The 288,358-nt window shown below is 37.8% G+C and overlaps 1 protein-coding gene across 2 annotated transcripts; it reads right to left on the bottom strand.

The window, feature by feature from the left end:
* Positions 1-66,486: 66,486 nt before the first annotated feature.
* Positions 66,487-204,115, bottom strand: MAN2A1 (mannosidase alpha class 2A member 1). 2 transcript variants are annotated; one of them, XM_035562591.2, is made up of 23 exons: positions 203,870-204,115; positions 191,384-191,644; positions 178,084-178,228; positions 169,325-169,496; positions 167,524-167,651; positions 165,481-165,654; positions 160,652-160,838; positions 153,076-153,253; positions 149,688-149,890; positions 139,794-139,979; positions 138,510-138,624; positions 135,727-135,794; positions 116,552-116,717; positions 115,205-115,441; positions 114,974-115,096; positions 105,220-105,334; positions 100,992-101,125; positions 99,724-99,865; positions 93,636-93,769; positions 78,566-78,760; positions 71,416-71,526; positions 69,241-69,434; positions 66,487-67,520 (listed from the first exon to the last, which is right to left on the bottom strand). In XM_035562591.2, exons 1-22 carry the CDS (start codon positions 204,002-204,004, stop codon positions 69,282-69,284), a joined length of 3,462 nt encoding a protein of 1,153 aa, XP_035418484.1. In that variant the 5' UTR covers positions 204,005-204,115; the 3' UTR covers positions 66,487-67,520; positions 69,241-69,281. The 2 variants fall into 2 exon arrangements, with proteins under 2 accessions (XP_035418484.1, XP_035418483.1); XM_035562590.2 differs by having other exon boundaries at positions 66,487-69,434.
* Positions 204,116-288,358: the final 84,243 nt, after the last annotated feature.

Here is a 288,358-nt window from a genome sequence, read left to right as displayed (position 1 = left end):
GTGCAGGTATAACAGTGGCATAGCAGTGGGGAGTATGTTAAGCAGATAAGGGGAAGGTCCCACTGTCCCAAAGTAAAGAGTATAACTAAGAAAAGCAGGACAAGCAGTGCAAAATCAGTAACAGCAAAAAACCTCTAGTCATAAGACAAGAAGGGAAAAAAAAGGAAGAGGAGACATTAAGAATGTCAGTAATGTGAGGGTTAAGCAGTGCATTTAAAATTGACGAGTGCTCAAACACTACTGAATTATAAGAAAAAGATGCTGGACAGCATTGACATGACACAAACACAAGCACTGTCAAACATGACAATAAATCACTCGTCACAGGAAAAGAGCAAGAAATATTTAATGCAAGCAGATGCTTTTGTGATTGATATGAAGCCCTGGTCTTCACCAAGAAATACAGTGAATAGGAAACAATGTGAAGTTTGCTGTCACCAACGAAGAGAATGCATGTCCTGCAACTGTGAATGAAGCAATTAGACTATCTATTGCACACACATTTATGGATACCAGCTCTCTACAAATACTGGTAGGATTAATGCTGTCTTTAGCATGACAGATCTACTTCCTTTTTTGCATAGCATGTGCATGCAGAATTTCTTTTAAAATGTGAACATTGTTTTTTGTTTGTTAATATCTTCATTTTTAAAATGGCACATTAAAAAAAATAAAAATATAAAATGACATCTCTATAAGGGAACAACAGAAAATTACTTTAAATCTTTAACTGATTCAATACTACACTCTTTGATGCACTTGCAGCTTCTTTACCTAGAAATGCTTCAGCTATTTCTCTCCTCCTAAAATGTCACTTTAGTAGCCAATATAGTAGCTTATGAAATTCTTCAGACCAGGATGAAAGGCTGCAATTTTTGGATGCAAGGTATACAGAAATGTAGCTGTAAAAAACAAACAAACAAACAAAACTCAGGTATCAGGATCCACGGGTACAGGTACTTCCAGGTACTTTAAATCTTTGCAACCTTGGCCTTATATGGTTAGTATCTTTGGTCCATAAAAATCTTCCACAGAGAGGTTGTGGAGCTTCCATTCTTGGATGATTTCCCAAATTCAACGGGATAATGTCATGAACAACAAGCTTAAACTTGGAAGGTATCCCTACTTTGTGTTGGCTGGATGGGACCTATATGTCTCTTCCAAATTAAACCATTTTATGATCTTAAATGAGTTTTGAAAACAGAACTGACTACTGAATCACATAAGGATATTTTTTTTTTTCCACAAGTTTGTACAGTTTATGGATGTAAAGGTTCCTGCATCTTAATCTGGTCAGATAGTCATTGCTAAAATAATGAAAAGAGTTTCCTTCTAAATCTGTTTTTTTGATGATCCTGGATTATCTCCAGACTCTAATCAACAGAAAATGAATGAGTCATAAGACTGGATGCTCTGCGTCATCATTAAATTCAGCTTCAAATTCATCTCAGCTCAGTGGTAATTCATAGATCCTTACCATCAGAAGGCTGCTTAGTAGTCTGAATAGAAATGGATTAGCTACACATCCATGCTACATAAATACACTTTCCTTGGTAGATTCAACACTCAGTCCTGTATCTCAACAGATACAAAATACTTTATTTAGAGATTGCCATTTCAGCCTTTTGTTGCACAAGGAAACCAGCCAAAAGTTTAAACCTTTGCTGCATTTTGTTGTGTGTTTTCAGCAAATAAACAGAACATTCCAGCCTCTGGGGATATTGATCTATTCACAGGCACTAAATTCATTTTAAAAAAGACAGTATAAGAGCTTTTCCACACTGAATATCTATGCAAAGCTGCGAAAATCAAAGAAAATTAAATTTGAAGAGTAAAGTGTCTCTTGGTACTTACAAGCTGAACTACCAACACAGATAGCCCCATTTATTCACCAAGAGGAAAATAGATTCTATAGTGGGGAAAAAAATGCTATAGCAAAGGTGGGAAAGGCAGGAAAATTAATAATTTTTATTGATACTTATAGCTGAAAAAGTGTTGGGGAGTTGTGTGTTTTTCAAAAGTCTTAAACATAAGACTACAACAGTAAATCATCACATTTTTTGGCCTTTTCAGTTAATTAAAAAAAAAAAAGGGGGGGGGGGAGAAGGGGGGGAAGAAAAAAGATTCCAATTAGTGATGTACTCCACTTGGCTGAACAATTTAATTTAACCTTGACATAAGACTAAAATCTGACCCCTTGTTAAAATCAGATATTTGTAAACCTGAATTTGGTAACTACCCTTCTGAATCTACCAGAAATTTAAATGAAACCCAAAAATGCTGGATTATGGATAAGGCACATAACTATACTTGAAAGAATGAATGACAGGTATACAGACTACTAGTTCTGAGTAATTATTTGCAATGTTTAATTTCAGTATTTTTATATGGTATTAGTTCAAGTACAACTTCATGAAGAAATCTGAATTGTTTAAATTTGTTGACTATATTTAAATTTAAAACCTATTCTGTGGATTTGGTGTGATTATAATATAGAACAGGAGTCAATAGGGTGGCACAGGTTTAAGTGGAGGTTTATTTGTCCTCCTCTTACCAGCAAAGATGTTCAAAACATCTGGTGGAAAACAGCAAATGTGATATGGCATTTGCAGATCCGCCTGAACCTGCATTGCTGGTAGTCTAGAAATCACCATAATTTAGTATACAATATAAGCACTTTTGCTACAGAAACAACAGAAAAAATAAAATCCCAGATCACCAATTTAACTGTGATTTTAGGGTAGAAAACTACAGCATTTTATTACTGCAGAAGCTGAAAAGGTAAAATTCTATGACATACTTAAAATTTAAATTATGGTTTGAGTTCATCCTATACCAAACACAAAGCAACTCTACAAAAGTATTCTAAGGTACCTCTCCTATCAGAATAGGAATTGGATACATTTATCAAAGCAAACATTTTGTACAGAGGTCACACTTTGAACGTTCATTCTACCTTTGGAGATGTCATCAGTTCCAGCGGTATCCTCCTTTTAACTATATGGATTCTCTCTCAAACCAAGGGAAGCAACAAAAAGAGAATTAACCTTTTAAGTGCAACCACTGTATGTCAAATCAGTCACCTTTCAGTGAATTACAATGAGTGTACCAGCAATTGAATCAAAGTTATCACCTCGTAAATCATACCAGGATCAAGTCAATGTCAGATACACTGCATGGCTGAGTAGTTATTTCCCCCGGTAAATTAAAATCTTGATATCCTACAGCTGCTAACATTTACAAAAGCAATTATATTTAGAACTGAACTGGAATAACTTGCTGGGAAAACTCCTGATATAGTAGTTTTTTAGGAAGTCATTACAATCTCCCTTAGAGGGAAAACACTAAAAGTACTGGATTTTTCACCTATCCAGATCTAATACTAATTCTAACAAGGTCATCATGCTCTATAGAGCAAATTGCTAAGTAACAAATACTTCACTCTTAACTGGAAAGTCTTTTTGCTTCATAAGGTTTACTGTAAAATAAATAGATTAGTGGAAATGCATTTGCTGAGTCTTAAAAAAATATTTGAGTTTACAAATACTAATTTAGCACAATAAAATAATGATGTCTAATCACACATACGTAACACACACAATAAGATTGCCACAACAGTTTTTACAGCTCTTCAAATTTTGAATAGTGTATTTTCCAGACTGAATATTAAAAATGTGCAATTTGATTTGATAATCTAATAATTCATAATTTTAATACATTTAAAGTTCAAGTAGTATGGTTTTTCATTATATATAAATTATGGCATATGTCATCTTGTACATTCAAGAGAAATGAATTAAAATAATTTGAAAAGGTCCAGGTAATTCTATATTACCCTTATTGAGAGAGTATTATAAATTTGCATAATGAAATTTTATACTTACTACACTTGTACTTGATATTGTAATTTACTGTAAAAAAAGTTAACTAGGTCACTCTAATCTATTTTTTATTAGTTGTTTCAAAACTAAATATTTTGTTCCAAATCAGAATGAAAACTAATGTTAAAAATGCACTATACTTTGGGAAATAAATATCCTTCATCCTACACAACTATTCAAGAAACATCAGTTTGAGGTAATACTCTTAATACCTTCATCATAAGTACTTTTTGTACAAAAAAAGCATACACTCATTTATATTTTATTTACCACAAAGCTTTTTTTCTATAATACATAGGTCAAATATCCAAAGGTGATGCCCTCAGAAACTAGATCTACTACATTATTCCATTCCCCAAAATGTCAGAAACAGCTGAGTAGGAATCAATTACTTTCTGCAGCATGGTTAAAATATTGTACTTTCAAAGAAAAGAAAGCAAACATTCCAAAATGAAAATCCAAGTGACAAATAACTGAGATTATCATAAATCTGCAAGATTTTTTTATTATTATTTTTTTGAGACAGAGAAATTTCAACTGTAGAGCTGAATGCACAAAGAGCAGTAAATACGGATGCATGTGTTTTGACCATCCAAACACATAAAGGAAGTGACGAATTTCAAGTAGGGTAAGCCATTATTTTAACTGCTAGTTACAATAAACTGAATTATGAAGTTGCTGGAAACTCTTTTGTCAGATTCCTCTCCCCTAATATGAGTGCATTGTCTGTTGCAGTGAGAAAAGAACAACAGTTTATTTATATAACATCCACACGTCTTCTGATTATTAATGTGGATGGTTTTGAAGGTGAAAGCACATAGCAAATGGCAGCAAGAACTTAAGAAAGGGGGCATTAAGAAAATTTCACAAACCATAGTGATGTAATCCAATTTCTTTCCAGGCCACTGGCCCTATAAATTGGGAACAGTTTCTTAAGTCATAAATTTTACATCCTGTGGTGAACTAACAGCTTACATTTCCATTTAAATCCTGCACAGCAGAAATGGTATTCAAGCTTATAGGGTAAAAAAACACTGATCCAGCATAAGTGATTTCCAGGATGTAAGAAGCTAGTAAGAAAGCAGACCAACCCAAGCTCTAGGCATAGAATTAAGCTTAGATTTTAACCACCTTTCAAAACCTTGCTATAGGTGGAATGAATGGAATGGGTTTTGGCAATAATACGCAGATCTCCAAACTAACCTTGAAGTGAAAAGAGTTAAAAGAAGGCATTCAATAGAGTACATAGCTGGTTCAGTTTTACTTTATTTATTTATTTATTTATTTATGTGTACATGCAAGGGAAATCTTCCAGAAGTGTATCTCTAAGGTAGCCAGGTCAGTAAAGGAAACCTCAGGTAGATAAGTAACAATACAGAGGCATCGTAAGCATTGAAATCAACATTAGAGCATAGTAGAATGACAGCTCTAGGTATATTACTAAACGTTAGGTTTTGGTGAACGTTTTTTTTTCTTCTGAAGCTCTCTGAAGATTATATACACCATTAAATCTTTTTAAGTTAAAACAGCATCAGCTCAAAGGACTCTAACATGTAAATCATGAGAAATTCGAGCACATAATTCTATTAAGTGTTTCATAATGTCTAAAATCAGAAGATCAATCTTCTTCTCAGAAAATGGTGATTCCTCAACATCTGAATGCTTCTTTTAATTAGGAGGTGAAACATTCTTCTATTTTTATAAAGTTGGTATGAAGAAAATACTGTCTGATGTCTCTGAAACAATAGTAGATGGCAGCCTAAAAGAGCTCAGGGATTTTCAAAGGGCATATTTACTGAAGCCAACCTCATATCCAAGGAAAACATAATATATGTTTTGTAACGCACAATTTATTTGATAAATTTTCCTGTTTTCTTGCAAATTGGCCAGTAATAAATGGCAATGTATTCAGACATTCATTATTCAAAATTATTGGTGAACAGTCAACTAATAATTTCTCATTGGCACGTTGTTTAGAACACTTCATTTGCATTGTGTCGCTGATGTATATAGCAGACATTATATTATCTGTTTCCCAACAGAACAACTTGCATAAATAACCATTACCTGTGTGAACTTTAAGTTATACATCTGAGTGTTATACTCAACACAAGAACACTATCTGTGTAGAATGGAATTTATTTTGAGTGAATATTCAAGTTAATTGTTAAGCTTCTCTTGAATATTTTATACAAAACCAGATGACTTAACTGAAAATTAATATTCATCAAATATTGATCAGCAGTTTTACAGTACGCACCACATTTTATAGACAAAGCTGGAAATGAAAAGACCATTCTTCTCAAGTTGGGAATCATTAGAGGAGAAAGCACAGCCTGCGTCTCAAACAATAAATATGTACACATACATATATTTTCCTCCACAGAGGTAAGCAAACATTAACATAAATTATTCCAGAGGTATACTCATAAATTCAAAAATTAAAGTTTAATGAACTTAGGAAAATTATACCTATATTTCTCTCAAGTATATAAGGAAAAAATGAAAATATTCTCATTTATTAAGAAAGGATCAGAGTGTTACAAAGAATCTTTATTTATTACTGATGTATTCTTTGTTTTTTATTAAATGAGTTTAGAAAGAAAATGTTTTACTTTTTAAGACATAATCCAAAACAATTTTTTGAAGGCTAGTTTCTTAGTACAGACTTTTGCATCATATTTTTCCTAAAATTCTGTCCTACTGGCCAAAACTCATCAATTTAAAGTGTTTTTGTTTGCAAGTTTTGTGGTTGCTGTTGTTTTTTTTTATTAAAGCCCTGCATTTGGTATCACTTTGTTTCTCATAACTGTATGCTGAAACAAATAGAACAGATGAAGAGCTAGCCATTGAAATGTTTAATGTATTTACTTTTCCCTTGCAGCCCTCAAAAATAAATTATATTTTGAAATTATTAGTTTTTGATAAAAACTAATTCCAAAGTTTTAATGTTTCAAACATTTAAACCCATTAACATTTCAATATGCAAACACAAGTTGAACTATTATAACTTTCACAAGGATGTAACATTCAAATTTTCATTCATCTCATTCATAGTAGGAATATCTACATCTGAAAGACAGATACTGGGTTACTAACATGGGAGAGAATGTGAATATGTACTGCAAACCTATTTAAGTGATGTACTAAGGAACTCTGAACTAACCTAACAAAGAAGTAGATAAATTCCAAAGCATTGAAGCAGGCTAGCGATCAGTCCAAATGCCTGGTTTGTTTGTCAATTTTTACATTCATCTATTTTTTATGTTCATATATCATAAACATAGAAGGATCAATGCCTTTGTGTCTCTGATCATAAACAATTCAAACTAACCTTGTTAGGGCTCTGTATACTTCTGGATAATTTAGAAGAGTGTTTCTGTGCATAATTCAGTATCCCTGAGCATCTCATAATGAAAAATTAATTATAACTGCTATTGAATGACAGTATTTCTACTTTTTTTTACACTGAAACAAGGACTCTATCTTTTGTACACAAGAATAACATTTCATTTTTTTCTATTTTCTTACAAATATTACTGGATTCTAGGGACATATCCAATAAAACCCATTTATAATTACCTTGGTTCTGACAAGCTTAACCACTGAAGACAAAAGTTTCTAAGCTGGTTGTCTGCCTTCAGTCAAACAATTTGAAAAATTTCAGGTTTTACTGTTGCTCAGAATGAGGCTAACAACCACAGCAGAGAGGACAGAAGAGGGAAAGACATGCCATGAAAAGGTACCGGAAATAAGTTGAAACACAAGTGTAAACAGCAGAACATGGGGTAGCAAGGGATGTGAAGATAGATATCTTAGATAAAGTAAGAGATAGGGTCTAGCAGCCAGGAAAGAGCTGCTTACTGGAATAACAGGACATGTAGTTGGCATGTAGAGACAGAAAGGAGACAGACTGATGCAGAAGTAGGGTCCGTAAGCTATACAGAACCCTCACCTCATATAAAAAAAGCTTCGAGGCCTGCTGCTCATCCCTCTGCATTTGTCACCATGCATCTATGACACTAACTAGAAACAAAAAAAAAATTTCATCACACTTCACTGCCAATGTGTCCATGAAGGAACTACCACTTCCATCAGCTGGCAGTGGTACAAACAACAAATATGCATATTAGCCTTTACACTGCACATGAGCATTTTTATTTTTCAGTACATGAGTATCACAACAATAAAATTCCTCCTTCCTCAACCGAAAAAACTATTAAATTATTCTCTTCACCTCTTCTGTTTACAAAAGTGAAAACTAAAATAAGTTTCAAAATAAAAATTAACTCAAACAGAAAAGATAGTTGCAGAGGATCATCCCATTAATAATATCTGTGCCTATACAACATACTTGCTACCTCGTTTGCATTCATAGAATCACAGAATGGCTCGGATTGGAAGGAAACTCAAAGATCAACTAGTTCCAACCCCTCTGCCATGGGCAGGGATGTCACCCACTAGATCAGGTTGTGCAGGGCCTCATAGAACCTGGTCTTGAATACCTCTTGAACACCTATTCTTCTTGCCTACTTAAGAGTTGGAACAGAAATTGTCTATTTTTTTTTTTTGCGGAATGAGGGTTTTGCTCTTGGTTAAAGAGCAATAATAACAAATAGATGACTTGCTACACCTATACACACACATATTTTCTATGCATAGTTGTGGCAAAATTATATGCAGTATAATCATTACATCGCTTGTGCAATTTGCAAAGCTAGCCTTTGTTTTTAAAGGTGGACATATTTTCCTGGTGTATTCACAACTGGAGGTGTTCCACATTTATACAGACAGAAATATGTGCACAGGCTGTAGTCAGGGCATTCATGGAGGACCTTCAATGAAAATTAACTGTTCTGACTGCACAAATCTCAGCCACATTCTCACCTATCATTTGGATGTCAGAATCTTATGCTTTAATAGCTATGTCATTCTGTTGAGCAGAAGATTCTGCATTAATGTTTTTGCAGTAGTAAATAAATACCTCATATATATGACTGGCAACTTCATATGCAGAAGACTGCTGACAAAAATTTGTATGAGATGAGACTATATGCCTTTTCCTTCATCAACACCCATTAAATCACCAGCACTAGATGAACCCTTAAATCGTTGATGCTTTTTACCTCCAAGCACAGCAGGATAAACAAAGCCTAAGCTTACTGGCATTTGCTCCATTCATGACATATTTTTCCTAAAACTGGGTAAATGGCCTCACATTCAGCTATTTTCCTATAGTACATGTTCCTATTGGATCCTGTCTTGACTCCTGAACAACCAGGGCAACCAGCTTTAAACAAAGATTGGGTTGGCACTGTCTTCATGTTTGTTCTGCATGAGGCAATAGGGTGAAGAACATTGAAGAATATTGCAGAGTCTAGGAATGCCAATGACCTGCAACTCCCCAAATATATAAAAGTGCATATTGTGCTTTCATATTGGTTTTAATGTTCTAATATCCTGATAATATATTTCTTCATGGGGTAACTAACCTAGCCACAAATAAAGCAGATGCTCCAGGCAAAGCTAGTTCATGTGCATTGCCATGTAACTGTGAAAGCCAATTTAGATGCTTTGTGATCTGTATATGCTCTGACTTTCAGCTGCTTAATACAATCTTCCAACACTCATCACTTCACCACAAGCAGCCAAACCACATAGAAAATTTGTCTCTTTCCAGACAAGTGCTTCACCTTAGCTACCAAATTAGTCACAATTAGATCTCAGCAGAGATAATCAGGCTTCTGTTTTTCCAGATACGAATATGTAGTGTGCCATTTCAAGTTCAAACCTTCATAACGCCACTTGGCCTCAGCCTACACAGCATTGTTTTTGTCTGTCACTCTTGAAAACTCCAGGCATTCAGCCCCACAATGAGCCCAGCTGGCCAGTATTTGGTTGCAGTTATGCAAGCAAGAAAATGCCTTAAAATTGAATGCAGGCTTTTGTTTTGGCAATTATTCACTGAGCAAGCTGATACAATTTTAATAAATATTGAAGTGATTAAAGTGTAAGAAAATTGGTATTTGCAATGACAAGATCAAATGGCTTAATATGGGTTGCAATAATAAATTATCAAAATTAGCAAATAACCTTATCAAAGAGCAGTTTCTCAACTAACTATAAGAATACTGGCATTTTTCCCGACTGACCTCAAATTAATGTTTGAATGAATGCATTTGCATAATACATTACACAGCATATACACAGAGTTACTAACAGCTTGTTGAAACCATCCTGTTTTCTCACATAGGCAGAAGCAGAACAGCAGCTGCTTGCAAACAAAGCTCCCCACACGGTACTCTCTTACCACAGCTGGATGCAACTGATTTGTCTTACTCTAAAAGACAGAGATAGGGGTGACTTGTTGATTAATTCAGTTAATTTCTAAGTATATTTGTTTCATTAACTGCATACAAATAATGACATTTGTGCATTAGACCTATTAAGTGATAAAGGTATTCTAACATGTATCTCATTTTATGTTGATTATTATTGCAGTGCAATAGACAATATTCTGCAACGTGAAGTACAGAAACATTCCTTGTTGATAGGAAATGTGCAATTTATTGTTTTCATAAGTCTCTGTATTACCACTGTGTTTTCTTCATTTTCCTTGAATACTGCTGACAATTTCCTTCTTTGCTCTTGAAATTTGTCCTTCATGCATGTGTTTGACATGCTGTTCTGTACCACTGCTGGGTGCTGGGCTCCTGAGGGCAGCAGGGCCATGTTGTGTTGGGCAAGAGCTGCAAGGGCAGCATCCACACCTCCTCAGTTGCTCAGTGCCTATGGACCTGCTGCCTCAGAGCTGGGCTAATAGTTAAAGAAAGAGGGAAAATTCGAAGAAGCATTTTCCCTTTCCCTCCCCAAAAATGGTAGCAGCAAACTCCATGCCTGAGGGATACCCATCTGAGTCCAGAAGGAAACATTTTATCCCCCACACTGCTCATCTCCCTTTGGGCAGGCAAGTAGCACAACACCTTCCCAAGCAGTCCTTCCTCACCCCAGGGAAAGCTCTTCCATTCCTCCTTCAGACAATGCCCCTTTGTATGCTTCAGACCTTGCATGCCCAGAGGCATCTTCAGCTCCCGGAAGATGCCATGGAGCTCCTTCACTTTCCCTCGGACAGCTGAGCCCCTCTCAGCACTGCAGAAGCCTACCTCTTCTGGGCTGGCTAAGCTCTTGTCTAGTGGGGGCATCTCTGCTGGCTCTGGAGACCCCTGTTCCAACTCTGGGACCTCCATGCCATGCAGACTACCAGCAGACCCTTTTCTGAGGGCTGATCCCTCAGGTGCTTGCCCTGTTAGGCCAGGCATGACTTGCCTTTCTCAGTGGGCGCCAGGGTAAAGCGATGGCAGTGGTGATTGAGGAAATGCACACCTCAAAGCATGCATATCCAGTGAGGGAGAATTTCACCCCATTCTGTGGGATGCATGGGATGAAGTTTATTAAAGCTCCAGAGCAAACAAGTGTGTCCTGGGGCAGGATGTACAGACTAACTAGCCAAGAGATGTTGAAAATGTCTTATGACATATTTACAGCTCCTTTTACCAAACAAAGAGGAATAAAAAATATAAAAGGAAAAGATGTGTGTGCAAACAAAACATTACAATTCATGCTGAAACTTCCATTAAGTCACAGAACCAAGACAAGGGGCAATGGCTTTAAAATAAGAGAGGGTAGATTTAGATTAGGTATTTGGAAGAAATTCTTCACTTCAGAGGTACACAACAGAGAAGCTTTGGATGCCTCGTTCCTGGAAGTGTCCAAGGCCATGTTGGATGGGGCTTTGAGCAACCTGGTGTAGTGGGATGTGTCCCTGCCCATGGCAGTGGGGTTGGAACTAGATGGTCTTGAAGGTCCCTTCCAACCCAAACCATTCTATGATTCTGTGATTCTATGATTGTATGAAATGCCCCAGATTACAACTGAAGTTTCTGCTCATGCAACTCTTAATGAATATAAAGTATGACATAGTTTAAACATATGATCACATATCATTTTTTCCTAGAGACCTACGATTTATTCACCATACAGGATGGATGGTACTTACTTCAAAAGCAGCTGTTCAATATTTTATTTTTGCTTCATTGTTTGCATGTATTTATAATGTTTTCAAGCCCTGCTCTGAAGACAGAATCTCTAATTTCCCTTTGGGCTCCTTTAGGGCAATCAGCATTAAATACCTAAAACTCTGAGTGTGTGCATTTATTTATTTTCATCAGACCCTTATACAATGAGTGTTTGATTAACACCGTTTAGCAGACAAGCCAATTCCTCAACCCCACAAGAATTTACCCAGTCTAGCCTGGTGCTATCCCCAGCCCTTGGGCCCCTGTCTTTTGGCTACCTTCTCCTTCTGGTCCAGGGGTCCATGAAGGGGTCTTCCCTTATGACATGCAGCTGGCTATGAAAGATCTGAATGTAGCACATCTACAAATTTTCCCAGCAAGGAACAGAAAGGAAATTACCTTAACCTACTGAAATCTCTTTTCTTTCTGCACCTTGAGGACACTATCAGAATCACTGGTCTCACTCAGGCTTGAGCTGTTGCTTTTCAATTCTTATGGGTATAATAAAGGCACTTCCTCATAGCTGGAGACTATGCATATATCAAGATGCTTTGCATCTTGATGTGTTTAAATGGACATTTAATAAACAGAATTAATAAATTAATCTATAAACCAGCTTTTAAAGTACAATAAAATAAAATAAAATAAAAATAAAATAAAATAAAAAAAGCTTCAAAGGGAGAAGCCATTTCCAGTCAGGCCTCACAGACCTTTGTACTCTGACATACAGAAGAAAGTTCAGACCTCTTGTAATAGCTTTGAGAGCTTTCATATTCAAGACAGGAAAAGATCTATATCAGAGATGTGAGGATATGATAAGAATTTATTCCTTATTCATGAGAAAGTGACTGCTCACTGTTTCTTGCCATTAAGCCACAACTAGATCCTCTTTATTATTTAGTAAGAAGAGGTCAGCTTTCAATAGTCTTTAGGGCATTAAATATGTCCCCTCCCATTACTGCTTTGACTTTTGTCTCAGAAGCACAGAGAATTGGGAGGCTCTAGTACAATCCAGTCAACATTTCTGTCTTTGGTTCTTTCTGTAAAAATCTCACTACACCACAGCACAGATCCAGTATAAACAATGCCACGGGTCACCTCAGCAGTCCACTATGTAACTAATGGCTCAAGCTGATGAGCTTGTAAATAACATTATTTTCATATGAGGAGACATTCATAAAACCTTTGTGTATTGGGCTTACATGGCATAGGTTTGGTAGCAGGGGGCTGCAGGGGTGTCCTCTGTGAGCAGAGCCCAGCAACTGCCCCATGTCAGATCAGAGCCAGCTCCAGCTGCTCCAAAAGGGGCCCACTGCTGGCCAGAGCTGAGCCAGGAAGTGATGCTGGGTAGGCCTCTATGAAAGCAGATTGAAGAAATGGAAAAAACTGCTGTGCTACAGCAGCTGGGAGTGAGGAGGGAGAAAATCAGAGAGAACCAGCTCTGCAGCCCCCCAGGTGAGTGCAGCAGGAGGGCAGGAGGTGCTCCAGGCAGGCAGCAGCAGTTCCCCTCTGGCCTGTGGAGAGGCCCCTGGTGGAGCAGGCTGTCCCCCTGCAGCCCATGGGTCCCACATGGAGCAGATCTCCACGCTGCAGCCCCCCCGTGGAGGAGCCCCCGCTGGAGCAGGTGGATGTGGCCTGGAGGAGGCTGCGGCCCACGGAGAGCCCCCGCAGGAGCAGGCCCCGGGCCGGAGCTGCAGCCCGTGGAGAGGAGCCCACGCAGGAGCAGGGGGTCTGGGGGGAGCTGCCGCCCACCCGTGGGGGACCCGTGCTGGAGCAGTTTGCTCCTGGGGGATGGATGGACCCCGTGGTACGGAGCCATGTGGGAGCAGTTCTTGAAGAGCTCCTGCCTGTGGGCAGCCCCTGCAAGCTCAGTTCGGGAAGGACGGCATCCCGTGGGAGGGACCCAAGTGGAGCAGGGGCAGAGAGTGACCGTGAAGGAGCAGTGGAGACGAAGCCTCAGGGACTGACCGCAGGCCCCATTCCGCAGTCACCTACACCACTTTTGAGGACATAGAATAGGGTGGATGGGGGAAGGTGTTTTTAGTTTGCTTTTAGTTTCTCACTGTTCTAGTCTGCTAGTGGTAAGCAATGGATTATATTATGCTGAGTCTGTTTTGCCCATGATGATAATTGTTGCATGTTCTACCTGTCCTTATCTCAACCCGTGAGCCCTTTCAATTTTATTTGCTCCCTCTTTTCCAATGATAACAGGGAATGAGGAAGCAGCTGTGGTGAAGTTCAGATGCCCAGTAGGGCAAAACCACCACAACTTGTTATGATACATGTTGAATTCGCCTGTAAGGATTATAACACAGTTCCTTAAAAACCCTCTGTTACTTTACATGAAGTTCTCATACATAAGTCAGTATAATCTTTGTAACTTAAAACTGTAAAGTTTTAAGGAGTGATTAGGTCTCCTGTGGCTTTTGGAGTTGAGGGGGACTGTACCCCCATTTTGACAAGATTATTTTGAATTCTTCAGTGGTCTTGCAGTCGCTCTTTGTTTGACACTGCTCACAAGTATCCTAACTATGCTTTCTTTTCCATCATCTAGATCGTAATAAAAATATTGACTAGTACATCACTCAGGACAATCCCCAGAAGAATCATATTCAATACATCCTTTCATTCAGGCAATGAAACATCAATTCTAGTGAGTTTCTGATCAGTCTGGAAACCCCATCTTTCAGAAAAAGAGCTGTAAAGCATTTGGCCATATGATCTTTACAGTCACTGCTAGCTTTGCAGCATTCCATATCATACAACACACAGCACAAAATAATTTCTATCATTCTAACATTTGAAAGGAAGTAAGGTGTTACAGATCAGAAAACATTTGGTGTACAGAGGCAACACAATCCACAAGTGGTTGTAGTCTTGAGCTAGGCTGTTTCTCAGGGTGGAATTCAATATTGCAGAATAGAACTCTCTGTTGCGAACTGGTGACTAATCTGCTAGGCTGCCTGGAAAAGTGGGCAGCATTGATCAGCTGAACAGCATGTGGCTTTTTCTGTGATGCTGCTCAGAGCCTGGTAGATAACGGTTTCATCTACATTAAATTCATACTTTTCTAAAACTACATCTGCCAGAATACTTTGAGTAGCTTATATGCATGTTTATTTTAACACAGGAATTCTTTTAATTCCCAAGGCTTATTTGTAAAGTAGCATCATCAGTCCTGGTGAACTAGGAATGACAGTCCCTGTGTGTGCTCAGGTTTAGACAGCAAGAAAAAATGCATGTCCATTTGCTCCTCCCTGCTACATACTTTTTCTTCCCCCAGATTCACAACACCAGCTTTCACTTAACCATCACCTGCATTCACCACAAACTATTAGTCCTCCTTGCTTGTCCATGCAGGCATAGTTGTTCTGGGCTCTGTATCTCCTCCTGCCTTTGCAGCCCACTTCTGACATACATCCTGGAGACCTGTGAGCCAGGGAGCTGGCAGCTCCAATGCCAAGCTAAGCTCCTGCACTCAGGGAGGCAGGCAAGAGCTGCTGCAAGGAGCCCCTCGATGTCTGTCTTGAGCTGCTTGTCATGACTGAATCAGCGAGGAGTCTGTACCCTGGTGATTACTAAATGCATGTGCTGATGTACAGGACTGTGGATACAGGAAAAATCCCTGCACAAGTCAAGTCTGCTGTGAAAATCCACTGAGACCAAGACTTGAGCAGATCTAGTGTCCTGTGTTTATGTCAGTTAAATGATGGAAGAATACCACCAGCCAAGTAGATAGCCGTCTGGGCAGATGGCTAAAGAATTTTCATCCGAGGGAAAGATACCAACCATCAAACTGGAAAATGGAACAAGGTTCAATAGAATAAAAGGTTCACAAAGGAAGAGGAAGGGAAAGAGAATGGAAGAATGAAAGGAAATGAGGTTGGGAAGAGAAGAGAAATGAGCTGGGAAAACACAGGGCCAAGAATTTGGCCCCTGTAATATATCAGGATGGAATTAGTTTTCCTCAAAAGTTTATGTGCAAGTGTAAAATGAACTAACCATGCACCAAAGTTAAATAGGTTGTGTCAGCAAATATTTTTCACAGGCAAAAATAACTGGTATTCTAGATAAGGAAAATACTGTAGGTCTCTTCTCTTTGGAATTCAGAGGAGGAATTTCGTGCAGGAAGTTATTAGATCAAGTGGAAAAGGTGGAAAATATTCAAGAAGAACAATGGGATCAGGTTTTGCAGTACAGGAATATAACAAGCCAAAAAGCGTCCTGTACAGATGGGATTAGTGGACTCCCCAGAAGTTTTAGAAGCCAGTTCCAGGATCCCCAGAAGCCAGAACCAAATATTTTTGCTGATGATCTTGACTTAATATGCTGTTGTGTGCTCATGAAATGGAGTTTGGAGACATTCTCTGTAGAGAAGGGGAAACAATTACATCTCAAAGAAACAGGATAAAGTACAAGTGACTTTTGTTACTGTGCAACTGCTTACAGAATTCCGACCTGCCAAGAACTTTTATAGTTCTGTTAATTTGAGGAAGGGATGGGAGGAGGAGGATGCTTATGACGGAAATATGTAGAAGTTATAACACTGTTCATGGATTTTAATTATTTTAGTGAAGTCACAAACCACAGAAATGTATGCATTATTGTCCACTTATTTTTTAAAAACAAAGATCAGCCACATGATTTTCCTACAGATTTCAGCAAAAGTTCAAGATTATTCCTTTAGGGAGAACAAATGAACATGCCAGAAACATGCACCGATTTAAATTTCTTCACATCTACCACTGGAGGCATTTGTATACCTCAGGTTAGAATGACAGAATGATCAGCAACATGACTCTACAGCTGTGATCTGGGTAGGTATTTGGAGACGTGAGATTAGGAACATTACTGTTTCCTTCCCTCCTTACTGCGAATGTACTGGGTTAGGGTTTAAATGTACAAATAATTACTTACATATGTGAAAATACAGAGCGGAAAGGCCATTTCAGTCTCTAAATAAGGTGTAAAGAAAGGAAGGTATGATTAGATGATCTTGCCTTGTACCATTTCCTTTCCAAATGCTGTCTCTTGTAACTAAAATATATACATATCGCATACATACACATACACACATTTCCAGGGTGAAAAAGTTCACGAGAAATCCAGAACCCTTGATGTGGTCATGCCTTATAAAGTTAGGTAGTGTAGAAGAATCTCTAGCACCACATTGCAGAGGTAGGATGTATTTTAGCACTTTTATCAGTTTGTGGTAGTATGTTCTATTTGTAAAGTTTGATCACAGAAACACCTGTGATGTCTGAACAGTTTATAGTTTTGAGCTATGGACCTGACCATATTATAGCTTAAAGTACGGAAATATAGTAGCAAAGACAAAAATGAAATGTATATATACATACAATTATTGATTTAGAATCATAGAATCACAGAATATTCTGAGTAGGAAGGAACCCACAAGGATCATCAAGTCCAACTCCTGGCTCAACAGGACCACCCAAAAATCAGACCATGTGTCTGAGAGCATTGTCCAAACGCTTCTTGAACTCCGGCAGGCTCAGTGCCATGACCACTGCCCTGGGGAGCCTGTCCCGGTGCCTGACCACCCTCTGGGTGCAGAACCTATTCCTAACATCCAGCCTGACCCTCCCTTGTCCCAGCTCCATGCCGCTCCCTCGGGTCCTGTCGCTGTCCCCAGAGAGCAGAGCTCAGCACCTGCCCCACCGCTCCCCTCATGAGGGAGCTGCAGGCCGCCATGAGGCCTCCCCTCAGCCTGCACTGCTCTGGGCTGAACAAACCAGGGGACTTCGGCCGCTCCTTATCCGTCTTCCTCTTGAAACCCTTCACCACCTTGATAGCTTTCTTTTGGACACTCTCTAATAGTTTTATGTCTTTATGTTGCGGTGCCCCAAACTGCACACAGTGCTGGAGGTGAGGCTGCACCAGCACAGAGAAGAGTGGGACAATCCTTTCCCTTGACCAGCTGGCAGTGCTGTGCCTGATGCACCCCAGGATACACTTGGCCCTTTTGGCTGCCAGGGCTCACTGCTGGCTCATATTCAACTTGCTGTTAACCAGAACCCCCAGATCCCTTTCTGCGGGGCTGCTCTCCAGCATCTCATTCTCCAGTCTGTACGTATAGCTAGGGTTGCCCCTTCCCAGGTGCAGAATCCGGCCCTTGCTCTTGTTTAACTTTATGTGGTTGGTGATTGCTCTGCTCTTTAATTTGTCAAGATCTCTCCCTTGCCTTCAAGGGAGTCAACAGCTCATCCCAGTTTAGTGTTGTCTGCAAACTTAGAATACCTTCAAGTCCTGCATCCAAGACATTTATGAAAACATTAAAGAAAATTGGTCCTAAGGTGGAACACTGGGGAACCCCACTAGTAACTGGTCATGAGCCTGATGCAACCCCATTTACTATAATGCTTTTGAGCCTTACTTATCAGCCAATTGTTCACCCATCCCATTATGGATTTGTCTAGCTGTATGATGAGCATTTTGTCCAGAAGTATATTGTGAGAATCAGTATTGAAAGCTTGCTGAAATCCAAAAATATTACATCAACTGGCTTCCCGTGGTAAACTAGGTGGGTTACCTTGTCATAAAAGGAAATTTAATTTGATAAAGACTTTCTCCTCATGAACTCATGTTGGTCGTGACCAAGGATCACATTGTCTTTCAGGTGTTTTTCAGTAACTCCCAAAATAATTTTACCAAGCACTGAAGTGAGGCTGACAGGCCTGTAATTACCAGGGTCTTCTCTCTTGCCCTTCTTGAAAACTGGGACAACATTTTCCAGCTTCCAGTCAAATGGGACGTTCCCAAATTTCTGAGACCTTTGAAAAACAACTGGGAGAGGTCTCATAATGACATCAGCCAGCTCTCTCAGTACACTGGGATAAATCCCATCAGGTCCCATAGATTTATATGCATCCAGCTGGATCAGCAAATCCCGCAGAAGTTCAGAGTTGACTGGAAGTCTGTAATTTCCACAGTCACTGTCCTCCAACTCAGGGCTCTGGGGGTCTCAGGGCCAGTCGTTGGTGTTGAAGACAGAGGCAAAGAAGTCATTAAACATCACTGCTTTGTCTTCACCCGTGTTTGTGAAGTGACGATCCTTATCAAGTAACAGACCGAAGTTACCTGTGGTCCTCCTTTTGCTGTTAATATATTTTAAAATGTCCTTTTTGTTGCTCACGTACTGTCCTTAGCCTAGCACACAATGTTACATGGATTTCACTAATTCTGCTGCTTCCCTCAGGTTGAGGATTTGTTGTGAATTATTTTGGTTTTTAAAAAATAAATGTTCAAGTTACCTTAGAACAGAAGTACCAGGGAACACATATTAGTCACTTCAGAAGTTAATACTTTTCCAGTAAAAACATTTATGTGAAAAGTGCTAGTTGAGCCTTAATTGCTTCACATGAAGCAACACAATTTCAATTACGTTTCACCAAGTCTAAGGTATCTTCTAAGGGAACCCAGAGGAACTCCTTTTAGACAACTGGAACCTGGAGAGGCCAGGCTCTTATCTTTGGCTCATAGGTAGCCCCAGTGGTCGGCCCATTCTGAAGCTGGACATGTGATAGGCTGTGATTCCCAAATGGTTGGGTAATCCCAGCCTCACAGCACTCCTGCCAATCCTCCCAAGTAGATTCAGTAGCTTTTGTAGGTAGATTTGTCTGGTAGGTGGTACCAGGTAACCTCAGGTTGATACTCCTTTTTTTTGTTGTTATTGTCACTTTGATTGTTTGTTTTGCTCCTAGTAAACAGAGCAAATTCCAGGGTGCTTGCAGTTCACAGGAAATTGAAGGAAAATACTTCCTGTTAATTTCAAACATATAAGCAGTAACCGCCACACAACCTGGAAGGTCCTAGTGCTAGCTTTGGTTCAGCCTACGACTGTTGCTGTTAAAGGTTCGAGAGTGGATCTGAATATAATTCAGCACTCTAAAAACTGTTTGAATGAATAACATAATAGTACAATGAACTCTGGGGGCAGGAAGGGATAAACATGAAATGGTTGTAATGTCACATCCTCAGGTTCCCTATACTAATAAAATGTTGCCATTAGCAGGCAGTCAGAAACACGCTTGAACAGTGTTAGGGAAGTAGCCACAAGTTAGGCTGCAGTCACTGTATTAATAACATAGTCTGCCCTCACATGACTACAAAGAAGAAAAGGTCTTCCAGAATTTCTGAGCATACCTGAAAGGTCATCTATGAGAGAACACAGCATAAAAAGTCAAATGCACAGAAAGGAGATATTCTTCTCCTCCTTCTAACTTTGTTCTGTGCCATAACAAACATCCTGTATTTGATCTACAATTTGTAAGGCTCCTTTGACATCTTGGTTGTGAATACTTGCTGTGAGTTTCACAGCTGCACTCAAGGCAGAAATTAACACCCTCAATGTCAGGCAGCTGTGGGGACGACTCATATACTTCTATCATCACATACCTGCAGAGTACTCCTCTGAAAAATCTTTATTCTGCAGATAATGTGTGTAAGCAAATAATTTTAATTTCTTTTTCAATCTAACATTTCTAATGCTACTTGCTTTGTTAGATTGCAGCCTAAAACTGCCTTGATCAGTACAGGATTTTCAGTAACTCTGGCCATGCTCTGAACCAGGTCCCCAGGCTGAACAGCTGCAGAACTTAATCTAGCTTCTCAGTAATTAATTCATTCACCTCATTCATATGCAAGTCATGCTAAGTACCACAACTTTAAAGTAAGACCAAAACCAATCTTTTTAAATGGAGTGAATGTACAGTAGACTTAAACTGAAGAAGCTTGCATAGAATTCACAAAGGATTTTCTGTGTTAGTGAATAAACTGCACACATTGCAGTTAGGAAAATTCCTTTCAGTGTTGCCATCTAATTCTCTTTCTTGCCTACAAAATGATGTTGGTCATTGCTGCCCCTTGGGCAAAGGGATGAACTTTCAACAGTACCTTTTAATCTGGGGCCCTCTCAGGGTGTCTGTAGTACAGCCATAGATATGTATCTTGCTTCCTACTTGCCCACTGCAGTCTAATCTGGATGTTGAAGTGGCAAATCAGCCTTTCTCTGAGAGTCTTCCAAATGGTTGTCAATGCTTCCCTGCAACATCTGTCCAGTGCAGTGCATTTCAACTGAGCAAACTGCCTTGTAGATAACTTGGGTCTGGTGCAGCTCAACCAGTATAAGAAGAAGGATCTGTGCACCAAGTGCATATATCAGCATACTCCATGGTGTACTTGGAGAGCTTTCAAGGCTAAAGTTTTCTTATATCTATCAGTAGGGAAGATAAAGCTCAAGGAATAATGGTGGGAAATAGATAGGAAAATTATGCTAATACAGAAATCCCAATATTGGAATATTTGGTCCTTCTGGTGGGGATTATCTTGTTATATTCATGTGTCACAAGATGCTCTGTATAATTGTAATGGATAGATCAATCAAGAATGTTTTAGCATGGGCTGTGCTAAATATGATCCTCAAATGCCATTCTGTTCAGTCCTAGAGATATGTCTATCCATTTGAAATTTATCTTTCCTTTTTTTACTGGTGCCATTAGTTGAGATTCAAAATAAATGAAACTGAAAAATTCATTTCATAAGTTCCAGATATCTCATTTGCCCCTCTTGTAAATCCATAGCATGTTGAGTGGTATAAATCACTTCATTGTTTTGCATAGCCTTTGTATTGGACTACATATACTATTCTTAAAAGGATGTATTAAAGGTTTGTTAAAAAAATATGTGTATACATCAGAATGCCTTTGTCACTTTAGATGCTAATGCATTAAGAACAGTGTTTTTTTTTAAATGTCATTTTTTGAAGAGTAGTAATTTCTTGACCTCATAAGAATTTAATTTTGCAAATTGGGTTCTCTGCTTTGTGGAAGAATTTTCTTCAGTTTTTATTTCACAGCTAAAGCTATCTACTTGAGAAAACCCTGAATGAAGGTCACTAACCTGCCATTAGAAGAATTATATATATTTAGTCCATTCCATGTGTGTGAGTACTGCTTTGTTGTTTGTTCCTAAAATGCTCTAATGTAGTATTGCTAAGTGCCACATTTATACTTGGTTTTTCCCTATTTTTGTCTCAATTTTAGTGCTTCACATATTTAAACAACTGTTTAAACAAATACTGAAATGGAAAATCATTGTCATTCCGATGGGATTCAGCAGTGTCTGTATAGCTTTTGTTTGTCAGAAGTGCTACTGTTGCCAGGATACTCTGAGGGAAGATGTCAAAAGACAACATGCTGAAAGGACAGACTATCTGGACTATCCTGAAGTCTGCCCCTTGCATACTAACAAATTTAGGGGCTGCTCCTTTTCTCACTGACTTTAACAAGAACAAAATTGCACTGCTCGTTTCACTTAGGGACAAGCTAGAAAGGATCCCATGAGGCATTGCTAAATTTCTGACCACAAATGCAGCTAAGATAATCTCTCTGCTTCCAATAGCTTCTGTACTTTTTCTTGATATAGCTAAATCATCCCCGCTACAAGATTATAGGAGTTGTTTGCCTCTGCAACAGGTTCTACTGTACAGTATTTTCCTGAGGCAAGATCTCTAGAAATGTAGCTTTAAAACCTTCTACAACTGTGCAGATTCTGATCAGGTTTGGTTATTAGTCCCAGATAAAATTTAGTCTCTGATGTTGTGCCCTCACTCCAGTGGGCAGGTTCATACACTTACACAACTTTCTCAAAGACCTAGTGACTTCAAAGTTAAATTAGCCTAATTCAGTTTAGAAAGATAACATGAATATAACTGACAAAAACAAAATTAAACTATTAATACAGCTTTTGTAAGAATATGTGTGGACCATCTTTTCCTGAAAGAGGACAACTGGATTTCTTTATCAAAGTGATACCTGCAGCTCAGATGTAGCCAGCCATTTTCATAGTTAAAACTGGCAAATCTCAGTGTAAATCAGTGCTACAGCTGGTCTTTCCTGTAGCTGGTACACAGCAGAGACATAAAGAGGACAGGTGTAGCTGTGCTGATCTATAGCTGATCTATATTCAACAGTCCGTACAGCTGATCCTCATTCATTTTCCCTTTACCTAAAAAGTTCCCCAGTGCTGCTAAACCTATCTGCCTTCATCTATTGCTCCCTCCCACACTCACAAAAATGCCCTCTCGCAAGACATACAACAAGCATCCTCCTGCCTGGGACTACTGCTGACCTCCGACCCCGTAATGCAGTCCCACAGCCTTCACAAGGTCTGCAGCTACTGCACATTCCTTCTGTACTGGCACAGTCACATTTCATGCTTGCTAAATGAGAAACTTTCACATTGCTCCTTCACCTTCTCAGAAAATGAGCCCCTAATTGCATGCACTCCTCTTGTTCTCTGATGAAGGCAGAGGCTATAAAGCAGTATGTGTGCAGTAGGCCATTTCTTGATAGGTTGGCTGCCCCTGCAGTCACCAGTGGTTACAGACCTGATTCACCTCATCACTCCTATGTGCCTGCATTATAAGGCTGTCAGCAGAATAACCTTGATGTGTGCGCACCTCTGAAACAGACTGCAAGCTGAGAGAGCATACAGTGTGTATACTGTGTCAACCCCAGGCTTCCCAGGCACTCACGTGTTCTTCTGCAGCTTCTTGTTGAGTAGTGAGGGGTGGACACCATGCAGTGTTGTCAGTGTCATCAAAACAGATTTCAGAAACAGAATACAGACGTTACTAGAAGATGCCCTTGAGATGCACTGTTTGCTTGGTGGGGAGGCACCTTTCCTTGTTTTGATCATAGGAAAGTATTTTTGTTTCAGACAGAAACCACAGGTTTCTTCATCTTCTGTGGAGAAAACATAGCCTGAGCTACAAGAGCTTATCACAGGCTGAGTGAAAATGTTTAAGGGCACATGTAGTAAGCCAAAAGAGTGAAACTAGAATAATACGAATACTACCATGTTTATATTCTGTGCTTTTATGGCTGGTATAATAAAACAAATCTATTTACTTGAATTCTCTTGAGGGAGTCAGAATCAGTTGTTAAAGGTAGTAATAAGTGCCCTCTCTCTATTTAAATACAGCACTAGCATTCAAGAGGGTGATTTGTTAGTACATATCTCTGATTCACCATAAAGCACAATCATAGCACCGAAATATTCATTCAAACCTTGCTGAAAACAGTAGAAAGATTCATTCTGCTCGGTGAACTTCTGTCAGACTCTTCATAACAAAAAATAAGATTTTTTTAAATGTCCTACTATGTCCTATTCCAGCCTTATTTTACAGTTTATTCAGTATGACAAATGACATCCAAAATATAAGAAGATAAGGCAGTATGCACACAGAGGCTATTCATTAACATTTTAAGTAACTCATTTCTTATATAAACAGTTTAAGATTTGGGATTGCTCAAAACATTGTTTTGAGATATTCAAAATAGGTACTGAAGCTTGTAAAGTACATTTAAAAGGGTACTTTTAATTTTAAAAGGTTTCTTTTTCAGTGTTCATTAAAAATATAGTCCAAAGAAGTACAGAATTACATGTGTAAAATATATTGCAGAAGCTGAATAGTGGTGCTTTTGCAACCAAATTGTAACATCAAAGCACCTCCACCATAAAGATCACTGGACTACCATGACATTAAACAACCATGCTATCATGAGTCTTAAGTTAGTGTTTAGAATGAATATTCTGTATACTCTTTTTGTTCTCATGTAATGGCCACACAAAACAAGGGACTTTGCTTTGACTGTGGCGTCAATGAATTCAGTTTCTTGATACTGACCAGAAAGGCTCCAGGCTGTCTTATGAGCTGCAATTTTTTTTGGTAAAGGATTTAAACATTAGTATATGACTTGACCAAAATAAAAAAAATAAAAAAATAATACTAATAAAAAAAACTTGGAGAGCTGCTGCATTGACTGAGCACAAAATGCTTGTGAAATTTGACTTAAAAAATGTCAGTGTAACTTCCTATAAATGACGGAACAGAACCATACTTTGTGCATCTGGCACTTACAGGCTCAAATCTTACAATTGCTAGATGGTTACTAGCCCCTTGTAGATGTGAACATTTTCAGAAACTTTGGTTGCAGGTGGCAAGATTTATTATTATTGGATGCCAAATTACAGAGATAACCACAGAAAGGTTTGAAATTAAGAATCTCAGATTGCTCCAATGTTGCAAAAATAAATAAATCATAGTCCAAACACCAAACTGGAGGAGTTTTTGCACTTCATTTCTTGCAACCCCTGCTATATTTAGAAATTAAAATTGGAAGGAAAATAATTTGTTTGTGTATACCTAAGGGTATGTCTTTATCATGGAAAGAAGCATGTTGCAGTAACCCCTGGGCAAATGTGGCGTAAGCTAGCTTCAGAAACAACTGGTTTAGTCCCTTCAGTTCAACACTGTGCCAAAGCTCATGAGCACTGTGCTATGTGTGGTGTGGACAGTCTATCATGCACTGAGCTAGCAGCACCTGGGGCCCTGTGGTTTGTACTAATGTCCTTCATAGACATAACCAAAAGGCACTCACTGTCTTAAATCATGTACAGTTGAAGATATAAAACCTGACTTTTATGCAAATGTCATTCTGAGAAGAGAAACACTGTGCCAATGCTTTCAAAGCCAAACAGTGTTATTGCCATGCTCAACTTACAGTACAGTACATTTATAGTTCAGTCTACTAATTACAGTGACTCATGGCAAATAGTAAATGATAGATGACTGAAAAGAAAAAAAAAGAGAACAAAATAAAATGGGCACAATTAAAAGAAAGCTTGTTTTATGTAGCTTCATGTCTTAATTATTTTGTTCTACCATAACAATTTACAGTGTGGTGTGAGTATGTCAATCTCTGTGCAGCATACAGAACAACCAATTCCTCCGATCTTGTACATGTTCAGGAATGCTGAAGCCTATCCAGCACAAGAAGGAAAAAAAATGGGGAAGGGAAGGGAAGGGAAGGGAAGGGAAGGGAAGGGAAGGGAAGGGAAGGGAAGGGAAGGGAAGGGAAGGGAAGGGAAGGGAAGGGAAGGGAAGGGAAGGGAAGGGAAGGGAAGGGAAGGGAAGGGAAGGGAAGGGAAGGGAAGGGAAGGGAAGGGAAGGGAAGGGAAGGGAGACAATTTAAAACCAAATATTGAAGATAAAACTTGAAAGCTTATGCTTATACTAGGTCCTAGAAAAAAAATATATTGTACAAATAAAATTTAACAGAATTTGCTGGCTAAATGTGCAGGTTACTGTCAGATACCTTTCTATAATGATTATCTTTTCCTGAATCCCCAAGGATACGCATTAGTCTTCTGAATTCTCTATTAAAATAAACACCCTGCAAAACCTTAAGTGACAGACTTCTGAAAGCAAGATCAGGCAAAAAATGAGAAACTTAATTTTTTGCTTTGTTTTTAGTGTGTTACGAATTTTTGCTTCCTTAAAATCTGGACCAGGAATAAATTTTACACTGCATAAATGCATGCTATTAAGTATCATGCTCCAAGCTAAACCTAAGAAAGATTAAAAAAAAATCAAAATTACAGAGTACATAATGTCACATTGGAAGTGGAGAGATGACTTCAGCAGCATGGAACAAGGCCTTCAAGTTGCCTGGTTGAGGATAGGCATCTTTGTTACCTTTCCATAGATGATGATTTTATAGCATTTTTTAAATACTAATCACTGCATTATTGAAGTACTATGGTAGTTACCCATGTTTCTAATGAGTCTCTTACCATTTGATCTTTCATTTTCAGTCCTTGTTGCTCTCAAAACTCACAGCTCTGTCCCTTCCCTGGGTTCCCTTTACAAACATCAGCAGGTTTCAGATACCATTTCCACACCTTCCTTTGCCCCTTCCTTTTCAGCTGGGGTGACACTGTCTCAAAATTGCCTTTATTCCTTCTGTACTTGCTGCCCTCATATCCCCCCTCCATACTTTCACCTGTTTTTCCCCCTCTGCTTTTACATGCTGTCCTATATCCTTCTCTCTGAGTTTCTGGAATGCACTCACAGCATTCAGAGCAATTAGCATCATTCCTAATTGCTGCTTCTGAGGAACTGAGTCATTCATGACCTCTCAGCTTGCTTCTCTCTGATACTGCCAATCCTGGATCCTTGTGTCACACATTTATTCCAAGACCACCTCATTCTCCTCTTATAGACAATAATTTATGCACTTGGCTGCTTCATCTCTTTCCACATCCTGCCATCTCTGGCTCCATAGCTTCTCTCCTTTTCAGAGCAGCATCCCAAAAACCTCTTTCCTCCCTTTGTTCTCATACACTGTGTACCCAGCCATCAACCTGTTTTCTGGAATTAAGCTCCTTGATTTCCTTTTTTTTGTGTGTGTGTGTGTGTGTGTATGTTTTTTGGTTTTGTTTTTTTGTTTGTTTGTTTGTTTTTTATCTTTTCTGATAATTTATTGAACTCCCAGATGATGTCAACTTTCATATCAATGATCAATCCAACTGATGCTCTGCATGTTTCTACACTCTTATATTTTAATCCACCCAGATTCCACATCCACCCAGAAAGCTATTATTTGATTTGCTTCTTCACCGGGTGCTACTTTAACTAAGCTCTCTTTTGCTGCAGTTCTCCTTTCTAATCATTCCTCATTTTTAATTTTTTTTTTCACAGTAGCTACTTTTTTGTGTGTTTTTAATAGTTCTGTTGCTTTCTGTCAATCATTATTGTGATTTCTCTGTTCTCCACTCAAGTCTTCCCTTTCTTTCTTCTGTGTGAAGACTGTTTCTCTCAGTGTGTCACATTTCTATGTCCAAAACTTCTACTTGCCTTTTGCCCATTGGAACATCCATATTAGTCATTATGTAGCAGGCACCTCTTATGCTTTAGTGTTGCCCTTAACCTTTCTTTGGAAATCCTTTAACCAATGGAGCTTTTTCTGCCTTCTTCAGGATTTGCTTGACCAAGCATTTTTCCAATAGCGTGATCGAAACCTCAAAAGTTGGCACTCTAAAACTTAGCAGTAAAAGATAATGGTCTCTAGATATAGTTCCACACAGGTAGAAACTGAGGAGAAAAGTGAGTGAGAATTGCTGCTAGGATTTTGTCCATATGCACAGAATAACCAGAGTCATTTCCACTGACTTTCCACTCCCTCTCTCTGACAGGGAATCAGGCTCTGCATACGCATTTTTAAAGCTTTAGGTAAAGGTCGTCAGTCTGCTCTCCAGCTTTCCATTTCCTGTATAGAGAAAAATAAAAAATAAAATAAAAACAAAACAAAACAAAAAACACTTGAATAATTTAAGACTAAGAAATATTAGGTACAGCACTGTGTTTATGAAAAAGCAGTCAGAACCTGCCTAGTAATAGAAATTTAACTGGGAATTACAGCCATATTATTATTATATCATTTAAAAGGTACCATGGATCAAACAGAACACAAGCTAAGAATGTTTTGTGAATAGTTTTCAAACCCCCTGACCAAGGTTTATGGGTGTTTTTTTTGTTTGTTTGTTTGTTTTTTCTTGTCTGGACAGGAATGTAAAGCACCTTATTCACAGGAAGACTTCCACCCTCTCGATTCTGCATTCTCTTTGGATGTTGAATCTTTCAAAAACCTTTGACACAATGACCAGTAGGTCTTCCATTGGAAGACAAGGCAGATGATTGCAACTAATGAAAACAAGAATTCCATCTGAAAGATCAAAGCAAATAAAAATACTACAATATTCTTGCTTCTGGTTCTCAGTTACTGGTATAATAGAAATATTGGCTGAATCCACTGCAGTCTCCATACGTGAGAATGCAAGCATGCCAATAACTTTTGAAGGAGAATTCATGTTATCTGTCTATGTGTGAGCAAAGAAAATAATTCACATGGAAAATATGAAAATAGTGAGTGGTCTGGCAAGTCTGTGGAGTGTCTATGATTAGGAAGAAGAATCAAATTCTGTACAATAATCACAGTCTGTTCTTCTAATGTAAGTATAAAAGACATTGTTTCTGCACTTTGCGAAAGTACAATTTCATGAATCAGCTCAATTTTTTAGAGAAAGTGCATGTTCTTAAACAGCTACTGCAGTACATCATTTTTAGACATAAGGCTGTCATTGATTTTAATGACTCTAGGCCCAAGAACTTGTTTGCAAAAAACAGTGTTTCAAACACAACTCTGGTGACTCAATTCAAATGCTTTATTTTGATATTAAGTTAGCAAAGGCATAAGAAGTCTCCATGTGATATTTATTCTTGTAACTTTAGGTGAGTTCTAATGTGTATGTTTCTGAGATCTAATCAAGTAATCAAGGAAATCTAACCAATTTCTCTGACAAACGTACTCTGGGTTCACATTCACTATAGACTGCGGGCACACAGTCCTGTATCTGCAGTAGATCCTGTCTGTCATTGAGTCTCCTGTGACTGGAGCTCAGGCTGCAGTTTCGTCACTTTTTGTTGAGCTTTTTTAACCTGTTTGTTAGGACTGCTTTGTAAAGCTTGCCAAGGCAATTAGAATTAAAGCTCAATTAAAAACTACAAATGTATTAAAGTTTTTGGCACTGTATAGTGACTTTTGATAGTTAGAAACTTAGTGATTCCTTTCAAAGAAGATTCTGAATCTTATTGAGCCCCTTGTTTGAGAACAGTAATTATAACAATACCGCCTGCTGGGTAACTTTCAGCAGTCTGTTTATTAATTTCCATTACTTTGCCTGGAAGCAGAATCCTTCTCTCATCTCAGAGGGGCACATCATTTTGTATTGTATTAAAAATATAATATGCATCTTCTGAAGACCTTTTATAACAATAACTATTTTTTGGCATTCAGAACATTTTCAATTGGTGTGTCTCAAAACACTCATAAACATAAATGAATTAAAGCTTTGTAATTAAAACTTTGTAAATATGAACTTTCTATTTTGTATTAGAGAACACACATAAAAGTTTAGTGACTTCTCTAAGATTTCACAAAAATACAAATCTTCAGTTTTCTGTCCCAATTTTTTGATTCTTTGACCATTCTCCTCAATTGTGATCACTATGTAATATAAATTTTCATCCTTTTGAAACATTTTATTACTGGCAGTAAACAAGATACACTTGAGTATTTTGTTTAATGTTGCTCAGTTCCTAGGAAGTCAGTCCCTTAAAAATTGATATGTCAGAGAACAAAGAAGAACACAGAGAAAGAACAAAATACTTAGAAAGCCTCGAGACAGCTGGAAGGTCATCATCATCATCATCACTTTGGATAGAGAATGCACTCTTGGTTTCTCATATTCCTCTGCAAGAAATAGCCTCTTTACTGAATACATTGGTTCTCACAGTTATTTTTTCACTCTGAAATGTTCTCTTCCCCAGTCAAATCGTGATCTGACAGTTCAGATTTTTACACCAGCAAAGCCTCTAAGTACCTTTTGTCATCTATATAAAAGTGCATAACTTTGCAATGGTTTACTGTCAAGGGTACAAACATTCAGTCTCTTCTGCAGAAAAGTGTTGCTCTACATTGAAAAGTCCCTTCCAGATCTCTATGGAAAACTGCTAATTTCCACTTTCATAAGAGATTTAGTGTTGTAAGGCATCAATTAAATTGTGATAACAGGTTTACATAGCACAAAATCATTAAACACATTTGGTTTATCAGCTTTCTTCCTGAATTAGAAAAACAGACCCAAGCCATAAAGGTAGTGATATCATTTATTCAGCAATATGACAGACCATGTTTCCATACAATTTGTATGCAGTAAAACTTTCTTGCACAAGAGAAGTCAATTTCTGGTCAACAATGTCTCTGAAAAGAAGACAAAGAGACTCATGCACTTTTCAAGTTTGCAGTGCTGCCTACAAAATGCAGATGTCCCTTGTGGTAATTAGTTTACACCCTGAAGCAAGAAGCTTGATTACCCCTGCATAATTAAGTTAGCTATGGCTACAAATGTAATTAATGGTCTGAATGTTACCCAGTCTTTTTTTTTAAAAAAAAAAAGTAACATTGTGAGTCAGGGATCTCCCCAGGCTTATACAGTGTATATAGCATAAAGAATTTTGCTCAAAATCTGCTGCCATTTGTCATCACCATGTGCACCTTTCTTCTTGAATTAGAGACTTTAAACTAGTTTTACCACTGTAGGTATATAATATCTAAATTAGTGGTAATCAAAGTCAGATTGAACTCTGCTCATAACTGCACTCACTGATGTTGATGACTTAGAAAAGATTTCCTCTAGTGCTGCTTTTTGTGTAAATCTAACCACAGAGCAAGTGGTCAGTAGAAAAATCTGGATATGTGACAATAACTAGGTAGTAGGATTGTTTGGATTACATCTAGGCAGATCTGAAGAAACTGCCATCTAGTATGCTGAAGTCTAATATGCAGGCATCTCGTGATATCCAGAACCTACACATGTAGTAGCTACCAAAACTTGCAGATACCTGAAGTTCTCAGGAGGCTGTTTTCTGCCAGTGGGTATCATTTACATGCTGGCATCAGTAACACAGCCAAAACCAAAACTTCTCATACTTCTCATGCAAGACACCTCTTACCCTCTTTCTCTTGGGGTGTACTGTTCAAAACATGGCTTCAAAACACAGCTAGTGAATTGGGTTTAAGAAATAAAACAGCAAGAGACCAAACTTTTCTTTCTGCCTGTACTGCATCAAGTGTATCAGTGGTTAGGTCAAGCAAATTAGTATGATCATAGTAATGACTTGAGTGATGTCTATTCATCATGGAGAAAACTTTTAGGGGAGAAAATCCTCATCCAATCCCTATTAAAGCAGGTAATTTAATAAGAGCAACTTTAGACATGTAAATGCCATGTTGCTTCTGAATTCACAGGTGTTACATTACTCAAAAAGAGTTTGCCCAAACTGTTTTAAATTAGCTAACCCTGGGCAGTGACTGACTGCAGGAATCTTTCATAGACTGCTGCAAATATATAGTGCTGCCCCATATCATAACAGAGAGATAAGACAGTGTACAGCATTTGTATCCTGGAAGGAGACCTTGTTTATTTGGCAGTGGAAGAGTAGTTTTCCAGTGACCAGGTATTTGAAACTGATTTGTCCCTTCTTGTGCTAATTTTTTTGGCTGAAATAATAGCTATTAGTGATAACTCAGCTTAAAGCAATATTTTTATAGAAGGGCATAGTAAAGTAGCAAAACTTTCCAAAACTTTCAAGTAATATGATCCAATTAGGATTGCTTTATAATTACATCAGAAATTGTTGTATTGAAATATTCTCTCAGGTGAGTAGGAACAGTATTCTCACTGTAGATGTAGCTACTAAGTTTGTATTTTCTAAGCTGATTTAATTTTCAAAGAAAGTAAAAAAGCCCAGAGTAGGAAAGTTGCCTGCTTTAGTTTAGCAAGGTTTCTCCTCTTCATCAAAGTTTAGTTTAATTCATCTTTCTTGATACTGCATAGGAACAAATCCAATGTTATTAAACACTTTATATTTCTAAAAAAGACATATCCTCTTGCTTCCAGGTAGAAGTAGAGACTATATACTCCTTTGAAAATAAATTATTTCCTAATCTTTGTGTGTAGATTACTGGGAAAAGTCCACTGACTGAGCACCTTTAAACAAACCTTCTGGAATATCATAAAACAACCAAACTACACTCATGCAATGCAAAAGGAAGGTTATTTTGCCCTAATATTGATGTCCTTTTTCTTCAAGGAGCCACTGTGTAGCATGAAATTTAATGTTGTTGTTGTTTTACGTAAATACTTCAAGTAAATACCTTTAGATATAGGATAAACAAAGTTGAATGTCTGCCTGTAGCTTTCCAGCATTTAATAGTTTTTGCTTCACTACCCTGAAGTAATTTCCAAAAAATTCAGAGCTTAACAGATATGGTTAACTGCTTATCCTGGGCAAATTAAATTAAGCTTCTGGCATATGATGGAAAGTTTGTTTCACCTAATTGAGCATCTAATGAGTATGGATGAATTTAAGCTACTCGTAGAAATTCTGTTTTTCTGATTAACATCCATTCAAATGGAGGAAGAAACACATGGAATTTATATATACATAATCTTTTGAAAGAAAGCTTAAAGTAAGATTCTAATCTCTCTACAAGGTTTCACCTCAATATGCTGTGTCCTGTATTGATAACTGTAATTATTACTGAAATACGCTGGCCCATTTTTCCTTTTGATTCACACAATTGCTTCTTCTTACTTCACTGGGCTTTTTCATGCAATATTGTGTACATTCACTAAGAAGCTGTGCTTTTCAGAAGCTTTACTATTACTCTGATCAAACTAGCCTGTCAGTTTTTTCCCTCTAGAATATGCACCTGAAAACTAGATATAGCTTTTTTTACCATCAAAATGTCAAGCAACTAGGGGAGGGGGTGGATAACATTTTGGACTCTTTTGAGATAACTGAAAGTTTTATACCTTTGACCTTGCTCCATTTGATGGTATTCCTCTATGAATTCTTCATCTTAACAGTATTGCAAAAGCCTGAGATGGGCACTTTATTCTTTTTTACTCATTATTACACATCAGTAAAACTCTGGGCTGTATCTCGTCTTTTGCATTAGGATAAAGGAGAAAAAATCTTGCAAAGTAAAAAGCCAAAAATTTTATCCTAGAAATCTCATTTTGAGGAAACCCACAGGCTTGTAGACAAAGGATTTTAAATGAAGAGAGAGTGTCCGAAGAAAGTTCACAGTCTGTTTTTCATATCACACAGCTTGGTCGTAATCCCGTTACTAAGAACTCATGGGGTTATCTACACTTGTTTCCTTTAATTCCACATTTAAAGAAAAAAAAAAATCTCTTACAGCAAAAACGTGTTTTGACCATGTCTTTTTGAAGCTTGCACTAGCTTTTTCCCTTCAAAACATTTTGTTCTGCCTTCCCCTTCCTTTTAAATCACTACTCTTTGTGATCCTGCCCACATCTGGACCCTAATCCCTTCTTGCAATCACCCTACTGCTTTTGTTTGTACAGGCTTTTCTTACCATTTTCTTTGTCTCAGACTAGGTACTTTCATTTAATGCTTCTATACTTCCATCCATTTATCCTATGCCTACACTGAAATTGAAGATGCGATTGAAGCACATGGGGGCATGTCCATGCTAGCCTTAATCTACCTGGTTGTGTTGTGTGATTTTTGCCTTCAGTGCAAACCTACCAGAAATTTGAGTGACCTGCTCAAGATGTGACCCTTCTTCACCCTGAAATCTATGACTTCTTCACAACATTGATTTCAAAATTGCCTGGTTTAGAGCTAGCATGGGCATACATCCCAAAGTGTGCCAGTTACCTTAATTCTGGCTGAGTAGATTCATGTCTAGTACATTTATAATCCAGACCAATGCATGGTTTATTTCTTTGGGTCAGTTGTGTTCCTACCCCTGAAAAGGATTAGTCTCTGTGCCTTGCTTTTATGTGATGACAGATTATGGTTTCCTTTGCTAAAGTATTGTCCAGTCCCTGCAGGCATTTCTGAAAGAGCCTGATGTTGTACACTGATGAAATATGCTTTTTTTTTTTTTTTTCTATTCACAGGTAGAAATCAGATTCTACACATTATTCATCCATGCTCTACATTTCTCATTTTCAAAGCATTTATCACCTGAAGCAGGAGTAAGATACAGCTAGGAACTTAACCATCACTTGGTTGACAAACTGGCTCATTGCTGTGATAAGCTCCATGGACAGTAAGTTGTACCACACATTTTCCTAGTTTCTGATGTGATCATGTTTATGAGAATATTTCCACAAAGAAGTGAAAAAAGAATACACTAGACTATATATGCATTTTTTTTTCCAGATAATCTAAATAAAACTATATTTGTTTTGCTACAGATAATCATGTTTTTCTGTTGCATTGAATTGGGCTCTTAAAATAAACTGACCTTTTTAGTTATATCAATGTTCAAAAGACTAAACATTGCTCATCCGAGTCTTGAATAAAACATTCTTAGACCTTTTCATGATTTTCTATCCCTAAAGGCCTTCATTTGTTCTTTTACTCAAATTCTTCCATAGCAGATTATGAATCTGTATCCTCATATTAGACCAACTAACACTTAAATATCAAAACACGTGTTCTTTTGTCCAGCTGGCAACATAACCCAGAAAAATACTTTCATAGTTGGCCATGCTAAAAGTTATTATGCTTTTCTTGTGGTCTCTGCCAAAGCAGTACCTTAACCTGTAATAATTTGTGGGTTTGGCTTTTATTTATATTAAATAAGTTAATCAATATTGTATTTGGACTTTTCTACATTATTTTTTTTTCTTGAATGCCAGAAGGGCTCCAACTGCTCACAAGTGTCATGTAGCCTTTCTGATGTTTTCAATTAATATATTTATAATAATGACATATACTAGAAAGAATTTTGAGAAGTGAAGGTGGAATCCAAATGGGAAAGCTGGGAATCACTTAAGTAAAGGATATTTTTACTCTTCTTGCTTTAAATATCCACATCAATCTGTACTGAGAGAAAAGAATCCTCTCCATTTTCTCTCAGGGTTAAGAACAAGGAAATGTAAAGTGTGCCAGTCTGCAAGTCCCCTGCTGGCAATGATAATTTGAGATTTTTTGTTCCACTTGAGGTAATTCTTGCCTCCTATAAAGACTTAAAGACTTTTGTGTTCGGGGAGTTCCTCTGCATATACGACATTTCATTTCTGTCTGCTTACCTCATGTACAGACCAATGGTCTTCAGTTTTGAGCAGCAGTTTTCACACTGCTGAAAAGAGGATTATGCTAATACCTCCTTTGGAGTCATCTGTAGACAAAAGAAATTGTTCTTCCTGCAGTTGTTCCTGACCACTGCTGCTTCCTCAATTAACTCCTTCAGTTTCTTTTATCTTGTGTAAAGTTTTTCATTTAATGTCCACAAGACGTCAGCCCAGAGTAGCATCCTCAGATTACTGTGCTGAACATCTAGATTAGACACACTTCTTATGAATTATAGTACTCCAAGGGATCTTTGCTGGAGGAAAAGTATTACTGATGGCAACAACTGTACTGGCTGTTACTCCTATGTTTTTTTAATTTAATTTAATTTAATTTATTTATTTATTTATTTATGGGGTGATTTCTGTCTTTTTTTGTTTTTTTGTTTGTTTTTGTTTTTGTTTTTTTTATAGAACTACCTGCATAATACCTATGCCCCCTGCATGTTTTGTTTTGTTTTATGAAAATGTCAATAAGAACTACTTCTGTACTATTTTGTACATCAGTGTCCAGCTAAAAAATAATTTAATAAGCCATTTTCTTTCAGGATTTTACAGAGAATTTGACTGTTATGCTATTGGTACCTTTGCCAATTTCCTACATATCCTGCAAGCTTTTACAAACTCTTATAAAATGATATAATTATATTTCTTGCAACATTGATATGGGTACTGTGCATTGTCTTGGCTCCAATATTCTCCTCAGTTATTGTCTGTGCTCTCCAGTTCTGAGCTATGTCATTTTAAATTAGGTCTATTTGCATGAGATATTTCAGATTTCTTTCTATTTTTTAAACCATTCTTGTTGCTTTGGAGTGGGGCCTACATTTTATAATCTTCATTCTGGTCTCGATTATTTCTAATGCTTGGCCAATTGCTTTGTCAAAAGTCAGACTGAGGTTCTCAGTTTTTCTTTCACCCCTTTTCTCTGCCAAAAATTCTTTTGTTGTTCTGGACCTGATCAAGGTTTAGTTCTCTTTCTAGGGTACTGTTCATCTCTTTGTTCTTAAAGAAGGTTACTTGCTTTTTGTAGTTTCACATTAGTTTCTTCTGTTTAAATATGCTTCCATCACTGATTTTAGTTTTATATGAAATGTGAAAATACTCTCCCATCTTTTTTATTTTTTCAGTAGTTTCAGCTAGCGTCCTGTTTGAATTAACTACTATGCACATCATAAGTGTCAGAAATAGCCATTTGGTAGAAATATGACAAAGTTTTTTCTGTTGTTTGATTCTTGCAGATAAGGAGTGCAATAAATAAAAATCCTCCACCCTTCCTCCTTTCACACATACATTTTTCGGTCATTGACAACTATCTTTTCATTCATGCAGTTTTCTTTGTACTTTTTTAATTCATTACCCTGTTGGATTCAGCAGCTGCTCAGTGCTTCTAGTGCTTTATCCTCTGTTGGTTAAACTTCACGTCTGAAACCAGACTGAAAAATTCTGCACTCAGACTTCCCCAGTTATGGATACAGCCAGTTCCCTTACTGTGGTAGGAACCCTTTAACTTTGAAATGAATGGAGAAGAATATGGTACCATCTTCTATCTGTGATTCCCACCAGCGCTACACCTATCTCAGAGCTGTGCCATAAAAGTTTCAGAAATTTCTCAGGCTCTTACCCAGCTGGGTGCAGCATAGACGTATCTCACTTGGGATACCAGCAGCCCACATGAACCTATTCTTTTAGAGTAAGAATTTCAAGGAGTGGACCCTGACAGCACTCTGGATATGTGTTTGATGTCTGTTGGCCCCACAGCTCCTTCACTGTGTCTTTTGATATCCCCAAATGATTTATTTCAGTTGCCATCAGGATCCCTATGAAGACCCAGCAGAATCTCAGTTCCTAGTGCAGAGGCCTCAGAGGATCAATTACAGCAGTGCCAACTTTCTTCCTTGCAGCTGCTCATTTGAGCATGTGCAAGCTTAGGAGGGAGGGTTAAACTGTTCATAAAAGTGAAAAAGTTGTGAAAGAACCCAAGCTTCAAATCAAAGCCACAAGCTGTTTCATTAATCACCAACACCTCCAGCTACAAATACTTCTTATTCCATGCACCACTATACCTTCTAGACCATCTCCTCTTTCCATCTTCTTCAGTAGCAGTTACTATATTAACCTCCTGTCAGTCACTTTGCAAGCCATATGTGGCCTGTAAATACTCTGATGAGCAACTACATTTCTTTCCACCTGGCTAATACCTTCCCCCAAATAAAACTTTCTTTGTACAAGCACACTATTTCATGTAATATATTTCCACTTTGAAATTAAATGTTCTCTGTTCTTCTGTTCTTGCACAAAATGGTAATTTTTTAAGAGTTGGCATTCTAATTTTAAAATTACATTGTGTGAATTAGAGCAGAACCTAAGGTGCATGTGCTCTTGAAATTTTCGAATAAAGTATTGAACGCGTTAAAATGGAAAAGGAAAAGGAAGGGGAAGGGGAAGGGGAAGAGGAAGAGGAAGTGGAAGCGGAAGAGGAATAGGAAGGGGAAGAGGAAGGGGAAGAGGGGGGAAGGGAAGGGAGGAAAGGGAAAGGGAAAGGGAAAGAAAGGGAAAGGGAAAGGGAAAGGGAAAGGGAAAGGGAAAGGGAAAGGGAAAGGGAAAGGGAAAGGGAAAGGGAAAGGGAAAGGGAAAGGGAAAGGGAAAGGGAAAGGGAAAGGGAAAGGGAAAGGGAAAGGGAAAGGGAAAGGGAAAGGGAAAGAATTTTTTTTTAAATTTTGCAGTATAAATGTTGCTTGTGCCTTGTACTCTTTTTTGAAGACCTCCATCTATGCAGAGAAAAATGCCCAAGCTTTTAAAACACAGTTTTCAGCACAAACTGCACAATCAACGGTAAAAGCTGAGAAGGTTCTGGCATAGAATTACTTATAACCATTTTTCTATGTATTTGTATGTATGTACACAAAGACAGATATTTTTGGTGTTTAGTTTCTAGTAGGAAGCCATTCTTTATGCCATGAATTTTAGACTGGGACATCCAGTTCTTTATTAAATGAATGACAAAAATGTGAATGATACTGAACAGAGACATTAATATAAAGACTAATCAGTTTCCTTTTTTATATGACTTCCATTTCAAGGTCTTCCTTTCTTCAATTAGTCTCCATGAATTGATTGTTTAATGCATAACTAATCTTGAACTTGTTCTTCTCTTGCTGATAGGAAAATTAAAGTTAATTTTGTTGAAGTCATGGTGCTTATGTTGCACATTTATCAGATGGTGATATTTTCAAAATCTGTATGGCAGCTGTTCTGATTCTCCTCAGCAGTACACTGAAGTCAAATTTATTTATAAACATGCAGACCTCTACCCTTTTTGCTGGAAAAAAAAATATCTACATTAATAAATAATTTTTCCCTCATGCTGCTAGAAATTATTTTTCCATGTGCTGTGTTTAACAGGTTAAAATATAATATTGATTAGGCTGGAAGGTCTAGGCTGCTGGCCAAAAGGGCTAGATAAACCAAAAACAAATGAGTACTTCTCTATAGAAAGCACACACACAAAAAGATATATGTAGAGGTCTGTAATATGTTTATTTGCTACAGCAATTATATTTTAACCAAGCAGAACCGTACATGTGTCAATTACTTGAAATTAATCTGAACCTCACCTCTGTACCTGTTGGGGGTACATGATCAAATCCAACCTTTGTAAATCTCCTTTTTCAAGTTTTACTTTTTCCAAGGGATTTTTGTTTATAAAGCCCTGATGAGACATATCTTATTCAGAGTATAATTGCAGCTCTTGCATTCACCTTCCACAGATTTTAAACAACTTTTTTGTAAACAGGTTTTCCAGCACAAAACTCAGATTAAGTTCCCTGGAGTGGTAAAGCAAAATGAATGAATGAAGATGAAAGTAATACTACACACAGTATTAAATCCTCTTTACTAAATCAGCTACACAGAGGCTGTGAATCCCACCATAGAATACATATGTAGAATGCTGACCATGTGCAGAGCTATAACATAACTGCTAAGACAGTAACAAAGAAATAGTAGAGATTCAGAATTACTGCACTACTTTTGCAAAAAAAAAAAGTGGGATTTTTTTTGTTTTTGTTTTGTTTTGTTTTGTTTTGTTTTTGTTTTGTTGTTGATGCTTTTATTTTTATTTTTATATTTTTCCTAGCTGTGCACTATCCAAGTCCCTTCAAGCCTCCTAGAATCACTAGAGCCATTTGTACCATATTTTTTGTATACACAGATGCCATGGGCTTGTTTCACTGGATGAAGTAGAGATGGAATCTGCCTCTCTCTCCTGTGCCAGCCTTGTTCTGTGCCCCAAGACACAGCAGAGCATCATGTGCCAGCAGGAGGATGGAAGAGATTCAATTCTGTTCACTCAAGTTTACCCACAAAATTATTCAAATAGTCTAAGCCTTGAGCTTTTGAATTCCCAATCCATAATCTTGACTATGTTGTGACAAGCAGATCACTTCATCAACTATAATGATTATTAGCTGTATTTCCTCTCATTTTAATAACGGGGGCACAAAATTTATATTTTTCTGGTTTGGTTTGTTGTTGTTGTTGTTTTGTTTTGTTTTGTTTACTTAACTAGCTAGGGTTTTTTTAAGAAATTACTAACGGGTCATATCAAGTTTAGCTAAATCTCTTGACATAAGTGCTGAAGCATCATAGGACAGCATAAAACAAAGAAGCTTTTATCATCATTTGGAGACAGAGAAATAAATATAGGTATCTAAACATATATAATTGATGAAATTAAACAGCCTGAAAGTATGCAACATTAATAAGCATTGGGAATTAATATATGAACTTTAAAAGTTGTTGAGGAACTGCCTGAAAGGGATATAACACAAAGCTGTGATGAAAGAGGTACTACCGGGCTGGGGAAAGGCAATCAGGAACTTTTTCAAGTATTGGTTTTAGAACTGATGTTGTTTAAATATTTTCATCAATGACCTTGGGAAACTGAGTATGAGTATGCTAATGCAATCTACCAGTGCCATGTATTCCTTTTTTATCAGGTCATTACATTCCAACTACAACATAAAAAAGGCCATCTGGGTTTCTTTTTGTTACATGATAAGCTGCTGCTGTGAAAGCACGTTGGCTTTTGGCCCACTCTACCACTGTCCTACCCAAGCCCCCTCACATGTGAAAAGGGAGCCGAACACAAACCTTACAACTCCTTTTGGGGAGGCTGGTGAATATTTTAGGGAAGCTGCACAGTCTCTTATCATTCTTTTTCCTGAGAGCCTCTTTATGTCCTCACCTTGACATGAGCAGATGTGTGTTGCATAAACAAAGTTCAGTTACTTTCAGTTATCCGCAGTCACATACCAGACGCACATTGAGTCAGATAATGGGAGCATGCACATATGTCATTCCACATGGAAAGAAAGAGCGTAAGTGTCTAAATATAACCTACAGACAGGTTAGGAGAAGACATTTGTGCCAATGCAAAGAATGAGGAATAAATCTTATGTTACAGACTTAAATGACTATATTGCCAAAAGTTACTCAAGTTAAGCTATCTAATCAAGTTTGAGGGAAAGCGAAGTGAGAATTACCTAATTATACTACTTTAGGATGTTCTTGATGTATGAATAATACCCTTGAATCAACACAACTTTTAGACTCTCTTTCTGATGACTGTTATTTTAGCATGAAGTAAATATATAAGATACAACTGAAGTTTCTCTTGAAACAGCTTTTCTTTGAGTCAGCCAGCATTCTATGTGCATAGTTTAATAAGGTTTGCTTCTTCTTAGAAAAACCTTTAAAAAAGGGAAAAAAAAAAAACAAAAAACATGTGGGTCTGTCTTCAATAATGTGTTTTAAGACTATGTACCTTTTGTGTGCTTTTGAAGTATTCCAGCCTCACAGCAAATGTAACTTTCTTCTTTCTATTTCTGAATTCACAGGAGGTCAAACCTGGATGATCTTTGAGGAGCTTAGAAAAACATACTTGCTCATTTTTCAGATTGTTTTCAAGTTTACAAGAGGTTTAAAATTATGAATAGTCAAAAACTGGAGAAAAAAAAAAAAAAAACAGTTCTTTATTTTTCTTTCCCAACACAGGACTTCAGGTGTATACCTGAATTGAACCTATTTTCCTACAACCACTATTTCAGAAAAATTGTGTTGGAGACAATCTTGTCCATAATTTTACATAAATGCATGCCATTGATAAGAACAGACACAAAGTTGTCTAGGGTGACTGTTATGTGATATGAATCATGTAAAAATTTTTGCTTAATAGTTGCTAGACTGGTCAGACTCAGGGTGTATTAACATAACAAACAGTGAAAAATATATTATTTTTAAGCAGAGGATAACATTACTAGAAGACCACTATAAAATAATCCATACCTTGATATACTCTGGCTTCCAACAATTAATGGTTTAGGAGTGTTCATAACTGGGGGTTGTAATTGACTTATTGCTTTTAACAGCACCAAGAAGATCTGTCTTTTCTGAATATATCTAACCTCTTTTTGAATCTGTTTACCGTTGGGTTTCCACAAGTCATACTACTTCTGTCTTAAATTTGTTATTCAATAATTTCACACTGGTCTACCCAGTTCTTATGACATAAAAAGGTATTAAGTAATTTTCTATGTAGTGTGTCCACACCCATTTAAGTTTCAGAGTTTAATGAATGTTTTTCTGTTCTGCCTTTGTATTATCTTCTATTCTGTGTTTTCACTCTTTCCTCATACAGGAGTCACTCAAATCATCCCTGTTAGGCATCCATTAATTTTTCTAATTCCGCTATATCCTTTGAAAGATGAAATAACTAAAACTGCAGGCAATATTCAAGACAGAGGCATGCTATTCATTTGTTGAAATTCACAACAGTATTTAGTTTTTTGTTTTGTCTGTTTGTTTGGCTTTGTTTTTGTTCTTTGTTTGTTTCCTTAACTCCCCTTCTAACAATAAAGCCCAATGTTCTGTTTTTCATCTTGCCTGCCACCAAGCACTGGAACTGACATTTTCAGAGAACCATATACTGTGCCTCCTGGATCTTTTTCCTCTGTAATTGCTAATTTGATGCCTGTAATTGTATGAATATACAACTTCCTGCATGCACTTAGCCACACTGAAATTCATCTCAGAGTCCAGTTGTCCAGTTTCTGATATATATGTTACAATGCCTAATCCTGAATAGTGCCAAAATAATATAAAAGCAAATGAACTATAGGAAAAATAAAAAGATAAATATACATAGGTCTAAAATGAAAACACATGTGTCTGATTCAAGATATTTACATACCAACAGAGAAGTTAAGTTTAAGATGTTTAACTATCAACTCAACCAGTGTTGTTGCAAGTTTAATGTATTCTGGACAAAGTGTTGTACCAAATGCCATAACTGCTTCACAGGAAAGACTCTAGTTTCAAAGAGATCCAGACTACAATAATGTTAAAAAGAATTTAATTTTCACGCAGTCCTGAAGCTACTGAAGTCAGAGAACATTCAAGCCAGGGAGATTTGATACTAAATATATATCACCAAATGAGGGAATGATGTTTCCCACTACCCTTCACACCACTGATAATACCCCGAGTCAGAGAAATGTGAGATCTAGAAAGAAAAGTGGCAGACATTTTTCATTCCGTAGTAGATAGAACCTGCCCATTATATCACATGCATTTCACTATGGATATTTGAAGAGATCTGGAAGGCCTGAAATAAAAAATTATAATTAACAAAATAAAATCATTTCCATATGAATATATATTTAAGCATTTAGAGAACTCCTTATATCACAAAAACTATTGAAATGAAAATTAGAAAACATTCAAACAGATTAGAATCAGAAGAGACCAATTAAAATTAAACATTTATTTTGCATACACAAAAGTAAGCATATCAACATAATAACCAATAACTGTATTGTATTCTCTCTGTTGGTCATGAGATGCAAATATTGACATGAACAGTAAACCTTTAGAAAAATTAATGAATTTCCTATGCAATAAATAAGGTGTCGCCCTCTCATTCCATTCAAATCTTTTCCTAAAACTCATTACTACCTAAATGCCAAAAAAAAAAAAAAAAGCTGATATATTTTGCTAGGCTATAGATCAATCATAGATAAGTACTATTGCTTATTTATGAGTTTAAAAAGATTAACTCAGAAATAACCTGCTATGATTCTAACAGATATAGAAGTGCCCGCTAATAATTTATGAATATGATTAATCTGGTACTGGAGGATTTCGTTTTTCAGCATACAGGTGTGGTCTATTTACAAGTAGGACAGAGACACAGAGATTGTCAAAAGAAGGAAAAGGTGGGAAAAACAAACAAACAAACAAAAACAAAACAAAACAAAACCTTCTTCTTAGCCCATTAACAACAAACAGCTAAGAGAAAATGCTATGAAAGTATAAGACTACTGCAATTCTTTTTTTTTTTTGATAAAATGAAAAGGTTAGCAATTGAGGTAGCTTTTATAACATGTGCGACAAATCCACCTGGTAGAAATGTCTGAAGATGCTACACCTGCCCAGGGAAAGGTATATAGATCAGTCTCTCTGCTTATGTTTATGACACTCAGAAAGGTTTTTATTCAATACTGAGATTCTTATGCTTTAGTCTGTCTTTATGCTTTGTTCTTACTGTTAAAATAAACAGTGCATTGTGTTTGCAACCACTTATATATATTCATACCATGGGTACAAGTGTACTGACATTGTTAAGCAAAGATTGCTACACCCTTATTCATACCAGAGCAGTCCAAGCCTTCTGCTCTTCAATTTATATGGAAATGAGAGGGTCTGGTTAGCTCTCTCCCAATCACTTTTTCTGACTCCAAGCATCTGGAGTCAGGACTGTGAGGGAGAAAGGTAGGCTATGAAAGTACTTACCTGAAACTTTCCTAGAGAAAGAACAGTTATTCTTAACTATCCCCTCACTTTTTTTTTTTTTAATTTAGTAATCACCTCTGGATGTATTAGCATTGGGAAAGATTCACAAAAAATATCCTGGGTAGAGTAGCCATTATCTACCAGTTTAAAAACACATTTGCTGGGAGTTTTGGATTGTGCTCAGGCTCTACAAAAAGTGTTGTGTAGGGAATTTTTGTGATGAAAGATAAACATATGTTCATTCTACCTAGCATGTCTTCAGAAGCTTGCTTTCCCTGATGAGCTTAACTATTAAAAGAGGCTGGGGCCATGTATAAAATTATGTGGGGGAAAAGACTGAAGCAAACAAAAAGTGTGGTGTCAGTATTAATACTGACGCAGAGGGAGTTTCAAACAAGCAGCTGAGAACTGAAGGATGTCATGGGACAAGGGAACATCTTTAAATTATGCACAGTTCAGCAGTTAAGGCAGCTGATACCAGGATGATATTTATTAGCCCACTTTTGGGTGATCGTCACTCCCAGAGAAGACTGGATCATGTGTGTTCACTAGCAGCTTCAGAGAATGCCAGCTGAAGGGGGTCATCCACCTCTGAGTGAATTAAAGAATAATTTCTCTCACCATATGTCAGGCAGGCTATCAAATCAGACAGGAAGTGTAAGTGATGAGTCCTAGACATTTCTTGGATGAAACCCCTTCAGCACCAGAGATTAGCCAGATAAAATCATTTTTACCTGTGGGGGAAACTGAAATCATCAGCCTAGTAGAAAATGAATGGTAACTAAGAATTATCCATTAGAAATCATAGTATCCCATTATCAGTTTCTGTCATTGTCCCAGAGGCTGACATTCAAGAACCTAAAACACAAATATTTTTACTCCATTAGTTGGCTAATCTACAGTCTTTTGGAGCTGGCTAACTTCCTTAATCGGACAGTTGGTAAACACATGCAAATCACAGCATACCATAACACACCAGATAAAATGAGAGTAAATATAAATGATAGCAGAGAGATGCTTGAGCTGCTAAAGAGCAAAGTCTCATGGTAAAGGATATGCAAGTTTAATATTTGTATACATTTTCATTTTAGCATATAATAATTTTCTAATGTATACACTACTTACTGTGCTCCTCTACCACCATCCTGCTGGCCAGCACAAATTACCATACAACAGAATTTTAATATCTCAATATTGGGGGAAAAAGAATTAAAAAAAAAAAATCCACCCTCTAAGACTCCTACAGCAGCCTGTTATTTTTAAGCCAGCTGACATCACTTTTAATATTTCATCATTTTCAACAGCTACAAGACAAAGTGAAGAGAGATCATCCATCTTTTAAATTCTATATATTTTAAATCCTTGGTCCCAGAGAGATATTCATGAGAAAAGTATCTCCTTTGAATATTCATCTAGATGAAAGAAAATTTGCAAATTTGGATCTCTGACTTTGCCATTTGAGCCAAAATGCCTCCCACAATTGTGCTGCTTTTGCATATTTGTTCACAATATTATCCCCCTTCCCCTGCGACTCTAAAGCTACCCTGTGCATTCCCAGCTAAGGAACAGATGTGATGTGTCATCTACAACAGAGAACATTCTGACTTGCAGTAATAAAAAATTAAAGATCCACTGTCTAACAGCTTAATATTAATGGATGTTATTTACAAAGGTAACAATAAAAAAGCCAAGTATCTGATATACTTTTAGGTATCAATTCTTGATCTGAGGAGTCACAAGCCATTCTGCTTTTACAAAGTGTGGTATTCTGTAAAAGAGGAGAAAAGTGAACTGAGCCTCCAAAAGCATCATGCTTTCCTAGTTCTGTAGAACTGTCCTTTTGGTACCAGAGGAAGCTGACAGAGCTGGAAGAGCTTTGTGTACTGGAAGAGGGGCAGTACATTTTTTGACATGCACAGGGAAAGAATCTTTCTTTAAATTCACAGCCTAATATCGGTACTCATAGAATCACAGAATCATTAGGGTTGGAAAAGACCTCCAAGATCATCTGGTCCACCCATCACCCTAACACCAATGTCACCCACTAAACCATGGCCCTAAGCACCAGGTCCAACCTTTCCTTTACCAGCAGCTGAATGGAAACAAACTTCCTGAGAATCTAATCACCTCTAAGTGTGGCATACCTGTTATCTTGTATATGTTACTATAAACTAACTTCCATACAAAAATATTTATTAGATAACTACCCTTAATTGTATCTAAAGTGGCTTCTTTGTAAACTCTAAGACATATTCTGATCTAGTATAAAACACTGTGACTGTCAGAAAGATACTCTATTTTTGCTAGAGAGTATTTCTTGGAAAAGCCCTACATCACTTTTCTATTGTGTTTTAATCCAATATTCATAAGGATTTTAGCAGAATTAGACTCATTGGAAAGGACATATTAGAACAGCAGAACAAGTAAAGAGAATAAAGTTTATGAGAGGGCTGAACTGAACTGCAGGGGTTAACAGCTTTCTTATCTCTACAGCCCTTAAACTTAGCCCTTCAGCTTAACAGTGGCATGTCCAAGTCTGAATCCCTAGAAATTCCAGCTGTCATTTGGAGTGCAAATTCAGGACTACAGATGCATTTCAAGACCAATTCAGACAATCCTGTCAATCTGCAGCTAGAAAACCCTAGCGTCACAAAGGACTGGTTGAAATAGCTGAACATTTATGATTTATACTCATTACTGTCTGATGCGAATAGCAAACTGGCAGAGCTCACTGGAAAGTGACCCGGGGCTTCTCAGAGGAAACACATAGTACACACCCTTTAGGATAAGAAAATGCAAACAAACAAGTTCTCTGTAGGCCACTTTCGTAATGACTGAGCACAATCTCCATCACGGTTGCCAAAGTCAGCACAGAAGTGGTTTTAAATTGCACGTACCAAAGCCAGCAACAGAGGGCTATCTCATCTTGAGAGAGGGGCGTCTGTGAGAGGGAACAAACATGGGCTAAACTCAGAAGGTCCAAGAACATTTTCATGCTAAATGACAATACTATCACCATCTTACTTCTTTGAGGGGCAGCACGTGCCCATTACACAGAGTTTGTAGCAGCTTACATCAGACTTAAATTTGGAAAGGAAAATGCAACTAGCCAGCCTTATGTACAATTTTTCCAACACAGCAAGAGCCAGAGATGTTTCCAGCACACTGAATGGATCCAGCACAAATCCTTCCAGCTTTCTTTGAACCACAACTGACTTATTTTGATGCAAGGGGCTATGATCACAAATGCATAGGGCCTTTCTGGCTCTACTACTGCAAACTATGGCTTTTAGCTTTATCTGTGTAGCTAGGAAGGCAGATATACCAACATAAAAGTGATTCAGAAGCGAGATTCTTCTACGAATGCCATTTTTATTGGATGTGAACAGGAGGTTAATGGCATTGCCTGTGTACTGTATAACTTCCCTTTATCTCTGTGAATCCAACAACTAAGCTACATTTCTGATATCTGCAAGCACTGATTATTGTTCTTCATCTCTCAGACACTTTCTAGGATCTTTCATATGTAAGTTAGATGGAAGTTTTTGACACAGGTGGTTTACTTCCACCAACATACTCAAGAAAATTTTGGCATGTGATAACAAAATGTTGGAAAAACAGGCATTCAACTACTAGTAAAATAACCAGTGAAGAGCAAGATATGCATACAGTCTGCACTAGGAGAGCTACTGCTATGTGTTACTGAAAGGACTGTAACAGTGCTACATGGAGAGAACGGTACTATAGGGAAGACTCAGGGATTTTTGCCAGTGAATAGTGTACTACATGCTAAGAGGTAGACATCACTGGACTAAAAACTCATAAGTCGGTGAAGAAGAAATAGTAAAACTTTCTTTCCTAAACTCAGAGTTGTATTTATAGCCATAGAGCGATTAGCAGGGGAATGGCTGCAGCATGTTTTTTCAGACAGAAGTGAAGATACCATTGCACTAGCTGACTGCTCATGCAGGAAATGTTTAAATACTGAACTATTGAGAAAGTGAGCTAGAATAGCAAAGCTCTCTGTTGTCCGACGTGTCAGCATGAGGACACAGTATTGCTTCAGGAATGTAAATGAGACTTTAATTTGGGTGGCTGAGTTCAAACACAGACCTCACTACTTCTTAAATTACAGTGAAAAGTATATCAAAATTCTTATATCCTTCACTGAACTATATCATCCTTTTTTATAAAAAGCAGAGATGTATAGGCAAGCAAGCTTGGCCATGCGTAGACTTACATTTTAAGGATTTCTGCATTCACAACATTTCCTCAATAGTATTTGAAGGCATACTTACAATCAAACATGTTTTCTTATCTTGTTGTTGTTAGTCTTCTACTAACCTTATCTTATCTTTCTTCACGTGAGGAATTTGGAGCAGTAAGAGTAAGCTGAGCATCAGGTTTGGAGAAAGAAAGCAAGCTCTTCCAAGCACCAAAGCCATTGTCATGGCAACAAGAATCAGATGTGAGTACTTCTCTTGCCTATATTCTAGCAGATTGGTGAAAATAATCTATTTATAAATTGGAAGTGCAATGTTCCTGGTTAATGATCAAATCTCTACATGATAGACTGACTTATAAATTGCAAAGAGAAAGATTCAGAGAAGCAGATTTGTGTATTAATTAAGAACTTTGTAAGAAGGTAGAAGAGTTTATAGGTATAATATTAAAATGAAAAGAAGACATTTGAAAATTTTCAATAAGTTATCATTCCAAAGAGTTTTCTCTTACCATTTATTACGTTGAGAAAAAAATGGTTTTTTTTTTTCAGAGTATCTCATAATGAAATAAATTTCTTTAAATTAAAAATACAAACAAGAAAAAGGTAGAAGAACTCTACAGTATACAAAACCATACATTGAAAACAGAACACTGTAATCACTTCACTTCACTAAACAATCTAATATGTACCTAATTCTTAACTGTAGGTTGTTTTTGGTTTGGTTTGGTTTGATTTGATTTTGTTTGCTTGGGCTTGGAGCTTTTTCTTTTTTTTTCTCGTTTTTGTTTTAAAAAACAAAGTTACATTAATTTGAAAAGGCTTTTGGAAGAACATAGATCCACTGATCCTGTACCACAATGCACCAATATTTGCAAAATATATTAAGCATATAAAAACATTATGTGGTGAATATTTAACATAATAAATACTTGGAAAGCATTAGAAAGCACAAAAGAGTGTTCATTTAAAAACTGGGATTCTAAGTCATGTCATCCAGGCAGTACCACTTTAGGTTTAAAGGAAATTATCTTTTCTCCCATTTTAACGTGACACAGTCTTGACAGCCTGCCATCCTGACTGTGCTAATTCTTGCCTAATAACAGATGATCTCAGTAAGTCAGAAGGAAGTCGCTGCAGACTGACCTGACCGCAGCAATCTGCTTTCCAGAGCTTGAGTGGTACCTACCTGCCTGGCACAGCTGCCTCGCCAGCCACTGCAGCCCCAGGGTGCCAGCCCCTCCTCACCTCCTCTACAGCATTTGCTGGAGGAGGCTGCCCATGCCTACCTCCACACCTGTGAGTTAGCTGGGATCATCAGGGACGTCAGCAAACATGTTGGACTTCTCTCCTGGAGAAAGAAACCCTACAAAGAGCAATGTGAATCTGCATCATGACTTACTGGCTTTTCAGTCATTGAATCTGACAAGAGGATTTCTGTTACAATACCATCCAACATGCTGCCTACAGGAAGACTGTTGTTTCAGTGCAAATCAAGGCTCTAGCATTAGGCAGGTGGTAATCACAAAGCTTACTATCTTGGGTGATCATAAAAATGCTCTTATGCTTTCATTACATCAAGTACCGAGTGAAAAACTGTGACTCTGTTCAGCTGCAAGAGGGAGGTTGAGTTCATGGACAAAGGAAAAGTGATTTCAGCAGCTTTCAACCACAGCCCAGCCTCGAGTGACAGGAAGTGCATGCATAAAATCTGCCAATATAGCCTATATGGTAATGTTGATCTTACAGTCTTCACTCCAACTAAATTGTTATATAAGTCTCCAAAAACATTTCATTTTGCCTTTTAGCTTTACATCCTTCTTTCTCTCTCTCAATATACATACATACATACATTTAATATTCCATTCGCTCTGTGAGTTCTGTGTCCAAGCTGTTCATGTAAAATGATATTCCAAAAGATAAGGTTAAGCCCCAGAAGACTGATCTCCCTGTGAGCACCAGTTGTGTATGCACGAGAGGAGTGTCATGCAGGGAATGTTTCAGTGCGCCTCAGAGCTGACTCTTTCTTTGATTCACTCTTCAGAAGGCCTATTTACTCTCCCTGTAGATAGAGTGCAGAGAACCAAGAAAGAAATTAGCCTCCAATGATGAAGGTTTTTCTTTCTACAGCAGTCTGTACGGTTGCTGCCATGGTGTATACTCCTACATGAGATTACTGAATGCTTTTCATACTTCGCTTCATGACAAAATGTACCACACAAACATTAAAACGCAACCTCTGCCTTATGCGCTGGTCCTTTCTAGGACAAAATAACACATACAAGGTCTCAGTTCTAATTTTCAAGGTTCCTAATGACTTGGAACAGAATATCTAAATAAATGATTTCCGTGTCATGATGAAACATTCAAACACATTATGGAAGCTATAGCAAGACTGAACAATAAATTTGTGCAAAAATTAAAGTGCCCAGAAACCTCAAATTTCACATGCAAGATATATGTGACATTGCCTCTTTAAAATAAATGTACTTCTCTATCATACATCTAAAATAAAGCCTTACACCCATCAAAACCAGCAATTAGTCTTTTCCTCCCTGTAGAAGTAATAAAAAATGCTTACTAATTTTCACAACTGCTGTTTGGAAAAATGTCATTCCTCTTTCTGCCTTTATCCACTAGAGCAAGACATCTTTCAAGGTCAACCTGAGGAACACTGTGTCTTTCCAAAAACCGTTTATTCTGTCTTTAATGTATTAATTCACAGGCACAATGTTTTTAGAGCATTTCCTCAGCTAAAACCTCAACATTGAATACTTCAGTATTCTCTTATCATAGAATACTTCTTAAGCAATCTTTAATGAAGAAATCTGGGTAAATGTTTGTGACCGACATTCAAGCATTCAAGTTACACATTGTTTTATTCACATGGGTCAGACTCATTGTATGAGCTCTACCTGTTTCAGAGAGGGATTTCTCTGCAGAGTAAAGAAACAATTTTTTTTTTTTTTAAGGGCTTCTTCCTTTGGCTTGTCAGAAGATATCCTCACATTTTCTCTATTCAAACTGAAATGATTAGAAGTGTGAGTTGGCTGGATTTCTCCAATGTCCAAACGACAGAAATCCATTTGTGCTTTCCAAGATCTCAGACAAGAGTTTCATAGGGTTGCCTGCTGATGCTCAGCTATGGGAAATGCTGGAGTGTGCCAACCAGATTGTCGCTGACTGTTGTTGTGCAACCAGATGCTGTACACTGATCTCATCTTTCTAGCTTTAGTCAACAAAAGTAGTCTTGCCAGTCCCCACTGTTACCTCCAAATCCTATAGAAGGTTGCATGTTTCCTAAGAAAATATGAATTTTTAGAATCCAAATATCTCAGTTTGCCAAAACACTATAGATTCATATTTCTCCCTTAATCTGTAATAGATTTTTTTTTTAAAGGGGGTGGGGGGCATTCAATATAAATTTTTGTTTCTAGTTAGTAAGTTTCATATCTCTTGTACTATTACAGTCAGCAGGCCAAATCCCAGACATATTAACAGCAATGTAATAGTGTAATCTGTTTTGAGACAGTCTTGGCTAGATAGACACAGACACAGATTTCTAGGTTGGAAGAGACCTCAAGATCATCGAGTCCAACCTCCGACCTAACACTAAGTACTCCACTAAACCATATCGCTAAGCTCTACTTCTAAACGTCTTTTAAAGACCTCCAGGGATGGTGACTCCACCACCTCCCTGGGCAGCCTGTTCCAATGCTTAATAACCCTTTCGGTAAAGAAGTACTTCCTAACATCCAACCTAAAACTCCCCTGTCGCAACTTTCGCCCATTCCCCCTCGTCCTGTCACCAGGCACGTGGGAGAACAGACCAACCCCCACCTCACTACAGCCTCCTTTAAGGTAACTGTAGAGAGCGATAAGGTCGCGCCTGAGCCTCCTCTTCTCCAGGCTGAACAAGCCCAGCTCCCTCAGCCGCTCCTCATAAGACTTGTTCTCCAGACCCCTCACCAGCTTGGTCGCCCTTCTCTGGACTCGCTCGAGCACGTCCATGTCCTTCCTGTAGCGAGGGGCCCAAAACTGAACACAGTACTCAAGGTGCGGCCTCACCAGAGCCGAGTACAGGGGGACAATCACTTCCCTAGACCTGCTGGCCACGCTGCTTCTTATACAGGCCAGGATGCTGTTGGCCTTCTTGGCCACCTGAGCACACTGCTGGCTCATATTCAGCCAACTATCAACCAATACTCCCAGGTCCTTCTCGGCCAGGCAGCTTTCCAGCCACTCATCTCCCAGCCTGTAGCTCTGCTTGGGGTTGTTGCGCCCCAGGTGCAGGACCCGGCACTTGGCCTTGTTGAACTTCATACAGTTGACCTCAGCCCATCGCTCCAGCCTATCCAGATCCTCCTGCAGAGCCTTCCTGCCCTCGAGCAGATCGACACACGCACTTAGCTTGGTGTCATCTGCAAACTTACTGAGGGTGCACTGGACGCCCTCATCCAGATCATTGATAAAGATATTAAAGAGGACCGGCCCCAGTACCGAGCCCTGGGGGACACCACTTGTGACCAGCCTCCAACCAGATTTGACTCCATTCACCACAACTCCCTGGGCCCGGCTATCCAGCCAGTTTCTAACCCAGCGAAGCATACGCCAGTCCAAGCCCCGAGCAGCCAGTTTCTTGAGGAGAATGTTGTGGGGAACGGTGTCAAAAGCCTTACTGAGATCAAGGTAAACCACATCCACAGCCCTTTCCTCATCCACCAAGCGCGTCACTTTGTCATAGAAGGAGATCAGGTTCGTCAAGCAGGACCTGCCTTTCATAAACCCATGCTGACTGGGCCTGATCGCCTGCTTGCCCTGCAAGTGCCGCGTGATGACCCTCAAGATAATCTGCTCCATGAGCTTTCCTGGCACTGAGGTCAAACTGACAGGCCTATAGTTCCCCGGGTCTGCCCTCCGGCCCTTCTTATAGATGGGCGTCACATTGGCTAGCCGCCAGTCAACTGGGACCTCCCCCGATAGCCAGGACTGCCGATAAATGATGGAAAGCGGCTCGGCCAGCTCCTCCGCCAGTTCTTTCAGTACCCTCGGGTGCATCCCATCCGGCCCCATCAACTTGCGCACATCCAAGCTCCTTAGCAGGTCGCCAACCATTTCCTCATGAATAGCGAAGGCCACATCCTGCTCCCCATCCCCTTCCATCAGCTCAGGGCACTGGGTATCCAGAGAACAACCGGTCTTGCCGCTAAAGACTGAGGCAAAGGCGGCATTAAGCACCTCAGCCTTTTCCTCATCCTTAGTAACTAGGTTTCCCCTCGCATCCAGTAAAGGATGGAGATTCTCCTTAGTCCTCCGTTTCGCGTTGATATATTTGTAAAAGGATTTTTTGTTGTCTTTAACGGCAGTAGCCAGGTTGAGCTCCAGATGAGCTTTGGCCTTTCTAATTTTCTCCCTGCACAGCCTCGCTACATCCTTGTAGTCCTCCTCAGTGGCCCGCCCTTTTTTCCAAAGATTATAAACCCTCTTTTTTCTGCTAAGCACAAGCCGCAACTCTCTGTTGAGCCAGGCCGGTCTTCTTCCACGCCGGCTCGTCTTTGGGCACGTGGGGACGGACCGCTCCTGTGCCGTTAAGATTTCCTTCTTGAGGAGCGCCCAGCCTTCCTGGACTCCTCTGCCCTTCAGAACCGCCTCCCAAGGGACTCGGCCAACCAGCGTCCTGAGCAGCTCAAAGTCAGCCCTCCGGAAGTCCAAGACAGCAGTTTTACTGGTCCCCTTCCTGGCCTCGCCAAGAATAGAGAACTCTACCATTTCGTGGTCACTCTGTCCAAGACAGTTTCCGACCACCACATCTCCCACCAGTCCTTCTCTGTTTGTGAAGAGAAGGTCTAGCGGGGCACCACCCCTGGTAGGTTCACTGACCAGCTGCGTCAGGAAACTATCTCCCACGCTCTCCAGAAACCTCCTAGACTGCTTTCTCCGTGCCGTGTTGTGTTTCCAGGATATATCCGGGAAGTTGAAGTCCCCCACGAGGACAAGCGCCGACGATTTTGCAACTTCTGTCAGTTGCCTATAAAACTCCTCATCCGTCTCCTCATCCTGGTTCGGCGGTCTATAACAGACCCCGGCCAGGATGCTAGCCTTGCCGGCCTTCCCGCGGATCCTAACCCACAGGGATTCAACCTTATCATTCCCAGCCTGGAGTTCCACAACATCAAAAGATTCTCTAATGTAGAGAGCCACGCCACCACCCCCTCTGTGCTGCCTGTCCCTCCTGAAGAGCCGATAGCCAGGCATTGCAGCACTCCAGTCATGGGAGCGGTCCCACCATGTCTCCGTGATGGCAACCAAGTCGTAGCCTGCCTGCTGCACGATGGCTTCCAGCTCCTCCTGTTTGTTGCCCATGCTGCGTGCATTAGTGTAGATGCACTTCAGCTGGGCCATCACCTTCTTCCCCAGCCTAGCCATTGTTTCCCCCGGCACAGCTCCAACAAGCCTTGTTTGAGCCCCGTCCCCCTTCTTGCCTAGTTTAAAGCTCTCTCTATGAGCCCCGCCAGCTCCTGGCCTAGGATCCGTTTTCCCCTTGGAGATAGGGACCCGTCTGGGGCCATCAGGCCGGGTGCCGAGTAAAGCGCCCCATGGTGAAAAAACCCAAAATTTCTGTGCTGGCACCAGCCTCTGAGCCACCTATTAACCACGTGAGCTTTCCATGTCCTCTCCATGCCTCTCCCTTCCCCCGTAGGGATAGATGAAAACACCACCTGCACTCCCGCTCCCTCCACCAATCGTCCCAGCCCCCTATAGTCCTGTTTGATAGCCTTGAGGCTTCTCTTTTCAACATCATCACTGCCAGCCTGGACTATCAAAAGCGGTTAATAGTCAGAGGGGCGAACCAGGTTTGGAAGCTTCCTGGTAACGTCTCTGACCCTGGCCCCAGGGAGGCAGCAGACTTCCCTATGCGTGGGGTCAGGCCGACAAATAGGGCCCTCCGTTCCCCTGAGGAGGGAGTCGCCCACAACAATCACCCTTCTTTCTTTCTTGGTGGAGGCAGTCCTGAGGCGTGGAGTCAACTTCCTCACCTCAGGCATCCTCCTGGGTAGGCTTCCTACCTCGTCCTCACCCACCGGTCTCTCAAGCTCCAGGGCCTCAAACCTATTGTTCAAGGGCACCTGGGAAGGCAGCACCAGAAGGGGAGGGCATCTCCTTTGAGGTCGAGAAGGGACCTGTCTCCATTCCTCCTCAACTCGCAGGTCCCCTCCCTCTGCCCGATGGCAACAGGGCAGGGGGTCCACCCCCCTTTGGGGCGTCTCACCCTGGTCCCTCTCCCTCCGGTCCTGCAGGGAGTCACTCCACCAGTCTATCTCCCGCTCGCACTCCCTGATATCCCTCAACCTCTGCACCTCCTCCTTGAGTTCCGCCACCATGCGGACCAGGTCGTCCACCTGCTCGCACTTCACGCAAGCAGTCCCTCTGCCTCCCGCCGATGGCAGCAAGAGGCTCAGACACTCCCCACACCCAGAGACCTGAACTGCCGCATGTTTGGACGGGCAGTCGGTCTGGGTGTGTACTGACTTCCTAGAGAAAGCACCGTGCCTGGTGGAGACCATTGCAGCCCAGCTGACGGGAGAGTGCCGTTAGAGGAGGTGTCCCTATGGGCGGGTGTGAGCGCTCCGCCCTTCCTAACTGCCTCGCTAACTGCCGCGTCACTCCCCCCGCGTCACTCCCTGTTTGCCGGCCCTGGCCGTCGCGCTCCCTAAGGGCTGCCTAAGAAAGGCCGGGGGGAGGAGCTGTCGCTGACGCTGCTGGCTCCGCCTACGCCTCGTCAGCCTCCCTCACGAGGGCTGCGGGTGCCTGGCGGCTCCCTCACGTAGGCTCGATGCCCGAAAAATAGCCCTGCCTGTCCCGATCCCGCGCTCCGCTGCAGCACGCGTCTGCCCCGGAGCCGGTCGCCTCGGCAAGTGGGATGCTCACTCAGTCCCATTTTCTGCAGTAGCTATCTACTGTCAGATTTCCTGTATCCCCAGATAAATTCTCTCTTACCTTGACTGAAGTTTTGAGAACTACAGGAAGTCCAACAGTTTAAAATAATGATGTAGTCTCAAACCTTCCTCTTCCTGGTATAAACAGTGGACTAATGCTCTGATCATTAAATGGTTTACTTCTCTCCCATGGAATACTCAATCTCTGAGATCCAAGCGTTCTCTCTGTGATCGGGAACCAGTTCATTTATCATGGACTTGAAGGTGAACTCTATTCCTAAAACAGATTATTTCTAAGATGGCCTGTTGATTTGCCAGCTTCATAAATTTACATAATTATCTTTCTACCTTATAAATAAATAAATAAATAAATATGTGTTCTTGAGTGCAGGCCTGCCATCCTATACACATTTACAAGTAGTGGAAACAGAAATATTTTTATTTCTTCTAATTATTAGATCATTAATATGTATTTCCTCTTCTAGAGCAAACCAAATCTTTTTCACAGCAAATTTGCTGCTAGTTTTCTGAAGGGTGGTGATTCAACAAGAATTCAAAATTGTTGTAACAGAATTTCAGATTGCTAGTTTCTTGTCCCAAATATTAGACCACAGAGCTCTGCAGTTAATTGCAGACTTCCTCCCATAGTAAGAGTGATATAAAATGCAAGAAAAATATCTGAATATTCAATTCACTCAATGAGTTCTTAAATATTTTATCTTTTCTTGTAATATGGACATCAGATTTTCAAAAACTCTGTGTCCCCAAACCTGCATCCTGTATAAAAAACATTATAGGTAGATGAGCATGTGAACAGTTACCATAACATTTCCAGCTTTACACTATAGTGTAACTCAGAGTTTCTTATCTAACTGATGTAGTTCTGAAAACCTGGCAAATCCACAAGCAGATGATGCATAACAAGAGCCAAGTCCAACAAAAATCCTTCCATCCATGGCTGTCTGGGAAATTATCCAGTTTTGAGCGTTTTCAGTTTTCTTTTTACCGATTGAAATTTCTCTTTCTTGATTGTCTGCTTAAAATAATTAATCATTTCTGACATGATTCACATTTCCTCAGGTTCAATTTCATATCTGCAGACTTAGGTTTTCACAGGCCAGTTGCAACTCTATGGGCTTTTTTCAAAGGTTGTAGTTTGTACCAAGATACCATCTTTCAGCAAACAAGGAATAGCCTTCAAACATGGTATGAGGCATTATGCAAGACAAGAGAAATCACTTTGTATTATCACAGATCTGGCATTACCACGAAAATGTTTTTCGTTTGCCCTTTGGATTAGTTTCGACTTGCCAATACCTACTTTTAAAGCCAAGTGCAGAACACAAAATTAAATTTAACATCTGTGCCAAGTCACTGTGTATCAATGCCAGTTGAGAAAAATCCTCTGAATCTCAGTGTCCAGTTTGATCCAAATCTGAAGTGGTGTTTAATTTATTATCCTCACTTTTAGAGGAGGAGCACCCACAATTCTACACCTCCCATCATGCCACAGCCATCACCTTTCCAAACCAGTCACTCTATGACCTGCTTGTCAGAAATGCTATCTATCACCACAGTCACAAGACTTTGGGCACCTAATGACGCAGGCAGTACCAAAGTGAAAGTGAGCATGCCTAGAAAGCCTTGGAAGCACTTTGGCCACAGTTCGCAATATAAAGGTCAATTGAACTTTTATTGGTCTTATATTGATCTTACGTTGTTGAATTCTAGAAATCTTGACAGAGGTGATACGACATTCCCGCTTACTGGATGAAATATATGTGTCGCTGGTGGGTACATGCTGTTTTTCTGTGTTTGTGAATGAAACACAGGGGTGGACTGATGGAAGACTCTTTATGGGTTTTGATAAAGCCTTGAGCAATGAGATCTCATTTATCTATCTATTTATTTATTTATTTATTGCTGCTGGCATATACTTAGGTGGTGCCACTTTAACATTTACCCCCATACTTGTCTCATACTAAACAAGTGAAAAATAGCCACTTTTTGTCTTGGATTTAGAAGACCGCTCTTTATTCCTAGCTTGAAAGAACTTTCTTCTTTTCCCCATTCCACCATCAACGAAGGAGTATGTAGTAGCTGTCTTTCCCTCTCAGCTAGTGCTTACATAATTCACTTTCATATTTTATGTATTAAAAATTAAAAAAAAAAAAAACACAACATGGTACCTACTTGTCAAAAAAAAAAATTATTAATAATAATAAATCACAAAATGAATGGAGATTCATTTCTGATCCAGGTCTGCAGAATTTTTAACAGCTAAAATCTCCCAAACTTTGGTTTTCAATTTCAGCTATTCCTCACATATTCCATATTGGAAAGCTACACATAGTCCACAAATCCTGAGTTTCACATAGACCGTATCTTTAAAAAGGAACCTCCACAAACTCAATTTATAAGGCATCTTTCCTAACAACAATTACACATTTGTTAACTATACTAAAATCCAACTTGGCCAAATTATTAGCATCTTGGCTTATACTCCAATGTCCCAAGTTTTGGTGAATGAAATTTCAATTTGTCCTTTTTGAGACCAATTCAGTGTATAGGCTGTGGATCTCTGCCAAAACCATTTTAAGAGGTTTGTCTTGCAGTTACATTAGGGCTTTCACTGATTCTTTCTCTTGTCCAATAGCCAAGCTAATAGAGTTCATTTACCATGTTACAAGCAAACGCAATGGGACTGATTTTAAAACTGTCAAAATAGACAGTTTCCTTCTGGTGTGCATACCTTACTTCTTTATCCTGGGTGAAGGAGTTTTATTAGCACGCTTCATTCTGAACTGAAACGTTTATAACAGCTGTATTCAATCTTTTGACATGTTGTTTTCATCAGAATCATATTGCTTAATTTATTTTAGCTTGGAGCTGATCCTTGTTCATAATAATTTAAAATATGTGGAACAAAGATAATATTCCTCTTCACAGTCATGGATATTAACAAAGAGGTTTGTGAACAAAGGTCATTTTCCATTTGCAGAGACGTTTTTCTCAGTACACTGGTGCAAGAGTTTCAGATAGCAAGGCTTATCCTAATGTATTTCATCTCCATTAGGCATTTTAAAGTACAAGTCCAAATTCATCTCTAAACTTGCCAGTTTCCAGTTTTTCCTGGAAATGTTCAGTACTGCACAGTGCACCTGTAAAATCATTTTTTATAAAGGTTGTTCCTACTCTCAGCTTTCATCTATCATCTTTGGTCTCACGTGTTCAAACACACAAGTAGATCTTCTACAAGTTTGGATTTTCTAAAGAAGCCTGTCCTTCCTTTGGCAGGAATGAGCTATGAGGCAACACAGAATGACAGAATAGCAGAGGTTGAAAAGGATCTCTAGAGATCATCTGCTCCAACAACCTGCTTAAGCAAGGCCACCCAGAGCAGGTTGTCCAGGACCATGTCCAGGTGGCTTCTGAGAATCCCCAAGGAAGGAGACTCCACAGCCTCTCTGGGCAACCTGTGCCAGTGCTCCATCATCCACATAGTGAAGAAATGCTTCCTGATGTTTAAAGGGAGCCTCCTGTGCTCCAGATTGTGCTCATTGCCTCTTGTCCTCGCACTGCGCAACACTGAAAAGAGCCAGGATCTATCTTCTTTGCACCCTCCCTTCGTGTATTCCTATACACTGGACAGATTTCCCCATGAACCTCCACCTCTCCAGGCTGAACAGTCCCAGCTTCCTCAGCCTTTCATCATGGAAGAAATGTTGCTGTGGAACAGAACCACACAGCCAGGATAAGAGAACTATGTAATGTCATTATCAAACCCTCTCTGATTTTTTCCATTTTCATAGCTATTCTTTTTGGCCACCATGCCAAATCAAGCCAAGTAAGTCAACAAAGAATTTTCTCAAAAGATACTGAACTTTTGGTTGAGTTGGACTGAGACAATTTGCTTTCTCCTCCTCAAGTCTTTGTGGGAATTGAGAATGACTGCTGTAAATGTATAGTGTGGCTGATGGCATTTAACTGGTGTCATCAAAAAAAAAAAAAAAAAAACCTTCACTGTCATCTGGAACTGCTTATTTTCTTTCAGCAGGGTTATTACTGCTGTAATCTTTGAAGATCTTTTCAGTTATTAAATTTCAAGTTGGCTAAAACATTAATATCCTCCGTTTTCTAGAGAAGTTTCTGATCCAGCACAATCAGGTTGCTTATTCTGTCTTTAATGTGACTTGACGGACTGGTTGTTTTATGGCTGTTTCTCAATTTTGTCCAACAAAGTCCAACAAAGACTTCGTCTATGCTTACAGGTCATCTTTTTACCTTTTCTAGAAATATTCCAGTTGTCTTTGTTTCAAAAATAGTTTACCTACTTTCAGTATCTTAGAAGATGCCTAGCAGTTTCAGGCATTCTGCCTACAATAATATGTAAGTCCTATCACATAATTTTGTTCTCAGTACATTATTGCTTGATTTTTACAATAGTACAAGACAACTGCTGTGCAGAGAAATGTTTGGAATTGACTCATAGTTGGTATGTACCAAAAAATTCAAAACTTGCAAACAAACTTTGGTTTCACTCTTTTCTTGATGTTCCTCCAGTAAAAAGACTATGGTTTAAAGAGATCAAAGGCAAAAATTCTAATTTCTGGAAAATGAATTGGGCTGCTGTATTGGGTTTATGTGGAAAGGTTTTGGTAGCAGGGGGCTGCAGGGGAGGCCTCTGTGAGCAGAGCCCAGCAGCTGCCCCATGTCGGATCAGAGCCAGCTCCAGCTGCTCCAAAAGGGGCCCACTGCTGGCCAGAGCTGAGCCAGGAAGTGATGCTGGGTAGGCCTCTATGAAAGCAGATTGAAGAAATGGAAAAAACTGCTGTGCTACAGCAGCTGGGAGTGAGGAGGGAGAAAATCAGAGAGAACCAGCTCTGCAGCCCCCCAGGTGAGTGCAGCAGGAGGGCAGGAGGTGCTCCAGGCAGGCAGCAGCAGTTCCCCTCTGGCCTGTGGAGAGGCCCCTGGTGGAGCAGGCTGTCCCCCTGCAGCCCATGGGTCCCACATGGAGCAGATCTCCACGCTGCAGCCCCCCTGTGTGGAGGAGCCCCCGGTGGAGGTGGATGTGGCCTGGAGGAGGCTGCGGCCCATGGAGAGCCCCCGCAGGAGCAGGCCCCGGGCCAGAGCTGCAGCCTGTGGAGAGGAGCCCACGCAGGAGCGGGGGGTCTGGGGGGAGCTGCTGCCCACTCGTGGGGGACCCGTGCTGGAGCAGTTTGCTCCTGGGGGATGGATGGACCCCGTGGTACGGAGCCATGTGGGAGCAGTTCTTGAAGAGCTGCTGCCTGTGGGCAGCCCCTGCAAGATCAGTTTGGGAAATTCTTGCCCAGCTGGGTAAAACCACCACAGCTGCATCTCAGTCTTTCTAAGGAGATTTGTATACACAAGTTACATGAACTGGAGCTTTTTCCAAACTAGCCGTATCTCTGTGATCATGCCTACCTCCTTCTGCAAAATAGAAGGTTATGAAACCTTTAAGAGGTTGGACTGGGTGATCTTGGAGGTCTCTTCCAACCTAGATGATTCTGTGATTCTGTGAAACATGTGATAAGAACTCAAAGAGAAAGCAACACATACCAGAGAAATCCCTGACTTTGTCAGTCACTGATGTGAGCAGGTCAATCTTAAAGGGTCCCTGGTGCCCAAAGCCCTAACACTGGCCATCACCATAAGGTCTGCAGTTGAAGGTTTCATGGAATCATAGAGTCATAGAATCATTCAGGTTGGAAAAGACCTCCAAGATCATCTGGTCCAACCATCCCCCTACCACCAATGTCACCCACTAAATCACGTCCCTAAGCACCACATCCAACCTTTCCTTAAACACTCCCAGGGATGGTGACTGCGCCACCTCCCTGGGCAACCTGTTCCAATGCCTAACTACTCTTTCTGAGAAGAAATGTCTCCTAATTTCCAACCTTAACCTTCCCTGGTGCAACTTGAGGCCACTCCCTCTTGCCCTATCGTTGGTTAAAATCATCAGAGCATTTAATAGCATATATGACTTCTGGAAGGAAATAAGTAACTTTGGTAATAACCGATATAGGTCATTAGGTATAACTGATAGCTGCTCAAGTGGAAGTTTCATCATGCTAACTAAGTAAATCTTAGACAGAGATTTGAGATCTACCTATGTAAACTCAGCAGTCTGTCTTGATGAGAACCAGTGATTTATGGATCCCTGATCACACACAATTCTGGCTTATTAAAGCATAGATTATTTTCTTTTGGGAAATGGGAAAGAAATGAAGGAGGAGAAGAAGAGAGAATGGAGCTAAAGGCTATTCAAGAGAATTCTTAGATGGAGGGAGAAAAATGTATGTTCTTGAAAAGTACAGTAGTAGAGATGTGAGGCAGTTGTGGCAAGTCAGTAAGACACACACCTCACATGCATGCTCACTGATTTTTATAAAAATTGTGTAATTCTTTAAGACCTTGCTGAGTGTCAAAATTCAGCAAACCTCGAGCTATGGTAGCCAGTGCAACCAGTCTGAATTCAGACAGCTCAGTAAAGTGCACTGTAAAGAGCTGAAAGGTCGTGTACTTGCTGAAGCTTCCAGAGGCAGATCTTTTGAGCAGAGTTTGGCCCCACTGCAACTCTACGTGCATCTTACCAAACAGTCATTGAGGAACAGATAGGGTTTCATCCAAGATGACTGATTGCCATTGTCGTGAGCTTGGAAAAAATCCATGAATTTGGATAAAATCTATGAACAGCTTACACATAGGTAAGTGTTCAAGTGACTCCAATCTCATTTAAAACATAAAACATTAGGAACTGTTTGAGACAAACACAACTTAGTAGTTGTCCAGTCACAGCTGTAGGGAATGTATTTTCTTCCCCATGGTATCAAACACTTTGGCAACTCAGCTCACCTTGACTGACTGCTGTGTTATGTTGTTGTTATAAAAAGAAAATATAGCGTGTTATCAAAAAGTCATCCAGGTTCAGATACCAACATTGCACACTAAAACAAGTTATAAGAGGTAGCCATAGAAAATGATATTTTGCCATATTACACAAGGATACCCCAATGAAGTGGGTAGAGCTGCTGGAGCAGTCTCCTTCAGAACATTCATAAAGTACATACAGATTCTGAATGATCTCAATAAGGTTAAAGAAAAGATAAAAATGTTAAAATCACCTTCGATTCAAGAAAATGGACTTCGATTGAGGACTCCAGGAAAAATACTGAATTTATAAGGAACAGCATCAGGCATATTGGCAGCACTAACCTTCTGAGAACGCGAAGAAATATTTTAAAGATTATCCCAAGAAAGATGTGCATAAAGCCTGTATCAAGAAAAAAATCTGGCAACGCTGAATGTTAGAAACCGAAAAGGAGGCAAAGGCTGCATACATCTCTTCCCTGAGAGAAACATGGTTGGCGTGTCTGAAGAAGTGCCACTGTTACCTTTCCAGAGCATATGAATGAGACCATCACTGATGAAATCACCAGGTTATCTTTCATTTCCACTGTGTTCCCTGTGGTTGAGCCCCCAACCTAGAGGCCGTCATTTTAGAGGTAGATAGAAATTGAGCTATAGTTTACCCTATCATTTCTTCAAAGACTGGCTTCTCTAATAGAGAGGAAAAAAAATATACAAAGCCTTTCTTTAAATTGCCTAGACTTATCAGAAGACATGTGCCTACATTGGAATTCTGATGGTTCTCAAGATATTTCTGCAGTGAAATCACTAATAGTGGAAGCAGAGTCTGAAAAAGCATCTGGCCCAGCTGGCAAAACTGCAGCATCCTATTCTCTAGTGCATGCATGTATGCTCCAGTTTGAGCCTCAGCAGGCATGTAGGACAGAAGTCCAAGTCCTCGGCTTTCCTTCCTGAAGGAAAGGGAAGGCACAGTCTAAAAGTTAAGTGAAACAGGCTTCATACTGATACACCTTAGATCCAGAAAGAAAGCTGCAATAGATCCAAGGCAACAGTCCCTACACATAGAATTTGTCAGGGATTTGTTTCTACCCAAGCAGTAAAGGCTACATGCAAGCCTTTATGCCAGAGCACTATCTTCTTGGTCCATTAGAGCAAAGTTCAGGACAGCACACCGATCAACAATTTGGCCAGAGACTATAGTACTTCACAGGTCATGATTTGAGAGGGACTGAGGCACATGCCTGCATGATGGTGTGGTGGGAACAGTTGTGCTAAGGCAGGCAGGCATTGCTGGGATAAAAAAAAAAAAGTCTCCAGTTTAGTCATGCACACAATATGAATGGATTCATAAACTGACTGTCAAAAGACATTCCTTTAGCAGGTATCATATTGCAGAAAGAATATGTTATGTGGAGAATCTGAAGCTCTGAAATGTATCGCTGTCTTTACTGTTCAAACATCGGAAGTTTACATTCACTATGGAAATACTTTATTTAATCATTTTCTCATTACCCTCAGTGTTGTTAAATAATTTATATAAAAGACAGACTGTAATGTAAGTAACACATTATTGCTACTACATAGAAATGCCAGCAGACAAAAGCTAGAGATGCAATATGTACTGTAGGTATTGATTAGTTCATAAAAATCTGTGTATTAAAAGACTGTCAGATTCCCAATTTGAGATTATAATTTACAGAAATATCAGAGACATACTTTGTGCTAGTAAGAACACTGCCAGAAAATCTTAATGTTTCTCCAGTAGGAACAAAGCTTATTTTCAAACACAAATTAAACTTTTTCGCACATTCCCTCTTTCAGAAGACAAATTCAGTGCCTTTGGCTGATTTTTGTTGTTGCAGATTCTTAAAGATGTTATTCTTAAAAATATATAACCACATATTATGACAGAGTTGTTATCCTACAACAAATAGGACAACGAATTGAATCTACATTAATTTTACATTTTGTCATACATACAACTACATCAAACGTCAGATAATCTGTTAAATGTGAACGTTTTTTAATGTCCACAGATGTGCAGAGAGATGTTGCACCTGTTATTTTAAAACTTGATGTACCCAGGTATACATCAAATACAGTACATTTTATTTCAAGAATTAACAGATTTTATGTGTAACTGGAATGCATTCTATCCAGATGGTCAAGTTGATATTACTGATTCTAGGGTAGGATGACCTTAAAAAAGTGATGTGGTGCATCAGATCGGACCCATACCCATTATTGCCTGACAGATAGATGTATACTAAGTATATTATAAAAGTATATAACACTATACTTTTATTCTTTATCTTGAAATATCAACTTCAAAATTATGGGGACTTATGTGGTACCTATATATGTATACTTTTACATTTATAGCTAAGACTATCCAGTCCAGCATCAAACAGTTTCAGGCACTGACTGCAACTTATACTAACTGTCCTTGCAGCTCCTAATTTTCAAACTCCACCAGTGCTGTGGGAAGCAAACCTGTAAACCATATATGCCTGTTCAACTTGTCATATGTAATTACAACATAGTACATTAGCATTACGTTATTTTCTTAAAACCATTCGGTCTAATTACAGTTGAGTTGTAATTTTTATTATGTTTTCTAATGGTGTATTTGTTAATTTACAAAAACTGCTTCCATTACATTAAACTCAAATGCAATAAGGAGCAATGAGATTAAATCAAATTAAAAAAAAAAAAAAAAAAACCATCCAAACAGTATTTTTACACCTTTTACTACATTAGAACCATCTCCTATTTTACTCAATGCAAAGTTTCTTTTGTGAAGGAAAAAGTGCCCATCCCACTCCCTGTTGTCACACATGCTTAGGTCTCTGAATTTAACATCTACCTGTGAAGTAGACAGCACCTTTCATAACCAGTGCATCTTACTACAGATAATGCTCAAATGTTACTGCTACTGAACCTTCCTACAAAAGTTATGATAGCTTTTATTTTGTTTTTGAACTGGTTATGGAAAAGGAAATAATGACACTGAACACATCTCACAATACCATTATCTTTTATTAGATCTTATTTTACATATCCCCATAAGATATAAAATCTTCCAAGAGAAAATATCAAAAGCCTTCAATTTAAATCAGTTGTATCAGACAATATGAGCAAGTAAAAACAAAGATATTTAATAGGAATGTAAAAAATAAAAATTAAAATAAAAAAAAAAACAGTACAGGTATAACTAGTATTGAAAGCAATTACAAGGTTTTAAGCCATTTTTTTTATACAGCGTTGTCTTTAAAACCATACTGGTTGAAAGTAAGGATGCTTGGTTCTCTTAACCAGTAGTTTTAAAACCAGCAGATAAAAAATAGAAAGAAAAAAATATATATATATATAAAACCAAATTAGACGGTGAATATGTCGAAAAACAAGAACTTCACTGAAATATCCAATATAATAAAAAAAACTTTAAAAACATCAATAGCCATATTCTGAACCAATTAAAATAAAATTTATTTTCAGTCTTTGGAGTTTTGACACAGTTAAGGATTTCTAGAAATAATCCCAAATTGAAGGCTGTTCTGTTGCTACAGAAAACAAACACAAAATAAAGGAACATAGACTAAATCTGCTGGTTAAGAAAGATTCAGGCATCATGATTGTACAGCTGATGATAAAAGAAAAAGGTACAATGCTATATGAATTACATTTTTGGAAGCAATTCCAACAGGCAAAATACTTTATTGCATCAAAATTTTACGTTTCTGCTTAACAAAACTTGAAATTGTATTTTGAAAGCGCTCTTGCACAGAACACACAAAGTCTCTGAAGCACTTTAATGCTGAAGATGCAATAAAATAAATGTTATGAGAGCCTTCTGCTGGCAAGTTTACCAAGCTTTGAGTTCCAACAACAACAACAAAAAGTATTTTCAATTACTATAGCTAAGAAAACTTACAGTACATGTTTATTGCATGAAAACATCCATTTAGTGGATCCATCTGATTCTTCCATTTGTGGTTAGTGGTTCTTACATTTTTATATAACTTGCACCAGATTCTGCTAAGTGTTCCGTTAACTACAAAACATACAGTAGATTGAATCAAATAGGGAAATCTACGCAATCCTGACAGAAATCCAACCCGTGACAATGCATTAAATTAAAATTTCACTTTCATTTTCTTTTAAGATAGCCTGTAGCTACAAGATATAATTTGATATATCGTGGAACAATAATGATGAAATTAAATACAGTAGGTAATATTAGAGTTAGAAAATAGCACACCTTTTTATCAGTTACAATGACTTTCCATGCAATAGTATTGAAGAGAAGCAATGATATTTGGAAAGCATAAACAATAGACGGAAGTAAGAGGTGTGAAGATAAATGAAGACTAGTAAATGGAATCATACTCAAGTGCATGTTTATATGTATTAACTGTAAACAGTAGCTCTACTTAGGGAATATTTTTCACACTTGAATGGCTTCAGCACTAAATATGAATTATTTAATATGTGAAAACAAAGCAAAAAGTAAGACTCCATTCTTCAGTAATATGAACATGTGAACACTGGCAATGTAACTGAGGTTGCAAGTTTGAAAAATTAATATAGGCACATGATTCTGAATGCACAGGTCACACAGTCTGTGTGACAGGCAAGCACATGTTTTGATGGGTTTGAAAACTATGTCTTGCTTACTATCAACTCTCTGCATCAAGTTGCAATTTCCTTGAAAGCAACTGAATTTAGATTTTACAGTAATTTTTTTTTTCATGTTATGACATCATTTTAATACATTCAAATAGTCAAAATGTTCAGAATAAGATAGTACAAACTTGGTGCAGGAGGACATAGATCAGAGTGCGGCCAGCATTGTCAAATAGGAGATACACAGCTTAAGTATTATATAAACTACCTTTCCCCAAAAAACATTAACATAGACACCAAAATTGTAACAAGACATATCAAAAAATAAGGCACATTTATCTTGATATGGTAATCTTGAAATAGAAAACTCATTTCAGAGAACATCAATATCTAAATGAGTTTTATAAAAAATCTTGTATTCATGACAATATGGACATTTCTCATCATGTATGATAATGGAGTAATTGCACATATCCCAGTGTGTCAAGTAACAAAATGGGAGTTTTATTAAACATTTCCATTGCAAAATTATTTTGTAGGTTCATGTTTTCCTATTTACATAATTCAGGTGAATGGTAGAAGTATTAAAATCTACCATCACTTGTCACAAGTACTGCAGGCTTTCATTTTACCACAATTAAAGATCCCCTTTTTGTTGAATGAATTGAAATTAATTGTGGAATAAATTGAGATTATTGTTATTTTATATAAATGATTGCAAGTTTTTGGACATTAGCTACTACACAAGAACATTTTATTCCATTTGTTTCCAGGCTGTATCAGGGCTTTCTACTCAGAATTATTTGTACATAAATTTATCAACAATCAGCAAAGAAGGCTGTTTCCCTTCCTTAGGAAATCCCTTTCTTAGGAAAATTAAAACACCAGAAACATCATTAGCTAGCATTTAACCTGAGATTTAATCTGTTGAGAGGTTAACATCCTTAGAAATTTCTTCACTTGTTGCATTAACTTATACTGATGTTGGTATTTTATGAAAAAAAAAAAAAAAAAAAGGTTGCTTGCAACATGGCTTTTCACTGTGTTGATCAAAAAAATTAGAGAATGCATGTTTTTCTCACAGTATCCAGAAGCTGGAATAACAATAATGTGCTTCTTATTGCACGTGAAACTCTGAGGAGACATACTTGCAGATTCCTCTTCTCTATCTGAGTATTAAAACCAGATTTCATCTTAGTCGAACCCGGAATGTATTTATCTCCATAGAACTCATATTTATTTCACTTATATTTCTGGCATCTGGAGGTGAATGCATCAAAGATAAAGATGCAGGTGTAAGACTTTCCACACTGAATTTGTTAAAGAGTTTATGCACCTTTACCTGGAGGAAAAAAAAAAGAAAAAAGAAAAAGAAAATTAGGTATGTGCCTTAAAATTGACTACAATTTAATCTCTAACATCCTGGTTAGATACATTTCAAAGTTATCAGCATAACAATTCTTGCACGAAGAACACCAAACATTTCTAAGAACAATGCTTAAGATACTGTATACTAGATTAAAACTTTTTAGGCAGTGTTTGCTTCCACGTTTCAAATCAAGTAAGCTACATCAATATATTAAAAATTGATCAGAAATATTTAAAGTTCTCTTTGTTTCTATAAAAAAAATCAGCTATTCTTCTGCTTTCAGAAAACCCTAAATCTATGTAAAAGTTTGATGATGTATTGGGTTTATATGGAAAGGTTTTGGTAGTGGGGGGATGCAGGGGTGGCCTCTGTGAGCAGAGCCAGCCCCAGCTGCTCCAAAAGGGACCTGCTGCTGGTCAGAGCTGAGCCAGGGAGTGATGCCAGTTGGGCCTCCGAGAGAGCAGTTAAGGAAGGGGGAAAAAAAAGAACAAAAAACTGCTGCACCACAGCAGCTGGGAGAGAGGAGTGAGAAAATCAGAGAGAACCAGCCCTGCAGCCCCCCAGGTGAGTGCAGCAGGAGGGCAGGAGGTGCTCCAGGCACGCAGCAGCAGTTCCCCTGCGGCCTGTGCAGGGAGAGGCCCCTGGTGGAGCAGGCTGTCCCCCTGCAGCCCATGGGTCCCACACGGAGCAGATCTCCACGCTGCAGCCCCCCTGTGGAGGAGCCCCCGCTGGAGCAGGTGGATGTGGCCTGGAGGAGGCTGCGGCCCATGGAGAGCCCCCGCAGGAGCAGGCCCCGGGCCGGAGCTGCAGACCGTGGAGAGGAGCCCACGCAGGAGCAGGGGGTCTGGGGGGAGCTGCCGCCCACCCGTGGGGGGCCCGTGCTGGAGCAGTTTGCTCCTGGGGGATGGATGGACCCCGTGGTACGGAGCCATGTGGGAGCAGTTCTTGAAGGGCTGCTGCCTGTGGGCAGATGGCATCCCGTGGGAGGGACCCCACATGGAGCAGGGGCAGAGAGTGACCATGAAGGAGTGGCGGAGACGAAGCAACAGGGACTGACTGCAGCCCCCATTTCCCGTTCCTGTGTGCCACCTGGGGGTAGGATGTAGAAGAGGGTGGATGGGGGGAAGGTCTTTTTAGTTTTTAAGTTTTTTTTTTTAGTTTCTCACTTTTTTACCTTGTTAGTAATAGGTAATAAATTACGTTAGTCTCTCTATGCCGCGTCTATTTTGCCCATGATGATGATTGCTGAGTGTTCTCTCTGTCCTTATCTCAACCCTTGAGCCCTTTCCATCATACTTTCTCCCCCTTTCCCTTTGAGGAGGGGGAGTGAGAGAGCCATTGTGGTGGAGCTCAGCTGTCTAGCTGAGTAAAACCACCACAGATGACAAAAATTCTATAGATTTATAACTACCTAGTCTTCTGTCTGTAACACAAAATAGTTTTATGATTTACATTTCATAATTTTACATACCACACACCAATTCAATAGCAATTGCAAACCACTCAGATATTTGTAATGGTGTAGGTCATGTAAGGAAGCATTGGAAGACAAAGGACATGCTGTAATAAACAGTTTTCGAAGTAGCAATCACACAATTTGCGGATGTTAACTAACACTTTTCAAAAGAATACACTACAGAATATGTAATTTGACTATTTCTTTGGTAAAGTTGTTTATACTACACTATTCAAAAACTATTTGAGAGATGAAAATGACAGTTAGGGGAAGTTAGTAAGGCTAAAGCTGATGTAGAAGTTTACTTGCAGATGCTTACATGGTAATTTCCACACACCAGCAGATGCCCATCTTTATCAAACTGAAAACAGCTTTCAATTTAGCTATTATCCTGAAACTCTTGAGAAATGACTACCTTTACTTGAGTAATAATTTGACTTAAATATCAGTGTTCCTGCTATACTTGCAAGGTAAACTACCCATAAAATGTCAGTATACCTTTCCCTGAGTAGTGGAACAGAGTAGACCCATGTCTCTGTTTGAAAATCTACAATCAAATCCTTTTCTGTGAAGAATCAGAGCAGCTTCATCTGATGGCTCAGTATCTACCTGCAAATACACAAAATAAAAGTTGCTCAGAAAGTAGTAGAGCCAGCAAGACATTTTAGGACCTCAAAAGATTATTATTACCTTAATGTTATGGAACCACACATGCCTTAAATAATGTTCAGCTCAGACTGAACAGACATGCTTCTTTTAATGCTTATAAGATTAAATATAAAAATAACTAAATAGCAAAGTGATATTAGATGTACAAATTACTAAAGAATATGAACTTAAGTAGTGAACTAAGGAGTTCAGAGATCAATAAATTCACATGTACAAGCAGACTCAGAATTTAAGAGTAGCTTTCATAGCTGTATTAATTGGCTTCCAGATAAATTACATGGCAAAACTAAAACAAACTTATGGTAATAACAATAGCTAGCTTCAAATTTAATTGTGACTATGTTGTATCAACTTTTCATTTTGCAAATCTGCTCCCTGAAATCTCACTCATCTTAGGATGTGTGTGAAACCACACACTACTAAAAATATTAAATCATTATAGATAAGACATACAGTGTTCTTGAGCCTCAGTAGATAACAGAGTAATCCACAATCTCAACTTTCTAGTTTGAACCAAATAATTAAAATCACTTAGGACAAATGGTCACAAGAATAGAGTATAAACGCTAAAAAACCATTCTATGACTCTATGATTTTTTGATTTTTAACTCTTGGAGATGTAACAAACAAAAGATATCATTAGATTAAGGCTTCAGTTCCAAACCAAGTTTCTCCTAATAAAGTGCATCTTGGAACAGCTTGAAGCAGCTTCTTTGAGCCACAGTATGTCACTGCTTCACGGTACAACAAATTCACATTAGTAAATACTCATTCAGATGATAAAAAATGGAAAACTGATAAACTTAAATGTTTTCTAAGGAACTTTTCCATTAAAATAGCAAAAATTTACTCAACATTTCTTGGACTTGAAATGAGATGTTTTGCAGTAAAACATTTGCATAGTTTACAAAGCCTGAACAAATCTCAGTTTGATAAGATTTTCATGAACAGCACAGCTTATAACCACCTATTCTTAATTAATGTATGGTATCTACGGTCAGACAATTTAAATAGGTTTAATATGTGTAATATCCTTGGTGGTTGAAAAAGTTCTTATATTTGGAACTTTCTATATTAAGTTAATAAAGATGCCAAAAAAAATATTTTCAGTCTCCAACTCTAATTCCTGACTTTTTCACTGTCACTGATGTGGCAAAGAGTTTGCACTTAAAAGTAGACATTTTTATGCACACAAAGTATTATTGTCTGCCTAAACATCAGATTAGAGAAATATTAAAATTCATACTGCAAAAGCTTGACTTCCTACGGGGTAAATTGATGTTAAAAATGACAAGAGACTAATGGATATCAACACTTTCGCTATATCCCGTAGAATTACCTTTTTGTCATCTGCATAACAAATGCATTTCAACTGATGGCATGAATATTTCATCTCTTAAGTTTTTAAAATTAAATATTATCTTAATAAAGATTCAAAATGTTTGCAACAGAAAGGTAATAAACAATTAATGACACCTTCAGGAAGTGAGTTCTGCCAAGTATAAACACCTATGATATAGTAGACAACCTTTTAGACTTCCCAGGACTTTAACATGCAGATAGCATCCAAGTTTAAAAAAAAAAAAAAAAAAGAAACAACACACCTAAGCTGTGCTAATCTATGGCTTAAGACTGAGCAAGCTGCCACAGTCTCCATATCTACTATAACTTATCTCTTCTTCTATCATCTCTAGGTAAATTATATTAGGTCTATGAATGCCTAAGGGAACATCTGAGCAAGGACGAACCCAATTTATGTTGCATATACCTTCTAAACATGGCTATACCATCTGTATGAAAACCTGTAACAAATTTCTCAAATTTTAGCAAACAGGAATATCTTTAGTCTTGTGAAACTTCACATTGTTATAAGACAAAAATTCCCTAACTACCATACTATCAAATCTCTGACTGCCTTTCTTGGAAGAGCTGTCAAAGCTTGATTTGATTTTGATCTCTGAGAAGTAAAATGCTGTCCTCATATCACGCTGCTAGAAGGAAAAAAATTAAAAATCCTAGGCTTTCTTATAAACAGTATCCCAAGGCAATGCTGCTAAAATTTGGATGAGAGAGAAAAAAACATTTATACATTTTTTTATCTGATTACTGTAAGCTAACAGACATGCATCACGAAGTTCAAACAACGTGACAAAAATATGCACTTATATTCAGTATAAAGGGACAAATGCAATCAGTTTCTAAATCTTGAGGTCCTGTCTACTTACAGTAGGCAAAATCTTTGTCAAACAAATGATAAGGCATTGGACTCTTCCATGACAGGATCATGTATCTTAAAACAATAGCATTTTTTTTTTCCCTCTGAGAGGAGCAGAAAACTAGAAATTCCCTTTTTCTCATTTATGCTTTAATGCATTTTCATGCATTCTGATACCTACCTTAAATCCTAAGATTACTTTTTTTGGTACCCCTTTATGCGAAATTGTAATATCACTTCTTGAAAATCAGTTTCAAGTTGGCAGTCTCATGTGGGGGAGTGGAGGGGCAGGTACTGATCTCTGCTCTGGTGAGCAATGACAAGACCTCAGGAAATGACACAAAACTCCAACAGGGGATGTTCAGGTTAGTGAAAGGTTCTTCACCATGAGGACGGTCGGGCACTGGAATAGGCTCCAAAAGGAAATGGTCACAGCACCAGGCACGTCAGTGTTCAGGAAGTGTTCAGACAATACGCTTAGACATATGGCCTGATTTCTGGGTGGTCCTGTGTGGAGGCAGGAGTTGGACTCGATGACCCTTGTGGATCCCTTCCAACTCAGGATATTCTGTGATTCTATGAACAAATGGTTACAGGGATGGTGCCACAGCCATTTGGCTACTTAGATCATGTGTCTTGCTTTGAGAAACCTCATCTACTGGGAGGTGATGGGGAGCTCTGTCTGAGGAGGGAAAGAGCATCTTTAGTTACAGACTTGCCAATCTGGTGAAAAAAAAATTAAACTAAAGCTGCTGAGGAAGGGGAACGTTGATGTCAGCATTAGCAATGGCTGCCCAGGGATAGGAAAAGGAACAGGGAGAACACCTGAAGAGCAACACAAAGGAATGCCAGCCACGTAAGTCAGTTTCATCACGGACCCAACTTAAGTGCCTCTGAGCAAATGCGCGTAGCATGGGAAATAAGCAGGGGGAACAGGAGTGTTTAGCCCAGTCTCAGGGCTGTGATATCATAGACTTCAGTGAGGCATGGCGGGATGGCTCACACAACTGAAGCATGGAGATGGATAGCTTCAGACTCTACAGGACAGATAGGCCGGAAAGAAGAGGAGGTGTGGTAGCCCTCTACATTAAGGAAGGTTTGCACTGTATGGAGCTTAGTTATGGTGATGAAAAGGCTGAGTGTCTCTGGGTAAGAGTCAGGGGAAAAGCCAACATGGGAGATACTGTGGTAGGAGTATACTACAGACCAGGGTGAAGAAGCATAAGAAACATTCTATAAGCATATAGGAGAAGTATTGCAATTGCTAGCAGTCATTCTCATGAGAGACTTCAACTTTCCTGACATCTACTGGAAATACAATATGGCAGAGAAGAAGCAAACAGGGAGATCCCTAGAATGTGCGGAGGATTACTTCCTGACACAGGTAGAGAGGGAACAAACTAGGGAAAGTGCCCCACTTGAACTGTTGTTTGTCCATAGCGAAGGCCTTGTGGGTGATGGTTGGAGGCCATCTTGGACACAGAGATGATGAGATGATAGAGTTCTCAGCCCTTGATCATAGATGTTCTGCAGGGACCTCAATTCAAAGGATCAATGCCCAGACAGAGTTTACCTTGGCTACTAAACTGAAAGACAATAAAAAAAAATGTTTTTATAAACACATAAACAAAAAAAAGGGTATTTTAAGGAAAATCTCCATCCGTTATTCAAAGTGGGGGGAAACAGTGACAAGAGCTGAGGAAAGAGCTGAGGTACTTAATGCCTTTTTTGCCTCAGTTTCTATTAGTAAGTCTACTTCTTCTCAGGGTACCCAGCTCACTGTGCTGGAAGTCAGAAACAGGGAGCTGAACGAAGCCCTTGTGAGCCTAGGGGAAATGGCTAGCAAACTACTACATCATTTGGATACCCACAAATCTATGGGGCCAGAGGGGATCCACCCAAGGGTGCTGAAGGAAATGGCAGAAGTGTTTGCCAAGTCACTTTCAAAAATTTACCATCAGTCCTGGCTAACAAGGAAGGACCCAGCTGAATGGAGATTGTCAAATGTCACATCCTTCTACAGAATCACAGCCTTCTCCTATAGAAATGGACTACTCATGGCTTGGAAAGATGAACTGTCTGGTTGGTAGAAAAGTGTCTGGGCTCAAAGGGTCATTGTGAATGCAGTCAAATCCAGTTAGCATCCAGTCACAAGTGATGTTCCCCAGGACTCAGTACTGGGGCCAGTTCTCTTTAATATTTTATCAACAATCTTGGTGAGGGGATCAAGTGCACCCTCAGTCAGCTTGCCAAAGACACCAAGTTGGGTGGGAATGTTGATAGGCTTCAGGGCAAGAAGACTTTGCAGAAGGATCTGGATAGGCTGCACCGTGGGGCCAAGGCCCATTACATGACATTCAACAAAGCTAAACACCAGGTGCCGCATCTGGGTCATAACAACCCCATGCAGCAGTACAGGCTCAGGCAAGAGCGTCTGGAAAGTTGCCCAGCAGAAAAGGACCTGGGGGTGCTGGCCGACAGCCAGCTGAACACGAGACAGCAGTGTGTCCAGGTGGCCAAGAAAGTGTCCAGGTGGCCAAGAAAGCCAATGGCATCCTGGCCTACATCACAAATCGTGTGGCCAGTGGGACTAGGGAAGGGTTTGTCCCCCTGTACATAGTGCTGCTGAGACTGCACCTCAAGTACTGTGTTCAGTTTTGGGCCCCTCACTACAAGAAGGACATCGACGTGCTGGAGGGTGTGTAGAGAAGACCTACAAAGTTGGTGAAGGGACTAGAGACGAAGAGTTATGAAGCGAGGGAGACTGTTTAGTCTTGGGGAGACTGAGGGGAGACCTCACTGCTCTCTCTATAACTACCTGAGAGGAGGTTGAAGCGGGGAGGGTGTCAGTCTCTTTTCTCAGATGAAAAGTGATGGGACGTAAGGCAAGGGCCTCAACTTGTGCCAGGGGAGGTTTACATTTGATGTCAGGAAGAATTTCTTTATGGAGAGGGTGGTTAAGTATTGGAACAGGCTGCCCAGGGTGGTGGTGGAGTCACGATCCCTGGAGGTATTCAAGAGACATGTGGGTGTGGCACTTAGGAACATGGTTTAGAAGTGGACTTCTAGAGTGATGTGATGGTTGGACTTCATGACCTTGAAGTCTTTTCCAACCGAAATGATTCTCTGATTCCGTGATTCAACAGCTAAAGCAATACATAAATAATCTAAATTTCTGGAAAAAATCGCACTGCATCAATTAGCCAGAATTATGGCATTTGTCATTCAAATTCTTGGAAGATGGGGAAAGGAAGCAGAAAGCGAGGAGAAAACTGAAAAGGTCCTTTTGGCATGCAAGACATTCTTTGCATAGCATAGTACCATTTCCGCTGTGGGGAAGAACTGTTCCGTGCCTATAATGATAGTGCCTCTGTCTTATGAATACTAATAATTTTCACTTTGAAGTGCACAGCATAATGCTGCAAACTCAGGAGCTGTCAGTCAAGTAACCATTGAACTACACTGTGGTGGACAGGGAAGAAATCATAGCCTCTGAAAACCTTCTGCTGACTGGGATAATATGCCCGGAATAGCACAGATAAAGTAGTAAAATTCATCTATGAGTAATATTGAACAAAATGGTTGATGGCCAGTCTTCCATTTCACGGGTTTCATGACCAAATTATACAAACATGGGGAAGAAATTTAGGCCCCAAAGTGGAAAAGTTGTCATGTTCATGAAGGTCTGTCCCAGACCTGATGTGCTGAAGAAAAAAGGCAGCGCTGAACTGGCTGAGGAAAATGAAAAGATTTTTACAGCAAAGTGTGGAACATACACTTCACATAAAGATTTAATTCAGTATGAAGCTTCTTCGTAACTCTTCAAAGGCGTAAGACCCACAGAATCAAGAGTTAGTTCACTTTGAAATTCAAAATAAGAAACAGTCATAGCTGAAGGAGTTCATATGACATTGAACTACTAACAAGGTGTGAGAAGTGAACTGATTGTTTAAGTTCTAAAATAAGGAATGAAAGTGAAAATGATGAACTGTGTAACTGATATATTTACAGTAATTAATGGAAAGTTGTGCAAATATTCTGAATATGATTTGAGGTCATTATTGATGAGCAGTTTTACCTCAGCCACCACAGAGGCTCCAAGGGAGCAGGGACAACTGTAGTCTGTAAGTATCTAAGTGTGGCAGAATTAAAAAGGGATTTCATCTATGGTAACATCACTGGTGAGCAATACTGAAATACAGCATGAAGTTTAGATACCCACATTTTAAAAGGTGTTGAAAAGCTGAAAAGAATTTTTACAAGGACTGGTGGAAGTAGGACGGACAAAGCATTCTTCCACTGTAGCTTATCAAAACAGAAAAATTATATATGATGTTTATAATTGTGTAAGTTCTTTTGCAGAGAAAAACAAAAACAACAGCAAAAAGATATGGAACAGGTTTGGTTTTTAGACATACCAGAGAACAGTTTCACAGGAACCATAGACTGTAAGCTGATGCTAGCATAATTAAAATAGGTCTTGTACCGAAGCTTAAAAATACTGTAAGAATGTATTCCAGTGGGTGCTATAATGTGGTTGGTTTTTGTTAAGCCTACCAAATGGAATCAGAGGGATTTTAAACAACATGCTTTATTAAAAGCTAAAACGATTGTACCCAGAACAAAGTTTACTGATCTTAACAAAAACTAGTAATTATTATACAATTTATCAAATAAGAAATTTACAAGTTACTTTCCTAGAATAAAGTACTTGACTGGACTATATTAAAAAGTTTGCTTGTTAAAAGCTCCTTTTGACCTTACCTTTGATTGGACTGTCCTCAGATTAACTATATGAATGTCACAAGGCATAGATGACATGAGTGGAGAAAAAGTATTAAGCATCTCTGGGACACCTGAATCTGCATATGTTGTCATTGCAATTACAGGATGATTTAAGAAAGAAGAAGTCATATGGCTAAGAAGCGAGGGAAAACTGACTGATGCCTTCTCTTCATTCTGCAAAACACAAGAGAAAATATTTTCAAGATCAAGTTACTATACCAACATGTCTAAAATTCTAAATAATTTCCTTTAGATATGAATCCACTAATTTAATAGAAAATTTTAATTTATAGATTATATGTTTAATTACTTTGGAAACTTCTGATCACCCATAAATTCTCTTTTCTGCTATTAGGAAACCCTCCTGATTTACAAATATTGTACATCTTTCAAAATGATAATTTAGGTATCTCCTTTTACACTATTGTGCAGCCTTCCAAGTTAGCTCTTGCGTAAACAATGCAGTTTAGAGAAACAAGCGAGTTACTACTCTAGCAAGTTGCTCTATACTATTCAGTATTTACCTGAATACTGACAGCAAGCTAGTCTTCCGCAGGCTTCTTTTATTACATTATTTTCCTGTGTTTCTTATTTTTTCTTCCTTTTTCAGATTCATCTAACCTGTATCCTACCTCCCTCTTTCTTTTTAGATCTAACTTCTGAAAACTGCAGTTCCCCCACCCCCCCTTTTTTTTGTTTTGCGGGGGGTATGGGTGTGGAGAGTTCCAACTAGCATCTTTGTCTTGGTGGCAATAAAAAAGAATTCATTCAGCAGTTTTATTTCAGCATTACACCAGCAGGAACTGAAAGGACTCCTTCCCCAGTTTTTACAAAGTTGTACTTGCAGTGCTTCTTACACGGCTGCAGAAACTGTGTCACAAGCCCTGAAATAATCGATTAAGTCCTCATGTTCAGAGCGGTAATTCAAAGCTTCACAGAAGCCATAAAGGAAAACAAAGAAACTTTACAAGGCACTTTCAGTTTTATAATGTTAGGGAAAACAAGGTAGAAATGTGAAAAATTACTTTTGCACTTATTTTTCTTCACATATTTCAGATAAATCCCTACTTATTTGTGGTTAAACAGGTGATATTTAGTGAAAACTTTGCAGAAAGTTTACTGAAAATACAGCATCCTAAACTTTGCGATCTTAAATTTGCATTCTATGGTAGGTTGAAAACATGGAAATAATAAATGGGAGATACTTAAAGCAAAGGGGGGAAGTATTTATCAGTTTGTAATGAACAACCATAATAGTAATTCCTGTTTTGAGGTGTGCACGCATATTTATTTATACCTTTGCACAAGCATTAAATACATCTGACAGTGCAGCAATTCAACATATGCCAGAGCTGAATTGACATAACTGTGTAATCTCTGCTTTGTTCTTGGTTCTTTTCTCAGTAATGACTAATGGTGTTAGCCTCTTAGGCAGCTACTAAGCATTGAGGCTAATATTGTTATAGATTTATCATGATCCCAAATTCCATTCCAAAAATGGCAATAGCTAATAGTTGTAGAGGATTGCTCCCCCATGTGCATCATTGCACACATTTATCTACATTGACTTAATCTGCCATTTTACTGCATGCTTAATCAGTTTGAAGTCCTTCTGCAATTCTACAGTTAGCCTTGTTTTTTTTTTTATTACCTTAAATAGTTCAGCATCTCTGGCAAACTTTCTTGTCATTGTTCTCCTCTTTCCCAATTAAAATATGAGCAAGCTTGCTTTAAATACAGCTAAAGCTGTCTTAGTTCAAATGACTGCATGCATTCCCTAACCACAGGGAAACATGCATATACATGTTTTTTTAAAGAAGAGTTCACTGTTTGACCCCAAAATCAACATTGACTGTTTACTCTGTTGCCATATATGTGGTAAAGTAGGTCATATTATTCTATCATCAGTTTTCTTATTATTCATTTTTTTTCTGTAAAAGAAGCTGATTACTTGCATCTGAATCAGTCAAATAATATATTCATCCTACTATCCAAAGCTCTTGCAGCTGGTTCCTAATTCCAGGTGCATTACCTGAGAAACAGCAGAAGAGAAAATGACCATCCAGCAACCACCATTACTTGAGATTAGTTCCTTATGTGCTCTTTTGAACTGTGGGTATACATACTCCAAAGCATTTGAGATCAGAGATCCTGCTAGAATTCAGGTTTATCCATTTCCTTCCCTGCTTTTGACCACTGCCTAACATACACTACAAACATGTCAAAGTAAGAGTTGCATGCCCCGTATGCATCAATGGTCTCTTTAACTCCAGATTTTTCAGCTATAAGGGACTCAAAAGTTGGAAGGAGGAAGAATGGTGAGCCTTCACAAAAACAACTTTTTTTTTCTCTCCTTTTACGTGTTTTACCGACATGCAAATTCTTACCATAAGACATCCCACATACTTACTTGGAGAAGGGCCACAGTTCACTAATGGAACGGTGACTGGAAAATCATTCTGCTAGCTACAACTTTACAACTGGAAGTACAGTGCTTGGCAAAAACAAACAGAACTCATTTAGATGCCCTAAATTTCAGAAGCCGATGTTCCTCAGAAAATGCCACCAAGGTCACTTGAGATGAACAGAAGTGAGATCTTTCTGAAAGCTTCTGCTCCATGTATAGAAAAATATATGTTAACACAAGCATGACATCCACGAGTCAAGATCTTTCACAAATCCCAGAGATCAGAAGTACAGGAAAAAAAAAAAAAAAAAACAGGAGACAAATCTGTGTATCATGTGGCTGACATGAAAGTAAGAAAATGCTCAAGTTAAAAATATCAGATGAGTTCTCAGCCACGGCTAGGAGAAGTTGACCCTCTTGAGGGACAAGAGGCCTTGCAAAAGGATCTAGATACATTGGAGCATTGGACAGTTATCAATGACATTAATTTCAACAAAGGAAAATGTCAGATACTGCACCTGGGATATAGTAATGCTGGACACAAGTACTAGGGGACGAATGGCTGGAGAGCAGCTCATCAGAAAGGTGCCTGGGGGTGCTGGTGACAGCAGGCTCAGCATGGCCAGCATCGTGCCCTGGCAGCCAAGAAGGCAAACCGCATTGTGGGGTGTGTTAAACACAGCATCACCAGCCAGTCAAAAGTGGTGATGCTCCCACTGTATTTAGCACTGGTACAGCCTCACCTTGAATATTGTGTGCAGTTCTGGGCTCCACAATGTAAAAAGGATCTCAAGGTACTTGAAAGTGTCTAGAGGGCAGCAGCAAAGCTGATAAAAGGGCTGGAAGTCATGTCCTAGGAGGAGAAGCTAAGGATTGTCTAGTTTGGAGGAAAAAAAGGCTCAGAAGAGATCTCATGGCTCTGTACAACCTCCTGAGGAGGGGAAGCGGAGAAGGAGGTGCCAGCCTCTTCCCCCGGTAACATAATGACAGGACGCATGGTAATGGCAGAAAGCTGTGCCAGGAGAGGTTCATGCTGGACACGAGGAAAAATGTCTTTACTATGAGGGTGGTCAGACACTGGAACAGGCTTCCAAGCAAGGTCATTGATACCCCATGCCTGTCAGTGTTTGAGCGGCATTTGCACAATGCCCTGATTAATATGCTTTATCTTTTGTTTGGCCCTGAAGTGGTCAGGCAGTTGGACTCAATCTCTGTAGGTTTCTTCCAGTTGAACTATTCTAATTCTAAAAGATAGGGCAGGTCAATCTTCTAGGACAAAATCCTTCAAAGCCTTCTCTAAGGCTAGCAGAAGCAATGTAAATAAGAAAGGTATTTTTATGATAAAGATGCAGCAATGTAAGTAGCAGTTGAGAAACCAGGAAAGATGGACGAAAGGAACTGAAAACCTTCAGGAAGAATGTGTGTGGGAAAGAATCATTAACAGCCAGTGGGCAAAGGGACAAAGTTGTCAGAAAACCCTTAACAAAACCATAAAGAGTGGCTCCTATCTTTCCAGATCCTTCAACTGATGATTGCAGGGAAACATAGTCTTGAAGTACAAATAGCAAATTCTAGCAAATGCTAGAACTAGAGCTGAATCAACTTGGCTGATCTTTGCTCCTGCTGTGTTTAGTTATTTTATCACAGTCATAAACATTCAACTTGAGCATTATCCAAAATTCAAACTTTTAAAAGCTGCACTAAAATGGAGATTTTATCACAAATCTTGTATTCCCACATCTGGAATGACAGTCAGCACCAACAGAACAAGTGCAGTCATCTCTTCCCAGGGGAGGTCATTCAGTGAATCTATGTCTGTATTAGCAATGGGAATGGAGAGTAAAGCAGGTATCAAAAGCTGCCAGGAGACCAAATAAAGAAAAGGGGTTTTACAAACATTGTCAAGACAATGCTATTACAAAAGTTCCAGAAGGAACACTTCAAAGCCTGTTGCTCTCCTATATGCATCACAATCATAAAAGGATTGGAGTATACCTTTCTCCTCTTCATCAAGTGATACAAAACTTAATGCTCTAAGGAAAGCCAGAGAAAATAAGGTTTTTCATGTAAGCACAACAGATTTCGAAGAACAGTTACTCTGTATCTACATTCACTACCTGGGTAGCTTTCAGCAGTATCCTGCTAATACTATGTAAAAGTCCCACAGTCTCCATCTAATTAAAGTACTGCTCTCAAAAGTGGCATTGTTTCCTCAACTTCAATGATCGTGTTTAACACCCAAAGTGTGAACGGAGCTCCACTGGCAGCTTTACAAACATTATGCATTGGCAAGATTCTGACAAATGCCACTGATATAGCTGAGTGCTGGCTTAATGAGCTCTAATCAAAGTAAACACTGTCTTTCTAAACTACCTTGTAGCACATGAATATACAGTTATCCAATTAGAAACAGTCTGCTCTGAAATATAGCCCCCCCAATGACCGAGTAATAATGAATACAAATCCCAAGGACCCTTCTTTGTCATCAGAAATCACGCGAATAAATCTGAATTTTATTTTTAGAGACAAAAAAAAAAAAAAAAAAAAAAAAAAAAGAAAACCACACACAGAGTCCAATAGAACCTTAGGTTACAGTTAGCAACAAGTTCTAAAAATGGCCTCATTTATAAAGAGTATCCTTATGCCAGACAAGAGCTATTCTATCAATAAAATGAGGATGGAACATATTAAGAAAAGACTCAAAGGGTTTTCTGTTAAGAGCTTAAACTGAGGAAGTGGGGTCCTTAATTAGAGGGGAAAATCATTAATTAGACTCTCCAGAAATCTTTTAGTAATTGAATGGAAGAAAGAATGGAAGACACTGTAGAGAATAAAGTCAAGCTGAAACAGTTGATAATTGGGCTTCAGTTGATGCTGACAGAGAAACAATTAACTTCTCAACACAGGCAAGAAATCTTATATTTTCCATGAAAAAAATAAGGAAAGTAAACAGGGGCACATGGAATGTCAAATCACAAATCTTGACTATTTAGTCCTCCTCTAGACATTTCTCTGTCAAGTACAACTGCCCAAATCTGGAAGGAAACTTGTTTACTACTCCAAAACAACCAGCATCCAAACAATTTCATGAAACATGCTGAAATGTGGATGCTGACTTTGGATCTCAGTAGATTCAGACAAAATCTGGAAACAGACACAGTTCTGGGCCTGCTAAATCAAGGGATGCAGATCAAAAGAGTCTGATATCAAAACATCTACTATTCCTGGTAGGAAAGTCTCTTTCTCTCATGTTGTGTGTGGAAACTGTTTTTTATCAACTTTCTCTTTTACAGATTCAGAAAATCCACTGGCAGAAGAAGAATGCTTCTGGACTGGAAAATCTAATCTGTGAAGTAAAACGACTCTTCAGAGCATTTCTAGTCCCAAAATAGACACAGACAGTGTTATTAAATCTCTCTCAGTCATAATGTAGCCACTGACAGCAACTGATATGGTCAACCTCCAAAGACAAACATGGAAAGAAGAATTTGTTTCTTTCTGTGCAATTCAAAGCCTGACAATTTGTCTGTATGTCTGTTGAGATGCAGCTTCTATGTAAGAGACTGGCTTGGTGATACTGTAGTAGCTGGCTTATAAATGTGACACATAATGGCAGACAACGTTGACTATGTGAATAAGCGGTCTTAAAACATATGACAAAAACGCATAATAGGTAAGTACAGCTGCCTTAGCTTTAAAATACATATATTCTCCCCCAAGACCAAACATATTGAATCCTTAACTCTGTAAAGGGTTCTCTATTTCAGGAGTCCTCAAGTATTGTGTTCAGTTTTGGGTCCCTTTCTTGTAAGAAATATCAAGACCCTGGAGCATGCCCAGAGAAGGGCTACGAAGCTGGTGAAGGGCCTGGAACACAAGTCCTGTGAGGAGCGGCTGAGTGAGCTGGGGTTGTTTAGTCTGGAGAAGAGGAGGCTCAGGGGAGACCTTAATACTCTCTACAGCTACCTGAAAGGAAGCTGGGGGGATCTGGGGGTCAGCTTCTTCTCACAGGTAACTCATGATAGGACTAGAGGTCTCAAGTTGTGCCAGGGGAGGTTAAGGTTGGAAATTAGGAGAAGTTTCTTCTCAGAAAGAGTAGTCAGGCATTGGAACAAGTTGCCTAGCGAGGTGGTAGAATCACCATCCCCATGTGTGTTTAAGGAAAGGGTGGATGTGGTACTTAGGGACAAGGTTTAGTGGGTGACATTGGTGGGGGATGGTTGGACCAGATGATCTTGGAGGGCTTTTCCAACTTTCATGACTCTGTGAATCTATGTTTAGAAATTCAGATTTTATTTGGGAATGATATTAGTCAAATTCATGAAACTGATATAAAGCACTAAATTGTTTTAACTTATGTGTAGGCTTTACATGCAAGACCGCCTGGGTGTTACCTCACCAAGTAAAAATCCAATGTACTTTTTAAAAACTCATCTGAAGTTGTACATTGTAATACAAAAAGAATGGTTGTGTCTGACACGTTCTGAGATCACTAAAAAGTCCTCCAGATACGGATGTATAGGTATTCCCTTTTGTTTGATGTCTCTGTCTGGAACTAGGTTTTAGTGTGCCTGTAAAAACTGATGCCTTTGAGACAGCAAGAAGGGTATCAGATAATGGGGTTTAAACCCACAGTGGAACAAATAGCAATTAGACACCAATGCAGACTGAAAGAAAGAATCTTGCATGTTAAAATGCGTTATGTCAATCCTCCTTCTAAAACAGCTGGATTATTCACAATTCTGTATTAATCCTTTGTGAAAAACATATTCAGATCTCTTTCAGTCTACAGTCCAAACATTGATCTCTTTTCAAAAGCAAGAAGTACAATAGAAAAATCTTTTTTTCTTCTGATGCAAATAATTTTTTTTTTCAGTGACCAAGAGTGCCATGCTTGGCCAATGTAACCGCATGTCAAAGAAAACACTGTCCATCACTTCAATCAGCTTCCAAACTGGCTAGTGGTTGTAGGGGGATACCAAGATTGTGTGGAAAACAAATAAGGCGATAGGAAGATCTTTGAGGATTCAGAACACTAAAGACCTTGAAGCTGTACAAGATTCTTCAGCAAAACAATTTTCAAGTGCTTTGTAAAAGAGCAGAAGCAGGTCTTCTACAATGAATTACACTCTTAGGGAAACCTAGATAAATTGCAACCAGAAATACCAGCCACAAATGCGACTACTGAACAGGCAGGTACCCTGAAATCTTCTGAGGCCTATAAACAAAAATACTAGTGCAGATTATTTTCTGCTATAGTAGAGCATTAAAGTATTTCCTGAAATCCTGGGGGACAAAGATCCTGAAAAATGTAAAGACTGGATCTGTCTGAATAGCACACGCAGATATATATATAGATAGATAGATAGATATAGATATAGATATATTTGTTAGCAATGAAACCTTCATCAGTTATGTCACAGTTTTGCATATCAAAGCATAAATTCTTTTGGTGATGTATTTCAAGTCCTTTTTTGAGAATTTTGATGTGGATTTCATTTTTTTTTTGATAGCTTAGTTTTTTGACCAGCAAAGGACTGAACTGAGCAGACAAGAATTGATACGTCTTTATCTCTCCGAATGTAATATTTTCCATCAATTGCGTTGAAGGCTATTACACTAGGAACATATTTGTGCCACACAAGGTGACAGGGGTCTGTGAAGGCTGATTATAAAGGAAATAAAAATTGAGGCACTGTCCACAAGGCTGTAAGTTGGTTCGCGGTAACTCTAAAATCATCACAAAGTTTCTGTACCAACAAAGCTAGTACTAAGACTACAAGTGAGGAACTCTGTGACATCTACAGATAATCAAATTCAATGAACTTTGTACCCACGAGAGTTGCTCTTCCCCATTCTGATAAAATTAAATCTGGGGGTCTTTAAGACCAGAGTACTCCTCTGATCCCACTGCTGTGGTCCTGTGTTCCCAGTACCAGGCAGGAGCAAGGCATAGCATGTATCCTCAATAGGCACACACATACCACATATGTGACCAGCCACACAAATTAAAAGAGAGCAGAGCATTTACCAGCACCCACAGAGCACTCAGAAACATGAGCAGAACAATCTGATCCTGATTGTACCCTACTGCTGACAAGGTCTGAAGCTCACTAGTCAGACACCATCACTTTCTTGGTTGACAAGTACACTGAAGATCTGCTGATGCCTCAATAGTCAACGTGGACTTTAAGTCTGCCTGATATCCAGGCTTGGACCGTAGGCTCCTTAACCATTCACCATATCAGACTTTACCTCCTTGCAGGTGCAAACCCCCTACACACCAGCCTGAAGTTTACCAGCAGTTCACATGCACGCACAGAAATAAGAGACTTTCCAGTAACCATCAGCCAGTTCTGTTGATTCCTCAATCCCATGGCCTCTCTCTTCAATAACTAACAAGTAGACCTCTTATTCTACTTTCCTAATCTGACCTGAAACTGTTTAATTACTCTCACAGGCTCAAACTAATTGGTGAGCTAACGAAGAACCAGGATAGACTGTAGTGACCAAGCACAGACCCTTTTATTTCCCTTTTCCCTCTATGTTCCCACATTTGCTTGCCTTCAATCCTTGTCTCTCCCCTCCTACGTCTTTTCCACTGAACGACCCAATAACAAGTGTCCTGTATTCTTTCAGGCAATAACCTCCCTAGTCTTCATAAAGTGTTTTCTGATGAGTCATCTTGTCAGGTTTCACGCTAGTAACAATTGTCCTCATTTGACAGTCTCAGGTGTAGCCAATTCAGTGTGTTCCTTTCCTCCCTGGTTAGGTTCCCTGGGTTGTTCCATTTACTGCTGCTCCTTTGGTCACTGTCAGATCCTTGTGTTTAATTCAGTTAGTCTTTAGTCAGATGCCGTAACATCAGTCACATTCTATAAACTGATCATTTGGAGAACAAACATATGTCTTCTGGAGCAGACAAAGTAACTAGCCACCGGGACTGTAAGCACACCACCATACTTAGAGGCTGACAAATATGTAAGACATCAGTACAGCTATATGAAAGGGATCACAAAAGCAGATAAGCAGCATGACATCCTTTTTTAAGAACAAAAGAATTTTATACTTTATAGACTCTCCCAACCAATTTGATTTCTTTTCTAATTATTCTTACAGTGTTCATATTTTCCAGTAATGATGCAGGAGGAAGGAGGATGGACTTAAAATCCAAAGAAATAACAAATGCCAGAGATGTGAAAGGACATGGTGCCAGATTTTGTTTCCTACTGACTGGCAAGAGCTTATGCTCCCAGTTGATGACAGAACGCAGAGATCAGAATTTTTCTGGGGTTCTGCTTCGATGATGGAGTAGCTCACCAAAGTGATGACAAAGACAGAAGCTACCTCATGATAATTCCTAATTTTTGTTTTCCAGAAAGGCTGTATGCGCATTGGAAATTTGCTGCTGATGGGGAAGTTCTTGCTGCTGACAGAAATTGCTTGTTCTGTATGCAAGGAGATTATCTCTCTATAGTTATTTCAGTTGAGAATATAAGGAAAAGAAGCCTGACTCACAGACTTTCTCCTTCCTTTATGAAGGACTCAGTCCTACCACCAGAGCTTGCAGAAGGAATTACTAGGTCTTTCTAGAAGAGGTGATTCAGCAAGATTTAGATTTAAGAGCTCAAATGGCACAAACTCAGAGCAGCTGCTGAAAAGACCTACACTCCCACTTTGGCCAATTATGTGGGCTAGTGGGAAAAACAGCTTTAATAATATGCATACTATGAAGTAGAATATTGTCTTTCTGAACAGCGTAGGCAGAAAGGTACACACAAGTGAAGAGAAATAAAAACACCCAAAGGAAATAATGTAATTCACTGCAGATGTACGTACAAAAAATGAGGCACAACTGTAAGTCCAGAAATCAGAAAAAGGTTATCCTCTTTGCTACCTCTTTAACCATGAGCCAGCTACAATGAGTGGCTGCTGCCCTGTTGGAGGATGAAGACTTTCACTCCCTATAGTTCTGGCCAGTATGACAATGACTAGAGCTTGGACATAAATCCGTCTTTATTTAGAATCCTTCTATAACACCTCTTTATCAAAGTGTCAGGAAAAAAACAGTATTTGAAACAATTAGGCTGTTAAGTGCCCTGGCATAAAAATGAGGATGGTGTTAGCCTGAAAAAATAGTATTTGCACATAAATGTTAACACTGCTGTTGAACAGCAGACACAAACTTCCATTGTAAGAAATAAAATATCATCTACTTCATAGTGATAATCATCATTTAAGTTTAGTATTTTAAGAAAGGCTGTCAAGAACTAGCACACAGCTGAATATCTCTTCAAACAAAGCAATATATATATATATACTAATAAAATCAATAACAATAAAAACACCAAACAGTTTAATTTACAAGGCAAGGCTCTACAAGAAGATGCATTGTGTTCTGATATGAAGGGGATGTGCAGAAAATGTTATTTGCTTCTTCCGTGATCACCACAAAAGTCTCAAATTTTGAAGGCCAAGACTTTGTATATATTTGACAAGTTCAAAACAATAGTCATTATTAAAATTGATACTGGAATATCATAGAATGGCTTGGGCTGGAGAGGACCTTAAAAAACCTCTAGTTCCAACGCTCCTGCCATTGACAGGGATGCCACCCACTAGATCAGGTTGCCCAGGGCCCCATCCCACATGACCGTGAACATCTCCACGGATGTGGAATTATCTACGGTTGTCAAACATGAGCTTGAAAACACTTCTAAATGGAAGTAGAGTTCCCACTTTTTTTGAAATATCGAGTCAGTTATATTTATTATGGTGTGTGGTAATGCATAGAAATGCATAGTAAAGTGTATACCTGGAACATGAAATATGCATATGCATTATAAATATGCACTCCATGTAAGAGGCAAGTACAACTCAATAATCAGATAAATGGCTATATCATGAAGCATATATTTTCAGAGAAATTGATTATCTGACTGCCACATATTTGTGATTTTATTAACTGCCTGTATCACTGTTTCTCTAAACAGCCTCCCCCAAATCATAGCAGCTATTTGAGCTATTGAATCCTGGCTCTTTGCTTGGGACTAGACTATAAATCTGGTTATATAAATCAAGCAAATCAAGGCAAGATATGAAACAAGAATCTGAGGAAGAATACGTGTGCCTGGAATGGCATCTTTTTCTCCAGCTATGTCACTGATGAAATAAAGATATTACAAATTATGTGTCCTTCATTTTCTTATATTAATATAACATACTGAGGTACGGAATTTAAAAAGGTACCAATGCTTATTTTTACTGAAGTTTACAACAAATGTAAAAGAAATAATCTGTATTTTCAAAAATAAAGATGCATTTAGTTTTTTGACAAACACGTACTGATAATTGTGCTCAGTTTAATTTTTGTCTACATAATAATCCCTTGAATTTAAAAATAAAATGCTTTCAGCTTTTGCTGAATAATCTGAGGAAAAAGAAATGAATATTAGGAGAGAAGTCAGAAAGATATACAGAGCCAATCAATACTTGCAGGGACAAAAAGAACATAAGCAGAATTAGTTACATTTAGTAGGAGAACAAAAAGTATCTAGAAATGTATCAAACATAGTAGTAACATAACAGAGGTCTGAGAAACAAAGTTGTCAATAAATCAGGTGAGTGTAACCTAAAGCGAAGTGGGATCTGCACAGCTCTTGTTATCTATGTACGTAACTTACTTAATGAGCAATACTGCCAGTGAATACACCTTTTGTACTACCCAAATTTGGGGTGGGAGGTTAAGGTGTGTGTTGTGGAATCAGTTATATCAACCTGAAGCTGTTTGCACAGAGCATGAATACTTACTACTGGTGAGATAAGCTAAAATTCAACAGCCAAAACCCAGGAATTACTACGATTAGAGACTTCATAGAATTTAGGTTACTTGAATGTGACAGTAATTGCTAAGAACTCTGCCTACCCAACTGGACAGGTCAAATTTACACTTCAGCACATTCACCATGGCTTGTCTCTGCCATTAAAGTACACTGTTCAGGGTTGGGGGTGGGAAAGGAAAAGATTTTGGAGATGCAAAGGAAAAGAAACTTTTGGCTTATTTTGCCATAACTTAAAGTGATGCACATTTATTTTAGTTAAATGTAAATAAGTGTATATCCTACACTTCATACACACTCCTCCTAAGGAAAAGTTTCCCAAAGAACAGAAAAACTACTCATCAGAACTGTTTTTGAGAAGAGACAGAATGAAATATTTTGGAATCCACTTTAGGAAATGCTTGTACTGGCAAAGAAACCAAGCAATCAAAACTCTCTCCTTCCTTTCACTGTTCCTTAAGTAAGTAAAAAAAATAGGTCTTGACAACAAAATTAAGGTCAGTGTATGAGTCACACATTGCTGTCCATCACATAAATAACCTGCATACAATTTCTCTGTAATTTTTTCTGACAGGACTATTATTAAGTTATTATAACAACTACCTTCTAAGTAGCAATGCACTAAAAATGCATTTGTATATTTTACAAAATGGAGGGAAAGGGAAGTACTATCCCTTCCTTATGTTAACACATCTGAAAGTTGCAAGAATCAGAAAATATTAGAGATGTTTAGATAAATTTCAAGAAACAAAAAGCTAGAACACTCTAGAGGAGAATTCCAGATGTAACACCAGAAAGATATTGTGTATTTCCTTAAAACAAACAAAAAACCAACAAAACCCACATGCTTAAGAGTTTGGCTCCTGTGGGTAGTGCACACTGCATCAGTTGAAACAATAGCACCACTCTGACTGATTTTAAAAAGAAAAGGGAAATATATTGTTACCTCGTGGAGATGTCTGATTGGTATTCCAGGCAAGCTGGTAAATACATGCAAAAAACAATGTGCATCTTCCACTAACCTGATAGCCCTAAACAGAGTTGCTTAGTCTGCCTATGTTCCAGTAGAGGTACCCTCAAACTACTTTCCACAGGCACATTTTGGTCTGAAGCAGCTGTGCAAGTAAACTTTTGGTCAACCACACTTAATCACCCACTGCATTAGTTTGCAGAGGAGTCAGAGCATGCATGGAGTAGTTTTTTTTAGAGGAAAGTAACAAAAATTCCCCCTGAGGTCTATGGAAATTATGCTCTAGCCTTTGAATCAGATTACAATTTAAATCACTGACTAGTCCTTTGGATAGTTTTTACATCTATGCTGATACAGAAGTAGATCTGTTTTGAGCAGGGACTAGACAAGATGACTTCTAGAAGTATCTATTTTATGATTCTATGGAAAAAAGCCAAACTGCACAGTGTAGATGCATGTGCCATGGCACTAACTGATTTGATCTGCTCCTGTTGTTCCATATTATCTGCTATGTAAACATAGCTTTCCATGTCTGATGACTCTAATTTAGCAGCTTCACATTTTAATCTAATACAATACAAATTACCTTGTGTACAAAAAAAAAAAAAAAAAAAAAAGTTTAGTGTGGCAGTGCAGATCTCCCTGTAGGTCTCTTTTTGCTAAGGTAGATTAACCTGTGCAACACTCATTGCTGTCAAAACTAGAATGCTTCCAGGACTTTAGTTAGCTCCTTTCTGGTTCAGATATTTCCACACCACACTGATAACAGCAGTTAATGTGCTGCCTGTGTTACAGAGGATGAGGAACTAGAAAATCATAATGACATGTACAACCTGAAAAAAACTGTCAATCATTAAGTGGTGGAAATTAGCTTTAAGCTTGATATTATCATCCTCTCACAGTGCTTAATGATATCCATTATAAAACAGAATTAATTCCAATTTATCTGCATATTCATTAGCAGCTTAGTATACAACTGCTCATCTTTAGCCATGTTGTGATTTTAAAATCTGCTTGGTGCTGTCATCATGATTCTACTGTCTCAGTATGAAGAAGTATTTCTCATTTTGTCCTTTTCAAATGATAGGAAAAAAAATTAAAGAGAAAAATGCAAAGAACAGAGAAAAAAACTGACAAGTTACTCAAAAGATTAATATATAAAAGGGTGAAACAGGATGAGCTACGCAAGAAAAAAAACAAGATGGCCTCTAGTTTCACAAAATCATAGTGAAGTAGGAATGTTTATGTCTGGCATCTACATATTTCTGCTTAATTCTTATTTCCTAAAAAAAAGCTAAGCTTGGTCTTCTTGTTCCATCTATTCATTCCAAATTATTTTTCACCTTTTTTCCACTTTCATTAAACTCTGATAAGAACCAGAAGTCTCATTAATTAGGAATCTCTTATAAGCTTCCTAGAAAAAAATAAAAAAAAGCCAACACTTACTTAAAGAAGAGACTTTCACAATAGCACTTCAGTGATGTGCTGAAGTGCGAACTCAAGTTACCTGTTTTACTTGGCTTGCTAGTTATGCAATCAGTAAACATATAATCTCCCAAACCTACCCAACACATACCAGCTCTTACCCAGGTGACAAAAACAGGAAGTAGATGCGTGAGAAGGAAAACACTGCAAGTATTTGTATGAGGAATAATGAAAGATGCAGTCCTTACGTTGATAATGTACAAGCAATTTCACAGAACTCTCTAGGAAGCCATGTTTTCTTAATTACACTGCTTGTGGAATAACTTCTTTACTAAGTTCACTGCTTTTAAAACAGAAATAAACATTCATGTCTTAACTAGCCAGAAAAATCCAGACAATGATTCTTACCACATCTGTTCCATGTCTTCTTTCCAGCAGAAGTCGGAAGATGTTAGCTGTAATCTTGTTATCTTGGACACCTTGTCCAAGGCCACGGTTGTCATCCTGCATAAGTCGACGATCCATGATTACTTCCAACTGACCTGAAAAAGCAATATAAGAGTTGTACTGGTAATAGGAAGACGTTAGATTTCTATTAAATGTAAGAAAAAAAAATCCAGAAACATAAAACTGTAAAAATTCCAATTTTTCTCTTGCATACAGAAGACTAACAGTAAAACAATATTGTTAGGACTGATTTTGAAAACAGTTAATGCTTCTGGATGTTTATAACCTTCCAAAATTCTAGCATACCTTTCAGCAGAAGGTCCTGTGAATTTTTAACCTAGAAGTCTACACTGAAATTTAGCATGAAAAGTTACAACTGTTAACTATTACTTGTAACAAGTATACTTGGTGCATCAAACTTCAAGAGAAGAATCACCCCAGGTAGCTGCAGCTGTATGGAGAGAACTTCAGTAAAGTAACTGTCCTCATCTAACAAAAATGTGTGTAAAAGACTGCAAACCCCAAATACATTCCAAATATATTTCTTCCTTTTTTTTTTTCTTATTTGTTTATTTTAAAGTTGGAGGCAGAGGAAGAAAATAGTAGGTAAAATGAATAATAAATACTGATAATCACGCCTTCTTGGATTTTTTCTTTCCCACTTGTGGGAGAAGGAAAATACTTTGCACCAGATGAAAACCGAGTATGAATTTCTGAGCTTATTCCAAACTGTAGCACTGCCATTCAGAATAGCTCAATTATCATGATGTTAAATCATAAATAGCCTTATGGAAGACGAAGTTCACATCTTTTCAAGTTTATAACTCCAAAGGGAAACCAGCCCAGGGCATGTAATTAAGGCTGTTATGGTGTTTGCACACTGAATCTTCAAACAAATATACTTGTTTCCTAAATAAAACGGCAAGACTGACACACTTGTTTCCTAAACAAGAATTGTACAATTTCAGCTACAATAAAAGGCTGTTTAGCAAGGCAGTCTCCTTTATACTTCTCCAATATTCTTCAAATACTTACCCAATTTTCCTAAATACTTGTTCTTACTTTTCCTCAAGAAAAGTAACAGAAAACAAAACAACAAACAAAGAAACAAACAAAACAGGTTTTGTGTACCCAAGTCAGAATTCAGGTGGAAATGAGTAACAAAAATCCCCATTTTGTACTATGGAATAAGGCTAGGATTGTGCCTCAAATTGATGTTTTTTGTGGAACACAGTATGAACACAGACTGAAAGACAAATATAGTAAATCTCTGAAAAAAAGCTAGAACCACAGTAAGAAGGACAAATCTATGATAAACTTTTTCTGAAACTACCTAAACACATTTTCAGCATTCTTTAAGAAGCTAGAATGAGTGATGGGTGAAAAAGAACGCTTAAGGTGATTGTGAACAGAAAATACAACCAAAATGATCCCTGCTATTGAAGTTGGATAAAAAAACATTTTCAAATTGGTTCAAAGGATAAAAAATAGGGAAATTTCTGGCTTAAAATGACACAGAAGTATTTTGGTAGGCTTTGGGACCTAACTGATCACTGCTACCCCATTAATTATCCACCAGACTACAGGAAAAGCCACTTCTAAATGACAGTGGTACATACCATCTATCTGGATGTGGTCTTCCTTACGGCATGTAGGATAAACCACTCAGTAGTCAATTAGAGCAGAACTGAATGGGACTTCCAAGACGAACAATGTTCAACATCTAACATTAAAAAAAAAATGACACATCCAATCCCACAAATGGGAAAAGAGACAGAAATGTAGGAATAAAGTTCTAGCTTATGTATTTTACAGTCTTTTATCAAGTTTCTTAGGAGCTGATATCAAAGACTGATGACTATTTAGTGAGAAATCCAACTCCATTCTGCTGGGATCATCTGACAGTATGAGTGTTAACTGTTAGTTAACCATAACTTTTTTTATTATTTTTATTTTTTATATTATTTTTATTATTTTTTATATTATTTTTATTATTATTTTTTATATTTTTATTATTATTATAAATTACTAACCATAGTAAGAAACTGACTCTAGTACAAGAACAGGAAGTGAGAAATATTCAGCTGCTTACATAAAACTCAGATGGTGAGTTATGCCTTGAGAAATTTCTCAGTGTGCTACTAAAAGCACCTACTTAAACTGTAATTTTGATTTTTTTCTTCCAGAACCCCTTTAAGATCTTGAAGGACCTTCAAAATAAGTATCATGAAACATTGGACATGCCCTCACAACTTTAAGCTTCATTTTGGTTCTTTATTATGTAGTCCCACATATACTCAGGAGAAATTTGGGAATCAAAGTTCTTTTATAAAATGTTACCTCATGAAAACAGGTGAGATTAATACATTCACACCCTTTTCTAATGGCTACAGAGTAAATATTTCATGTTGCTAACTTGAGTAGCATACTAGTTTGCTAAAAATTGTCAATGGTCAATGCCATTAACAGGTATGGGAGATACAACTTGCACTCTTTGATATAAATGGAAAAGAGGAAAAAATCTCTAACATCCTCAGCTGGCTTGAAACCAATGCTCACAAAAAGCCAGTTTTCCCCTGACACTTATCTGAATTGCTATACAGTACTACCCTTAACTTTCCTGACTTGAAGAAAGAGTAAGTCTCTTTGTGGACTTGCATGCTGCACATCTTTCTGTAATGCAGAGACTAGGATTGCTGAAGAACAAATACAGACACTATTACAAAGCAAATGAGCCTCTGAAGACTTGTTTAGTCTCCATTACCTATTTAATTAATGCCTGTATATGTTAAGTGCTGCCAAGTTCACTCACAAGATCAAGCCAAATGGATTTTTTTTCTAGCAACAGAGGAATGAGAAAATGTGTTTTGGATCTTGTATCAGGTGGTCTTAAAACAAAAGGTAGATATTTTCCATTATGGACTTTTTAAAGCATCAGCGTACAGGCCCATGTTAACTAGAATGGCAAGTCAAACCGTCCCTCCATTGCTAAAAGTAAGGAAAAAAAAAGGCACACTGAATAACTATGACTGGATGTGCCCTTTACCTCTACTATGACTGCAAACTAGTTATTTCCTGAAACACACAAGACAACACAGACACCCTGACTAAAATAAGGAATGGTTTGATATAGCCAATCAACAGCTTCCTGCGTAAGTATAACTAAGGGGTCGAAAAATGCAGCAAATTTATTTTTTTTACATTCTCTTTCCTGCTTTTCCACAGCTTTTTGACACACTGTACTGGGAGAAAAGCACTGTTGCACAGCATCAAGGGATCATACACACTACTTTCTTTGAAAGAAGTGAGTCAGACTGAAAAAGTACATTGCCTGAAGGTATTTAGGCATATCATAGCTGCTTTGTGACAGAAGGTATCCAAGAGGCACACTTGTTCTAGCATACATGCAGATTAACTGACCCAAACATAGGACAGATTTCCAAGGCAGTTCTGTATATCAACAGTAGTGATACAAACACTATACAAGTAAATATTGTTCAATATTTTTTCCCTTAAGTAGCTGTGTCAATAATTTAAATTCTTGAAACAACCTAGAACTGACTCACTGTAAAAGACAGGGTTGCATAGGATAGAACTTGATATTGAATGGTTAAGTAAGTAATTCCCCAAAATAAGACCATTTAAAGTTACTGAAGCTATTTTCTTCAGTTATTTTACATGAGGTCATGCATTAGCTATGTGTCATTATAAAATCCTGTTTCTTAAAGAAACGAAACTTTTAAAACAACAGTGTAGTCTCTTATGTTGACAATACAAATGCTCCAAAAAGTACCTGCGGTCTTTTCATTTGTCTTGTGTCACAAGTCACAACAACAGAAGTTAGAACACAACAGTATCTAAAAATCTTCTGCTTTTCTTGGGGTTTACTCCCTAGGTAGCAGATTTGTGAGTGGAAAGAAAAACACCTGCATGTACTGCATGTATTGCTATCACAATGAGGGTCAACAATGTGCTAAAGAACGGCAAAGGATATTTTCACTTGAGTAATTAGATATAAATTAAATCATCTCACAAGCTCTACCAATATCTGAAGTCTTCTGGTAGGCTCTAGTACCATAAATAAATAAAAATTTAAGACTGCTATGATGAGTTTTTTTATCATTTGCAGATGGGATTTTTACACCATTTTGAGTTTCAGGCAAGGAAGACACCTCAGAAGCCTTAGAACATTCATAACCTTTAGCCAAATAAATTTCCTTTCTCCTTCAATCATTCACAAGCAGGCAGATCATATCACTGATGAGGACTAGACTCTTTATAATGATCATCAATATCATGCCAAGGTCAAACAGAAGGTTCCTGAAGGAGAAATGGCCGTAACTCACAAGACAGACTGGCTTCTGATGTGTAAACCTAAATCACACTGAGGAAACAACTATGAAGTAAGATTGGCATTATGAAAAACAAGTGTACCCCTCAAACCATCTTGTTCTAATACCAGGAAATACCAACATATAAAAACACTTTGCCCTAAAATGAGTAAGACTTGACAATATTGCTGTCATTCTAGGACAATATTTATGTCTTGTCAGAACAGATACTAAGATAACAGTTCCTAAAAAGAAGCTTGGAAGCAAGCTTTGGCATAGTTTCTGGTTGGCTGTTGTTTATTTATTTATAAGCATTCATTCAGTAGCTTTTCAAAACTATGTAAATTTAAACTTACAAGATATTACACCTAGTAGTTATACATCTAAAATTCTATGCCTTATGTTGTCCACTACTTTCCATCTTTCTATCTTATACTTCCTTGTTCTGGTAATGGTATAGACAGTGAACAACTGAACTGCGCTTCCATCCCTCAAAGCCATTTGTCATAGCTTCCTCTGTGGTGAGCAACAAGACTGAGTTCCTTATGAAATTCTTAATGTGAATTGATTTTTCTTGTCAACATATTCATCAACTCTTTCAAAGAACTCCATTAAATTTGTGAATTATGATTTTGCTTTAAAAGAACTACGTTGGTTTTTTACCACAGTAATTTTTATTCTTTATTTCACTCATTCTAGGCTTTCAAAAAAGCAGCTGTTTTCCTTGATAGGAATGTTAGGCTATGTCACCTGGACCTTAAACTCTCCACCTTGTAACAAACAAACCAAAAGACACTATCAACACCAGAGGAGTACAAAAGAGTACAAACAGCTTAATGTTGCTGTTCCATCCTTGAGTTCCATCAGAATTCTTGGGTGAAAAATATCTGGTTCTGACAATTAATAGCTCATTTCATCATTGCCCTGGTTTTGCCTGGGATATAACTAATTTTCTTCCTAGTAGCTGGTATGGTGCCATGTTTTGGATATAAGATGAGAATAATTTTCTCATGTTATAAAGTTCTGATAACATACCTATGTTTTAGTTGCTGCAGAGCAGTGCTTACACAGAGCCAAGGACTTTTCAGCTTCTTGTGCTGCCCTGCCAGCGAGGTGGCTCAGGGTGCACCAGGAGCTGGGAGGGGACACAGCCAGGACAGCTGGCCCAGGCTGGCCAAGGGACATGACGTTATGTTGAACGATTAATATGGGGTGGTTGACTGGGGTGGGGCACAGTTCAGGTACGGGCTAGGTATCAGCCAGCAGGTGGTGAGCAATTGCATTGTGCATCACTTGCTTTGTATATTCTTTCATCATTATTATTATTTCGTTTTCCCGTCCCATTAAACTGTCTTTATCTCAACCCACAAGTTTTCATTTTTTTCCTCCAATTCTTGCCCCCATTCCACTGTGGGTGGGTAGGGGAGTGAGCAAACACTCTGTGGTGCTTAGCTGCCTGCCAGGTTAAACCAAAACAGTCTTTTTCATAATTTCTTTCCTCTGACTCATTTTTGAGACAGGTCTTCCAATTTAGATGACAGAATCTCATGTAGGAAAAACCTCCAGCTCTTCCTCTATGGACATATTTTAGAACTGGTCAAAGCTGGAGAAACTTATTTGCTTTCTTCATAGACTGGTAGGTACGATAATCTCCGAATGAACTATTTCAGATAATCATGAAGCATAGACCTTTATAATATTCATCACCTTATGCTTACCATTTTTCAAGCTTGCAACACCTAGAGACTGAGCTGAATGAAGTGTCAAACGAACACCAACATCTTGGATATAAGCCATTGTAGTCATAGGATAGACATTTGCTTGAAGAGGCAATTTGCTCATCGTCAGTCTGGGCTGGATCTGGAGTATGAACAAGGACTTCAATAAAATACTTTATTTTTAATGCGTTTAAATTTCAAAGACCTTTTCAGACATTAATCCCATGTGCTTTGGAAGCAATGATTGACAACTAGCACCAAAGTATTCATTCAACTGTATTATTTAGCTTTTTAGAGATTTGTGGCTAAAACTACCACTTTGGAAATGATAACTTCAATGTACTTTTAGATCAAATAATATTCTTTAAAAACTGAAAGATTCATCAAGGGAACCTGCACACAGAGAAAAAAAAAAAAAAGAATATTAACAGTTATAGAATAAGAGAATTTTTTTTCTCCTCTAGAGAGCCAGCAGTGAATAGATTCAAGGTAGCAGAAAAGGAATTGGTTTATAATGGGAACTTATTGAAGTGCTAGTGAAATTCTTGAATGGTACATGAGGAATGAATAGTAGTATTAAAATTATTTTAACATTTAAATGTTCACTTTGGTGTCTCCAGCAAAATGCAGTACTAGACAACAAGTGGCAAAACAGCAGTCTCTTACTCAGCAGGTATGCTTTTCAGTGTATTTGTAATACCTATTTTTAACAAGGAAGCAAGGTTAGGAAAAGAAAATATGCTTTCTATTGTCTGTGCTGCAAAGTCCAAGTTAAGAAAAATAGTCATGCTATTTCATCAGATGCATTACCAATAGATTAAGTTATTACACTCCAAAAGTGCATTATTTTCTTACTTCCACGACAGGACCAAGTTGTTCTGTATGTCTGAGTTACTGGGCAGTACATATTTGTCTTGAGTTTGACTACCCAAAGGACTCAAATTAAACAGATGAAGGTGAAAAGGCATGAAGGTATACAGACAACTGCAAAATGGCATACCATAGCTTGCTGTATTACAATTCTTTTCTTAAAAAGGATATAGACAAATATTTAACAAACTTTATAATTTCCTTGAAAGAAAACAATTGCTACTTCATCTGATCTAAACCAAAGTTTTTACTTGGGAAAAACTTTTTACTTTTTAAAAGCCCTTTCCTGTTTAAATGAATAATGGACTTTAACATAAGAGTTTGGTTAATATGACTCATTCTTTAAAATTAGTCAAAACTGATACCCTAGCCTTTTATAATTAGGAGAGAATAATTACCTGATATCCATTAAGATCAGTATAGAATCTATTTTGACTGTTTATGTCAGATGAAATTCTCATTGCAAGCTCACGATTATATTCTCCTCTAATATCCACAATATTGGAAACTTCAACAGACTGGCCTTCCAAACCTGCATGAAAAAGATGCTTTAAAAATATCTCAATTTTTAAAAGCTATTGTCACATCTATAAGATTTCCAGTGCTCCCAAAACACAGCGATCTAGTTTTCCCCTGCTAGTTCTCCTTTTTATATTTAAAGATATTTGAAACCAGTTCAATTATGTACTATATGATATACAAATGCTTCCAATTCAGTACTCATTAAAAAGTCAGTGTGAAACCTTCACTGAAGTAGAACAGAAGCAGAACTCTGATGATTAGAATATTCATGATAAAAACCAATGGGGTCTCAGTAGGAAATACAAAACTTTTAAATACAATAGCTAATACAATGGAACAAGATCTGCTCACAGCCTCTTGACAACAACTTCTACTAAGCAGCAAGCTGCTTGTTTGTTTTAACTAAAACAGAAATCCTCCATAAGGACAATGAAATACAAAACTGCACACTGATAACACCACAACCAGGATGTAAGTCTTCATTAGCTGTCAACAGATGCCCATTTTATCAAAGGAAGAATTAAATATCTGACAATGCAGTCAGATGCTCAGTAAGATTTTTCCAGTGCCTCACATTGAAAGTTACATACCTTTTATAATAATCTGAGTGTTTTAAACAGTTCAGGACAGAGTTTGGACTAGAATCACACTATCGTTCTGTATGACCACCTCTACCCTTTCTGTAGTCTAATGGAACTAGCAGTTGAAAAAGGGATGTGCCAAACAGAACGGAGAAATAAAATTTCTCTTTGTAGTCATGAAATTATATTGCGCTTGCCTGACAGGTTGTAAACAAAGAATGGTAGAAAGTGAAAAAATGATTAGCTTACTTCTGTAAAATTCAATAGATTGTATTTAAAACTTTAGCTTCTAAATTCCTCCTTTTTTTCAACAGTTGACTTTATGCCAATTCACCCAGGTGGCATGATTATCACAGTTTGGGCTCCTAACCAGTCAAATCTTATGCAAGAGGGCAAAAGATCTTCAAAAATTCCTAGATTCCTAAGCTCACAAACCCTAGCACAACCTTTTTTTATTTCTAAATTCAGAATTTTCCAGTATTGTTTGGAGTTTTGTTCGAGAACATGACAGAATGCTCATTAAGAAGGTCCTTACTTTAACAAATTCTTAAACACCCTGAACCTTTCAAGATTAGAATGCTGAAAGTGTCTACTTTCTTCAATTTTTATGCTGTTATTTGATATGTATAATATAGTAAGGGTTGTGATTTTATCACCTGAATGAGAAAGGTGTTAAAGTCTGTATTTGTTTACTCAACTTTTTTTCTTAAAATCTCCAGCCAGCTGCAACAGTACCAGCAGCTGTTAAAATGCTAATATTTATCAAGGGCTATTATATCACAGTGTTAACTGAAAAATATTTGGTTTAAATAATTCTATTTTCCCAGACCTAGTCTGTGAAAAGTGGATCCACATGCTCCAGTTTTTTATGCTTTTAGTCATGGCTTTTCCAACGTGAAGTAGGACCATTAAAGCATGAGGATGTACAATACAGTGTTTTGGTTTATGGTTTTAAAATTACTAGAGCAGGAATTACACTCAGCTCTTCCCTACTGCATAAGTTGAGCTAATGCACAAATACAGTTACGGAAGATAATGAAACCTAAGATGTCTCTGATAAAAATATTAACAAAATTATGCTGGTTTCAACAACAGATGCCAATGGAAACAGAAAAAGCATTTAAAATTCACTCACTGTTCAATTACTGAACAAAACTGTCAAGCCAGATGAATCCCTGCTCAAAATAACCAGAAGTATAAAGGCAGTAGATAAAGCATTTTTTCACCAAAACTGCTGAAGAAGCTGTATGACTCAGAACTCCTGTCAGCTGGATTAGCAACGTGGTCAGGCTTTGCATCCCCTTGCAAGCAGGCAGGTTACAGTAGGAGTATCATGTCTTTATTTAACAGCAAAATATAACATACAAATGCATGTGTATATTTCTGTCCACTTACTTTGTTACTGTATAGATCTAGTAAGACTTCAAGACACATTCTTTTAAATAAAGTAATGCAATACATATAGCATTTCTTATAAAGCCCAGGAAACTGACTTCAGTACAACAACGATGTGAACTCGATCTTTAAACTTTGAAAAATGCCATTTTATATAAAGAAATTTAAATAAAAACACACAATAAAAGTAAAGAGGAAGAGTATATAAAATAGTTGTATGCTCTTTGTAACAGCTGGAAAGATGGTACAGGACTTACTACAATGAGGGGATAGGTAATGATGTAATTACTGAAAACAGTGTGATGAATTGGAAATGGTAAAGAATACAAGAAAACTAACTAATGCACTCAAAATAAAATAAAACTTTATGTGTTAGGAATTGGCTAGCAAGTGATTTTTACTGATAAGCCATTTCCTGTGATCTGTGAAACAGAAGTATAATATTTCTACCAGGCACTTACTGACAAATTAAAGAAAAGTGAATATTACAAAGAAAAAATGTTCCAAAACAGACTCACCCAAGACAAAAGAGAGACTTTCATTCAGGCTTTTTCCCTTCCCTTTACTACATTAAACATCCTTCTTATCTAAGTTCCCTCCTTACTAGGCAGTTTAATTTACTGAAACCCACATAGCAAAAAAACTTCCTTCATACGTATTTGGCAACCCAGTACATCTAGACTTCAAGGTCATCACCCCCTTGGTTTATTGGTTACATAAAAGTATCCTGAGTGTAAACATTTCTCTTCAGAATCTTCAGCAACATCTTACTATACAACATCTTTGCTTGTATTCAGTAAGGGATGTGATCTGGAGTCCAATCTATCATTACTATATCCAAAGAGCTGTTAAGTAAACTCTGATCAGTCAATGAAATGTTACATGGCGTACTGGTAAACTCTAGCAACTTCAAACTTCAAAGTATGCATTCATATCATAAAAAAGGAGGCATCTGAATCAATGTACGTTCTGAAGACAACCATACTACGATCTAAAAAATTAAAAAAAAAAATCAAACGGGTCAGTTCTGTGTGACTAAATTAGGTACTATTTGCCATGCTCTTTTTGAAATGTACGAGAAATAGGAAGATTAAGTACATTATAGATCTATTATGCATTTCAGAGGGTGTACAGAAACATAAATATGATAAATAAGATTTTCAAAACTAAATTGACAATTTTGGCATCTACAGTAGAAGTAGTAACAATATGAGTATGTTTCAGTTACCTCAACTATTGGAAATATTAAGCAATGCTTCTGTATTTCAGAAACCACCAGCAGAGTAAATAAAAATAGATGAACAACTAAAAATGCATATTTAAACATTTCAAGTCAAATTTCTACAGCAAATTTATACAATTGCACCCTTGTCTTCTACACTTCTTACTGGCCAATTTCACCATCAAATTTGGAAGGGACCAGAGCTTCCAAAGTTGTTATTTTCCTAGAACTTTCTGGGAAAACAGTAGCTGAACAGAAGAGAAAAATTAAAAGCCTCACCGAAGGAAAAGCAACCAAAACTGATATATAAGCCAACAAGCCAGATTTCAGTGCTGGTGCCCCTCAGACACAGACAATGCTGTCATGAGCTTTGCCGAGCAGGTAAAGGACATACAGTGGAAGCTCACAGGTCATTAAAGCACATGTGCAGTTGTGGAATAAAACAATAAAACAGACCTAACTATTAACGCTGCTTACAAAACATTTGCCATTCTTTGTGACCTTAGAGAAGATGATGTTGTACTTCCACCAATAAGTCTGAAGCTATGAAGGAAAGTAACATTTTTAAACCACCAAGATACTTTTGCAGAGTTTTTCCTCATTTTCATAATTTGCAGCTATGTATACCATTCAGAAGGTTCAGTAAAGTTTGGGAACACCCATAGGTAATTTATACTATAAGATTTCCTAATACCGAATGATCTCCAACAAATCTGTTGAGTATCAGCGTAATAATTGGCTTAAGGCTCAGAAAAGGATCATATTGATTGCACTGGACTCAGTGAAGATCTCAATCTGAATAATTCTCTAATAGGTCAGAAATGCACTTAAACATTGCAAAGACAGGTAGGGTCCAAGACCATAGCAATAAGAATCCAGTGATTCAGACAGCTTTACAATTCTTACCTTGGACATTATAGAGTCGCATGGTATGCATCACATGGTGGAAAAAACACACAACTTCTGAGAAAATCTTTCCATGAGCAACTCTTACAGTAGGTGGATCTGTGAAAATATAAGGCTACAAAAAGAAAATAGAACAATTATGCTATTTTTTTTATTAAAGTTGTGTGTATAAATCAAAATATTTAATAATTGTTAAATATTGTTGTTTTTAATAACTGTTATACTGCACCTACACAGTCTGAAATGTTGGAGGTAAAAAACAAACAAAAAAATCACTCCTAGTCCAAAATTCACCAAGCTTTCTTTAAAGGTTCACTTTTTCTTTAGCTAAAGTTAGGATAAGCATCATTACACACCTCAGTGGTATTCCATGAGGATTAATGTTTACAGGACCTACAGACAAACACAATAATGTACTATTACTGCAACTATCTGAATTCAGTTTTATGCTAGCAAAATTATACTTCCTAACTAGCTATCAAACATCACAATTTCATAACGTATGGCAGATGGTTTGTCTGTTTTGTTTGCTCACAGTTTACTGTATCAGTGGTACAAACTGCATGATGAAAGCTTCAACCGTACTGTTTTAAGGATCAGCTTGCATAGCTCTTTGAAAGTAGAAGAAAGGGGAAACTCTCTTCATCAAATGCAGCTACAGTTGCCTCAACTGGGGAGCCCCCTAGAACTCAGGGTAGAGCAGGGAACAGATAAGAAACCTCAAGTGGAAGCATGGTTCCTCTCTCAAAGATATATCAGAATGTGCATCTAAGTACTCCATGTAGTCACAACTATTCCAAGTCTCAGCTAAGCAAACAATGACATTTTCAAAAACAGATTATTCCAGATTGAACTACATATGCTATACAGTGTATAAAAGGTAAAAATGGGTTAAATACTAAGTATACGCAAAGCCCAAAGGAAGGAAAATACAACAACAACTACAAAACTACTACAGGGCAATAGCATTAAATAAAGACTTCATTAACAAACAAACAAACAAACAAAAACACCTTGAAAACCACATTATTCTGAGAAACCTAAACAGAAAGTTCTTCAAAGGGTCACCATCCTTCTCCTACATGCACAACTGTCAGAAGGACAGAGCATGTTCTTCCTTCTCAAGCAAGGACAACAAAGATCAAATTTATCTTGAGAAAGACAGGAAATCACAATTACATGCACAAAAGACACAACATGTCATAGAAGAACTACAGATATATCATAGAATGGATTGGGTTGGAGGGACTTTAAAGATCACCTTGTCCCAACCCCCCTGCCATGGGCAGGGACACCTCCCACTAGACCAGATTGCTCAAAGCCCCATCCAACCTGGACTTGGACGCTTCTAGGGATGGGACATCCACAGCTTCTCTGGGCAACCTATTCCAGTGCCTCACCACCCTCAGAGTAAAGAATTTCTTCCAAATATCTAACAATCTACCCTCTTTCAGTTTAAAACCATTACCTCTTGTCCCATCACTACCCTCCCCCCTGACAAAGAGTCCCTCCCCAGCTTTCTTGCAGGCCCCTTTAGGTAACCGGAAGACCATTGAGGTCTCCCCAAAGCCTTGCCTTCTCCACGCTGAACAACCCGAACCCTCTCAGCCTGTCTTCATAGGAGAGGTGCCCCAGCCCTCTGACCATCCTTGTGGCCCTCTAGATTTGTTCCAATAGGTCATGTCCATGTCCTTTCTATGCTGTGGGTCCCAGAGCTGAATGCAGTTTTCTGTGTGAGATCTCACAAGAGCAGAGAAGACAGGGAGAATCACCTCCCTCAACCTGCTGGCCACTCTTCTTTTGGAGCAGCCCAGGATATGGTTAACTTTCTGGACTGCAAACGTACGTTGCTGGCTCATGTTCATTTTTTCATCAATCAAAAATCCAAAGTCTTTCTCCTCAGTGCTGCTCTTAACTAATTCACCTTCCAGCCTGTATTTGTGCTGGAGATTGCCCAGCCTCCTTCTTTGAGCATATAACTATATGTATTTTCACAGAGAAGATTTCAAGAGGTATTGCATAAAAGAAGGAAGTGAACACGACTCTCAAAGGCTAAAAAATCTGCCTTTCCATTCACGTTTATTCTTAAAGCTCCAGAAAAAATGTTTAACAAAAACTTTGCCAGAGCTCCAGGAGGCAATTCTGTAGCTATCGACTATAGTAATACTTTGTACAAGAGTCCAGTAGAGGAATTAGTTCCTTAGTCCTTATCTATCACATATAAGTAGAGAAGACAAACTCACTTAACCTGTGACTACTTGCTCCTAAAAGTAGGTGTTTAGATTAGAATACCACATAGGAACTGCATCACTGCCAAGAAAGTGGAATAATCAAACCCTTCAAAATCTTCCCTGCAGGTCAGGGCAATATAAAGATCCTCGAGTTGGCAAAGACTGAAACAACAACTAAAGGAACTCTCAGAAAATAACCTGGAGAAACCTGAGGTCTTCAGGCCAAACAAATGCCCTTACTAATTATTGCATAGGAGAACACTTCTTATATCAACAGCAGATTGCCAATTACATTCTGTTAGCAAAGTAACACTTATCTTATGGGCTTCTTTCTATTGTTTGAAAGAACATTTCTCACTAGGACCAGTCCATTGCAGCTCTGTGACCCATTCAGCACCAAACCAGCAAAATGGAGAGATGCTGCATGAGTGATAAAGGAACAAAAAAGGCTACTGTACTTACTACAAAAAGCAAACATTTCCCAAAGTAATTCTTTTTCAAGTAAAAAATAATAAATACCTGGAGGAAATCAGCACAAAAGTTAGTATTAACATAGCTTGTTAACATAAAACATGATGGTGACATTGATAACTACTATGAAAATGCATTGTTCCGATACCAGCAGAAAGCGGAAATGAGACGCATTGAACATCTCTCAGATTCTGAGATTTTGCTACAAAAGCTACATTTATATTTTGCATATGTTGTCAGAAATTAAGGATTTTATTTATTTATTTATTAATCTGAATTTGTGGTTCCACTAGCACATGCATTGAGAGATATGTATTAAAACCAAGTTTGCAAGTATCTCAGTTGGACATAGCTGAGAGGTAAAGATAAAAAAGGAAGGGGAGTTCCTCTTCCAAAAGAGGAGTTTGGGAGTTCCAAAAGCACTTGCTGGCATGAGGTTTTAGGGGGTAGACAAGTTTTTTGATACATCAGTGGATATATCATTATACTGAGTCCTCAAAGATGCCTGCTGCTTCTTGATTGTTGGGGAAATGGGAAAGATGAACAAGTATGGTACTGAGGGCACACGGAAGTCTTAGAAAAGCACTAATCCTCTAAAATGATTTCTTAATAGCCATCTGGAGATACACTGAGTTCAGAACCTGTAAAGAGATAGTGACCAGGTTTGCCACACAGAAAATACTTAAATACTTCAATGAATCAGGCTTTTAACAGAACTTCTTTATGTACAATTAGTCTAGTACCATCGTAAATATCCCTAGAGAGATGCACAGAGGCCACTGAACAGATCCCTACTCTGAAAAACAAAGACAATTTTCATGTGAAAGTCTGAGCTGCAGAAATAAGACTCTTGCTGTTCAGACACAAATCACTTTCCTTTCTAAGTGAAGGGAGCAAACAATGACAATGCCATTTGCAAAACTGACTGGACAAATCTCTGGTTTGAATTCAGTGTTTACGCTGCCTTGTCTGGAAAATTGGACTAAATGACTTTCCAACATGAACAATTCTATGATTACTCTATGACTAAATTTGGAATAAAAATATTTGGGTCTCATAACCGGTCTCAAGACTCCACTTCTTAAACAGTTAAAATGAATAGTTGCTATAGTATCTGTTTTCCTCATTATCAGTAGAATTCAATGTATAAGACTCAGCAGCCTGCTGTGGCAAGTTTTGTTAAGCCTGGAAGGCTGTATTTTCAGAAACAGGAGAAGAACTATGGGTCAAAAGGTCCAGAAACCATTTTTCAGTACTCATATTCGAAAGAAACATGACAACTTGCCCTTGGAATGAAAAAAATAAATAGTGAGGTAGAAATTTTAAGGGAGACAATTTGGAGCAAAATAGCATTCCATAGCTCCCTAAGATACCTTAAACTACCTGGTACCAACTGTGTGCCAAAGTATTTAAGGGATAACTGAAGACTTGCCTTCACATACATGTTTACTGGCTTGTGTAGAAGCTGGTATGACATATTGCAGCTTGAATGCATGAAGCATGGTCAATGAAAGTTTCCACCTGCAGACAACTAAATACTACCAACAGTCTTACTGTGGCCTAGAAACTTCTGGCAGTACAACACACAGTTCGACTTCCACATCAAAAATATCCAGAGGAAAGTTTTCCAGCACAGACTGAATTGCTCTTGATTTATTTGAGATTTAAATCAAGAATTTGAAGTCTTCATGAAAAGTGTCTTCTCAATAGCATATTACCCTTAATTTGGCAGAGCCTGAGATTATACTAATGTCTTGGGAAAAGTAAAATGCTATGACCTCTCAAGAACTGTTTAAAGGATTACATAGCATAAGAGAGAAAGCAGTCATTTTACATCTCCAAAAACAAACAAACAAAAAAAAACACCACTTGGGGCAGACCTCTAAATGATAGCTGTGATGCTTGAGGGAAACGTGTAGCACCAAGGAGAGAACAGACATTTCAGATGCAGCTGATACTGGAGTCATGTGAGCACCCTCCAGCTAATTGTCCCTGCATACTATCCTTTTCCTGTTATCAGTCATGTAAAAACACAGAAAGCACTAAAAAACAGGATTCTGTGCTTGAATGAGGGTCCTCTGTTTTTTGAGATACGAGATCTAAAGGCATATACAGTGGCATTTTCTAAATGGACAGTCTCTCCATTTGTGCAGTGGACTATCTGGCCAATAAAAATGCAAAAAGATGACATTATCTTTTAGACTTGAAAGCCATGCAGTTAGATAGCACAAACAAGTAGAAGCAACAGGTAGGCCTGATAAATATACAAAAGGATCTGTAACGAAAAAATGTTTTTTTTAAAACTAGTAACAACTTTAGCTATACAAGCCAAGAACCATAATCAGTAAAGGAAGTCCAACCATGGAGACAAAGTGTGAAGGGGAATAGGACATGGAGAAAAGCTTCAGCACTAAAGATTCTGCAGGATAAAGCACATCTGTTATTATATTTTCATGCAGTACATAAGTACCCACAGTACAAACGTGTTCATAGACACAGTTACCTGAGGGAGAATTGCAATTTCCCCATTGTGGGCCTATCAGAAAAGTCTACATTACTTCTGAAAAAAAAAAAAATCTTAAAGAAAATGAACCTCTCACATTGATCCCAGAAACAGTCAGCATATGACTCTTTGGGAAAAACTGTTTTGTTACTATTCCCTATTGGTATTGAACATGGTTATAGAGTGAGTAGGTCATCATAAATTGACATATCTTTAATACATAGCAGAATACATAATGAATTAATTTAAAGGTCCCTTGGGAGGCAGTTCTAAGGAGCAAAGGGGTTCAAGAACATTCTTGGACACTCTGCAAGACTGCAATCTTGAAGGCGCAGGAGTGGGCTGTCCTTATTTGCCAAAAGGCAAGACAGTGGAGAAGAAGACCTGTCTGGCTGAACAGAGCTTCTTTTGTGACTCAGGAGAAAAAAAAAAATTATGACCGTCGGAAGAAGTGACAAGAAACTCAGGAGGATTACAACAATGTTTTGAGGTTCTGCAGGGAGGAAATTCAAAGGGCCAATGCCCAGATAGAGTTTACCTTGGCTACTAAACTGAAAGACAATAAAAAAATGTTTTATAAAAATATAAATAACTAAAGGAGTTCTAAGGAGAATCTCCACCCTTTATTGGATGTGGGGGGAAACCGACACGAGATGAGGAAAGAGCTGAGGTACTTAATGCCTTTTTTGCCTCAGTCTTTATTAATAAATCTATTTCTTGTCAGGGTACCCAGCTCACTGTGCTGGAAGTCAGAAACAGGGAGCTGAATGAAGCCCTTGTGAGCCTAGGGGAAATGGCTAGCGAACTACTACACCATTTGGATACTCACAAATCTATGGGGCCAGAGGGGATCCACCCAAGGGTGCTGAAGGAAATGGCAGAAGTGTTTGCCAAGTCACTTTCAAAAATTTACCATCAGTTCTGGCTAACCAAGAAGGTCCCAGATGACTGGAGGTTGGTAAATGTGATGCCCATCTACAGGAAGAGCAGGAAGGAGGATCCAGGGAATTATAGGCCTGTCGGTCTGACCTCGGTGCCAGAAAAGATCATGGAGATCACCTTGACTGCATTCACACGGCACATACAGGACAAACAGATGGTCAGACCCAGTCAGAACAAGTTTACAAAAGGCAGGCCCTGCCTGACTAACCTGTTCTCTTTTTACGACAACATGACACACTTCATGGATGGAGGAAAGGCTGTGGATGTTGTTTACTTGGATTTCAGCACAGCATTCAATATTGTTTCTCACAGCCTTCTCCTATAGAAATGAGCTGCTCACAGCTTGGAAGGATGAACTGTCTGGTTGGAAAAAAAACTGTCTGGGCTCAAAGGGTCATTGTGAATGCAATTAAATCCAGTTAGCATCCAGTCACAAGTGATGTTCCCCAGGACTCAGTACTGGGGCCAGTTCTCTTTAATATTTTATCAACAATCTTGGTGAGGGGATCAAGTGCACCCTCAGTCAGCTTGCCAAAGACACCAAGTTGGGTGGGAATGTTGATAGGCTTCAGGGCAAGAAGACTTTGCAGAAGGATCTGGATAGGCTGCACCGTGGGGCCAAGGCCCATTACATGACATTCAACAAAGCTAAACACCAGGTGCCGCATCTGGGTCATAACAACCCCATGCAGCAGTACAGGCTCAGGCAAGAGCGTCTGGAAAGTTGCCCAGCAGAAAAGGACCTGGGGGTGCTGGCCGACAGCCAGCTGAACACGAGACAGCAGTGTGTCCAGGTGGCCAAGAAAGTGTCCAGGTGGCCAAGAAAGCCAATGGCATCCTGGCCTACATCACAAATCGTGTGGCCAGTGGGACTAGGGAAGGGTTTGTCCCCCTGTACATAGTGCTGCTGAGACTGCACCTCAAGTACTGTGTTCAGTTTTGGGCCCCTCACTACAAGAAGGACATCGACGTGCTGGAGGGTGTGTAGAGAAGACCTACAAAGTTGGTGACTAGAGACGAAGAGTTATGAAGCGAGGGAGACTGTTTAGTCTTGAGGAGACTGAGGGGAGACCTCACTGCTCTCTCTATAACTACCTGAGAGGAGGTTGAAGCGGGGAGGGTGTCAGTCTCTTTTCTCAGGTGAAAAGTGATGGGACGTGAGGCAACGGCCTCAACTTGTGCCAGGGGAGGTTTACATTTGATGTCAGGAAGAATTTCTTTATGGAGAGGGTGGTTAAGTATTGGAACAGGCTGCCCAGGATGGTGGTAGAGTCACTATCCCTGGAGGTATTCAAGAGAGGTGTGTGTGGCACTTGGGTAGGTTTAGTGGTGGTCTTTTAGTGTTATGTGATGGTTGGATCTTATGGGTCTTTTTCAATAAATGACTCTATGATTCAGGATACAATTGCTCTTCACAAATTTTTCAATAATACATGGGAAAAAATAGAAGAATAACCATCTAGCCAAAATCAAGAAAACTGCCTGTACTTTATCCTACCACCACTTCCCACAAGGACTTGGAAAGTGTTAGTCAACCCACCTCACACTGAGAGCTGTGAACAGATGGCATTTCTTTTAGACAGAAACCATTAGTTCAAACTGTTTCAGAAACTACTACAGAATTCCATTGTTTTTCCCAGTAGGATAATTTAATTAATGTTATTAAAATTCCAGCCAAATGAGCCTTATGGTATACTAACAAAAGCAGAATTTTTAGAAGTATCATGATTTCATTTTTATAGTACAAGAAGTTACAAAAGCCGAACGTACCACCCTTTATAATGTTACATAAAAATGTAGTTTTATTTCATTGATCATGAAAGTTGAGTGTGTACCTTATTTTCTAACTGTGCTTGGATTTATGTGTACACTTTTTACAGATTACTGTTTTTCTAAGCAAAAGATGCAGTAGCATCTAAAATAAAACTAGTTAAAGTTTGAACTAGTAGCTACTGAAAAGAATAAAAAAAGTGATTGTATTTACATTTTGTTCTGGTATCTACCAACCAAAAGCACTGACATTTAAAACTTAAGAGTTAGGGAGCCCTGTTGAACATAACTGATACAAAAAAATTATGGGACTAAATACACTAAATGACTGAAAATTTCCAACTGACAGATCTCAAAAGGCATGCTTCTATAAGAGACTGTTAGAGGGAAAGGTAGTGGTTCTGTCCACTTCTGATATACACACATAAGTAAAAACAGAATAGTCACCCTTACTTATCTCCTGGAGGGGCCAACACAGAAATCCAAGTTTGCCTTATACAGAATCACAGAATCATCTAGGTTGGAAGAGACCTCCAAGATCATCTAGTCCAACCTCTGCCCTAACACTAACAAGACCTCCACTAAACCATATCACTAAGGGCTACATCTAAGCATCTTTTAAAGACCTCCAGGGATGGTGACTCAACCACTTTCCTGGACAGTCCATTCCAATGCCTAACAACCCTTTCCGTAAGGAAGTTCTTCCTAATATCCAACCTAAACCTCCCCTGGCGCAACTTTAGCCCATTCCCCCTTGTCCTGTCACCAGGCTCGTGGGAGAATAGACCAACCCCCACCTCTCTACAGCCTCCTTTAAGGTACCTATAGAGAGCGATAAGGTCTCTCCTGAGCCTCCTCTTCTCCAGGCTAAACAAGCCCAGCTCCCTCAGCCGCTTCTCGTAAGACTCCAGACCGCTCACCAGCTTCATTGCCCTTCTCTGGACTCTCTCGAGCACCTCCATGTCCTTCTTGTAGCAAGAAATTTACATGGAACTTTTACAAGGAACTTTCCATGGAATACATGGAACTTTACTTTCCCCAGAAGAAACTGGGCAGAGGAAATATTCTGCAAACTACTTAGGTTCTTTAAGGTGTTTATTACTTTTATCATTTGTTTTCTGAAATACCAAAAAGTATTCTAAAAAAGAATTCCAAAAGTGGTACAATAGATTTCTTATGGTTATATAAAGCCAGTACAGGAACACTGTAATTTCTGAATTTCCAATTTGAAAACTAATAGGAGTATGCTGTTGCCCTCCAATAATTATCCAGCTAAAAATACTGATAACCCTAGACTACTTAATCAGAACAGATGCTTGCTACTCTGTGTGTACACTCATCAGCCGGGACTCTGCATTTTAACTACTACATTAAACTACATATGCTAATCCCAGCTAACAAATACTACACTCCAAACTGGAAGCTCCTTCTTCACATTCAAAAAATCATCAGAATCAGAAAAGTGAAGAAATGAATCAGTATCTCTGATACTGTTCACCATATGAAGTGCAAGTGATTTTATTAAGAGTGTGAATGGTCACATATCACTGAATTTTTTGCAAGGATGGCATCTTATTTAAATTTTTTGGTGAATCATAAATATTCTGTATATTTTTGCACTTTCAAGTTAATACTTTTTTTTTCCTTCCCCCTTTCTATTTTAATCTAAGTCAAGGATTATGAAGTGTGAAGTTCTGTCAATCATTTCAATAACTGACATGATTATTTCCAACCACACAGATTTCAATGCTGCTGAAAACTTGTTTTCCTAAGCTGCATTTACAGAATGCTTCAGGTTACTTCAAGATTAGAATCTCTGCGCAAACAGAAGTTTTACCTTGGCATCTCCATCTGGTAAGAAGAGGTAAGCTCCACTCTTATCCCGGTTACTCGTAGTTCCATACCAAGCAAACTCCACCTTCATTTGATGATTTTTACCATCTTCTTTTGTATTTATTTTCTACAGATAGAGAGTCATGTTTGAAATAGTTGGCACAGTTAGGTTTCCACAAGTAAGAACAAAAGTTCTTAAAAAAACAAAACTGTTTTGAACTATAATGTAATATACCTCCAGTAGTCCAGACATTCCAGAAAACCACAGTTTCATATAAGAATTTTCTAAGATTATATTATCCACAGAATTCGGCATCTCTTTTATCTTGAAAATTCTGTCTGGCTTCTCCTGCACACTGTTCCTTCCACTCACGTATATATCATAGTCTGCTAAAGTTGTTTCTGAACTCTGAACTTCCAAAAGCTGGTAAACTCCAAGACCCAAAGGTGGTAGATGAGCCAAGAAAGAGATCTATTGGGAGTAAAGAAGACGCTGTTACTAAAAATACAAAAACGTTTTATACCAAATGTATGCTCAGTTTAACTCATTCTGTTTCAACAGGCAAATGAATATGAAATTACAAATGGCATTCCAAATTTAATGGCTGAAGTATGTGAAGAATTAGCACACAAAAATGTCTGTATCACTGATTTGGTTAGCATCAAAATGACTGCTTATTAATGCAATAATTATTTTGAATCCTGGTAAAAAAGAATGTACCTTGTGATGTATATTTCTAAGCGTATTTGCTATTAATTAAAGGTATGTGTGTAGCACATCAGTTGAGCTTGGACCCTACATGTCACCAAATATGCATTTAAAAACCCACAAATTTAAACAATAATGTTTTATTTTTAGTTTCTGTTCTTTTACGAGTAGAAAGTCATCTGTACAGAAAAGTAATATTCAAGGTAGATCTCCAAAACAATTTGCTTAGAATTTGAGTTACGGATATCTTATTTCTTCTTCTTTATCTTCTGCAATTCCCACATGTTACTTATCAATAATAATCTCTTCAGAGGACAACTGAACAACATTAATTGAATTGTCTTTGCAGGAATGTTATGCTGAAACAAATTCAATTTGGCTCCTAAGTCAAAAGAAATCAGGCTAAGAACGTAAGGCTAAAAACAGAAGCTCTGTGTAGTACTGTTCCATTATTAAGAATTCCACATAATACAGTTTCTGATGTGTGACTGTTGAGGACAGTCTTCTGTAATGATGTGTGTCAAAAATTCTCAGAAACTAGTTAGAAACAAAGTAAGGTGGAATCAAAGTCATCTGTCAAACAGTGCAAAGTAATGGAGATTACTATCCAGTCTGTACGCACCCAGTATTTTCTGCTCATGCAACTGAAATGGACCCCTAATGTATTATAACGTATTACAGAAGTTTAACAACTTACCGGTTTAAAAACTTTTTTTTTTCCTTAGGGAGACTGAATCAGTGCCATAATCTGCCAAAGGCAGAAATAACAATATTTGAAGTGTGCTTTCATTACTGTATCATTTTATTCCACTGTGAATCTACAGCATATGTCAATTAAAACTTCTTTAATGCTTTTTACTTAAAGCAGCATACCTGATATGCTTCATGTGATACTGTAGTTGCTCCATCCCAAACAGCACTAATCTGGACAGTAACAGGTTTTCCAAAAGGAGATAATAATTTAACCCTCGGTGAATTCACATTGACTGAAACCACTGAAAATCGCTCCTGTTCTGTAGGATTATATATCAAAAGGTACCTGCAAAAATATATTTGCCAAATTATCTTTTGGCAAATAAGTTTCCTCAATTTTTAATATTATTGCACACAAATTTTACATACAAAGCTTTAAAACGATGTTAGAACAACAGGTACATACCACAACAAATAAATATGTAAAAACATAACCAGAAAACAATGGATAGTTAACATAAATTCTTGGCAGACTTTTCCTTAATGATATTATTTTTCAGATGATTTACACAATAGCATTTTTAAAAATTCTATGCAATCAAAATACATTAATTTCAAGTTTTAACTACTAAAGAATTGCTATTAATAATTGCAATTACAGATATTTAGGTTATTTTAGATGGATTTTTCTGGCTAAAATGTTAAATTTTTATTCACAGTTGCTTTCCCTTGAACATACCTTAAAAATGAAGTGACAAGCATAATCTGGAGTATGTACACGTATCTGATTTATATTCTTTAAAGAAACTTTCTCTCTGTTATAAGGGAAACTTCATAATTATTTAAATTATAATTTACCAAAATTCCCTATGACACTTGTCTGCATATACACTGAATCTTTTTATTAGGTCTGCATAGAATAGATAGTTTGTATGTAATCTTATGCCTGTTCTTCCATTTCAGTACACGGTTTAGATCACTAACCAAAATAATTCACCTTGAAATTGAAAAGAAACATTTCATTCACACACAATTTTTTTCTTACAAGGCCATATATAGTAAAATATAAAAAAATAAAATAGTACCAGAACATTTCTGCCTCACACATCTGTAGTACTGCCACTGTATTTCCCTTCTTCTCATGTCACGCTCAAAGAATGCACTATTTACAAGTTTTCCCTTAAGCTATCCTCTGTTCATTTTATCCTTAAGAAAAAAGTCTTTAACAATGAAAAATGTTCTTGCCAAGATCTCTAATTACTTCTTAGATACACAGCAGAAACAATATTTTGTCTTCAACCTCGTTGAACCTTCCCACTGTAAAATACTGTTTATTTCTTCATGAAATCTTATCTTTCACCAGGTTCCACCTCATCCCACCTTCAGCATTCTTCTAAGTAGAATCTCCCCATTCTCTGTGGCATTTTCTATGCAGATTCCTCAGGGTCTTGTCAGTGGTTTTCTTTCTTTTCCTTCTATATCTTAGCCTTCCTCAAATTCAACTATCACCTTTGAACTGCTTCATTTAGAACTGTTTCCTTGTACCCAAACCACAAATCTCATTCTGTCACTCTCATCTAAAAACATCATCTGTAGCGTGAGCCTCTTTCAAGAACCTGCCATTCTGACTGTAACTCTTCCAGATTCCTTACCCATACATTCAGACACTCTATGTTCCATTATTAGATAGCCTGGTACTTTGGTACAATTTTAAGGTCCAGCTAACAAGCTGTTTATATAGCTAAACCCTTTAAACTTCCTTCTTTTCCAACATTAGCTCTAAACTGACTGAGGGAGCCCTCCTCTACACAGGTATCAGAGGAGAGTGAGATCTCCTGGCACCTTTGATCTACCTTTAGAAAAGCTGGGCAGGCAGTGGCCAAGGGAACGCTGAGATTACACTTTGGGCATAGGGATACAGCAAGATTTCAGGGCTGAAAGGCAGCAGCAAACTGCACAGAGTTAATAAGGAAGTATAAATTTTAACTCCTCATTTTGAGAGAAATGACTTCTACACAGTATCAGTGCCAAAAAGAGAGATTACATTAATCCACCATTAAGGTATAGATGCAATACAGACACACAAGGAACATCCTTCCTTCCTCTCTATACTGCTGAAAATTCTCATCCACTCTCCTTCCACACTGTACGTATATTTTTATTTACTTATGTAAATATGTTACTTTAATTTTAACTTTAAGTCGTAACTTTGTGTACTATGTTACCTGAATTTTAACAAATACAGTTTTGCTCTACTGATACTCGGAATCCTTATGAACACTAACCAGGCAACCATTTCCCATTATCTTGTCACTGGCTCCCTCCTTTCACATTCATCAAATTTTGGCTGTTTTCAATCTCACTGCCCATCAACACTAACCTATTATCTCAAAATCAGTAGAAAAGGTGAATTCCAACTTTTCATTAGCTGAATAAACTAAAACCAGAGGCTATATTAGATTTTTCTATTAAGACCCTTCAGATAAGCTGACATACATAGAAAGTTTCCTTTAAAAAATATTTTCCTTCTTTTAACTCCTTATTTGAAGCTTCCTGTACGGAAGGATTGTTAAATTATGAGTGCTGTGCATAACAATGATTTTTCTTGCATATCTATGCACCTAGCCATGGTAAGCTCTCTACTAACACAACCAAAAGCACACTGGGACACTTTTTTGGCCCTGTTGCATGTTGAGGACTTCTAGATTACCAGACAAGACATTAGTTAACATTATGCTAGGTTAGCTTTACAAGCTGTCTTTAACAACTTCTGCAAGATTCTGTGAGCCTTCCCTAGTCTTACGTAGGTCATTATTACACTTTGTTTCATTGATTTTTTTTTTTATTTTTAAATATGAGTTTAAGTGTTAACATAACTGTTTTTGTAACTGTTGTGGAACTAAAACCAAACTAAAACACTGTTCTACAAGCCCTAAGAAGTAGGAAGACAAAACAAAACAAACAAAACAAAAAAAAGCAAACAAACAAAAAAACCCACCAGATTCATGAAATTTTTTTTAAGGATTCCTCATATACTATGAAAGAAGAGTGCAAGGATTGTCAGGAGCAATATAGATAAGAGATGATACAGCACAAAAGCTCTGAGTAAATCACCATTCTCACCTATCAGAACATTATAGAAATGTTTTATTTATACTTCACTATATATGTGAAATTCTGAGCTCTTATGCTTCTAAGTAAAATGCTAGCTTATACTTAACAATTCATTTTCAGTGATGCTGTACATCCTCAATAAACTTACATTATCTGCTACACAAAATTTTCATGTGAAAATACTGCAAGGAAATTCTTCACCTTCCCACTGATATAAATATGTTTCACAACTTTAATTAGAGTCATGTCAGAGCTTCCCATAACAAAAGCCCCAGATCTTAACAACTGGCATAGTATACTTATATTTCATTTGACTATGTCTTTTTTTAGATATTTGGATACGAAACTTTTTGTTTCAAGTTATTTATGTCTTATACCTTCTTGAATCAAGGTGTTTTAAGTTCATTATGTACATGTCAAGTGACACAGAAGTCAAAGGTAGTAATGGCAAGGCAGATTTTATGCAGTAGAGATATAAGTAATTTTGTCCAGACACCAGTATTTTGTTTTCAGCAGGACCAAACTAAAATACATATACTGAGATATAAATATTGTACATTTGCAAAAGCACTGACTAATGTGATTAAATTGTGTTATTTCTGAAGTACCATCCAAGGTTCACTCTTACATCACATTCCACTGTAGCTATTTTCAATTCTGTATGAAACAATTAAGTCACACATTTCAGTTAAGCTGTATCATTACAGAGAATGTCATCTGCAAATGTAGAGTACAACTGCTTAACGTACTTGTGGTTACATTACATAGAGAAGCAACGTGACAATATTTAAAGGTTTTCTATTCCAGAATTGAAGCATGAATATGAGAAGTACTAAAGCAGCAAGCAATTATCCAGGCCACTGGTTTTTGGAAACACCACCAAGAAAACTACCAAAATTCACATCTTTTGTCAAAAGAAAGGATAGAGGTTGGAAACGAGTCTACTGGTAAATTCAGAGGAAAAATTTAACCCAGACACTTTAGAAACACCAGCATGTCTAATTCCTGACCACCATTTCTTTAATTTATTCCAGAAATCAGAGAATTCTGAAACTATTAACTGTATTGAAACAAAATTAAATCATATAACTTTTTCCTAATAAAACCATGGCCAATTGTTTCACACAGAGACCACGTTTCCATCTGTACATCAGGAGCAGAAGTAAACTGCTCTCAGTTTACTCATTTTCAAAAATGAGAAACAGATGCAGATCTGAGCTCTTATTCCTTAATAGGATGCATCTTTTATGTACAAATATTTGCAATTTCAGAAAAGCAAATCCTGCCACCTGCCTTTCAGACAATTTTGTAAAGATACACCTTGAATTTTTTGATCCTATACTTCTTGGATCTCTGAAACCCAAAGTGAGTATATTTTATTCATATATGCATGATAATTTTCCATAGATAGTATAACATATGGCATTAATAAACTCTTCTACTAAACACGTACATTAAGTGTCAAAGAATATTTTGATTAGTATCTGTAGTTAAAATTAAACTGGCTGTGAAATACTTTCAGCCACAGCTGAAAAAAGCAACCCCACATTTGTTTTCAGATACTTTAATAGGTTATCAGGAATACAAGTAAAACAGTTTAGCTATATTCATAGGTAAAATATGAAAAAAGCTGTTGCAGATCTCTAACAACTTTAATCTTGGTCTTCTAGAAGAACACTAGGGCAAGTTTTGTTTTTTTAAACCAAAAAGTTACTGTATTTCATGATCATTTTTCTTCCGTTTCACTGATGTGGATAAGCATATGGGCATATATATATGTCAATACATGCACACATTCACTGGTAACACCTGCAACAACAGTTACTATTTTCTTTTAAAGTTCATTTAATGGTGTCTTCTTAAATGATGCCTCCAACTGATGTGAGAAACAAAAATAATTACTAGTAAACATTGGAAAGCTAGTCACAAAGGATTATTTGAACCACCACTTGTTCAAGACACTAGGATATACAACAGCTTAGGACATCAAACTTTGAGAACCAATTACTCAAGCTCATACTCTGATCAATTTTACTATCCCTATGACAAATTTTCACAGACAGATTACTGCATTTCCCATAACTCATTTCACTGAGCACATATGCTCAATTTCAGTGCAAAATTGCAGGAAGCTCTGAAGCTGGTTAGTGTCCTTCCCTTTTCCATAATAGAGGCAAAGCTAAAAAAAATAGCTAGGTGGTGAAAACATCCAAAATGTTAGAATTAAATCCAAAATCAAGAATAAATACAAGCCAAGAAGGCAAATAGTATGCTATATAAATAGTCTTGCACTGAAGAAAGAAAAGAAAAAAAAATAGAAGCATGTAAATTCTCCTGGAAGTCAAAGGAAGGTATGTTGGGGTGGGGGGCAACTGAAAGGGAAAGAAAATTGTGAACCCACTTTAAAATGCTTCAAGCCCCAAAAACAAATTGAATCATGTCTACATATGCTAAAACTCAGAAAAATCACCAGAAGGACTGGTGTGTTAGAAACCAGAATTCAGCTAGAAAGATAATCAGAATTCCAAACGACTCAAATTCTCTAAACATAAACATTTCACTGGAATGATACAACAGTAAAAACTGTCCAGACATCAAATGAGTGTCCAAACTTGAATCAAAACTGATCCACAGTTGAAAGTATGCGAGAAAAGATTACTCTGAAAGATATAAGATGACTCAATAGATAGCAACATTGTCTAGTTAGTAAACACTTAGGCATAAGGGAGAAATGAATTAGGGATTAGTATCTAAACTGTGCAAGGCACCATCTGCCATGGTAGATGCCAAAAACACAACTGCGTGACTTCTGCTGTATGTTGGGGGGAAGGGGAAGGGGGAGGGGAGGAGGGAGGGCTAGAATCCTAAAAAAAAAACAAAACTAATATTTGAATTGACATTAAATAGTCTGTTTCTTTGGGGGTGGTGGTGAAGGGAACAAACAGAACCAAGACTATCCACTTAAAACAGGTATCTCCATTTGTACATTGCAAACATGTATGATTTTGCCATAAGAAAAAAAACTTACATCATTTTTGCACAGATGCCCACGAAAATACGTAATAGACACATATTTTCCTCAGATTGTTAATACAGAATGAAACTAAAAACAACTAGACCACAGAAAGGATTCTTGTGTTATTTAAGAAGCTCCCTCCTTCTTTCTAAAGACTATGGGGAAAAAAAAAACAACTTTGGAAAAGAAAAATAAGCATAAAAACTCCTTCTCATTCAGTAGAACGTTTCTTCTTAAATTTTACACAAAACACTAGACAAAAATAAAAAATCATATCAAGTTACTTAGTTCTATTAAAAGTTCTTATGGTCTATTACAAGACAGTCAAGCCCTCCTTAGTCAAAAGTATTTTTTAAGGGATTTTTCAATTCTGGGTTACCCCACCCCATTTTTTCCCCATATCTAGCCTAGTTTGTATGCATTTCTGCTATAAATTAGTAAAGATGGAAAGAGTATATAAAACAATTATTCTGAAAATAAATGACATATACCTAAATTTTAGCGTCCTATAATTCAACTTCAGTTTTTTGTTTTGTTTTTAAAGGGATTCAGGGTATTATCTGGTTACCTTGCCATACTACTCTTTTGGTTCTTCAGAAGTTGGAGACACTTGCCTTCACTGAAGATTAGTATTTTTTCTACAACTCTAACAGTTACTAACATGAGCTTAAAAAACATTTTAAGTTGCACAGCATTTCAAGATACCTTTCTGTTATAATAAAAAAAATATTTAATGTGAAATTTAGGTAACAGTGTTTTAAAGAAAGTCTCTCAAAATCTGACATATGAAAATGATGTGTCCAGTCCAGTGCCTGAAGTCATTCAAATCTAATTCATACTTGTTTCAAGGAAAATCTGACTCTGCAGGTATTATTTAAAAACACCCCTCATTTCCACATCTGCCATAAGAATATTTACTTCTGAAATGCAAAAAGCTCTCCAGATTTCATCCAAAATATACTTTTTCTACAACATGTTACTCATAACAATGAACTATAAGCCTCTATCTTAAATTATCAAGAATACCATTTGATTGACAGTTTTCTTTTAATAGTGGCAACCCCTATCAAAAAAATAAGAAAACAAAACCATGAAATCAAATTGTCAGTTAATTTTGAGTTTGGAAGTTCTTAAGTCCTTAAGGAGTTACTGAATGCATTTTTGCAGAGATATTCATGGATATCTGTCCAGTAATATTTTGTTACATATTCAAAGATCATTTTCTTCCAAATTTATGTCCAGAAAGGAAGCAAAAACCAGTAATACCCATACATGGAATAATTCAGCATCAGAAAAATGTTATTTTCTTTTTTTTTTTTTTTAAGAAAAAAAATAGTATTTCCATGTCAAACAATACCATCAAACCATACAGAAATCTGAAGATAGGAATTTAGAATATTTCCTCTATAAATACAACCGGATTTATTTCCTTTATAAGTACAACACATACATATAGTATATATGTTACATTGATGTGTCGGGAGGGACAGAGTGAAGATCCAGTATTTTCCAATATTAGGAAATACCCTAACCTTGACGTTCCTAGTGAGCAACTGATGTTGCTAATACTATAAAGTAGTTACTACTCAGCACTTTTCACCTGATCAGAAACCTACCTATCTATAGTAAATATATATATATATATATATATATATATGTACCACTCTGCAATCATTTAGTATGTGAAATAGTTAAAATATCCAGCACTCAGTCAGCTCGTCAGCTCTTTCATGAAGAGGTAGAGAAACACTCTTCGTTTTATAATCGATATTATTTACCAAGTGTCAAAATAAAGTTTGTCAGAGGACAAAATATTTATCCTAATCAGGAAACGTTGCCTGCACGACAAACTGAGAATAAGGTATTGTGCTGATGCACTGGGAACAGCACTTCTAAGTAGAGCTGTTCTCACTTTAGATTGAGTTCTCACACAAACATCAGGTAACGTTTCAGATCACTGGATGTTCTTGTATGCCTTAGAACACTCCACTTCTCTGGTTATTCAGTTGGCCTAATAAAAGGCAACTTGTACAAAGCAGCCTATAACCTTACTTACCTGGTTTGCTTGTTTATAGGTTGGTTTGCTGCAACTGTGAAGAGTAACTTCAAGACAGAAAAGGCAAATCTAGCTATTAATAATAATAATAATAAGTCTAAGTCTAGAAGCTTGCTTTTCATTGGCCCCTTAGCCAGAATTAGAATTCAGTAGGACCACCTTTGACAAATGCTACAACTACTGCAGCTTCCAGAACTGTCTATACTGTTTTGCATCTCAAGCATCCATTTTGGTAAAAAATAATTACGCTTCTATTACTTAAAATTAAATATTTCTTCCAATTATTTCTTCCTTTCTTCCACTACAGATAATAATACAACTGTTTTTCTTTGTAAGAAACCTCTATGTAAAGTCTCATGTTTCCCATTATTAGTTTTTCGTTTTTTTTTTTGAACAGATACAACACCTCTGTTTGCTCATACAACACCTCATTGCACCTCACACAACACCTGTTTGCTTTCTTCAGCTTATTACTCCTGCTTTCCTGCTAAGACTTCCCATACCTTCATATCATTACATTTTCCAAAACTAGATACCATAATTTTGCTGAAGCCTTCACCATTCTAAGTACAACATACTATTTCAGTTATATTTTACACAGAACATTTCCATTTAAATAATCCAAAGGCAAAATGGCCTCTGACACCATACAAATAAGGCTCTCTGAGTCCGTGATATTCTGCAATGCCTAGTCTTTTCCTGCTTCCCTAATGTCTAGTTGGTTAGTCCCCACATTATCTTCCATCTGATGTGTAATACTTCTATTGACCTGCTGAATTTCATTCTTTGACTATGAAGCACTAGCTCTAGTTTATTAAGATAGTTTTAAATTTTAATCCTACATAGATTGTTTATTCCCAGTATGATGACAAATTTTATATTTATTTATATTCTACTCTATTAACATATGACTGATACAAATAGAAAGTATTTTGGAATTTCATGATCCGATCAAAAGAATTCATTGCTTACTTGTTTTTGGCCTCACTTTGCACAAAAAACTCCACCATCCTCGGATGGATGACTAAGGATACAACTTGAATCATATGTAATATCCAACATTTATAAATGAAAATCAGAATTATAGTTAGTCAACCAGCAAGCTTGCTACTCAAGCGAATGAAGGTAAAAATGCAAAAATGTGCTCACAAAAAACTGACCTGAAACTAAATAAATGTGTGGAATTAAAATATGATGTCAAGTTAAAGTCTGACTTTCTGCTTCACAGTTTTAACAAAAATAGAAGGGATCAAGCCTCCTTTATTATTCCTCTTTTGGTTAGCAGTTTGTTTTATGTTTGTTTTCCTTGTTTGTTTTGATCAGCACATTATGAAAATGAACATTCAGAACATTCATATTCAAAGCTATAGCGCATTAAGCTCAGAAACTACAGAGAAACTGTTTTAAACTGCATCAGCACATTCTAATTATATTACAACATTTAGTTTCAATAATTGCTATAGCTTTAATATACCCCTCCTTTGAGATAGAGTGGACGCTGAAACCATTAGCTTGCTGACTATACAATCCTAGACTTTAAATGAAATGTTGAAGTGTTTTGTGAGGAAAACCTTAGGATTGAAGAGCTGCAGTCTCAGATACACTTTCAGAGGTAAATATGAAATTTAGGTCGGCACAAGTATGAGTGGTTTCATAAAAATTCAAGTTGACCAAGCAGTCTTAGTCTCTATTGTCCGAGAAGAAAAAGACAAGTTCTCCATTAAAGGAGATTGTGATAGCTTCTCAAGGTGCTGTTCATTGACTGTATAAAGTCTAAGGATATATTTCAGCTTACGTAACTGGGTAAGCTAAATAACACCAATATAGTCCTCTACACCAAGTCCAGCTAAACTTCTTGTAAATTTAAGAATCTGAATTTGAGACTATCCTTATTGTCACAGATGTAACAAAAATTAATTTACATCTCAGCTACAACTCTTATAATCCAATTAAACTATTTATTATACAATAGAATGTCTTGAATATATATAATCAAATATTATCAAATATGAACAGATTGAACAGGACAAGGTGGAATGACAGGACAAGGAGGAATGGTTATAAACTAAAAGAGGGGAGATTTAGATGAAATGTTAGGAGGAAATTCTTCACTCTGCAGGTGGTGAGGCACTGGAACAGGTTGCCCAGAGAGGCTCTGGATGCCCCATCCTTGGAGGTGTTCAAGACCAGGTTAGACGAGGTCCTGAGCAACCTCATCTAGTGGGTGGCATCCTTGCCTATGGCAGGGGTGTTGGAGTTTGATGATCTTTAAGGTCCCTTCCAACCTGAGCCATTCTATGATTCTATGATTAAGATTTTTACCTCTTCTTAAAATGAGACTTCTTTTCCAGTTTATGAAAAAAAAAAAATCCCACAGAAGAATTAGCAGGAATCTAATCTCAATTTGGAATTACAGGTATAAAACAGAATGTGTTGTTTTCATAAGGTATGAAGCAGAGGTGTAAGTAAAATATATAATCCACAAAACAACTTTCCATTATAGAATGAAACTGGTTACATCAAGAAATAAAAAGAGATACTAGCAATAAATTCAGTAGTATCACAGTAACTCAGTGGTGATTTGGTTAACACAAAACAGAATTATGCTATGATTATGGCCTCCTCTTTAAATGCTGTTAAATACTTACTTAAGGAATAAAGCCATCATGTTAAAATTACATATTCTTTGTAAAAGCCATAAAGGCTGACAGTTCTGATTAACATACAAATAATTAAAAATGGTGATTTTGTGCTTAAAAAAAGATTCCATTATCTTATCTTGACATTTCAGATTTCTGTATTACTCCAGCAAGGCCTTCCTAATGACAAACCTAAAGTCATTTCTTCCACCATTAACACAGGTAAGAGAACTCACATACCCATCAATTCTTTCTGTAACTGTACAGATATATTGTCATTATAACCATAGCTCATACAAAAGGCAGAAAATTAAGTATGTTACAAGTATTTAATTCTTCTGCTCTCACAGGGAATACAATCTTAGCATAGCTTTCTCAAGAACAAATTATTGGACACTCTCAGATAAACAGTGTTCACAGTAAACACAGACAGCAGCACAGTAAGAACTATAAATTTTGAGAACACACACACAAAAAAAGAAAAAAGCCACTAACACCAACCTAATACAAGACTTGTAAAATGTTATGTACCTACTACATAGGCCAGATACATTCCTGTGACTTGGATGGATTCTAGTGGCACACATATCCTAACTATAGAGCACATAACTACTCTCCAATTAAGGATAAAAGGATCAAGTCCAAAGGCACTATTTTAAATTTTTCTTTTACCACAAAGTTGTGAGGTCTGAAGTCCAAGATGGGCTTGAAGCCCCCTGACTTTTTCAGGATCGGGAAGTGCCTTCACTAAAATCCTTTCCTTGTTCCTCTTGTAGTGCAGGCTTTATAAATCTGCATTTAGAAGGGAAAAAAAATCTGGTTCAGAAGAACAGAAAGACTTTTAAGTATGCCATATCACTTCAGTCTGTGCCTTGAGAGCCTTGGACTAACTGAACTATTGCCTCAAAGCAACTCCAATAAAAAGGCTGAAGGGGCCAGTGCCTGGAAATAGTAATAATAATAATTATAGTAATAATACACAAGTATACTAACATACTGAATTAGTGTGGCTTCTGCTTCCAACAGTTTCGACAAGTATATGCACACAATCCAGATCTTTCAGTTGTATTCAATTCTTTACTAGCATATTCCTTCACAATGATCACTTTTTTTCAAAAACAAACCCAGTTTTTGTTTTGTATTTTTTTAGACACACCCATCCCCGGAAGGTTTAGTTAGACTGTTCTTTTTGCCTTTTGTATTACACTTCCATTAAGACTGTTTTCAACAGAACTTCGAAAAATTTTACCACCTAGTTGCAGGAGTTTTAATTTTAATGCTTAATGTTATTTTTTCAAACAACTTAAGCATCAAATCCAAGTATCTGATACAGACAACTTCACAATCTGATTGCACTATCACTACAATCCAAACAAAAATAGTTGAAATGCTGTATATTGAGCTAAAAATAATAAACTCGGGCAGTTTTGAGAAAGATACAACACTACAAAATGCATCACCTTATTTTCTGGTACATCTTTGGAACTGCAATTTCAAAAGACAGTAAACAAAACTATTCGTGACAGACTATCATTGGTTTATCAACAGTAATACAGACTGAAAACTGAAAAAAAAAAGTTTAATTTACAATAATTTTTATGTGTTGAAAATCTTATGATTAAATGTTTGAAATGTAACAATTTTAAGAGCTTGAACTCAGAGGCATGACAGTCAAAACTGAGTTTTGAAAAATAAAGATCAATTCCACAGAAAGCTTCTGAGTGCAACTAATTGCAAATCAAAGCTCCCTCTTTCTTCTTGATAAATAATAAAAATGTATAAACAACTCAAAAAAATGAATCTCAGTTTTCAGTTTTTAAGATCTAACCGTTACATCAAAACAGACCCTCATCTCTTAGCTTATTTCTTGTTTTGCTTTCAGAGTTCCCAAGTAAAACTTTTAATAAAATGCCAATGCCCTTACAGGTGCAAGAAGCCAGTTATGAGATAAGCCTGCATATAATCAGCACAAGTAGTAGGAAACCTCAATACAGCAAACATGGAAATTTCTGAAAAACTGTTGTGACAATAAAGAGTGGGAATTAAGGCGTTGGTAGCTCATTTACACCCCTCTCCTATCTGTCAATGCAGAATTTGCGCCCTTTGGTGACAAACGTAGTTGCACAGCCATATTCCACCTATGAAGCACAGTGGATGCACCCTGCTTTTGGTAATTTGTTCATTTCAAAATCAATGTTTTCAGTAGAATAATTTTTCACAAACATTTATTTCACGTCGACATCAACTGATGTTTCAAGACTCAGATGCCTGAGTTATGCTGTGTCATCCAAGCTTCTCTTTGCAACAGCTCTCCATTCATGAAAATCAAGAGGAAGAATACTTTTTAACTACACATTCAATTTAGTCAAAATGACCTTGAGTTTATAATGGACATAACCTTTTTTTAGCAGTTATAGATGACCTGAAATCTAGTAAACTGATCAGACACAATTGAGATTAACACTAAAAAATATTTCTAAAGAAATCATTAGGTTGTGTTCAGCCTAAGCAGACAGGATATTGGAAACCAAGGATGCAGCTCTTCACATATAATTTCAAAGGATTTTCTAATTTTTGTACTACTGTGCTAAGGAAAAAAAAAAAAAGAAAAAAAAGCTCAATTAAGAGATATTTCTTAAGAAAAGAAAGTTGTCTTGAGGCTTGATTGAATGACCACTCATTCATCCTGTCCACCACCACCCTTGCAGTTAACACCACAGAGGTATTAATGAGAACACAACGAGCTTGTGCATACTTCTCCCACTATTTCATCCAATTAAAAACTAAAAGGGTGCTTTTTCCTGGGGAAGAAGTGTGCTTATTAATAACATATAAACTCCCACAAATAGTTTTGGCCTCATTTTAAATGCTATTGTAGTCTTTCTTGTTTTCTTTCAAATTTCCCACCCCACCATTTACAGTTTAAAATATCTTTGTTTCAACTGTCTTTTTTCCCCCTGCTGTTTTAGTACATAACTAGAGATACACATACACATACATACATATGTATATATTCATATATCTTACCTCAAAACTCAGGCAAGCAAAATAGTTAATTAAAATGTCAAATGCTGGTCAAGAATTCTGTCCCCGAAACTACATTGGACAACTGTCTAGGTTAATTGTACCAACACAGGCAAAACAAACAAACAAAAAGAAACACAACAAAAAATCCACGACTGAAGCTGAAGTTGCCAAACAAGAGTATTAAAACATTACCCCAGTCCACGGTCAACTTCTTAGCTCAGAAAGACACTGCTCCTTTGCTGTGAAGCTTTAATCAATTGCTTGACATCATCAGGACAGCTTTCCTTTTTGGCATCTCACGCCCACCAGGTTTCCTCCTCAAGCAAATTATGTTTCCTGACATCTTATAACCAAATACAGTAACGTTCACAATGCCAAGCAGAGTTTTGTACATGCTTTCACCTTTGCACATATATCTTTTATCGTACATTACACAATTAAAGCTAATATCATAGCTTTCATTCTGCATTATGATGCTGTGTTGAGAAAGAAGTGGGTACGCTTGTCAAGTGAATTCTTGAAAATGTAACCAGCTTACAAAATTTTAAAGGTAAATCAGAACTTTCATTCTCAAAAAAAAAGATCAGGAAGGTTGTATACAACTTCTGTCAAACCCTGTTTCCAGATATTGAAGTAAGGATAATGTCACAGATTATTTGGACTACTCAATCTGGAAAATGAATCTTTCTGTCATGAATGGTATGTCTCTAAAATACTTGGTTCTTTCACAGATCTTTGAAGTAATCATTGATTACAGTGTAACCTGTTCAGAATTAATTCCCCAGGATTCACTCCTAGGTTAATCATACTGTGCCAAACATTTATACTAAAAAATCTAAGCTGGTATACAGCACCAATTCAGGTATTTGACCATTTATCACATTCCTGTGTAATACCATCTCCAGGAAATGTCTGGGAATTCACACTGTCGACACTTTATCAACAGTGTCAGCCAAACTTGGTGGCAAGAGGTTACCCCCACCCTGAAGTCCAGTGAGTGCAAGTCTCTTGCCATTTGGGAAATATAACCTCTGGTAGACTATAACCTAGAATCAAGGATTATTTTTAAGGACAGGACTCTCACATAAATATGATGCGGTATCCAATTTCGTCAGCGCACAGACAGGCTCTGTCTCTTAGACATACTATAGAAATTGCTAATTTCAGAAAAGGACAAAAGCACTTCTGCATATGGTTGGATATTACCTTGTGAAAGCTTTGTTTTCCAGCTGAAAGTTACAATTACAAAAAAAAAAGTGCAACTTCTCTTTCTTTATGCACTAAATAACAACATATGAAGTTCCCTGTACAGAAGTACAGAACATAGTGTTTACCATAAACAGCTTTAGTTTTAGTTATTTATTAAAAGCAAACACAAAATGAAGGACTGTCACGGATTTAAAAATGAATAAATAAATAAAATTCTCCTTTTCAAACTCGTCTCTCTATGCTCTAGAAAAAAAAATGGTTTAAACTTTATCACCTTCCTTAGTCTTAGTTATCCCTGGATTCTCTCATCCTGGCATATGGGCCCTTAAGAAAAAAGAAAAGGAACAATATAACCAGGAAGCCACTATGTGAATTCCCCACAATGAGCAGAGCTGGCCACAAATCTTAGAGCCAGAAGCTTTTTGCCAGCCTTGTATTAAATAAATAAATAAATGTCACTTGCTGTGCACAGGTCTTTATTTTAAACTTCCTAAGACAGAACAAAACTCTAACCTAGTCTAGTGGGGAAAAAAAGTCCATAAAAATTTAACAAAGCTGAAAACAATATACTGTCACGTCTTCCAAGAAGAAAGAATTAAGAAAATAAGCTACGTTAAACACTAAGTCTTTTATAGAACCACAAACCAAGCATGAGAACATCATACAAGATGAGGCTGACCCCCAAACATTTTAGAACACATCACAAAACCTGAAAGATTTCACTCTCCTGATTTTGAAAGGCCTCTTAGTCAGAGCAAGCTCTTACTTTTTGCTTCCCTTTGAACCTCCATTTTAATTCTTACTCTCCAGTCTTCTTTTGCTCCTTGATAACAATATACTTACTAAAAAGCAGACACTCTTGCTGCTCTAAGTCCATATTCTTTAAAGTGGCAAAAAGCAGTCCAAAAAACTTGTCAGTCTGCTAAATCTAAAAATCTTATATTGTTGAAATCCAGTTTTTCTAACAGCAGCGTCAGAATTAAAAAAACAATAGCTACGCACCTCTTTCAAGTACATATTTTGTGTTTTTTTTTTCTTCTTTAAGATTCCTTTGTTTAAAGGGGATAGTATTGAATTAACAGCAGCAGCAAAGAATTTCAAGGTTTTTTTTCTACTGAATTCCCATTCAAGTAACATTTCTCACAGATCACTACTCTGGCAGCAACAATTATACGAAGAATTACATAGTAAAGGGAATAGAGGGATATTGTCAAAATGTTGTCGCATTAATATTAATATTTAGGGTTTGTTAGTTGGGTTCTTTTTCCCCACTCATCAAGAAGTGAAAAGGAATTAACTAGGCCTTAACTTCAACACTCATCTATCAACCATAGGATGACTTGAAGCATTCCATGATGGCAGAGTTGCAGTAAGATTTTAAATACTTTACCTATTTCATTAAAATCAAAACATTATCTTTTATAAAACATCCAGATTCAGAAAAAAAGATGGCGAAAGAGTATTACAGAGTAATGAGATGTACAGGCAGGGTGCAAATCAATACCAAATATAATAAAAGCAATACCTACTTTTGAACTAGCTTGAAAGACACTTCTCAGCTAAACAATAATCTGAACATACTTTGTAATAGAACAAGGATTACTGAAAAATAGAACTTTGTCCTCTCTTCTTTTTTTCCATGTAAGCAGGTTGTACTATCTCTCTTATACTGTCCAATGAGTCTGTCATTTCCACTATTAAATCCAACTTTCATAAGCAGTGAAAACTTAACTAAAAACTAAAAGGAAGGCTGAACAAGAGAGAGGCCAAAGTATATAACTAATTACTTTTCTGTTGAAAAGCAGATTTGAAAATGACAATATCATCTCTGTAGAAACAAAGGAAAATGATTAATTAATCAGATTGAAAAGAAAATATTATTGTATGAGCTTCCCATCAGTAGTCTGTTACTGTAAATTTATAGGTGATATGAATCAAAACGTTATAAGAATGATCAATTGAGAATACAGATATTTTTTTTAAAAACTTGACAAGGAAATGCAGAACTACAAAAAGCCAAATATTCAGCCAATTAAAGAAAAGTAACACTTTGTTACTTTGTTACAGCGACCTAACTTCTATACACAATAATGGTATATTAGAACACAGTAACAGAAAGAAATCTAGATATTTCATGCTACAGACATGGACAATAAAGACTGTTGTGAATAGATAATAAGCATATAATAAAGTTTTGATGAGAAACAGATAATATTTTCCAATGGGCTGATGCCTCAAACTTCTAATTGAAAAATCAATTTCTTTCAGAAATTTCAGTCTGGACTTTTAAACTTAAAAATCCTGAATAATAATTTATCAAGTTGTGTTTAAGATTCTACTGAAATAAACATCTCTACTGGTTACCTAGATAACTCACATAGATAGTCATAATACTCACATACCTTTAAACAAAAGTTATGAACTCAGCTAACATTGCACTTTTCACAATGGTAATAATGTTAGTGGAGCTTCAGAATGTAACCAGAGATCAAGTTAGAAAGCTAGAAAAACTAAGCTCATGTTTGTAAGAGAGAATACCTGAACATACATAGATTTCAAAGAAAAACTTAACAACAGAGGAAACATGCAGTAATGTTTCCTTGTGCATTGCTTTAAAGTGTTTCCAAACAGGAAGCCCAAAGCAGGTTTTCAGGCAGCAGTATCAATATTCCCTTGCCTTCTTTCTCCTCCTCTTTACCACCATGGTTTTTATCTCTTTATTTTATAACCCATAACTGTGATTACACACTCTCTGGAACATTACCTTTATCTTATATGACTTATTGTATCTTCAGAATACCAGACAAGAGGTTTAAATCTGCAATTATTTACCAATGTTACCTTCTTAGTAAGCTAAGACAAGTTCAGAGAACAGCAGCAAACGACTCCTAGGATAGAACTAATTTTAAAATAAAAAATTTTGACATGTATATCTACTTAAGGTACAACTACAAGGAAAAAAACAAATGCTTGAAATGCACCGACACCAAAAATTTTACTTAAGCATACTAAGTAGAGGCATAAACGGCACACTGGATGCAAACAAAAGACATATCACGGTACAGAAGGGAAGTGGGGAATTTTTCAAAAGCTAAACCAGGCAAGGGAAATCAGAAGCATACAAGTTGTGGTCAAATGGCAAACAAAGTCTATGTTATAATTTGCTTCCAGTCAAGCAAGTGTTTATATACAATATATACCATATTCACCCAGAAAAAAATATCTGGACAGATGCTGAAAAAGTTGAAAGATTTTAGTTAAATAAGTACCTAGGCACCAACATTTCTGATTATCTTGAACTAGCTTAAGATAATCTATTAGCACCTATTTAGCATCTATGCAGTCCAATAAGAGAATAAAACTCCTACTTTAAAAAAAAGGCATGTAAGTTTACATGACTGTCCTAGAGACAAGGTTGTATCAAAACTACAAATACGCACATATCATATACATTTAACTTTAAAGCACTGAAGACAGCATCCCCCAGAAGCTCACAAAGTCCAGCCTTTGCTCATTAAAGTTTGAACTTTTAAACAGCAGTAGTTATAAAAGCCAAACACCTTCACAAGTTAGGCAAGTAAGTCCTTAGTTCTAGCAAGTGGCAAGCTAATAGAGAAATTAAATACTAACAACAGCAATATAATATTCATTACTTTTTAAATGAATTTTAAATATTTTGCTGTATAACAACAAAAAAGCCTTATATTACTTGATTTATACAGCTCTAGTATCTATAGATCTTATTCACTTTAGTTGGGTGTGCCATCTTTTAATGAACGCTTAAGTTATTTCAGGTTGGATACTGAATATTCATAGGGATAGCAAGATGTCACTTTCCACTGAATGTTCTAAAACTAAATAAAGAAGTATGCATCCTTAATACAATGGAAATGTAAGTTAAGATAAAAGTATATCATGATTTTTAGGTCTTAAAAAATTAAGGTTTCTTTCATAATGTTAATTCAGCCATCTGTAATTATGTTCAATTAGTTTCCTTTTGCTGTTCTCAGTCATAATGTATTAAGAATTACAGTGCTGCAGAAGCATATAGTAAACAGACTACTTTACTTGTTGCACTACAGTTGAATTAGTGCCATATGGGTAACCTCCGTATTTTGAAAGTGCTGTATCCTCTTTCAAATACACATAATAATACTAGCATAATAAGCTAAACTGCATTTTACATTTAAAGTGAAACTTAGAAATGAAATGGCACAAAAACTACCAGGTAGTGAAAAAGAAACAAATTATTACTAAAAGATCTCAGACATTCAGTAATATGTGAATTACTTACCTTGGTTGCAATGTCAGCTTTATAACTGTCTTGTGTGGCAAAGAATCTTGGGAAGACTGAATATCATCCTACAAGAGAAAATCTACGAATTAGCTTTTGAATACACATGATTATATATTATATGAGTTATGTCAATTATAAGAACTTGATGAAGTACAAAACCATGTTAGCCGTACCATAAACGGAACCCTATTCTAGCACGTTACATGGGAAGATGTCAACCTTCCTCTCTTCAAAAAGTGCTTTGCAATTTTTATATTTTAGTAAGAGGATCTTTTTACTAAAGATCCTAAGAATTTAAGACAGACAGAAGAAAATAAAAGAAAAACAACAATTCACTTTAATCAATTCAGTGGGAAATCTTTGCTACCGTTAAATATCCCTTATTGTTAGATACCTTTATCTCATTGTCACCCCTTATTTTCATTTCTTGCATACCAGAAATCATAATCACCAACCTCCTTGAGATTTTGCAAAAAGTTATCATACCTTTATACTAACTTCCTTTTGCTAAATATTTACTCTCTGAAACTTTACCATCCTGTGTTTTTGTCACAACGACTTACAGTTTGGCATTTTGGCAAATCTTGTTGTTACCTTATATAGTACATAAAAAAAATCTTTCAAAAACAGTTTGGGGTGTGTATGATTTTTTATGTGATATAAACTACTTCAAGAATTGTTTCACAGTATAGAGGAATCCCTGTTTTGTTATTGGTGGTGTTATTTTTGTTTGTTTTTCACTATTTTTGCCCTTTTCTTAAATAACAACGATCCAGCTCCAATAACATAAGGTAGTGATGAGACATTGCTACCACTATTACCTTAGTCTTTAAGCAAGAAAATAGTTCAGCAGTAGTGTTGCATTTCTGTTGGTTCATATAATGGTGACCACTACAGAATTTGCAACTGACAGGAAAAGCTCCTAGTTCCTCAGAGTATTCCAAGACATCCTCAAAATCATGTTTTTTAAATCCAACTACTGCCATATACATGAAAGCTTTCTTTCTACACCCAATGAAATAATACTAATATTCGGGACTGGTCCAATCAGTTACATAGCTACACTTCATACATTGGATCTCAGATCATTCAGGTATTGCTAAGTTGTTTTTTTTTTTTTTCCCTCCACTTATATCTCCTGGAATGCTGCTACAGTCTCCTGCTCTGCTCCTTCACCCATCAAAAACAACAGCTGTTTTCAACCTTGAAGTCTTTATCATTTGTCTTACTTGACTTTCTTGGTATTGATTGCGAATGTCAATCTATGATCAGTTCTTGATATCAGCTTCAATGAGCAACTTGATGGTATTTTGAAACAAGTGCCTTTGAATCTTCTACTTGTTCAAGGTTTGTATATTCTGAAATATGGGAAACTTCTCCCATTATTATTATACAAGGCCTTCTGGTCACAGTATCAACAGAAGTGGATATTAGTGGGATATTAGGCTTTTGATATGCTTCAATTACTGTATATAATACAGATAAACCATAATCTATTTCTGTTACCAGCTTCTTTCCTCATCTTATACAAAGATTATAAATTCAGTAAGAGAAGGTCTTTCTTTTTCATGTCTGCTTTCACATTATCTGCTGAATGGCTTTGACTATTAGCATGCTCCTAGGAATATATGGTTTAAACAGCACTTCCACAATCCAGTGATACTAATTCAGACTCATATAGAACAGAAATAATGAAAGTTTAGTAAATTGCAGTATCACAAGATCCTCCAATATAACTTAGGGCAGAAGTGAAAACTGAAAACTTCAGTCCATGAATGACTTCAAAATATTTTTACTTTTTAAACATGTACATTTAGTTTAGCCTTTCCAACCAGCAGTTAGCTTTTCCAACCACCAGAAAAATCATGTTTGTGTCATATGTAGAATATGCATATATATAAGATTCAAAGTCAAAACAATAAATAAAGAACTATTTTAACAGACTGTTTTAATGTGAAGACTTTAAAAATAATTTGAGTTACTACACTGGGACATGTAAGACAGCAGAATACACGTCAGTGTGCTACCTTTTGTTATGTTAAAACCACGACATAATCATACACAAGACTACCTTAATCCTGCTACATTGACACACAAATTAAATCACCTCCTTTTCTATCTACTCCAGGTGTAGGACTTCCTAAAATTACCTAGCTATAATAGCAGACATTTTTTTGCTTAGAAAATTATAAAAAGAATTATGAAAGGAAAAAGTATTAGTAAGTGTGTTTCTTTAGGGTGCTGTCTTCAAAATGAGTCTCAAAATGATTTATGGAGATCAGTTGCTGACTTTATCCTCAGGAGATACCAGTTTTGAATGATCTCAGATAAGAAAAAAAGTACAAGACTTGTCCAGACTTCATCCTGCACATCCAGCTTAGACTTATGTTTGAGATATAAATTTTTATCTTCCCACTTTTTTTAAAGTAGCAATCAAAATCAAATTATAGCACCACATACCATTATATATTCACATACTGTATGCATTTTGCTGAAATCACCAACAAATTTATGTCCACAAGAAAAACACCCAATTTTACTATGTCATTCACAAAGTAGAACAAAATAAGCTCATTTACTTTAGCCATGAACTCTTCAGCATCAACTGCTAAAGTTTTCACTTCTTATTTTCCAACACCTTCAATTAATATGAACAGTGGTAAGGATATTCCTGAGCAAGCATTAGCTGTAAATTTCAGTATGACTGTTTCCAGGCCACTCAAACCGCATTGAAAAAATGCTACTCACATTTTTGGAGAAAATTAAGAAAGATAGCTCACCATCTTAAGGAATGGAGTTGATGTATCATAATTATAAGCACCTTTATCCTTCAGGATAAGAATATGAGCAGAGTCAATTATCACTTTTTTCAAGTTCATTAGTGAATGGAAAAGCCTGTTAAAAATTTTAAAGTAGTATTAGTTTTCACAAGTTGTTTTCTCTCAATGTGATGATACCAAAACTAAAAAAAAAAAAGATTTTAAAAAATCAAAAATACAAGTTTCAGAAAAATGTTTTTTTAAACACTGATATAGGTTGAGCTTATAAACAGATGGTTGCAATGTATGGAAAATGACCTGACTGCAAAATGTAGAAATATTCTGCATTACACTATATTTCTACCTTGCATCCTGAAAATTAGGTACATTTCCACTCCACTGTTATATCACAAAATGTATGCCCCCTAAAGCACCAGGTATTTTTTCAAAATGTTGATCTCAGGGAAGTTTGTGTTTTACACATTTAATTACCAAAGTCTGAAGTAGACAAAGGCCTGAAAAGTTGGTCTGACTAAAGATTGTTTTTAAGCAGGATTAGAGAAACTATAAGAAACACGAAAATAATTAAATTAAATGTGTACTGGCACTTCCATTGTCTCAACTGATGCAAGGTTTACAAATTCTTCAACACATACAGATGTGTAATTTTAAAATAAAGGGTTTTCTTCACTTTACAAATACTCTCTCACAATTAAGTGCATTGTACATGTTTATATCTCTTTTAGTCTATGATTTTAAAAATTAACGCATTTATGGAATTTAAAAATACTCCCCATGAATGTAATAGGTTAAACAGAGAAGAGTAGTTCAAAGACATTTTAAATAATAATCTATTTATAGCCATGCTCTACCATCAACAGTCGATCACCCACCTCAATTAATCAAATTCACTAATGCTTAACATTCCAATATGTAATCATTTTCGGAACTAAGATATAATAAAGATATATATCTAAACATAGGCATATATCATACACTTTTTTTTTCAAAAAAATCCACAAAGTAGCTAACAGAACATTTTGCCAATACTGAGAAAGCAAATACCTACCAGATATAACAGGAATAAACAAAAACATACAAATTAAGTATAAGATTGGAAACATTAAAAAGATTTTCCATGTTGAGAAAGAGAACATTATAGAAGGTATAGGATTTTCCAAGCTCTTCCATGAAATATTACCATACAGTACAATGGAGAAACTACAGTAACTGATAATACTACAGTTTAAGTACTGAATATTTTGCTAGCTATAGCAAATGTTCATCTCTGTTTGAAATAATTACCTAGTGCCATAATCCACAACTACCCAATCTTTTGCTGTTCCTGTAATAGCGTCATGATGCTGAAAGAGCCCAAGGTTCCTTCTAGCTTCTGTCAGCAATTTGTAGTTATCCACTGAAGGAAATACACTCATCTTCTCCGCTTTACTGGACTGTACCAAAGCCAAGTAGTATAGGATCTCAGCTGTCCTGGAAGCGTAAAGAAAAATCAAATATTTTTAATAGGTTTAAAAAGCAAAATGCAACACACGTTTTACCTGAAGAATAAGCTTATGTTTTCACATCTTTTCACATATCTGGTTCTTTAAACGAGTTCTTTAAATGTTCATCTTGTATTTTTTTAACCTGTTGCTAGCTTCAAACAGTTAAAAATCCCTACTGCACTTCATCAGCTTCTGGTTGAACCTTGTAAGCTTCCTGGAAGGTTTTTCAGTAATGGAAAATAGAGCTATAAAATAAAAATATGCCAGTACAAGATGGTATACGATTTTCAGAAATGTGTAAGGTATAAAAATTAGATCTTAAAACAATGCAGTAAAATAGAATGTCTTACAGGAGACAATTTCCATTTCACAAATCAACTTATTAAATTAATATTATCTTTAATACATAAATCCATAAATTCTACATAATTTTGTAAATACCTGTATCGTATAAATGTAATATGCAATCTGTAATATACCTATATAGAGGTATTCTACCTTTTGTACTGTAAGCAAAATAAATTTTCCAGAAGACTTATGTGGTTCATCCACAGTAAGCATTCACCTGATAGGTAAGATCTCTGTATACAAAAAGTTTATTTTACAAAAACACCAGTAATTATAATTACCAGTCTTCAGAATATCTAACACATACCTGTAAAAAAAAATCTTGGATACCACCTGTTAAATTTTTTTCCTATCTCCTTTTCCTAAAATGTTAGGGTTCTGTTTTTAAAAATTAAGTGTTTCAAATTCCTTTTCAAACTTCGAGGTTAATGAAGGTTTCCCATAGTTTAAGGAAACCAAGGAATTATGGATTAATGTTATAAAAAGCAAAGAAAGCAAAATAACACATTCTTGAAACAAATGTAAAACTAACTTCTAAGCACATAAATATTTTTTTTTAAATGTGGTAAATACTGTAACTTCTACATTTACCCAAGTTATCAATTAGTGTTTGTGTTGAAATTTAAATTAGGTATTAAAACAAATAGGAAACTCAGTCTCATCTTGAGTTCTCAGCACAAGAAGAATGCTGATCTGTTAGAGCGGGTCCAGAGGAGGGCCATGAAGGTGATCAGAGGGCTGGAGCAGCTCTCCCGCATAGAAAGGCTGAGAGAGCTGGGGCTATTCAGCCTGGAAAAGAGAAGGCTCCGGGGTGACCTCATTGTGGCCTTTCAGTACCTGAAGGGAATTTATAAAAGAGATGGAGAGTGACTTTTTGCTCAATCAGGTAATGACAGGACAAGGGGGAATGGTTATAAACTAAAAGAGGGGAGATTTAGATTAGAATTTAGGAGGAAATTCTCCACTCAGAGGGTGGTGAGGCACTGGAACACGTAGCCCAGAGAAGCTGTGGATGCCCCATCCCCGGAAGTGTTCAAGGCCAGGTTGGATGAGGCCCTGAGCAACCTCATCTAGTGGGTGGCACCCCTGTCTACAGCAAAGGGGTTGGAACTAGGTGATCTTCAAGGTCCCTTCCAACATAGGCCATTCTATGATTCTATGATTCTCAGGCTGTGCATTGTTATCAATTGCTAACGCTGAAAAATGCCTTTGGATGCAGTCTGGTCTGTTTTTATGCATTGTACATATGAAAACTACGTAAAAACCTCAAGTAGCATGTCCTAAGTCATTTTTATAGGAATAAGTTCTACGAATGAAGGATGAAAGAGAATGTTTACTTCAAATAACCACCACTGAACACTATCAAACAAAATTGAAAGATAATAGCCCTGTTCATTGTCATATTATCAGTATTTGAGGAAAGGGATGAGATTTTGATCTCAGATTTTGATCTCGCAGATAAGATAGATGTTGAAAAGCTACATGTAAGCTCAAGCTCCTGTATTATAAATTACACTTCCTTTAATTTCAGTACTAGTGTGCAAACTTAACAGCTGTGATCTTAATGCTGTTAGTGCAATTTCCTACATCTATGCATTCCTTGTACTCCATCCTAGTACAACTTAACATTAAAGGAAAACACGTATGATGTAGTTAAAGAGGCATTACATGCACATTCATCAAGTGGATAAACCCTATCTGAAAGCTTTACCTTTTTTTTTGTTTGTTTTTAATGGATTTAGCCACTAAATATTGACTCAACTGTAGCTATTAGAGAATTATATGTAGAATTAGAGAACACAAAAAACTTTACAGTTTCCCTGACATTTTGCCTCCATATTTGAAAAAAAAAATCACTATTTATAAACAAAGTCACAACTTTAAAACCAAAAGAAGTTTTAAAATTAAAATGAAGCTGTGCAGTAAATACGGACATAGTTCAGTTTCAGCAAAATCTGAAGCACCTAAATTCATCTGCCTCTTCCACACAGCCTCAAAAACTGAAAGAAGTTCCATTTCTAACACATGGTTTTCACATATAGTAATGATAAAATGTGCATAGCCTTTTCTTTAGGAGTTGTGTTCCAAAATAAACATCAAATATTTGGGATCTAATGAATAACAGTCTCTTAGATGCAGACTTTTCCTATCAAGTCGAATCATTATTATAAGTGTTAAAATAATTTAAGAAGAAAGAAGAAATAATTTAAGTCAAAGACGAAAGGCACCCAGAAATAAAACGAGAAGAAATACTATATTAGAGAACACTAACTTATGAGCAAGAATTTACCTCTCTCAGATATTTCCGCATATAAAGCTGTATAAAGTCTTGGTATTTCTCACCTCAGTTTCAAACCACAGCACATTAGAAGCATGCCTAAAGCAGTTACCTACAAATTATCCAGTTTGTTGTAACTTCTCCTTGTATCTCTAACTTGACAAGACACTGCAAATAAACCAAAATTGCTTCACTGATTGCTCAAAAACTATACCATGTTATATTTATGTCACCTTCACATGTAACCTAAATAAATAATTTTACAAAGAGTTTCTGAACTCTTAAGATGTGTCCTATTCTACCCATCTGTACAGATAAAAGCATGACCAAGGCTCTTGCCCTGCACCTTAATTATTTCAACAACCTTTTTTGTGGACTTAAAACAATTTTGCACTGATTACATCTCTAATGAATGAAACTGTAGGATGCCTTCCTAACTTGCCTCCAGCTATGTTGTTGCTTTTTGGATCTTTCCGTTAGTACATTAAACAAAGTTCTGGGCACTGCCATCACCACCCTTCACAAACTATTTCAATCTATCTCTGCCTTAATATTAAAATAATCAATCTGTCTCAAATAAGTAACAATAACAATCTCCATAATACAATTCTTAAACATTCATGCACTTTCCCTAATGCACAAAGCCAAAACCTTTCAAAACAGGAGAAAAAAAAGAAACAAAGTATCTTCATAGGCAGTCATCATACAGGTCCTGAGGTCGTATCCTGCACCACAGTTTCCTGGATATTGAGTAGCAGTGGAGTACTTTTTAATCCTGGTACTCCTAGAGAACCTAAAATTTTCCACCCGTGGCAAATGAAGACTGAACCTGGAATGGGAGATAGCTATCCGTTCTTCTGCATCTATATAGATAGATATCTTCCGTTCCTGTTTCATTCCTCTACGTGCACAAACATACTCACGCTGTACAGACAGATGGAAGAGAGCTCAAAATGGAAATTTAACCAAAAAGCTTGGAGGAAAAGGCTTATTAACGAAATATGATCAGAATATATTTCTTATGATTTTAAAGAAAAAATAAATAAAAAAAGACAAAAACTCAAATTCTGCTCTTTACTTAGCTATTATGTTATATTTGAAGCTTCTCCAAGCCTCTGACAGCAAACTTTTCAGAAAGACATATTAAACTGGCAAGAACTCATTTGCACATCTTGTTCTTAAATGTCATTCACAGATGCTATTGAAGGATTAAAGCCTTTCCAGGTACAATATTAGTAACATGCTTAGATTTAATTCAAAAGAAATAGGGTTTAGTTTTCTTCCAGAGATTCACATATAAATCTAGTAACTTTTTCAGATATTGAAGTTAACTGACACTCTTACATGAATGAATATTGTAAGTGTAAAGACAAAGTTGTAAACACCACAAATAAACTTGAAAGCCATTCACATGAAATTTTCTGCAACATAACTAATGAAAAACACAAACATGAGAAAAAAGTAAGTATAATATCTAAAAAGTTTGAGAAAATTTGATAAAGCTAAAATAAAATTAAATTCTTGGCTCACAGTGAATGAAAGCAAGAAAATAAAAATAATAATTAAAAAAAAAAAGAACTACCACCACCAAACACAGGAAATTGGAAATTTAGAGTATGAGGACATTATCTGTCCTGTTTTCCACGCATCTTGTCTTCTCCAATATCAGTATTAAACAAGGCCATGTTTTCAGTGAAGATCGAAGATTTTTAAGATAATTACATCTGTCTCGTTAGCTTTTTTATTATTCATAATGTCAGTGAAGTAACCAAAAAATAAAGTGGATCTAAGAAAATCACGTTTTCGTGATGCTTGGTAAAGTATTTGTAAGGGTTTGTTTTGTTTTGAACGAAGAGCTGCCACTTACCAATCACTGTTAGCCTTACAAATGCCCTCTTTTACTGTAAGTTGTTCTAACATCCTTGGTTTTGTACAGAAAGTAAGCATAACGCTTCTAACATTTCAAATTAACATCTCAATCATTCTGATTAGATTTTCAGAAAAGGTTTTAACAGGGTTTTCTTTTAGCACACACACACACACAAAAAGATACGTATTTTATATAAAATACACTTAAAATTAGATGTTACATGTTTTCTTCTTGGTTTATACATTATTAGACCATATAACATATTTCAAATCTAAGCAGTTATTTCACTTGAGCTAAACTGTCAAATACCCAAATAGGTTTATTCCATCTGTCAGAACTGAATTTTCATAGATATTTTCATAGCTCTAATACAAAAATGAAGTATTTAATTCAAGGTCACAATTTCACCTGTGTTATGCCACCTGAATATTAAAATTTATAGAATAGGTAATACATTTTTTATTTTGATTTCCTAAATTTTCAGTAAACACAATATGCCATTAGACATTTCTGTAAATTACTAGCTTCAACATATTTTACAATCTGTACATGTTCAATATCTCCAATTTTAAAAGTTGAATTGTTTTAAATTTTGCTAAAATTTGAATTTTACAGAAAACTACATCCAGCATACAAAAAAAGAAATCAGAGTGAAAGTCTTAATATAGCACACTTTAGCAATCAGCCACCTGTTCATTTCAGCACCCATTCTAGAAATTCAATTGTGTGGCATACTACAGAGCACTATGAAATGTTGAGCAAGGTTAGCAGCGTATTTTTTAAACAAGCTCTGCTGAGCATAATGAATATTAAAGCTGCTGTTTAAAACTACTACGCAAAACCTAAAGTAACGATCTGAAAAGTACAGATGGGAGAAGAAAATGAGGTCAGAATCTCTAGTCTTTAGTTCTCACAAAACAATAAAATCTGGAACGTGTCTTACAGATGTTGACTTTTTTTTACAGTAGAATGAAATTAAGGTAAGTCTTGAAACTGATACCATCCAATCTGAGTAACATTTTTAAGCTCTTTTCAAAGAAGGCCTCACCAAGCAATTATTTCTCTCAAAAAATTGCCAGCCCTACAGATATTTAGCCACAAATAAAATATCAATCTTTTTTCTTCACATACAAAAAAGAACAGGTCAGCAAAGGTCCAAACTGTCCAGTGCAAAAGTACAAGTTCACACCATGTTTAGTTTTCTTCACCCTCTTCAATTTATCTAGTAATAACAGGTGAACTAACAAACATCTTGTAAACTCAACAGCTTTTGACCACAGGTTCCAGTAATAAACTAGTTAATCCTTGCTGTAAAGCCTTCCTTATGAAACACAACTCCCCCTTCATAATTTAGTCAGATTTCAAAGAATCATTACTCATAGAATAAAACACTGTTTCCAGGCAGGGTCAGAATGTAAAAGGGACTATAATGTGGGTCCTACAGTGACTGATAAACTCATAGTACTATAGAAAGAAAAATAACAGTGGCTGGTAAGATCACTACAAGAAAAGCAAACTGGTATATATCTATATTGCCCTGCCTCTGGAGATAATAAAGTTAAGCTTCACCTTATGGGAATTGCCTTAACTTCATTTAAAGTACTAACAGAGTACAAAAATATCATTAGTTGACATAAAATACTACAACACCAAGCTTTTGTGGATCCAGAAATGCAACCACGGAGCTAAGCAATTAAGAATTAAACACAAAAAGGAAAGTCCTGGAGCATATAAATATTTCAGATCACTCACTAAAGAAAGATTACTATTATTATTTAATTTATATTGGGATTGAGTAAAACATGAACACTGACAAAACAAAAAAATAATTTGCCTTTCTATGACACTTGTAATAGCTATCAATGGAGATCTAATCCGATTCACAGCTGCTTTCAAAACACCTGTCAAATAGTAAAATTATTAATAACAACAACTTTTGTTATTTGCTGAGAATTTGGCTGCAAACATGTGGCAACATACGAAGATATGTTTATCCAACTCAGAACTGGCATTTAAAAACTAATCTTGCAAAAAATAAGTTCACAGTAAGATACAAATTCCCATTAAGAGCTGTATCAAACTGCAATTTTGCTATGCTGTTGGCAATATTTGAATTTTGCAGACCTCAATACAAACTTGTATTTTTTCCTGAACAGATATAACTGGGGATAGAAAAACAGTAATTTTAAAAAGGGACCAAGAAGAGCTTTTTGTTTTATACATTTTAAGATCAGACTTTAAACCAGCTGTCAGTAGTCTCTGAAGTGGGGTGCATGCACCTCAAAGGATGTTCAAAATGATCCACTGGGGTGCAAGAATATTTTCTACCATTAATAAATATCTTACTTGATAATAGATAATTTAATATTAATAAATTGTTAATAAAATACTACTTTAAAATAGCATTTATTTCCTCTCTATCTCATCCTTAATTTTTATTTTAGTGTATGTTTTATAGAGCACATAATATATATATGTGGCAAATATATATATATGTGGCAAACCACATTGTGAGGTGCATTATATTGTGTGCATCTCCAGGTTCCACAGTATAAAAAGGATGTTAAGGTACTTGAAATCATCCAGAGGAGGGCAACAAAGCTGGTACAAGGGCAGGAAGGCATGTACTGTGAGGAGAGGATGAGGACGCTTGGGTTGTCTGGTCTGGAGAAAAGGAGGCCGAGAGGCGACCTCATGGCTCTCTGCAACTTCCTGAGGAGGGAAAGGGGAGAGGGAGGTGCCGGTCTCAGCTCCCTACTGAAAGGACACAATGGGAAGAGCACAAAGCTACACAAAGAGAGGTTCAGACTGGACATTAAGGAAAAACGTCTTTACTGTGAGGGTGGTCAAACACTGGAACAGGCTTCCTGGAGAGGCGTTTGATGCCCTATGCCTGTCAATGTTCGAGAGGCATATCAATATTGACCTCAATAATAAACTCTTAACTTTTGGTTAGCCATGAAGCAGACAGACAATTTGAATTGATATTTTTAGGTTCCTTCCAACTCAATTATTCTGTAATTATTAATGAACAAACTTATATCGGGGGTGCCTGGTCACAAGTTTTTTTTATTGACAGGATGAAAAATGTTTGAAGACCTCTGCTATCCCTGATCATCCCATTCTGCTAAAAAACACTACTGTTTTTGAGACCTCAACCAAGTATCTCCATTTCAATCTGCCCCTCATATTTATTAAATAAAATATAGCATAATAATATTACAATAATAATGTTAATAATTACATAATAATGTTACAATAAAACTAAGACTGCAAAACGTTCTTGTATCACCTGTACAAATATAAAGGTTAAAAAATCCAAGACAAAGAAAGCATAAAAATAAATCTAGTTATACAGTGCACACTCTTTGCAAGCACACTATATCCTACTAAAATTGTTTTGACTCCAAGTCCAAATACCATTCCTTAGATTTCAGCAAAACTGATTCAGATTTGTGACAGATAAAAAGATATCTTTTCAATGAGATTTAAAAACAAGCAAAAAAAATATGCATGCAAGATATTCTAAAAAGCAGCATGTACAGAATGAAAGGCTCACACATCAAGAAGAGCAACATTCAGACTAACTGGTGAGCAGGAAGCCCACACTAGATAACACATGCAATAAGAAGAAAAGACTAAGCCAACACTGAAAACATTTCAACATCAAGACAATATGAAACACAAAAACACAGCATCATTTTAATAAGCTTTATGCATATGCACTGATCATTTTCCAAAACCAAAACACTACAGAAGTCATTTCTCTATCTTTACTACAGTATTTTTACATTCTCCTGCTGAAGGGAACTTCTTGGTTTTTGTCATTCCTCACAACTTTGGTCTTGTTTTTCTTCTTTTTGCAGGCTCTCTTTGGGTTCCTATTCCTCCCTGCTTTGAAACTTGTGAAGCTTCCTTTCTCCTTACTACTCACTGCAATACGTTCGAAGTTTTGTTACATCATCTCTTCCTAAACACCTTTTTTAGTCTCAGCCCCTCATTTATATATTTCTTAGTCTTCCCATTGTTTCCATTTCTTCTTAACTAATTTTCTTGATTTCCCTCAGATCACTTACTCTGTAATCTTATGAGTTCAGAGAGAAGACTAAAAAAAGCCACTTCAATTACAAGAAAAACAGACATTACAGATCATGGAGAAGCTGCATTCCAAGTTTCCACAGCCTCCACTGCCAAAGACTTGATTCCTTGGAAGGATGAAAAAAACGCTCTGCTTGATACACAGTATCAAGTATCACTTCTGAGTATCTTTTCTTTTTCTGAAATGCTATGTACTACCCCTCTCCTACTCCCTCCACCACCACCACAGCAGATACCACAATACAAAAAGTTGTAGGGCTCAGAAATACATATTTTTTTTTTTAAGGACAGCTCAGCATTGTGCAGTTTTTCTCCAGCCCAAAAGGGTCTGAACTGAAAATAGAAGCAGCACTCCGATACAGGAGGCAGGACCTATATTCCAAAAGGTCCTTCCAAAAGACAAAATATATCCTTTGAGAAAGCATCCTTTGAACAGTAACCTTTTGGAAACAGAATTTCCAAGTTTGGGAACAGGTAAGAAGTCCAAAGTTCACATCATCCCATGCACCTGTCCAAAATATCCTTCTGGAGCCTTAAAATACAACTGAGTCTTTCTGCAATGTATCCTATCTACCGCTGCCGCAAAGAAGAACCGTTTAATTACTCTGTTACCAAAATTCAGCAATAATATTTTTTCTTAAAAAAAGATGCAAACACTTTTCAGCAGGTCAGTCCTCACAGCCTGAGGTCACATAATGTTCCTGGCTACTTCTAAACCGCCTCTGACCCTTGCAGAACTCTAAGAACAAAGACTGATCTGACAGTTATCCAAATCCAACACAGAGAAATAAAAGACATGCTACCTGCTATTATTCATGGATTCAGGACTTGCTGGTAACTTGAATTACCTTAGAACAACTTATTTGTTTGAATGGAAAAATATTACTGTATTTCTGTGAATTTATTAAAATTTTAGGGACATTGCTAATCTTCGTAACTAGAGAACTGAAGTTGGAGGCTATTAGACTACCTTTATTGTAAGTAAACTTAGAATACACATACCAAATTAAGTTTCCATTTTTCCAATGTATTTTTTCATATATTCATCTCTCCCATGTGTTAAGACATACGTTATCCATTTGCTGGATAGTAGTATTTACCGTAAATAGGATTCTAGGACTCTATCCAGTCGTTTATAGAAGGGTCGCGATGTAAAGTATCCACTCCAGTAATGATGATCTCTGTCTGCATAGGTGAAGAAGTCTCCACTTAAAACAGGGAAAAATGAACTGCTGCTCTTTTCACCCAAATTGCTTTCTTTGCGCAGAGCTTCAAAGTAATCTGATAAAGTTCCAAACTGGGCCTGAAAGAAAATCAAAATTACTATGACATAGTTAAGACATCAGAAGAGAATTAACATCCTTGCTTTTATATTCTAGGAGCATGCCAGTCTTCAAGCAGAATTACAACAGAAATGCAGTTTCCCTGCACAGTTTTCAGACAAAGGAAATAGTTCTTCCAGAAGTTCTTCATGAATTTCCACTCCAAGTGGCCTGATTTTTTTTTGTTTTTGCTTTTTAAATACGTATCAATATCTAAAATACAAGCTAAATGTTAACAAGGAGCAGAAGCATCCTTTTGTGTCTTATGAGTAAGTCTAATACATGTGCAAAGTAATATCTCAGTATTACATAAGTAGAGGTCTGGACTAAATAAGTAACAATGTAATTCAACAAGAACATAGTTGTCTCAATCTTGCTTTTTCAAAATTAACACTACTGTGTTACAGAATCTACAGCCTCTGTTTAACCCATGATGACTGCTGATCAGAACATTAAAAAAAAAAATTAAAAATTAGCCTTTTAATATCTTTTTTTTTTTAATCTACATTCAAAGAAATTGTTGTTCATTGATATGTAACATAACAGAGGGACATAAAAATTAATTATCTTCTGGTCACTTTAAAAAATGTTCAGAAAAAAATAATGCAGTAACGTTAGCCCTTTACAGGGTACTTCAAAAGACTGTACCCTCAAACTTAAGGGGCAAAAAAATTGAAAAAAGGGAGCAGAATGAAGTGATGTCAATGTTGCCAGCATTAAGAGGTATTGTCAAAGCACCTAAGGAAGGCAAGCTGGATTTTGGGAGTGGAAAAACAATTAGCAAAGTGAGAATAGCACTGTGCAGAAGACCGTGTTACCACAAACACCCTTAAAATAAACTACAAGTTTTAATTTGAAGAGTTATCATTAAGTCATGGAACGTCCATGTATTTCAGTTTCAACAACAAGCATATAAACAAGCGTGCTACCATTTACAATAACAAAAACAAGCTTTTAAGACCAATTTTTTAAATTCAATTCCTTTGACTTGAAATAACAGGAACTTAACACTGAAAATAAAGATGTCCTATTTCAGCATTTGGTATTCACTTTTCAAAATCATTCAGAAGAAGCAAGTATCCATTAGGTGACAGAGTATGGTAACTTCCCAGTGCGAATGGCAGTAAAGCAGAGAAGATGACTTATCACCACAGAAATCCAAGTATTACTGATCCTTGCCTTAGCAGTCACTTCCAGGAAACTTGTCCCTCACTTTCATATACCCATATATAGTTCTGAAGAAAAATGAACAGACCAAGGGAAATCCCGTATCTGCATTCTGGGTTACACCAGAAAAAGGAAGCCTCACTGAAGGAATCAGCAAAGTTGAAGAAAATTCAAATTCATGTCAGGTGAGTGAAAAAATGGTGAAATAACCTGGAATAGTCCTCTACTGGCATATTAAAAGTCTCAGTTTAATAGATCTCTGTAAGAGAGGTTAAACTACCTGAAAAGCAAAATAGTTCTCTTACTATTACTATGGTATTTGTATTGTATGTATTACTACTGATTTTTATCCAGCACATAATCTTAGGACCATAAAATAGCTGGTAGCATGAGGATCTCAATGCTACAGACATATCCACTACATAAACATCTCAAATTTGACTGAAAGGGTAAATCAGATTAGAGAGGCAGAGTAGACAGTCCTTTGTTTAAGCAGTAATATCCTAGACAACAAAGCTCTTAAGGACGAACTGTGAACTCTTTACACAGAACCTTTACATAATCAAGGTTCTTAGAAAGTTGACCTTGACCTCTTAATTGCCTGTGAAATGAAACTCCACTAACGAAACTGCAGCAGAAGGTGAAATTGCTGCTGCTAAGCTCATACTTCCAAGCATAAACGACACCTGTTTTAAAAACTAAAATAATAATAATAATAAAAAGGAAAAAAAAACAACTACATACACAAATAAGGAGCATACTTCTACAAGGATGCAAGGGTTGACGTGATCACCAAGGCTTTAATTGAGGTGGACAAGCCAAGGCTAATGAAGTAGACTCCTAGATAACCTGACAATGGTCAAGCAGAACCTTCCAGACACAGTCTTTGAAGAACAAAAACAGAGCTAGAGCCTTCAACTTTTGTCCCAATGAAGAATTCACACAGCACAGGTTAGTAGGAATGAAGTATTGTTGTTAGTGTGTGAAGAGTAACTACCTGTACAGTCTAGTAAAGCTCGTGACTGCAAGATGAGCAAAGACTACTTTCCAGGCCTATCTCCTTCCACTAAGGCACAGCAAACATTCACATTTGTCATGCCATCTGTATCACGTAGTCCAGAAGCCAGTAGGAAGAACAAATGCACTACTCAAATCTCCATTATTAGATGCATGGGAAAAGAGAAGGTATGTGTGGGGAACACTGTACACACACACTGAAAAAAAAAAAAAAAGTGTGAAAAAGAGTTGACCACGTTTAAAAAGCCCAAACATGAAAGCAGCAATAATGCTCTCAATTGATACTCGAGAAAAAACAAGTCTATGTTCCACTACCTCTCATTCATTCCCACCCTGAAAAATGATTTAAAGGTGTCAGCACAGAAAGCATCTATAGTACAAGTCTTTGAAGTACTCAGTTTACACATCAGAATGTATGAATATGTATATTAACACTCAAAGATAGTGATTTAAAATATTGTCTCATCTCGTAATTCATTCGTTTTGTAGTCAGGTTAGTCTTCAATTTTATTGTATTCAACAACATGTGCCAGCAATGGCCTCTCTGTTTTCTTTTTCTGTTTATTGCCACCAGATGACATAAAACCAAGAGGACACAAGCAAAGCAACAAAAGTTTCCTTATCTTCTGATAATACAAATAATTTTAAATAACAAACTTTTAAATAAAAAACAAACCCTGTGAGTTTTAAATAACCAAGCCTGAAGCCTGGGGCCGGGGGGAGAATACTATTAAACAAATCAAACCCAAAGAACTGTTTTCTAAAATAATCTAGTTTGGATATTATTTATAGGTTTCAAGCAGGCAATTTCACTGGCAAAGTTTTTCCTTTAGAGGGAGAGGAAGTGTTAAAGCTAAAAAAAAAAAATCTGTCTAAACAAACTAACCTTCTATTACATACTAGGTAAATAAATTAAAAAAAAAAAAATTAAATACTAATAAATACTGTTTTCTCCACAATCCAGAAAAAAAAATTCATTTACCTTAACATGCAATTCAGGATGAGCATTCATATAATCAAACAGCTTCTGATAATTCTGATACTGCTGATCCCATTCTGAGCTCTCAGCATAGCGGAAATCATCGCCTAGTGGAGCCAACAGAACTTTAGTACGGAAAAGCTTTGACTTCTTTCTGTATTGATCTAAAATCATCCAAGCCCTTGGAAAAACAAAACAAAACAAAACATAATGCAATTCAGAAGACAGAAGAATAAAGTTCAGTATTTGAAACAATTCTTAGATATCAAATTGTGCATTAGTGTAACCCTAAACAAGACATACAAAACTTTTTGTTTCACTTTGTAACAAAAAGCTGGATGCAATTCCCTCCACTGGGACACCACACTCAACCAACTATTGCTGCAGACATTATGCTAATTAAATCCTCCAATAAGCTTATCAAGCTCCATCTTAAACTGTAGGTCAGTCTTCATCAATTTGTTCCTGTGCCAAAACTAACCTTCAGTTTAAATTATGTTTACCTGTTTTATATTTAGATAACAATCCTAATCCTCTCTAGCCTTTATTTAAAATAATAAGCAAGCTCTTCTCATTCCCTCTTGTAATTCCCATGGACACCTTGCTTCATATCTGCATGTCCTTGACAGAAAAAATACCCATAAATTAATCTTTGAGGAACTCCAGCCTCCAGCATTGCAAAAAAAAAAATCTGGTGGAAGACCACTGCTAATAATTACTCTTCCCCCTCCAGACAACTTCTTGCCTGTCTTACAGTCAAGCCCTCTTAACCTTGAAGAAAAAAAAAAAAAAAAGAGCCTTAAAACAAACAAAACAAACAAAAAAATACAACAAAAAAACGAAACACAGAAAAGCCAGTGAAATTCTCCTTTGGCACCTATTCAATCTTTGGCAAGGAAAATATAAGTTCTTTCATTAAGCAGAATATTACAAGTATTAAGAGTTAAAAGTCTGAGGTCTGGGTTGCTGAAAAGATCCATTTCCCTCCCCCATAAACACAGTCCCTATCAAAATCTTCAAATGTTGATCCTCTGTAAATAAAGTTATGGGAATAATGCTAGTAAGGAGTATAAAGCATAATATAAATACTAACAGACATAAATGAGAAAAGGTGTTAAAGAGAGAACAGCAGCAAACTCCATATTCCAATAAGCTTTTTGTCCAGAAGTCTCCTAAGTGGTCCACTATCATTTACTTTGAATTCATACTCAAAGATATAAACACTTCTGCAAGAACCAAAACAAATTCAGTATATTTGAAACCCATATTTATTTGATCAACAGGTCAAGGTCTGTCCATCTGCTTATCAGATTTTAAAAGTATTGAGTAAACACAAGGTCTGAATGTACACTGGAGGGAGGAAGAAGGCAGCACAAAATCTTCAGTTGAAGATCTGCAATTCTGCTGATGTTAGAATACACCCAACCGGCAGCTTTCCTCCTGCCTCTCTCCTCTGTCTATGGCCTAATTTATAGCTCAGATTACCAAGTATTTATCAGTATTTTCCACAACTTCAACAAGATGCTGATTTTAATATAAAGTCTTCTTCTCCACACAACCCATACAACAACTGGTGTAACAGAAGACTTGATTCGACCTTATAAGAAGCCTGCCTAAACTTTCCATACATTCTATTGTTAGAAAAATACTTCATTTTAGAATCTCTTGGAAAAAAAAAAAAAAAGGACTTCTAAGAAAGGTTATAGTTAACAGGATATTTGTCTTTGGCATCTCTCAAAGTCCTCCTCTAGTTGTTTTCCCCCTACCTCCCCCAAATCTACTGCAAAATTCATCAGTGTTGTTCACAGTTTCTTCAAAGTACTTTAATATATAGAATACTTAAGATAATTTTAGGGCAGCAGTGGGATCCAGTGCAAACAAGTTTCATATCAGTTTCATTGCAAAACACCAATGAAAACTTTGATGTATCAAGTCAGGTATACCTAATAACAACAACTACAAATTATTTATTGTTTATTTATTATATTAATTTATTAATAACATGTATTCGTTGTTAATAATTTAATAATAAAATATAATAATAAATTTATTGTTGTTGTTATTATTATTAACGGAAAAGTTGCTCTCAACTTCTTAAATTATTATTTTATTTCAATTAGAAGAAATTATTTCTGATGAAAGAGTCATCAGGAACACTCGGACAGAATTTGCTGAAGATGAAAAAAATCTGTAAAAAACAAAACAAAACAAACACCGGAGATTCCACCATGATTCATGAATTCTTTCCCCTTAGGTAAAGGTGCATTCTGATATATTTTTATCCTACACACCTGAATAAAAATCCGGAAACCAAGTGGATTAGTCATGATAAATTTTTTCTATCCCTGTAATAATAACTATACCATATCAGCAGCAACTCCATTTTAAAGGCTTCTGCTTTACAACAACTTTGCTTTCATAAAGTTAAAAATTCTACTAATTGTTGACTAGATACATTATGCAGTTCTTAGTATTCAGAGCAATCCTAACTGCACCTTAAGTTGGCAATACTGAATTTACATCAATATGGTATTAATAGAACAAGTCAGTAACAACATCAAGAATAATTTTCATCTTTCTTTGGGAAGCCTTCAGATTATCTCTGAATGTTTAACATGTTTGAAAAATCATGAGAAACTCTTCACGTCACAAGCCTTTCCTTTTAACACAGAAATTCCAAATATTTGTTTATAACATATCAAAACCACTTTAAAAGGCTGTTTTACCTCCTCCTTCTGTCAGAAGAGGAACCGCAGCCATCTGTCTGTGGGAATCACAAGAGATTTTGCACCAGCTAACAGCACGTCCAAGGTGACATGTTTGACAATAGGAACTGTAAAGTCATGACTATTACTTAAGCCTATATAGCACATTAAGCACTAGGGCCTCACTCCTTGCTCTGTAATCTCAACTAGAAAACAAAACCATTTGGATGATTTGCAATTTGCTGTTTAGGTGATTTTGTGAAGGAATCTTAATGCAGGATAATTACTTCCTAATAGGGTGCCAACCCCAAGAATTGGCAATCAAATGCAATCATGAACCACCAATGCCACATCAGTACAATTCTACTTGCCAGTTGCATGTTGAGCGGTGTGATCAATCACACACAGAAAAAAGCTGAATGGTGAAATTGTTTTTTGAACAGTACGGGAAGAGAGAGAAAGCCCATTTTCTACTCCTCTGAAGTACAGAACTTGCAGTATACATTCTTTCCTATTTCCATGCATGGGAAAGAGACATATACAACAAAACAAGCCATGCTTCCCCCAACAAAAACAACTCATTTCTATACAAGGAGGGAAAAAAAAACTGTTTTGTTTTCTTGCTGGTGTAACCAATCTTACAACACAGATTTTCAGTTTGCTGAAAAGATAGAACTTCAGAATTCAACATAAAGATGCAGCTGAAAGACTGGTCATATGCAACAACAATCTTTATAACCTACACTGTTCTGAAGTTTAATTACACAAGTACAGACTTTCAAATAGGCTGTTGTTTCATTTCTTCCTATCAAATCACAATTAAAGTTGCAAGTCAATTATAAATCCAACAGATACTAGTATTAAGTTTTCAACTGAATATTTCTTCAGTACATATGTTTAGCCATAACAGTATTGAAATTAAAAGCTATCCTACCTGAATATTCAATATCTGTTTTACCAATTTAATTGCAACTCTAGCATTAAAAAAGGTTAGTGACCTAAACCTCGCCTATGAATTAATGAAAAGTATATCAAATACTACTTTATTCAGATTCACGTAGAATAGACCTCCTGCATTTTTCCTGTCTTAAAAAACAAACCAGAGATGTGAGACAGATTAGTGTGCTACAAATCTTTGCCTTGGAAAGCTTACAATGTAGAGAGAGATTTTCCAATTACTCCTTTATTTCTCAAATCCCTTTTTCATAAGAACTGCAAAACTTGTTTTGTTACACAGGTCCAATCAGAAACGTTTTTGCTTGCCTACAATATTCCAACTTTGTCTATTAAAATGAGAAATATTTTTAGCATTATCCAGCAAAACAGCATTTGTTTTATTTTAATGTATTTATTTGAAACCAGGCTTTAAAAATGGAAATTCCCATGTTCCTTTTAGTGTATCAAACATAAATAAGCCAGGCCCAACTCAAAAACAACGTGTTAGCTTTATTTTTTTCTTAGATACCTATCATCCTATTTCAATTCTGCGTTAGACACCAAGTTATCTACTGTTTCCAGTTGTCTATTGAAAACTGATGAAAAAGATTAAGTTTCAGAGGTCATATTGAGACTTGGTATACTTCAACTTGATCACAGAATCACAGAATCGTCTAGGTTGAAAGAGACTTCCAAGATCACCTAGTCCAACCTCTGACCTAATACTAACAAGTCCTCCACTAAACCATATCACTAAGTTCAACATCTAAGCATCTCTTAAAGACCCCCAGGGATGGTGACTCAACCACTTCCCTGGGCAGCCCATTCCAATGCCTAACAACCCTTTCCGTAAGGAAGTTCTTCCTAATATCCAACCTAAACCTCCCCTGGCGCAACTTTAGCCCATTCCCCCTCGTCCTGTCACCAGGCACATGGAAGAATAGACCAACCTCCACCTCGCTACAGCCTCCTTTAAGGTAACTGTAGAGAGCGATAAGGTCGCCCCTGAGCCTCCTCTTCTCCAGGCTGAACAAGCCCAGCTCCCTCAGCTGCTCCTCGTAAGACTTGTTCTCCAGACCCCTCACCAGCTTCGTTGCCCTTCTCTGGACTCGCTCGAGCACCTCCATGTCCTTCTTGTAGTGAGGGTCCCAAAACTGAACACAGTACTCAAGGTGCAGCCTCACCAGAGCCGAGTACAGGGGGACAATCACTTTCCTAGACCTGCTGGCCACGCTGCCTCTTATACAAGCCAGGATGCTGTTGGCCTTCTTGGCCCTGTGAGCACACTGCTGGCTCATATTCAGCTGGATATCAACCAGCACTCCCAGGCCCTTCTCTGCCAGGCAGCTTTCCAACCACTCATCTCCCAGCCTGTAGCACTGCTTGGGGTTGTTGCGCCGCAGGTGCAGGACCCGGCACTTGGCCTTGTTGAATCTCATACAGTTGGCCTCAGCCCATCGGTCCAGCCTATCCAGATCCTCCTGCAGAGCCTTCCTACCCTCAAGCAGATCGACACACACACCTAACTTGGCGTCATCTGCCAAATTACTGAGGGTGCACTCAATCCCCTCATCCAGATCATCGAAAAAGATATTAAAGAGGACTGACCCTAGTACTGAGCCCTGGGGGACTCCACTAGTGAGCGGCCTCCAACTGGATTTGACTCCATTCACCACAACTCTTTGGGCCCGGCTATCCAGCCAGTTTTTAACCCAACGAAGTGTACGCCAGTCCAAGCCACGAGCAGCCAGTTTCTTGAGGAGAATGTTGTGGGAAACGGTATCAAAAGCCTTACTGAATTCAAGGTAGACCACATCCACAATGATGATTGTGGATGATCATACCTTCATAACTGTGGATTGATCATAGCTTCATTATATGTTCACCTCATTTCTTTTATTGATTCCATGTGACGTGATGAAACAATCATTTCTTACACAAGGTCTAATTTAGGTTGTTACGCAAAAGTTGCATCTTGGAAACTCAGAGATAAATTAAGACAAAATAAATAAACTAATTAATTAATTAATTAAAATACATTCCAAGCAGGCTGTCTACATTACTGTTATAGCTTACATATTCCAAATACTTGTTAAACAAGAACTGTTGCTCATATACTTATATTTGACTCCAATAATTGTGATACTTATTCAAGATTTTACTTTTTAAAACTGACCTAAAGATGTGTGCCTTTTTTTTACTATTGATAAGCACTAGCTATCTCGATATGATTCTTCTATCTACTGCTCTCATCACCTTCAACTTTCATTTTTCTACTTTCAAATTACTTTCTCTTATCATTTCCATCTCTAAAATATTACAATTATGTTATATTTTAATGTGTCATCATCACAAATCACATTTCTGATGACAGCAGCTCACTTCAAAACCGCAGCATCAAGACTAAAACCTAAGTCATCCCTCTGTCTGTAATACAACATACTCGGCAATTTACAATAATTTTAAACACCTGACTACATTTCCAGCTCTTGAATTCACAAATGGTTTTAGTTATACAAGGCCTGAAGACAGTAAACAGGACCACAGAATACAATCTCTTTCTGCAAAAACCTTTAGCTCTTCCATCTTCAATTTATTTATTTTAAAAATGGAGAAGTGGCTTTGTAAAACTTTAAAATTTGGTTCTGACCAGTGCTAAAAAAAATAATCAATATTTGTATTTGAAAAACCTGAATTGGATTAAATTTCATTTTTTTATTTTTATTTTTTTTTTAACACGACATGTAAGACATAGGACACGTAAGACACAGGACACAGATTCATTTAAAGTTTCCAGTCCAGGAAACCTAGGCCACAGGTTGTCAATTACTGTGAGGATATACCATGGAAAATACCTGACTGTATTGCAGTTACAGCATACTAAACCATGCTATCCCGGAAGTCTTCCACGGGCAGGAGACAAATCACTGTCTATTCACAAAAATTACAGTAAACCACGAGTTATATATCTTTTTATATCTTTTTTTATATCTTTATATATCAATTGGATTTTGTACTTGAAGCCTATTGCCAGTGGATTAGTAAAAACCAAATATAGATTTGGGGGGATTATACAAATCTCAATTATAGTGCTAAATAAATTTATAGCCAAAAATCAGGAAAGCTCTATTTCCATGCTGCTTTCATTTATTACTCACTACCAGAATGTTACATCTAATGACCTTAAAAAGAACCCTCTAAACAGAATGTTTTGTATCTTCTAAAGTATAAGCATAAATATTATAAAATGCATATTAATTATGACTTTGATGGCCCACATCAAAGTAGCTAAAACCTATGGATACACAGTAAAATAAAGAACAGTAAAGATATTTGATAAAGATGCAAAGCATTAACTCCATGCATATTGTTTTTTCTGCTTTTCATACTTAAGGAAGTTTCAAAGAATTTTGAGAACTATGACCACCTACAATTATTCTGATACTGCAGCAGCTGACACTGTAGCAGATAATAAGCCACCTGCACCCAAAAGCCACTTACATACTTTAACTTGTAATATACTGGTACTGCAGAGCAGTAAAATGCTCACTGATGCTGACAGTACTGCCTTGACCAAATACAGATCCTGAGATGTGTCAAGTTAGACCAGAATTCTGATCTGTAGTTTAAAAAATAAAAAAAAATAATACAAAAAGTGGTAGGAAAGATCTTTCATGCAAAAACAAAACAAAGAAACCAGGAAAGTTGATGCAACTCCAGATTCTTTTAAGGTTTGTGCTATCAACTCACTAACAAACAAACCACAACAACTTTGCTGTTTGGATTTCTGAGGTGAACATAAGCAAAGTGAACCAGAAGGGATAAAAATAGGGAAAAGAAAGTATTTGAAAGTGAGATGATTTGAAGCGACATCCTGTAATATGTATCTTTGACCAGCTTTTTAAGTTTTTCCTTTTCACAATGTGTAAAAACTGTACCTGTGTTGAATGTTTCCAGCATGAATGGCTTCTGGTGGAACTCTCCATGGACAGCTTACTCTTCCTCCAGGAAGACGTTTGAAATCAAACTGGCAGCAGATTTTTGGATCTGGACCACAAGTATGAGGAACATCATAACTATAGAAAGGCATCATATGACAAAGGATATCTGTACTGGATCCCAAATCTGGAATTAAAATGAGCACACTTTTACTATGAGCTCTCAAGTTTGCCAAAACTAAATCATTTCCATGATCTTAATCGAAGAACTGCATTAAAAACATCAGACCAAGACAATTCCTTCTTTTGAATATCCGTATCTGGAGCCTATGTAGAGAAGAAACTTTCTCTGTTTCTGTTTTACGTAATAAAGAGTCTAATATAAGATACAACAAAGATCAAAATCCTAATCAAGCACTAGCAGCTTTAGAAAGATATGAAAATAATGTTTTTTTTTCCAAACAGATAAATCTCGTTATTTCCAGAATTTTAGAGACGAATAAAAATCATCTTTTATACTTCAAGTGAGTAACAGCAAAATAAATTAAAAATAAATAAATAAAACAAATGCAACATACCTCCAAAAGAACTTTAAAAAATAAAGAAAAAAAAACACCAAAAACAGGTGTTGTCATTCTCATTTTAGCACAAAATCTGAATTGGTCAACTTTAGCAATATCTCAATTTCTCAAACACACAACTTCATTAAATTACCAGTATGATTCTACATACCTATACATAGATTTTATGTACATGTACATAGAAGTGCATATACTTCTATGCAGTCCTGAGACTACCTCTGAAATCTTACATTTTCCAACTAGTCAATACATCTACTAAAGTTTAGCTCACCAGAACTAGAGATCTACACAAATTTTGTCAAGTCTCACAAGAAGGTCTTTCAAAATTTAATTTTAAAGTGAATCTGAAGTTCTTGTAAGGCTTAAGTGACCCTTACGTTTACTCACATGGTAAAATCCCTAAATACCAATTACCTATTCCACGAAGCCACCCCCCACAAGCAGTCCCTAAGGAGCATGAGCAACCAGGAGCGCGGTGAACAAAGCATGGCATAGCACGGCACCCTTCAAGAGAGGACCTACCACTGGCCGAGAAGGAGGCACAAGACCTTAGCCCCACGCCCAGATTTGCCCAGGCCAAGAGCACTCACCGTACCTGATCCTCAAGGCAGAATGGTAAGCACTCATCTCAGGGCAAAGGCTGCAACTATGGCTGCACGATCTGCACTGTCTGCCCCAGCGGTGGTTGACACCTCCATTCAGACAAAGCTACTGAGGGGTGAAGATGAGGTGCAAACCTCTGACTTCTGGAAGTGCCTAGAACTTTCCCCTGGGGCAGACCTGCCTGCAAAAGGTGTGCCCAGGTGGAAGACCTCCTGCAGCTGGTGGCCAAGCTGCAGGAGACTTTGAGAAGGTTGCATGGCATCAGGGAGGCTGAGGAGGAGTTAGGCAGCTGGATCCTAGCATAGTCGGCAGGGGACCCACAGCCCATGACCAAACAGCCAAAACCTCCCTCACTGGCCCTCATAGAATGGGTACTGAGGAGGTGGGCAGTAACACTGGAGAGTGGAAGCTGGCAACAGCAAGGACCAGCAGGAGGAAGAGTCTTCCCCAAAGCCTGAGGTGCCCTTACGGATCCACTTCACCCTTCTACAGACTGAAAGGGAAAGACCCGTTGCAAGGAGTGCGTGGAGCTGAGTAAGGCAGCCTGGTCCGCTCCCTATATAACAATCACTGCAACTAAGGAAAGGCGATGCAGGATAGTCATAAGCAACTCTCTCCTGAGAGGTAGAGAGACACCCAGCCGCCAAACCGATCCACTCTTGAGGGAAGTCTGCTGCTTACCAGGGGCTCGTATCAGGGATGTCACCAAGAGACTAATGAGACTCATACAGCCTAACGACTATTATTCACTGCTGCTGTTTTCACATGGGCACCAGTGATGCTGTCAGGAGCTGTCAGCAGAGCATCAAGATGGATCATAGAGCCCTGGAGCAGCAGTAAAGGACTCGGGAGAATGGACAGTTTTTTCACCAGTCCTGCCGGTCAAAGGGAAGGGGATTGTAGTTTACCTAGACTTCAGCAAAGTCTTTGACACAATCTCTCATAGTATCCTCCTGGAGAAGCTGGCAGTCCATGGCTTGGACAGGTACACTCTTGAATGAGTAAAAAACTGGCTGGATAGCTGGGCCCAGAGAGTGGTGGTGAATGGAGTGAAATCTAGCTGGTGACTGGTCATCAGTGGTGTTCCCCAAGGGTCAGTGTTGGGGCCCATCCTCTTTAATATCTTTATTGATGATTCAGATGAGGGAATTGAGTGCACCCTCAGTAAGTTTGCACACAACACCAAGTTGGGGGGAAGTGTCGATCTGCCGGAGGGCAGAGGGACCTGGACAGGATGGGTCAATGGGCAGGGGCCAATGGGATGAGGTTGAACATGGCTAAGTGCCAGGTCCTACACTTTGGCCACAAAAACCCCATGCAATGCTACAGGCTTGGGGCAGAGTGGCTCAAAAGCTGTGCAGACAAAAAAGACGATCTTGAAGGTCTTTTCCAACCTTAATGATTCTATGAAAAGGCCAGTCAGATCTGGCAAATCAACAGATGGTTACAGGACTGTTGCCTCAGACAGGGGTTCAGCTACTTAGATGACAGGACTCACTTTGAGAAACATGGTCTGCTGGGGGCTGATGGGCTCCACCTCTCAGAAAAGGGCAAGAGCATCTTCAGTCATAGGCTTGCCAAGCTGGAAGATGGTTAAGAGGGATTTAAACTAGAGTTACCATGGGTGGAAAACTTAAACTAGAGTTACCAGGGGAGGGAAACCTCACTCCATCCCACTCCTCCCCATTTGATGCCAGTGTCAGCGATAGATGCCCAGAGCCTGCAGAAGAGTCACGGGTCAGCAGGAGAGCACCTGAAGAGCAACACAAAGGAATTCCAGCCAATCAGCCAGCTTCATCAGCTCTACTCTGCTCTTGTGAGACCCCATCTGGAGCACTGTGTTCAGCTCTGAGGCCCCCAGCACAAGAAGGACATGGAAGTATTAGAACAAGTCCAGAGGAAGGCCATGAAGATGATCAAAGAGCACATCTCCTATGAAAACAGGCTAAGGGAGTTGGGTTTTTCATCTTTGGTTAAGAAAAGGCTCCAGGGCGGACCTTACAGCAGCCTTCAAGTACCTAAAGAGGGCCTACAAAGTTGAGGAAAGTTGAGGAGGGACTCTTTGTCAGAGAGTGTAGAGAAAAGATAAGGAGTTAATGGTTTTAAACTAAGAAAGACTAGATTTAGATTAGATATTAGGGAGAAGTTCTTTATTTTGAGGGTGGTGAGGCACTGGAATAGGTTGCCCAGAGAAGTGTATGCCCCATCCCTTCAAAAACATAAGTCCAGGTTGGATGGGGCTTTGAGCAACCTGGTCCAATGAAAGGTGTTGGAATTAGATGATCTTGAAGGTCCCTTCCAACTCAAACCATTCTATGAGTTCAAGTGAGTTTATCTTGAAAAAAGGGATGAATGTTGTTTACATCTTAAGGAACCTGGCTCCCAAGAAAAGTATGTCAACAATACTTAAGAAAATACTCTTTAAAACCTTGTAATCCTAAACCTTTGCATTTATACTCCAGACCTTTGCTAAAAACTATTTGAATACTACTTGTGACTTAAAATGTCATTGTCCATGAATATATACATTTACCTTTCAACTGTAGGAGTTCTCTATCTCAAGTAACATATCTACATATTATACCAGATCAGTGATCTTTGATCTCTTTTGAAAGCCTTCTGAAGCCAAAACATTTGACTATATCATACACAGGATTTTTATATGCAACTATTTAAAATGGCACGTCAATTAAGCAATATGTAAACCAAGTGGCATATGTCAACATTAAAATAAAAACTTCTGAAGCATTTTTGTAACAGAATTTCTTTCACAGTTGTATGTTTACCTCAGGAAAAGTTTACTTGTGCGGATTACTTTATTTGAATATTCACTCCGTTATAACCTCCCATTAAAAATATACAGAAACTGTAGAACTTCAAAATCATCATGACCTTTCAATAGTAAGTACAAAAAAAACTTGTTTTACCCAATATTGATAAAGCTGTGACATATTAGTTTATTTAAATAAGCAGAAAGAAAACCTCCAATACATACATTCACCATATTATTAGAATGCTGGTACAGTACACTAAGCAAAATGAAATTCACACAGAAAAGTACATTCATTTACAGACACAGTCTACTAAAATGTAGTTACTACATTACTTATGCCTTCAAGCTATGTAACATACAAATTACAAGAAAGCAATTATATTTATTCTAATAAAATAAAACATACTTTTTATATGCTTTTTCACAGGAAGGTGAACCTTTGTTCAAAGTTGTTAACTGGGAGGTAGCAGAACAAACTAAAAACCATAAAAAACACTTCCCCTTCCCCTATAAATATTTCATAAGAGGGATAGGAGAAGGAATATTAGAGAAAGTAAAAACACATATGAAAGTGAAGTAACAGCAAGATCTGAGGAGCAACAGCAACACCACAGCTTTCATATTTTAACCCCTTCCCTAACACACAGCTTTTCCTTTTTTGTTACACAAAAATTCCCCAAAGCTTTTGAACAAGATGATTTTTTTTAAAGAACTGCAAGTCTAACATTTATATATACATACTTTTTTAATTCTAGACTAACTTCTCTAAACAAGCTGTTCTGTCAAGATTTCCAGAGTATTTATTCAAGTTAACTCCATATTTTACCTACATAAACTAATAAAATAAATTGACATAACGGAAAAATACATACCCCAGTTCTGTCTCCAAAAAAATTCTAGTGTCTTTTGAGTTGCAAAATGTTTTTTAACTGAGTAATGAACTCTCTGTATAAGCATATTTGAAAATCCTGTGCGTTTCAGTAGATAGGCCATTGTTGGTGAATGCCCAAAAGGATCAACTGCCCAACCAGACTTCGGTTTCACTCCTGTTGACAAGGTAAGAAGTTTAAGAGGAGGAAAAGGTTTTACTGTTCACCCAAACAAAGTTATACCAATATAACTCAAGTCCAACCACTACAGATAAAATTTCCAAGAAAATAAAAGAAAATGCACAGCTGGGTATTAAGCCTCCTGCAGAACACACATTGGAATTAACAATCTAGAATTAAACAGATAATTACTTATGAAAAAAAATCAAATATCTAAGAGGTAAGGTATTCTAATTACATTAAAAAAAACACTGAGATTAGTGCTCTACACTTTCATACTATTTCAATTTTGTCTCAAACATCTTTACATGGAATCATAACGAAACATCATATTTTTCATTTAAGTAGTTTCCAGATGTTATAATTGGAAAGAAAAGCTGAAAGAAAATGAACAAATGAAGACAGCTGTTGTAACTTGTTGAATTTTCAGTGTAATTTAAATAATTTTAACCTTTGTTGGCTTTGTTGACTATCTTTTCTTTCAAAATGAATTTATTTACCTGAATGGCAATTATTAGAATCATACCAATTACTATTGCCTTTTCCCTGAATTTCACAGAATCAAAGAATCATCTAGGTTGGAAGAGACTTCCAAGATCACCTAGTCCAACCTCTGACCTAATACTAACAAGTCCTCCACTAAACCGTATCACTAAGGGCTACATCTAAACGTCTTTTAAAGACCTCCAAGGATGGTGACTCAACCACTTCCCTGGGCAGCCCATTCCAATGCCTAACAAACCTTTTGGTAAAGAAGTTCTTCCTAATATTCAACCTAAACCTTAGCAAGTAAATTTCATATTAGTAAGTAAAGAAGCTGTATCTAACTCTTGTTTAACTGATTCTTCAACATGGTTCCTTCGATACATTTTTACTCTCTCATCAAAAAAAAAGAGAAAAAACAAAATACAACAATTCAGTATTATCCTTTTACTAAACTTCCATTCCACCCCTTCTACCCCACAGTCTTATAACTATGAGAAGCTATATTTATAGAAATTGCAATCTAAAAAAGAAAGAATCATCATAGAATGGCTTGGGTTTGGAAGTGACCTTGAAGATCGTCTAACTCCAACCCCCCTGCCATGGACAGAGATGCTACCCACTAGATCACATAGGCCAAGGCCCCATCCGGCCTGGCCTTGAACACCTCTGGGTGTGGGGCATCCACAGCTTCTCTGGGCAACCTGTTTCAGTGCGTCATGACCCTTACAGTAAAGAATTTCCATCTAATGTCTAGTCTAAATCTATTCTCTTTTAGTTTAAGAGCATTCCACCTTGTCCTAAAAATGACATAGTGAAACAGCTTTTCAAAATAATTTAATGACGTACTGTTATCAATAAAATCACTACACAAATAGTTCCAATGTAAAAGGAATTCTCTATTTATGCAACTAACCAAAAAAAACAAAACTTTTACAACAACCAAAACAATTCGGTCAACCTTACTGCAAGGAATTCCTCAAAGTTCTGAAAGTGAATGAGTTGCCTTTTTTTCTTTTTAACGCAAACAATTCTAACATTATGTTGGGTTTTGGCTTTGGCTTTACAACTACTACTAAAATTCATGTGGTTTTTTTTTGAGAATATCTAAAAACCTAATAAATACACAGAACCTAATAAATACAGCCTGCGGAAGGGATCCAAACAAATAGCAGGAACATACATTTTTAAATAATTTGAAGGCCTTTGTCATGATTTTCACAAATAGAGATGTCAATACTGGAAACTAAGTCTTATGGCTTTCAGTAAGTGGTCTGATTTAACATTTCAGGCAAGAAGAGTAAGGAAAGCCTGCTAAGGACGTGAGAGATATGAAGTAACTTGCTGTATTAACACAGTTATATTTTAGATCAATCTACGTACCCAGGTTCCTTTCTAGCCATTGATGTCCTTCTATCAGCTGGTCAATTACAGCAAAGTAATGAGCAGAGGCTTCATCAGGCATGACCCATCCTCCTGTTACTATTTCAAATTGTCCATCTTTTATTAACCTGAAGAATATATAAATTGTGTTCAGAATCTTGCATATGAAAAGATATTTTTTAAATCAATTTCTGAATACCCAACAGGCATCTGCGAGGAACACAATGCAAAAATCTAAATTATGTTACTTCCGACATTGGCCTGCATTTTTTGATCAATCAAAGAAAAAATCAATATACAGTGATTTTTTTTAATGCCTATGTGTGCAAATCAACAACAAAAAATAGTACCTCTTCTGCACGTGGTATAGTATTTTTTGTTTAAATCAGGAAGATAGCTATTTCATGCACAGACTACAAAAAATAAAACAGTATGTTGCACAGTGCTGAAGGCCAATTGATCAAGATGCCTAGACACTGCACATTTGAAGCACTACTCCTATCTTCCATCCTTAATCTACCGTTCTTTTTACTGTTTTAGAGAGCTTGATAGAGCTTCAAAGTTTATTATATCTATAAACACTTTGGACCATCTCACTCATTAAAATGCCTTCTTGAAACACATCACAGGATGATCCAGTCTCCCTATTATGATGTCAATAAAAATAACTATCATGCTTCCAGCATCAGGCTGTTCCTATAATTAAATAATTTAATCTTGTTAATTATATTGTACACTAGCATAATAACTGCTAAAAGAATCCAAGAAAAAAATACAGTAAATATCAGAAATTAGTCGTATTATAGGTAATACCAATAAGAGCACCGTAAAATACGCAGCAAAAATAACCTCTAGTGCAGCTTCTGTAACTGTTGCAGCGGTTTAACTTAATACCTGATTTCCCTCAAGAAGGTACATAGTTCTGTGGTATCATTTACTGGTTAGTGTTCCAAGGCTTTTTTTTTTTTTCATCTCAAAAAATGAACAACTGTACTGTAATACTCATACATTGTACATAATTCTTTTAATAGTTTTTAAGTCATTTTCAAGACTTCCAGGGTTACTTGAGCTTTGGAGCTATGAGGCTTACATTACCCCAATGCATCCCATGCACCTTGAAGGGGGGCATGTGAAGAAGGGAATCACAGAGCTGAGCTAAGGACTGTTGAATCCTGTCTCGAGGCAAAGTATATTAAAAAAAAAAGGCTGTTTTGAAGTAACAAACTAGATTCTTACTTCAAGGCTATCAAGCAGCTTGCTTTCTTGTCTCAATGTCTAGGCAAATTGTTTACTTATTCCATTTTGACTTGTAATTTTTAAAAGAAATAAGAAGAGAAAGGGTATATACTACTTCATAATTGAAGTTGCCACTTGTTTATCAAAAATGCACATTTAAAAAGGAACAGTCTCTCATTTCATAACTGTGTTGTAACTGAAGAAAGAAGTACATAAATAGCTAGTAAGAAAAATTATTCAATTAACAGCACTTTAACATGACTTCCAATAATGGAGTTAAGTTTGTAATCACAACCCATTCAATCTGAATGGCTCTTAAAGGTTGGACACAGAAACTTTTACTCAACTTTTTGGGAAGTTAGTAATTGGGGCCCATCTGTCTGAACAGTTCTACTTTATAAATGAAAAACAGTAAACACACCCAAACAATCAGAATTTGAGTAGGGTGATTATTCTAATTATTCTGCACTACAAGTGGAATCTCAAGTTTACAATGCAGTCAATTACACACGAAGTTCCACAACATGCCACATGGAATGTAAGAAGTAGCAAAGGGTGTTCAAACCTTTTAACGGCATCCTTTTTCTGGCTATCTATTCCATCCCACCACTTTGAAAAGTAAGAAATCTCAGACCATATGAATTTCCTTCGGTTGTCTTCTTGCAGTTTTATAACCATGTTATTTAGGATATGTTGTGTCTGATCTCTGAAGTAATCATCAAAAGTCTTCAGCCAACCTAAGTAAAAGGGAAAAAAAAAAAAAGAAATGTATATTGCTTTCCATTTTTAGTGACCTGCCTTCTTCCCATCCCCTTCAAATAATTAAGTGAAACATTTTTTAAATTTGAATTTTTCATGCTGTGGACAACTTATAGTGCTAAACTCTGGGAGTTTTTGTTGTTGTTGTTTTTGTTTTGTTGTTAATTTCTTTATGAAGTTTAGATGCTTTATAGCCTTGAAGTATAAACATATGGAATATTAGGCATTGTACTTTGATCAGCTGTGAATATGCAGATTTTTAAATTGTCGATTTCCTAATGCACCTCATCACTCTAGTCTACGTAAAATGACTGGACTGAAATCATTACTAGCAACATGTTGAAGAGAAAATGAAGAGACACTAACGGTATCCCACAAAGAGTATAAAGAAATAAAATGGGGGTTATCTGAGCAGCAGTAAACCCTGCTGCACATGTCCAGCATCATTTATGAATAAGGGGTTTCGTAGCAATGACTGGGAAAAGAAGTATGTTGCAGCTGCAATCCCTTATCAGGAAAGCTATCAACTCAGTGAGATACAGAGTAAATGAATATCCAACTTCAACCATGCAGTCAGGCCTTGCAGTGTAGAGCCTTCCATGAAATTCTTTAACCTCTCCCTAAAACCTTGTATGAAGAAGCACATGCGTCTTCCACCCCAGAATATGGAAAGGCTGTTCTTCTTTCTGTAACTCTAACTAGGAAAAGGAAGCAGACAAACCTGTCTACTTAATACAAAAGGAGCATATTCATATTCTTCACACCAGGTCTTGCATTGCATGAGTGTGCTGCCAAAAGCTTCTCAGAAGCTGTGTTTAAGGAACATACAGTAACTACTGAAGAAAGCAAATGAAGTTATAAATCACCCCTAAAACATCCATATTTTAAGATTTTGTGAAAGCTTCCATTAAATATGAAAATTGTTATCCAGATAAATCTGACCCTATTGATTCCACTCTGATTACCAGTTCTCCTTCTCATTTCTGCTCTGGGGATGCACTGCTATTCTAACTCAATCCCAGTCTGCTTAATGAGCATTAAGTTTTTCTGGATGGAGTTAATATTGTTTGAAAAATAACTTAGATTAATGCTAAAGATTTTAGTATTAATAAAATCATTTTAAGTCTAAATTTATTACTGCATATATCCCTTCTGAATCAATATTTGTACTCTGGTTTATTTTAAGGATAATAGATAGATGACATTCATCTTAGGTAGAATTGTAGAGCCAATGTAATGCTCATTTACCTTTTAATAAATCAAAGAAATGTTTTACCAATATTTACATGAAAACAGCCACATGTAGCAGACTACAAATTTATAGCTTTTTTACTAGGAATTTATTCTGCAAGATATAACATACTAGCACAAAACTAATGCAGAAAGAACTGAAACTATTGAAACCATACTATGTTTTTCATATGCAGTAATATATCATAAGAATACACTATTTTAGCATGCTTTTATTACCCTACTATATCACAGAAAAAAAAAGCACACCTACACTGAATTAGTCTTAAAACATTGTTGAAAAACTCATTAATAAACCAACATAGATAAAGTATAGGAATAAATGACAAAGCAGCTGGCATAAAAACGTATTATAATATAGGAAGAACAGAGTTACGCTTAAGGACTCATTTTTAATATATAATCAGTTAAGCCATAGAGGAAAGGTATAACATGGTTAGCATACTGAATCTTGAGCAAGTCTTAGGAAAAATTTAAGTGTTCATAGCATTAATTGCAAGCCACCAGAAAATCCTCTGAAATTTCATTACCATGTCTGGTACCTTGCACTTAATATAGTTCATTATAAATCAATAGATCTTAAACATGCTACTTGTGGAGACTGCCCAACTTTGCATGGAGCCATAAGGATTTTTTTAAAAAATTTATCAAAAGCTGAAGAGAACAATGAATGAATGAATTTGCAATTGCTTTCCAGAAGCTGAATACTAAAGACTAAACCATGTTAAATATATTATTTCACATTTCAGTCCCTAACATCACTTAATCTAGTACAACTCAAGTTCATTCTTATACTTAATAAACTAAGAGCTTATTCCCAAATTGAAAGAAAAGGTTTACCAGTGTATTTGGACCAGGAAAATTTTAATTCTAATACAGTTTACCTCATTAGCTTAAAGCTGCAATTACCAAAACTAAAGCTAGTTACATCAGCAAAATCACTCTTGTTGGTTTAAATGTATAGTTGGACCTTTGCCAACGTGAAATTGTAAATAAGAAAAAAAATACTGCTTGTAATGTCCTTATGCTACTCTTGACTTAATGAGCATTCCGGACTTTGCCAGTTACTTTCACTTTCTGCAAGAATGTGTGATAGATAGCAGTAGAGGGTGTGTGCTGTTAAGCTGCTTGTCTTTCAATTGCCTTACTCATATTTATCCTCAAAAGTGTGGAAAGCTGAATCCTTTCCCCTACCCCCTCACACCTCCATCCAACCCCACCTTCCCGCCTCCCCATTTATCATCACTATGCACTTTTTTAATGTTAAAACAGTTTTCTTTGTTGGACATGACAGAATCCAATTCACGTCCAAAAGTCAATGCAATTCATTGTTGTGCAAAAAATCCTGAAGCATTTCACTAACTGATTTGGCACTATAGCTGTCTACACTTTCCAGCTCAATTTTCTTCCTCAAGCTCTACTTAATACACAAATGTAGAGAAACAGGCAAAGTTTCAGAACAAAATCAGAACACAAATAGACAAACTAGTATTATAGTTGTGTTTAACACTCAGCTAACCAGTTCCTGGAAGAAGACACGATCATGTATACTGTTCCAAAAAGTTGAAAAAGGATGTCTTGTTTCTTATTTGCCTATATGTTTTAGGAAGCATGGAAAGCTTAAAAAAGAAAGAACATTTGTACTGATCAATAATCAAAGCATGCTGTCTGTAACTGTAACAGTTTCCAATGGAACTGTCCTGACAAAAAATGGAAAAAAAAAAATCTCCCTAAATGTTGCCTAACACTTTATATGCAACCACAGAAACACTGAGAAGCCAGCAATAAAAACTGAGGTAGCATGTAATTCAGCATGTCAAAAAAAAAAAAAAAACACTTGCAGTTTCACATTCTATTCCTAGATCTCACCTTCCTCTACAGTAAAAAAAATTAAGTATTCACCACTCAGATTATATTGTATAGTCTTTACATAGCCTTCATAGACAGCTCTCTGTTTCTAGAAAAGAGTATGCTGTGGCTCTGTATTAAGAAGAAAACAAGTTCTAGATGAACAGTAGTAATTGTATTTTAATTTTCCTATTAAACACAACATCAACATATCAGCCAATGAACTTTCAATTTCATGGTCTACAGTCTGAAATTTTTAAAGGTAAACTTCTCAGATTTAATTCAACTAGCATTTTTTCATTTCTGCTTTAGTGTTATCCTATCCTGGTCTTATACTTTGGTGGATTAGAACAACAATCTTAATTACTATTCCAAACATGTCAGGAAAACTAAGTCATGCAAAAAACATATCCAGATCTGGTCTACAGAAAGAAAACAAACCTGAAACTCTGTGGTGTATTAAAACTTTATGCTTAAATCCTCTTTTATCTTATCACTGCCATGAACTTCTTAAAGCTATACAGATTTCCACCTGGGAAATAGAGATGATCTTAAACAATAAAGAGGGCTTAATGTGAGTGGAAGTAAGATAAAATTACCGATGTTAAAAATAATTAATGAACTTTTTATATTTGGACCTGATATATGCACATACGCTTTCACATGCATTTTTAGTTGGGCAGAAATTTGGGGGGTGGGGGGAATGAGCCTCCTTTAGTTCTGTTTAAGAGCTGCTTGTACTATGTGTGTAACAACTGCATCCAGCAATAAAGTACTTTAATCTAGTTCAAACATGTATTACAAAGCTCACAAGTCTCAATTCTAAAATAATTAAGTGAAAAGACTTGAGATCACTGTCAACATAGCAATAAATGCTAGAAGGGTTTACCAGTTATCTTTGAAGGCTTTTGACCTCATGTTAGTGACGTGCTCTAATCTTCACCGACTGCCTTCAACTGAATGAGAATTATTCCTGATGCTGATCAGAAGTACAAGAGGTACCCATTCTCATATTTGTTTTCCCAGCAATGGGTAAATATATTATTTACTGAAGGAAGAATCACAGAGACTCCAATTTTGTACGTTCTGGTTGCAATCATATGGAAGCAGGCAATCCATATTTATCAGAATCTAGTTATACCAAGTGTTTCAGAGCATCTGAGCACAAGCCATTCCCAAAAACAGAGCTTAAAACTGAAGCGTACCTTTCCCCTTTCTCTATAGGTTCTGTTTCAAGGCAGTTTCTTTGCCTTTCAACTACAGATTTCACAAGCATAACTGGTTATATGAAAAGCTTAAGCAAAAGTAGCCTCAGATGAGAAAAGACAAAATGGAAAGAGAAATGAAAGCTTCTGGAGCTACTAGTTATATCTTTACCAAGCAACTTCTTTTGTTGGTAAATATTTTTCATGTATATTGTTACAGTGTAGGTATACCTTAAGCTTTTCTGGCATAAAGCATTTTCTTTGCACCATGCCTTTTAATCCTTTGTGAGAAAGGAATAATGTAATCATTAGCTATACAAGAGATTTTACACCCCTGTTGTAGATACATTTTCCTTATTTCAAGTGCTTATTAATAAGCATTTGCGTACTGCAGACAGCTCCACAGAAGTGTCCTTACCAAAGGTCTGGAGATTTCTGTGATAACACTCTTTCCAAAAGCAAACAATTCAGTCTCACAAACATGTGTGGTAATGGAAGGGGCTATATATACCAGGGTAACATTATCATACCATACCTCATTCTAACACTATTTAATAACAACTGAGAATTCTGAACACGATGGAAAGTTTTATGCACAAGGAGATGCAGATTTCTTGATTTTACTTGCTGGAAGTGAAAGGACAGATATAATTTTATATTAAAGGCATGTAGTAAGATATTATATTAAAAATACTAACCAAAACAGGCCACCAGTATGATGAAAGGCAAAAGATATCTGTGACATTAATTAAGACTTTGGGCAAGTCCTTGGGGATAACCTACTCAGGAAAAAAGTTGTAACATAAAGAAGAGACAGCTCTCATAACTTCAAAGAATTCCTCCAATCTTATTATTAAAGGGGCAGCCACACAGAGGATATCTTTCAGAGAGCTGGAAGAACAAGTAGTAACTTATTATAGATTTAATGACTGACTTCCTCCAAGATAAATAAATGACTGCTGGTAAAAATCCATCTCAGAAGCAAAATTCATTACAGCCCACACCCGTCTTTGGAAATCAGCCAGAAGGCAGAATAGAATTGGATGGAACTTCATTAAACAGAGATCTCAAGCGCACCAAGAGACATCACCACTCAGTTGTAAAATTAAAGAACAGCCACATTGCAAACATACTTCCTGGTTAAGTCAGGAATTCATACTGGGAAAGCACCAGAAGTTTCTTTAGTGACAACACAAGACGTTAAACAGGAAAAAGGGTTGGTTGGGCCAACTATGGTGAAGCTAAGAGTCATATCTATGCCTTATCTATCTTCGAATAATTCTGTTGACTCAAGAACTTCTTTTTTATTCCAAACATGACAGAGAAAAATGTCATACAGAGAGAGGAAAAATGTCCTTTTATTTGGACTTGGAGAAAATCCAAGTTATCCTCTGATTTCCCAAACAAGATAAAATATCTCAAGTGTCATTGCAAATACATAGTCAACACATACCTCACAGTGAGCTCAGTAACTTGCTGTCCTAATTTGGAAGCTAATTGGAGATGCATCCTTCTTCTGTTCCACTATTTTCAAGAGCATTACAGAGCTATTTAGTTTGCTAGCCCCAGAAGACAAATACCTGGCAACTCTGAGAGAGCCTCCTCCAGATACACCCTGCTTCTTAAGAAGTAGGACTAAAGCAGCCTTTGCTAGTACTCACCTGGGCCAACAGCATCCTCATGATGTACGATATGTGATTTGTCTAGCATGCAGAAAGAGAATGCAATTTGTAGTGAAAAGTGGTAATAACTACCAGAATAATCTTGATATGGAAAGTGGTTGGGTAACTTCAATACTCAATTTCATGAAATGCGATCGCTCTCTGGCCTACTTTTGGTAAGGAGAACTGGTTCTGCAGCATGAATGAAGCACTAGGTTATGGTAACCAATGGCCCATGCTCATCAGACACCAAAATGGTGCTGGCTGTGAAAACTTACTGCAGTTGTTTGCCTGATTAGAGGAGGCAGGACAGAAATCTGTAGGTGTAAAGAATATAGTAGAAGGCTGGAGGTCAGGAAGCTGAAAGTTAGATCCAAAGAGAGTTTCCAGAAGGGCAACAGAAACTGTTGTTCTGTACGGAGCACTGATGACACAGGCCAGGCAGTACAGATGAAATCAACCCAATGTGTTCTGTTTTGGAAGACAGTTACAGAAGGTACATGCCATCGTTTTGGCTGGGACAGAGTTGATTTTCTTCACAGAAGCTCTCATAATAGTGTGTATTGGATTTTTGATGAAAGCATTGGTGATAACACACCAATGTGTTTAGTTGTTACAGAGCAGTGCTTACACAGAGCCCAGGACTTTTCATCTTCTGGTGCTGCCCTGCCAGCAAGAAAAAGCAAGCAGGGGCTGGGAGGAGACACAGCCAGGACACGTGGCCCAGACTGGTCAGAGTGATGTCCCATACCATGTGGCATCATGATCAGTAATAAAATTAGGGTAAAAAACAGTTATTCAGAGTGATGGCATTTGTCTTCCCAAGAAACCATTACACGTAACAAACCCTGCTTTCCTGGGAGCAGATGAACACCTGCCTACTTGTGCATGCAGCCTTTGCTTTACCTAGTAAACTGTCTTTATCTCAATCCATGGGTTCTCACACATTTACCTTTCTGGTTCTAGCTCCCCATCCCACCTGGAGAGAGCACTGTATGGTACTTAGCTGTCTGCCAGGGTTAAACCTCAAGAGAATGCCAAGAGAAAAGGTTAAAAACAAAAGGGTAAGAAGATTACTAAAACCTGAGAAAAAGAACCAGTGGTTATTTAATAACAAACACAGCCCTTGTCAAAAACTATTATTTTATGTAACCCATATGGATAATAAAAACAGTAGCATCCCTTAGAAGGGAAATAAAGAGAAACTACCATTCTCAAATATCAAAACTAGAAAGCCATGAAACAGCAAGTTTAGCATTAGAACTAGAAGTGATCTATCCGTCCACTGGTTAGGTTTGGAAAAGTCTACCAAAACCAATGGTCTGAAAGTTAGTATCAGCTACAAAAAAAAAAAAAAAAAAAGAGGTGTTCTACTGATCTACCGTAAAAAGGGGGCAGGGAACACATAGCTTAAAAACACAGGCTCTTAACCTCCACTGACATAGACTGCACCTGAAGAGAAATCACAGCCAGAACACTGAGCTCCTACCAAGTGTCATGACTTGAATGGGCACCTAAGAAGTTTTAAGCAAAGCTTTTCTAATCTTCTAACTGCATCTCCCCAGCTTCATATACCCATAGAACTACCTAAGCCTGCACTCTGCAGTTTTTTTGGGGGGACAGGTTATACTTGGCAACTGGCCTCTAGATTGGATCCCAATCTACCTCCTCCAATTAAGAATATAATCTTGCTAGCATCACTAGAAAGAAGGGAAAGAGCTGAACTCCATATCCCGCTCTATAAATAATTGAAAGATTTAGAAAGTCCTGTACATTCCTTTAGCATGATTTCAGATTCATTAAACAATTGCAGAGACTGTACCTTCTCTCTGAGAAGGTTTTCTGGAGAACGAGAAAGGAAACAAATAGACACAGGTTTAAAGACAGTTCAACAAAAAGGCAGATCAAAGTTACACTATGATTGTTTTCTCTATATATTTTTACTATATATTATTTGAGCTGTCATAATTGTATAACACAGTCACTCCAAATTCTACCATTCATTCATTTTCTTTTATTCCTAAGTAGATACTAGATAGCATTTTTGAAGTCATTTATGTTGAAAGTGCCCTATCTTAGTTCAGACAGATCCACAGTACTTCAAACAAGACATATGAGGGAGAGGGGTGGTATAGAGAGGGAGAGGGAGATTTAAGTCACTTCAGTTGTGGCTTTCCAATAACAAGCAGCTTCACCAGTATCTCATGGTCAGTGTACACATACCAGGAATATGCTTAGCAGTGTAATTCACAGCTTTTTGGTTATTTTGAAATGACTGTAAAACACAAGTGACACTTCTCCACTTTATTTATTACACAGTGAACATCTACTTGGGATGTTCACAGAAACACAGAAAAATGTTACCTTCTAATAACACCACTGAAGTTCTACTCCAGTTAATGTACATGTGTACAATTTCTGTTGTAACAGTTGTCCCTTGAAGTCCATGGCATTAAAATTATGTATGTTTGACTGCTTTGCTAATTTAAATTTAACATACTATACAGAAAAAACACCAAGATTTTAACAGAAATTGCCATATATATGTATCTTAATTCAAAAGCCTATAGATACCCAAATCAATATAGTTAAAATATTACCTGGGTCATTATGTGAGTGAGGCACAACAAAAACTTGAAGCGGTTCGCTGTCCCATTCATTTTCATTGTATGTGATATCAAATCCTTGTTTCCAAACACCACCATCTGGATTATCGAAAGGAAGAATGTCATAGACGTCCAACATCTAAAAAAGGGTAAAAGAAATATAAAATATAAATCCATAAAAAAAAGTTCTGCAATTTAAACCAAAGCTGTTTTCATCAAATAACAGCAGTAATACTGGATCAGCTTGTTCATTACAAGGAGAGATGAATTGTAAATTAATAGAAAATTGACAAATAAAAACATGTTTCAAGTCACACTAGGACACTCAAGACAAAACTAGGGTAACAAGAAGCACTAGGCAAGCCCTATTCTGTGGAAACTGAAACTTTACATAAAGGGTAAGAATGAAAGCCTTAAGTCACCAAAATGATTACAACTTGCAATAGCACTGGGGCAGGAATGTGGGGAAAACATTATACAGAAATAGCACAAGATACTTAATAGACAGGGAAATGTAAGTGATGAGAAGGACAAATTAAGAAAGCAGTAAGAAGCGATTACAATGTGAGAGACTGAGGCAAGAGTCAAATTCACAAAAGGGAATTTAAAAACTATCAAGAAAAAATATTCAGAAATATAGGCAATTGTTATAATAAAGCTCCTTCTGTATACACTGTTGACTGGTACACTAATTATAAAAGGAAGGACATTTCAATCGTCAATGCAAGTAAGAAGATCTCCGGTAAATAAAGTAACTCCAGAGTAACTCTAACACATTCTTATGAAATTTAGATACCAGACAGCTTCTAAAAGAATATTCTAATGTAAGTTTAGACCAAAGTTACCATGCTCAATTTTTATTTATTTAGAAACATTGTCTTATTTCCTAAAAGCAGACTGAAACTGATAAACAATCATCTGGACAAGCTTTTTACTTTCTGTACTATTTTAAAGACATAGTTCCCTTGCACGCTTCTAAAATTTACTTCCTATTTTTGGAATCATGTAAGAACTTTACAGAAGAAAAAAATAATTTAACAGGCATTTTTCTCAAAGAATATCCAACAAAAGCTTTAAATCTTTCTGATTTATCTTTAACACCTGAAGAAAAGCTATAAATTTACAGTAAGTGTACAAAAAAGCAGCCACGTTCTGGAAATAACCTTTAAAAAAAAGACAGTTTATTTAAAAAATCCACAAAACTAATTAACTTTAACCTTTCCTCAGCTTCAAAGAAATTGTATAATATGGTCATCTGTAACACCAAATTCCTTCCAGAGCTATGCACTTGGGTGATAATTAAAAACCTAGAAATGCTTTCAAAAGGTAAGAATTTTAATAATTTCAGTGTAATTCCACTAAAAGTGAAGCACAGCAGAGTACAAGTTTATATATTGAAACTGAGTAACATTAGGCTCAAAACAAAACTAGAACAGAACCTCAAGATGCCATCTTATATCATCCCAAACAGAACAAGCCAGCTATTTTAAGCTGTTGCTACAGCAATCTCGCAGGAAATCTAAGAGCATAAATTTCATGATATTTACAATCCCGTGGGAAGGAAGAAAAGTGCAAATGAACTATGATGGAAGATGTAGATTACATTTTCCTGTTTAAGAAACACCTTTAATCTCATAATGAAATTGTGGAAAGGAAGATCACCAAAACTGGAGTTACTCTATCACATTTTCAATATGGACCTTGGTGCTTGAAAGTATGCAAAAACGTTTGGGCACAAAGTTTCCTGCCTTGAACAGAGGACACGTTCATACCAGGCTCTGATAAACACATGAAGTGAGATTACAAATTCAAACACAAACAGAAGTTTCCTCTAGGAACAGCAGATTTCTCTAATGAAGGTGCAAGGGCAAGACTGAGTGGAAGAGCACCACAGCTGATAGTGTAAGGGTTGGAAAGCAAGTAGAAGATGTGAGGAAATGAATGAAGCAGAAACTGACTTTATTGTTTAGGGGTAACAAAAACTGCAATTACTTATGAATCCTCAAAGCAGGACAGAATCTCCTCTATCAATTAATCAAGGACATTGATTTCATGTCAGAGGCATAAACTCTGGAAATATGGGATCCTCTGAAAACTATGAGAGCACACAATAGCATCAGACACTTGTAATGCCCAGTGGACATTCTGGGCATAAGCAATGCCTTGGGGAGAGAAAGGTAAAACCTTAAGTAACATAACCTACCAGGAGACTAGACAGAGCATTTATAAGTTACCACACAAACACATTGTTTTGGTAACCACCTAAAAGGATAAGAATGTGCATATAGTCATGTCAGTTCCTTCACTGGAAGCTGATATTTTCTGTATCAACACAGTGTTTGTGATTGCCAATGTAAACACATTGCTGAATCACACATTATAATGCTACGCTTTCTGCAGCCATAAGGTAGGTACAAATTGTTCTAAGACACACCAGGACAAAAGAGTGTTCAGTTTCTAAAAGCTTTGAATGTTGTGGTTTTGCACTGTAAGCATGTATATAAAGTGTTTATTAAAAATCCCATTGCATGGGATACTTTTATATGATGATACAGTAACACAAGAATAAATCATTAATCGTAACATGTCAAAAACTTGATGCTTAACATAACAACTCTGTTATTAAGCAGTTTCTTCCACCTATCAGTTTTGAAACCTGTGATTAGCTACCCCAAGTCAACCTTCAGCAAATTTCTGTAAATAGAGAAACTAGCTTCTATCAAATTGTTAAGTTTTCTAGATTTTTCACTATTGCCTTTGGCTTTCAGGCCATGGGCTTTTTAGAAACCTGTATCCAGCATTCTCAAAGCACAGATTAGATATATGCATTCCACATCTGTTTTATTAGCACAGTTGGAACACATAGTTGGTGCAACACTCAACTTCTTTCCCTAACCATTTTATTCAGAGTATCTAGCAAAGGTATGCATTTCAGAAGTTGTCTTCTAATATAAAGAAGAAAAATTATCAGACACACAGCCTTTGGAATTGCCAGTTTTCACATGTTCAGTAAAAGGTAGTCAGCTAACCATTGAACCTGACTTCAACTTGGGAAAACAATCTAAACAAGAGGAAGGCACCTACTCAGAAAAAAATGTAATTTAAATACATAAAGCATAAAATTTGCTTTCAGAACTAAGATTCTATATGCAGATAAATGCAAGTTGTAGAAAAATAATTTTAAAAGAAAATTCAATATGAGGAGGTTAGAATAAGGAGACAGGAGTAAGATAGAATAAGCTCAATATTAGACGTTTCTCAGACAACACGACCATAAAAGACTTCATTAAAGTCTTCTCTAGAGATATCTTAACCCTTCTCTCCTTGTGACCTGATATACGCTTGGATCTCTCGGGCTCTATTTCAGGTAAAAATACTACCTGTTCTATCTGCTTCTCAGAGTCTGTAGATAGAGCTGTCTGCTTGAAGGTACATAACTTCTGCATTCACTTAATCTGGCATCTGAGAAAACCGTTTTATTCTACTGACAGTAGTATCATAGAACACTAAAGCCATAAGTCAAATACATGCTTCTGAAACTAGAATAAAGAATCATGCAACCAGCAGATGCATTCATTTTAAATTCCTAAAACCTCATATTTAAAGACATAAGTATGGGAACGGAAATAAAAAACAAACCTCTTCAGAGCTATTCTCTCAAAGTTTCTTCTAAAATGTACCCCCACATAAGGAAAAGAAAGCAACACTTAACTCATATAACCCTCTGCACGAAGCTCTTAAAGGCTAGCTTCACTGAAGAATAAGGATGAGTTTCATTAATGAGGCATCAGGAGCTTCACCATTCACAAAATAAGGAGGCAGATCCTGCTTCCCATTTCTGCCTCTTACCTGATGCCAGCTCTTATGCTCCTCTCATGTATCTCCTTGAATTAACTCAGATCATTACTGCAGGAAAATAATCATAAAAAATAATCCATAAAAAGGCTTCCACAGGGTTTATAAACTGAATTACAACAGTTTGATGCAAGTGCAAGAGCTGAAACTGAACCAAATACATAGAAGTGGAGTGAAAGAAGGAAATAACACTTGCGGCTCGTCAATCAAAGCTATTTCAGTAGCAGATAGCAAGCAACTGAGGGCACTGTACGTGAAAGGAGATGTTTTTCACGTTACTCTTGTGATTTAAATTGGATAGAGAAAGAAGGATGAGCTGCTAACAGTAGCAGGATTTAAACGCTGCAGACAATGGAGAGCAGGAGGAAAAGTGACTTCAAAGTTACTTTACACTTTGAGAAATTGTTAAAAAAAAGTCAGCCACATTTAAAACTGCATCTCTTGATTTCTCAAGATGACCATGTTAGAAACTGTATACTTCCCAGCTGTTTCAATTTAAACATAATTTCACTAAAAATAATGTATAGAAAGAGGACTCAAGAACTTTTTTTAAACACCATCTCCAGAGTCGTATCTCAATGCAAAAAAAAAAATGGGGGGGGTTGATGGAATGCAAATGTACACCTGAAAAGTTTTCTTCAACAAACATTTGAATTCCACAAAAGTGGCCTACAGGAGTCACTTACTATATGAACACCATAAGAGTTAAAACATTCCAGTGGTAGCGGGTTTCTGTCCAGCCAGGTAACTTGAGAAAAAAAAAAAATAGATCTGAAACAAACATCTGCCTGAAGAAATTAAGGTTTTGTGTTGAGTTGACCTTGGCTTGCTGCCAGATGCCAACCTAGGTGCTCTCTCACCACCCCGCCCCTCTACAGGGCAGCTGCCGAAATAAGATGAAAAGCTCTGGGGTCAAAATAAAGACAGGGAGATCACCTACCAGTTGCTATCACAGACAAAACAGATTTGACTTAGGGAACATTATTTTAGTTTATTGTCATTTAAAATAGAGTTGGATGGAGAAAAAGACAAAATCTAAAGCAAAAATCAAAATCTAAACATCCTCCACATCCCCCGTTCTTCCCATGTTCACCTTTACTCCTTCATTCCCAGTGCTTTTAAGTCCTCCCAAGACATAGAAGGGGTGGGGAATGGCGGCTGTGCTCAGTGTGCCGCTCCTTCATCCTCCCATTTTCTCCCTGCTCTAGGGAGAGGTTCTTTCCACAGGCTGTAGTCCTTCACAAACTCCTCCAGAATGGGTCCCCCATGGACCACAGGATCCACATGCTCCAGCGTCCTCCACAGACTGCAAGGAAATACCTGCTCCTCCATAGGCTCTCCCACCTGTTCTAGCAGCTGGAGCACCTCCTCTCTTCCCTTCCTTTGTGATCTTGGTTTTCGAAGGGTTGTTTCTCACACAGTTTTTTCCTCACTCCTGTCTCTCACAGCTCCTGCACAGCACTTTGCCCTTTCTTAAATACATTCTCCCAGAGGTACCACCAGCTTGGTGGAAGAGCTCCGTTGTGCCCTGCAGTGGGGCTGTTTTGCAGCTGGCTGGAATCCTGTGTTTCAGCACAACATAGCCCCTGGCCTCTTCTCAGCCACCACTACAGCCCCAGCCCTGCCAACACCTGGGCACCTGTACACCCGGTACATTCCACCTGCACCTCTGTGAAACATATATTTAAGAACTCTCATTTAAATGAAAATCACAACACACTCTTCACAGACTTGGTTACATCTACAAAAAAAGACCTACAACAAAATCATAGAGACATCATCACAACACTGACGAAGGTGGGCAATATACAAACACAGTAAAACTCTACCCGTTGTCCCTTCAGCACATCACAAAACAGATTTCCCGCAAGTATTTCAGTCTTTGGCAATGTCCAGTCTGAGTTTTTCCCATTACCTCTCCCAGTTACTGTCCTTATCATGAATTCCTCAGGTCCCAGGCTGAGGATTACAGTGCATTGGCCTTGGCTGAATGGGCATCTAGCAGCCAACCGAGGTCCACCCACCACAGGTCTTTAGCATAAGATATAAAGCAAAGCAAGCAGTGTTAGACTGGTGTTGGAATACAAGCCACCATAATGCTAGGATAAGCAGTGCCTCATCTGGGCCTACACTAAATATCTGAGCTGTATGAAATGATGTCACATCACAGCTCTGCAGAAATTGTTTACACCTCTGAACAACATTGCTTCATGGCATACACATGTACAATGCTTCCAGACAGGCATTCTGTATCGCTAGTTCAAGGAGGACAAAGTAAGGTTATATGAATATTAGGCTAATACCATATTTTCTTTCTTTTCTAGAATTTGATTTTTGAAGAACTAATTCTTCTATGAAATGCAACCTTTGCAGAAAGTCAAGTGCATACTCTGTAAATTTGCCAGTTACCAATGAGTGGTCTTAATACTGATAAACTCTTTTGACATTCCAGTCATGAAGACATATTTATTTAAAAAGCAACAATTCTTGGCATTGTACACATTCCTATGAGTTTTTCTCATGGATGGAGCTTGAGTTCCACAAGCAAGCTTCTGCAGTCTGCAAGACACCAGTATTTACAGTCCACAAAACACATAATTTTAAGGTAATACATATGAGGTAAAAAGTGATCTCAATCCATGCTCACATGACTTTTCGTGCAAGTTCTGGGAAATGCAACTCAGGAAACAGATCTTGCAGTTCTCTGAAATAAATGTCTCAGTGACCTGACATGCCATCTAGGGAAGTTTGCTGCCTGCCAGGGTCCAGACCCAGGATGTTGTAGAGGGACTGCCATAGCTCGTCTGACCCTCTCACTACTACTCCCTGTTCTTCCACAGGGGCACCAATGATACTGCCAGGGGCAAAGCGTACCCCATCAGAAGTGACTACAGAGTTCTGCGGGCAGCAGTGAAATGGGCGCCCAGATGGTATTCTCTTCAATCCTGCCGTTAAGGGGAAAAGGTATGAGGAGGGCACTGACAGCACAGGTCAATAACTGGCTGCAGAATTACAGAATCATAGAACGGCTCAGGTTGGAAGGGACCTTAAAAATCACCTAGTTCCAAACCCCCTGCAATAGGCAGGGATGCCATCCTAATATAAATCTCCCCTCATTTAGTTTAAAATCGTTCGCCCTTGTCCTGTCATCTGCCCTAACAAAAAGTTGCACTCCATCTTTTTATAAACCCTCTTTAAGTATTGAAAAGATGAAATGAGGTCTCCCTGGAGCCTTTTCTTTCTCAGGATGGACAGCCCCAGCTCTCTCCACCTTTCTTAATAGGAGAGGTACTCCAGCCCTCTATCATCTTTGTGGCCTTCCTCTGGACCCGCTCTAACAGCTCCACATCCTTCTTGTCCTGGGGGCCCCACACCTGGATGCAGCACTCCAAGTGGGGACTCACACGGACAGAGCATAGTGGGGACAATCGCCTTCCTACACTTGCTGCCCACTCTGTCGATACAGCCCAGGATGCAGTTGGCCTTCTGGAATGCAAGCGCACACTGCTAACTTGTGTCAAGCTTTTCATCCAACAGAACCCCCAAGTGTCTCTCCACTGGGCTACTCTCAATGAGTTCTAACAGTCCATGCTCACATCTGGGATTGCCTGACCCAGGAACAGCACCTTGCACTTGGACTTGTTGAACCTCATTAGGTTCACATGGGCCCACTTCTCAAGCTTGTCCAGGACCCTTTGGATGGCATCCCTTCCTTCTGTTGTATCAACTGCACCACTCTGCTTGGTGTCATCAGCAAACTTGCCGAGGGTGCACTCGATCTCACTGTCTATATCACTGATAAAGACATTAAACAGCACCAGTCCCAAGACAGACTCCTGAGCAACACTACTTGTCACCGGCCTCCACTTGGACACAGAGACATCGACCACCACTCTCTGCGTGTGACTTTCAAAGCCAATTCCTTGTCCACCCTTCAAATCCATCTCTCTACAATTTGAAGATCAGGATGTCATTCGGGACAGTGTCACAGGCCTTAGAGAAGTCCAGGTAGATGATATCAGTCAGTCTTCCCTCGTCAACTGATGCAGTGACTCCAGCATAGGAGGCCATCAGATTGGTCAGGCATGATTTGCCCTTATTGAAGCCATGCTGGCTGTCTCAGATCACCTCCTGGTCTTGCATGTGCCTTGACATTGCTTCAAGTGGTTCTGACAACAGGATTTTGGGTTCTGTGACCATGGAACCCTATTTGCAGATCAGCATCTGCTTGGGAGAGACAACTGGGAATGACGGATACAGAAGAAAGTTACCAGCAGCCCTATGAGAGAGTGACTGACAGGGCTGACAAGCAATGGGCGTGAAGTGAGACACAGCAAGATGGCTCCAGTGACAGGAGTGTGGCAATGGAGGGACACAGGCTCTTGAGGAAAGATGGCCATGAAGACAGGGGGAACTGCCCTTTATGTGAGAGAGCAGCTCAAGTGCATGGAACTCTGCCTTGGAATGGATGAGGAGCCAAGTGAGAGGTTATGCGAAAGGAATGAGAAGACCAGTAGGGATGGCATTGTAATGGGTGCCTGGTATAGGCTGCCTGACCAGAAGAGCAAGTAGACGAGACCCTCTACAGACAGCTAGGAGGAGCATCATGTTTGCAGGCTCTGGTTATGAGAACCAGGGGCAGCTCCACTGTATCTGCTGGAGGGACAACATGCGAAGGCAGAAACAATACAGGGGGTTCCTGGAGTGCCTCAATGACAGCTTCCTGACCCAAGTGACTGAGAAGCCTATGAAGAGAGGTTCTAAATGGAGCCAGAAAGACACACCCTTGGCAGAAGTGGATCAGATCAAGGAATACTTAAGCAAATTGGACATACATAATTTCATGGACCTTAATGGTATGCATCTGAGTGCTGAAGGAGCTAGCAGGTATCATTGCAAAGCCACTCTCACTAATCCTTGATCAATTATGGTGACTGGGAGAAGTGCCCAAAGACAGGAGGAAAGCAGATGTCACTCATCTTCAATAATGGCAAGAAAGAAGACCTACAGGTCAGTCGCACTCACACCTCAATCCATGGGAAGGTGATGGATGAATCCTAGAAGCCATTTCAAAGCACATGGACAAGAAAATCATTAGTCAGCATGGAATCACTAAGGTGGGCTAAGGCTTATTAACCCACCTGAGAAACTTCTATGATGAAATAACCAGCATGACAGATATGGGGTGAGTAGTGGGCAATGTCTACCTTGAATTCCATAAGGCCTTCAAAACTGCCTTCCTTAATATCCTAATATAGAATCTGTTGATGTATGGGCTGGATGGTCAGACTGTAAGATAGGTGGAAAACTGGCTGAATATCTGGACCAGAAAGTGGTGATCAGTAGTACAAAATCTAGTTGAAAGCCAGTAACTAGCAGTGTACCTCACTGGTCAGTACTGGTTCCATTGCTACTTACATCCTCATTAATGGCCTGGATGATGGGGCAGGGTGTACCCTCGGCATTGGGAAGAGTGGCTGGCTGATGCACCAGAGGATTGTGCTACCATCCAAAAGGACTGGCTCAGGCTGGAGTCAACATGAGCTGATAGCAGCCTCATGAGGTTAACAAGGGGAAGTACAAAGTGCTGCACCTGGGGAGGAACAGCCCCAGGATGCATTGGGGAGTTATCAACTGGAAAGCAGCTTGGCAGAAAAGGCCCTGGGCGCCCTGGTGGACACCAAGCTGAACATGAGTCTGCAATGTACCCTTGCTGGAAAGAATACCAATGGTACTCCAAGCTGCATTAGGTAAAGTATTGCCAGCAGGTCAAAGGAGGTGATCCTTCTCCTCTATTCAGTACTGGCAAGGCCAGGCCTGGAGTATTGTGTCCACGTCTGGTCTCCCCAGTACAAGAGAGACATGGACACACTGGAGAGTCCAATGAGGGGCCACAATGATGACAAAGACTGGAGCAACACTCCTACAAGGAAAGGCTGAGAGAGGAGGAACTATTCAGACCAGAGAAGAGAAGGCTCAGGGATCTCATCGGTGTATATAAATACTTGAAGCAACAATACAAAGAGGACAGTGTCAGGCTATTTTCAGTGGTGCCCAGTGACAGAACAAGAGGCAATGAGCACACAGTGAAATACTAGGTCCCCTCTGAACAGTAGGTGACACTTTCTCTGTGAGGGTGACGGTGCACTCGCACAGATTGCCCAGAGAGGTTGTGGAGTCTCCATCCTTGGAGGTATTCATAAACTGCCTGGACGTGGTCTTGGGCAACCTGCTCTGGGTGGCCCTACTTGAGCAGGGGGTTGGACCAACTCATCTCCAGACATCCCTGCCAACCTCAGCCATTCCATGATTTTAATATTGATCAGCATTGGTTTAAAGAAAAAAGCCAGGAAGAAAGTAGGACTCAAAAACTTTCACTGGCATAAACCCGAGCTAAATTAGGCCAAACTCACTGCACTTATGACAAGACATCCAGAAGACAGATGTCATTTTCATCTTTTAGTGCAACAACATCCACAGTAAGAATGGTCCAAGGCATTAATTAAAAGTTACCTCTTCACTTGACCAGGTTACATGACTGCAAGCGAAGAACAAATTTGGAATATCTAGTCAGTAAGAACCAAAATAAAAGACAAGTACTTCCTTGAGATATTTCAATCTCTTTTCTATTTACAAAGTAGTGATACAGTAAGAAAGGTCTTGGTAAAAACAGTCAACAAACTTAACAAAGGATGCATCCTGATTTCAGTATGGCTGCTTCAGAAGACAGTCATATTGTTTTAGGCTTTTCAGTCAAAGCATATGAAAACTTACCAATTGTGTGTTTTGCTGATGTGTTGTTTTTCTTCCCTAAATTGGCTTACTGCTTCCCTATACTGAGGGACTCAAACTGCTGAAGTAACACAAGTCTTGAGCAAGCACTTGCCTCAGTGAACACTGAACTACTGCACAGAATGAAACACAGTTCGTGCCTCTTCAGGCCACCTTTTATGTTGTTGTTACAAGTGATTTATGCCTTGTTTTTAAACAGAGCAACATTGCTAAGCACAATGTTAGATGGTTCAGTAGTTGAAAGGGACAAAGAGGACACACCTCACCATCAGTTACAAGACCTTCCAGCTCAGCATTATGGCTGTTGAGATTTCTGTCTTCAAGCACAAATTCCAGACACATCTTGAACTACTGACCTAAAAGAGTGTCAAGTCATAACCATATTTCATCCAGAGTTCTTCACTTTGTTATCCAGTTCCATTCTCAGCTCTTTGAAAAAGTGCACATTAGCCTTCTATTTAATCTGAACGACATCAATTCTCAATTCAGTGTTATTTTGAGCAGTCAGCTCTATTACAACATCCTTCCTACTTACACCATACGTAATGGTGTGTATCATTTCTTGTTTTACATTTTTTCCATGAGAAAACATCATTCACCTATCCTATCCAAGAATTTTTTGGCTCTCATGCTATTCGTGAATTGTTTTCTCCAACTTATGCACAGAAAATTAATCTCTTGGAGTAACAAGACCTGGTAATATTACTCACTGAAATGAGAGGTTTTCAATCCATATTTGAATCTATTCTTATAATTCTCTATTATGTGTAACTATAATGGATTTCCACAATTTATTCAGCGAAGCATTTTTTGCCTTCATTCTTATTATCCAAATATTAAGTCTCACCTATGTTCTCTTATTTTATTTTTTTTAAGTTAATGCTTTGGAACATAATTAACACAAGCTGTTTAAGTATTTAAAATATTTAAAAAAAATCGACGTTCTTCAAATAACCTGCTCAGAATTTCTCAGGCTTTATAAAAATCTAGAAGAAAAAAATCAACTGAGCTTGCAGAATACCTCAGGCTTGGTGAAACATTAAATAGTAAAACTAGTATTCAGGTATAATAACAGATTAGTTAACTTAGGTTAACTTATCATTACCGAAATTCTGCTAAAATCAAGGTCTTAGATTCTTGTAACTGAAATGTGGGTCAGACTCACAGGATGAGAAACTATCTACAAAAATCAGTATTAAAGTGACTTAAGGATGACGCTGATAATCTGCTGAGTACAAGATATTAATGCAGTGATATGAAGAATATTACAACCCTCCCAGCCTGGTAAGGCAAGGAAATAAAGTATGAATACAGGAAGAGTAGGTACATTAAATGATAGCAAGTGCACGTTCTGACATGCCACACATGTGATATGAAACACGAGAACAGTTTTAGTATTCACTTTCCATTCATAACAGGTTAACAAGTCCAATAATTTAAGCCAAAACATTTTACCTGAAAATTCACAACAATTCACATTAGCTTATTTCTAATGTACCTAAAAAAGTGCGTTGTTTAATGTGTTAACAGACTGTGTGAGGAATAACCTGTTAACGATCCAGTAGTTTGACAACATGTAAAGGCCCACCTACTTCACTTTCCTGCACAGAAATTATAATACAAATACAAACAGTTAGATATTATTGCCTTTAAAAAACTGCTTCCTCTGTAAGAGACATATTAAGGTAGTGCCTATCCCTGAAGAGCTTAAAGGCATTACAAATGATAAAATGGAGGTTACGATTGTTCTGATGCATACTTATTCATCTCAAGTCCATGTCTTTCTCCTACAATAGAAATACTTGTACTTTCAAAATGAGAGAAAAAGCTGGTATTCAGAATTTAATCTTTGCTTTAGAGTACTTGAATATTTATAGTACTCCCACAAGACTCCCCAAAACAGTACTGATCACAGACTTCACACAGTATTCATAGCACTCCTGAAACACTCCATTAAAGCTGAATATATAAGAGTCAATGAACTCACTGGCATCACCAGAAAGCAAAATAAATTCAACTTGAAGCATTTGACTTTAAAAACTTCAACCAGCCCAGTTCATGCCAACCAGTTGACATAGTACATGTTGCTCCTTTCTGATCAACGTACCTATAAAAACTGGAGACACACTGGAATGCCAAAACACAAAAACGGTATTCCAAAGGGCAAACGATACTGGATATTTTCTTAAATGATTACTTCTTAAGCATGGTTTGTCTTGCCCTCAAGACCCATCTACACATGTAACCCTCAAGTGTAAAACCTGCTTATAAGTCTATATAGTATTTCCACATAATTTTACATCAGCTTTACAAGAATCTGGGGAAATAGACTCTCAAACTCTTTCCCAAGAGCTTCTGAGAGTACTGGACAATAAACAGTGATTAATCTTAGGTTATTTTCTCTTAAGAACTTTAAAACATTCTGATATGTTGGGTCATCATAATCACATACTATTTTCTAGACAGTTTAGAAAAGGTAAAAGGAACTGTTTCATAACATTTTCCATTATACGCAACAGGCACTTGAACAATTCTATTACATCTTAGATTAGGTGATTAGTTTCAAGCTTTTACCAGTACTTGGATATTTTGAGAATTATGAAAGGTAGTACTCCAGGAGACTAAAAGAGAAAGGCATGCCACTTACCTGTACATCTGAACCACGACTTCCACTTTTTGAAGCAAACAAACAATCCTCAGAATCAATGGCAAGTGGAACGGAAGCAGAAGGAAAGAGCTCAGAAAGAGACCCTTGACTGAAGTTTATAGCCTCTGGATTCTTTTGACCATCCTTTACTGATTCACTCAGATTGATCACAGAATCTCGTATATTTGAAATAATCTCATTATTTTCTGCCAACAGGCGTTCAAGATGATCTATTTTTTCTTGCAATATTGAAAGTTGACCCTGTTAAAAAAAAAAAAGTCAATTATTTTCTCAGACCCATTCTTGACAATCTTTTAAAATCAATTTCACAGTAGTATATCATCACACAAAATAAATAATCATTATTCTATGTCTTACATAAAGACAAACTAAGAAATTGAACCAACATAAGAGACCTTCTCCTCTCAGAATAAGGGAAAACAGCAAAAGGGATAAAAAGATATTTTTAAAAAGTCACATTGTTTCAAGCACAAATTATGCCAAATTCAAATTTTTCATGTCTATCAAACATCTGCAAAAAATCTAATACTTTCATTTGCCATTATATCAGTACACAAAAGGGAAAGCTATTTTCTAGAAGGCAGTCACATCATAATGGGATTAAAAGGATGTAAACGTTTTAATACTTTACATGTACAAGGAAAAACTGCTTCAGTATATATTTTCTTATTTTCAGCGAAATTTGGAGAGAAATTAACAGAAGCTCGTAAAAGATCCCTTGACCACTTATTCATACGAATAATCTATATAACTAGACAAACATCAATATATTCCTGCAAAAGACGCTTCAAACTGATAGTATTTTCATTTAGATCATGTTCAGTTGCTAAAGAACAGGATTCTAAAGATGATCCTAATGTACACCATGAAAGGAAGGATAGAGGGTAATATCAACATGCACTGAAAGAAGTCAGCATATCTCCAAAGCAACTTGGAAAGAGAGGGGCAGGCAGACAGCACAAAACAATTTACGGCATTTAATCACCATATTATACCAGGTACAGGAGGTAGCATAAGAGAGGAAAACGCCTGGAAATGCTACTGCTCTCTGATGTACTAGCCACCCATTCCAAATGATTTGAGGTATGCTTTTTTCAAACTATAGTGTGTTAGCTTTTCCACACTCACAAAAGGCCAGATCGTTTAAAATGTTTTTAAGCTTATTTCAGCTTACAATAATTTCTCTCTTTCCTCAGGCAGATTTCAACTTAACAATAACAAAAGATAGAAAGTAACTGGGTGTTTGTTCTCTATTATTAAAGTCGTGGTCAGACTCCAAAATATACAACGTCTGATTAAGTTTTGTCAAAAAGCTTTCATTGCAACAAAACCTGCTGCAGATTTGGGTGTTCAAATTTTACCCATTGCATTCATCACAAATAACATATATTCAACAGACAATTATCCTGTGATCTATGCTTTTTAATGACAAGTTAAACTTTTCCCTGACACCAATGCTTTATATTCCAAGTAATATAGAAAATTATTAGCAACAGCCTTGGTGCATGGGACTTTTTTCCCCTTTAGCAATCATTCACTTGAGGCGTTTCCATTTTCCTTTTAAGATACAATTTGCCCTCCTCAAATGCCAATTAATTCCAACTTCTGTAGTTAGGCTGTAGTTTGCAAAGGACTAAGCCTCCTTTTTAAATTGTAACAGGTACTTTCTTTTAAAACCTGTTCACTTTGAGAAGTCTGCAGGAATAAAAAAAACTTCCCCTAATATGAGATGCCAATCAACCTCTTAGGATCTACTAGCCATTTCTGCAATTTCATCTTTATAGGAGTTCTTTATAATTCCACAGAAGATAAGGTGTAGTATTTTACAGTTGGTAAATTTGTCCCCTCCTTTTCTGGGCTGTGTAAAATGCTGACCCAGTGTTTTGCTTTGTTCTTAGCTCAATGCATCCTGAAAATGATAACAGGTTTTTAAAATGCAACACATGAAACCTTTTTGTTTCCCAAAAGACAAAAATATATTTTGACAATAGATCCAGAATAAGTTAATTGAGATGAAGGACCAAAATCTTAGAATCTAAACTGCTTAAAGACAAATACTGGAAACAGAATACTAGAAAACAGAATAACTGAAAACAGGAGATCAATATGCAGATGATAGGGCACTCGAAAGAAAAAAGTGTAGTCCCATGCCCCCTGGTGGAATAAAAGAAACAACCGAGACTAAAATCTTTCAAACGATACATTAAAAATGGTGTGTACCCATTTTTATAAAACTAGTACTTTCCCTTTCAAATAGGGAAAAAGAAAGGTTCCTCTGCTCACATAATAGCCTGTTATGCCACTCACTCTTAAAGTAAAATACATAAAATAATACTGATTGGGACTTTACAGGCCTCCCAACTCTGATCTTTAGATTCCTAAAAAGCTAAAATATAGCTATCATCTACACCAACTATTACCTGCTTCACTACACACGGCTATAGTTCAAAGTTACCAAATGCGTAAGCACCTAAAATGCTGTTCACACCTACCCCACCAGTATATATTCTTCCTCTGCCCTGTAAAAACAGAGAACTGTTTAAAATTTAAGTTCTCTTTCATTTACGTTCTAGAAATATTTTACCTACAAGAGAAAAATATTATATTCCTTAGCAATAGACTGTCAACTACTTTGCAATAGATTACAAGACTAATTTGTCTTATGTTGTCTAGCTAAGTATTGTCTCTCCAAAAGTTACAAGAACACTGAGTATGTGGTTAGACTGATCCTTCCATTGGCATATACTGCCAACTTCTGTCAGTCAGACACAAACTTCCAAACTTGGAGGTCAAGTCATACTTCTCATATTTGTAAGATTGACCATTCTTTTAAATTTTTTATACTTTAAACCTTAAAATATCTGTATTAAGTTCTACCATTTTACTGTGTATTCTGTAAAATTCTTTTAAACTAAGTTCCCTGTTTCTTGTGTGCCGAGACAGTAGATTGCTTCCTGTTCATTTTCCAGTAAAAAAATTATATAGTTATGTAATTCCAGCAATAATTTATTTTTAAGGTGGAGAGTTCAAGCCTACCTAGAACACTGAGTAGTAGTGATTTTTAGAAGAATATTATGCACAGAACTTTGGAGACAGATACTCTGTTAGCTGGAGATAGAAATCCTTACCAGAATTCCCACTGTAGAAACTAACAAAGGACACTAATTAACACTACCTGCTTTCTTTTTTTGAAAGACTATGAGATGCATCATGTTTCTTATGAAGATTTTAAACTGGACATGTACTAACTCAGCTTGAAAGCAAAGCATCATATAAAAAGCTACAGGTAAAAATATTTAACTATGGCCACATGCTGTAAACTAACTAACAGGCAATGAAGTTTTTGTAGATGCTAAAAAAAATATTTTCAATTTCCATTGTGCAACACATCAGCTATTAGAATTAAATTTCAGAAACAACAGCATCACAAACTAGAAATGGACCCCAGTTTTCACTCAACGTAAATACAGTGAAAGCAGTGTCAGGAATCCATTCTCATATTTAAAATGGATCAAGTATCAGAAAGTACTTTTTTTTTTTTCAGTCCTCACTCCTTACTCATTTTAAGTAGGCAGGAGTAAGACAGTGCTAAGAATGTAGCATTCAATAGTAAAATTTCTTTAAAATTTGAGCTGAACACAGAAAATGTTCAAGAACAAAACAAAATTTAGTTTCAACACTGTTAGAGGAAAATAGCTGATTCACACTGCCCCACTTACTGATTGCCAGTAATGGGTGTTGAGTTACTATTAAAACAGATTAGAAACATACTAGAGAACCTGACGGGTCTAATCAAAAATGAAACACACAGGACATCTTTTCATTACCAAAATCATCAGTATTTGTTCTAAATTAAGTTTGAAAATTTCCCACACAATTGGAAGTGGGTGTTGTTATATTTTATTTTTAAACGTGAGCAGAGACGTATTAATTTTACCTTACGCAATTCTGCCTGAAATGTTGTAATCTACATGGCCTTGTAAATAACGGATAGCAAAATAAGAGGTATGCTTTCTGGATATGTCCAAATAGACTAATGCTCAGTCCAAGTGTAGACCGTTAAAAGGATGCTCTGTGACTCTATATACTTGTTTGACATAAGGAAATGCAATGTAAAGTTATGTGAATCACCTGACTTATACAACCAGTCTACTAGTTTTTGTTAACTTTGGTATAAACTTCTTTCTTCCATTTCTCTTCATCTTCACGTATTGATAAGGTTGTGCAAATAAAGATTTTATTAAAAAGAAAGGCAACCCTGCTCTCGCTCTACAACGACTGGTATTAGTGCATGAAGTGCAAAGTACCAACAAATCCAAATTGTATCCTGAAAGTAGGTACAGCTGCACTGGTAAAATAATGGCATCACACAAATAGTGCATCCCTCTGCCATCCCCATGGTTACACAGGGTTGGACTGAAACAACTAAATCTTCCCAAGTGAGGACAGACCAGATCAGCTCATTCTCCATCCGTTTGGAACAAAAAACATCCATACTTGTTAGCCACACTGAGCAACCTGCTGTTACCACCACATGAAACAGCTACATAAACAGTTCCATACGCTTCAGTCAGTCTTAGCCCCAAACATCCCAGAATGGCCTCTGCTTCCCCACTGCCCTCTGTTTTGTCCTTGTCTATTTGCATTTGATACTGCTCTGATCTGTTGCAAGGACTCACTCTAGAAAGGAGTGTTGTTACCCAGCACAAGTAAGAAAGTTCAGTAACACAAGGAAAAATAAAGTTGCTTTATTCTGGGCAAGACAGAGCAGCTTCTCCCATCTAAGCACTGCAGAAAAGGGTATTGCAACTTTCATTTCCTCAGTGAATGCTCACTCCTTCTTTAAATACAAGACCTTTCAAACAGGCAGCTGCTGATCATTTCATGAAGGAAGAAGAAAGGTAGCTCAAATAATTAAAGTGGGAGTATGACAGGCCCATGAATGAGGAATTCTCACAGAAACTGACAGGCAGAGGAGAAATCCACATGAGAGACTTCTGAGGTTAGGTCAGCTAGAAATTATTATTATTATGTATCCAGAGAGTGAGCCACCAACCACCAAGCGCTTGGTTCAAAACCAGCCAGAGCCCATTCTCCTTCTCAACCACATGGACAAGCCGTATAGATTTATATCAAGCCACAAAAGAGCTGGCAGAGTCCTGTTTAAGAGGCTCTGGTGCACAAACGAGCAGTGGTGAAGAAAGCAGTGTACCACAGCAAACAGGGTTCTCCTGGGGATGTGGAATTCAAGTCCAGATCATTGCCTATACAGATTCACAACACTAAGTATTTAAGAAACTTCATGTGTCCTTTTCTGACTGCACTGAATTTGCAGTCATCTTAATCACTTCCTGTATCAGTTTCTTACACCTGGAAGTAATTATTGATATTTTCACAAATCATGTACTAACTTGACTAAAATCTTGATATAAGCCTCTGACCAGATGCAGCATACCAAGACGGTAAGACCAGAAATCATTCTCAGTTCACTGTACACTCTGAGCACTGTACAGTGAACAGAGCACACTAAATGTAGAATTTGAATGGTCATGTCCTCTACAGAAAAAAGCAAGCAGGTAGAAGTTAAAAATACAGCATGATGTTGCATCAAAGCTTAATATTTGAACACACTGACTGTTTCAGTGTATATTCACCTTGTGAGGTAGGACACAATGAAAAACCAAGCACACAGTACAACAGTTAAAAGCACAAGTCAAGGTTTAAAGCCTTTATTAAGCTAGGCAGAAGGTTTCTGTGTATTTTTAATCATGAAAATTACATAAATAACCTTTTAAGGATTTCCTGCCTCTAAAGTACCATTCAAAACAAGCTCACTTTGGGAAGACACTGGCATTCACCTGGATTAACTGAACTACAAAACACAAGTCTACTCTCTTAAATGAAATAGTTGTTCTAGTCTGAAGTAACCTAAAAAACAGGTTTTCAGGAGCTGACACTTTAAAATTCTTTCAACAAATGTCACAACAAGAAATAAGCATTCTACATACTATTATGTTTTAATACTATTATGATTTAAGTTTCAAGTAACTTGAAGCCATTTAAAATGGCTATCAGTACAAAACTGAAATGCAGTTTACGTGGCATTTGAGTGCAGGCATTTTAATTATTTTTATTTGAACAAGTCAAAACTTAAAATAACAAAATCATGTAGCAGGCAGAAATAAAGGTCAAGCTAAGAGCAAACAAGGAAACACTCTCTCTCCATTTAGTTTATGCAGTTTAAGCTGGGCATTGACCTTAAGTAGCAGAAAGGAGTTCTCCTTTATGGGAGGTGTTACTACTCTTCTGAAGAATACATTTTGTTCAACACTTTTCACTAGATTTAAAGACTAATTGAAAGAAGCTATTAGATTCTGCCTGACTGCTGTTTAGCCAAAACTTCACTCAAAACATACAAGAAACACAGACAAACACACTCTGGAACATCAGAAAGTACAAAGAACTGTTACTGACCTATAATTACATTTGTTATGAGAACCCCTCCTCCCTTACAACACCCTAGAAGCTCAAAAGAAAAAAAAAATCCTATTTTTTTTTAATCTAATACTCAAGAACATTCCTGTGACACTCAAAGTCTTAAAGATTGTGATTGTTGTTAATCAGGCTTTGTTTGTTTGTTTTAAGTAAGCAAGTTTCAAATCCAGGAAAATGGTAATTCCTTTTGTAAGTATTCTGATTCAACATTTAACCTCCTCCAACATGAAAGTCCTAAGAATGCTACTAGAAGTCACTGCACTCAAAATTATTCAGTGTTCAGACTTAAACTATGTACAATCTTAATTACTACTACCTACATTTCAGAGTGATACAAATATTTCCTGATCGTACAGTTTCCTATACTGCTGCATACAGCAGTGCTTGAGCTTGTTATACGACACAGGTCAGAAACGAACCCACAAAAATAAACCCGTAAGAACATGAAGCAACAAAAAGCGTGTATTTATAGTCCAGGTAAGCCACTGATTTCACCTACTTTACTACAGCAATGTACCTAACAAAACCATAGCTAGGAAATGTATTTCTGGTGTATCAGGAGTTATTTCAAAAGCAGAAAGCGTGAAGACTTGCTGTGACGCTGGAGGGAGGCAAGATTTGTTCTGCGCAGAATTGGGGCACAGCAACTGTCAGGCATGAGCTGATACACTGTAGTTGCAGCCACCCAAAGGAGACAGAGGGTTATCTGACGGAAGGTAAGGCTTCCTTAGAGTAGGGGAACTTTTACTTTGGAGTACTCGTGAGGTAAAGCTCACTAGATGCCTTTGTTCAGTGCACAGATTCGTAGAACTGCTGACGTTTCTGATGTGTTTGGCCCTAGCATCCTACTGTTACTGCTCCACCCTACCATGATTCATATTTTGGCCAGGTGATACTAATTCCAAACTATTGGCAAGTTCAGATGAAACAGCACTGCACACTGCAACAATCACCACTTGTGCCATTTACAGAGAAATACATGATGCATCATGTGGATGCCTTGAAAACATGAAGCCAGCAGAGAAGCATTAGCAGTACCACCAACAGCCAGGCCTTAATGTTTTGCTGGAAGGACACAGGAAATAGAAGAAAAAGCCAGCTGCTTTTACAGGAACTGTACTTGATCGTCTCCGTTCGATACAATGCAGCTACAGGGCCTGTAGAGGCAGTTCAAACACATGAGAAGATCAGAGTAAGTTTCAAATAACGATGGTCAAAAGCATGGGGGGAGGAGGGGTGAAGGATCTTATTCAAAAAATATATATATATAAAAAAATTGGAAAACCCTAAGGATTGAAGTCGCTGTACGCTTGTGCTTTCCTTCTAATAAAATTCAAGGGAAACGCCAAAGATACTAGAAAAGCAATCCCTTCGTCGCATTCCAGTTACCAAGCAGAACCGTGGCAGACCTGAGTTTCAAAAACTTATTTCCAAAAACAGCCTTTCACACTGTGGGGATATGTCCCATAAAAGCAAAAGCAAGCTGCGTGAAAGTGGTTAGCAGAAAAAGATCAGCTCCAGAGCATCAGCTATCAGGCAGCGGCAGAGGACGCTGTGCTGCTCTTCTGTTTTGCCTTGCTCAGGCATAAAATGCACTAGAAATGAATTTTCATGTGAAGACTACACAAAGGCCATATATTTCTGAAGCAAAATATTCTTACCCAAAAATAAATCATCCACTTAATTTAAAATACATTGGATTTTTAATGTTTTTCTTTCTCTTATGCCCTAGCATGCACGGCACACTCCTAAATCAAGCAAAATTTAGAATCAGAAGAAATACTCCACTAGCCTGTGTAAATGAACAGCTTTTATGGATTTGCTCAAACTCAAGGTAAAGTTAGTTGATAAAATATGCTGTGTTAGCCTAATGATCTTTTTTCTATTTGGATCCAAAATACCAAATAAATTAATACGTGCTTATCTGTATTTGGTTTTCATCTGTATACAGTAACACCGGTTCTTCAAGTGAAGCTCCTTATGGACTTACTCCAGACTCAATTTGAATGAAGCTTTCATTTAGCTGTATCAGTTTAGTCCAAGGACCACTTGTACTTGACACTCAGTGCACAGAAGACAGCACAGGACTCACCACTTCAAATCTCCACCCACTGTACAGCCAAAAGATTTCCCAAATAATTCTGTTATTGCAGACAGAAAAAATATCCTCCATCACTCTTCAGCGAATTCCACCAGAAGACTTACACTATAATCTGTAGTGAGGACTGATATGTTAATAATCTAAAAATGCATCTAAGGCTCCTGCACCTTAAGCTCGCCTCTGCACAATGCTGTAAGGTTGCCCCTCTTGTGAGACACAACACTATGACACATTGTATCTTGATATGCCTTCTGAGACAGGAAACATCCTATTCCTACACAGGACGCTAGGGTATGCAGACCAGCTATACAGCTCGTCCTTCCGACTTTCAGTACCTTTCATTAGTCTTCTCATGCTCAAAGAAATGATAGCTGGAGCATTTTCCTCTCCATTCACAGATACAGAAGTTTTGAGACAACCATACCAAACCGAAGTACAGTTCAGTTTCCCTAGCAGCTTATCAGCAACTTTTAGATTTATTTATTTAAAGGAGCAGGAAGAGAGAAAGGGGAGTAGTGTATTTTAAAACTCAACCAGCAGCATTTCTGCTATTACTCCCAAGAGTTTTTAAAAGAAAAGTAACCACTGTAGTAACACTGCCTACGCTGAGAAGGGTGAAATAAAGTACATAGCAATGCTTGAAACTCCTAGAGCAGGTCATCATCAACTGCTGATGAGCCCTCTGAGGAGATTCTGAGCCAAATGCTCTTTCAGAGTGTTCATGGGAAGCAGTTGCGGTAACAGCTTTGGAAATCCACCCCGGAGTCATGCTGAAGGAATACAACGCAAAATAGCGAGGGAAAGGCAGGGAAGAAGAAGGTCTCTGGAAAAGTGTCAGAGTCCATGGTATACTGCAGCAGGCAGAAATCCTACAGTGACTACAAATAAGGTCTGAGAGAAAGAGAGAGCTTGTGATATGGCCATCTTAAGAATAATATATTGCTGACAACCAGGCAGGGTCCATGAAGTTACACACGGGATTTAGAGAGCAGAGGCAAATAAGGCAGTCTCCGTAGGTTGTACTTAATCTTCCCAAATTAATGGAGATTTCAGTTCTATGGCAGCATGCAGATCTTCATATATGATTTAAATGCACCATCAATGATAACAAGGCTATAAATCACTTCATTAGCTCAGGTTCTATTACAGTTGCCATGATGTCACCTCACTACGGAGCGTGGGCAATGTTCACTCTAAAAGAGACTACTGATGCCAACTTTTGCAAAGTCAACACCTAAAAAGACAAGACATTACCAGTCCCTCCAAAGTCAGACCAGAGATTCTCTTTAATACAGCTCTGAAAAGCATTTACAAGCACTTGGATAGAGAATATGTAAAGGCTCCTGCTTAGGGGTATTCACACTCCTTGAGAGATCTTCTCCAAAAATTACTTCTGCAAGACATTCCTGTTGGCACCCTTGAACAACCACCTAAACTCTCGAACTAGAAACCAAGCTCAGGAAGGGTAACTCTTGACTGCAACAGCAGATAAATCTGAAAAAAGACAGGTTCGCAAGCCTCAGCCTGATGCACACAACCCTGAGATCATGCAACAAGAAGGCATCTGGAAGAAATAGCAGAAGTGAAAGCTGAGCAGCAATCCCCATCCTGCATTTTACTACTGGTATTACATACCACGATTCTTTCAGTGAATGCAGACCAACAGACACTACCAGCTAAAAAAAAAAAAAAATCCAACTCTAATCCTGGCAGAAATTAAAGCTTAGATAGACAAATGCTGATGAGCTACACAGGAAGCTGCTTCCAGAAGAACCCACTCCTCCTCTCTGAGGCTACTGTAAACCACACAGGTCAGGAAGAGCAAGTTAATCAATATGCAACTTCCAGGATATGCAAGGTGAAGGATGCTCTTACGAGAGCTGCACAGAGAAACAGCAAAGTTGAAAAATTAGCACGTTGTCAGATCAGAAAGAAGTAAGAAGTGAAGCTATCTGAAAATCTGCGGGGAAAAAAAAATAAAAAAATCTCAGTTCCTTCTTCAAAGCAATAAGAAAAACTGACCTTTCTCATCATGAAAGAAAATGTCTTCTTAAATCCACGGACATATAATACACTGCTGCCAGAGCTTTTCGCAAACAAAAGCAGCTCGAAGTTTTTACATCTGTGGCTGGTTTCATTTATAGTACACTGAGTTCTGACAACACGGCACTGACATGATTTTTTGTACGCTAAGGTAGCGTTTTCCTTTCCAATATTTTCGGTGGCTTCTCTTCCCCTCTTCATCTTTCATATCAACTTTACACTGATGTATTACATGGTTCAGAAAACATTTGCTAGGTTCCAGAGGCTTCCCAATTTTAACAAAGTGAAAAACTCCTATTCAGAACCCTATGGACAGCAAAAAGGAAATGACAGAGTCACATCAGCTTAACCTGTAACTTCTTCGAAGGATAAAGCAGCAAGAAGAAAAAGGGTAATTTTTCCACCCAAAGGAAGGACTGAAACAGTGCTAAGTAGTGAGAGTGAGCAGCCTCGAAGGAATTTAGGTATGGAAAAGGCAGAAAGAGTAAATGCTGGCAGAATGTTCTAGGAGTCCGAGGGGAGGAAGGAGGATGTGAGGAGAGTTGCTTGTCTCCTTATGTTGTATAAGGAAGAGATGTTACAGCAGACTGAGGCACTAGACCTTGGTCATAAGAGAGAAAGCATTATGCTGTAGGATACTGACAGGAATTTCAACTGCAGGACACTGACAGTGGAAAACCAAACACATCTAATATGTCTTCCATATTTACTTCAGTATTTCAAAGCAAATCCTGACATTAAATAAAAAAAAGAAAAAAGGCCACCTATGTACGAGCTGCCCTGTTCTATTCTTTATCTGGATTAAACTCAACTGGTGAGATAAAAACACATGAGGTGCTCTGCTAATATAAGATACTGACCATATCACCAAAGCAGCACTTGTACTAGCTTTTACAAGTATGACACGCAGTATTACTCTCCTGCTGGAACTGTATATTGAACAGATGCAGCCGCAGTAGTCCAGCCTTGTCTCGCTTTCTTCAAAGCTTCTTTAGTATTCTCTTAGTTCCTGAAACAGCTAGTGGCTGACCTCTGAACTGTAACTCGAAGAAACAAAGGCAGAACTGATCCACGCTCCTTCTATACACTTCAGTCAAGGTTTTTGCCGTGGCCAGCAACAAAGTGGTGTCAAAGTATTATCTTTGCATTACACGAAAAAATCAGCGGTTCTATCAGAAAAATAAAATTTTACTTTTTCAGCAAGCCTTTTGAGTTCTCCTGTTGACACCTCACTGTTGTACTAAAACACGTTCCTTTGTTTTACTGCCTTCAGGGAGGTTAAATTCAGCGCAGGCACAAACACGCTGCACCTTCGCCGCTTGGTTTTCTACACTTTATTTTGCCCCACGACAATAAAACTCTCCGCACGCAGCAGCGTGTGGCAGACACACAGCTCGGCACAGCACACCACGCGTTCTCCATCCAACACGCTCCCGTCCTCGCCGCGACCAGACGGACACTGCTGGGTTTAACACCACGGCGCCGGGCAGCTTCTAGGTGTCCCCCCGGGGCAGAAGGGGCAGGGCCCCGCGGCCCCGAGCCCCGCTGCCTACCTGTTTGCGGGGTCACCCCGCGCCCGCAGGTCTCGCTGCCAGCCGCGCTCCTGCCAGCCCCGGCCCCCTCCTGCTCCTGGCGGCTCGGGACGCGCGGCGGTGCCGGGGCAGCGCCGCCCAGAGGCCGCGCCCCGAGCCCCAGCGGCCGGCGCCGAGGCTCGAGGCCGCCGCTCGCCGCCGGACGAGCGCCGCGGCGGGGAGGAAGTTGGTGGCGGAGGCAACCCCCGCAACCCCCCCTCCCCGTCCTCCTGCCGGTCCCGTCCCGGCGCTCACCTTGGGGAAGGTGCCCTCCCGCCGCGGGCTCTTGGGGTGGTCGAAGTGCCCCCTGTCCAGCATCAGGTACAGCGAGAAGATGACCACGCAGAACACCGCGCTGCCGAACACCGTGAACTGACGGCTCAGCTTCATCGCCGCCGCCGGCCGACCGGCCCCGCCGCGCTGCTCCCGCCGCCGCCTCCTCCTCCGCCTCCTCCTCGCTGCCCCCCCGCGCCCCGCGGGGAAAGTTCCGAGCCGGCGCCGGGCGGCGGCACCGCGGCGCCGCGGGGGCTCCTCCGGCGGGGCAGCGCCGAGCGCCCTCCGGCAGAGCGCGGCAAGTCTTGCCCCGCGCGGCGCGCCGAGCCCCGCCGAGCGCCCGGCGGCGAGCCGAGAGGCGCCGGGAGGCGCGGATCAGGCGGGCGGGCAGCCCGGCAGCGAGCGGGGAAGTGGCGGCGGCAGCAGCGCCGCGGGGCCGACCGAACGCCGCCGCTCGGCTTCCCTTCCTCCTCCTCCTCCTCCTCCTCCTCCTCCTGCGGCCGCCCCGCTCCTCCTCCTCCTCCTCCTCCTCCTCCTCCTCCTTCTCCTTCTCCTCCTGCCGGCCGCCGCAGGCTGTCGCCGCCTCCCCCGCCCCGCGGCCCGAGCGCTGCCGCCGCCGGAGCCCCCCGGGCCGCCGCGCACACACTCCGCGCCCACAGCAGTCCCCACCCGCCGCCGCCGCCGGAGCTCCGCGCTCCGCCCCCGCGCGGGTGGGCGGTGCCAGCAGCGTGTCACCGCCGCGGCACCGCCCCCAGCCCGCCCTGCGCGGCGGCCGTTGGGGCCTCGGCTAACGGCTGCCCGCGGGCAACCCCCTGAGGGAGCCATGGGGAGTCATGGGCCCCGTGAGGGAGCCGTGTGCCGACTGCCCCCCTCGGGGGTCGGCCCCGCCGCGCACCTCGCTTCTCTGAGCCCCAGGAGCACGCTTGGCAGAAAGCAGCTTCTGTCACGGCGCTGGGGAGGGTGCTGCCCCGCTCTGCTGCGACGTTTGGCTCCCAGTTCTCACAGATTTAATGGTTCGGACGTATTCACGCCCGCTGTCTGCTTCTGAGCGGTGTTTTGGGGAAATGTCACCGAGAACTGCACGAGTGCTGAAAGCATGTTTTACCAGTGCACACGTAATACATCATCAAGAACTTTTGCTGAGAAGCTCTGACACCCCTGTGATTTGAAGTCCAAAAATAGGTGTTAGCATCACTGCTTTTCTTTTCCTTTCTCACTAACCCCCCCTTTCCCCCCCCAAAAAAAAATTGCTAAAACTGTAATACTAACAAATTTTTGGCCAGCAAAGTTCAGTAGACTTTTGAAGGAGCCAGGAAATTTAAATCTATGCTAAGTTTTTCCATATTATATTCCATATTTCCTTCCTCCCACTAGGTAAATAATAATAATAATAATAATAATAAAGTGTTAGATTCTGGATGTGAAAGGCCTTACAGGACTCCTGCAGTTACTGGGTATGGATGTTATCAGCTACCATGGTGGGAAATGCTGACAGCAGAGAAACTGTGCACTTTTGTGCATATCGACTGAGTTTAAGTTTCGAAAGACCGATTTTAATCAGGGGGTGAGAAACAGAGGCTGAAGAGTGAAGCTGAGCGCTGGTGACAATACAGGGGAAGGACAAAAAATGGGGGCTAGCGCAGGAATAGAAAGGGGCCATCAACAGGGAAAAGAGAGGAATAAGAGACAAAGCAGGTCAGAGGAAAGAATGACAGTGGAAGGGCACAACAGTCGATGACTGGCACAACAGAGGAAAGATGCAGGTGGATCTCCTACAGAATCTGAAATAAAACCCAGGAGTTTTGAAACCTGATGTTATCTGCTGTTCAGCAAAAAGCTGTAAACGCGTGGACTTGTTCACATTTGCTCCATCTCCCCCTCTAGCGGCAGATGCACACAGAAAATAAAAATGTTTCTTTTCCCATTTGTTACTTTGTTAGTGGAGTTCAGATACCTTTGTCAACCAAAAATCCAAATTTGCAGTGATCTATGTAAGATGCCATTTCCAAATTTCTTTTTCCTAAGAGAGAAACTGTGTTTAAATCTGCAGTAAGCTAACAACATGATTTCAAAAAAATGGCATCAGGATCTGGGATATGTATTATTAGGGTTCACTCCAAAGCCTTTGCTCATCTTTTACATGATCAGACAGGCAGCATTTTTCTTCATTTTTTTCTCGACATGTTTAGTGTATTCTTTGAGCAGGGTGCCTAGAGGGAAAGACAGAGTTGTGAACAAACCAGTGATCTGTAGACCTTCTGTTTCCCTAGTTGGAAAAGGCAGAAGCAGTTTGATGAATGAGACAAGAGTACTGCAGAGAAACAATAATGGTCAGGTGGCTAAGAGAACAAAAGTGCCGCAGACAGTCAGACACTGTTTTCATCTCTGTTAAAGGGCTTCTTGCTGATACTGTGTCACACAAGCCAGCATATCTACCATATCTACAGAAAGCTGGTAGGGGTTCTTTACCTCCCAAGTTCCTTCCCAAGACATAGGTGATCTAACCTGCAGAAGTACACAGAACCCACGTTTGCAGCTGAGGCCAATGAAAGCTATGAACTTGGATCTTTACTCATGAATGTTGTTTTACAGATAAAATTAGTACTGTATAAACTATGATTTCTTCGAACACGACTAAAATGTAAGGAAATTAACAGCTGTATTGCCATTTCTCTGTTTCATTGGTGTGTATCAAGTGATGAGAGGCCACAACTGAAGATGACAGTAAAACCATGTGTTGTATCATAATAATTTCAGCAAGTGCAGACCACTGAATCAATAATAGCATGCATCATGTGCAAAATAGTATCTGGTCTTATGCTTTAAAACTGTGTAATAAAGTCTGAGGGGACAAACTCAGGTTACATAAAACAGTGTCATGATGTATATATGGACCTCAGGTTTTCTAGGCAACATTTTGACATGTTTCCTGTGTATTTGATTTTGTAACTCTTCCTATTCTTGTTGTGAGATATCTGCTAGATGACACTTAATATCAGAAATCGTCATCTGCTTAGATACCTGTTCTATTTTGTTAGACACACCACAGTATCCTAATATCTAGTAGCTGATAAATAAGAATGTATCTTCTATAGAATTGACAGACTCAGCTAGGGTGGCGTAGGACTAAAACCTTTAGAGTGTCATAGGACTAAAACTTTTAGTCTATCATCAGTAGATCTAGTGTTGGTAGCATGCAAATACAAGTACTAGAACAATGTTTCCAGTTCTGTTTCATCTTTGTGGGTTCTGTGTGTGGGTGTGTGGGTGTTTGCTTGTTTGTTTCTTTCCACACAGAATAGGAAAAGGATATCAGTACTACACAACACTAAAACATATGCAGGTTCTGATTTGCTTAAAGATGCAGAGCCAGGTCCAAAAAATTCTTCTCAAGTAGAATTCAGGCTCCTTTGATAGATACCTGAATTACCTTATGGAGCGGATAAGGAGAACTAAGTGCTTCAGAAATAACATTCAGAAATCTGAAACTGTTCAGGGAAGATTCCTGGGCAGTGAACAAAAAAACACTGAAGACAGTTGTTTATGTAAAACCAGCCCTTTCTCAGCATGCTAAGCATTAAGCATGTTAGTGAGGAACTAGAAATGTATGTTTTCATCTAGTCAGACTGTGATTTTGAATCGTCTCCTAAATATAGATGTCAATGGCTTGTTTTTCAAACAACTAATTAATATATCAACTTTTGAAGTGTGGAAGGAACACAATGGTTATGCTGACCACTTTTATAAACTAGCCATGTTTACTTAAGGCTATCTGTACATATCTGTGTGTGTATGATACTATGAATAAATACATATTTTTTTTTATACGTGTGTGTAATCCACCTATGTCAATGTTATTTGTGTACATGAACACTTTTTGTGTGTTGAAGCATTTAAATAATGGCTAGAATATACTGCTGGAACTTTGGTCTTCTGCCAGTACCTTGTGCAATAGGCTACAATGTACTAGCAACACATAACACTGTTTCTGCCATCCTTTACAATTATTATTATTATTATTATTATTGTTATTACATTAAGAACTACATTCTCTGAGGGATGCAATCTTCTGGCTTCAGAGTCATGGCCATGTTTTTTCTACTCATTTAGGGTTAGATGGGAACACAGGTAATGAGGGTAGGACAAACCTACGCAAAAGTTCAAAACCAGACCTGCAGTCATATGAAAGAGTTTCATCTTAAATACAGATATGTCTTCAGCCATAAGCAGCTGCTGAGTGAATTTTTTATTATTTTTTTTTTTTTTTTAGATGTCAGGTTTGAATTTAAGCACCTAAAAACATACTATTCCTTTTCTTAGACGCCAAACTCCTTTTCTGGATCTAGCCTCTAATAGGAAACAGAGGAAACTGGTTTTGAATAGTGATTTTCTTACTGACTGGTCTGATGGTATCTAAATTACATTTTCCACTACAGACCACAAAAACCTTATCTCTGGCTATTCAGAAACTGTACAGTCAAGTAAACTCCATACCTGAAGGCAACTGACACCCAAACAAGGTAGAAAATATAAAAATATTGTACAGGTGTAACTTCTATAACCCCCTCAACTGCATGCTAACTCACAACAGCAGATAGAGCTATAATTACTGTGGCAAACAGTATTGTAAACAAAAATAAATAAATAAATAAATAAATAAAATAAAATAAAATAAAATAAATAAAATAAAATAAAATAAATCTGTGAAAGTATTTATTGACAAGAGTTTGTTTCCACACCAAGTCAATGACTATTAAATCATGAACTTAAGAGACAACATGTCTATTTTAAAATATATATAACTTTTATTGCTATATATAACTTCAGTTCTTAGAGACGAACTATTTCATTTGGGAAAATGGAAGTGTATCATCATCATTTAAAACCATTATGGCTGGACTGGACAACAAGTGATCAATATGTTGCTTATTTGAAAAATTTAACTAGTTTCAGAAATTTTGTAATGAACACAGAAGTTTGGCAACCTTTGCAGGTTTTCTTCCCCCCCTTTCTTTTACCCACTTTTCCCTTTTTTCCTCTTCTCCCCTTCATCTATTTTCCTCTTACCTCTCCCATCTCCCCCCCCCACCCTTTTCCCTTTTCCTCCTATTTTTTTTTATTATTATTATTTTTTTAAACCAATAAGCCTTCACATTCCTGCCAGGCTATTTTATTTTCATTTGATGTTTCCTAAGTGTCAGCTCAATCACTTTTATTTAAATCCAAATGAAAAGTCTACCAGGAAGCACTTTAGCAGTGCCTCATTGCCTACTATTAGTATCATAGAGAAGTACTTGCCAGTCTTTGCATTTATTGAAGGTGTAAGGCTTCAGCCTAAAAAAATCAATCAATGTTCATAGCAGTCAGGTCATTCTTCTCTAAAATATTAGTAACTAGTGAAGCAAAATAAGACATTGCTTTCAACACCATCGAATTTCTTTTCTTGTCTTTGGTATATAACTTTTAAACATTGCATTTGATCACTTGATTGAATCAAGGACCAGAGCCGTGTAAATTTTAAGCAAATCATTTGTTTGTATGTGTATTTAAACTCTGATGGCTTTAGAATTAGTCTGCATTGGCCTAGTATAAATCTTGAAACACTGTGTAAGGGAGCACTGGGGAATTTACGAAGCCTCGTGTATTCTCAGCTGAGATATAGCTGAAAACATGCAAGTATGCAGGTTTCTTAAGCTCCTGGTGTTTTTTGTAGTTCTAATAAAAAAAAAAAATAAAAAAAAAAAATAAAAGGAATATAGAACAAAGGTGGAAGGTTCATTTTTGTTTGTCCTTTAAATTTTTGTAATGCAAATTTCTGCTTATGTTTTTTCTTCAAAATCTCTTTGCGAAGACTGGATTTCTTTGAAGAAATGGAAGAAATGTAGTGTAATCTGTTGGCATCCTCCTGTTAACAAGTCTGATGTGAATTGCTGCAAAAATTTAATTTTATATGGTACTTATATATATAGCCTGAATTTTTTCTTCCCTTACATACTGAAATTCCCTCCAAATGCTTTTAGAGTGCATGATTTGAAATATATGTTTACAGTTTCTGTCTTTATGTAACAATATATTATTTGGAGAGGAAAAAATGGTTTTGTACTTCTTTGTTAAAATCAGAATTTTGAGACTATATTTTTGCAGAAAGTTAATATAGAGGCTACAATCAATTACTTCTGTTATCCTGATAGGTTAAATAACTTCATCATTATATTAATATATTATATATCACACTAAACAGCAAAAAGGTAGAATGAAGCAAGTCTAAATGTATATACATTAAGATTCTGGGCTCTTTCAAATCCTTGGAAGGCTTTTTGACAGTCTGTCTCGACACCTACAAACAATGGTGCCGCCTGTTCTCAGAGGACATACTAGAACTATTTGATCCCTCTCACCAAGTGCTGTCTGACACCATTTTCTGAGCTTTTTTGTGAGCCATACATGATTGTTTGCAATGAACATTGAATTCATTTTTCCTGATCAATGTCCAGTTTGCCCACTCACTGTAACAAAGCCCTTCTCTACTGGAGAACCTTGAACAGCCTTAATCCTCTCTGTGCTGAATCAAAACAGCTGGACTCTAGGAAGCAAATAGCTTCACAGCCAATGTTAATTTAATGAGCATGACATTGCAAAACATCAGAAAGTTACCTTCAAAGATCTGAAAATAAGCCATGACAAGCCACATGTCTGCAAGTCTGTCCGAATGTGTGTGAACACACATAAAAGCTTACTGAAGTTCTTATGCAACAATAACAGTACAGAATAACAAGAAACAGTCAAAGCAAAATTTTAAATAACAGAAAAAAATGTTGGACAAGCTTGTTCATTAATGATGAATCTAGCTATTAAACAATACATCAATGTGTTTTTATGAAATGAAAGAATGCCTTCATTCTTTGCTGAATGCTGTTGGATACCTGTTTTTTATTTGGGTACTCAGTCATGTGTTTAATTATCTGGATATTCTCTAGGAAATATAGTAGAATAAAAACACACAAAAAAAAATGAACAATGTATCTGCTATAGATATACATACATTTTGCAAAATTAAAGTTGACTCAGTACTCAATACAAAGTAAGGATGGAGCACAGCAGAAAATGAAATATTCATTGTAAACACAGCACTGGCTTTAAAAGTAAAGCATAGGTTAAGCTAAGGGAAGAATAGACTAACATCATACGACAAAACTTTCAGTGGGCTTTTCCAGTGTCATTCAGATCTCAAGAAAAATAGTGAACAGAGGTATTATGTAATACTGGAGTTACATCCCCAAAACAGACAGAGGCAGTCTTCTGCATCTCCAAGTATCCTAAACATACTAAATACCTTCTCTAGGAAACACAACTGGAAGGCAATATTTAATGAAAGACAAAGAATACAGTAGTATCCTGATTATTCTCAGAGTTATCTAAACCTGGGAAACCATTCTGAGAACTGCAAATCTTCAAGTACTAACAAAGGTTGAAGGGGATAAACCAACAACTAATGGGTGGAGATTCTGCATTAGCAACATCGAAGTGAAAAACAGTGTCTCAAATTTAAGAACTCACACAGGAATATCAGTTAAGATTTTTTAATTAACTAATATCTAATGAATGGTAAAACAAAATATTCTTCAGTGCAGCAAATGTCATACTTGTTAAAAAGGCCAGTTACAAGTGTGAGATTAGTACTACCTAATTCAGAAAGTACGTTTTATCATTGTAAGTCTAGTGACAGAAATAAATGTAAACCAAGTTACACTTACGTGCTCCTGTGGTGCATTTATTTAAAAATATATATATATAATCTTGACCATTTACTTAGCCCCAAAGTACAAAAAATTGGTCAAATATAAACATCATAGTCTTCTATATTTGTACAAAGACTCGGTGTAGTAGAGACATCCACTATATACAGATTTGCAGGAGCTTGTCTCCCTTCACAGGATTGTGCAGCATGCTTTTTAGATACTTTTTGAACTTTTACCTGGGGCAAAAACCTAATTATTATGGAACCTCACTAATGCTCTTATGTACGTTTTTAATCCACAAGTTTTAAACCATGCAGAGAAAAGCTGAGCATATTTTTTTCTGCAGTAACAGCCTAAGTTATCAGGGTGGTCCAGAAGTACATTTGGTACTGGATATTTTGCTAAGTTTTGGAGTGTATGTGAGCATAAGGAAATACATTATTTCCTGGCCCACTTTGGTTGAAAATATCTGTTCATTTCTGTAGAAGTTCTAGATCCTTATTTGATCAGAAAATTTACCACAGCTTCAAGTGCAAACATCCTTAAGAATATGTCAGATGCTCCTACTATTGCATACATGAACTAATTAAATCATGACATATATTCACAAATTTACTCATCTTGGAATGATGGTGACAATATGGAATAAAATTTGCATATTTTATGTCTATTGTTGCTTACTGCCTATGAAAGCAAAGCTTCAAAATTGTAGAAATACAGTACAGCATATTTTTGTATGACATTCTGGTTCTTTTTTTTTTTTTCCTTTGACCTCTTTTCAATTCAGCTGAAATCTATGTCATAAAAAAAAAAAAATCCTACAAATCAATTTATATTTTGAGAGAGACTTTTTTTTCTTGATTAATGCATTTCACTATACAAAAGTCTATGGGCAAGATGGTTGTGAAAAATCATACTAAATGTGTAAGGCTCTGTACAGTGCAGCCAAAAATATTTGGGCAGGCAGCGCTTTTAAAAAATAAATAAATAATAATAAAAAAAGACATTACTATAATAAGACAAAGAGAAATGGTGAAAAAGTAAATGACAACTGACACCATCTACGTAGACTTGTGCAAAGCATTTGGCACTGCCTCACACAATATCTTTCTCTCTAAATTGGAGAGACATGAATTTGACAGATGGACCACTAGGCAGGTAAGGCATTGGCTGTATGGTTGGACTCAGAGTTGAGGTCAATAGCTTAACGTCCAGGTGGAGACCAGTGATGTGGCATTCCTCAGGGGTCAGTATTGGGACCAGTGCTGTTTCATATCTTTGTCAGTGACATGGACAGTGGGATCGAGCACACCCTTAGCAAGTTTGCCAGTGACATCAAGCTGTGTGGAGTGGTCAAAATGCTGTAGGGAAGGGATGCCATCCAGAGGGAAGTGGACAGGCTCTGGGGCCCCCAGAACAAGGACATGGATGTATTAGAACAATTAAGAACACTTCTTCTATGAAGACAGGCTGAAGGAGTTGGGGTTGTTCAGCCTGGAGAAGAGAGGGCTCCAGGAAGACCTTAAAGTGGTCTTCTACTACCTAAAATTCTTCACTCAGAGGGTGGTGAAGCACTGGCACAGGTTGCCCAGAGAAGCTGTGGATCCCCCATCCCTGGAAGTATTCAGGGCCAGGTTGGATAGCCACCTGGTCTAGTGGAAGGTGTCTCTGCCCATGCCAGCAGGGTTGTAACTAGAAGGTCTTGAAGGCCCCTTCTAACCAAAACCATTCTCAGGAATACAGGAGTTGCATTTCTTCAGAACAAGGTGATCCTTTTTGCTTTCCAAAACATGCCTAAAAATAATAGAATAGCTCGCTTTTATGTTTTACATCTCATATATGGACATTAAAGATTAATGTCCATATAAAAGATTATTTCTAAATGAACAAACCTATTACACTATTGAAGGGGATGAACACCATGTCTCCACCTGCTCCAGCACACCCAACAGAAGAGAGTGCTTTCCACAGTCACTGGCTGCTGCTGTAGGCTCTTTGATGTTGAAAGAGGCATGTCAGCCATAATGCTTCTTAGCTGGTTGAGATTTCAACAAAAAAATTTTGCAGTAAATATACGCGTGCATTTTTGTATGCAATATAATGCAGTAGACAGGAGAACAGTAATGCAGAAACAATTAACATTAACAACATGAAAATATTGTTTGTTATAAATTGGAAAACAAAAAGATCATACATTACCTTGCAAAGTACCTTGCAACTTCCTCCCACTGGCCCATTTTCATGTTTAGAGTGATTTGCCACATGTCAACTGTCAGAAAGGAGATAGCTGGCCCAATATGGGCTATTGGGGAGCAACATCCATGGGCAAGTGCTCTGTAAAATGTTGAAGTGTTAATTGAGAGAGAGAGAGAGAGAGAAACTGTGGGAGTTTGTTAAATGTTGTAACATGCTGTAACAAGTTTCTGTGACACAGTACATGACCTACATTGTACAGAGGCACAACGCGTGGTTGCATTATTCCACTATTTCATGTCACAATGCAGAAAGTAAAACAAAGGTTTTAGCGAGATTTATACAGCTGTGGTGAGAACAGCCCAACAAATCCTGTGGGAGACAGGTGAAGGAAGAATTTTGCAACAGTGTTCTGCAGTTAGAGTGCTTCAGAATTCTAGTTTGAAAGCAAAAAGGGAAAGCTAGGAAGCTGCAGAGAAAGAGAGGAGGTTCTGTTGGCAGCAGTATAATTTAGTTTTCTATCAGTTTGCTCTTTCTTCTCTGATACCCTGTAATTTAATAAAGAACAAGCACTGTTTTCCACAGTTGTGGCATTTATTAGCCTATCTCTCCTTTAGGGTACCTTATGTTTATAAATAGGAGTTAAGTTCTGTGGAACTTCTCCATCAGATAATTGTTAATCTGGTATCCATCTTCTACCTGAATGCCCACTTTTATTAATTTTGTACGCCATTATATCTTTTTTACTTTTCTGCAATATTTGATTTGATGTTTGCCAGTACTTTTAAACATTGTAGAATAGAGAGGACATATGCTTTCTGATCATCGGATTTCATTTTTCCTTGGGAAACTGGGCTAAATAAGAAAAAGTAGTGACACTTTTTGAGAAAATGTCATTCACTGTTATGTAAAGATGTAATAGGTGTAGTGTCCTCTTCCACCACAGCGTAGAAGATTGTAAATAACTACTACTAAAAATGTACACAGTCAAGTACTGCAACTATTCTCAACTCCAGTGGTCCACAGACAGTTCATTATCAAATGGCATTAAACAGGAATCACTAAGTAGTTATGATAACATCTTGACACTGTATCTTGGCTTTTCTGTTGGTGGTGTTGCATTTCCTTAGTCAGTGATTAATTAGCTCCTTAGCTTTTTCATCTCTTTCTTTCTGCTGTGAGCAAAAATGTGTGAATGATGCAGAGGAAATTATCTCTCAATCTCCTCTCTGCTGGAGGCAACAGGGGGAGGATTGACTTCTATAGTTTTTTCTTCACAGCGTGCTAACTGCATCACAAGTAATCACATGCCTGTCAACATGACCATGTCTGCTCCATGACCACATTGCCATTGTCAGCAAGACTCAATTGGCACTTTCTGTGGTGATGACAAGTAATACATGTGTCTGATCTGCATATAAAAATTCACACTATCATCTTATTCTTGCATTTGTAAGAATTGTATTTAATTTGCCTGTTCATGTCTATCACAGAAGGAAACAATTCAAGTCAACAAAAGTAAATTTATTGAAAATACGGGCTGAAGTTATGAATCTTTGCCTCCATAATTGTTAGGACCAAGATCTGCTCTTCAGAAGGAGAATAAGTTTGGGGAGTTTGTGTTGATTTTGTGTTTCAGAGTTTCTATCTTCTTACGCTAGAAGGCAATAATATCATTTGCAAAGCTTACTTGAAGAACAGAGAAAATGGAGATGGTAAAGCTTGTCATTCAGAGTACTTTAACAGCTGAATAGAAGCATATGAGCATGCATAGATGGATCAGGTACAAGATCTCTACAAAAAAAAAAAAGGGGGATGACTTAGGATGATCAGGCATGGGCTCTGAACTTTTCCATGAAGAAAGATATATTAAGATTTTTTTTCTGAGGAGCTTGCTCAGTACTTGATAATGTGACAGTATGTTCATATGAGATGACCAGTGATGTCAAAGACACTGCCCAGGATACTGGAAAGCAAGGCTTCAGGTGAGACAGGCATTAGAAAAATCTAGTTCAGGCCTGCTGTACTTTCAGGAAACCAAGAAAACCCTTGCTGCCCTTTGGATGAAACTTTATTTCAATGTGTGTCAACCAGCTAAGAAATGTTTTAACCACAGGCTAATAAAATGCAGAATAGTGAGAGAACGTAATTTCAACAAGCATCACAAGCTTTCTTAAGAATGCTTTGGAAAGGATTGACGATTTGCGATAGAATCTCAGAGAACCATTTAATGAATATTCACGCTCTTGCATTTAAACTGCACAGCAAGAACACTATGGCTGAATTATGGAGCCCTGCACATGCAGTGTTTTTGTGTTTCCAGTTATAACAAAATTGTGTGTATTATGGACTGTGACTGTTCCATTGCATCTGATGTGCAGCTTATGTATGTCTTATAGACTAAGGATGCCTTTTTCTTTGCCATTGATGTAATTCATAGATGCCAAGACAATGGACTTATTATTTGCTGTAATTGGATGAAAGTATGTAATATGTAATTTTGTAAATCATAATGGCAATACAAATCATTAACATTTTTTTCTCTTCTTAGAATGTTTTATTAGGTATAAATTGCACAATAGACTATTCACTTTTTAATCTGAGTACTCTGTAGCACATGGAATGTAGAGGCAAACTTGGAATTTCACTTTGTGGTTTTAAATCAAGTACTTTATTAAGGTTTAAAGCAGACTTCAGCTGTTACTTCAGTTGCATCAACACTAAACTAGAACGTAAATACTCGACAATTCTTTTGTAGTTAGAAAATCAAATGACATTATTTTCTGCTGTTAGAAACCATAAACAATCTGCCACTATCGTACACTGAAGAATACAGAAGTAGTCTTCCATGTTTATTGTTTACGTTTTTGTGTGTTTGTTTTTGTTTTGCTTTGTGTTCTTTGTTTTGGCAGCATTTACTGAATCTTTTGTAAATCCAGGAAGCAGGAAAGTGGTGAATCTGAAATGTTAATGAATTAGTAGTTTTGAAGTTCTTATTACCCAGCAGGAAGAACTTCTGTTTTTATTGTCATCACAGAAGTGTTGTTAGGGATACTGCTTCAACAAAACAAAAAAGGTTTCTTAGATGGGAAAGTATAGCCTTATTCTAGAATTGCTTTCATAGTTAAGCTGAGGCAGCAAATCTTTGGCTAGATAATACGTTTCTTGACAGAACAATTCTCTCTCCCTGCTTTTTAAGACACATCCTGCTTTGGTTTAGAGCATTTTATTTCTACAAGTGCTAATGCTATCCAATATCTTAACTGTTATTTAAGGGCTAACCTTTTCACATTTACACAATTTCAAAAGGGTGATAATTAATTAATTAATTTTTTTCTGAATATAGCTCACACAGGATGAGATACTGGGCCTTTAATGGCACAGTTTAAGATTTCCTAAGTCTGAACTGGTGCTAACAGAGTTGGTCTTACTGTTTACCCCATTTATGAATTCCCATCATCTGTCCTGTGCTGCAGCTCTAGAACTCATGATGGTGCACAGACAGTGCAATCAGGCAACAAGGACAGCTGACACCTATGGAAACAACAATTAGTTTGTTCTTAGCCAGGCGTGGTCCTGTACATGACTGTAGCTTTGATTGCACAAATGCTTGTGCTGTCATAAGCAAGAGAACATAGATTTATATTGGTTTAAGCTAACAACTGAACAACACCTTCCACTGTAAAGCATTTCAATAGGAAAAAAAAAAAAAAAAAGGTAATTTATTTACAGTTTTAAAACACGGATGTAGTGATATGAATTTTGGGAGTGTCTGGATTTTGTGTAACAATCAAATATGCAAGGCTGAAATTCATTACGGGTTCCTGGATTTGTTGGATTCAGGGGTAAAATGAAAAGCTATCAATATTTCTGTTCTTCTGACACGTCCTGCCTCTGCTGAGCTGAGATACTTTCTAGACAGCTTAAGCCCTTCGAGACAACTTTCCAGGCCCAATGAAAGAAACAATGTGAATTTTGAATTCCAAGTGCCATAATGGCTGAACATAGCAATATATTTCTGATTTCTGGAGTTCTATTATTTCTTTGAAAGAAATACATAACACTGGAAAGCTTCCAAAATGAGTAGAATGAAGCTGAAGATCACATTGGATAACAGAATTGTTCTTATCACAGTATTTATGCATTTATGTGGTTTTGAAAGCATCTGCCTAACTATTCAAAAAGTATAGAACTTCAAAAAGTATAGTGAAACTGAGTGAAACTACTTTATCTAAAAGCGGATTGAGTTCTGGAATGGAATTAATTAATCACAACACATTTGAAAAAGACAAAATCTGCATGGAAGAAATAGAAACAGATTATCTCTATTTTCACCTAGCAGTTGAAAGTCCAATTCCTAACCTCATCCCTAGGCCAGGTTTATGAAAATATTTGTTCTGAAGCTATTCAGCTTTCAATAAGAAAATACAAATCTAACAAATCTGAGGAACGCTGTTCTTTTGTCACTGTTTTCAGAGTGATGCATCAGTAACAATAATAAAGAAAATTATATTATTGCCACCTGTTGTCAGGACTAGATTAAACCTTAACACCGGGTGCATAGAGCAGTCACCTTTAACAAGGTGAAAAAAGTAAGCCATTAAGCTCTTTTTATTTAATAAACAAATAAATCAATAAAATAGTTGAGCAATCAGTACGGGTTGAAGTACAGTCTTAAGTAGCATATACAAGTCTGTACAGAGCCTCTAGCATCCTTACATAGGCTTCTCCTAGTACCTGAATGAACAAACAGACACCAAAATATTAATATTTCTTCAAAAGGAAGAAAAAAAAAGAAAAAAGAAAAAACCTTTGAGCCAGACTTTACTGCTTATGGAATAGAGCTGTGACCAAAGCAATTTTCAATTGTTTGATTACTCCAAAGTTCTGAAAAATGACTTTGTGCATTCCTTGTAAACAAATAAAAGGGAGCAGATTCCATTATCTTCTCTCTCTCTTTTTTTTTTTTTTTTTTTTTTTTTTTTAAGGGAAATGGCATGGAGGACTTTGCTATGATTCAAAATCTAGACAAAGCAGAGGACAAGTTAGTCATCACTCACATACACATGAACAGTTTTGTAACTGAAACATTTGTCATTTGATAAATAGCTCAGAAAGAAATGTATTTTTAGTCTTGTAAAACAAAACTGTTCTTCAGTCACAGCACACAATATGCATCCAGAAATATGTAAATGTATATTTATAAGTGTTGGCGAAGATGCAGTCAGCAAAATGATGCATACTACGATAATTATTTGGCATTTAGGAAGCTGTACATTAAGATGCAGTGTGGAATAGCTTTACAATTTTTTAATGTTGATAATAACAAGTGTAACAGAAGGGAGATATTTTAGGGAATATCAACAGGTTGAAAAATGAAGTTTGAATAAATGAGAAGATTATCAGTAGTCTTTTTAAGTTACTGTTTTATGACAACTGTGTGGGTTTTTTCTGCATCTCAGTTAGTCTGGACCCGTTTTGCTCAGTCAGATTAAATGTTACAGTTACACTGCATTTCTACAGTGAATTATTCTAAAAGTGTAATCTTACAGCTTGTCTATGATTACAAACTGAAACAAAGAACACCAACAAAAATACTATTTACCTCTTTAACCATCACAGTTGGCGCACTTGCTCCAAGTCTCAGCAGAATTAAAGATTATGGAATCCAAATTATATTTCCTTTTGGAAGCATTTTCTTCAGCCTTGTCATTACTCTACAGATTTTTCAATGGCATTTGGCATCTTTTAGCACAATTAGTCTGTATGCATACAGTTCTCTGAATAATTGTTGTGCATTTGCCAGAGAATATAAACGTGTTACTCAAACAAAATAAGAGCTTGTTAATATATTTACATCTGTGTAATGCCTAAGTGGACAAAGAGTGATATTGCAGGCTAAACAGTTCCTCCCACCCCCATACACCCTCCACCTGTATACTGACAAAACAGCTCTTCCTGCAGTGGTAACTTCTCTGGTCCAATATTGTAATTCTACTTCACATGGCAAAGTGTGATTGAAAGCCTGGATGCCAAATCCCATCACAGCTTTCTGGAAATTATATCTGCTCCACCTTGCTTTATGCTGTTAAATGCTTTAGGTAAAACTTTGAAGAGAAAATTGTATCAGTAATACATGGATGGATTCCCGCAAAAAAACAGAACTTTTGTGGGAATGAAATGCCGGCAAGCCCAGAGGTGCAGTAGGACAGGGTTTATGCCAGCTAAAGAGAAAGGAAATGTAACAGACTTGTTAAGGAACAAAAATATAAGCCTGATATTCCTGTTGAGATATGGTTTTTTACATGTCCATCACTGACATGGTAAATTGGAATCTTGGTACCTCCCTATTAGTAATAATGGACAGTGATCTGATCTGAACTGAGAGGAGTCCTTAAAATGGTGCCTGTGGGAAAGTTGTAAATGCAAATGATGTTGAGAGCAAGAGTTAAATAATTGGAAATACCTCCAGATACAGTAAAAAGGGAATTTGAGTACCTATGATGGAGAAGTGGCTGCTTCATGAATATAGACAGCTTATTTTCCCGCAAATCCTTTCTCCACCTTCTTCTCAAAATGATAGCTGTGTGTGCTTTCTTATTTGAACTTGGATATTTATTTTCATTTTAACATGGTCCTTGGTAAGAGTAGAAAATGAGTCATATTTTGCAGACATGTTTGCTGAGTACTTATCTTCTGTTATACTGTAAAACTGGGTCGGAAAGACAGATCCTGAGTTCTCAAAGAGATCTTGCATCTTTTAGAGCAACAAACTTAAATGTCAAGAGTGCACTATTGATCAAAATATCAGCAGGCTGACAACAGAGCAGCCACTTGACAAGACAGAAAAAAAATCACTCCTGGCCATGTTATGTAAAGCTTTCCATCAGATTTTCTGTCTTCCTAGAAGTATTCCTATCATCTAACTCTGGCAGACAATAAGAAGAAGTGCTATGAATAAACTTACTGTCAGTTGCAATTATGCTCTGCTTGGACTATTAAAGAGCAGACAGCAATCTGGCAGAAGACAGTCTCCTACATCTTGATAACCTGAAAAAACTATCTAAGAATTAAAGGCTGGCCATTAAGCCTAAGAACTGATATGTGTCTATGTGAGTTCCACTGCTGCTGTATTACTCAATGTGCCAATTTGTATCAGAACCAAAAATGCAGCAGCCCTTTTCCTGAGGCCCTGCTCGGCCTCTCAGCTGACCAGTAATGACTGCTGCACATCTGCCTTCACCATTTTTCTTGTCTTTCTCGCTAACCATCTCAGGACGTGCCCTACAGTTTTAAACTTCTAGGATTACTGGCAGCTGACTTGGGTGCTGAGCAGGCTCCTGCCTTGCCTTTGGTTTGGCTTTGTCTTCCTAACCTTGGTCTTCTGTGATTACAGCCCTTACCTCCACTCTTTGTATCAGCCTAGTCAGACCAACTGTGACAGCCCACGCCTTGGTTATGATCTTTTAAAATCTACCGCATACACTGAGAATCTTGCATATTAACACTCACCCTTTTAAAAGAGCATTTGCCAGAAAATTCCAATGCAAGTGAAAATCTAATATATTGTCTTTATTCCGAGGTACATGATACATGATATTGTACAATATTGTACAATATCATGTTCTGTCAAACCATCCTTTTAAACCTTACCTTGGACACATAGCAAAATATTGGCATATCTCATATTGCTTGAAGTCAGCAGGCAAATTGAACATCTTACCATCAGCCCTGGAAATAGAATGTCCCCTGGGCCTCACAAATGCTATGAAATGCAATCATGCAGCAATTGGATGATGGATATTTTCTGTAATAACGACTGTTCTAGGCATAAGCCATTTTTTGCCAGCCTTCTGTCTTCCAAAGATACATGTCACTACTTGCAGTGAGTCAGGTGATGGTTAAATCTTAGTCTGAAAACACTGTCTTTCCTGATGCTGTCATTCTGCAAATAGAATACTACCTCTCAGTCTCTCAATATATATGAGATGGTTCCACTGATCAATACAGCATACGTGTTACTATCAGCAAGACATGTTAAGGAGGATAAATGGCACAAAAAGGAATGGAAACAGGAATTTCTTGGAATTTTGCCCAAGTACTCTGACAGATTTGTTAGCACTAAGTTTGCACCAATTGCAACAATTCTAAAATACAGAGAAGAAGACCCACAGGATACTGTATCACGTCTTCCTAGGAGACACAAGGAGGCCCTTGCCGAAATCCATATATCTTTGGCTGTAGTCTTTTTCTTTCTGGGCCTGATGCATCTGGGAAAGGCAGACAGTTCTGATTGCGCTCTATCAGAGGAATGATGCTGGCTTCACCATGTCTGCAGGTAAAATCTAGACAGCAGGCATGCTTATCTTAGACTGAAGTATATTATTCAAGTACCATTGGAAAATGAACCCCTCTGGGAAAAATAATACGATCATTTAACATTTTTTCTACTTTTCATCAGCATTAAAAATTGGTTGACAGGAGGAAAAAGGTGGGACTGTTAAGAATATCCATTAGCTTCCTTCATTTTTTCATTGTTTTGTAACATTCATCCTGGGAGCACACAGCACCATCTGATGAAGCTAAACAGGTTGTGAGTTTGTCTTTATAAAAATCCTCCTAAAAGCAAACCTAATTAACTCTCAATGTCTAAGCAAGTTCCTAAGGAGGTATGCATTAGAATCCATATAATTCTAAAAGGCTGTTTTTTGAATCAGCAAGACTTGTTTGTGAAAAGTAATACATTACAAAAAGCTATACTATTATTTAAGGTTTTGAGAGGCTGTAGAAGGAAAGTTAACAGAGTACTATATCACATTTGTATTCAGAGACTAGCCACAATCCAGTAGGCCTGTACTTTAACTGCAGCAGAATAAATCACAATTGATGTTAAATTTTTGTACCTCTGAATTCTGAAAACTACACTGTGCTGCAAAAGGTCGGCAGAAATGGCACTCTCTTGCAATTCAGACTTTTGGATGTTATCCAAATGCAGTAACTTTATAACATGATAAATAATATCTTAGTACACTGCATTGACCTGTGTTACTTCTGTATGTTTTCTAGCTTTTGCTTAATGAATTGCATTTATCTTGCCCATCTGTTTTCCTTTTTGTCTAGTTACCAAGTACCATTTACCAAGAGAGTAGATAATAAAGAAAGGCCCATTTAGTACTTTCTAAATAAGATGGGCTTCCACAGACTGAAATGTGAAAGAGAGGTGAAACCTCCATCAGATTTCATTGGTCTGAACTAATAAATACAAGTGTTTGGGTGGCTGATCCACTGAACATAAATAACTGCTACCTGCCTCTTCTCCAGTAAATAATGAAAAAGAAAAGAAAGAAAAAAAAAAAAAAAAAAGCCCTTGGGCCCTTGGTTATGATTTTCTTTAAAATCTATTATTTATTGCTTTTGTAGTGTTTGTTGATATTTCTTGATATTTGTAGTGTTGTTCTCGCTGAATATGGTTCCTTTACAATGAATTTATGAGTAACATGAAAAATGAATATCTACCATATGAATCTAAATAGATGACTAAAATACATTATTGTCTTTATGAATAGAATTATCGTCAGTTTCAGCTATATCACTTTTGCACTTACTGAATAATTTCTTCATTTTTTGGAATGTGGGATGACATTAAATCTTAGCACTCATTATTTAGAAATATACCAGAACCTCAAACTGGGTAATAAATATATAAATTTCTTTAATATTACAGACTACTCTGTATATTATTATTGACAACGCTGACTGTAGTAATTTGGCCAGTTTGAGTCACTCAGACCATTCTTAGAGTCCTTTCTCACAGTAGCTCTTGGAAGATGTTGTCAGAAACCTGTTCATGCAGATCTCCCATAGAAATTAATATAACAGAGCAAAAAAGAATATGCTTTATTTCCCCTCCATTAGAAGTCAGTTCTGTCAAACATTCCGTTATCGCCACTTGTTTTTTCCAGGATTTGATTCAAAATCCAAAAAAGCAAATGGGAATTTTTCAAAGGAAATTTTTTCAGACCATTCCCTTTGTTGCCTAATTCTCTCCTCTCTTTAGTTTTGCCCTACTTTAGCACTGAACAAGCTTTCAGTACATAGGGCAAGTCAGACATCTTTCGTGTATATAATAAGAGTTTCAGTTCCGGTTAGGCATATTCTTTCCTAAAGAGAAATACTTCTTAAAGCTAGTGGAATATTGGTAGAACAGTGCTTACTGAAAAATAAGAGAGACATACAATTAGGATATGCCGAATTAGGAGTGCATGAACAGTGATGACTAACACCCATTTCCCTATCAGTGGATTAACCTACATTCTGAGGGGCGTAACAAAAGCAATTGCTGTTAAACCTATAGTTCTCATGAATATTATAATACTTTGAAATGTGGAGACGGCAACAAAATACACTTATCATAGAATTATAGAATCGTAGAATCATAGAATGGCCTGGGTTGGAAAGGACCTTAAAGATCATCTAGTGCCATGGGCAGGGACACCTTCCACTACATCAGGTTGCCCAGGGCCTTGTCCAGGGATGGGGCATGCACAACTTCTCTGGGCTACCTGTTCCAGTGCCTCACCACCCTCTGAGTGGAGAATTTCCTCCTAACATCTAATCTAAATCTCCCCTCTTTCAGTTTAAAACCATTCGCCCTTGTCCTGTCATTATCTGACTGAGCAAAGTGTTGCTGTCCATCTTTTTTATAAGACCCCTTTAAAGTACTGAAAAGCCACAATGAGGTCTCCCTGGAGCCTTCTCTTCTTCAGGATGAACAGCCCCAGCTCCATCAGCCTTTCTTCATAGGAGAGGTGCTCCAGTCCTGTGATCAAATTCATGGCCATCCTCTGGACCCACTCTAACAGCTCCACATCCTTCTTGTGCTGGGGGCCCCAGACCTGGACACAGCACTCCAGGGGGGCCTCACAAGGGCAGAGCAGAGGGGCACAATCACCTCCCTCGATCTGCTGGCTGCTCCTCTGTTGATGCAGCCCAGGATGCAGTTGGTCTTCTTGGCTGCAAGCACACACTGCTGGCTCATGTCAAGCTTTTCATCCACCCCCAAGTCCTTCTCTGCAGAGCAGCTCTCAATAAGTTCTTCTCCCAGTCTGTGCTCACATCTGGGATTGCCCAACCCAGGTACAGCACCTTGCACTTGGAGTTGGTGAACCTCATGCAGGTCACATGGGCCCATTTCTCAAGCGTGTCCAGGTCTTCTCAGAGGGAAGTCTGCTGCTTACCATGGGCTCTTATCAGGGATGTCACCAAGAGACTAACAAGACTCATACAGCCTAATGACTATTATTCACTGCTGCTGTTTCACATGGGCACCAGTGATGCTGTCAGGAGCTGTCAGAGGAGCATCAAGAGGGACTACAGAGCTCTGGAGCAGCAGTAGAGGACACAGGAGCACAGGCAGCTTTTTCATAAGTCCTGCCAGTCAAAGAGAAGGGGACGGAAAAGGCCAATTGGATGTGGCAAATCAACAGATGTTTGCAGGACTGTTACCTCAGACAGGGGTTCAGCTACTTAGATGACAGGACTCGCTTTGAGAAACATGGTCTGCTGGGGGCTGATGGGCTCCACCTCTCAGAAAAGGGCAAGAGCATCTTCAGTCATAGGCTTGCCAAGCTGGTGAAGAGGGATTTAAACTAGAGTTACCAAGGGAGGGAAACCTCACTCCATCCCACTCCTCCCCATTTGATGCCAGTGTCAGCGATAGATGTCCAGAGCCTGGAGAAGGGTCACAGGTCAGCAGGAGAGCACCTGAAGAGCAGCACAAAGGAATTCCAGCCACTCCAGTCAGCTTCATCAGGGGCCAACTTAAATGTCTCTGTGCTAACACAGGTAGCATGGGGAATAAAGAAGAGCAGTTAGAGATGTACGCGTACCTGCAGGGCTATGGCCTAACTGGCATTAGAGAGATGTGGTGGGATGGCTCCCCTGACTGGAGTGTTGGCATGGAAGGATACAGGCTCTTTGGGAAGGACAGGCAGGAAAGACGAGGAGGAGACATCATGCTTGATGTCAGTGAGCAGCTGGAGCATATGGAGCTCTGCCTGGGGATGGGCAGAGAGCTGGCAGAGAGCTGTCGGGTCAGGATTAAAGTCAGGCAGGGATAGATGACATTACAGTGGGTGTCTGCTACAGGCCACCTGACCATGAAGAACAAGAAGATGAGGCCCTCTACAGACAGATAGAAGCAGCCTCACTTTGACAATCCCTGGTCCTCATGGGGGGCTTCAACCACCCCAATATCTGTTGGAGGGACAGCACAGAAGGGCATAGGCAATCCAGGAGGCTATTACATAGAAAGTCAGCAGCTTTCTTGGACTTCCTCTCCTCTCCCCAGATCTGCTTCCCACGGCTTATGCCCCAGCTTCCTGACCACCCTGACTGTACCTGCTGAGGCCTATACCTGCCAAGTACGCCAGTGAAGGAGGGTCCTTGCCTGACTCTGTATTGTAGAGCAGGGTGGTCACCATGTCACCTCAGGAAGGCCAGGGTCTGGATGAATAAGAAGTAGGGACACACCTTTCAGGAAGAACTTTTTCCACTAATCCATGGACTCCTTGTCTTCTCTTAGAACATGTTAATGGTGGCCACCCTGGCACCCCTTGACTTTAGTGAGGGAGGCTGGGATTTTCCTGCAGTCTTACTGGCATGATAACAACAGGAGTAGCCTATGGTGACTGGAGCCACAGAGCCACAACATGGATTAGTGCACTCTACCAGATCACTCACTCCTGGGTCTGGATGGGATGCAGCATGGCAGTTGCTGCCCACCCTCTGTGAATCTGTGTGGTGCTGAGCAACAACCATGTTCTGTGTGCTACTTTCAGGGGGGTTGAATGACACAAAATGCAGCTAATAAGCAACAAAGCCTAGACTTTTTCGAAAGCTGTCTGCCACTTCCAAGCCATTTTCTAGCAGCACCAGATGCTCAAGCCACTCTTCATACAGAGTGGGCTCAGCAAATGAACAAAGGGAGCTTCTCATGGCTCCAACTGAGACCTCCCTGCTCCCTTTGTCCTTGCTCCCGTGCCTCTCTTCCTGCAGTCTTGGCAGCAGCCTGTACTCATGAGGCACAGCTCAATTAATTAACTTGGTCAAGAATAGTTCCTCTGCTGGGGAACACTGAGATCTTCGTGGGCCATCCCATCATTACACTGACCTGGCACGGGCAGAAGGACAGCCTAGATTCCTGCTGCAGTTTTGCAAGGGATTTGATGCAACTCAGCCTCTGTCATTAAGCACTGCAAGTGTAGGATGAGATTTAGCGTGGAACTTCTGATTAGTCTAATCATGCTACAAGTACGATTTTATCCAAAATGGCTCATCCTTCGTTACTGAAACTTTATCATTTATCCTTTGAAAGTCACGTTATTTTTATGCCATTTTCTTGTATTTTCTGGTTTAAATCAGCATGTATCTTGCTTGAAGAATTGTTATGAAAGGAATTAAACACGAAATGTCAGATATGTCTTTACATTTTATGGTAAAATAATTTTTAAGGAAGTATAAAAATAAAATTATTCACATCAAAATAAAAATCAGTTGGAATTAAACTTTCTGTTTTACCAGATGAATATATTATTGTGTTTCAAATTTGAGAAATGTACCTGCTAACTGTTTTTATTTACCATTACTTTATGGGAAAATGGCACCAAACATATTCAGTCTGAATCCTTCCAATTTGGTACAAAACCTTTCATTATCCCTTAGAAATGTATGCAGTTGTTTGGTTTTAAGAGTTTTTGGTTTCAAAATTAATCTTTGATCTGCCTCCCTTTTCTTGTCATTTCTAACGAACCTGTAAAGTTTCTTTCTTTTGATCATTCTGCACTTTTTCTTGAAAATATAAAGCTGCCGAGACATTAAGGTCCCAGTAGTTAATATCTCAGTGCATTCTGCACTAAACCCACTTGCAGATCCATTCTATGTAAGTTTGACTATTTGTCTTATTTCTGCTGGCAGTTCTTCAAGCTCACTTCCAGATATCCAAAACTTGTGATAGGTCACTATGCAATAAGTCTGGATGACTTAATGAAGTCATAAACATTCTTTAATTTGCCTTAATTAACATTCAGGCAAAATCTTTGGTATAAAAGCAGAATTCAGCCGGATTTACATGAGACTAGATAGCTGCCACAATAAATGTGTATTCTAGTCTTCTATGTTCATCTAATAAGTATGGATATGCACGGTAAAGCTAATCAAACTGAGACGTATCCTGAGCATGGCAAACATGAGAGACCCTGTAAAAACTCACCCTTTTGCCTCTCCCTTGCTGTGTCTTTCTTTGCACGTCTGTCCCTACTGCAAGGCCTCCCACCTGCACCCGCCGCAGGGCTGTCACCAGGCTGCTCCTGGGAGCACAGGGAGCAGGGCTGGCCGGGGCAGCTCCAGCCCTGGGCACCGGGCATGAAACTCCCACAGCTGCTGAAACTCCCACAGTTCCAGGCAGGGTGGCTGCCCTGATGTGCTCTTCATTGCCCACTCTGAGGGTGAAAAGCAATTTTCATGAATTTTCTGCATGGAGCAGCAGAGTTAACAGCTTTGCCTGCTCCTGTCCTACAGAGTTAGGCAGAGCCAATTCCCTTACATAAAGTGAGAGTGCTGGGTCAATTATTTCCAGGATTGGGTCAGAGAATGCACCAGCACTACAGGCACTCACCAAAGGCTGTTCACCTCCAGTTTGCTATCCAGCATCTGAAACCTGACAGCTAAAATATGGCAGTACATTCTTATCTGTCTTTATCACTAACTTTTGAAGCAGGCAAATATATGAATTAAACCTCAGCTCCCTAAGAATTTGAATGTGCTTCAGGTGTAGTATGAGTGAGGAGATAAGCTTTGCTCAGACTTTACACAATGTATTTTAAAATCTTTTTTCAACTTGTTTTGTCTGTATTATTTCTCATGTTTTACAGCAGTGAGGGAGGTCTAGCTGCAATTAAAGTCCTTTGATGTCAGCCAAACAAATGGAAATTCCCATGGAATGGTATGAAGGATGGAGCAGCCTAATCACATGTGTATTTATAACATACAGTTGACAAAGAAAAACTCTTTGGGAATTTGTTGTTCTTTTAGAAAAGCTTTGGCTTTGCTGCTCTATTTCTCCAAAGAATGATTCATTTTCTACCTTGACTATTTGTATCATATGTCACCACCTTTACATAAAACAAAATATTAAGAATATCTTCCAATAACACCAATAGCAAATAAGAAAAATTTTTAATTAATTAAAGTACAGCAGAATTTAATTTAAAAACATTTAAAAGAATTAATCACATTTAATATTTTTCATTTTCAGCCTGCTTTTAAAATAGAACGCTTTTATGCCTTTGCCCTTTAAGACCAGTCCTGCAAACAGCAGAAGAATTTGAAGGTATTGTTTTAATGAAGTTAAACTTGCATTACTTTGTTTAAATTTGTTTGTTTAAATTCATCTACTCTGCCGATTACATTAAGAAGTACCAACTGATATAGAGCATTTCTCACATTTAAAAACATCCAAGTCAGGCAATATTAAAGTACTTTCTTGGATGAGCAGCTAGGAGATAGGAAGGACAGACTATTTCTTTCACGGATTAGCAGAAATGGATCAACACTTCTGTCTTACTTGAGGCTTTGAATAACGATCTGTAAGCAGGTCAGCAGGAACACTAGTACCTGACCCCTGCTAGGAGAGTTTTATTTATTTATTTTTTTTGTTGGGACATGCAATGCTGCCAGGAGGCTGTGCAATGCTGGTAGGCCTGGTGTGTGCAGAGGGAGGCTGGGGAAGTGGCTTCCTCCCCTACACCTGCCCCTGCCATGCCTAAATTAACAACAAATAAAACTAACAAGGAGCTGAGTCCTTCCCAGTGGGGCCAGGGAGCTGAAGCAGCCCAGGAGAGGGACCAGAGCCCATGCAAGGCAGGGCCAACGTGCACAGAGCAGAGGGGCAGGAGGAGGCAGCGAGAGCAGGATCACCTCCCCTCAAAGAATTGCAGTTCTCCTTTGTCACGTAACCCTGGGACATGGAGCACTGGCTGCGCAGCGGCAGCGTTTATTCGTGTTTGTCAAACACGCGAGTTATCTTCAGACCTTCTCTGTCATTGGAAGGTACACATATAAATCAAATATTCTTTAATAGGTCATTTGCAGTTGACACGGGTGCTTATCTCGTGCATAGCAAAGTGAGACCAGGTTCATGGTGAGGACGCCTAAAAACTGCAATACAAACAATAACTGCTGAGCATAGTGGATTTCTTTTATCTCACCAGCAAACACAGAGCTTGCGGATTCAGGAATTACTTAGAAAATATGATGAGCACAATAGAAATATTCCATCCTTTTGCTAGATCAAGCTATTTGAAAATTGTCTTTGAAAGATCAAGCCCTTTATGGTGGTTTGAGAGCAAATCAATTTCTTGGTGCTGCTGGAAGAGATTGTGCACTTTCGAATGAATCTGGAAATTGCTTCAACCAGGAAAAGAAAACAAAATGGATAACTAAGCGCTTCAATTCCATACTTTCTGCTCATACCTAGCTTTATTTTTTTATTTGATTTTTTTTTTTGGTGGAACATTATTTTGACCTATCTTCTTCATATGTTTTCAGAAAACACAGAAACGAGAAAGTAAACGTAAAATTGCAAAAGTGCAGTCTTAATTACCATCAATCTTTCTTAAAATGTCTGTTCCAAGTTCTGAACCTGGTATTATTTTAGCTCATAGAAACTAGGATTGTTTCGAGCACCCTTTTTCATTATCTTACTTGTCTCCACACTAAGCTGAATGAGCTACTTTATCGGCCTCTAAGCCTAATCCAATCTGATAATTTTCAAATGGTTGTCTCACTCCTCTATTTTACTAGACCAGCCCAATTTAGCATTATCAGTGAATTTAGGTACGTTTGAAATCACATACTCCCTTCAAGGTCATTTATGTCCACAAAGAAACCTGCAATAAAAGAATATTAATGAGACAGAATGAAAGAAATGAAATTCACTTACAGCTGAAATATACCTCATATGTCCTACAAAAGAGAGGTATAATACAATACTTTATAAAGCTGCTCAGGTGGCACCTTGTGGTGGTTAATTTAAAAAGAGATGTGGTGTGTTTCAGTCTTGTTTTTCTACCTCTTATTGCTTTCTCTCATGACATTTAACCTATCTTTAGCAAAGCAATAACAAATTGTCCTTTCTCAGCTGAGTTTGAAGCATGAACGTGCACGGAAAGTCATCTTTTCATAACAGAAGACAATTGGAAGAACCTGATTATATATCTTTTGCATGATGTCATCAAAGATCTCAAAAAAAACCACGAAAGTACTATATCCACCTCCTCACTGCATTTCTTTTCTTTTTCCTGCTTGGTAGACCTGAAAGGGTGAAAGGGAAAAGGAATGGAAATTGGCCAAGCTGCAGGAAGAAAAGGTCAAAATGAAAGGACTTTCAGGGGGATAAATGTTATTAAAGATGGATATCTTTGCCTACTCCATGGTGTGCAACCAAGTGCAGGAGAATCTTGAACAATGGATCCCAAACTGAGCCATGTTTCTGTGAAAAAAGAACCTTCCCAGGCAAGGGACAGAAGTCCAGAGAAATAGTTGTATCATCTCACTCCTGAAAGGGCTGGCCTGCTTTGGTAGCAGATGTGTTATTCTGTGTACACACTTTAGAAAAGAAGTGTTCATATGTAGAAATATTCTTCACTCAAAACAAATTCTATCCATAAACATCTTTCAAAAGCAGCCTTTTACAGAATTTGTTTTAAAACAGATGTCACTAAAAATAAACAAACAAAACAAAACAAAACAAAACAAAATAACCAACCAACATGAACTTAACTGCCCAGCTTTTGACTTCTGGGATTCTTTTTTAAAATCTTTCTCTGGTAGAGTGAAAATGAACTTCTAAGCTTACTGCTTCTTGCCTGGTCCATCATTTTCTATACTATCTTTGTATGGTGTGTATGACTGCCCTCCCTTTCTTTTGTGTCTGCCAGTGAATGTGTAGGGAGGCCACCACAGCTGTACCCTGGTGGCAAGTCCGGGTAAAGGGTCTTTCCTGTAGAGCTCTGCTGCTGCCCTGGGCCTGGTGGCCTCCAGCAGCTTGCTTCAGTTCTCCTTGGCTCGAGCCTCCATGGGGGTGAGCAGCCCCTCTATAAAATGCCCCAAGATCAGCCAGTGAGATTGGCAAGAGTTAATTCAGTTTGTTCTACCTTTCTGGGTTGTGTTCCAATTTTTGTTGAATATGATTCTGTTCTTAAGTTTGGAAGTCAGTGTCATAATGAAATATAGATAGACATTTTTCACTAAATCGGCAAGATAATTAAAGAATTCGAGCACAACCGTAAGACATCTTTTTTCCCCCTCAGGAATTTGTAATGAATGTTCATTAATAAATTACAGCCTAGTGGTATATGAACAGATGTGCCTATGTGGACTGTTATATCTGCAAAGAATATAATCATATTCTGCACAGATCTCAAAATCTTTATTAGTACACCCCTGTTCAGATCCGAAGCTTTTGTAATGTTGGGTCTTGAGACTTTGTCATTGTTTCTATCATTCCAAATAACTGTAATCAAGTCCACAGACTTGCAGTTTACCTAGTCTCCAAAATTTTAATTAGAGTAACTACTGTAGCCCACCTTTATCTCTTTGCAATGGATCATTTTCACTGTACTCCAGCTTGCATTTGGGGAGTCTCCTATGCTATAAACTTCCTAATTATTTGTCTTTACTCTTTCCTAAAATTAAGATCAGCACATAAAAATTCCATGCTATTGCCTCCACAGAATAACAGAAAATTGTGAATGGTGATTTGACTTGATTTTCTCTTTTCTCTGTAGGGTAGACTGTAGAGAGGATTTAAACCTTTAAGTTATGTTACTGAGTAACAGAAACAAGCAAACAAACAAAAACATTGAATTAACTGAGTACAAAGATTAAAAGTAAAAATTATTTAAGACAGTTTCTGGGTGCATATGCCACAGCACTCCTTCCTGAGTGGCTCTTAGATAATCCTAAATAAATTATACTAGAAAATGGAAGCAATCATTTGCTAATCACAGAATGGCTGAGGTTGGAAGGGACCTGTGAAGATCATCTAGTCCAACCCCCCTGCCACGCAAGATCACCTAGAGCACATTGCAGAGGATGGCATCCAGGAGGGTTTTGAATATCGCCAGAGAAGGAGACTCCACAACCTCTCTGGGAAACCTGTCCCAGTGCTCTGTCACCCTCACAGTAAAGAAGTGCCCCCTCATATTCAGCCAGAACCTCCTGTGCATCAGTTTGTGCCCGTTGGCTCTTGTCCTGTCACTGGACACAACTAAAAAGAGACTGGTTCCATCCTCTCAACACCCACCCCTCAGATACTTAGACACATTGATGAGGTCTCCCCTCAGTCTTCTCTTTTCCAGGCTAAACAGTCCCAGTTCTCTCAGTCTGTTCTCGTGCAACTGGTGCTCCTGTCTTCTCATCATCTTCGTAGCCCTCCTCTGGGCTCACTCCAGTAGCTCCATGTCCCTCTTTCACTGGGGAGCCCAGAACTGGACGCAATACTCCCGGTGTGGCCTCACCAGGGCTGAGTAGAGGGGGAGAACCACCTCCCTAGACCTGCTGGCAATACTCTTCCAAATGCACCCCAGGATACCATTGGCCTTCTTGGCCACAAGGGCACATTGGTGGCTCATGGTCAGCCTGCTGTCCACCAGGACCCCCAGGTCCCTCTCTGCAGAGCTCTTCTCCAGCAGGTCAGCCCCCAGCCTGTGCTGGTGCTTGGGGTTATTCCTCCATAGGTGCAGGAATGTGAAGTTTGGACCCAAGTACCACTTAATAATGGTGAACCAGAGTTGTGTATTTTTTCTAAAACCCAAAATAAACTTAAAAAAAATGTTTTCCTAAGTATTACAGATATATTTTCAGTGCATGTGGAAATAAAGGAATATTTACTTTAAGTTGGTCTTCTGTTTTTTTGTTTTGTTTTGTTTTGTTTTGTTTTCCATTCTGCAGTTGAATGCTAAAGTATGCAAATAATTGTGGTTTGTTTGTTGGTTTGTTTTGAAGAAGAAGAAATAAACAGATGAGTATATTCATTGTTAGAATAAATCGTCATACATCTTTCCCGTCAAATGATGCTAGTACTTATTTTGAGTTCGACAGTTTTATAATTCAGATAACCTTACATCCCAGGACATTTAAAAGTTTGTATTTACAAAGTTTCTTTTATTGCACTGAAATAGCATAAGAAGTAGTAAGGGACTTAAATTTTGTAGCCATTATTCTGTGAAAATGTACTCCAGATATTAGCACTGCATAGCACATTTTTCAGATAGTTAGCAAGATGGAAACTATCTGCCTCTGTTTCTTACCCTTCCTCATCTCGTATACTTTAAAAATATCTGATATTTTAACTCAGTAACTGCTGCTTCAAGATAGTCACTAAATAGATGTGCAGTAAACATTAACCTATGCAACACTTTTCTTCTGTACTCTCCAATTGCTCAAATTATTCATATTGATTTTTTAAATTATTCAGCTTGTTCTTACGTGCAGTAATTTGTTGGATCAATTTTGGTTTAATTTCCTATTACAGTCCCATAAATCTTCTATGCACTGCTTTGCCTTAGTGATATCGACTCTGTGCAAACAATTCAGGGGCTTTAGACATTTTTCAATATTCATCAGTTTAAATATGATCAAAACTTTTCCCTTGGATCCTTATTTCTGGGACCTGAAATTTAGGTGATAACCTATTTAGGACTCAGAATATTTCTTGCATTTCAAATATTGATGCAAACAATTTAGGCACTTGAACAAGTGAGAAAGCATGAAGCTCATTGTTCTCAGTATATCACAAGTCATGCTTCTGCTGTTCTTGCACACTAAATTTGCTCTCACTAGAAAAACTGTGAGAAAGCCATTTTTTGCATCCTTTTAATTGTACAGTGGAATACTGCTAATCTTTCATCTTGATGGGAAAAATATTTTAGTCCTCAAATACATTCTATGGCCTGATCTCTCAAATTTCAGTTTGTTTGTTATTCCTCATAAATTCCACATGCTTCTCCTTCATTGTCTCTGCCCCACGCCAAGCTCTATGAAGACAGAAGTAGCATTCTTTGTAGGCTGATAGAGTCATAGGAGCTGCAAGTTCAGATTCATGGATTCCCCCATCAATAGTCGTAGTCTATAGGCACTGGCTATACATATGCAGAAGAAAAGCATGGCCATACCTAGTCATTAAATGTAGGGTCGGTTGTGGAGCTGCCTGGAGTTTGACCACATCACTGTGTGGATGAATGACAGGAAGAGTCATTTAACTATCGTAGCTGCTGTGCTATATCAAGCCTGTGCTTCCTAAATCGTTTTCTCTAAGAAGACCACGAGCTAGATGGCAACCTTCTGTAGGTGGAATCCATCCTACAATTTAAAATTGCAAACGACGCCTCCTTTTTTCACTGAGCCCAAGCCCTGCCCCCTATACACTTTGTTACATAAAGTGAGAGAGAAGGAGTGTATTAAGTTTGAGCAGGAATAATTTTCCTTCGTTACAGCTTGCCAATCACCTGAACATTTGTGTTTTTTTTTCATAAGTCATTACTTTTTTTCTTCATTTGAAGAGCACGGGATATCAGCAATCATAATTCTCAAGAAAAAAATATATGAACTTTCAAAAAGTTGAAGTACTGCTCCTGACTTCACAGACATGCAAAAATAGAATTGATGACTTTTGACGGCTCAAGGAAGACGGCATTTCCCTAATTATATCTGAGTTTGATTGCTAGGTAAAGGTGAACACTGACTGAAAACTAAAAAGAATTCATAAACTTACTGAGAGAAAGATCATTATAAGCTTTATTTTATTATTTTTATATATTTATTTTTATTTGGGGGGGGGGAGGTGTCTTTTTATGAACGTTTAAAATCTTCTAAGTGTTATGTAAACTGAAAAAATTGATCTTCATATACTTCACTTTCCTGAACTATGTAGCCTCATTTTATGAATGTAGGACCTCAGAAGTCCCAACCATATGCAGACAAAGATTTTTGAAATGTTTATCATTATTATTTACATTTCCAAAACAAGAAAGATTTATTTCAAATTGCTAATACTTCTAACTATTATAGATTGTTCTAATCCCTTTTGAAGTTCATGGAGATTTTTTATTCTGTATGATATTCTGTTGTAGCAAGTTGTAGCGATTTTACTCAGCTGAGCAGCTGAGCTCCACCACAACCCCTCTCTTACTCCTCCCTCCTCAAAGGGAAAGGGGGAGAAAATATGATGGAAAGGGTTCAAGGGTTGAGATAAGGACAGGGAGAACACTCAGCAAAACAGACTCAGCATAGAGAGATCAATGTAATTTATTACCTATTACTAACAAGCTAGTGCAGTGAGAAACAAACCAAAAAATAAAATAAAATAAAATAAAATAAAATAAAATAAAATAAAATAAATAGCAGAATAGGGAATGGGGGCTGCGGACAGTCCCCAACGCTTCATCTCAGCTGCTCCCTCACGGTCACTCTGTGCCCCTGCTCCACGTGGGGTCCCTCCCACGGGATGCCGTCCTTCCCGAACTGAGCCTGCGGGGGCTGCCCACAGGCAGCAGCTCTTCAAGAACTGCTCCCACATGGCTCCGTACCACAGGGTCCATCCATCCCCCGGGAGCAAACTGCTCCAGCACGGGCCCCCCACGGGTGGGCGGCAGCTCCCCCCAGACCCCCTGCTCCTGCGTGGGCTCCTCTCCACGGGCTGCAGCTCCGGCCCGGGGCCTGCTCCTGCGGGGGCTCTCCATGGGCCGCAGCCTCCTCCAGGCCACATCCACCTGCTCCACCGGGGGCTCCTCCACAGGCTGCAGCGTGGAGATCTGCTCCATGTGGGACCCATGGGCTGCAGGGGGACAGCCTGCTCCACCAGGGGCCTCTCCCTGCACAGGCCGCAGGGGAACTGCTGCTGCCTGCATGGAGCACCTCCTGCCCTCCTGCTGCACTGACCCTGGGGTCTGCAGGGCTGGCTCTCACTCCTCACTCGACCAGCTGCTGTGGCACAGCAGGTGTTTTGTTGTTGTTTGTTTGTATGTTTGTTTTTTCCCTTCCTTAACTCTGCTCTCCCAGAGGCCCAACAAGCATCGCTCCCTGGATCATCTCTATCCAGCAGTGGGTCCCTGTTGGAGCAGCTGGAGCTGGCTCTCATCATGACGTCATGACATGGGGCAGCTGCTGGGCTCTGCTCACAGAAGGCACCCCTGCAGCCCCGCACTACCAAAACCTTGCTATGTAAACCCAATACACATGTCCTAAAAGTTGAAGTTCATAATGTATGGAAGAGGACTTCCAAGTATGCATTCTGTAGCTCTGAAAACTGAGCATATATCCTGACCTTTAACATTTTAACTGTGTGCAATCCCACACTCTTTTTTTCATGACATTTTGACACTTCTAAATACCTGTGGTGCCACAATTTCATATTCCTGTGTTCCTTGATTCCCAGAATCATAGAATCACAGAATTTTTAAGGTTGGAAGGGACCTCTGGAGGTCATCTGGTCCAACCTTTCTGCTCAGGCAGGCACACCCAGAGCAGGTTGCCCATGACCATGGCCAGGAAGTTTATGAATACCTCCAAAGAGGGTGACTCCAAAGCCTCTTTGGGCAACCTGTGCCAGTGCTCCATCACCCATAGAAAGAAAAAGTGTTTCCTGATATTTAGAGGAAACCTCCTCTGCTGTACTTTGTGCCCATTGCTTCTTGTCATGGCACTTGACACCACTGAAAAGAGCCTGGCTCTCTCTTCTTTGCATCTTCCCTTCAGATATTCATAGATATTGATAAAATCTGCAGCACGTGCAACCCACCCTAAACCCCCGATCCTCCTCTTTTCCAGGCTAAACAGCCCCAGCTCTCCCACCCTCTTTTCAAATGAGAGGTGCTTCCGTCCCTTGATCATCTTTGTCGCTCTCTGTTGGACTCTTTCCTGTGTGTCTCTTGAACTGGCACAGTACCCTAGGTGTGTCCTCACCAATGCTGAGTGGAGTGGGTTCCTTCAGAGAATCCCAGTAGTTGTGTAAGGTATGGCTTCTCTTTACAAAGTTGTGTTGACTCTTCCTCAGAATATTGGATACATCCATATGCCAATTAATTTTATTCTTTAGAAATATTTCTGCTCATTTGTCCCACATGGATAATGCAATTTAAGTCTATATCTCACTAGCTCCCCAGTGAAATCTCTCAAACAGTTCATGTAACATTAACTGCCTTCCAGTCCCCTGTTACCCGGGCACTTTTAAGCAAGATATGATGCTGCAAGGCTGGCAACTCTTTGTGTCCCTACCAAACCTGATGTGTGAATACAATCTGGTTCTAGCAATCTGTTATTGTTCATTTTAGTTCATTTTGCCTATGTGTTCTGTAATCTTGTCTATCAGCCCACTGCCTATTCCTATTTGCATGTTATTTCTCAAGTTCTTTTTTGGCCTGTCTTATGTTCTCATCCTGAACTTAAGAGCACTCACAATTCTTTCTATTTTTGGCATTTCAATACATCATTACCTCTGGCATTCAGGCATGCCAGCTTTCTTATGAGTTTCCTAAAGGAAATTTTGTTTCGTTTTGTTTTGTGGTAAGTGGTGTTTGCTCTGTGCCTCCATTAGGGAGTTTTTAAATTTTCAACATCTCGCAAAGATTTTTCTGTGTGTTTTCTCCTAATAAATCTCATATTTATGTAACTTCCTCCCTTTGGGGAAAAAAATGCATAAGATTTTTTGCTTTCCTAGATCCTGCAAAGGATTTTGAGTACAAGTATCCTATGATCATTGTGATGCCGTACAGTAGTTTTATGAACATAGTCTTGAATGCTGCTCAGGACCAGCTGAGGTGTTGCTTTGCCCATTGAGGTTCCCTACCTAACTCTTCCATAAAGCAGTTGTTTATGGTATCTAAGAATTTAGCCTCCACTTCATGATCCAACAGGACATCTATTCAAACTACGTGGGGGTAGTCTCCTGTTACTATTGTGTTTCCTGGCCTCCCAGACTCTTTGCTGTCATTCAGGATGTCAATCTTCTATCAAGCTTAGTGTCACATCTTCATTTCCACTCTGCTTTGGGGAGGTTTATCAGGACCTATAAGATGGGTTAATGCCAGGTTGTTGGCTGCAGGGTTGATAGTCTAGGCACAGCTGAATAGGGGCTGTCAGTAGGTGTTTTCACAGTACTGCTTATTGTTGTCTGATAAATTTAAACAAAAGAAATACTCTGAGAAAATACTCAAAAGAAATACTTTGAGAGGAAAAAGACCTGATAAATGAGAGGGCAAACAGAGTGGAACAGGATTAACTTTTCTAGATGGATTGCCAAGTAGGTGTTGTGCTGCTGTCCATGTGGTATTTTGATTGATCATGTACGATTAAATTTGTTATTTTTAAAAAGCACAGCAACTGGTCACTCTCCCTATTGTTTAATGGTAATGTTTTAATAGTTACCTATGACAACTTCATGACTGCAAATTTATATTACCTCGTTTCATAACTAATCCTGAAGTACCTGAGGACAAAGTTTCAGTAGCATTAGCACCACCTGTGGTGGTTTTACTCAGCTGGGCAGCTGAGCTCCACCACAACCCCTCTCTCACTCTCCTCTCCTCAAAGGGAAAGGGGGAGAAAATACAACAGAAAGGGCTCAAGGGTTGAGATAAGGACCGGAAGATCACTCAACAATTATTGTCACATGCGCAACAGACTCACCATAGAGACATTAATGTAATTTATTACCTATTAGTAACAAGCTAGAGCAGTGAGAAACAAAACAAAACAAAACAAAACAAAAAAGCTAAAAACACCTTCCCCCCATCCACCCTCTTCTATGTCCTCCCCCCAAGTGGCACAGAGGAGTAGGGAATGGGGGCTGCGGTCAGTCCCTAAAGCTTCACCTCCACTGCTCCTTCATGGTCACTCCCTGCCCCTGCTCCACGTGGGGTCCCTCCCACGGGATGCCGTCCTTCCCGAACTGAGCCTGCGGGGGCTGTCCACAAGCAGCAGCTCTTCAAGTACTGCTCCCACATGGCTCCGTACCTCAGGGTTCATCCATCCCCCAGGAGCAAACTGCTCCAGCACAGGCCCCTCACCTCCCCACCTTCCCCACTCCCTCCCTACCTCTCCAGCCTCCACATCTGCAGTACTGTTGGTCAAACAATGGGTGATCAAGTCAGTTGGATGGTCAAGTCAGTCCATTTCAGAAAGTTCATCTTTAAATTTCTAGAGTTGAGTAATTAGTACACTCTGTAAATTAGTTAAATCTATTTAATATATTTTGGTGTATGATGTTCAAAATAAGAATGTACCCAATATGCCTTGTGATATATCTTTTACAAAATGTTATCACCTGCATACAAAAGTTCTGGCTAACTTGCCTGCTTTATATATAAACACATGTATTACCCACATATGCGATGTAGTATTGTTTCAGTTAAAAACTAGTCATTGCATTTTTATTAATGCATGTAAACTCTACTTCAGATTTTGCCTGTGTTTACCTGACTATAGTCATGACTGATCATAGTAAAAAAAGACTGAAAATAAGCAGAAATTAAGTATACTTAATGACTGATGCAAAATAAGCATGAAACAATTTCCCTACTTTTATTAAATTACGTTTTTTGCACTGAATTTCAACTACACTAAAATTCAACTGCACAACCAATAAATGTGAATGAGAACCCAGTATTCATGTGAGTGTCATCTATATTTCTAAGTGTGAACAGCTGATTGATATTAATATCTGATTAACAACATCCATCAAATATGCAGCTTGTGTTGCTTGACAGATAATATAGCTAGGTAGAAATAACAAGGGGAAAAATATTTTATTTCTTATCAATTGACTGAAATCATCAGCTACTAATGATATTATTAATTGGACGCCATAGCTTTAGTTACAATCCATGTGTACAGGTGTGTTTAAATTTCAAATCACTTATAAAAATGATAAATTGGTTAGGAGATCTGAACAATGTTATTTATACCGGTATCTGAACTTAGGACCACATCTCTTTTTCTGCTTAGGAAATAACATGCATCCTTCTGCGATTCTTTCAAGATTTTTATTTATTTATTTATTTATTTATTTATTTTTAATGATAAAGGAGCAGGCATGTGCTTCAAGCTTCAATTTTTAACTCAAAGTATGAAAAAATGATTTATTAGTAAACAGTCCTGGCTTATTTATTTTTGAACAGCTCTAAGTGAAAATTTTTGACATACAGAATTGCTTTTACTTCTTTTTAAACATTCTTTATATGGATATTATTCTGAAGTATTCTGATCTTTTTAATTTTATAAATTAAAAACAGAGTATTTGAGAGTAGAATTGTTGATTATAGTGTAAAGGCCCATAAGATATAACATAAGGACCCGATGATCTCCAGAGGTCCCTTCCAACCCGTACAATTCTGTGATTCTGTGATACATTCCTATACAGAATTTGAGACAAATTTGCCCAAACATTTTCCTTCTATGCAAAATCTGTTAATCTAAAAAAATTGCTCCAGAAAACTGAAAAAAAAAAAAAAAAGATCAAATCAAATCAAACAAAAGACTTAAATAAAACCCGTGATGTTGGTGGACGTGTTGTCTTGTCCACTGTTTTTAGAGGGAGAACAAAATTGTTGTATTTGTTTCTGAACACGTAAAAGGGGCTACATTGCAATATAAGCAATCATCCACTTCTCCATTTTACATTTTTAACATACTATAGCATTGAAATTTATAACAAAAATAACAAAGTAATCCTGTGAAATGAATGTGCCTTTCTTATATTTTATATCCTACTTTGTACTGGATATGGCAATTTATGATTTCAATAATCCATTGTAAAAAGTAAAATCATATAAAACATTATTTTGTAGTTGAGACTGTAATCCCATAGCTATATTTCTCCATTGATTTTACAGATTTAATGAAATTAAAGTACTTGTCCATCAGCTTGTCCACCTAAATATCCATTCTGCATTTAAACATTAATTTAATGTCATGTTACGGATAACTGGACTTGTGTCAGTATGATTTAGGAACTGCTTGTACTGCTGTCTCAGTTGGACTTACCTAGAATAATGTACTTTATAAGTGATTTTTGTGTTGTACTGAGGGTCTATTGCACATGTAATGGCCATACAATCAAACATTTAGGTACTATTGATGAACATCCACAGCTAAGGGCAAGGTACAGTTAAAACACCCTGACTAATCAGATACCAAAGGGACATGACACAGTGGAGAATTAAGCACATAATGAAAATATCAACAAGTTCACTGTGCACTAAATAAAAGGGGCAAATGGAAGCATGAGCTTCTTTGATGTGTTTTGCAGCCAAACTATTGAAATCTACATGGCTGTATGTAGGATCATGTAGGATCAGATGAGCATTTCAGGGAGGTCAGGGGGACAGGAGAGGGGCAGGAAGGATTGATATACTTTCAGTGTAACCAGAGTTTAAAATTTAAATTGGTACTTGTCTTCCTTTGCAGTTTGTAACCTTTGACTCAGGAGGAAAAAGTAAATGTGAAAATATCCAAGTGTGTCCATGACACAGAATTTCCATCATGTTCTTTAGAAAATTTTAAAATCTTTTTCCATTTTCTCTTTGGTCTACAGAGTAGCTGTGTGAGAATATCTGTAAATAAATATTATTTAAACATTCTTTAAATCCATATGTGAGGTAGACATAAATAGTGTCAAATGGAGAGGTTAGGCGAAATGTAAGGGTGACATTAAAATGAGAGGAATTAAAGACCAATTGCTCTCATCAGTCATAACAAGGTGTCACAGTTGTAGGTTAAAACAGCTGTACTTTGCCTCTGCCCAGTTACACATCAGACGTTGTAAACTGATGCATATGAAGCAAATGTTATGGGTTAACACCTTCTTTTAACTACAGCGAAGATTTTTAATGGGTCTCTAGCCCAGTAAAGAAATAGCAAGCTAAAGGCAAAGGACCCAAACAGCACACAGTCAATAATAGCCTACAGTAAATTTACTCTGAGAAATTAAATATATACTGCAACACATAGTTACTTAATCAATGCCAGGGAAAGTAAAGCATCTCTGAGAAGTCAAATACTTACAGCTATTTTCACCTTACAGTGAAAAGGAAATTGAAAGTGGATGAGATCTTGTGCCTGACATTTGCGCAGTAGACATTTTGGAGGGATTTTTCTGGGACTGGGTTGCAGAAGGTGTGTGAAGAGCCCAGCCTATGTATTTTCATGAGCTGTTCTGGGGATTGCTGTGTCTCCAAACAACTCTGTTTTCACCAAAGTCTGTGGTGTTTGCGTCACTTCCCTTCTCTGCCATTCCTTGGAAAATGTCTGCTTCTCCTTATGCACACATCTCAGTAATTTCTGGTACCTGAAACACATTCAGCTCTTACCTCTGAGCAGTACATACCTGACATTACTAATTCCTAGAGGCTGGTGGCCTCAATTCTGAATATCTGCACAGGCCACCCCTGTTAAAATATATATATATATAAAAAAATAATCTACATACAGTTGTTTTACTCCATTCACATTTTGCTGTAAGTAGCTACACGCTGCAAGCCAAAAAATTGCATCTGTTACCTCTTGCTGAGCAGAAGTCAGGACAATGTGTTTGCCCTGAGGGAAAGCTAAGACCTAGCTTACCACCTGGAATGAAAGGCACATCCAAGGTGAGTTTAATTCTGACAAATGCAGTCATAAGCTGCTTTGATGGAATCCGGTCTCCTGGCAAGTGGGAAAGTTCAGAAGATTGCTTGCAACAGTAAGGAAAAATAACCTTTGAATTTCCTGTAGAATAGGATGGAATATTTTGAGAATGTCTGTAATGCCAACAGATTTCTTTTGAAGAGCTGGATTGAACTGTCAGCCAAAATGTAAGTCATCCTAAAAAACAGGAAGGAATTCAACTGAAATGAATAACAAAAGAAAAAAAAAAAAGGAAAAAAAGGGGGGGGGGCAAGAAATGATGAATTCCATTATTGCACAGTGTCTGAGTGTTTGTCCAAGTGATACCGACAAAAGAAGGGCAGGAGTTGGTAACACATCCATGTTACTCTTTGCTACTGACCTTTTTCTTGTTCTGCTTAGGTGTTCACTTCTAAAAGCAGGAAACTTCTTCAGTGTGTGCTGAGTCCCGAAGACAAAACATTTTATTTAGCTGTGTTTTCTCTTGGTCACAACAATAATTAATCATTTTAAGCTTGGAGTATATTAAGAACTTTATGTAGTCCCCAGGAAACCCTTCAGTAGTAAGAAATTACATATATTCAGCATTTATGGCTCCCCATACTTGTAATGCAAATCTTGCAAGGAAAGAAAGAGGGTGGAGGAACTTAAATCACTATAATCACAATTTAAATCATTAAGCAGGAAATCTTGTTTCAACAAAACTTATTTTCTTGTTTTTCGTGAGTAATTTTTGGTTATTTTTACAAAAGAAGATTGATTCTCATTAGCTGGTAAAATCATTGCACAGGTTGTTTACAGCTAATACCGACTTTGCAGTCAATATGAAACTTTTTACTATCAAAAAGGACCTGTCATGTTTGTCTAAGCACCTACACAATTTGACATAAATTTTACCTACTTTTAAATGTTCTTGTTTTATTAATTAGAAAATCATTCTTCTCTACTTTTCTGATGAAGTACTTAACTTTCCTTTGTTCATGTCTGTATCTGCAGAAATTATGGAAACATAGTAAATGAGGTGGAATTAGAAAAAAATACATGAAGAAATATTTTATTATTTTATTCATGACTAGAAAGACAACTTTAAATATTTTATGTAGCATAATGTCTATAATATTAATAATTATATTAATAATATAATATAAAATCTAATATTCAAATAGTTTATATTTTGAACTGACATGATGAAAACAAATTATTATGTATAGTTAGAAAAATGAAGCAATCAATATTTCCATGATGTTTTTTAAAACTAGCAAGTCTTAATTTTTTCATGCTTTCATCATGTAGGTGCAGAAAAAAAAAAAAAAAAAAAACACCTGCTTCTTAAATTCCCAATTCTCAGTAGCTTTCATAATTGTGGAACTAGTCTTAAGGCTAAACAGTATGAATAAATTAAAATGAGAAAAGTATTTTATTAACATCATTAGAAGAAGCTATTCATAACAAGAAAACTCTGAAAAGATATACATATCATGCATGTCTCAGATTAGATTCAGTGGATAGTTTTCACTTTGTTTCTTGCTTGGCTTTGTGACTAATTTCAGAAATAACTTCCTGACTTACCATTTTCTGATAAGCCACTCCATGTCAAATTCTACAAACAGATTTACGTAAATCAGAAACCTGAATTATTCAACAGCGTAGAGGTCTGTTTTCCTGCTATTTAGATATATTCTTGCTAATGTTACAGAAAATGGTGGCTGATATGCCATCAGGAATGTTATATTATAAAGCAAAGCATGTTCTGTATCATGCTCTTTTCCCTCTGATGCTCTGTATCTATCTAAAACCTGCAAGATGTTGATGCTGTAAAATAATTTTCTCTTCACATTTGTTATACTTTAATAATGACTGTAGAACACCTGGTTTAACCAGTTAATTTTAGAGACAACCGAGGAACATACAGCTGTGGCTATAACATATGGAATATGCATTAAAATGAATTATGTATTTTAAAGGCATAACAAATGAAGTAGAAAATAAAATGATTCAGGGAGTTGACAGTGGCCCAGACCCCAGGCTGCACTGCAGCATTTGTGCAAGATATAGATTCTGTAATGTGTCTCTGTAGCTGATTCCAACCACTTTTTATTATTATTATTATTATTTTAAGGTTGTAATGATTTGACCGCTCTGACTAACACTTACTTTGCTACATTATTAATGCAACATGTCCTTATACAGTCCAAAGATCAGTTGCGAAGTTCAGTAAGCCTTCATTGCCAGCCTCCAAACTAATGTAGTAACTCTCTTATCTGTGGGAACAACTGATATGATGCAGGAGTTTTTCATTGAAAGGTGGGTTCTACTTTCATCTGTCAGAAACTGAAAGCTAACTTGGTCATCTGCAAATGTCTTCTCAAGTCACTGTTTCTCCAAAAATCATAAAGATGTATTCTATAAATTTACTTTGACAAGGACAAGAAGACAATCAGAAAAAGTCAATATGGATTTACCAAAGGAAAATTGAGCTTGATTGGCTTGACCGCTTTCTACAATGACTGGCCATGTGGATGAGGGAAGGGTGGTGGATGTAACATGTCTTCAGGTTGTAAGGCTTTTGACACTGAATTCTACAGTGTTCTCATTTGGAAGCTGAGTTCAGATAGGCAGAGCAAACAGTTGTCAGATGGACTGAAAATTGTCTGGACAGCCAGGATCTCTAGGAAGTAATCAATAGTTTGATGTCTGGCTAGAATACCTGCTCAGCCGGGAGTGCTGAGGTATGTATTGTTCAATAACTTAATCAGTGACCTGGGTAATGGGACAGAACTCATCTGCAGCAAATTTGTAGATAATGCTAAATCTGAAGTGGCTGGCACACCAGACAGTAGTGTTTCAGTCCAAAGGGACCAGAGAAATTTAAAGAATGGACCAACAAGGGATTGCTTCTACCACAAGAAAGGCAAAGATCTGCACCTTGGGTGGAATAATCCCTTCCACCAATCAAGATGGGGAACCAACTGGCTGAGTAACAGCCTTGCTGGAAAGGACCTGGGCTGCATTCAGAAAAACATTGCCAGCAGGTCTAGGGAGGTGGTTCTCCCCCTCTACTCGGCCCTGGTGAGGCCACACCTGGAGCATTGCGTCCATTTCTGGGCTCCTCAGCACAAGAGGGAGAGCTACTGGAGCAAGTCCAGAGGAGGGCTACAAAGTTGATTAGGGGACTGGAGGACCAGTCGCACGAAGGCAGGCTGAGAGAGCTGGGACTGTTTAGCCTGGAAAAGAGAAGACTGAGGGAAGACCTCATTAATGTGTATGAATATCTGAAGGAAGGGTGTCAAGAGGATGGAACCAGTCTCTTCAGTTGTGCCCAGTGACAGGATGAGAGGCAATGGGCACAAACTGAAGCACAGGAGGTTCCGGCTCAATATGAGGGGGCACTTCTGTGCTGTGAGGGTGACAGAGCACTGGGACAGGTTTCCCAGAGAGGTTGTGGAGTCTCCTTCTCTGGCGATATTCAAAACCCTCCTGGATGCCATCCTCTGCAATGTGCTCTAGGTGATCTTGCTTGGCAGGGGGGTTGGACTAGATGATCTTCACAGGTCCCTTCCAACCTTGGCCATTCTGTGATTCTGTGATTCTGTGACCTGGGGGTTACAGCAGAGTATGTGCCTACAGTGCACTTTAATCCTGCAACAGTTTGATCCAGTAGATCAAGCTACCTTCTTCCATGTGGTTAAGGTGAGACTGTGCCTAGAATAGTGTCCAGTTTAGGGTCCCATCTATAAGCAGGATGTTGAGAAATTGGAATGAATCCATTAGAGGGCTACCGAGATGGCTAACAACATGTGGCATTGGAGGAACAGTAGTGAGAACTGGGCTTGCTTATTTAGGCAAAGAGGAGGTAAAGAGGCTATTTAATATCTTCCTACAACTACCTGAGCAAGTGATTTAAAGATGACACAACAAATCCTTCTCTGTATAAGCAGAAGGAAAATCAAGGGGCAAAAGCCCTATATCAGCTTGGAAGTTCAGATTGGGCATGAGGTTGAACTTCTTCGTTAGGAGAGCAGTGTAGCACTGGAAGGGGTATTGGTATCCATAGAGACTATGGAAAGCCCATCCTTAAAGTTCTCAAAGCTTAGCTGAGTAGTCACCCATTTTTCTGTTCCTATAATCCTACTTCATATAGAAAAGAATACTAATGACATATGTAGCTACCTTCCAACCAACATTCCTGTGAGTCTGTGATTCCCCCAGACTATGCTTTGAACACAGGTTCTGTTAACGCTGAAGGTGGATACAGTCCTCTTCATTTCTCTCTCCACTTTTTTTCTCATGACAGCCTGGTGGGGGTTATTACGGTTTTCAGTTTGTTTTTCATGATTTTTTTAAAACTGAAAATCTTAGGTATTTGATGAAACCACAGGAAGTTCCAGACCAGTTACTTTAATAAGCTGATATAGTTAGTATCACAGAATTAAAAATAGGATAATCTCAGGAGGAAAAAAAAAAAAAAAAAAAAAAAAAGAGAGAGAGATCTTTGTAATCAGTGGTACAGTATTTTATTTGGAAGAGCTAATGAAAACCATAATATGCTCATAAAATATGCTCTTAAAAATATAGTGGATAAAGGATGCAAAATCTTGGCTGTAGTAGTGGGAAGAAGTTTGTACAATTTATAACCAGGTAAAATAATTTTGGAATTGATTTGAAATTTGCAGTTGTAATCACTGCGTGCAAAAGAAATTCATTCTTGTTCATTCAGTTGATGATATTGTGACATTTGAAAAGTATTGAGTTGTTTTTTTCATAATTCAGATAAAGCCAAGACATCCTTCTGAAAACAAAACAGTTTCTGAATATACATTGATTATCTATTGAAATAAATGTATCTCCAGACAAACAATATTTTTTTTTCTAAAATATTTGGTGCTGTTTGATAGAATATAGTGTAAAGGATTTAAAAACTAATATTTAATATTTGTAAAAAACTATAAAATATCACACAGTGCTCAAGACCTTATATGATAAAATACTTAAATCCTATATCAGTAAGTTCTATTTTTCAGATCCTAGAAAATCTGAAAAGAAAATCTTGATAAGGGAAAGCTGCAGTAGATGCTAAGAAAAGGAAAGCTCTCAGTTTCTAATTCTGACCTTATTAATCAACTGTGCACTGGAGCTGCACAGTGCAGTGGCATTCATACATAATGAGAAATGGGGAAATCATTCTCAGCAGACACACAGCATGGAGATTGCTGGACTATTTTAAAAGCTCACTAATGAGAATCAGGGACTTTCTAGTTCCCTTGCAGAGTTTCTATTCTCTTTTGTTTAATTGTGCTAGTGAGTACTATTAACTGTCTTCTTTAGCCCATGTTTTACAAAGGTATGGGTAAATCCAACTGAACCAACTCCTAGTTTTGTCTGTCTCACTGGTATGTACTGATGTGTACTCTGGAAATGACCTAGCAAGCATCTAAAATCCTGCTTTAGGACCCTTTTAAGACCACTTCAGTACCTGGGTGATAATCTCTCAGTAAATCATGAGGAATATTTGAGCATCAAGAGATACGCTCTCCTGATGATATTTTCAGAAAACAGGTTCATGGATTTTTCATTCAAGGTATTAACTATCTCAGCATAAAATGATATAATATGTTGTAATATATTTTTATATGGGGAGATGTTAATTGCTGCCATTGGTCTCAGCTGGATATAGCTTAACTGTAGATTGAATGTAAGTGGAAAGAGCAAAAATTCTTTTTTATGTAATGATTACCGTTGGGTCACCGTGGGAAACTTGGATACGTGTAGATGTGATTGAGAATGCTTTTCTGGGGAGAATTACAACCGAAGGAGTTTAGGCAGTAGGGTTCCAGGTGGAGCCGCATTTAACCTACCAGGTGGAGCTGCAGCTATCATAATTGCAAATATCTGGCTACAACAAAGTTTTGTCAATTTTACATGTAGCTAATTTTGGCTAAGTGAAAGGATGCAAAAATAATAGATAAATACATTGACTTCAAGTGTTATTTAAAATTTAATGAAGACATAAAAAAATTGTTTTCATAAGTACGAAAATATATACGTATATAGATATACACACAAGCATATATAGATCTAACAGTATAAAGCTGGTCTAAAGTTAGGATCCATATTCATTTAGAATGATTAGTTTAGTCAAGTTTTCCCTACTTGTAAGTAATAGGGCTATGCCAAATTCTGACTACATAAATTATCACAATATTACCTTCACTAATATTTGTAGCAGTAACGCTCTAAAATTTATAATTAAGTTAAAATATAGTAAACTTAAAATTTCAGATAACCTGAAAGTTGGTTGCAAAAAATCAAACCATGCCAAGCTTGACTGGAGTACCTCTGAGTCAGTCACTGCAAATTATAGTGTCGTGGGTTGATCAAACCCAGTACAGCAGGGAATGTAGGAACAGGTAAACTCATCCCTTTCTGATACCACCAAACTGAGTGGTGTGGTCAGCAAGTTGAAGGGAAGGGATGCCATCCAGAGGGACCTGGACAGGCTTCAGAGGTGGACCCATAAGATCATGAGTTTCAATAAGGCCAAGTGTAAGGTCTCGCACCTGGGTCAGGGCAATCCCAAGCACAAATACAGGCTGGGCACAGAATGGATTGTGAGCAGCCCTGAGGAGAAGAACCGGGGGTGTTAGCAGATGAGAAGCAAAATATGAGCTGGCAATGTGTGCTTGCAGCCCAGAAAGCCAACCATGTCCTGGGCTGCGTCAAAAGTAGCATGGCCAGCAGAGCGAGGGAGGTGACTGTCCCCTTGTACTCTGCCCTCCTAAGACCCCACCTGGAGTGCTGTGTTCAGCTCTGGGGCCCCCAGCACAAGGGCATAGACCTGTTAGAGTTGGTTCAGAGGGAAGTCATGAGGATGGTCATAGGACTGGTACACCTCTCCACAGGCTGAAGGAGTTGGGGTTGTTCAGCCTGGAGAAGAGAAGGCTCCAGGGATACCTTATGGCATCCTTCCAGTACCTAAAGGGGGTCTATGGGAAAGCTGGGGAAGGACGTTTTGTTGGGGAGTGTTTTGGCAGAACAAGGGGTAACAGTGTTAAACTAAAAAAGGGTTTAGATTAGATATAAGGAAGAAATTCTTTACTCTGAGAGTGGTGAGGCACCAGAACAGGTTTCCCAGAGAAGTTGCGGATGCCCCATCCCTCGAAATGTTCAAGGCCAGGCTGGATGGGGCTTTGAGCAACCTGATCTACTGGGAGGTGTCCCTGCCCATGGCAGCAGGGTTGGAACTAGATGGTCTTTAAGGTCCCTTTCAACCCAAACCATTCTGTGATTCTATGATCCTTTCCAGACCTGGAGCTACATAAACCATCTGTGTTAAAGTAAGTTAATTGATTATGATCACATTTAAGAGTACCCAGTAAAATTTCCAATAAGTGTTGAGTCAGTACTCTCTCTGATACATGCATAATGATGAAGTAACAGTGGAAACAAAGTTAGTCTTTGGTCAAATATAAAAACTCATGTTTATACATGGGTACACAATATATAGGCAGCAGGTAAATAATTTTAATAAACTTTAAGAACGGAATATCAAAAGTGCAGGAAGATCATGATATAAGAACAAGTTGATTAATGGCACAAATTTTTCAGCAATCTATTGAAATCAAAGAGGTATATAAAATGAACAGAAAAATGAACCTTGTAATGTACGTAACTTTTAAAAAGTAAATTAAGAAAATATCTCAGATATCAAAATAAAAGCAGATATAGAAAAAAATCATAAATAAGAGATAAATCACTACCCAGGGCAAAAGGTAGGAAGGAAAAAGTTAAAAAAAAAAAAGATAAAAATGCCTATATTACGTTCTGGTTTTGTTTAACTGATTCATTTAGTTATGTCAGAAAAGATCACAAGGAATTTTACAGAAACTCATGAAGTAGACTGGAAATGACAGAGGGAATTCAGTGATGATAAATGCCGCAGTAATGCACACTGAAGGGGAAAAATGAGCCACTTGTACTTCTTAAGTCTAAATTAACCGTATTAACTCACAAGGACATGGCCATTACTCTGGACAACATTACAATGAGAAACTGCAGATGGAGAAATGAAAAGATATAAACAAACATAAGAAGTGGTGATAAAGACAATTACAGAGAACTTATCTTCAGCTAAAAAGACTGGGACAGATGCTTACTTGAAATCACTTATTGTAAGCAGATTGGTAACAGCAAACAAAAAAAAACTTTTATGCAATCAAGTTCCACATTTTCCCTTTACTAATTTTCCTGACTATTTATTCATTCTCATTGACTCATATAAGCATTAAAACATACTGATTTCTGAGAAAATGGAACCTTTATGCTCATATAGTTTCTTCCTTTTCTAAAAATTACACCTTAAACCTACTATTATTTAATTAAATACTCCATAGCTTCATTGATATTTGTTCACATTATTCATTTTTTTTTAATTTTTACTATTCTAGAAAATGATCAACAAATCATCTACATTTATTACATTTGTATGTTCTTTATTATTGCCTTTTCTTATTACATTCAGGCTTTTTACACTAAATTTGGGTGATGATACATTTTGATAGAAATAGGAATTCAACTGAAATGTACCAAGATGCATTTTAAATTCTTCTAAAGCCAATGGAAATTGGTATATTTTCAAAGTGAGAGAATTGAAAAACAAGCAATGACCAGGAAAAATAAAAAATAAAAAAATAAAAAATAAAAATAAAAATAAAAATAAAAATGAAAATAAAAGAAAGGACAAAAAAAGACCCAGATATTAAACACATCTTCAAGAAGATAATTAGAAGAATCTGGAAAAATATGGGAATGTGGATCTATGTGTGGAAATTTGTACTTTACTGGCCTGATTACTTCTTGTGATGAAATGGCAGCGCTGTGTATAGGTGGAGAGACATAGATGTCATTTATATTGACTTTCTATGCAGTATCCCATAGCATTGTATTATCCAAACTGTGGGCTAGGAGGGCCAAAAAGAAGCTCATGAAGATCAATGAAAAAACAAGCCGAGTTTTGCACTTAGGTTGGAATAATCCAGTGCAACAACAGCACATGCAGCTGGCTAGGGACCAGTTCTGTAGAAGGAGGTGGTGGGCAAATTGGGCAGGAGTCAGCAGTGTGCCCTTGCAACAAGTGTATAGACAGACAGACCTATAGTGGCTGTTCTTCTTTCATTGTCCAGAAGTAGAAAACCAGAATTTTGGCTTATTCTGTTTCCAGCCTAACTCAAAAGTTTTGAAGAACTGCTCAACATGGAAAATGAGAGAGACAGAGAGAAAGAGAGAGAGAAGTATTAACTCTGAAATAGTTCACTACAGCAAAAGTATTGGCAAAACATTTTCTACATATAAGGATTGAAAAAGATTTGATTTTTGCATGAAACAAGTATCTACGTTTGCAATGCTGAAAAGACTGAAAATAACATAGGTACTTGAGCAATGTACTACACTGGGATATAGTTAGAGAGCTTGAGGCGACTTTAGAAATTAAATGTTTCCTAGCTTGCTGATTCTTTATATAGTTATGGAGCCTTTAATATTCATATTTGAGTAAGGCCATAGAGGTAGCATATAATGATTTATTAAAATACATATTCAAGGTTGTAGTAGTTTCAGGCCTCAACTTTGTCATATTTTTACATTTAATTTTAAATTCTCAGTCTTTTAAAAGGTATCAATTTAAATAAAAATATTGCTAGTTCTTTGGTCTGATTTCAGTGCATTTGCTATGAAACAGAATGCTTGAAAATTAGAAGAGATTCAGCAGAGGGAGAAGGTGAATTTGTACAGGTATGTAAACTCTGATTTGTAGAGAAATACAAACTGTTTATCTGCAAAGAGGGGAGGATGGCATCAATGTACTCAGCAGTCCTCCAGGCTCCTACCTCCATTTTCTCCTGTGACAGAGAGTCCAATGCACTGCTCTGATGCACTCCTCCCTTCTCTTGTCAGCCGGTCCTGTCCATGCATTCACAGTTAGCCAAGCTCCTGTCATTTGCTGTGCTCTGCTGTCATGACAGTGAGAATACCCTGAGACCTCCTCAGCACAGCAATACAATACTTCTTGTTGTTTTACTGTTATTTGCATTTCCTTTGAAATGTTAAATCTCTATCTCATCGTATACCCATTCTGTAGAAAAAGCCCATTCTAAGCCTGTGGATGAAAGTGTTCAGGATTTGCTAGAGCATCTTGCTGTCAGACAGCTATTTTTTTTTTCTTTAATCAGGAAGCTTTAAATTTTATTAAGTATACTTGTGATCTCTGCAACCAATTTTCCATCGCTATCCATCTGTGAAGGAAGGAATGAGTGAGACAAGAAGTCAGCAGTCATATTTTCAGTTTTCAGGCTGCATTTTTAATCATATACAAATTAAAGAAATCTTGTTAGCAATTGTGTAATTGATTATGTTGTTTATTCAGATCTTTTTCCTCTTAACAATGTCACAGAGAGACTGTGATTGTATGCAGTTTGACTCAGACACAGTGATAGGTTCTCTATTTTTGCTAGCCATAAATGTGTGTTAAAACTGCAGTTCAAACACCTAATTTTGTCTCCAAGATTGGCAAGCACAAGGTAATTCAGTGCAAAAGAGCCTTCTACTGAGCCTGTGTGAAATAAATTACCTCCCCAAAGGTTTCATCCTAACATCTTGTAGTCAGATTTAAAGCTCAAAAATTTAAACCTCAAAGAATGCAAGTTTTTAACCTTTTCAGTGTTTGTTGGCCATCATTTTTATAATCGTGCTACAGGCATGATTTGTGTAGCAACTTCAAAAAAAACTTCTATGTATCCATCATATCTTATGGCAATGAATTCTACTCCTTAATTACAACGTGTTTGAATATCTGCAATCTTGTTTCATTGCAGGGTCTACAGCTTGTAATACCACACTACATGGACACCTTTAAAGTATTTTCTTGAGACATACTGTTTTGTTCCCTGTGCATCTTCATACTTTGTCATTTCACATTTCCCATCATAGAATGGAGGAGATATGCAGAGAAAGAGAGGAACACCAAGGAGTAGAGAAAAATGCAGAATATTAAAAAGGTCACAACAGCATGGCACACTATTTTAATTCATAAAATGTGAGACAGTCCAAATGCTTCCTGACACCTCATTCTAATGACAAATACTGTAATAAGAAACATAAATGGCAAAATTATTCCATTCACTTGACAAAGATTATGAAAGCGGGAAGAGGTGCAAAATTAATCGGTTCTTTTTTGTATAATTTTATTCATGTAGTGGTCTTTAGACATTTTATTTAGAATGAATAAATAACATACCTAACTTAGCCATTAACTATAAGAAAAGAAAATGGGGGGAGATCTTCTTTAAATTGATTATTCTAATTTTTAAATAAAAATCATTAAGGAACTAGATTACTGCTAAATCGTTTTCTGCTCATTTCAGTATAACTTTCTTTCTGGCACAGTGTGTTGTATTAACTTCCTTCTTTCCAGGAAATGCTCCAGTGGAGCAAGAATCACATTTAACTTGAGAGGGCAAAATTGATCAGAACTAAATTAATAGGTTTCTTACTCTGCTTGCTAGTATGCTGCCAGACTGTTCTTCACTCTCATAAATACACTAGAGAGCATATTTTTATTTGTGCCCAGTCATGTTTTATCCAGTTTTGAAGACAACATCAAGCAGGATTTTTGTTAATAACAATGTCGTTTTCTGTGCAAGCTGTTTGTTGGAATGGGAACTTTGCTAACAAAACATATAGTAAGCAGAAAGTGCATGCTCTTTCAAGCAGCCCCACTACATTAGCTGCTGACACTGAACTGATTAAGAGCTCTTTAGCAATGCAGCTGAGCCTTGACATAGGCCTACCGTAGTCACCTCTTTGACTTTGTTAGCTCCTGTCTGTATGTGTATTGCAATTGTTTTAAGCTGTTTTATCATAATGCCTGTTTACAAGACGGAACTCTGTTGGCTGTGATGAGCTTGTCCATGTATATTCCACATACATGTTGCTCAGGTGCTCCAGCCACTCATGCCTGTTGGATTTGGCCAGCCACGTTCCCCGAAGAATACGTTGAGCTCTGGGAAATGTATGTACCTGCTCAGTGAAGAGTACAGGCGTTCAGTATAGGAGATTCACTTCCTAGGGAGACTAGAATCTTAGATTAATGTCGGAAAGATTGAAAACAAAGCTTCATTTCTCAGTTATCCTTTAAAACAGTCTTCATCGTAAAAACATACACACACACACAAAAGTGTGAGAAGGGTAAGTAGTCTTCCTGGGTATGACCTCTACATACTAAATAAGTAAGAATAGCTGGATGGTTGAAATGTGATTTGAAGTTTTCTATCTGTAACCTTTATCTTAAACTCAGTCAACTAATATTCCTATCTATCTTCTCCAGACCACTTTGTCCAGAAGAGAAGATCCTCAGTCAGTCTCCTTCTTCTAGACAAACTAGACACCAGATCTAGAAACACTGTAATTTTTAGAGAAAGAATTTAAGGGGAGTTAAGTGCTTAAACGCTAGTTCAGGGTTTTATGTAAGTAGCCACCTGCCTTCCAAATTCTGAACAACTGCCTGCAAACAGCCAAGAGGTTAGTGATACAGACAAGCATCAGGAAGAAACTTCAACCACTAAAAGTAAAATCTGATGCCTTTTCAAGCCATTTGTTCCTCTGCCCTTTCACTGCTGGGGTAGATCCACTGAACCCCACTTTTTTATGGCAAAGTTGCCATGCCATTCATCTGAGCTATCAAGAAAGCCTCCCAAAACACAGTCATATGCAATAAAAGAATCTGAACTCTGGTGTAGGTTACGTGTAACAAAAATCAAATTTCAAGAATGAACAGTTACTGCAAGCTTAATGATTCTAAAATTACTTTCTGATTCCTTAACTTGTTTTGTATAATTTTTCCTGTCACTGTGGTCTTTTTAGTTTACTGTCATCCTACATGTGTCTTCACCCACTTCTCTGTGCACTATGCAAGGTAAATGGGACCAAAATATAACGGAGTCATGAGTCAAACATCTTATCTGATGTTGAGTATAAACAGGATAAAAGGAAATGGGGACACAAAGTGCTTTCATATTGCTGGTCGAAGTTCTACAAGCTTGGGCTAAGAATGCACACAGGCTTACGATCTTTTCTCTAGCCATACTGATTCCCCTGTTTTATATGTTTTTCAGACTGAGCAACAAGGTTGGCTCTCCTTGATTCTTATATAATGAAGAGTTTTTTGAGAAACAGTGTCCCTCTCTGTCTTTTTACACTGTAAGGAGATGTGCAAGGCTTTTTGTCTCAACCTGGCAGTTTTTCTTCCTCTTAAAGAGTAAGCTGTAACGCAAGCATAGCAAGGCTGTGGCTATTAATCAATGTATTGATGTCTCTCACACCTTGTCTCTCACATATGATAAACAGTGGAGTGAAGTCGCTGGGTAATCTATTTCCTTCTTTATGGCAAAAATCGAGCAAGAAAGAACTGCTAATTCTCTTACAGGGATTCCCTGGGGTGCAGGTACAATCTAGCTCAACTCCCATACTTAGCAGGCCAATGGCCACAAGGGAGCCATTAATAATCACAAAATAACAAAATAATTCAGGCTGGAAGGGATTTCAGCAGATCTCCAGTCCAAATGCTTGCTCACAGCAGGGTCAGCTCTGAGGTCAGAGTGGTTGTCCAGGGCTTTGTGCAGCTGTGTCTGGAAAATCTCTAAGGACAGAACACACAACTTCTCTGGGCAGTCTATGGTACTGCTTAAATGTCTTCACAAGGAAAAAGGTTTTCCTTTCATCCAGTCAGAACCTCCATTGTTCTTATTTATGTCCATTGCCTCTTATCTTCCTGCTGTGCACTGCTGTGAAGATCCCTGCTCCATCTTCTCAACTATCTCTTTGTTAGTGTTGGTGGCTCTTTAGTCTCCCCCAAACCTGTTCTTGATGCTGAATGAGCCCAGTTTCCTTGGCCTCTTCTTATGGGGCATCTGCTCCATCCCCTGATCATCTTGGTGGCTATCCATTAGATTCATTACACTTGATGAATTGTTTTCTTGCATTTGGGCACCCAGAACTGGATGCAGTACACACTGGTCTCAAGAGTGCTGTGGACAGAGAGATAATCCCTCTCTCTGTGATCCTGGTGCCGATGATCTGTATTGATGCATGGTGTTCTTCCTTCTAAGGTGCTCTGGGCTGAATTGTTGAATATCATGAGGTTCATGTAGGTCAGTTTCTCCAGCTTGTCTAGGTCTCCATTCAATGGCAGCTCTGCAGTCCTGGCCATCTCCCCAACTCTCCAAAGCAAAGGAGATGAAACACACAGCCAGAAAAGCTGTCCATTTTCACTACTGCAAATAGCAGTTCTTTATAGAGAAGCTCATAATTCGTTCATTTCCACTTGATGAGGACTCATAAACTTGTTCAGCACACCGCATCCGCCATACAAATTGGCATAAATTCTTCCTGCTCCTATATACACATGACATGGAACCCACTAAGTCATATTTTTATTCATCTGCACACATTGCAATTTGGTCAATAAAATAAACCTACTCCTCATTTGTCAGTAAGGATTTAATATCAAGCACTTTGCACTACTGTAACCTTATAAAACTACAAGCTAGAATGTGAGCATGGGGAATAGACGTACATTGTTTAATGGCTATTTATATGAAGCATCTTATATAAATCAGTGAAAGTATTCACATAATTAAAGAGATTACAATCTAGTTTTGGAATGCTATTATATTTGCAAAGTATTGCACACAAATTTTAGGGGTATGTTACAAGTACTAAGAAGTAATGAGATCTAAATATAATCATCCATTCCGTTATACTTTGAGAATATTTTGAAACAGAATGTTTTTTTTTTCTTTTTCCTATTTTTTGAATTCATATAACTCCATTTGGACAAATTCAACCTTTTGAAATGGATAGGCTGGATTTCAGTTATGTTGTTCTGCAAATCAAGCCACAATAATTTCATGTATGTGAACACATAAATATGCATGTAGATTTGAAAACCCCTCTTCATCTGTCAGAGAAACCCAAACTCAGTTTTGAAAAGTAAATCCACATACCAAAAAGAAAAGGCATGTAAGATCTATGAAGCACCAGTAGCAATATTCTAGATAAAATAAATAAATAAATAAACAAACAAACAAATGGTAATGACTTTTCTCCAAAATGGGTTATACACAAAGTAATCTTTCATCTCCACCTCTTCCTCCTTTTCCTCCTGCTATTACATGGTCAGGACATCGGTCTTTGCTGCAGCTCCCTCTTCACAATATATCCACAGTAGAGGCCTGGTCAGCTTCCCCAGTTTGGAAAGTCCCATTTTTTAATTCTGTAGCTCCCACCTTGAACATGGGTGGTGTTTCTCCTTCCCTCTAACATACATATCTCCTGAGTTGTAATAATTCCTTTTTCTTTAATGACTTTCATGAGCTTTAAAAGCTCTTCTTGCTATGCCCCCTGTCCATTTCTGATATTTTTGCCCGTCTGCTATTACAGCAGTGTTGTAATGCATGCAGTTTTATCAGGGTGTGGGTCCCTTATCACCTGAACAGCACTGCTGCAACTACCAGTTGAGCCACAACAAACTGGACAGCAGAGTCTGCAGAGCGGTGACTAAACACTCTGTGCAGAGCTAGAGAGACAGCTCTGTGTTCACCTCTTACTGTCTCTTCTTAAATAAGATGACCACAGAAGCTGAGGAGAGGACAAGAGAGTTAGCATGGTGCCTTTTTGGAGCCAAGGAGAAAGAGTAAGAGGAATGTCAGCATTTGCTGACAGCCTTCTGCCAGAGCTCAGTTTCCCCAAAGGCAGGACTAGACAGTGTGGTGCAGACTGCATCAGTCAGTGAAGACAGAATAGAGGAAAATTAGGTACTGCCTGTTCCCCAAGGGTCGGTGTTGGGACCCATCCTCTTTTGTATCTTTACTGATGATTTGGATGAGGGAATTGAGTGCACCCTCAGTAAGTTTGCAGACAACTCCAAGTTGGGGGGAAGTGCCGATCTGCGGGAGGGTAGGAAGGTCCTGCAGAGGGACCTGGACAGGATGGGTCGATGGGCAGAGGCCAATGGGATGAGGTTCCACATAGCTAAGTGACAAGTCCTGCGCTTTGGCCACAACAACCCCATGAAGTGCTACAGGCTTGGGGAAGAGTGGCTGGAAGGCTGGGCAGAGGAAAGGGATCGGGGGGTGTTGGTTGACCTGAACAAGAGCTAACAGTGTGCCCAGGTGGCCAAGAAGGCCAATGGCATCCTGGCTTGTATCAGGAATAGTGTAGCCAGCAGGACCAGGGAGGTGATCATCCCCCTGTATTCTGCTCTGGTGAGGCTGCACCTCAAGTACTGTGTTCAGCTTTGGGTTCCTCACTACAAGAAGGACATTGAGGCCCTGGAGCATGTCCAGAGAAGGGCTATGAAGCTGACGAAGGGCCTAGAACACAAGTCCTGTGAGGAGCGGCTGAGGGAACTGGGGTTGTTTAGTCTGGAGAAGAGAAGGCTCAGGGGAGACCTTATTGCTCTCTACAGTTACCTTAAAGGAAGGTGTGGGGAGCTGGGGGTCGGCCTCTTTTCACAGGTAACTAGTGATAGGACTAGAAGGAATGGCCTCAAGTTGTGCCGGGGGAGGTTTTGGTTGGAAATTAGGAGACATTTCTTCTCAGAAAGAGTGGTCAGACATTGGAACTGATTGCCCATGGAAGTAGTGGCGTCACTATCCCTGGGGGTGTTTAAGGAGAGGTTGGACCTGGTGCGTAGGGACACGGTGTAGTGGGTGATATTGGTGGTAGGGGGGTGGCTGGACCAGATGATCTTGGAGGTCTTTTCCAACCTTACAGATTCTGTGATACTATGATAGATAACCTAAATGAGGTTTTGCTATTATCCAGGTTACCCCTGTTTTCCTAATCCAGTCAAGGTTTTCTCAGACTTTCTTCTATGGATTACAGCTGTGGCTGTGACATTCTTCTGTTCACCTTTTCTTCCTCTGTCCTAAATGCTTGAACACAGTTGCTTTAAGACAATCGTTTCTCATCACAGGGTTAAACTGCTATCTCAGAAGTTGCTGTCCTACTCCACCCAAGATATTAATCCCTAATTTTGCAGAGTTCATTATGTTGAGGCCAGATCCTTCTTCAGAGAATAATAATTCCTCACAGGGGGCTTCCAGACTTTACTACAACAAATGCAAGTTTTCCTTCCTATTTATAGATTTTCCCCATCTACTTTCCTTGTATTTGTCTCCTCTTGGTTCTCCAACAGCTATGCAGAATTACTCTTTGCTTTCTGTTCTCTCATATATTGGCTGTATTCCCCTTTGTCACTTTCTGTTTTTAATCTCTCCCTCACCTCTCTGTTCATGTTCAAGTAATATGGACCACACTCACCTTCTCAAGTTTCATTACTTTCTTCTGATGGTAATATAACTCGGATGACTCAATTACACAACATTTACCTCTTTTATATTTTAACTTCCATTTCTTTCTAATCTAGCAGTCCACTTTGTTGTCACTTTCTGCCTACACTAAAGTCACTGTTGTCAGTTCTGCAAGGTCTTATCTTACTATTACTCTTGTGTTTCAGAGGCATTTTATGAAACTGTGTATGAATGTCATTTACAAAAATAAATTGAATTGTTACTTTTGTTGTTCATGTCTGAGGAAATGTGTCTTATGGAAAAAAACACAGTCTTCAAAGTCGTCACAGGATTAGAATTTTCAGGGTGTTTTTAAGGGCATATTTTAAGCATTGCCAACAGTGGATGAGTGCAGAAATACATATAAAAGCTTTACATATATGTATAATTTAACACAGTGTATTGAAATAGCAACATATAAATTAGAGATAATCTGAATTAGTGGGAATTGTTATTACAGTGACTTTGTGGGAAAAGAAAAAAAAAAAAGACAGTTAATCTTAATGACAGAAAATGTTATTTTCTATCAATTGCTCCAGCAACCACTTAGTTCCATAGTATTATACAAATGTCACAAAACCCCATTAAGCAAATGGACATGCTTATGGCATTCTTGCACTTTTATTGAAAAAATGGAAGGGTACGTACCACATACTTACTAAGGTATGGTAAACCAAAATACAGACAATCATAAGCAAGTTTGAATGCCTAAAGAGTAATGGATGTTAAGTGGAATAAAAAGAAAGATATAACTTTATATATATAGTGTAAAGAGATCCAGACTGTCACACATGTGAAGTCAGAGGAGGATGCAGAAATGGCATACATTTAAATACAATAGCAGTATTGAAGATGATTATCAATGTGAGAAAAAAAAATGTTGCAAAAAAAGGAAATTCTGCTGTATTACATTTTAAAATACTATAGGAACGTGTGGTAGATGACAAATTATTTGAAATAAATTATATACAGCAAATATTACAGTTGTAGGTTTGGAGATGTTGGAGTTTGTGATCTAACTTTTCTTTTACTATTATCTCATTCTTTGGAAAGAAATATTATTTCACTATCCTGTCCCCTCAGCAGCCCATCTCTCTCACCAAAGGTGGAGAAGGAGATATGTTTCTCCTTTCATAGTGTTGCCAAACTGCTAAGAAAGGTTGATTCAATGTTTTTGATACACAGCATAACATGGTTGTGCTACATTGTTCTAAGAACATTTCCTTTTGATGGCTAGACCATACAATTTCATTTCTTCCTTTCTGTCTTCCTACCACCAGAGGCAGAAACTCTAATTGGGTAAGAATTTCTAGATCTTTACTAAGTACTGTAAGAAAACACAATAACTCTTGAGGCAGAAAGGATTTTTCTGTGCAAGCACCAGAACCACAGAAATCAAGGGACTGGCTTAAAAGACGCAGTCTACATTTTGTCATTTGCAAATTTACAACACCTATATTATTATTATTATTATTTTTAAACCTAAGTTTTGCCCCTCGCATGAAAGAAATTATGAGAAGACCATACTTATATTATTGCTGAAGTGTAGAGTGATTCACTAGTCTGTAAAGAGGAAATATAAATATAGCTTTAATTTTTAAAATATTCCAAAGACTGCTTAGAATTGCAGGGAAGCAGGTGCCGTAATTACCCCCAAATTTTTCTAATGCCAGAATATGTTAACAGCTCAGAATAAGATACTTGTCATCATCAATGTGTTACAGACATATACGCATAATATAATCCATATCAAACAATTGATTATAGGTAGCTGCTACAGGAAGGGGTTTCTATATATATCTAAAAAGAGTCTTCAACAAACTATTTTTAGAATGGTTCATTTTTGGAGTCCAGGCTTTATAAAACATACCTGTTAGGAAATAGTAAGCTGCCTTGAGACACAGTATAATAGCTTTTCAATTTTTTAGCACCTTCAGAAAAGATTTCCGAAGTACTGAATGTTTCATTTAGTATGGCAGAATTTGCTCTCTAACTAAAATGACCAGTTGCTCAAATGTACTTTTCAACTGATGCATAACAGCGAAAGAAAACAAGCAAAACAGCTGTAAATGATCAAAAAGAAACATGTTTATGTAAGATATCATTATGTAACTACCTGTTTGCACTGTAATAGCAAGCCAAATACCATAGACCATCTGCATGCATAAAATATTTCCACCTACATGGCATAATGCTTTGATAATCCTTTACGGACTCCTTTTTGGTTGAAATGTAAATATGATATAACTGCTGTGCTTTCCCTAATTTCAGTGATGATTTTGTCCTGAGCAATCTGAGTTCACTGTCATTTCTTCTAGGCAAGCACATTTAAGGAAATTTGCTCTTTTAGGATTAAAAATATCCCGACCATAGGAGTAAGAGCTTTTATGCGTTATAGCTGTTTTACAGATGAATAACGGTAAGATTTGAGTCTATTCTTATGATACTCCTTCTAAAAGTCCACTGGTAAAGTTCACTAGGAGGTGGTACTCTGGGAATGAATTCCATGCAGAGGTGTAATGGAGATGTCCCGCTTCATTCAGAAAAGTTGTTCTTCTCAAACCTAGCTTTAGAATTCATGGAAGACAATTGAAATTTCCATGCCAGTGAGAGCAAGACATAGTCAGCTGGTGAGATGCAATGGCCCTTTCAAATCTTAGGGTCCAAACATTAAGTATTTTACACATGCCTGTGTTTTCTTCATGGGATAATAAAAGACTTGTTCCAGTAGCTACTATTTAGGCATAGGAATGGATATTTTTTGAGAACTGGGAGTCCTCAGACTTGCATTGTTACAGAACATAATTTCTCCGCTTTTCTCAGCCTTCCTGTCTGCTGTAGTGGTGACTGTCAAGTTTTTCTTGAAAAAAAGAAAAAAGCATTTAATGATAATTTTAAAAGGACTGTCATCTGAATGTCCATCATATGGTGGTGACAGCCCTCATGCAATCTCCATAAGACCAATATAGCCTTAGTCCTAAAGCCAGTCCCTATGTCTCCTGCAGAACTAATTCTTTTTTCCCTCTTTGGCAGAACTACACATTTCATTTTAAAGAGTGGCTGTACTGTATCCTGCAATGATGAGAATTTTCCAGAAAAGGGGATGAGTAGAAAGTGGAGAGTTCAGCAACTAACTCAGTTCTAAATGTGTGCTTCCATGGGAAAAGATACTGTTCTGTTTTGTGTGTGTTTTGTTTTGTTTTGTTTGTTTCCAAAATGATCTTCAAAAATCAGTTTTCAGCAGGTAGACATCTGGATGTATATGTCAAAACTGAGACAAGAATTATAGACCTGAAAAAACAAATCAATACTTACCTAGTAGGCATTTCAACATAAATGCCTACTTTGCATGTGACATCTTCAGTTACTTATTTTGCAAGAATAATTGTTTGTGTGGTTTTGCACATACATCTGCTGTTGACAGACATCAAGGCTGACCAGAGCTTTTAGCCATAGTTCTACCTGACAGTGAAGAACTGTTTATTTCTATTTGTGCAAGAATATGAACAACAATCCCCATTCCAAATAATCTTCTAATTTTATCAAAAGACAAATGTATAGTTTTAATCCGTATTTACAATTCCTGCAACATTAGTATAATTTCATCCAATGTATGACAGCAGATCAGGGAGTAAAATCTTTATCTAATTTTTATAATCATTTTAAATAATATTCAAAAAATGTAATTTACTCACATTCCTAATTTTATGAATGGCATGGTTCCATCAGTCCTTCTCTTCACAATGAGCAGTACATTAATCCACTAGCTGCCCCAGTGACCTCAGTGAGATTTCCTATCCAATCTAGCTTCAGTGCAGCAAAGCAAAAACATCACAGGCCTGTCCTATGCCTAGATTCATGATGTAAGCTTCTGAACGTAATTGTAAACAACTAAAAGCAACCACTCATAGTAGCTAACATCAGGAAAATGATTTCAAAATCTTAATTATGTGTCTACCAGTCCAGAGTAAGGAAATAAGGGTACATCTCGGAGGATTTTCAGCAGTGAGTAACATACATATTGAACTTGACCCTTTGACTCACAAGATCCAGTCTTCTGAACAAGACTGAAGAGAAATCAGCAGTAGAAATCTGTCCCAAACACTCTATAGACTTGTCAAAAGGAGATGGCATCTGCAGTGTGACCATACATCTAATTTTGAGGACAACTATGAGGTGTACAGTGTAACAAGGGATGGAGATCTCTTAAGGCCTTTTCTTTCAGTGATTTATGTTTAAACTATCTTCAGCAAGTCTAAATTTCCCTAGGTTGAATTGAAATGGAGTAATTAACTGCAGCTGTCTCCCTGACGAGTTATGCTCTGTATGGTCTGAGGTGAGTTCAAACGGACTATGAGAACATAAAATGAATCATAATGAATCATACCAAGTATCCTGTCCTTTCAATGCAGTATCCTATCTCAGGCCTACAGCCTAAGCGCAGATGTGTAGGGAAGCACACAAGAAAAAAGCACCCTAGTAGTGATAACTCCCAAGAAGAGGTCCCTGCTTCCAGTGCTTTGCAGGTCAAGAAGGCAGGGCCTTCCAGGGTGTGAGGTTTTCCTCCCATGCAGAATAAAGTACATGAATGTTAGGCCAAACCTAACATAACTATACAGCACTTTTGAATTGACTTTTAATAATTGTTATAGAATAACCTAAAAAAGGCATCTTTCCACCTATCAATAAAACCTTTTTATTGTTTGCAGATTTTCTCTTACATGAGATGTACATCTTCAGGTAACCTCCATAAACACTGTTGAAAGATTCCAAGCTGTAAAATTTCACTAAGAGCCTCTAGATCATAAGTTTAGGGTAAATCACAGGTTTCGATACACTAGGTCATACTCAACTCTGTTACGTACTTGAAATCTCATGGATTAATTTAGAACAGACTTAGAGTGATTTTTAGAAAAGTTCACCCCGAGAGCAAATGCTTCACTTTGGATGACATATTTAAGTCCTTTATTGTTTCTGACAAATCACTTTGCTGCCAAAGCGTTTGAAAAGTTCACAGCTCTTCTGTCTCCATGGTGCAGTATATTTATCATTCAATCCTTCACTGGACTTCAAGATAAAAAAGTTCTTTGGGTTCAGATTCAAAAACATGATTATTAAATTTTCAGGTTCTAAAAAGCTTATGAAATTATTTCTGAAGTTATTTTTCAGCGGCTTTTGTACAAACTAAGAGTAAATAAGCTGATTGGGCAAATATCTGAATCAAGACTCAGAAGCCTTATGCCTCACTACTGTTGACAGAGCAGCCAAAACATTTGTGTGAGTGGGCACTGCAGACCTATAGACACAGACACAGACACAGATTTCTAGGTTGGAAGAGACCTCAAGATCATCGAGTCCAACCTCCGACCTAACACTAACTACTCCACTAAACCATATCGCTAAGCTCTACATCTAAACGTCTTTTAAAGACCTCCAGGGATGGTGACTCCACCACCTCCCTGGGCAGCCCGTTCCAATGCTTAATAACCCTTTCGGTAAAGAAGTACTTCCTAACATCCAACCTAAAACTCGCCTGTCGCAACTTTCGCCCATTCCCCCTCGTCCTGTCACCAGGCACGTGGGAGAACAGACCAACCCCCACCTCACTACAGCCTCCTTTAAGGTAACTGTAGAGAGCGATAAGGTCGCCCCTGAGCCTCCTCTTCTCCAGGCTGAACAAGCCCAGCTCCCTCAGCCGCTCCCTGTAAGACTTGTTCTCCAGACCCCTCACATGCAGTGCAAATGTTTTTGCTTCTGTATTATTCTCTCTGTGTATGCAGACATACACATCTATACTAATATACATATATAAACACACATTGTTATGCATATATATGCATATATATATAAATATTAGAAATATCTGTCAGCATTTTTGTTAAAACCTGTGTTTAAAGTATTTCTGCCATTAGCTGGCCTATTCACAAAATAAGAAATGACTAAAAGCCCTGGCTGATTATCATCTAAGTTTCATGCTGTTGTATTTCCCTCACTTTTTATGAGCTCTCAAGAAACATGCTTAATAGAATGCAGAACTATAAATATACATGCACAGCTGGATGTTTCACATCTTTATTAAAATAGTCTGTGATCTTTCCCCAAATTAGTTACTTTTCTATCAGCGTATCAGAAGCTAAGAAGGACAAATGAAACCATATTGTACCAATTTTTTTAACTTCAGATACAATTGTTAATCTTGTCTGCTTTCCAATCAGATTTGAAAATTGTTACAAGCAAGCTTAATTACCTTTGCAATAAAAGCGATTAATTTTCTTCAGAGACTTCACCATAACAATTCAGGAATCTATAACATATAACAATCACTGAGACTCACGTTGTAAATGTTAGAAGGACCATTCAAAGCACAGCATAAATAAATGACTTACCGACTAATGGAGAACTGCCTAACACAGGAGAGTCTTCATCCTTACTTGGACATATTTCTAATATTATAGTATACAATATAGTAGCAGAAAAAGATAACAAGTACACTGCAGCGTTTTTGATTATGCTTGGGAAAAATAATTTATTCAAACGGAAAAACCTAAGTGATTGAATCACCTCTTCAGAAAATAAGAAAATCAAAAACTTCCATGGCTGTTTACATCCAGTATTGATACACTGATTTTGCCTGCTGAACTTTTCACAGACTTTAAGAAAAATGCTCTGTTTTATAGAATTCAAACACATGAGAATTTCCCAGTGACCAAAGGAATCCCTGTAGACATAGTCATGCATGCATGTGCACACCTGTGTGCACACCTGTGTGTGCACACCCAGGTGCACACCCACATATGCAGGACATCACCTTCGTCCTCCCATCTGTGTTCCTCCCCTCTGCCCACTCACCCCAGAAATGAGCTCCTCCCATGAACATTGATGCTAACACTGGTGTACAGGGTAGCTATTATCCAAGTCCCAGGAGTTCATTACTCATAACAGCAAGGTTTTCTATCTACTGGAAAGAAAATTACACCCAAAACTCTTAAAAGTGTCTTTGCTGCTCAAGTACCCAAAGCACGAGAAGAAGTGGTTAGTGTAGTTTCCATGTTATGGTAAAGGGGGGAGAGTGGAGGTGGGGGAAGGAATTATAGAGGAGGGGAGAGACAAGAAGGAAAGGAGAGGGGGTAATTATTTTCATGGAAATTGGCAGGTGATGGAAATTGGCAGGTGTGGTCCTGAACTTCTCCACTATTTCCTCTCTTCCCTTCTGTAAATGTAAGGAGAATCAAAAGTTTTATGTAGTTGAATTATGTCCTGGAAAAGGCAAAAAGGATTGCAGGACAATAAGGTGCCATTAGAGAAGAGGCACAGACAGATCAGAGGTGGTGGTAGGAAAAGAGCAATGCTACAAGCAAGACTCAGAGAGTGTGACTGGGCACTAGAGAGACAAATACATAATATCTAAATGCATAATAGATAAGACATTATAAATACATAACAAATAGTACAATGGCAACTACCTACCAATGCGTACCAATTTAGCCCCTGAGTATGAAAAGAATGTTGTTTTTTGGTCTTCATGGACTTTGAGTATTTTGTAACGTCAGGTTAGACTTGGATCAGAATCTTACAGCAGATTTTCTAAAAGCTCATGGGAAGTTTCAATAGTGTGCTCATGTTTGCTCAGGCAGCTACTAGATTTACTAGATTTGCATGTGCAAATATTTGAGTTCTGTGCACATTCACGGAAAAGTAGTCATACAGACTGGTATTAAAGTACAGTACAGAACAGAAACTCTCAACCAACTAGCCTTCAGAATGTGCCGTTTACTGTAATGCTGTTCAGATTATGATTAGCAGAAGAAGTTTTAGCTTTCAGCAAAAGCCCTTGGCCTCAAGTAAGAAATGAAAGAAGTGAAGGGCATGATTTAAGACCTCTGTTTTACTTTTAATTATGTAGAATTAAAATGTTATGGCATAAGTGGTTTCAAGAATAGACCAACAGAATAGGATTTTCCATTTCTGAGCAGAAAGAGAAAAAAATAAAAAACAACAACAAAAAAACATGACAATGAGTTTCTGTAGTTTGTAACTGGACCAATCACTCATGTAATAAGATCATTGTATAGAACATAGCTTACATACCTAGTTTGTTGGCTATGCAAAGCAAGAGCCCTGAAAAGTTACATGATATTTTGATATATTGTTATGGCCACAGAGGTGGGGTGAGAGGGGGGCGCTTTTAAACCTGCTTTACATTTTTCAGCCATTAGTTCTTGTCTAACAGTAAATCTATATCAAGATATTTACTGCAGTGTTTGCTTTTGCTTTTGCTTTTTTCATAAAACAAACAAACAGCAAGAAAAAATACATGAAAGTGCAGGCTTTGTAATTTTGCATTCAAAAAAAAATAGATTACTAGTTTTTGCACTATATAAGACTTTTAAAAACGTAAGCTATGTACAAATAATACTGTGTTGACCAACCACATATGAGACCTCTGTGTTTTACAATGGATGTGTGACTGATAAACATAAAAAATCTGTTTGCAATGGTTTATCTCTGGTTTACATGGCAAAATGGCTTTATGATTCTCATGTTAGCCAGTTTTTAGGAAAATGTGTCCAAACACAGTAAGGTGACAGGCTCTTGCTGCCCATGACAATATTAATGTCAACAAACATTTTTTAAGCTTTTTCATCTGTCAGTCCAGATAGTGTCTGCCCAGTGACTGACTGCTGTTAGATACAGCAATAATTCTATAAACAAACATTGCAAGTGTCCATCTGTGTCTTACAGGCACAGTACTCATAATTCAGCAACAGTACTTGAATGAATTGTAAAGTCCCCGAGGTCTAGAATGAGGAAAGGATTGCTGGGAGAGATTACACCCTATGTTATACTAACTGATACTGTTGGGAAAAAACAAGCTACCTGACATGCAATCCATTTTTCAAGTCTAAAAGAGAAACAACAGGTTTCTTTTCAGGCTAAGAACAATTGCTATGACTGTAAACTAATTCTTTCAACCAGTTATACCAGTCATAAAACCAAGGGAAAAAAAAAAGGGGGGGGGGTTGGAAATAAGTAGATTAAAAAAAAAAAAAAAAAAAGAGAGAGAGATCTTGCTTATATAAAGGAGCAAAGAAGTTTATTGTTACTAACAAGGGAAAAGGTGTGATAGTCATTAGTATTTGGAGACAACATGAGAGGTCTTTGGTAGCCGGGCCCTGATAAGGGTGAGTAATTAGCTGGTGATGGCTAGTGGAAGAAATTCTAATGCATGATAAAGCCAAGGGCTGCACTGAGTTTATAATTTCAACCCAATATAATTAGAATATTTTATTTTCTAGGCTACATTGACTCACTGGTTTCAGCCCAGTGTTATAACTGAGTGGCCCATGACAGAAGTGTATTCCAGTACTATTTTATTTTGAGCTAAAGAGGGATAAATTACTGTTTTAGCTTTCCCTCATGAAGTAGATCATCTTCCACAGTCACATCCAGTGAGCTGTTTTCCTTAGGTAATAGGTAACCAGAGATTTTCCCACACCTACCTCTTTCTTTTCTCTACACCCATTGTTCCAGTGAAGATGGAAAATTTTCAACAAATAGTCCCACTGGTTTCCTCCCACAACCATCACTGACATCTGACCTACTTCTTATTTAACAAAGAAGTGAGTAAGAGGACTGAAGACTTTGTTGTTTCCTCAGTTAAATGACTCTTGGAACAAATGTAGATCAGTATGTTTATATGAGCTCTCCACAGCCATGATTGCTAATGACACTTAGAGAAGTATATTATCACCATAATCATAATCATTTGTTTGTATATTTTGGATTCTCTGTCAATGACAGCTGTCCAAATAGAAAATGCCCAAACTCAGTGGCAATTTCTCTTTTTCAATTTTGTTTCACCATGTTCAGTCAAAGTTGCAAAGTTTTCTAATTAGCACTTAGGTTCTTCAGAGTGGGTGATATGTGTAGCTCTTGTTTTTTATTGTTCTCATTGCTCATATTGTTACTTGAACAACCATTTAAAGCAAGTTTTTAATGACCTTTTTTTTTTTTTCCTGCTAGAGGATAGACAATATAGTGAATAAATAAAACTTCTTGTATAAGTAAAAGAAGTTGGAATGAACTCCTTACCAACAAAACTGCACGAGTCCTCCTTCCACTGAAGCTTGCTTCTTGGAAAAGCACTTAACACATTTTAATCCTGCTGTCTCCAGCTTAGCACTTTGTTCCTGACCACCATATTCTGCACCTTACTAATACTAGTTAAAAATAGTGTTTAGACAGATCTATGGGGCAAGGAAAGGGTGAGAAGTGGGGGTGGGAGCTGGGGGTGGGCTGTTTAAAATACAGGATATCAGCAAACATGAAAGTTTTTTTCCAGTTACAAAGAAGCAAACCTCAAGAAATGTAATTTTGAAAGTGAATGCTAAACTTCAGACATTTATAAGTAACTTTGAAAATTAGCTTTTCATATTAGCACTATGAGATAGCACTGGTAAGAAAAAATAACCATTAATCTTTTAAATAGTATATCACCAGATGTCCTTTCTCAACTATTTGGTAACCATATGGCAGCCTTTCTTAAGTGTAAGTGTATTTGTCCATATACAAAAGCAATCTCATTGCATATTCTGGACTATCAAAACATGACAGAAAAAATGAATGTGCCCTTTTCTGTGCTCTCTTCCTTTTAAATCTTCTTCCTCAAAATAGCAGATACTTTCAACTATATATTCATGGACTGACTCCACAAGTTAATTATCAGTGTTCTGGATCATTGTAAATGAAACCTAAAGGCCAGTCCAATCTACTGAGCTGCAAGAGGAGTCATTTATTTTATAATGTATGAGATATCTAAATATACTGTCCTTCCTGTGTAATTACAGAAAGTTTTCTGATGCAATTTAGTTTCAGCTGGCTATGTATTTGATGAAAAACTTATGTAATATAATGATGAAGTACATTAAGCATACTCACGTAATTTGCAAAACATCTGAAAAAGATGGACTATTTTGTCTGAAGGTAATAATGTCCACTATAATCACACTACACCCAGGAATATGAAAGGAATATTAGAATAAAAATGCATATATATATATATATTTCAGCAAATAGATAAAAGCTAAGAGAACCAGTGCAAGTTTTGATATATATTCTTGCTGTGATAATTATTAATCTATGACTCAAATGAATCTGTAACTCTTTCCTACCTTCAACACAGCCCAAACTGTTGCTTGTACAGTTCACATTCTGCAGTCCAATGCGATTCTTAGGTGATTTGTTTTGAGTTATGTTTACAAATGGGAGGCAGAAGCTGACACTCTGAACAGTTTGATGTTCATTTGGAACATGAGAAAAAGCTCATGGTGCTGTGATAGAGCCAAGGCAAGATTTTAAAATGCTGACTGACAGCTTTTGTGACTCACTGGGAAGTCTGCAGAGCCAGCACAGAGACGATGCAACACAACACCAGTCTTAACTGTGCTTTCACCTCAGGCTGGCAAGCAATGCAAGATTAAGCAGAACAAGTGGCATCCAAAAAGAAGCACACATAGGTAATTATGCAAAGCCAAATCTCACTCAGCAGTGGTAATGCTGCTGTCCTCCAGAGATTGCTGCTTCACTATTGTATACAGAAAGGATACAGTATAAATAGCCATTCTCCAGGAACTTGCAAGCTAAAGACAGCATGCAATGCTTTGTGCAAACCAACAATCAAGGCAATAGCTAAGGCACCTACTCAAAACTATCTCCCCCAGAATGTCTGTTATAATGACTGTCACAAACTGTCCCAGAAATATATATTCCAAAATATGGAGTAATGCTAAACCAGTGATTACTGGCTACTGCCACCTAATCATACTGTGCTGCTGCACAGAATAGTGAAATTAATTTGAAGTTTATCCATGCAATAACAATGTTTCCTGGAAAATGTATGCACATTGCTTCACATCAAAAATGTGCACAACTGGTCAGTCTCCAAACAGGTAAGTTTTACAGGAGCAGTAACAACTATTTACACAAAGACAGCTTTAACGTTTGATAAAATATAATGTCTTCTTTCAAAGGAAAGGGCTACACTGATATAATTCTGTTGAACAAGGTAGAGAGGCTATGGCAGCAATGACTAAAGCAATAAAGATCAATAAAAGTGACAGTACTATTCAAAAATGAATGTGATTTTCTAGTAGAACAAAATGGTTTGCAATAGGTACTATAAAATGTAATTGAAAGTTCTGTATATACCTACATTAGGGGCTCAATTCTTTGGAAAATGCTATACTTATTCTAAATGGCAATTCATGTTTCAAAGGTGCTTAAATTAATAATTGTTCAGTGCTGATTATATGAAAAATCATACTATATTTAAGAAGATTTAAGAAGTAATGAGTATTGGTTTAAGAGAAACAAAAAGTAACAGTGCTGTGGAAATCCTCATTGCAAGTTATCCTTTGGAAGCACATGCCACTGCACAACGATTACATGCAAGCTTATTTCTCTATTGTTATTAAGTAAGTACACCTATTCCTACAATGTTTACTACTACTACTGCTTCACAGCTACAACTGCCACTGATAATAATAATGCAAGGTAAGAAGAAGAGTTTAATTTAACTAAACAATTTTCTGTTTTCTATCATGGTACTTCTATCATTCTAGCAATTTACAGAAAGGAATAGCATAGCTAATTGATCCCACCACAATCCAAAGATCTATTATCCTCTAAGCTTAATTGTATATATCAGTACAGCAAAGAGCAGAAATCCTTTATTTGAAATGTTGACTTCTGAGACTCTGAAGGCAGAACAAGAGCTGACAAATGATGAAAATTGCTCAAAAGCCATTAGGTGTTATTATGAATGGAAATCTGTTCCATCTACTGCAATGAAGTGATCGTATATGGCCTTAAATTAAATAAGGTAATTGTTGTACAAACAGCAAATCCAGAAAGTGTGCTCTTTGCACTATTTCTACTGTCAGAAGAATTTAACAAGTGAGAACTCAAAATGAGATAATGAAAGCATTAGTTAAAATTACATTATTTAAGTAAGAAATGATGCTAGTTCTCTCGTGTATGGAGAGAGCACACAAGGACTTAAAAAAAAAAAAAAAGGCCCTGAGGGATCATTCTGCCAGCCCAATTCAACCTCCAATGGGGGCCAAAAGGAGACAGCTAGCATGGGGCAGCTGGAGCAGGGCCACGCGGAGACATTTAGTCTCACTCCCTTCCACCTCCCAACGCCATCCCCAGTACTTCTGTGTTCAACAGCCCTGCGGGATTTTGGAGAGCAGGGCATGAGTACAGAAACTCGGCAGAAAATTCCTGATAGGCAGACAACCTCTGCACAGAGAAATTATCTCTAGGGGACAATATTTGTGTTACTAGGAAGAGAAGATTAAAGACTAGGGCTTGAATTTTATCAGTCAGATGTCCGAAACACACTTGGAGCTTTATTCTAAAAATGTGAGCAGGCTCACACGGATTTTGTAGAATGGTTTCTCCTTCCTAGGAACAAATTTCTGGTCAGTTTTGTTGAGGATGGTGAATACTATATCCTGTGGAGAGACTCAGAGTCCGGGACAGCTTTACCAAGTGTCAAAAGACCACATGTTTGTTCACAGATCCTTAGCTAACACGTGGGTCTTATCATTTACCCTTGCACAGTGATACCAGCAGTGGTCCTAATCCTGGTTTACAGGGCATACCTGCTGAGAACACTAATATGGCATCTCAATGGTAAATCAATTTAAAAGGAAGCTTTTGCAGGGGGACTGCAGGACACAATTTAATTATATTAAGATTAATTTACTGTCAGCCTTGCTGATAATACTGACAGTCTCACTATGTCAGGCAAATATTTGCATATCTGCTTCACTAAACTTGCAGAAATAGACCAAAATAATCACAAGCTTTCTAGATAAATTGCGTGTTCCCAGTGGAAGAATGGTTAATACATCTACTTGATAGCACAGCTAAGGGGAAATGCAAGGAAAGGGAGTTTACATTATTTAAATCTGGACAATATCTATCTGAAATTTGGAATTTACTTAATTTTCATCAAGTCTATGATTTACTACTGTATTTCTGTACTACTATACATGACAAACTCTTAAGAAAGGAATAAAATGAGTGTTTATATCCTTTGAGAGGGAGAACCTAAATTAATATGGAAACAGAAGAAAACCCCATGGCTTATTTCAAAGCAAAGCTTGTGCTCTCAAGCAGACTCTGAACATTTGTCCTGGGTTGGTTGAATAAAGGGCAGACCCAGGTATCTCAAGGGCATTCATTCCTTCAGGCATCCATGAAACAGCCTGAACGTAAGAAGCTTTTCACCTTTAGGTTCATCCATGATCAGGCAGCAAATTAGGATCACCTTTCAAAATCCTAGCTGTAGATCAAGGTACTTATAACCCACCACTAAATCCCACTTCAGGCAATTAATCTTCTCTTGAATCTAGCCTACCTCATGTCCCCGCCAGTTCTCTGAATTGTCCAATTGTCCACCCCAGCTTTGTGGGGCCCTGGTATCTGGATTTACCAGCAGGTGCTGCAAAGGAGTTAAACGGATCAGTGACTTTTCTTCTTTTCTTGGCTACACAGAGTCTGCTCACAATGTTTGCTTTTTTTTTTTTTTTTTCTTTTGTGGAAACCTTCAAGAATGAGTGATTCATCTCTGAGTTTCATCATATGGAGTTTTGTTGGCCTGGGGGAACTATATACATTGTCAATGCTAGGGTGAATTTTCTTAATGACACAGAAGCACAAGACCATGAGGTAGGTAAAGCACCCACTCAGCTGGAAAACCTTGTGAAAAAAATACTAGTCTCTAGGCTCAGGCAAATAATTTGAAGAAATATACAATTGAGAAAGATGGAGACTTTTTTGAAGATGCAAAATTGTAATTTGAAGTTAATATATTTCCCAAGAGTTTGAGAGAATGGTTCTGATGTTAGAGATTTTCAAACTGTTAATATAATACAACATTTATAAGATCTTTGAAATATTTTTAAATGGCTGTTTGGAAACCTTGATGATTTCATATATTTGATAACGATAGTGCAGTAATTACAAATGATTTTGTTTCCACTGAAGATTATGAATGATCAAGACCTAGAAGAAAAGCAATTTTTCAGAATAAAGGAAAAAGGAGCTATATCCAATCTGCATTACATCTACTTCAGATCCTTTCCAGTGGCTTATGAGCACTAGAATGGAATTATAGGTTTTGAATTATAATTTCCTGAATGTTTCAGGAAAATTAAAAAATGAAAATAAATTAAAAAGTATAAAAGAAACTGGCAACCTTTTCTGAAGCAATAAAGCCAAACTGTAATGTTCTAGGCCCAAAACTATTGTTCTGTGAAAAATGTCATCTGAAAAGCTGATCCTGGTCAGGATCTCATTACATCAGCCACTGTCTATGGCAGAAAAACAACCATTTTACCTAGCAGGCAACAGAAGGAGAGAAAAAGAAAAAGAAAAAGAAAAAAAAAAAAAAAAAGATCTCTGTTATTGAAGGCATGCAATTATGTGATGTCATCCATGTATATAAATAATACAATAAAGGTAGTAAAGGTAAAGCAAAATATGATTTTGGAAAAATCATTGAGGTCTTGCAGAAATACTGAGAAACAGATTAAATCCATGTTTCCAGTGGATGTTCAGGTGCTTCTGTAAAATTAACTATATATATAAACACAAATCAGTGTTTAACTGCCAGATGGTTAATGAAGGCCAGCCAGGCAACTCCTATAATTCACAATAATGAGTATGGTAATGAGCCTGCATTATAAACTGAACAGCCGAGTGATACATAGTGCCTACTTGAAGTAATGAAGCATTTGAAGAGTTTGATATTAGTGAAAAATCTTGTGTTTACACACACACACACACACACAACAAGGGAGAGTAAGTGATAAATTTGGTTAGGCTGAATGAAAGAAAGGATCTTCAAAGTTTTTTGCAAATACTGTAAATAAATATAATTTCTGTTAACAGAAAGCAACTAAAATTAAAATGAAGTGACAGAAATTTAAATGTAAAATTAGTTCCACCAATGCTTCCAATAATGAACAGCTTTTCCATTCCAGTGTTTTCTGTTTTCATTGGCTTTGCTAATGGCAACACAGACTCCTACTACTTATTTGGGGCTTCATTCTTACTAAAGCTAGGTTTGGTACAACCATTTCTAGTACTTGCCTGTGATGATAGGTAGATATAATCAATTGGCATGTGCTGTTATGAGATGACACTTGCTGATTAGTCCTATGCTGAAGGCAAAATTGTTCCACTGTGGCCTCTGTATAATTATACTTCTTTCAAAACAAAACAAAACAAAAACAAACAAAAAAACAGTGTAGTTTTGTTTTCTCCATTATGCAAAGGGACCAGCCTGCATCACACACAGATCATGTCTCAAACACTTAGGAGATGGCAGAGTAAAAGGTGATGTTGAGCCACAGTCCTGTGCCTTTTACCTGAAAGCTGATTACTTGTGAAGGTGGTTCCACTTCCTCTGTTCATGGGTTGCCTTGGTGGGTACTGCAAGCTCTCCAGCTGTGAAAATGCTGTTGCCCTTCCTTAGACACAGACTTCTGTCTTCAGACCGTGCCTGAATGGCTGCCTTTATCATTTTAGAAGATCCCTTCACCTTGACCCTTCACTTTTTTTTTTTTTCCAGTTTTTTAGCCTTCTGAAATATACAAGTGATTTAACACTTCTGTTTTGCCTTTACTTCAGAGTAATCTCCATTGTTACCAAAACTGCAGTAAAACAAAGGCTTCCTCTGTCTTCTTTTATTGTCATCAAGATTTTAACATCTTTTTTACCAGTACTCACTTCTTCATTTATTGGCTAGCTGTTCATGCTAGATACGTCCCTAAGAAGAGATAAATCACAAGGTGCTGTATCTATATCAATCTATCAATATGTTAATAAAGGTAGGCTCAGCAGATCTATACAGTTCTAACATCATTATTCTTAAAGCATTTACCCATAAAATATCTCAAAAAAGATTGTATTTGATAAAAAATTCAATAAAAATCTTCTATTTGGGCAATAGAAATGGAGGCTTAAATGTATAATTTACACCGGATTCAGTAACCCATTTATCACTGCTTGAACTTCTTAATTTTTACTCAAAATTCTTGCCCTACTTCTTCTTGATTGCTTAAATCCATTAAAGTATCTGTAATAAATCAGTTTATTATCTTCATGCCAGCAACTTACAAACTTTCAGTTCATTTGGTTTGGTCTGCTTGGTCACTTCCATACACCTTGTATAGCCATCATTCTGTTAGAGCCTGCAGGTTTTTCTGCAGTCTGGGCTGGTGAGAAATATGTTTGACACCATTTACTAGGAGTCAGTTTGGAAATGAAACTGCTGTTGAAAATAGACAAGTGGCACCCTGCTTCTTCAAACAGCTCCGTAATCTGCCTCCCTTTACTATTCTACAACCTTCTTCTTACCTTTCTGTCTTGTTAGACAGATGCTGTGGCACTGTATTGTCAATAGAAAGCAGTTTAAAAAAATAAAATCCTGAATAAAATACACCTCTGCAAAGTACATGCTCTCAGAATAAGAGTTAAATATTCCTTTTGGACTCCTTTCACAGAAGGGTATCAGGGTGCCAAAATTTTGTTTTCTTAGCCTTATTCTTGGATTAGACCCCTAGACAAAAGCCCCATTATTTTAAAGAAGTGTCAAAGCAAAAACAGTGGGGTGATCGGCTTTGCGCAGCACATTTCCTTTAGCCATACTGTTCTTCCATTTCCTTCCCCCCCTCTCCTTGTTATTATTAGGCACTTCAGGACCCCATTTTTCTGTCTGCCTCATTAATCCTTTTCTTGTGTTTCATATCTTATTTCAGTCATTTCTGTACATTATTGTATGCTGTTTGTGTTTGCTTGATCTGCACAGCGTGCCTTCCATTACACAGTTTGTTTTCCTTTTGTTTCAAGCCATGTGGTTTTCCTGGATTCCTTTCTAGATGTTGGTTGCTTTGTTGTTTCTCAGCATTTCTACATGACTCATTTCATTTTTGCTTTTGATTCTGTTCTTCAGGTTTGGTATATATTTTAGATGTATTATATCACAAAATATTCATAATTCTACTTCAAAAGTGATGACTGCCATTATTATATTAATTGATTTACTTTTAATCTACGTGTACCAAGGCAATTGTGAATATTAGCAATATGAATTCAAGCAGGACTTGATGGAAAGAGGATATTATTGTGCCAGTGCTATTAAAAGACTATATAAATGCTTTTTCAATACCTTGCATATACAAACAATTTAAATAGAATACATCAAATTTGGTGACTGCAAAATTTCTATGTAAATTAATGAAAAATACTAATCTTCTATAGGATGAATAATGATTGGTTACAGGTATGACATATACCACTAGGACAAACCTGAGAGATGTTTAAAAATCCTACCAGTTATGATCTGCAAGATTTCAGTAGCTGCCTAAGAAAAGGGTCAGATAAGAAGGATAATACATTACTGACCGAAATAGTTTAAAAGCAACTTCAGACAGAAATCTTTATCCAAAATACTGATGTGTTAGCTTTGCTTTCTTCCTATACTGCACATCTACCATTTCAACTTCCTCCCTCTTTTGCTTTTTCTTACTCCACCTCTTTTTATCTCCCTCTTCTTCTTAACATTTCCCTATTTCTCATTTTATTTCTGGGTACTGATTGCTTTGAGACTCTTTTAATACACTACAGGTCTTTTATCACATTTTGGTTTTACTAAAAGGAGAAGAGAAAATGAAACAAAACAAAATGAAAGAATATATTCTACAGGCGTGGACATGTAAGACATCGCCTTGAATCAGTGTTCCAATAACAGAAGCTCTCAGTTTCATAGAACTGTATGAACCCTTCCCAGCACCATTTTTCTCTGAGTTGTTTTTTGTATTGTTAGAATATGTAAGTATTATTTTCTGGTTCACATGCATTTACCCATTTGATTGAAGTAATAATCTGTTGCATTCTAATCCTAATGTACTCATAGGAGTATACATTATTGCTACTACCAGAGACTTTTTCTAATACATTTTATATATCGCGTATATGATATTTTGTAAAATATAACGTATAAAATTTTGAAGAAATATAATTTACCTCATGGAGAACAAAATTAATGGTGCTGCTGCTGTTGTTATTATGTTTGTGTAATGAGCTTGGGTGTCCTGGTAATGTTGTGCTATGTACAAATACAGACAAAACGAACTCCCTTTGTTTGGAAGAACTTAGAATATATACATTTCATCCAGGTATACATGTTCCACTATAAAGTGACATGGATTTTGTATACTAAGTTATTTGTAAATAAATTATGTCCATACTGAATGACTCAAGAAAAAATATTTTTAAAGGGAAATTCAATGGGATTTAGTATCACTACATGGGATTTTAGACTGTGGGATATAGGCTCCCTTGAAATCCAAGCCTTGTGATTTGTAAAATCATATTTTATTAAATGTTCAGAGTTGTGAATCTAAAATAAGTTGTCATTGTTTCCTTTCAGTGTTATTGGTATAATCAACTTGCTGTGTTTGAAGGAAGTAAGGGATTAGCTATTTCTTCTTTAATGCATTCCTGAATCTTTTGACATACTTTGATTGAACACACATGATATTTCCTTTACCTTTCACGGATTTTTACTCAGGCCATTGCCTGTTAGAATGGAATAAGAGATGAGTATAACTATCTCATAAAAACAGTGTTATTTTTTCAAGAGCATTAATTACTGTATATATAATTTAAAATGTTTAAAATTAATTGTGACGGATAGGAGAAAATTAAAAATGGATTCAGAATACAGAGACTTTCTTGTATGTAATTTGTGAAGGAGGAAAGCAGGAGAAAAGATTGTTTGCTGTCTTATAATGATTAGATAAAAAGCAAGAATAATTACCAGCTCAGTGGGTAGGCTGGTACAAAGGAAGAAACACTCATCAAGCAGTTGTTTTTCCAGCTTCGGCAGATTGTGCACATAAACACACACACACACCCCTTGGTGAGTTTTGCTATCCTGTAAAATCTGATGAATTATCTTCGTGGCACATTTTGATGAATATTGTTTCATATGATTGGTTGACGCTACTTCAGTTTTTAAATTGTCTCAGACTTTACCAGTAGCTGCCATTCAAATTAAGGTTAACAAGGTAGGTACAGAAAAGACAAGTGTATTTTCCCATGTCTTTCCAAATCAAGCTTGTTACCAGCATGAAATACAATGATGACTCTATGAATAATTCTTAATAATCTCGAGTATAAAATGCAGACCAATCTGGAGAAACTGCAGTGACATAAGCTTCTGTTTCCCCACTTGGTATTCTGGAGTTTGTTCACGTAACATATTACTTCTTTTATCAACTATTTATTCAAGTAAATTTCAAAGCAGACCTAGGAGTTCTGCAAATATGGTACAGAGTAAACACATTAATATTAAACACTATGTTATTTTATCAGAAATTCCTTGATGTACCTAATATTCTTTGTCAAAATGCTCTGAAGGGTATTGCATACATTGCTCACCAGGAGAGGACATTTGGAAAACCAGGTTACAGAAATCCTGACTTGGTATCCAAGACAGCAATGACCAGAACAACACAAAAGACCAAATTATATATTTGAATATAACAATGTAATTACACAGAAGAAATGCTTAATTAAACTGTCACCATGGAGGAAATAAAGAAGCCAGCATTGAATGCAACCCCCTGCTCTAAAAAAAAAAAAAAAAAAAAAAAAATCTTCAGCAGCCAGTAGTTACACAAATACAGAATTAGGCTTTTCAAGCAAAATAGTTCAATGGCTACAGCCCAGCTCAATAATGCATGTTTGCTAGGAGTAAAATTCTCCCACGAGGTTTGCACAGATTCTTGAGTCTGAATCCAACAAAACACTAAGCTCCCTGTCTCCTATGGCTTTTGAGATTTCAAATGGCTACAATTCTTGTTTGTGTGGTGGACATCATTACATGTAAGAAGAAGACATGACATTAACAGAAAGTAACACTGGAAATATACCAGCAAAGACTGGAGATGAGGAGAGGGATTTTAAAAGTGTCCATTTTCCACTCATTTCCTCCTAGCAATAGGCATTGGGACTGTGGATTCAAGGGTTAGTGTCAGGAGAGTGGAAACACTGAAATTCAAGGTTAACATCACCTTGGTATAACATTGTTTGTCCCAAGTTTTCTGTTCTCTGTCACTTAAACCAATGCTTTATTCTCTTTAAACAAGAATAATGTGCAATATAAGCCAAAGACTGCACATACCCTTTCATTCCTTTTATTTTTTTTTCCTAGCTCCATAAAAACTTTCACGTCCTGTAATGGCTTAAGGAACAAAACTGTTTGCCCACTAAACTGTATGGTGTAATTTAGTTAATAGACTGACCATGATTCTTTAAATGAAAGATCAAAATTATGTACCTAATCCCTTTCTCATCGGTACCAATTTTAAACCAATCCTGTGTGCATTGTATGATGTTTTTCTGCTATATCAGTTTGTTTTTCTCAGGGAGACACAGCCCATGCTTGAATTTAAATAGATCTTTGAACTTAGAAACACTCACACCCAGAATTTGTTACAGGGAAATGCCCATCAGCTGAATGATTTCCAGATATTTCTTTGTTTAAAAATAAACCCATCTCTCACCCATAGCTAGCATTACGGTAGAGAGAAGAGATGGATGTGAAGCATAAGACAATAATCCTTGAGCAGATGAGGAAAGCAAAAGATTTTCCCAAAACAGAAGTATAATCTGTCTTCTATTGACTCACATAATCTATGCAAATTTGCACTGTTCAGCAAACCAGTAAGTGTGGTCACACTAAAGATGGATGTTCCACGCAGGGAAAGGCAATGCTTATCCAGATGCTGCAAAGCTATCTTAATTTGTGGCTCCTTTAGACCAAGAACAAGGGAGATTGCCCACAACCATAGCTACTAGTTCAAATGTCAAACTTCTGTCTTAAATGTATTACAGAGGCAGCAATAGCTGACAGGCAATCCAAGTGTAGAGGATAAGTGGATAATGGAAATTCCAGGAGAGATCCTTTACAACAATTGAGGAATGCCAAAGGTGAAAAGAAAAGCTAAAGTCACTTGGGTGAGAATGTTTGTGAATACTGCTGTGACAATGCTGTTTACAGCATTGCAAATTCAGTATTATAAAATAGTGCAAATTCAGTATTGTTTCTGTCATCTTCCTGTTCCCCTGCCAGCCTTGAAATTCATAATTCTTTTCCATTTTCGTCTACATTACTGGAAATGCACACTACAGCAACAACATCAAGTGAACATATGATCCAGTCAGCAAAAAATAAGAAAAGTACCCATGGATTCTCAGATACTGTCTCATGTCCAAACGCGTAGAAATTCTACTGCTTGCCAAGGTAATACAGAAAGCTGTAAGACCATTTTATTTATGCTGGTCCTGCATGAACACAGTCCTTCAAGAGTCAGCACCAGTGCCTGTTGGGCTCACTGGGCCAGGTGGCAGAACACAACACTTCAAATAGCTCTAAATTGTGCTCTGTTTTGTGACACGTTTGGATACGGTAATGCCAATGGAAAGAGCTGACCTCACATGGCTTCTGCAAGGTCATTCCCATTTGTACAACTCACCTTTGAGGGAACAAGTGAAGATTTATTTGCTTTTCCTTTTTACCTAAGAAGCTGGACGGGAGAGCTGAGAAAATTTTTAGAGAAGTACTGCTGTGAAGCACAGGGGTAGGACAGAACAGCTCAGCTAGACAGCATCATTTTTAAAATGAATTCCCTTGTTTAATGTAAGTTTTAACCATTATCACACTGACAGCTGGGGTGCTGAATAAGCCTGTTCATGATATGAACTTATATTTGCATGTGTACATGCTTATGTGTAATTTACATAGGTTTTTTTGAGATACATCACAATTTGCATCACTTTTTCTAAAGTGCTTGCAATATACCAGATGGAATAATTGTGTTACTTGTCTGAAGGTTTATTTTAAAACAAGATCTAGTACAGTGTTTTATTTATAATGACAGAAAAATAAAAAGTAAGACATGAAGGATCTGTATGAAATACTACTTTATTTTACCACAGTTCTCATATGACATTTTACCTCTGTGAACAATTGTTGCTCATCTTCTCTCTGGACTGAAAAACACCTTTCTGCATATCCCAGGTTGCATTATAACAAGGTCAAATGCCCACTATAAGCACAAAAATAGAAATGGTCATTGGAAATGTCAAGCTCCAACAATAGTTTCAGTTTCTTCAAAAGAAAACACAAGTACACCTGCAGCAAATGGCTTAAGGAGAAAAAATACTGTTTAAGAAAAATCTCTGTTTTACTAAGAGGAGTTCAGTATATCAGAGTCCACTTTAAATGAGCTTCTTGAAGAGAAACTTAACGATATGAAGATTGGCTTCAGATATCTTCCTTCAGATACCCACACTACCTCATAAAAAGACATACTGGGCACTTTTACAAAACATTACAGCAAAAGTATCCCCCAGTTTTGCTTCAGAGTATACTGACCAAAAGACAGACTGGTATGATTTACACACACAAATAAAATTGGCAAAGAAATCTCCCTGCGCCACCTGATCCTCTTGCAAAGCTGTGTGAAGTTAACCAAAGTCTAAATTTCAAGTGCTATTATTATACTTCCCCCCGTATCTTCTGAAGGCCTAAAAAGTGCAAGCCCACCTACACACACCTCTTCCTGGTATGGTAAGCATAAGCTCTCTCCTCAGATGAAAAGAAACAAGCAAGGCTCTGCAGACTGCCACATAGCTAAACTGATGACAGTACTCCATGTGTTTTATAGATTCTTTGGGGGAGGTTCCACATCTTTTAAGATTTGCATAATCTGCAGGAAAAACAAGGGCAAATAATCCTTCTGAAACTATTTTGCTAGGTTATCCTAAGAAAAGGAATGGAATTACTAAAAATTGTTCTAAGAACTTCTGGAGAAGCTAACGACCTTATGAGTATTGCATCGCCCAGCTCCTTTGCCCAAATGAACTACAACTTTCGCAAACAGATTTTGACTATAAATGAATTTTATATAATTAAAATTTACAGTAGATTAGGGATGAGGTAAACTTTGTATTTGTTGTAAATTTAAACAAATTACTGCCTTACTTCTGGTACACGTAACTCTTTTCACATATGCTCCTTAAAATTTTATAGTGATTTCCTGTATAACAGTGCTGAGTCACAAGGACATCACTATTCATGGATACAAGCACTGAAAATGAGATACTCCTTTCCTGCAGCAAATAGCAGATCATGCCTTTTTCATCACTTATCTCTCCTTAGTATCTACCTACAATGCACGCAAAATTTATGTAAGAAAACAAATATAAAGTCCTAAAGCAAGTCCTCTTAAAAAAACACCACTAGAAGATACCATGTTCACTCTGCAGAAATGATGCCAATGGCAACAGCTGTAAAAATCTATCATTCCTCATGTTTTTGTGAAGCTGAGAATATGTATAGACTATTAGCTTGAGTGTCATGCCACTATTCCTGAATACAGCAGTATTATTCAGAGGGAATTAGCTGTAACTATACCAGTAGGAGGGTATTTGCATGATGAAAGGAGTACAGATGTTCAAAAAGACTTTTTAACGTTTTGGAAACTCAGAGTTTGTTAGACCAAATCTTTAGCAAAACTGCTACTGATGTTCTTTCTTTTAAAGGCAGTACTGCATATAGCATTAGACACAGACACAGACACAGATTTCTAGGTTGGAAGAGACCTCAAGATCATCGAGTCCAACCTCCGACCTAACACTAAGTACTCCACTAAACCATATCGCTAAGCTCTACATCTAAACGTCTTTTAAAGACCCCCAGGGATGGTGACTCCACCACCTCCCTGGGCAGCCCGTTCCAATGCTTAATAACCCTTTCGGTAAAGAAGTACTTCCTAACATCCAACCTAAAACTCCCCTGGCGCAACTTTCGCCCATTCCCCCTCGTCCTGTCACCAGGCACGTGGGAGAACAGACCAACCCCCACCTCACTACAGCCTCCTTTAAGGTAACTGTAGAGAGCGATAAGGTCTCCCCTGAGCCTCCTCTTCTCCAGGCTGAACAAGCCCAGCTCCCTCAGCCGCTCCTCGTAAGACTTGTTCTCCAGACCCCTCACCAGCTTGGTCGCCCTTCTCTGGACTCGCTCGAGCACGTCCATGTCCTTCCTGTAGTGAGGGGCCCAAAACTGAACACAGTACTCAAGGTGCGGCCTCACCAGAGCCGAGTACAGGGGGACAATCACTTCCCTAGACCTGCTGGCCACGCTGCTTCTTATACAGGCCAGGATGCTGTTGGCCTTCTTGGCCACCTGAGCACACTGCATGGTTAGGATACCATGTAACACACAACAGCAACAAAATATAGGAAAAGCTTAATTTACAGTGGTATTTTACTTTAAACGCTACTTTTGTAAAGCAGCTTTCCATTTTCCAGGAAGGCCATTCTGTTTTGTTTTGTTTTGTTTTGTTTTGTTTTTCTGATTAAGATGTTCAGGAAAATAGCTTACCCTGGAACAATCTCTGTGGAAAAATTTATGTTCTCTAGGTAGACACAGTCCTAGTCAGAATATTTGTTCAAGAAAACACCAGGAGACTAAACACCCGTGGGGAAATCAGGAACAAATTATTTGGATGTTAGGACAGCACTCCGCTGCCTTCTTGACTTTTTCTAACTCCTACCGATTCCTCCCTTATTGATAGCAGTAATTTGTAGACTGTAAAGTATGACCTTTGGAACAGCGTCAACACTGGGCACCACAGCTGTTACCTGACCTCTGCTCCCAGTAACGAGACCAGTCAACTTTTGGAAGATAGGGACAGTACGGAAGAGCAAGATAGCTATGAAATAAACAGACTACAGCGCAGAGCCATCTGTCAGCCACTTTGGTAAAATTTTTCTCAGTTTCAATGCCCTGATTGCTTGTGATTAACATACTTTGCCTCTCTCTCAATCCATCATCTGTAAGGAGAAAACACTCTACACTGAGAGTAACAACAAAAGGTATAGACTGCAGAAAACATATAAAATGTAACTTAGTGAATAAATTATTCTATTATAGCTAGAATTAAGGCAGAAAGCAACCAGAGGCACTGACAAGGGGAAAGGGGTATGTTATACAATACAGTCTGAAAGAGGTGGGATGTGTTAAGTTAGCAAGATACAGATGGCAGGAAATGTAGAGAAGAAAACGATGGCATTAATGGCTTGCACAGTCTGCAAAGGAAAAAAAAAAAAGGAAGCAGGTTGAAAAAAAAAAGAAAGGAAGACAGAAAGATAAAAGAAAAAAGAAGTGATGCTGGAGAGGCAAGTTAAAGGTTATATCCGTGAGGTAAACTGCAGAAAATCCGTATAGATTTCTGAAAGAAAGAGGTGGTTTTGAGCTGTATTCTTAAAGGACCGAGGAGTCATTTCAAGGTGATCTGCTTCTATTCTTAGTCTGAGTGATAAGATTGGTTGCAGTGTTCTGCAGGTAAGAAGATGAAAGAGGAGGACTTAGACAAAAAGGTAACAAAAGGGAATTAAAGGGAATGTAAAGACAAATAGGCCTGAGGATTTCAATGATGTTGGATGCTGCATCGGACCAGAAGTACATGCTGACAGTGGGAAAAGAAGCACAATTTGGCATCTTGGACTCCATGGCTAAGTGAAGTCAGAGACAAGTAAAGCTGCTGCATAGAGTTCTCCTTACTTCTGTAATATGACATCTATAGCATTTTCCAAGATTAATTCCAAAATGAAGCCAGCAAACCAAGAAGCAATAGAAAACAAATAAATCTTGCCAGCTATCCACACTATCTACTAATTGTGAATGTGTTCTGTAACTGCCAGAACGTGCATTAATCAGATTCCAACATTATTTAACAACCTCTGGGTTTAACAACCTATCTCTAATTTAAAAATATATCTTGAGTTTGAAACAGCATAGGATAATTAAAAATTTCCTGAAGTAATACATAGTGTTTACATTTGTATTTTACACAGTATAGGCTCAACACTTCTGAATATTGACGTTTTCACCATGTGCTTGCTTCCTGCAAGATCAAACACTTTGGAGTATCCAGAAGTCAGTGAGAAACAGTATACACTGGTCTGAGAAAGAGTTAATGTACTACTGACATACATATTATTTCTAGCTCTCTCACACTTCTTGGTAGACTGAAGTTGTGTTTTGTTGCTTTAATGACATTTACTCAGCTAAAGAATTGTATGCAAACTTTGTTCTGCATTAAAAAAAAAAAGTAACAAAAACATTTTTGAAGTAAATTTCTTACCAGTCTTTCAATATTGCTTTTTTCCCTTCTTGGAAACACACCTGATACTTATTTTGTTTTCAGCTTCCTGGTTTACAGACTTCTCAGCATATTAACTTTTTGGCCTTTCAGACATATGTCTGT

This window comes from Cygnus atratus, chromosome Z, assembly GCF_013377495.2.
Source record: "Cygnus atratus isolate AKBS03 ecotype Queensland, Australia chromosome Z, CAtr_DNAZoo_HiC_assembly, whole genome shotgun sequence".
NCBI lineage: Eukaryota > Metazoa > Chordata > Aves > Anseriformes > Anatidae > Cygnus > Cygnus atratus.
The sequence above is the reverse complement of the archived record's forward strand: the minus strand, read 5'-3'. Positions and strand labels throughout refer to the sequence as shown.

Coding starts and splice junctions, on each gene's coding strand:
- MAN2A1 (XM_035562590.2), bottom strand. CDS start 204,004: ATGAAGCTGAGCCGTCAGTTCACGGTGTTCGGCAGCGCGGTGTTCTGC. Junction 178,229..191,383: donor GTCGTGGTTCAGATGTACAG/GTAAGTGGCATG, acceptor ACCCTTTTTTAG/ATGTTGGACGTCTATGACAT. Junction 149,891..153,075: donor ATCCTGAATTGCATGTTAAG/GTAAATGAATTT, acceptor ATTTTCTTTCAG/GCCCAGTTTGGAACTTTATC.